Source organism: Phocoena sinus, chromosome 5 (assembly GCF_008692025.1).
Source record: "Phocoena sinus isolate mPhoSin1 chromosome 5, mPhoSin1.pri, whole genome shotgun sequence".
NCBI lineage: Eukaryota > Metazoa > Chordata > Mammalia > Artiodactyla > Phocoenidae > Phocoena > Phocoena sinus.
The window spans coordinates 19,329,367-19,617,724 of NC_045767.1; the positions used below are offsets into that span (position 1 = coordinate 19,329,367).

Sequence of the window (288,358 nt, forward strand, 5' to 3'; positions counted from 1 at the left end):
GAGGTGTTGCTGAGACACCGCTGAAAATATTTTAACTAGTATTTTACTAAACAAGATTTGGCATGTAACTCATGGAATTGAGTGAGATTGTTATAACAAAATTTAAATGACCCTCTACTTCTTTACGTGGGAAAGGCTTCTCGAGGGTTAAATCACTTTAAAAAAGAAAAAATAACAGAATTGATGGTGTGCTACCTCATTATAGCAAGAAGTAATATCCGTCCACAAATACATGGGTTAATTGGGAGAAAAAACAACATCATTTTCTCATTAAGTAGTGCATTTTCAATAAAAGCAGCATGTTCTTTAGTGGTTATCAGAATGTGTTGGTTATGACGTTTTGATCAAGTGCTCGTTGATAACTGTAATGATAACTCAGTCTAGGTATTTTTTCCTTTAATATTTAGAAACTTTTGCTTACAGGAGATTAAAAAGTTCAAATGTTGCCAAGAAGTGTGGTAAGGATGGTGAATAAAACTTCTAAGTACAAAATTACATAATTACATTAGGATCAGTTTGAGTAGGGACACGGAATGGAAATAGAAGCTAAAGAAGTAAAAGGAATGGTTAAAAATGACTCTTAAAGATAAAGCATATGTATATAATGTTTTATTTTGAAATAATTTTAGATTTACAGAACACTTGTAAAGATAGAGTTCCTGTATACTCTTCCATCCAGTTTCCCCTAGTGTTAACATCTTACATAGCATAGTACATTTATCAAAACTAAGCAATTCACATTGGTACAAAACTACTAACTGTACTATATACTTTATTCGGATTTCACCAGGTTTTTTTTTTTTTTTTTTTTTTTTTTTGCTGTACGCGGGCCTCTCACCGCCATGGCCTCTCCCGTTGCGGAGCACAGGCTCCGGACGCGCAAGCTCAGCGGCCATGGCTCACGGGCCCAGCCGCTCCGCGGCATGTGGGATCCTCCCAGACCGGGGCACGAACTCGTGTCCCCTGCATTGGCAGGCGGACTCTAACCACTGCGCCACCAGGGAAGCCCCTTCACCAGGTTTTTAATTAATGTCCAGATTCAACCCAGGATACCCCATTGCACTTAGCAGTCATGTCTCTTTCGTCTTCTGTGGTTTAAATGGTAGTTTCTCAGTCTGTCCTTGTTTTTTATGACTTTGATCCTTTTGAAGAGTACCAGTTGGATATTTTGTAGAATGGCCCTCAATTTACATTTGCCTAATGTTTTCTCATGCTTAAACAAGAGTTAAGGATATTTGGTAAGACTACTGTGGAGGTGAAGTGCGCATCTTGTGGCATATCAAGGAGTACATGATATCAGCAGCTATTAGTGGTGATGTTAACCTTGATGACTTGTTAAGGTTGTGTCTGTCATGTTTCTCCACTCTGAAGTTACTATTTTCCCTTTTCTGTACTCTGTTAGAAGGAAGTCCAGCATACACACAAGGGTAGGGAAATAGAGATACATCTCCTGGAGAGAAGAGTATCACAGTTTATAGACATATGTTAAAACCACCATGTTAATAAATACTTTTAGGGAGATAATTTGAGGCTATGTAAATATCCTGTTTCACCCTGGAGTTTGACTAATTTTCATTTTGCCTGAAGCAGTTATTACTGTGGTATTCTTATTTTTTTAAATAAGTTTTCTCAGTTAAATTTCTTCTTTTTTATTAAAATATAATTGACACATAACATTATATCAGTTTCAGTTGTAAAACATATGATTTAGGGCTTCCCTGGTGACACAGTGGTTAAGAATCCGCCTGCCAATGCAGGGGACACGGGTTCAAGCCCTGGTCCAGGAAGACCCCACATGCCATGGAGCAACTAAGCCCGTGTGCCACAACTACTGAGCCTGCTCTCTAGAGCCCGTTTGCCAGAACTCCTGAGCCTGCGAGCCACAACTACTGAAGCCTGTGCGCCTAGAACCTGTGCTCTGCAACAAGAGAAGCCACCGCAATGAGAAGCCTGTGCACTGCAATGAAGGCCCAACACAGCCAAAAATAAATAAATTTATTAAAAAAAATATGATTTAGTGTATGTATATATTGCAGGTTGATCACCACAAGTGTAGTTAACATCACCACATACAGTTATAAATATTTTGTTTGTGATAAGAACTTTTAAGATCTACTATCTTAGCAAATATTGTGCATAACATCCCCAGGACTTATAACTGGAAGTTTGTACCTTTGACATCCCCACCCCTTGCCTCTGGCAACCACGCATCTGTACTCTGAATCTATGACTTCATTTTTTTTTTTGCAGTACGTGGGCCTCTTACTGTTGTGGCCTCTCCCGTTGCGGGGCACAGGCTCCGGACGCGCAGGCTTAGCGGCCATGGCTCACGGGCCTAGCTGCTCCGCAGAATGTGAGATCTTCCTGGACCGAGGCACGAACCCATGTCCCCTGCATCGGCAGGTGGACTCTCAACGACTGCGCCACCAGGGAAGCCCTATGACTTCATTTTTTAAAAATTCGATATGTAAGTGAGATCATACAGTATCTGTGTTTCTCTGTCTTATTTCCCTTAGCATAATGCCCTCAAGGTCAATCCATGTTGTTGCAAATGGCAAGATTTCCTTCTTTCTATGTGTGAATAATATTCAGTTGTGTGTATATATACATATATGTGTGTGTGTGTGTGTGTGTGTATATATATATATATATATATATATATATATAATCTTTATCCATTTCACCATTGATGGACAGTTAGGTTGTTTCATGTCTTGGCTATTGTAAATAATGCTGCAGTGAACATGGGGGTGCAGATATCTTTTCCAGTTACTTTTTTCATTTCCTTAAGATAAATACCCGGTGGTGGAAATGCTGGATCGTATGATAGTTCTATGTTTAATTTTTGTGGAACCTCTATACTGTTTTCCATTACCAGTGAAGGAATTTACATTCCCACTAACAGTGTATGGGCGTTCCCTTTTTCTCCACATCCTCCCCTGGTAATTTCTTTCTTTCTTTCTTTCTTTTTTTATTGGGGTATTGTTGTCTCACAACGTTGTGTTAGTTTCTACTGTACAGTGAAGTGGAGTTCTCTGTGCTATACAGCAGGTTCTCATTAGTTATCTACTCTATATATATTAGTGTATATATGTTAATCCCAATCTCCCAATTCATCCAACCCCCCATCCCCCCTTGGTGTCCATATGTTTGTTCTCTACATCTCTTCACCTGTTATTTCTTGTCTTTTAAATAATAGCTGTTATAAGATGTGAAGTAGTATCTCATTGTGGTTTTGATTTGTATTTCCTTGATGATTAGTGATGTTGAGCATTTTTTCATGTACCTGTTGGCCATCTGTATACATTCTTTGGGGGAAATGTGTATTCAAATCTTCTTCCCATTTTAAAAATCAGATTGTATGGGGTTTTTATATTGAGTTTTATGATCTCTTTATATATTTTGATATTAACCCCTTATCAGATATACAATTTGCATTTTTTTCCCCTTTCCATAGGTTGCTTTTTCATTTTGTTAATGGTTTCCTTTCCTGTGCAGAAACTTTTTAGTTGAATATAGTCTCACTTGTTTATTTTTGCTTTTGTTGCCTTTGCTTTTGGTGTCAAATTCAAAAAATCATTGCCAAGACCAAAGTCAAGGAGCTTACCACCTATGTTTTCTACTAGGGGTTTTATGGTTTCCAGTCTTACGTTCAAGTCTTTAATCCTTTTTGAGTTTATTTTTGTGAATGGTGTGAGATAGTGGTCTAGCTTTATTTTTTTGCATGTGGCTGTCCAGTTTTATTGGAGAGACTAACCATTGTATATTCTTGGCTTTTTTTATCATAAATTAATAGACCATATATGCGTGGATTTATTTGTGGGCTCTCTGCTCTATTCTGTTGATCTATGTGTCTGTTTTATGCCAGTACCATACTGTTTTGACTACTGTAGTTTATTGTGTAGTTTGAAATCAAGAAGCATGATGCCTCTGGCTTTGTTCTTTCTCAAGATTGCTTTGGGTATTTGGGATCTTTTGTTGTTCCATACAAATTTTAGTATTGTCTATTTCTTTGAAAAAAATGCCATTGGAAATTTGAGAGGGATTGCACTGAATCTGTAGATTGTTTTGGGTAGTATGGACATATAAACAATATTAATTTTTCCAATCCATGAGAATGGAATGTTTTTCCATTTATTTGTGTCATCTTCAGTTTCTTTCATCAGTGTCTTATAGTTTTCACCATACAGGTTTTTCAGCTTCTTGGATAATTTCTTCCTAGGTATTTTATTCTTTTTTGATGCAATTGTAAATGGGATTGTTTTCTTAATTTCCCTTTCTGATAGTTTTTTTTTTTTAATTTATTTTATTTTTGGTTGTGTTGTGACTTTGTTGCTGCACACAGGCTTTTCTCTAGTTGTGGCGAGCGGGGGCTACTCTTCGTTGCAGTGCGTGGGCTTCTCATTGTGGTGGCTTCTCTTTTTGTGGAGCATGGGCTCTAGGCATGCGGGCTTCAGTGGTTGCAGAACGCAGGCTCAGTAGTTGTGGCTCGTGGGCTCTAGAGCACAGGTTCAGTAGTTGTGACGCATGGGCTTAGTTGCTCTGCGGCATGTGGGATCTTCCCAGACCAGGGCTTGAACCCGTGTCCCCTGCATTGGCAGGCAGATTCTTAACCACTGTGCCATCAGGGGAGCCCCTGATAGTTCTTTATTAGTGTATATAAATGCACCAGATTTTTGTATGCTGATTTTGTATCCTGCAACTTTACTGAATTTGTAAATTAGGTCTAAGTCTTTAGGGTTTTCTATTTGTAATATGTCATTTGCAAATAGAGATAGTTTTACTTCTTTCATTCCAATTTGGATGCCTTTCATTTATTTTTCTTGCCTCTAGCTAGGACCTCCAATACTATGTTTAATAAAAGTGGTAAGAGTGGGCATCCTTGTCTTGTTCTTCATCTTAGAGGAAAACCTTTGAGCTTTTCACTGTTGAGTATCATGTTACCTGTGGGCTTGTCATAAATGGCTTTCATTATCTTGAGGTATGTTCCCTCTATACCCAATTTGTTGAGAGTTTTTATCATAAGTGGATGTTGAATTCTGCATATATTGAGACAATTATATTTATTCTTCTTTTTGTTAACTTGATATATCACATTGATTGATTTGCAGATGTTGAACCATCCTTGCATCCCTGTAATAAATCCTACCTGATCATGGTGCATGATCCTTCTTTTAATGTATTGTTGAATTCAGTTTGCTAATATTTTGTAGATGGTTTTTACTTCTGTGCTGATCAGGAATATTGACCTATTATTTTCTTTTCTTGTGCTGTCCTTGTCTGGTTTTGGTGTCAGGGTAGTACTGGCCTCATAAAATGAGTTTTGGGATATTCCTTCCTCTTGCATTTTTGGCAAGAGATTGAGAAGGATTGGTATTAATTCTTTTTAAATGTTTGGTAGGATTCTCCAGTGAAGGTGTCTGGTCCTGGACTTTTGTCTGTTGGGAGGTTTTTGATTATTGATTCAGTCTCCTTACTAGTAATTGGTCTGTTCATATTTTCTACTTCTTCCTGATTCAGTCTTGGTAGGTTGTGTGTTTCCAGGAATTTATTTCTCCTAGGTTGTTCAATTTGTTGGTGTATAATTGTTCATAGTAGTATCTTAGGATCATTTGTATTTCTGTAGTATCAGTTGTAATGTATCTTCTTTCATTTATGATTTTTATTTATTTGAGCCTTCTCTTTTTTCTTGTTGACTCTAGCTAAAGGTTTTTCGATTTTGTTTATCTTTTCAGAGAGCCAGCTCTTAGTTTCACTGATCCTTTCTATTGTCTTTTTTCCTCTTCCAGTTTTATTGAGATATAGTTGACATCCAGCACTGTATGAATTTAAGGTGTACAGCATAATGATTTGACTTATATACATCATGAAATGATTATCACTATAGGTTTAGTGAACATCCATCATCTCATATAGATATGAAATTAAAGAAAGAGAAAAAAATGTTTTCCTGTAATGAGAACTCAGAATTTACTCTCTTAACAACTTTCATACATAACATAGAGCAGTGTTAATTATATTTATCATGTGGTACTTTACATCCCCAGTACTTATTTATCTTATAACTGGAGGTTTCTACCTTTTGACTGTCTTCATCCAATTCCTCCTCCTCCTAATCCCTGCTTCTGGTAACTATGAGTCTGGTCTCCTTTTCTATGAGTTTATTTGTTTTTGAAGTATAATTGACCAACAACATTGTGTTAGTTCCTGTTACAGAACATAGTGATTTGATCTTTCTACACAGTTCAAAATAATCACCACAATAAATATAGTTACAATCTGTTACCATAAAAAGATACTACAGAGTTACAGACTGTATTCCCCACACTATACATTTCATACCTGTGACTCATTTATTTTACAACTGGAAGTTTGTACCTCTTAATCTCCCTCATTTATTTCTTTCCACCCCCTCCAGCCCCTCTCCCAACTGGCAACCACCTGTTTGTTCTCTATATCTGTAACTAGGTTGAGCTGCATTCCACAGGCCTGCAAGTTTTGTAATTGCCTAGCCTCAAGACTGAAGAAAAAGCCCATAGACAGCGATATCAGTGGTTTATTGGATAGAGGATCTTACACATCTGAAGCAAGGAGTTCCTGGAGCAGCACTCCACCATGTATGGCAGACAGCAGGCAGGTCACAGCAGCTGTCGTTGCTACTAGGGGAAGAGGGGGGTTACTAGTTGTAGGTGGAATTGACATCAGGTTGGCTTATTGGTTACCAGGGAAACCAGCAAAGGGGCATGTCCCTTATAACCCCTTTGATAAACTAGGAGGGCAGAGCCTTTCTGATCTAAAGCTTATAACAATCACTATCTGACGCTGGGGGCAACCATGTAGGCAGTTACTGATTAGGCTCTATGAATGAGAGAGAAGGTTAGTCATTTGAGTAGCATGTAGATAAGGCATGTACTGGTTGAGCAAGGGATGTACAGAGAGCAAGAGAATCTCCATCTTGAGTGGCCTGATAGTATATTCTGTTTCTGTTTTGTTATGTTTATTCATTTGTTTTTTTTTATATTTTACATATAAGTGAAATAATACAGTATTTTCTTTCTCTACATGACTTATTTCACCTAGCATAATACCTTCTTGGTCCATTCATGTTGTCATGTCAGGCAAGTTTTCATTCTTTTTTTCTGGCTGAGTAATATTCCTCTGTGTGTGTGTATGTATAGGTACCACATCTTTGTCCATTCATCTTTGGTGGGTACTTAGGTGGCTTCCATATCTTAGCTATTGTAAATAATGCTGCTATTAACATATTTTTTCTAATTAATGTTTTTGTTTTCCTTGGATAAATACCCAAGAGTGGAATTGCTGGATCATATGGTAGTTCTATTTTTAATTTTTTAAGGAATCTCTATACTGTTTTCATAGTGACTGCACCAATTTACATTCCCACCAACAGTGTATGAAGGTTCCCTTTTCCACATCCTTGCCAGTATTTGTTATTTGTTGCCTTTTTCACGATAGTCATTCTGACAAGTGTGAGGTGGTATCTCATTGTGGTTTTGATTTGCATTTCTTTGATGATTAGTGATGTTGAGCAGCTTTTCGATTGCCTTTTGGCCATCTGTATGTCTTCTTTGGAAAAATGTCTGTTCAGATCCTCTGTCCATTTTTAATAGGGTTGTTTTATTGATCTTGCGTTGTATGAGTTCTTTTATATTTTGGATCTTAACCCCTTATCAAATGTGTCATTTGCAAATATCTTTCTGCCATTCAGTAGGTGGCCTCTCATTTTGTTGATAGTTTCCTTTGCTCTGCAAAAGTTTTTTAGTTTGATGTAGTCCTGTTTGTTTATTATTGCTTTTGTCCCCTTGCTTGAGGAGACATATCCAAAAGAATATTACTAAGGCTGATGTCAAAGAGCTTACTGGGTGTGTTTACTTCTAGAAGTTTTATCGTATCTAATCTTATATTTAAGTATTTAATCCATTTTGAATTTATTTTTGTGCATAGTGTGAGAGAGTAGTCCAGTTTGATTATTTGGCATGTAGCTGTCTAATTTTCCCAAGACCATTTGTTGAAAAAGCTGTCTTTTCCCCACTGTATATTCTTGCCTCCTTTGTGGTTGATTAATTGCCCATATAAGTGTGGGTTTATTTCTGGGTTCTCTAGTCTGTTCCATTGATCTATGTGTCTCTTTATGTGCCAATACCAGACTGTTTCAATGACTGTATCTTTGCAGTATAATTTGAAATCTGGGAACGTGATACCTCCAGCTTTGTTCTTCTTAAGATTTTTCTTTGGCTATTCAGGGTTTTTTTGTGTTTCCATACAAATTTTAGAATTATTTGTTCTAGTTCTGTGAAAAATGCCATTGATATCTCAAACTCTTGTGGTTGTCTAAGTAGTCTGCTTTGTTCTTAGTGCCTCTCTGTAGTTGAGCATGTGCCAAAATCTTTCATTGTCCCAAAGGGGAGGACTTTAATCATTACCTAGATGCAGACTGATTGGAAGCTGGACCCTCAGGGATCAGCTTTTAAAGTATGAAGACTTTCAGGGGAAGACTCAGCAGTAGGCTTTTCTGTTTCATGGGAAGACTCAGCAATGGGCTTTGCAGTTTGCTCCCTCTGCATTGAGTTCTGGGGTGACAGCTAATTAAGAACTTTTCTTTGTTTGCCTCCATCCCATTTAACCCACAAACCCAACCCTACTAGCCACCAGATCCAGGCTATCAAGAGCTGTGTCCTCTGGGTGGCAGCTACAAAAGCTGTGGTGCCAGGCATGTGCACAAGCTCCTTTCTCAGAGAGACACTGGTGACCTGACTTGGGGCAGAGGGAAAACATGAAGATGGCACCCACCAGCCTCTCTGGTCTCTGGAGAGGTTTTCAATGGTCCCTCATGAAGATGGCACTCACCAGCCTCTCTGGACAGGTTTTCAATGGTCCCTTATGTACTTGTTTTAGTTGAAGCCTGCCCTTCAGGCCACGGGTAGGAAGATAAATTAATAAGCTTCTTTCACAGAAAGACTGGGCATGTCAGTCTGCTGCTTCTCCACCATGCCCTGGGGGAATAGCCAGTTAAGAACTCCGTTTTTTACAGCCCTGTGGGACTTACGAATATAAGCCTTTCTGTCCACCAGAGCCAGCAGTCAAGGGGTGACTCTTGGGTGATATGCACAAAAACTAGGGCACCAGATATGTGCACTAACTCCTTTCTGGGAGATACCATGACCTGGAGTTATGCAGAGGGAGAGCACAGGGCTTCCCTGGTGGCGCAGTGGTTGAGAGTCTGCCTACCAATGCAGGGGACACGGGTTCGTGCCCCGGTCTGGGAAGATCCCACATGCCGCGGAGCGGCTGGGCCTGTGAGCCGTGGCCTCTGAGCCTGCGCGTCCGGAGCCTGTGCTCCGCAACGGGAGAGGCCATAGCAGTGAGAGGCCCGCATACCGGAAAAAAAAAAAAAAAAAAAAAAAAAGAGGGAGAGCACAAAGGTGACCTCTGTTATCTTTGGAGAATATTTCAGTAGGGGCCTAATGTGTGTTACATTAGATGCGTGCCCCTTAGACCAAAGCCTTAAGATAAGCAAATAGACCTCTTTTACAGAAAGACTGGGTGTTTCAGTCAGCTTCCTCACTGCTTGGCCCGGGATGTCCTCAGAACTGTTTCTCAGTTCAGAACTGTTTCTCAGTTCACCATAGCCTTGTGTGTTTTGTGGATGCAAGTCCTGTGTTGCTAGATGTTTTGGGGGCTCATCTCTCAGGTGCAGGTCTTAAAAGTTGCCAGGTGTGGGGTTCAGACCCTTTGCTCCTGAGGGAGAAGCTTGGAGTTGTGAGTTTCCTACTGTTTGTGGGTCACCACACTAGGGGTGGGGTTTTCAGGAAGATTGTGTCTCAGCCTCTCCTACCTGTTCCGATGTGGGGTTTTTTGGTCGCCCATTGCGTAGGAGTTTTTCAGCTAGTTTTGTGGTTTCTTTCAGAGGAAATTGTTTTATATGTAGCTGTATATTCGGTGTGTCTGTGGGAGGAGGTGAGTTCGGGATCTTACTGCTTCACCATCTTGAACCATAACGTCTACTGTGGTGTTCTAATGGTGATTTTCTCTTTCTTTCATTCCTTTTACATTTGTTATTTGGAATTCTTTTTAAGAAACATTTGTCCCCTTCCCTTACATACCAGTGTGGAGTCACTGATATTTATTTTATTATTTGGGTATAATCCATTACTGTCATTATTTTGTCGTTCAGATTATTCCAACATTGGGAGCTCTTTCATTGTTGCCTCCTGTGCCCTTTTGACATGTTCCCATTTTAAAGAAAGTATTTCCTTACTTTCTGGAACTATAAGATGTGCTTGTATTTTCCACGCCCTACACCTACTCCAGGAAGCCCTGGTTATTTTTACTGGATAATGATAATGAGAAACTAAGATCTTGGAGCTAGTTGTACTTGTTGCTTTAGAAGTGTCATTGCTTCTATGCTTGCACAGAAAACAGAACTAGTAAATATATTTATGTATGCTAACTCATATATGCAGACACATTTGTATTTTGGTATCTGTACATAATGATGAGTTTATACCTTTGTCTGTAATCCAACACCACAACATTCATTCTAGCCTTCCCCCTCACCTGTGTGTCTCTTCTTACTCTGACAATGAGAAATGTGGCTGTGTCTACAGTTTATCTGTTGAGCACGTAAAGTAGTCGCAGATTTGTTAACCAGTATCACTATGAGAAACATATTTACCAACTAAAGCACAGTGCGTAGTTCTTTTTTTTCTTTAGTCTTACATTATCCGGTCAGAACACTGTTTTCCAGAGTTACTTAGGTCAGTTGTTTTTGCATCCCCTTCAGTGAGATCATGTCATGGTTTTATAACACAGTTATATTCATTTGTCACAGTCTGCACTTCATCCTGGCATCCCTCTTGGTCTTTTAAACTTGCATACAGTTAAGCTTACTTTCGTCAAGTACAGTTCTGTGGGTCTTGACAGATACATGGGGTCATATATTGACCATCTCAGTTCCATGCAGAATGGTTCCATTACCCTAACATTTCCATATGTGACCCACCCCTGTTCCTTCCCTTTACTCTTGGAAATCACTGGTCTGTTTTCAGTATAGCTTTTTTTTTCCTTTTCTATAATGTCATACAAATAGTATCATACAATATGTAACCTTTTAGATCTGGCTTCTTTCATTTAGAAAAACACATTTAAGATTCAGCCAAGTTGTTAGGTGAATAAATAGCTTATTCATTTTTGTTGCAGAGTAGTATTCCATTGTATGCATATAACACTGTTTCTCTGTTCACCTGTTGAAGGACATTTTGGTTGTTACCACTTTTTGGTAATTATGAATACAGCTACTTATCCTAAGTAGGATTGCTGGGTTATACAGTAAGTGTCCTAGTCTGTTTGGGCTGCTATAACAAAAATACCATAGACTGGGTGGCTTAAATAACAAATATTTCTCATAGTTCTGGAGGGTTGCAAGTCCAGATTGCTGGCAGATTCCGTGTCTGATGAAAGATGCCGCTTCCTGGTTCATAGATGGCCATCTTCTTGCTGTGTCCTCACATGGCAAAAGGGACAAGAGGGCAATCTGGAGTCCCTTTTATAAGGGCACTAATCCCTTTCATAAGGGCTCATGATCTAATCACCACTCAGAGGTCCCACCTCCACTTACCGTCACATTGGGAATTAGGTGTCAAGATATGAATTTTAGGGAGGCCCCAACATTTGGTCCATAGCAGTAAACGTATACTTAAATTTAGAAAAAACTGCCAGAATTTTCCAGAGTGACTATAACATTTTTGCAATCCCACCAACAATAAATAATTCCTATTGCTGTGCACTCTTACCAGCATTTGGTATTGTTAGTTTTCTTAACTATTATTTTAGCCATTATAGTAAGTATGTAGTGGTATCTAATTGTTGTTTTAATATGCACTTCCCTAATGACTAATGATGTTGAGTATCTTTTCATATATCTTTGCCATTCTTTAGTTAAGTGTCTGTTCAAGTCTTTTGCCCATTTTCTAATTGGAAATTTTCTTATTAAGTTTGAAGAGTATTTGTATATTCTTTATACATATCCTTCATTGGATATGTGGTTTGCAGATATGTTCTCCCAGTTAGTGGCTTGAGTATTTATTCTCTTAACAGTGTCTTTGTAGATCAGAAGTTTTTAATTTTGATCAAGTCCAATTTACAGGCATACCTTGGAGATATAGTATGTTCAGTTCTAGACCACTGAAATAAAGTGAGTATCACAGTAAAGCGGGTTACACGAATTTTTTTGTTTCCCAGTGCATATGAAAGATATGTTTACACTATACTGAAGCCTATTAAGTGTGAAATAGCATTATGTCTAAAAAACAATGCACATACCTTAATTTAAAAATACTTAATTGGTGAAAAATTCTAACCAGCATCTGATAATACAGGCTTGCCAAACATTCAATTTGTAAAAAAAAAAAAAAAAAAAAATGCAGTATCTGCGAAGCACAATAAAGCAAAGCTCAGTAAAACGAGGTATGCCTATGTCAATTTTTTCTTTTATGGATCATGCTGTTGATATTGTCTCTAAAAACTCATTGCCAAACCCAAGGTCACACATTTCCCCTATGTTTACTTCTAGACAGTTTTGTAATTTTAACTTAGGTATATGATATATTTTTCCACTTGGAGTTAATGTTTTGTATAAGGTATTAGGATTATGTTGAGCTTTTTTTTTTTTTTTTTTATGCCTATGGACATCCAGTTATTCCAACACCATTTGAGAAAACTACTTTTTTTCTATTGAGTTTCTTTTGCACCTTTGTCAAAAAACAATTTGGCATATTTATGTGAAGGCTACTTTTCCTTAAAACACTGGTTAGAACTTCCAGTATGATATTGTATATCATAGCAGTGAAACATTGCTTTGTTCTGGATTTTAAAGGGAAAGAATTCATTCTCTCACCATTAACTATGCTGTTAGCTATAGGTTTTTCACAGATGTTCTTTATTAAGCTTAGGAAATTCTCTTCTGTTCCTAATTTGATGAAGATTTTTTTTTTATTGTTAATGGATGTTGAATTTTCTTGAATGCTTTTTTGTATCTTTTGAGATCTTTTTCTTTTTTTTCTGTTCGGGAAGCATTTTATTGTTGCTCCAAGTTTAAGAATTTTCACTGACAGAAAATCAACTTTTAGAAACTCTCCCACATTGCTCTGCTCAACTTCTGAATCTTGGGATTTGCAGACATTCAACATATTTCTCTCCAGTACGGACAATCATTTCACCCATGATTGATGGATCAGTCTTAACTTCCAATTTCAATACTTGGCCTTTACTTAGGAAGCTCTTCAGGACCGTTTTTAATTCAGTAAGAGTGGCTTCATCTAAAGAAGTTGCAGTGGTAACTGTGCAAGGTGCTTCTCCATGGTGGACACTCATTGTAGAAAAGGCAGAAATAACTCCAGCGATATCGTTCAAGTGACCATTTTCAGCAAGCAAATTGAGCAGGTTGGACATGAAGGGAGAAAACCTCTCTTTGTTGTCATGTCATTTAAGCTTTTCACTTTAATGGAACGCTTTGCATAGGGATTCATAATAGAAGCAGCCCTTTTGGGTTCCTTCAAGATTTGTGCTATTCCTTTTCTACTTGCTTCAGTTTATCCTGTTTAAATGCAGCAGAATAAAGAGCATATCAGAAAACGCTTTTGCATACCTCGTGCAGTCAGATCTCATGTTTTTCAAACTTTACTAATGAAAAACCCAAGAGGCAGATAAATTCGTTAGCTTTCCCGACATGACAACAGCAGGTGAGGGTGAGCCAAGGGCTCTCCCTCTTGTACCACAGCCTCCACGGTGCCATGGGGTACTTTGTACATCTCACAAGCGCCGTCACTGTGCTGACTGCTGGGGAGTGCAAGATGGTGAGAACAGTCGCTGCTCTTGGAGACACAAAGAGCAAGCTGGGAGGACAGATTTGTGGGCAAATAATTGTGGCAGTGTGATAAGTGTCTGCTGAAGTATGGACAAGGAGTCCGAAAGGAAGATTCCTTGACTCTGCCTGGAGGTATTGGGGGAGGCATCCAGGAGGACATGCCCTGTGAGCTGACCTTGGAAGGGTGGGGCTGGATCGTGACCAAAGCACAGCCGTGAGTGGATGTTAGGCTGGGGGAAAGTGATGAAGAGGGGCGTTGTCTCATTCCTCTCATGGTCTTCAGGAAGTATCTTGTCCCTGCCATGGTAGCATTTACTAATTGTTAAGCAAGGGGCTGCAGAATTCTTGCCTACATTGATTTCTTCATTCTCCCCCGCTCCCTGCTTTTTAAATTGCAAAAGCACTATAGGCTAATGATAAAAATTGCAAGCAATGCAAAAAACAAAAAAAGCAGTAAAAAAAAAAAAAAGGGAAAGGCCTGTCTCATTCCTTCCTTAATCTCCTTACTTGAGACAGTCGCTATGAATATGTAGTTTGGTGGGTATTCTTCCAGTATTTTTCTATAGATATGCAGACATACAAACTATATAGTTTGTTTTGCAGCAGTGAAGTTATATATATTGCTCTGCAGTTGCCTTTGTGGTAGTATGTGGGCAAATTGCCATTGTTTTTTTTAACAGCTGTAAGTTGTGTCCAGTGTTTTTGCAAGTACAGATACCTAATGTTGCAATAAATATTCTCGTACATATAAAAAAAAACAAAAACATACCATATATCTGAAAAGGTGGCCTCATCACAAGCTTGGCAAATGGCCTGACCACAGATGTGCTGAAGCATCACACCTGCCGGGAGAGCCCAGACACTGCTGGGGTGGCCATCTTCTTCTGGGTGGCTGTAGGTCAGAGATCTTTCTTTTAAAATTTAGTTTGTTAATACAGTGAATTACATTGATTGATTTTCAAATGTTGAACCATCCTTGAATTTCTGGGGTGAACTTCACTTGTGTGTTATGTATGATCCTTTCAATATATTGCTGTGTTCAATTAGCTACTATTTTGTTGAGGATTTTTGCATCTGTGTTCACGAGGAATATTATAAGTGTTTCTTTCTTGTAATGTCGTTGGTTTTAACATTAGGATAATTTGGCCTCATAGAATCAGTTGGGAAGTATTCAGTATTCCACTTTCTGACAAAGATTAGGTAGAATTGGTATTATTTCTTCCTTGAATGTTGTATTTTACAGTAAATTTTTCAGACTTTTCAGAATTTTTTCAGTAAAACCATCTGGGGCAGGAGTTTTCTTTTTTTTCGGGACAGGGAGAAGGTTTTAACTTACAAATTCAATTTCTTTAATCAATATAGGAATATTTATGTTATCTATTTCTTAGGTGAGTTTTGGTATTTTGCACCTTTTAAGGGATTAGCATATTACATCTGAGTTTTGTGTAATTGTGTCAAATACATGGCCATATAATTTTTTATTATTATCTTACTGTCTGTGAGATAAGTAGTGATATCCCCTCTTTTATTCCTAATATTGGTAACTTGTGTCTTCTTCAGCCAGACTAGAGGTTGATCAATTTTACTGATGTTTTCAAAGAAGCAGATTTTGGCTTTATTGATTTTTTCCTGTTATTTTTCTGTTTAAATTTTATTTATCTCTGCTCTCATCTTTATTATGCCCTTCCTTCTTCTTGCTTTGGATTTGTGATTCTTGCTCTCTAATTTCTTTATTCAAGCATAGTTTACTGATCTCAGGTCTTCTTTTCTAATATGAATGTTTAATTCTATAAATTTCCCTCGAAACACTGCTGTAGCTGCATCCCACAAATTTTGATACATTTTCATTTTCATTTAGTTTAAAATATTTTAAAATTTCCCTTGGGACTTCCTCTTTGACTCTTGGCTTACTTAGAAGTGTGTTGTTTAATTTCCAGATATTTCAGGATTTTTTTCAGATATCTTGTTTAATTCTGTTGTGGTTTAAGACATACTATCTTTGTATGATTTCTATTTTATACTTGTTAAGGTTTGTCTTAGGGTTGAGTATGGTCTGTTTTGGGAATGTTCTGTTTGAACTTGGGAAGAATCTATATTCTGCTGTTGTTGGGTAGAGTGTTTTATAAATATCAACTAAGTCGAGTTGACTTTTAGTGTTGTCCAGGTCATCTATATTTCTACTGATTTTCCTCCTACTTGTTCTATCAGTGACTAAGAGAGGCATCTTGATATCTCCAGCTATAATTGTGAATATGTCTATCTTTTCATTCCTATCAGTTTTTAGTTTTTACCTCACATATTTTAAAGTGTAGGTGTATACACATATAGGATTATTATGTCATCCTGGATGATTGACCACTTTATGTCACATCACTGTTTGGTCTGATAATATAATATTCCTTGTTGTGTAGTTTATTTTTTATGAAGTTAATATATCTCCTCCAGCTTTCTTTTAGTGTTTTCATGATATGTATCCTTTCATTTTAAACCTATCTGTATCTTTATATATAAAGTGAATTTATTGTGGTTAGTGTATGGTTAGGTTTTGTTTTTTTATCCAATCCAATATATATATATATATATATATATATTTTACTGGTGTGTTAGGCAATTCACATTTAAAATGATTATTGATGTGGTTGGATTAAAATCTTTAATCTTAAGGCTAGATGTTTTCTGTTCCTTTTTTTTTACTGACTTCTCTGGGTTTAATTGTACATTATTTTTTGATTCCATTTTATCTCCTCTGTTGACTTAATATTTAGATGTCATTTAAGAACTTTTTTAGTGGTTGCTCTGGAATTTACAGTAATATTTTAAAATAATCTGAGTCAACCTTCAAACAATATTATACCACTTAACATCTGTATATTAATCTTATAACAGTGTATTCCCTTATATGCTGTAAACACAATATATTGTTACAGCTTTTTTGCTTTACATAATTATCTTTTACAGCAATTAAAAACAAAGATATTTTTGTTATCCTCATTTACTTTCAACACTCTACATGTCTTTATATAGATCCAAGTTTCTGACTATATCATTTTCATTCAGAAGTGTTCCTGCCCCTTTTTCAGATGTAATATTGGGGCTAGTTCTCCCAGCGGTAGAACTTTTTTTCCTTTTTATTCTCCTCCAGCTTCAGTGGGTTTCCACGAGTTGCCTCAGGCAACAATTTTGTTGCCCTTCCCTCTGCAGATTAGACTTGTATCCCTTAGGAGATATAGAGGACATGGGTCTGGGCAGGGTTTCAGTGGTGGCTGTTCTTCCCAGTATCTAACCAGTATCATGGGGGAAGCTTTTTCAGGATTCATCTTGATTTATCCTATGAGCATCTTGTGGGATTCCTGGAGAGAAAGCTTACAGGAAGGCACAACAGCCCCTAAGTCTGGCTCCCAGAGGCATCACAGTCTTATTCTAGCCGATGCTTAGCCTATCTGATTAGTTAAAAATTACTGGCTGATTCTTCTTATTAGCTTGTATGGCATTTGTGAGCATTTGGCCCAAGTGAGCAAATGCTCAGGTCCTGTTTGTCCTTATGCCTGTCTCTTCAGATTTTCTGTTAGTTGTTTACACTATGACCTCAGTTTTCTGATGGGTTCAAGAAAAATTGTTAATTTACAATGTGTCCGCTTTTTTTCCCTAAGGGTAGCACAGTGCTTTTTTCCAGTTCTCTACCTCTCCAAGGTGAAACCTCAAGGTCTCTGATTATGTATTTTTATTTTTTTATTTAATTATTTATTTATTTTTTTGCAGTACGCGGGCCTCTCACTGTTGTGGCCTCTCCCATTGCGGAGCACAGGCTCCGGACGCGAAGGCCCAGCGGCCATGGCTCATGGGCCCAGCCGCTCTGCGGCCATGTGGGATCTTCCCGGACTGGGGCACGAACCCGCGTCCCCTGCATCGGCAGGCGGACTCTCAACCACTGTGCCACCAGGGAAGCCCAGAAGGTATACATTTTGAAGGTGCTTGTTAGGTATAATAGTGAAAGGAGATAACTTTATCTTTCAACTCTCAGTTATTGAACCCTATGTTTTTTGTTTATGAGAGACACAGGATGAGATACTGACTATTTTTTTTTTATTTTTATTTTTTAGTTCATTTAGGTTGTAATATTTTCACAGCACTTTTAAAAAAAATCATTTGTAATATTCTGTAGATCACATTTAAACATTGTTTTAAAGACATGAAATAATATCGTATTTTTTTAAAGTAAAACCACCATTATAAAGTAGAGGAACTTAAGAAGACAAAGATCAAATCTGCTTCATATACAGGATGGGGCAATCTAATACACAGTACAACATTAGTCCTTTCAAAGAAGTTTGCTAAGAAACAGCTCCCATGTTTAGTGTTAAAAATAAAATAATCTTCTTATTTAGAAACATCAAGATATCATTTGATTAATACAGCCCATTCTTCCCCCAATTTTATACTTGCTTGTCTTCATTTAGAAATTATAAATTCATGAGAAAAGAACAAATTTTGTTATGGTATAAAAATTTTAGTCGGGAACAACAAATTACAAATATTTAATTTTTTTTAACAAACAATACTGTTTTCCTCCCCAAAATGTAAACATCTAGTAAATAAAACATATGTAACATTCCAGGTATAGAAACACTAGTAATTCACTTAATGAAAGAGGTGTATTTTGGTATATTTGGTGGTAAGGTTTTTTTTTTAGCTTTTTTTTTTTTTTTTTTTTAACATCTTTATTGAGGTATAATTGCTTTACAATAGTGTGTCAGCCTCTGCTCTATAACAAAGTGAATCAGCCATACATACACATATGCTCCCATGTGTCTTCCCTCTTGCGTCTCCCTCCCTCCCACTCTCCCCATCCCACCCCTCCAGGCTGTCCCAAAGCCCCGAGCTAATATCCCTGTGCCTTGCGGCTCCTTCCCACTAGCTATCTACCTTACTACGTTTGTTAGTGTGTATATGTCCATGACTCTCTCTCGCCCTGTCAAAACTCACCCTTCCCCCTCCCCATATCCTCAAGTCCGTTCTCCAGTAGGTCTGCGCCTCTATTCCTGTCTTATCCCTAGGTTCTTCATGACATTTTTTTCCTTAAATTCCATATATATGTGTTAGCATACGGTATTTGTCTTTTTCTTTCTGACTTACTTCACTCTGTATGACAGACTCTAGGTCCATCCACCTCACTACAAGTAACTCAATTTCGTTTCTTTTTATGGCTGAGTAATATTCCATTGTATATATGTGCCACATCTTCTTTATCCATTCATCCGATGATGGACACTTAGGTTGTTTCCATCTCCTGGATATTGTAAGTAGAGCTGCAATGAACATTTTGGTCCATGACTCTTTTTGAATTATGGTTTTCTCAGGGTATATCCCCGGTAGTGGGATTGCTGGGTCATATGGTAGTTTTATTTGTAGTTTTTTAAGGGACCTCCATACTGTTCTCCATAGTAGCTGTACCAATTCACATTTGCACCAGCAGTGCAAGAGTGTTCGCTTTTCTCCACACCCTCTCCAGCATTTATTGTTTCTAGATTTTTTGATGATGGTCATTCTGACTGGTGTGAGGTGATACCTCATTGTAGTTTTGATTTGCATTTCTCTAATGATTAGTGATGTTGAGCATTCTTTCATGTGTTTGGTGGTTATCTGTATATCTTCTTTGGAGAAATGTCTATTTAGGTCTTCTGCCCATTTTTGGATTGGGTTGTTCGTTTTTTTGATATTGAGCTGCATGAGCTGTTTGTAAATTTTGGAGATTAATCCTTTGTCAGTTGCCTCATTTGCAAATATTTTCTCCCATTCTGAGGGTTGTCTTTTCATCTTGTTTATGGTTTCCTTTGCTGTGCAAAAGCTTTGAAGTTTCATTAGGACCCATTTGTTTATTTTTGTTTTTATTTCCATTACTCTAGGAGGTGGGTCAAAAAGGATCTTGCTGTGATTTATGTCATAGAGTGTCCTGCCTATGTTTTCCTCTAAGAGTTTGATAGTTTCTGGCCTTACATTTAGGTCTTTAATCCATTTTGAGCTTATTTTTGTGTATGGTGTTAGGGAGTGTTGTAATCTCATACTTTTACATGTACCTGTCCAGTTTTCCCAGCACCACTTATTGAAGAGGCTGTCCTTTCTCCATTGTAAATTCCTGCCTCCTTTATCAAAGATAAGGTGACCATATGTACGTGGGTTTATCTCTGGGCTTTCTATCGTGATCCATTGATCTATCTTTCTGTTTTTGTGCCAGTACCATACTGTCTTGATTACTGTAGCTTTGTAGTATAGTCTGAAGTCAGGGAGCCTGATTTCTCCAGCTCCGTTTTTCGTTCTCAAGATTCCTTTGGCTATTCAGAGTCTTTTGTGTTTCCATACAAATTGTGAAATTTTTTGTTCTAGTTCTGAGAAAAATGCCATTGGTAGTTTGATAGGGATTGCATTGAATCTGTAGATTGCTTTGGATAGTAGAGTCATTTTCACGTTGTTGATTCTTCTAATCCAAGAACATGGTATATCTCTCCATCTATTTGTATCATCTTTAATTTCTTTCATCAGTGTCTTATAATTTTCTGCATACAGGTCTTTTGTCTCCTTAGGTAGGTTTATTCCTAGATATTTTATTCTTTTTGTTGAAATGGTAAATGGGAGTGTTTTCTTGATTTCACTTTCAGATTTTTCATCATTAGTGTATAGGAATGCAAGAGATTTCTGTGCATTAATTTTGTATCCTGCTACTTTACCAAATTCATTGATTAGCTCTAGTAGTTTTCTGGTAGCATCTTTAGGATTCTCTATGTATAGTATCATGTCATCTGCAAACAGTGACAGCTTTACTTCTTTTCCCATTTGGATTCCTTTTAATTCCTTTTCTTCTCTGATTGCTGTGGCTAAAACTTCCAAAACTATGTTGAATAAGAGTGGTGAGAGTTGGCAACCTTGTCTTGTTCCTGATCTTAGTGGAAATGTTTTCAGTTTTTCACCGTTGAGGATGATGTTGGCTGTGGGTTTGTCATATATGGCCTTTATCATGTTGAGGAAAGTTCCCTCTATGCCTACTTTCTGCAGGGTTTTTATCATAAATGGGTGTTGAATTTTGTCGAAAACTTACTCTGCATCTATTGAGATGACCATGTGTTTTTCTTCTTCAATTTGTTAATATAGTGTATCACGTTGATTGATTTGCGTATATTGAAGAATCTTTGATTCCTGGAATAAACCCCACTTGATCATGGTGTATGATCCTTTTAATGTGCTGTTGGATTCTGTTTGCTAGTATTTTGTTGAGGATTTTTGCATCTATGTTCATCAGTGATATTGGCCTGTAGTTTTCTTCCTTTGTGACATCCTTGTCTGGTTTTGGTATCAGGGATGGTGGCCTCGTAGAATGAGTTTGGGAGTGTTCCTCCCTCTGCTATATTTTGGAAGAGTTGAGAAGTATAGGTGTTAGCTCTTCTCTAAATGTTTGATAGAATTCGCCTGTGAAGCCATCTGGTCCTGGGCTTTTGTTTGTTGGAAGATTTTTAATCACAGTTTCAATTTAAGTGCTTGTGATTCGTCTGTTCATATTTTCTATTTCTTCCTGATTCAGTCTTGGCAGGTTGTGCATTTCTAAGAATTTGTCCATTTTATTGGCATAGAGTTGCTTGTAGTAATCTCTCATGATCGTTTGTATTTCTGCAGTGTCAGTTGTTACTTTTCTCCTTTTTCATTTCTACTTCTATTGATTTGAGTCTTCTCCCTTTTTTTCTTGATGAGTCTGGCTAATGGTTTATCAATTTTGTTTATCTCCTTAAAGAAGCAGCTTTTAGTTTTATTGATCTTTGCTATTTGTTTCCTTCATTTCTTTTTCATTTATTTCTGATCTGATCTTTATGATTTCTTTCCTTCTGCTAACTTTGAGGTTTTTTGTTCTTCTTTCTCTAATTGCTTTAGGTGCAAGGTTAGGTTGTTTATTCGAGATTTTTCCTGTTTCTTTTTTTTTTTTTTTTTTTTTTTTTTTTAGGAGTTTATTAATTAATTTATTTTTGCTGTGTTGGGTCTTCGTTTCTGTGTGAGGGCTTTCTCTAGTTGGCAGCGAGCGGGGGCCACTCTTCATCGCGGCGCGCGGGCCTCACTATCGCGGCCTCTCTTGTTGCGGAGCACAGGCTCCAGACGCGCAGGCTCAGTAGTTGTGGCTCACGGGCCTAGTTGCTCCGCGGCACGTGGGATCCTCCCAGACCAGGGCTCGAACCCATGTCCCCTGCATTGGCAGGCAAATTCTCAACCACTGCGCCACCAAGGAAGCCCTCCTGTTTCTTAAGGTAGGACTCTATTGCTATAAACTTCCTTCTTAGAACTGCTTTTGCTGAATCCCATAGGTTTGGGGTCGTCTTGTCTCCATTGTCATTTGTTTCTAGGTATTTTTTGATTTCCTCTTTGATTTCTACAGTGATCACTTCATTATTAAGTAGTGTATTGTTTAGCCTCCATGTGTTTGTATTTTTTACAGATCTTTTCCTGTAATTGATATCTAGTCTCATAGAATTGTGGTCAGAAAAAATACTTGATACAATTTCAGTTTTCTTAAATTTACCAAGGCTTGATTTGTGACCCAAGATATGATCTATCCTGGAGAATGTTCCATGACTCCTTGAGAAAAATGTGTATTCTGTTGGTTTTGGATGGAATGTCCTATAAATATCATTTAAGTCCATGTTGTTTAATGTATCATTTAAAGCTTGTGTTTTCCTATTTATTTTCATTTTGGATGATCTGTCCATTGGTGAAAGTGGGGTGTTAAAGTCCCCTACTTTGAATGTGTTACTGTTGATTTCCCCTTTTATGGCTGTTAGTATTTGCCTTTTGTATTGAGGTACTCCTATGTTGGGTGCATAAATATTTACAATTGTTATATCTTCTTGGATCGATCCCTTGATCATTATGTAGTGTCCTTCTTTGTCTCTTCTAATAGTCTTTATTTTAAAGTCTATTTTGTCTGATAACGAGAATTGCTACTCCAGCTTTCTTTTGGTTTCCATTTGCATGAAATATCTTTTTCCATCCCCTTACTTTCAGTCTGTATGTGTCTCTAGGTCTGAATTGGGTCTCTTGTAGATAGCATATATATGGGTCTTTTTTTTGTATCCATTCAGCCAGTCTGTGTTTTTTGGTGGGAGCAGGTAATCCATTTACATTTAAGGTAATTATCAATATGTATGTTCCTATTCGCATTTTCTTAATTGTTTTGGGTTTGTTATTGTAGGTCTTTTCCTTCTCTTGTGTTTCTTGCCTAGAGAAGTTCCTTTAGCATTTGTTGTAAAGCTGGTTTGGTGGTGCTGAACTCTCTCAGCTTTTGCTTGTCTGTAAAAGTTTTAATTTCTCCATCAAATCTGAATGAGATCCTTTCTGGAGTAGAGTAATCTCGGTTGTAGGTTTTCTCCTTCATCACTTTAAATATGTCCCGCCAGCCCCTTCTGGCTTGCAGAGTTTCTGCTGAAAGATCAGCTGTTAACCTTATGGGGATTCCCTTGTTTGTTATTTGTTGTTTTTCCCTTGCTGCTTTTAATATGTCTTCTTTGTATTTAATTTTTGACAGTTTGATTAGTATGTGTCTTGGCGTGTTTCTCCTTGGATTTATCCTGTATGGGACTCTCTGTGCATCCTGGACTTGATTAACTATTTCCTTTCCCATATTAGGGAAATTTTCAACTATAATCTCTTCAAATATTTTCTCAGTCCCTCTCTTTTTCTCTTCTTCTTCTGGGACCCATATAACTCGAATGTTGGTGCGTTTAATGTTGTCCCAGAGGTCTCTGATACTGTTCTCAGTTCTTTACATTCTTTTTTCTTTATTCTGCTCTGCAGTAGTTATTTCCATTATTTTATCTTCCAGGTCACTTATCCGTTCTTCTGCCTCAGTTATTCTGCTATTGATCCCATCTAGAGTATTTTTAATTTCATTTATTGTGTTGTTCATCATTGCTTGTTTCCTCTTTAGTTCTTCTAGGACCTTGTTAAACGTTTCTTGCATTTTCTCTATTTTATTTCCAAGATTTTGGATCATCTTTACTGTCATTATTCTGAATTCTTTTTCAGGTAGATTGCCTATTTTCTCTTCATTTGTTAGGTCTGGGGGGTTTTTATCTTGCTCCTTCATCTGCTGTGTGTTTTTCTGTCTTCTCATTTTGCTTATCTTACTGTGTTTGGGGTCTCCTTTTTGCAGGCTGCAGGTTCGTTGTTCTTGGTGTCTGTTCCCAGTGGCTAAAGCTGGTTCAGTGGGTTGTGTAGGCTTTCTGGTGGAGGGGACTAGTGCCTGTGTTCTGGTGGATGAAGCTGGATCTTGTCTTTCTGGTGGGGAGGTCCAGGTCTGGTGGTATGTTTTGGGGTGTCTGTGGACTTATTATCCTTTTAGGCAGCCTCTCTGCTAATGGGTGGGGTTGTGTTCTTGTCTTCCTAGTTGTTTGGCATAGGGTGTCCAGCACTGTAGCTTGCTGGTCATTCAGTGAAGCTGGGTGCTGGTGTTGAGATGGAGATCTCTGGGAGTTTTTCGCTGTTTGATATTACGTGGAGCTGGGAGGTCTCTTTTGGACCAGTGTCCTGACGTTAGCTCTCCCACCTCAGAGGTAGAGCACTGACTCCTGGCTGCAGCATCAAGAGCCTTTCATCCACATGGCTCTGAATAAAAGGGAGAAAAAGTAGAAAGGAAGAAAGAAAGAGGATAAAATAAAATAAAGTAAGATAAAATGAAATAAAGTTATTTAAATAAAAAATAATTATTAAGAAAAAAAATTTAAGTAAGTAAACAAAACAAAAAAATGGACGGTTAGAACCCTAGGAGAAATGGTGAAAGCAAAGCTATACAAAGTCTCACACAGAAGCATACACATACACACTCACAAAAAGAGGAAAAGGGGAAAAAATAGTAAATCTTGCTCTCGAAGTCCAGCTCCTCAATTTAGGATGATTCGTTGTCTATTCATGTATTTCACAGATGCAGGGTACATGAAATTGATTGTGGAGATTTAATCCGCTGCTTCTGAGGCTGCTGGGAGAGATTTCCCTTTCTCTTCTTTGTTCGCACAGCTCCAGGGGCTCAGCTTTCGATTTGGCCCCGCCTCTGCGAGTAGGTCGCAGGAGGGCATCTGTTCTTCGCTCAGACAGGACGGGCTTAAAGGACCAGCTGATTCGGGGGCTCTGGCTCACTCAGGCCGGGGGGGAGGGAGGGGCACAGAGTGTGGGGCGGGCCTGCGGCGGCAGAGGCCAGCGTCACGTTGCACCAGCCTGAGGCGCGCCATGCGTTCTTCCGGGGAAGTTGTCCGTGGATCCTGGTACCCTGGCGGTGGCGGGCTGCACAGGCTCCCTGGATGGGGGGTGTGGACAGTGACCTGTGCTCGCACACAGGCTTCTTGGTGGCAGCAGCAGCAGCCTTAGCGTCTCATGCCTGTCTCTGGGGTCCGCGCTGTTATCCGCGGCTTGCGCCCGTCTCTAGAGCTCCTTTAAGCAGCGCTCTTAATCCCCTCTCCTCACGCACCAGGAAACAGAGAAGAAAAAGTTGCTTGCTTCTTCGGCAGGTCTAGACTTTTCCCTGGACTCCCTCTGGGCCAGCCATGGTGCACTAACCCCCTGCAGGCTGTGTTCGTGCCGCCAACCCCAGTCCTCTCCCTGGGATCCGACCGAAGCCCGAGCTTCAGCTCCCAGCCCCCGCCCGCCTCGGCGGGTGAGCAGACAAGCCTCTTGGGCTGGTTAGTGCGGGTCGGCACCGATCTTCTGTGCGGGAATCTCCCCGCCATGCCCTCTGCACCCCTGGCTGTGCTCTTCTCCAACGGCTCTGAAGCTTCCCCCTCTGCCACCCGCAGTCTCCGCCCGCGAAGGGGCTTCCTAGTGTGTGGAAACCTTTTCTCCTTCACAGCTCCCTCCTACTGGTGCAGGTCCCGTCCCTATCCTTTTGTCTCTGTTTATTCTTTTTTCCTTCTGCCCTACCCAGGTACGTGGGGAGTTTCTTGCCTTTTGGGAGGTCTGAGGTCTTCTGCCAGCATTCAGTAGGTGTTCTGTAGGAGTTGTTCCACGTGTAGATGTATTTCCAGTGTATCTGTCCGGAGGAAGGTGATCTCAGTGTTTTACTCTTCCGCCATCTTGCCCCTCTCTCCCTGACCACTAGTTTAAAACATCTACTACATTATGTAGGTCAGCACCCCAGCTATACATATCTTTCTTAGATTGAGGAATCACTGAATCTTCAGTAGGCTAGTCTACGATTATAAGTCTAGCTGCATATGGGTAATGATAAAACTACTGAAACCCATGGGCATCAGCTTTCTCTCACTGTAAGTTAGGTAAGTTTTCATTCTGTTGAACAATGAATGAACCTGTTAACAGGAAACAGTAGTAACAAAGTAATAGTAACAGTAGTAATAGTAAAGTATTTAAACAGAAAACTATTCATGTTTGATGCTTAAGATAAATATCTGGCTTCTCCTGTCCAAAGGTTGGAATTCATTGAAAGACACATACCAGAGATACGGAGGTTAAAAAAAAAAGTCAGCTTTATTGCCTAATGAATCTAAATTGGAAAATGTGCCCAGCTGTCTGGCCAAATGGGGTTGCCGTCACTCTCTAAATACACAAACTTCCTCATTCTATCAGTGCAAGCTGGGCAAATCCAGCTTGCCCCTTACAGCATGCACAAGGGAGGAAATCAGAATTGCATCCTCCTTGCAGGCAGGCTGGCTTCAAAAGATGAAATGAGAATAGGCTCATTCATTTTCTTTTCTCTAGAGCATCACATGGATTAAGTCACTTCTGGGGAGGAGTGAACAACAGGTTGGGAGAGAAGTTGTTATTATTCTGGTGGAAGGCACTCATAGTGGAAACATGAAGCCGGGGAAAGGAGCTTATCAAAGAGAATTAGTTATAGCGACTTGTCTATCCTGTACCGTTTCACTTGGCAGTTGCCTTGATGACCTGACCGGTCACCCTGTGTTCATTCTGAGAGCTTAAGCTTTGTTGTTACCTCCTGACACCACTCCCCACATCCAGACCACTGGGTATACACCTAACGACCGGAGTCTACTTGCCATCACTCTTTGACAGCATTTGCTCTCTTTGGCATTTTTTAACAGCATCTTACTCCAGAAATGCCTCCCAACATCTGATGGTTCTTCTGAGAGCTTTCCTAGGGTTTGTCACATATCATTGCCTGAACAAACTGTTTGTTTGAACTTGAGTTCAGAGCCTTTCCTGGCCTTGAGTTGCTCAACTCTGACCTACACAGGTAAAGCAGACAAAATTCACAGAACCAGAACTTATTGAGTATTGCTCAGTTGAGGACTGTCTATCCATCTAACACTTCTGGCTAAGGATACTCTATGCTTGAGGTCCCAAATGGGAACAACAAAAGATTCTCAACTGACTTTAAAATATGTGCTAGTGACAAAGGGAGATGGGTAACTAGCTCTCACTGTGTGGAGGGCACAGCATTCTGAGTATGGCTCTACCGGTTGCCATAGAAAATGACAGGTCCACACAGGCAATCAGGTTTATTCCATTAAACTTTAGAAGACACCATTCCATAGTGAGGATAGAGAAGGTTCCAGAGCAATTCTATTTAGTGTAGTCCATGGACTGAGGCCACTCCATGAATTATTAATGCTCTACAAGAAGTATAGAAATTGAGAGTACACGTTTAGAAGTTCTTACAGCAATTGACAGAATACACTTGAATCTAATAATAAAACTGAATGTAAAAAATTAAAAATTTGAGCTTGTGTTTTATATGTTGAGTATTTTATAAATGTTTTCATTTTGAATAATTGATCTTTACTGTATTTTACAAGTATTGCTCTGGCAGTTTAGATTGGTACTGCAGATTTATATTTTGGTACTGCAGATTTATATTTGGTGCTACATATAGGTAATTTTTAAAAAATGATTCTTCACTACAGATAGTTTGTGAATCCCAGGTCTAAAGTGGGCCAGAAATTATGATCTTTATATGAGAAAATCCTTTAGATTTTGTTACATGTCATTGGAATGTTATAGAAAATCTGGATGTATAATGTGATTTACTAGAATAGGATAAGGTACATGATACTCAAAATATAATTTTAGCAGACTGCCTGGAAACTGGTATCTACACAGGGCTGTATCTTTTTTCATTCAAGGATAGAGATCATCCTTGGTTTTTTTGTTTGTTTTGTTTTACAGTTGCATACTATTCCATTAAGTGGGTCTGTCATATTTCATTTACCTGTCTTCCACTGATGGACATTTGAATTGTTTCCATCCATTTATTATGAATACTGCAATAAACATTCTTACATAATTATTTCACACATATGCAGGTAGGTATATCCAGTAGTGAGACTGTTCAGTAAGAGATGATGTGCCTTTGTAATTTTAGTAGCTTTGTGTAATTGTCCTTCATGGGGGTTGTGCCAATTTACACTCCTACCACCACTGCACAAATACGTTTTTCCCATAGCTTTGTCCAACAGAGCCACAGAAATTTTCAACAGTTACAGGTTTATTTTAAATTGCCCTTTTTTTGATAGCATTACCACAGTAAGTGCCAGAAACAGAGTTTATACTTATGTCGTTTTTTTGGTAATCTCATATATCAGTACATTTAAAGACAGAGGAAATTTTTAACATTTAGAACTTACTACTAGCATACTGTTTCTTGGAAGCAGAGAATTAATACCTGAAGTATAACTCCAGGAACTAATTTTCAAAATTTTTACTTATTCTGTTTTATAAAGTAACTATCTTAGATAGTTCTCTGGTAAGCTTGACCAATAGAAATATTGTACCTATCGCTCCCAACTGTAGGGCTGCCAAGGGGGAAACAGAGATCAGGCAGATGATTCATAAGATGGTCTAGCAGAATACAAAATGATGATTCTAGACACTAGGGTTTTAGTTTTGCTACTGAATTGCTGTGTGACCTTAGATAGATAGATAGCAGTTCTTAATTCCCCTACTGACACTTAGTGTACATGCATATATACATACATACCTATACACACACACCCTTGGCTAAGTGTCTTGACTCCTGAGTTTTTAATCTGTCAGAATAAATGCAGAAGTCTGCACCAGAGGCTTTCTTGAAGCATTTTCTAGCTCATGGTTCTTCAGTTCTGCCGTTTTACCCAGCCTTTAAACTGACTATTGACTTAGCTAGATTTCAAACTTGAGTTGTGATTAACAGTATTATAGCTACCTTTGAATATTACTTTAGATTTTGCTATTCTTTTAAAATTTATTAGATTTACATGTATAATATTATACATATTCATATGCACAAGGAATACATATAAATATATAAAGACTATAGTATAATAAAACAAATAGCTGTGTACTTACCAGTAGCTTAAGAAATAGAACAATACCTAATATTTCTGAAGCCTCTGCTGTACCTCTCCCTGAGATAAATTTTTATAAGTTATTATTTTCCGTGAAAACAGTAACTGACACAGGCTGGGCATCTATTAATTATAAAATAAGCTATAAAAGGAAGAAAGTCTCAAACAACTACAGACTGAAACCAATTATTGTGACTTTATTACAATAGTTACAAACAATACTTTAGTGGTATGTATTTGTATCACAATTACTCAAACTATATACAAATAGATATTTATACAAGTCTACACTTAAAAAAAAGAAAAAGCAATTAATGTCCAAAAAAAAAGTCACATTATCAACAAAATTTTTTTCTAAAAGTTATGGCCAATAACAAAGGAAATTCACAGTTATTCTGAAAATATTTTAAAGATGCAGGAATCATATTGCACATAATACAGTTATAAACCTTACTGAGCAGATGTGTATATTTTAATCTAGTTTTTCACAAAATTTACATTATCATGCAATACTTCACTGTATACAGAATGGTAGAACTACAGTAAACAGGTTAACTTACAACCTTTTAATATAATGGCCACAAAATTAGAGTTTTTTAAAGTTATATTTAAAATAATTTTACTATACAAAAAAACACAAAAAACCCAACACTCCAGTGTAATAAAGCTTAACAGACAGAATCAAAATTTGTTCACAGATCAAGTTACATTTTTAGTGTTCTTCTTTATCTTTTCCTTTCTTTTCCTTTTCATCCTGTAGTGCAGTACCGAGTTTTTTAATAAGAACTGACAGAACCTTGTCCAGTGGGTCCATAACTCCTCTTTGAAGCCACTTAGGAATAGTAGTCCTGGCATGATGAAAGCCCAATTTTTGAAGAATATAATCAACGCCTACTGGATCAATTTTTCTTCCAGTCCAAGAAATTAATCTAAAATAATTATAAGTCATTATTATTAAGGAGTACGGTGCCCTAGCACAGTCCTGAAGGTAGGTTCAAGACAAAGTATTTTCAGTAGATGCAAATGATTATCTAACCTACAGTTCCTGGATTCACTGTAATAGCACTCAAAAAATGTGTGAGCCTACACAGCAACGGCATTTAGTGAATTTCATCGTGATTAGTTTATTTTAGGCCTCAAGTTACATGGTCATCTTAAACCTTTAAAGGACATCTGGCTCATTCTAAAAGATGGTATTAACTTGATGGGGGGACCTTTCATGATGTTCACGTATATCAAATCATGATGTTGTACACTTAAAATATCTGTTTTGTCAATTATACTTCAATAAAGCTGGGAGTAAAAGGCTAAAATTTACTAAATGTTTGCTATGTGCTAAACATGTTTGAAGGAAGAACCATTTTCTCCCTATTCTTTCCGTTTTCTTCCATATAGAAGAACAGCGTTAGTGAAACGCTCCTGGTCTTTCTCTGCCCCCTTATTGATGATTTATCTGATTGGCAAATTCACAGAGGAACTGAGTAGTGTAGTTCAGTACCCTCCTCCCTACCTGCTCTTCAGGAGCTTCTCATTTTGAACTGTTCCTCCATGCCATAGGTTTTTCAAGGACAGGCCCCTAAATAGTTAGCCCAAGACTGTTCATGGCTGCCTGTAGCTACGTGAGTACACCAGGCTGCTGACTGCACAACTCTAGCATCCCTCTGCCCCCCACCTCCTGAGTTCTGCATCATTGAGACCCTGTAGGTAAGCCCAAACCTAGGCTTCGTAATAGAAAGACATCGTTGCTTGACACCAAACCACATTCTGTTATCAGCTTTATAAGTATTAAAGCTGTAATTTTGACTTCCAGCTGCCTCTTGCTGTTTCAATTGATCCTGAACTTAGGTAGGGAAAAGGAGGGTATTAAGCACTGGTCTGCTAAAACTCTAATGGTTGTAAGCTTTTTCCATTAATTAACTCATGTAACCATTGTAACAACCCTGGAAGGTAGGTAATACCATTTTCCAAATTTTTCATATGAGGCACCTGAGGCATTAGATCCTTTGGCCAAGGTCACTCAGCCACTATGCTATGTAGCTGGCCTTAGAGCCAGAGCCCTTAACCACGTGCTCCACCAGTATATTGTATCGCTTCATCTCTTGATAGGTATCTAATATATATATATATATATATACACACACACACACATATATATAATATATGTGTGTATATATATATGTTTATAGCAAATTTAACTATTTTTATTCTCATTTTAAATTAAAAGTCAATTTCATTATATTTATTGATATTTACATATAATGGACAGTTTTCTGTATTAGGACCTTTGCAGTATTTTAATATTGACACTGTTGATATTTCTCATGAGTATATGTACTATTAATACCAAAGTGTATTGTTGATTTGGTTACAACATATCTTATTAAATACAGATTACTAACACAAAGTCACTACTTTCTGCTTATACAGGAGTCCACTGAATAATGGAGATCTTACTAGTTTAGAATGATTTTGTGGCATAAATATATGTGAATAATAACGTTGTCTGAATGAAGTATGTATCATTCTGCAGAATGTTGTGCTGGACTTCTTTTGATACCGTTATTGCATGATGGACAGTTATAATTTGATTAACAAAGCAGATGAGAGGAAAGAGGAAAATAATAGGAAGGTTGTGTTAAATCACACACAAGGACATACAAAGCAAGTACCGCTAGTTACAGCAGAAGTTTAATGTAATTAAAACTAGAAAATACTTTGGAAAGTTTGATATGGAAACAATGTGATGTAGCTGGGATTGTGACTGTAGTAGAACATGACACAGTAAAGGAACCTGAATCTGAATTAAATCTGACATTTCAGGGTGGTTTTATACTGCTTAGTATGCAGACGGAAAGACACTGTGACACTGTAGGTTCTATTACATTGTCATGACATATGTGAGAAATTGTAATGACTACTTAATGATGATGTATGGCTTCTGCATCTTACAAAACAGTTTATTGTAGCTACCTCAAACACCTGAAAATAACATCCTGCTGAGATGGTGAAAAAATAATAGCAACAGCCAAACAGTAACAGTGGAGTTACTCTCATTTTTTACTGATTAACTGACAGGATGTCATGTCACACACTGGATAGTTAGTCAGCACGGAGCTATTCTCAGTTGTTTGTGCTTCTTTTGCCTTGCTTAGAAGCACTTACAAAAGAAAAAAGGAGCAGCAAAAATATCAGTCAGAAGCTGTAGAGGCTGTAAGTGACTAACATAAAAATATTTTTTGGTAAACCGTATTTAAACTGCTGCATTATTTATAACCTTTTTCTCATAATAATCTCATAGGAAATAGGTAAATATGTACACCCACTCCTTACCTAAGAGTGGGTTCTAGATGCCATGTATTGCACATAAAATCTCTCCAGTCCACAGTAGTGTAAGTGATGCTGTCTTCTCTGTCTTTGTCAGAGGAATTTTCGTCATGAATGATAACTGGACTTTTCTGTCCTGGTCGAGTAGATAAAATCCGAGGTGGAAAAATAGCTATAAGGAAAATGATATATTAATATTGCAAATACATATCTTATAAATTTATTTTAAGTCACTAAATGAACAAAGTAATTGGCTCCATTTGTTTTTATTTATAAACTGGCCAAAGCCTCATTTAATTACATTTCTTAAAAAATATTTAAAAATAAGCCATAAGTAAGTGCCAGTTATTGGTATTCCTTGGAGAAAGACAATATCGAAGTTATTTTATTCTCTCATAAGAATTAGAAATAACATGTCATCATTTATTTTTGAGTAATAGCACATGTTTTACATGTATCTGTGTGCCTGAAACATACAGTAAAGAATATTTGATAGCAGGCACAGGACACTGAAATTGACAGTTGTAGGGCTCCTAAAAACATGCCTGTAGCTGGATGACTTTTTAATAGCTTTTTTGAGATATAGTTCACTCGTTTGAAGTGTACAGCTCAATGGTTTTTTAATGTTAATGCCTATATATATATATTTGAACAGCTGTACTAACTTAGGAGTTTTTTAGGTAAGCAGTCTTTTCACTCTTCATAGTTGAGTACTCAAATGTTTTATGAAAAATGAAGTCTTTTAAAATTGGTGATCATAAATGATGTATTTAAAATTGAATCTGGGACAAAAGTAGCTTTCATATGATCTTTAATAAATACAGCATTTCTATAGGGCACAGGTTTTCAAGACACAAATTGGGCATAAAATAATGATTAATATGAAATATGATATGTATTATGTAGCTCTGGTTATAACTGTTAATTAGCAGTGGGATAATATATTGATTGGGAATGAACCCAGGAATGAAGCTGTACTCTCACACCACATCGGAATACAGATGTCTTCAGTTATTGCCTGGTCTGTTGCTCTGCTTTTGTTTATTATTGATGGTGGTTACAGTACTACAGTTTATCTGGATGTTCTAGGAATATGTTGATTCTGCTCTAGTCTTACATGCTGTTAAGAATTTTCTGAGGCATGTTTATATTTATTTTGCCCAACACTACTTGCTTTTAGTTTTTTTAAAAAATACATACTTACAGCTATTAAAATATTTTATTTACAATGAAAATCCCCATAAGTAATAGTTTTGTTACTGTAAGTCTGATAATCAAGTCCCTATTTCCTCTTTTCGCATTGAAATAATGTCTTACAACAATTTCTAGAAAAAATACATTTTAAAAGAAATACACACAGTTCATGGCAGGCCAACACAATATTTCATAAAGTGACAGGTTCCACATAATACCTGAGGGAAAGAAATCTGGCAGGCATTCATACCTAGGTAGACTAGAAAAGAATTCTGCACTTCACAGCTTTATCTAGAATCTGTGTTTCTCCACATTAAGTTTAAATATTAAGGCAGAGAGAAAAACAAGAGGATTAACAGTGATGGTATATTTTGTTGCTCTATGTGAAGATTGGATCTATGTATATTATACATAACATTTCCTATTATACGCCTGCAGTCATTTTACTTGAATGGCTCATAGATTTCTCCCAGCCGTCATTATTGCTTTCACTCTCACTGAATTTTTGGCACATCTAGATTAAATAGTAATGGAAGAGCAACTCAACTTATGTATGCTATATTTACACTCTTTCCACATGGTCTTTTGATAATCTGTCTTTGTTTTCTTCACTCAAACATTCATCATGAAGCTATTTTGAAATATCTACAAGATAAATTTTATATTTCTTTCTTCTTGGAAAAAATGAAGCAGTTATTATAGTGTGACTTGATTATATTTAATAAATTAAATAAATTTCATCTATTCGAAGCAGTTTTTTTTAAAGCACATGTTGTTTTTACCATTGTATATTCATATAGTTGCACAATAAATATTTATTGAGTGAATAAAGACCATATATTTGGAGAGCATTCCATATCATGACATTTTAAACTACCTCATTCTTTTAAACAGCTACAGAGTATTCCATTTCATTGTATGGACAGACCATAATATATTCAGCCAATTCCATATGGATATGAGGGTCACCATATGTTTCTTAGTGGGCCAACATTTAAGTTTCCAGTGAGTAAAACCAATGTTAGCTAGCTCATGAAAACAAGACACCACTACTGAGGTCTAAATATTTATAAAAAAGATAACGTTCTGTGCATTCTAGACAGATATATCTTCTTCTTAAATTCGGTTTTCCCAATTATGTATGTAACTCTTGCTAACGTTATTATGTAGTTGTTTCTCTGGTCATTTCACTTTGACTAGCAATATTTCCTCAAAGAGGTTTTCTTTTCTAACTTTGTGAGACTATCTTACTAGACCTGATAATATACAGAACATATATGGAAACATTGTGTAAAGTATAAAACACCATTCGGTTTGAGATATGGTTAGAAAAAAAATGAAATGTACCTGGCAGATACTCAGAAAGTCTATCACAGTCTTACTAATATATATTTATTGATATTTGTAACTCATAGAGGAAGGAGACACATTCTACCCATTTTATCACTAGACCATTAAAAATCCATATAAATTGTAGTGAGAGCTGCCTTTCCTGAAGCTTGAAAGGAAAAACAAAACCAAAAACAATATGTTACCCACCTTTTTCTTTTTCTTTAAGATAAGCTGACACTAAATCATGGAGAAACATGATGAGCTCAGCGTCCATCGTCACACAAATGTGGTCAGTGAACTCTGTCACCACACTGCATTCTACCTTTGGCTTCAGGCTGGCGTCTGCAATGGCAAAGTTCTTTTACAGTAAAAGATTATTGAAATAAGTCCCTTCCTCTTCCCATTAACAAGGGATTTACATGGGTCCGTGTAAATGCCTCCACTTAAATGCAATTTCTGTATATGACTTACAGAATGATGATGATAGTTTACTAAGCACTTTCCAAGTATATGCCATTTACTCATAAAAACCTGATGAAGTCCTATTAGCCCCATTTGAGGAGAAAGAGGCACAAATGGAGTAAATTATTTGCCAGAGGTCATACAGCTGGTAAGAAAATCAATTTGAACCAGAAGATCAATTTCATTATATTATATTATAAAAATAACCTTCACGGAAAAAAAGAAGTTTGAAGATCCTTTAGAATTTTCTTTTAGTTAACTTTAGAAACTAAAGATTGTTTTTCCACATACTCTGTAATGAAGGTTCTTGTGGTTCTTGAACGTGAATAGATTTAAAGTCAAGCTGCATCCTTGGTAATGCAAAGATAGTCTCTGTTTCATGATTGTAGCTAGAACATCCTCTGAATCCACTCAGCAAACTAGAATTCTTCACTGTAGTGCTATTCTCAGTGTTATTAGCATCAACATTACGAAGCAGATTTAGCTCTACAAGCATAATGATAAAGACAGTAAGAATCAAACCAATAGGCATTGATAAGCATATAGCTTTCATGACATTGATACACAGAACTTTTATCATTTCAAAAGGCTGGAAAATGAATACATTTTAAAAAAGAGAGCCATATTTAAGCTTTGATTTTGAGACTAGTTATATGCCTCTATAGATATAAATATGGACACATATTTGTATATACATACACATACAAATATATATCTCACTATTCTCAATATTGAAGCTTTATAACATGATTTTGGATAAATCCAGTAAATTGTGTTTTTTTGTTTCTTGAATTTTGAATATTATTCTCAATTGAAATCATATCTGAATTTAATGAAGGCGAAGTATTAACCACTGGACCGCCAGGGAAGTTCCAGGAGGTCTTTTTTAAGTAAAACATTCAAGTCTTAACATGTCCCAGTCTAGTCAGCTTTTTAATACAGATGAAATGATTGGTAAAAGCAGTACTCTAAGCTCTGACACAGAAACAACCGCAGAATAAGAATTTTCATGACTGAATTACTACAAGACCGGTGAATCTAATTTACTTCCTTATCCTCCTTTGTTCTGAGAACATTTTTAACAGTCTCTGATCCCTAGGGTTGCCTGTGCGTAACAACTATTTTCCATGAGGCCCAAGCCATCTTCTTTTCCATTCTGAGAGGATTAAAAAAATGAATAAATTAAAAAATGAAAATGAATTTTAAAACTTCATCAAAAGCACTTTCTTTAAACTTATGACTTCACAGGAATACTAATATTTAGTTTCATTTTATTCCAGCCATCCTGAACCTTAATTTTTGGTATTCTATTACTTAGTTGTATAATAACTTTCCCAAACCTCCAATGTGAACATTACTATAAAAATATTTTTCCAATTATAATAAACTTAATTTCATTTATTTAAACCAATTTTATTTTGAATGTTTTCAGTTACATATAAAATAATTTTAGTCCATGAGATGTTGCACTACTAGGGTGGTGAATCATGTACTAATATTGCTACTTAAGGCAGCTGGAATAAAATGAAAATTGTTTAAAGAAATGGAAATTCTCCCTACACTTAAATTCTAAACACAGTCAACAGAGCCCCAGAGAGAGAAAACAAAATAAATCTCTCCAAAGAATCAAACTTTTAACCTTCATTTCTTGTGGCTGTAACGTAATGGAACCATTCTTTCACACTTGCTACTCCATGGGGTGGATTTTCATGGCGACGCCTTGTAATCTTGGTTATTGTTGCCATAGGACTTTCCAAAGCACCGCATGGTTTGGTAACCATGGTATTATGGCCCAGATGAAAATCCAGTGTTTGTACAATATATGTAGAATGATCACTAGCGCCTAGAGGGGAAAAAAAGTTTCTCAGTGTAACAAACTATATTTAGATGCAAGAAAAGTTGTGGCCCTAGAGCAATAGATTTAGCTAGGTAAGTCATACACAGATACAGAAGGCTGTAAAACTAAGGAGTACAAAAGAGAGAAAAAAATTCACAAATACTTTTTCTTGTAGTTATAACTGGATCTATCCCCAAGAAGATGAAGAACATCAACCATTTTTTCCTTCATCATTAAGAAACCACTGAGTAGAAAATTAAAGCTAAAAGAAACTGTAAATAGAGGTAAAAGCACAGCCTGCCCATAAAAGTCTTGTAAAATAGTATTGACTGGCAAGTAATTTCCTTACACTACCACTGTGTGTCATCTTCTCTTCATGTTTTTATAAGAAATTTTTACAATTTTTACAAATTTTTACAAATGACTATGGCCAGCCACAGCAGCAAAAACTTTAATTGCCTAAGTAAGAAACAGAGTGAGATGGTAAGTTCAGAAATAAGTCCTTTAACATGTCCCAGACTTTATAGATACTGACTCATTGGCAGTGAACTCCTTGACATTGTCAGATACATGATAATAAATAGAGATGGATTTCAGAGATACCATAAGAAAAACAGATAAAAGATATGAGAAAAGAAAATTACTTTGTCATATATAATCATATAAGAAGGTGGGGAAAAGTAAAAGCTGAAAATGTGTCAGTTTACCATCTTCCCAGATTTTTTGAGCTTCGGTCCAAAAAGCAATATTTGGTTCCTCTAAGTGAAAAAGGGCCCATGATTTTGAACGGAAATTTGGACCATGAAAACAAGCTAGTGTCATATGATTTCCATGTAAGCTCATTGATCCTCCAAACTGCATTCCATCTTCCGGTAATGGAATCTGAAATAAGGATATGTGGCATCCTGATACCACCTTCAACACTCCAGGCCAATGTCGATGATGAGCTGCATCGAGCACTGCAAGAAAACAAAAAACCACTTATCCTGAAATATCTCATGAACATCCTGAATGCTGGGTAGGAAGACAGCAGGTGGCTACTTTCTACAGCTGAAGTGACTCAGATAACAGATGAAAACAACAATTCAGTCCCTGGTTAACATTAAGCAGAAGCTAATAAGGATACAGTCTGGGAAAAGATGCTGTGTAAGGATGGCTAGAACTCAGGAATGTAGCAACTTGCTAATAATAATTACAACTAATGCTTCTGTAATGATTAATGATTTACAAAGTGCCCACATGAAATTTTATGTAATTCTCACAGTACCTTTGTAAACTAGGTATTTCATCTAGACTCTTCAAGTGAAATAGAAGAGGGGTGAAGTGAACCAGTGATTAGAAGGCCTAGAAATCAAAGGCAGATCCCTGATTTTAAGTACTGGAAAAAAAATCTTTTCTACCCTTTGCTGCTCAGAAGTGAGGTCTGAGGACCAGTGGCATCAGCATCACCTGGGAGCTTGTTAGAAATTCACTCTTATGCCCACCCCAAATCGACTGCGTCAGAATCTGCATTTTAAAAGCTCTCCAGGTGTTTCAGATGCACATTAAAGTTCAAGAAGAACTAATCAGATATACAGTTGACCACTGAACAACATGGGGGTTAGGGGCACTGACCCTCCGCACAGTCGAAAATCCACGTATAACTTATGGTTGGCCCTCCACATCCACACTTCCTCAGGATTCAACAAACCACAGACGGTGTAGTACCACCGTATTCATCACTATTGAAAAAAAATCTGTGCGTGGGCCTGCACAGTTCAAACCCATGTTTTTCAAGGGTCATCTGTACAATTCATATTTATATTTCCCACTTATTCCAATAATATCCTTTTGGCTGTTTTCCACAATTCTCATTCTGGATCTAACCAAGGATCATACATCATGATCATGCAAGGATCATGCATTAGTTGGCGTATCTCTTCAGTTTCCTTTAATCTAAGACAATTCCTTAAGCCCGTTTGTCTGTTTCCCATGACAAAGACTTTTTGGAAGAATCCAGGCCATGCATTTTGGGGAACACTCCTCTATTTGTATATGTGTCTGATACCAATTCTAGTTTAAAGGAAATGCAGGGACTAGGGGAACAAGATAAATGAAACAACAAAGAAGCAACTGAAAAATACCCAGAAAGTAGCATATTCTGCAGGACAATTGGCCAAGTCGCTTCAGCAAGTCAGGTCACTAAAAAAAGGACTATACTGAATTTAAAAATAGTAAAGGATCATAACCATTTTTAATCTGTGATCTTGAACTGGATATACTGGTTTGGACAAACCAGTTGTAAATATAATTTTAGATCAGTTGTGGACTGTGCTGAGGTGGCTAGAGGAGATAATTAGCACAATGGAAAGTTCGAGACTGTTGACTGGAAAAGGCTACAAAACAATATGAATAATGTTTTGGTAAAAGGTACATATATGTGTGTGTATGTATATATATATACATACACACACACACGCATAGAAAAGTATCTGAAAGTATATATTCTAAAGTGTTGACAGTGATGATTTCTGGGTGGAATGTGATTTTTTTTTTTTTGCTTGTATGTATTTTCTCATTTGTTTTCCCAATGCACATGTACTGCTTATATGATAATAAATCATCAAAAATTATCCTGCTTCTGACTACTTTTCACTTTTACCACTATCTCTGTAGTTAAGGCCACCATCGTCTGTTGCCTGGACTCTCAGAAAATCCTCCTTACAATGGTCATGTAAGTCTGCAGCAATGGTAATGGTAATTATTGCAGTGATTTCCTTACTTTCATTCTTAACCACCTTGGTCTGTTCCCCACACAGCAGCTTTAAAAAGGATTACTTTTTTAAAAAGTGAATCAAATAATATCAGATCTGTTCAAAGCTCTCCAATAGCTACCCATCATATTAAAAATCTTCTCTTTGGCCTCTCTAAATTCGTGTCCAGTGTTTTCTTGCTCACTCTGTTCTACCACAGCGGGCCACCTTAATGATCCTCAAACAAGCAAGTTTCCTCCCGACTGTAGGAGCTTTGCACCTTTCAGTAGCCCACTTTGCCCAGAACTCTCTTCCCCAGATGTTAGCCTAGCTGTCACTTCAGAAAAGGTTTCCCTGACCACCCTTTCTCAAACAGCTATCCTCACAGTATGTATCACAGACTCTGTGATCCTGCCCCTGCTTTGTTCTTTTGCTCAGCATTTCTCTCTACCTGAAATTATCTTACATACTTACTTAGCAAATTTGTTATGGTCTGTCTCTCCCATTAAAATGTAAGCTCCATGAGGATAGGAATTTCTTCTACTTAGTAGATCTCCTATGCCTAAAACAGTGCTTAAGAACACGGTTGATACATAATAAAAATTTGAATTACTGAATGAAAATCTGCCTAATATGACACAGGTAATAAATCCAAACTCAGACATTCTGATTCCATAGCCCATGCTCTAAACCAGAATGTGGTGTTGTCATATTTAGTATTAAAGAGCATGGGGTATAGTTGTATGTATTAAACAGTCAAATGAACGTGAGTAATGGAATGGGAAATACAATGTAAGCTATTCAGAATAAAAGAAAATGTATCTAATCATTAGTTGTAACTTGTAATTATGTAATAAGGTAAGAATTAATTTGTAATGTAGTGATGTAATCTGTAGTAATGGCATGATTGTAGATGAGCTGTGGCAGGGGGAGGAGATAATGAATGTGAATGACTTCCCAAATGATGGCCTCTAATTCCACTGGCGGGTAGGAAATCGGGTACTTTGCTGAGTGAGCAGGATAAAAAGCATATGGACCACTTTTTAAGTATGGTACATCGATATTATTTTAAATTAACACATATTTAGTGAAAGATAAAGCATATATAAAGCCTTAGTCTTCTAACTCTTACATTGTTCTTGTGAACTTTTCTCTAGGTTATTAGTCATTGTCTTAGGCGGAAGATAAGGAACTGGTCCCCAGGTAGACAGAGCTCGTTTGCTGGTATCAAACTGCTGAGTGAAAAATTCCTGCAGCTTCATTCCTATTTTTATCAGGTCTGGTGTAGTTGATCTTGATATCATTACTTGGAAAATATCCCACTTCAGATCTCCATGGACAAAAATTTCACTAGAGCATAAAACAGAATCTTTTATCATATATATTACACAAGACAGTTTAAAAGCACAAGAAAAAGTCTCTTCCCCACCAGTTTTTCATTCATATTAATTGTATGATATAAAATCACTGTGCAGGAAAAATGGTTTGTGTTTTCTCACTGGATGATAGAAAATATGTTGAGTAGTCATGTAAAGTACTGAAAAAGTAATATTTTACTAAATACCTTTTATCGGTCATGCTTGAATCCAGTGTGTTATACAGATTTACTTTCCATTCATCCTGAAGCTTGAGATCAGCATTACTGAAGATACCCATGAGAATACTTGAGCCCATGTAATCAACACGAGCTTCAGTAGAACCCATAGTAATCTGAATTTTGTGACTGGGCTGCTGATTTGGATGTTCAGAAATATGAGCTAAAATAGAAACAATAATTAATTTTCACAGAAATGCCTCATGGGAAAAACTCATCAAAATCAATTTTCAAATACTTTTCTTCAACATATTGTTCAGTTGTAAAATTTCAACATACCAACCATCTCCAAAGCATTGACATCTATAGTCCCTCCAACTACTCCTCCTTTAGAATCTAACTGTGATCTTCCTAGACCAACAGACATGCTTATCTCTCGATCTCGATTACTTCCTACTGACAGACGGCCCTGGCTCTTCAAACCACTAGTTGTCCAGCTATAAAAAAGAAAAAGTGTTATTAATTAGACATATGGCTTCCCGTGTCAATGAATTAAAACAGGAGTTAGATGATTTCAAAAAAGTTGGGCAATGAAACAATACATCTCTTATAAAAACTATGGTAAACATTTGAATATTAACATTAATGATGAAGCTTTCTTCTTAACTAGAAAATTATGCTATTTTCCTTATCATTTTCTATCTTTTTAGAACACATTTCATGCTGTTTTTATGTTACAATATCTTTAGGATTAAACCATTTTCAGGATAAAGGTATATAATCTTTTATCTACTGTCTTCACTGTCTCAAACATTGCAGCTTTAAAAAAAGGTTTTGAATTGCTTTACTACAATTAGAAAAATTACAACTAATGATTAAATATATTTTCTTTGTATCTGAATAGCTTACGTTGTATTTCCCATTACGTTACTCATATTCATTTGAACGTTTAATTGCTTCAGGTTGATAGCAAACACGACAAGTGTTTCCCATGGGGTCCCTTGTTGGCTTGCTGCTTTGTTCGATTTGTTAAAAGGAGTTGATGTTTTTGAAAGTGAATCTAAAAATAGAAAATCAAATGTACATTCACATAGATGCTCAGCCAATTACAAAGCAAAAACTACTCATCACTATAATCCAGAAAGTAAAATAATGATATTCTTGTGTTAAAACCTAACATTTACTAGCTGTCATATTGCCTCCAAAATATTAATAGTTACCATTTACTGAACCGTCAGTAAGGGTTTGCCAGCCTGCCTTCTTGAAAGCTCATAGTTCCGTATGAGCTCCATCTTATATGAGGAGATTCTGGTGTGCATGGGATATAGCAGCACAGATCATTTATCACCCTAGGATTTTCTTACCAAAGGAGAAAATCATAAGTTGCTGCTGCCAAGAAGAGAACTTGGAAGGCAGGTACCATTCTGAAATGCAGAGGCTGGCTGGGGTGCCTGTCTTCTCTGTTCTTATGGACTCAGTATACATCCTGAGTCCTGCATTGGCTCATTATACTCTAATCTTACCTTGGGACATGAACTACATCATTCATTTTATATACTTAGACACAAGTAGAGCCTTGAGCACATAAGAGTTAAAAAAAAAAAATAGTGGCTGAATAAAAGAATGACTGAAAGAATGCAAAGATTAACTTTTTCAATATGGAGTTTACAACACTGTAGGTCTGTTTTACTTCCTGTGGTTCATGCTAACAATATGCTCATTCCTCTCTCCCTATCCCTTTTCAAAGCGACTAGCCATCCAGCTGTCTCTTCTGCTAGCCAATACTGTGAAGTGCTTTGTCTGTTGTTTGGTTTGGGGTTCCTCCCTCAGCCCCGCATCTCCATAAAAACCTGCAAGAGAATAACTTCCTGCAGTTGGGGCAGAAGTCTGGGAGTAACTAATTAAGATTTTTATCTTGGGGTCACTGGAGGGCTACTGATAACAAGGAGAGCAGTGTTACCTCTTTGGGGAACTGAAGAATCAGACACACTCCTTGACCTTATGGAAGCTGGGGATTTTAGGCTCTGTGCTGCTGTCCCTGGTGACATGGTGCTGTTTGTCATATGCTCATTGAACACATTAGGTGACTGAGGCATGTGGGTGAAAGAGGCCGACTGACTAGGCTGCTCCCAGGTCCTGCAGTAAGCTTTTCTTGAAGATTCAGGGGAAAGGTGTTGGCTTACACCTTCAATGGAATCAGGTGTCCCTGGGCCAGATGCTAACAGAAAAGTAGATAGCAAAAACAAAATTAACAGGGTAATATCACCATGTTATAAAATAAGGAATTTCACCACTCCACCATTTCTAATCACATTTTATATTCCTTCCAGATCTCTGACAACTGTATGATGTACAGTTTGCAAAGTACATTCCAGCATGTTATTTTTTTTAATTCTCACAGAAACTCCATGAGGTGGGTAGGACAGGCACTCCATCCCATATTACAGATGAGGGAGTAGACCCAGACCCAGATTTCTGATATTTTCTACTGTATCATGCTAACTCTGTCTTTCACTTACGCAGTGTAATACTACAACAATATCTAAGTCCAAGAGAAAAAATGCAGTATGATAGCATGTCCCCAATATATTCTATTTTCCATGTTTAACCATGATTAACTTGGTTAAATGTATTTCTGTGTTTCCAGATTTTACAAAGATTACAGGGTAATCATTACAGAATAAAAATCAGCTGAACTTAACCCCTGAGAGTGCAAGTATTTTGTGACCTCCAGTGCTAGTGCATTCCCAGTGGTTATTTGCACATTAAAGGGGCTCCACTAACATTTGCTGAATGAGTGAAAGAATTGCAGGGTACAACTTACCAAGTAAGATAAAGTTTGTGTTATCAATCATGGATCTTGTTACTATTGTAATCAAAATGAAAAGCAGCCTAAGTATAATTTATAATTACATAAACAAGCTTACTTGGCAAATTTATAGTTTGGTCTCCAAGGAACAGGCGTCTTGCAATACTCCTCCTATACCAAGCTCTTGGAAATGCTAGAATTTCACTGAGGCGGCGCATATCATATTTAAAGGAAGCAGACCCTATATCACAAACAGCTGATACATAAATAAAGTTTGTTAGAACACATTTCCAAAACCTTTAATATTTTCACATGGTAGGTAATAATAGGACATGATATTACACAACTGAATTATAATTCTATTACAATTCATGAAATACCAAAATAAGTTACATAGTATGATTAGTAAGTGATAATGTGTTCCTTCCACAAATGACAAAAATAGCACATTCTGCACTGTTAGTTCCATTTTTAAGGTGAGGGCAAACTGGAATTCTATTATCAAGTGATGATATTGTGAAATTCTCAGAGAGGATCTAAAGATCGGTTCTAAAGAACAGCTTCCAGCTTTAACATAGAGCTCTTCTCAAATATGGGAAATGAATCATCAGGATGAGCTAGAATACAAACTTCCTCAAAAGTAGCTGCAAACCAAATAACTGTATGGCGAAAACTACTATTTTCCTTTTAGACAGAAAGCGGCCACTTGTCAATCTGAAAGCACTCTCATGGCTGTCTCCCGGGGTTCTGCTCTGAGCACACTGCTGCTTTTGCTTCACGTGCCTTCTATTCCTCCACCATAGCTTCTGTTGCATTTACGTGCCAACATCTCCCAAACCTGAAGTGTCTGTTTCAGTCTGAGCCCATATCCACACAGCCCATTAGCCAATTGCCTACCAGACCCTTTCACCTCAAGGTCGTATAGGCCATTTCCTTCTTTATTTTCTATCTAAGTTAATGACCTCACTGTCCCTTCAGTCACCTAAGCTAAAAGTTTGAGGCATCCCTGTCTCCTCTACTGCTCCTCATACAACTTGTCCTTAAGCTTGTGGATTCTCATATTTCTCTTGAAACCATTCCCTCTACTCTTTTTTTCCTATAACAACTCAGGCCCTCATCCCCTATTGCTTAGTCTGTTTCAACAGCTTCCTCAAGCATCTTTCCACTCCACCACCTCTTTTCATTCAGCCATCAACTCCCTTCCTAAAACATCAATCTGAAGCATCTTCCTTTTTCTGTTTTTTTAAATGTAAACAGATTATTTTATAATCAATATATAATTTTGGTTGTTTTTTGTGGTAAGAACACTTAACATGAAATCTACCAGCTACAGATTTTTAAACATACAATACAGTACTGTCATCTTTTGGGACAGTGTTGTCATATCATTTCTTAAAAATTCTAATGGCTTCTCCCCACCCAAAGGATCAGAACCCTGTTCTTTAGCCTGGCCTATGAGTCCCCCCTACCCCAATCATGTCCTGGGCTATTTCACCAGCTTTACCTCTAGCCAACTCCTCTCTCCCTCTGGCCTCACCTACTGTGTACAACTAACTAAATGTTCAGTTATACCTATGCTTCAGCTTCAGTGAATCAAAGTATGATCCAAAAGCATACTTTTTGACACTTTTGTACCATTAAATACCATGTTGCTATAGCCAAGGATATTCCTACATAATTTTGAAGATCTGACCCAACATCATCTCCTTTGTGAAGCTTTCTCTGATCACTCATATAAAGCCAGAATATGTTTCCTCCTCTCTAAGTAAACGTTTCTCTGTTATAGGATTTATCACACTGCACTGTAATTTGTCTACTCATAAGACCTTCCCTTATTCATGCCTGCACCTTCAAGCATCTAGCACAGTGCCTGGCACAAGTTCACTGTAAAATAAAGGCTCAACATATGTTTGCTGAATGACCAAACATATATTGTGTTGAGTGAGTTAAGTATACTTACTATATCTTTTCAGTTAATAATTTAAAAAATTTTCACTTGCATAGTACTCTGAATTCTTCAAAATGTTCTACATGCATTTAATTTTAAATACTCAAATCACAACGTAAAGAAAATGAGCAAGTGATCTGTCCATAGTTATGTAACTAGTTATAAAGCTGTCAACACATATGCACACAACTCAAGATCTAATGACACCAAGTAAAAAATTTTCAACACTCATCTCTCCTTAGTGTTTTAAGAATTTCTAATTAAAAAATCAAACAAAAAATCAGAAATTTTACCAATTCATGGTAGAGAAGCGAAGAAGCAGTTTTCAGTGATTCAATTAGGCATATTTTGGCCCTTGGGTGATATTTCCATGTATTTATCTAGCAATCATATTTCTAACATTGATTACCTGGACTGAGATAATACTTGGCTGGACAGTTATTCTTCTCCTTTAAATCAATTTGTCACTGAATGCTTAATATTACTAAATGTATTTAATAATTAAACACGAAAAGGAGGCCCTTATTTAATTCTGGAAAAACAATATTTTAATTAAAAAACTATAAAATTGAATACCAGATATATTTATTAGTGTAGTGTCCATTTTGCTTGCAGACTTGCTTACAGACTGACTTTCAAAAAATGAGGCACCTCCAGAACGTCTTATCCGGGACAAACTCACTTTTACAAACTCGAGATTTATACTGAGTGAGTCTTTTCGACCAGTGACTGAAGTGGCTTCTTCATCCACATTCCCTTTAAAAAAAAAAAAAAACAACAAACCAAAAACACATGCGTATGAACACACACACACACATATATATGTATAAACACACACACAACTATCTAGTTACATGAAATTATCCAATAGGCTAGAATATGCTATCAAATAACATCACTTAAGTGAGTAAAAATTTAAACAGAATGACCTAATGAGCATTAGGCATTCCTAACAATAATTTCATAGGTTCAAGCCCATAAACATAATAGATGATTTTTACAGCATCTCTCCAGCAAAAATTAGGATGGACATGGAGTGTGTGTCTTTATTATTTGTCTAAATAAGTCAAGAGACATTCACTAATATCAACATCCTATGCATTTTTAGTGGTAAATCTGTACTTTAAAATGCCAGGGGAATTTAAGTTCACTAAATAACTAGTAATAATAGTCTCATTTTAAATTAACAAATGTGATGCACAGCCTTTAAAAATTTACTATTTATAAAATGTAATTTTTTTATACAAATAGACAATGATTTGATGAAACATTTAAAATGTAAGTAACATAAGTAACCTCATATCTGAAGCGACTGCACAGTGTATATCACTTATAAAATATTTGGAGTTTTAAAATTCTTATATAATTGATTTACCTACATTACTTATTTCATATTTCTACTTATTATGTAGAGACAGGATAGATATTATCAAGAAGAAAAATAAAGTTTCTGATCTCATTTTATATCCATTATTAAAGATAACATTTCTAAAAAGACCAAAGCTTGAAAAGATGCGATAAATTTGAAAAAGATGCAGACATGCTAAATATACCTAATCCTCCTGATCCAGGTGTAAGGCCAGAAACAGCAGTCTTTTGTTTCCCTGCTCCATATGGATGAAATACATAAAGTGAAAAGTCAGACATGCACGCAGTGAAGCTCAACCCAGATGAACTGCTGCTGGAACTGGTCAGATCTGACTGACTACTACTATGTCGACTTCTGCCAAGAGGGCTGCCTAATCCTGACAAACCTACAGGGAACACAAGAACACCAAAATATTTATAAGCCACAGAAAATTTAAAAAACTGTCACTAATATAGTCTCAAGAAACAAACATGACTTGAAAATAAAGTGAAAATAGTCAAACATTAACCGATCAATAGAGTTAAATCCTTGAAATTAAAATGAGGACTTAGATGTATTTTCCAGTTCATTCATAAACTAAGGCTGAATATTCTGCTCATCTTTGAAATAATTATTTATACATATGACTGGCCAACTCCATGGTTTCCTGTTTCTTTTCTCCTTTGCTCTACAGGAAGCAGGCTGTGGAAGAGGTACAAAACAGCTGGGTTTTAAGCAATGGAGAAGAATGAACTGTAAAAAACCCAAACCATATAGCTGGAGTCCACATTTCCCAGAAACAGTGGAAACGGAGTAAGGTACACAAATAGAGAAAGTTAAGGATCTCCTTCTCTTGGGCAGCTACGTGCCGTCACTGGCAACATCTACCATGGGTGGACAGACTAATTCCAAATATGCTTTAAACATAAAAAAATATGAGACTGTCTGAATGGAGCTTTATATGATTTGCCAGTGATTCTAAAATACGTATCTCCAGACCAGACTTCTTTTGGATTCATATATTGGATTCATATATTGCATACCTGACATCCCACTAGAATGGATCACAGACATGTGATCACCGACATGGTAAGACAAAGCTTACCATGTCCAAAACTGAACTGATCTTTTCCCCTAATCTGCTTTTCTTCCAGTATTTCCCATCTCCTTAAGTAACACTTCCTGGGAGCTATCTGTCATCCTTCCCACTTCTAACTTCCGATCATGCAACTTATCACCATAGCATTTCTATGTCTAACAACATATACCAAGGATGTCCATTTTCCTCCATCTTACTATTGCTATTCTAGCCTAAACAATGATCAATTCTGGGCTGCTGAAATGGCCAACTTCTCTCCCTGCTTCCTTCCACTCTTGTTCTCCTCCAAGCAACTGCCACACTGCAGCTGGACTAGTGTTCTAGAAGTGTGAATGATGATCACGTCCACTTCCCTGCTTAACCTCTCAGGTGGCTCCCCGGAATGATATGGCTCTTTCCTATCTATATAAATCTTGCTCATGCCAGTATACCCTTTGTTCGCCACGCTCCACTTATACTGGTTGTATTCTTTATATTTTTCAGTGTTGTCAAACTCTTTCCTACTTCATGAATTCTTGTATTCTGTACCTGGAGTGTTTATTCCCCCAACTCTCTGCTTGGCTAACTCATATTTAACCTACTTCATGTTTCCACTTAAAACATGTTTGTTTGCTTATTATCTGTTTCTCCAAATTCAATTTAAGTTCCATATTAGCAGGCACTATGTCTGTTAGCTAAGTTCACTACAGTATATCCAACCCCTAGTACTGACCCAGAACTCAGTAAAGTTCAATAAATATCCTTTAAAAGAATGGATATTGTCATAACCTACATTTCTTATACATTTATTCTCATCATCATTCCTTCTTTCATGCTTTATGATGATAGAATAAGGGGTGCTGTTTCATTCTTTAATTTTCTAAAATAAATGTGGACATTAAAAATAGCTGCTCATTTTATTTTCCTCTCATTATATATTTCTAGCATAGTACATATACACTGCTATAATAATTTGTGTTAATAATTTGTGATATTTTGTCATTAAGAAAAAAGTGAATATCCCAACAGAGAAATGGGCATGGGCATATTTATCCCCCTCTGTCAAACAGCCAATAAAGTAACAATATAGATTAAAATAATAAAATCCCGTTTTAGTCAATCATATTAACAATGATTGAAAATAAATTTAAAGCAAAGTGTTGGGAAGAGTACAGTGAACTTGGCGTTCAGATACGTTGTGGTGAAGATGCAGAAATCTTTATAGTCTTACTAGAGAGTAAAATATATCAAACACCTTAAAATGTTTGCACTCTCTGACTTAGGAATTCCACTTTTAAGAACTAATCCTATGGATGTTTAAAAATATTTATATACAGAGATACTCATCTCAATATTATTCACAAAATAAAAACCAAAGAGCCCAGGGAGTTTCAAATATATGATCAAAATGATGTTATATCATACAGTCATTAAAGTTATTTTAGAGATAAATACTTAATAATTTGGGAAAACCTATATTTAAAATTTCTGAAAGTTACATAGCAGAAGAGACCATATTTCAGTCTTTCCTGGGAAAAAGATATCTTCACAAAAATGCTAGAGAGTAGGTAGGAACTGATAAAGGGATATTATTATTTTCATTTTTGATACTTTTCTGTTTTCTTTATGTTCTGTAATAAACAATGAGTTAATTTTATAATCAAAAAATATGTTTTCAAAAACCAGCACTACCGCTCCAACATGTTGTTGACTACAATACAATTCCAGCAGCAATATTTAGGAGCTAAGTGTAAGACAGTGGGCTATGGCATTAGCAAAAATCTTATTTGTAAAATATCGACTTTTTGTTGTGAAAATTTTCAGAGATTTACACAGCAAAGCAAATGTTTTGCTTTAGCCATTTCTCCACATTGCGGAATATCCCCTGGGGGCAGAATCACCCCCCCACTGCTTGAAAACACTGAACATTAGTTCTCTCATCAATTTTCATTCATTCTAGTCTCTCTTTTAAAAAATGGCCAAGAAAATCTTTATTTTTTGCATTTGTGATCTCTAAATGATTTTTAGGGCAGAAATGACACAGTAATACAGTGAAGTGTGACTATCTCATCAGGAAATCATCCGTTCTGCTTTAAAAACTAAACCATTCATGAAACAAACATTTGAGGTAGGTAACAAAATTTACCATTAAAAAGTCTTTTTATACACACACACAATGTGATATACTTTTAATTCAGTGTGATAAGAAATCCTTGCAAGATAATACTACATCTCTTATTTACCATTTGCAACACTGATTACTTGTAATATAAAAATATAGCATAAAATCGAACACTCAGAAGTACTTGAACACATTATCATTCATACCTCATAGTGCATGTAATGCGTACGTGAAACCAACAATAAAATGCTATCCCACTGCCATTCCTTTGTAATAAAATACACTCAAAACTTTGATCTACTATAGATTTTTTTTCTACAAGTACTCTAATTCTCAAATATTCTCCTTTTCCAAATTTATTTATTTGGCAATATATATTACTGTTAAAATAATATTTGGCTTTATGCCAATTGAATAAAAGAATGTTTCCACACCTGGTATTCCAGTTTTGCTTGCAGAGGTCTTTGTTCCACTCTGAGGAGCATTACCTCCAGGGGATAAAGTCTCTGTAGGATACGTAGCCCCTAACGTCTCCAGCTCTCCTCGGTTTGAAGAAAACACCAAGTCCAGGGAAGGCAGCTTTAGCATGCATTCTACTCTTGACACCGGCAAACAGCTAAACTTGATCTGTGAGGGCTAAAAAGTGCAGAAAGCCAAAAAAAAAGTTTCTAGGAGCTAGATGATTAAAAATTTTCCCACTGGACTCCAAAAATTACATTCAGTTTCCATTTCAGTCTACATATACCAAATTTATTATTTGACACTTAAAAGAATTTTGTCTTACTTAAAAGAATTTTGTCTTTAGTGTGTCCTACCTTTTTCAAACAAACACACGATACATTAACCAAAGTATGTTAACAAAATGGTATCATTTAAAAAAATCTAAATATTTGAGGAACTATCTCTAAACAGTAAATATGTAGACATTTAGATAATTCAGAACATTAAAGATGTTTACGTTCATATTGTTCATAATCAAGTATTTTAAAGGAAATGATTTCCTTTTATACTAAAATTTTAAAAGGCTATTGCATTAATAACTGAAGTTTTACAAGCTCTCAAAGCCCTCACTCATTACATGTTTTCATCAGATCTTCAAAAAAGCTTGTGCAAAAACTCCAGAAGATCAGACTGAAGTTCTTTTGGCCAAATTGCTATTGTAGAAATTAATCTGAACAGATGATCATTAGCGTTTCTTTTGTCTTTTTTTTCTTTTTTTGTGGTATGTGGGCCTCTTACTGTTGTGGCCTCTCCCATTGCGGAGCACAGGCTCTGGACGCGCAGGCTCAGCGGCCATGGCTCACGGGCCCAGCCGCTCCACGGCATGTGGGATCTTCCCGGACCGGGGCACGAACCCACATCCCCTGCATCGGCAGGCGGACTCTCAACCACTGCGCCACCAGGGAGCCCCAACAGCGTTATTTTTTAATTAAGGTAGGTACACTGTTTTTTTAGATATAATACTATTGCACACTTAATAAACTACCGTACAGTGTAAACATAACTTTTATATGCACTGAGGAATCAAAAACTTCATGTAACTTGCTTCACTGCAATATTTGCTTTATTGCAGTGGTGGTTTGGAACTGAACCCACAATATCTCTCAGGTATGCCTATACTCCTAAGGCCTACAGATAGGACTGAATTTTAGAATAAAATACTAAATATATATTATATAACTCTTAGAAAAATCTAACAAAGGTACTATTGTGACTTTGTATCTCAATTTCACTTTATATCTGCCCCCAAATGACCATAATGACAAGAAATATAGGTGCCATCATAAAAAATGGCATAGAGTGCTGAAAAAGTTTTAACTTACATATTTTTACATTTGCCACAAAAGTATGAGATCTCAATTTTGAAAACTCAAAGATATGAACCTCCTCAGCAGACAAGTAAATACACACATAAAGTTGTACAAATACTTCCCAAAGGTTCACACAACCTCTAAGCCATCATAGACATACTCAAGGTCCATGAAGCTTAAGAAAACGTTAAAGGGTAGTAATATGGTAAATGTTCAAATAAACTTAAGAAAAAAATTTTCTTTAAAACAGAAAGGAATAAATGAAGTATATCACCTGAACTCGTACATAAACCACAACATCTACAGGGAAGGAAGAGTAAGCAGATGTTGAAGATGATACTAGTGATGTTGTTGATTCTTCCATAGGATCTGGTATTTCAAAATGTCCCATATCTTCATCTTGTGAGCTGATAGCTGTTAAAATATTTAGTTTTAAGTGCACTCTTAGGGCAAGGGCAAACTATTTATTAAAAGATCTTTTTCTCTTATGCTAGTACTGAGATCAGGGGTATGAACACAGAGAAAACACTGGTGCTGTAGCCCATCATTCTATACATCTTTCCCTATTCAAACCTCTTACTCATTCCTCCAAACTCTGATTCCCTGCTGCTATACCAAACAACGAACAAAGAAAAAAGTAATTATGCCTTTGCCCTCAAGGAGTTTCCAGTCCAAGAGACACGCTAACCTAGGACCTAAAAATGTTAATTTTGTCACTAGCTGTGGCCGTGGAAGAATCGTAAAACCCCACCAGGACTAGATGGTCTCTCAAGTTCTTCTTCAGTTCTATAATTCCTTTACATTTATCACTGAATCTATAATAGCATTAAGAAATCCTTCTAAGTAATAGGACCCCAAAGTACATGTGATGGGCAAATAAGTATATAAAGAGGACACTCACTTGTATAGTTCCTTTCAACTGGTGTAATTGGGATAGTTTCCAGAGCCTTTTCCAGAAAGTCTAATAGGCAGGGACTAATAACCATTTCTTCTGGCAATGACTGAAGTGCTACCCAGGCATATAACTTGGCTGTTTTTACTCCTCCACTTCCTTTTCCTTTGGCTAGAACATTTAAGGGTGTGAAGTGAATTTAACAGTTTCCATAAAACATACAATAATTTTGTGAGAAATGAGAATTATATGACAGTTTAATCACAGGAAGCACCTTTTATTTAAAACCATATAAGAATACAATAAAAATAGGTTGAAAGAAATCATAAATTATTGTTAGAATACAAAGATAATAAATGATGTACATAAAAGTACAACAGTTATTCCTATTTGCTCTAGGTAACAAATTTTGGTTCAATTTTTCAAGGTTATACTTTGCTAACTCTCTCATTAGTATTATTTTAGCATTTAATCTCTCATTTAGTATTATTTTATCCACTTGAGGAGTAAGATGTAGACAACTTTGACTAATGATATTCTGTGGCAAGTTGAGGAAAAACATCATTGTTTTTAGGTTTTCCTGTGTCCTTGCTGTTCTTACCTTGTATGCATTTATAATGCCTCCTTACATGGGCTGCATCTCTCTTTCCTTCTACCTGACTAAATATTTCCACATCAGTAGAATGATTATAATAGCTAACTAATATTTAGCTAACTTTGGCTTAGGTTTCCAACTCCAGCATGTATTAGCTTGTAAAAGTAGGAAAGAAATGCAACTTCTGTGAGCTTTAAATTTCATATATAAAATGGGGACAATATTGATAATATCTGCCTTGCACTTAATGGACATACATGTGTCTTGTCAATTTAAAAGTGATCTAGGGACTTCCCCAGTGGTCCACTGGTAAAGAATCTGCCTTCCAACGTAGGGGATATGGCTTCAATCCCTGGTCAGGGAACTAAGATCCCACATGCTGTGGGGCAACTAAGCCCACACACTGCAACTACTGAGCCCGTGTGCCACAACTACAGAGCACATGCACTCTGGAGCCCACGCGCCACAACTAGAGACAAGCCCATGCCTTGCAACGAAAGATCCCGTGTGCCACAACTAAGACCCAAGGCAGAGAGCAGAAGCAAGAAGAACTACAATCCTGCAGCCTGTGGAACAAAAACCACATTCACAGAAAGACAGACAAGATGAAAAGGCAGAGGGCTATGTACCAGATGAAGGAACAAGACAAAACCCCAGAAAAACAACTAAATGAAGTGGAGACAGGCAACCTTCCAGAAAAAGAATTCAGAATAATGATGGTGAAGATGATCCAGGACCTCAGAAAAAGAATGGAGGCAAAGATCGAGAAGATGCAAGAGATGTTTAAAAAAGACCTAGAAGAATTAAAGAACAAACAAACAGAGATGAACAATACAACAACTGAAATGAAAACTACACTAGAAGGAATCAATAGCAGAATAACTGAGGCAGAAGAACAGATAAGTGACCTGGAAGACAGAATGGTGGCATTCACTGCGGCAGAACAGAATAAAGAAAAAAGAATGAAAAGAAATGAAGACAGTCTAAGAGACCTCTGGGACAACATTAAACCCAACACCATTCACATTACAGGGGTCCCAGAAGGAGAAGAGAGAGAGAAAGGACCCGAGAAAATATGTGAAGAGATTATGGTCGAAAACTTCCCTAACGTGGGAAAGGAAATAGTCACCCAAGTCCAGGAAGCGCAGAGAGTCCATACAGGATAAACCCAAGGAGAAACACGTCGAGACACATAGTAATCAAATTGGCAAAAATTAAAGACAAAGAAAAATTATTAAAAGCAGCAAGGGAAAAACAACAAATAACATACAAGGGAACTCCCATAAGGTTAACAGCTGATTTCTCAGCAGAAGCTCTACAAGCCAGAAGGGAGTAGCATGATATGCTTAAAGTGATTAAACGGAAAAACCTAAAACCAAGATTACTCTACCCGGCAAGGATCTCATTCAGATTCCATGGAGAAATCAAAAGCTTTACAGACAAGCAAAAGCTAAGAGAATTCAGCACCACCAAACTAGCTCTACAACAAATGCTAAAGGAACTTCTCTAAGTGGGAAACAAAAGAGAAGGACGGACCTACAAAAACAAACCCAAAACAATTAAAAAATGGTAATAGGAACATACATATCAATAATTACCCTAAACCTGAATGGATAAAATGCTCCAACCAAAAGACACAGGCTTGCTGAATGGATACAAAAACAAGACCCATATATATGCTGTCTACAAGAGACCCACTTCAGACCTAGGGACACATTCAGACGGAAAGTGAGGGGATGGAAAAACATATTCCATGCAAATGGAAATCAAAAGAAAGCTGGAGCAGCAATACTCATATCGGATAAAATAGACTTTAAAATAAAGAATGTTACAAGAGACAAGGAAGGACACTACATAATGATCAGGGTATCAATCCAAGAAGAAGATATAACAATTATTTATGCACCCAACATAGGAGCACCTCAATACATAAGGCAACTGATAACAGCTATAAAAGAGGAAATCGACAGTAACACAATAATAGTGGGGGACTTTAACACCTCACTTACACCAATGGACAGATCATCCAAACAGAAAATTAATAAGGAAACCCAAGCTTTAAATGACATGATAGACCAGATAGATTTAATTGATATTTATAGGACATTCCATCCAAAAACAGCAGATTACACTTTCTTCTCAAATGTGCATGGAACATTCTCCAAGATAGATCACATCTTGGGTCACAAATCAAGCCTCAGTAAATTTAAGAAAATTAAAATCATATCAAGCATCTTTTCTGACCACAACGCTATGAGAGTAGAAATGAATTACAGGGAAAAAAAATGTAAAAAACACAAACTCATGGAGGCTAAACAATATGTTACTAAATAACCAAGAGATCACTGAAGAAATCAAAGAGGAAATCAAAAAATACCTAGAGATAAATGACAATGAAAACACGATGATCCAAAACCTATGGGATGCAGCAAAAGCAGTTCTAAGAGGGAAGTTTATAGGAATACAAGCCTACCTCAAGAAACAAGAAAAATCTCAAACAGTCTAACCTTACACCTAAAGGAACTAGAGAAAGAAGAACAAACAAAACCCAAACTTAGCAGAAGGAAAGAAATCATAAAGATCAGAGCAGAAATAAATGAAATAGAAACAATGAAAACAATAGCAAAGATCAATAAAACTGAAAGCTGGTTATTTGAGAAGATAAAATTGATAAACCATTAGCAACATTCATCAAGAAAAAGAGGGAGAGGACTCAAATCAATAAAATTAGAAATGAAAAAGAAGTTACAACAGACACTGCAACAGACACAAAGCATCCTAAGAGACTACTACAAGCAACTCTATGCCAATAAAATGGACAACCTGGAAGAAATGGACAAATTCTTAGAAAGGTATAACCTTCCAAGACTGAACCAGGAAGAAACAGAAAATATGAACAGACCGATCACAAGTAATGAAATTGAAACTGTGATTAAAAGTCTTCCAACAAACAAAAGTCCAGGACCAGATGGCTTCACAGGTGAATTCTATCAAACATTTAGAGAAGATCTAACACCCATCCTTCTCAAACTCTTCCAAAAAATTGCAGAGGAAGCAACACTCCCAAACTCATTGTATGAGGCCACCATCACCCTGATACCAAAACCAGCCAAAATAAAGAAGACCCAACACAGCCAAACATAAATTAAAAAATATATAAAAGTGATCTAAAAATGTTAGTCATTATTTCACGATTACTGGCTACTTTAAAAGATTTATCAAGTTCCATCTCTCAAATAAAGATTTTTCAAATAATTCTTGTCCAGTCCAATATTCCCTTTTTTGGATATTCTATTTTATATATATAAGGTATTATTCACATGGTATAGTAGCCAGATTCCAAGATAACTTCCAATAGTCCTTTCCTCCTGGTATTCACGCCCTTGTGTAGTTCCCTCCCACACTGTATGATCAATTAGATATTGTGGAAGTGATGTTACATGACTTCTGAGATGAAGCCATAAAAGATATTGCAGCTTCAGCCATGTTCTCTTTTGAGTCACTCCTTTTGAGGGAATGTCAGCTGCCATGTCCTGAGAACACTCAGGGACCCCAGTGGAGAGACCCATGTGGGGAGAAACTAAAGCACCAACTTGCCAGCCATGTGAATGGGATACAATGGAAGCAGACTTCCAGACCCAGTCAGGCATTTGGATGACTGCAGCCCTAGCCAACATCCTGACTGTAGCTTCATAAAAGACTGTGAAGTTAGATTCACCCTGCCAAACTGCTCCTGAATTTCTGATCCACAGAAGGTGTGTTTGAGATTTTCAGCCACTAAATTTGGGATAATTTGTTATGCAATAATAGATAATTAATAAATGTGGTTAAGTCCAGTGTACTCTGTCTTAAATGTATAACTTTGATGTTTCCATCTAGATCATAAGCTCCCAGATATAACTTTGATGTTTCCATCTAGATCATAAGCTCCCAGATTTGAACTATATTAAGACTTTTCTAAATATATATAGATCTAAAAAATTAAGTAAACTTTAAGTATATAAGTTTATTTTAACAACTGATATTCTAAGGTAATATCAGTTTGAGAACTAGGCAAAAGTAGTTGGCCAACACTTCCACATGTGAACTTTGTACAGTTGTTACTGATAAGTCTAAGTCCTTTCTTCTTAAACGTGAATTTGAAAGAAAGTCTCAAAAGAGCAAGTAGGTGATGACTAAAACTTAATTTATGAAAAAAATTAAAAAAGTATATTTTCCGTAAATACCTGAGGGAATAGGCGGGGGCTGGGGGGGAAGTAAGGTGTGAGTCTTGCTCTGGGCAGTGCAAGGTAAAGGAGGAGGAGAAGATGTCGCGCTATCTTTCACACCGTACAGCTTGGACTCTTTAGACAGTGTTCTTGGCAAGGAAGATCCTCTGGAGGCATTAGGTGATTCGGTCTTTAGAGTCTTGGAATTATAATGCAACTGTATTGAAACAAATAAACTTTCAAAATTAAAATTATGCAGATGAGGGAAACCAAGAAATGTACAAAAATGTAGCAGAAAGAACACTGGTTCAGGAGCCAGAAGATTTTACGAGTTAGCTTTGTGATCCCGGCAAGTTCCTGATTAGTTTTATCTCATTTTTAAAGTTAAAAAGCGTCATCCCAGATAATATTTTAAGTTCTTTCTAGCTTAACATCCTAGCTTAATAATTCTAGAATCTAAAAGAGTTGCAATAGGCAAGGTTTAGCAAATACATTGTGAATATCAATGTTTAAAAAAGAAAATTAACTTCTTCTGTCAAAATTTCGTGGAAAAAGGGGCAACCTGCAGTTTAGAAGGTCTCATGTTCAGAATATGGCTATATTAGAGAAAAACTTCAGAAGGCCTCATTTTAATATAATTGGTAAAGGAAGAATATATATGATAGAAAATAAACATGGCTACTAATAATCTAATCCCTAATCCTAGACATTTAGATTTTTACCTTTACATCAACTCCAGGAATGTAAAATACTGTTGTTTCTAAGTCACTAGGCTTTGTTTGTAGAGATGATGGCACTTTCTTGCCAGTCATTAAATGCGTGGTGGAAGCATAATTAGTTTGAAACTTCTTCTTTTTTGAAGGAGAATCTTGATCTAAACTCCTGGAACTTCTGTCATAACTCCTATAAATAGAAAAATGTTTTATCTTTTTGAAAGACATTTATTTCCTTTTATTTTGTTTAAAAGCAAACTTTTATTTATATAGTAAGTGAAATGTAATCCTTCATTAATAAGGTTGAAAAAGTGAAGCTCATCAGCGTCTCTAGTGAAACCGGTTAATCCTTGCATGGATGAGGTTTATGTTGTATGTTCCACAACTACACAAGGCAGTTATTCTTTCCCGAGATCACAACTGTTTCACATGAACACATAAGGTTGAACCAAATGAAACCGCCCTTTACATAGGTAAATATAGCTGAGTACCAGCAATTTAGTTTGGTTTACTGCGGTTCAACCAAAAATAAATTAACAGTCGTTCTTTTTATCACCACTATTACATTTGTAAGAATTTAACTGTTTAGAGTGCCTTTTTATCTTCTCATTTTATAAAAGGCTTCATTAGACAAAGAGACATTTAAAAATCTTTTATTATAGAAAATTTCGAACATACAGAAAGTAAATGGAACAGCAGAATGAACTCCCATGGGTCCATCTCCCAGCTTCAGCATTTGTCAGCATTCTGCCTACTTGTTTTATCTACATTTCCACCCACTCCTTACTCATTCACTCAATTATTAATATTACTGTTTTCCTATAATTCTTTTTTAGATTAGGAAGGAAAAGCAAAACAAATTCAAAGAACAAAATAATCTAACCCTACGCCTGTTTATACCACTATTTCTTCAATGATGGAAACAAATGGTAAAGCTGCAGTTATAGCCTGAACAACATTCCAGTTTACTGAGGTCTCTTTGTGCAGCTGTTTCCCAATCTTTCTTATTTCTTTATGTCATCAAACTTTCAATAACAAGATATCTTTAAGTATTGTACTGTTCTTTGAAACAGAAATGTGCACAATGATGACAGAGACTGAGAAATTCATGCTTATTTAAAGAATTCCAAGGATATAACTATTTTAATTAACAAATTTGCTAGAATCTAAATCAGACGTCCATTTCTAATCACCAGAAAATATTATACACTTGTTTAAAGAAAACAGTATGTTATACAAATAAGCACTCAAACATGCTAATTATAATAAAATATACTCTTTAAGTCTGCATTTTGGGATGTGGTGGGAAATGTTTGTTACGATTAATGATATATAAATAGTAGTTCTAACAAATGAAGTTACTTGTACACCTTTCTGACCAATATCTTACCTTCTCAAGCTTATATCATCATGTTCTTGTAGAAGGGTGGTTGGGTGGAGCACACATTTTCCACTATCAATTTCAACTCGTATATCAAGTTCAAAGTCAATATTTCTCTCTGTAGCTGTGCCACTAAGACTTCTGTTGGCCGGGGCTGTTGGCCAGCGTTCTGTAAATAGCTGATGAACAGCAGCAAAGCCTGTTGCTTTTTTACGAGATGTATGTCTAGAGAAAGAACAACTGGTGATTACATTGTAGTAAACTGGGAAGAGTTTTCAACAAACTATTTTCCAACATGTTATGTGAGCAGTAGTCTGTAAATAAATTTCACTATTTTATAAATTCACACAAATTACCCAACTGGCTCCTACTAATTGAAGGTTTTCTTAAGTTTAATGGAGTCACATTTTATTCAACAACTATGTACTGAGTAACTGTCATGTGTCAGGCAATGTTCTCAGTGCTCAGGACACAGGCACAAGCACTGATATTAAGGAGTCTGAATATCAGCGTATGACCTACATTCTACAACTTGGAGGAGATTTCATTTTTGCAAATTGTAAAATTTTAAATGCTACTTTCTAGATTTTATTAAAAGACATAAAGACAGGGAAAGAAAAAAATAATGCCATATGGAGCTAAATTATATTAGTAAACCATGGATACGTCTCCTAGTCTCACTCTGGGTAGGCACGTTAAGTTTTTTTTTTTTCTGTAAAAATTAACAGTTATATAATGCTTTAAGCTCAGTTCTAGATTCTAAAATACTGCCTAAGGATCTTAAAGCTACTCACGAGGGTTTCCTGTAAATATAGAACCTTTCCCTCTCATGGTCTTCATCCTTTTCATCCTTCTCGGAATCTTCACTGGTAGAAGACAAACTGTCATCCCGTCGGCCCTCCTCAGGTTGGAAAGAAATGCCTGGTGAAAGGCCTCCTGGAGTTTTGGGAGAACTGAACACGGAATATGATCCTTCACTATTTGAGGAGTAATGGGATGGACCTTCAATGGTTACTGACAAAAGGTCCAGTTCTGTCTCCTCTGGAAACTGAATGTAAAGAGAAAAAATATGAATCAGGTTCACATTATAAACCTCTTTTCCCTTAAAAAAAAAAAGAAAAAGAAAAAATATACATTTAAGCGTCTAAAATTTCTCTCAAAATTGAATTTCCTCACTCTGAACTGAAAGATCAGCTTTACAAACATATGAAATGGTACACCAAAGAAGGAAGCAGAAGTTCAAACCACAGAAAGTCATACCACTGACTCACTAAAAATTAGAGTGAAATTTTACTTTCTATAAGCATATATCATCATGTTAATTAGTACAGCATGGGTTAATCATGCTGTGGAGACAAAAGAAACAATGTGATTAACTTTAAATTAGAAGGGCAAGAGAGCAATTAATGATGGAAGAGGATGCAAGTGTCAGTACAGAATGTACTCCGTGCTTCCAGAATACTTTCTGTGGATACATCTTTTTAAAATGGGCCCCTACTGAGCTGAAGAAAGATGTGTAAATAGTTATATAATTAAATAGCAATCAAGCAAACTTAAGAATTCTGTATTTTAAGGCAAATACTTTGTATAATAAATACAATGTCACTCACTGAGGATTGTATCAGGAGACCACTGCATTTAAGTAGGTCAAAAAAAACCCAAAAAACAAACTTCTATGACCTTATTTTGATTCCCAGTTTTGAGATTTGCTCACATATCCTTTGAGGGAATGTGATAAGCCTTTGTAAAGTGTAATGTGCAAGGTACATTGATATTACTACAAGATACATAGTGAAATCCTATAATCAAAATTTCAAACATTTGCAGAATCTAGATTTTCTTCACTTTTTAAAAAATAACATATCATTTAGTAAGTAAGTCAGATTTTATCAGAAAATCTTCAACTTTTAAAGCTGTGGTAAGAGTTTATGTAGATAAATAGCCCTTTGTTTATATTTATTTTCTATTTAACCATGCCTTAATGATCTGTTCTGTAATTCATGATTTTTATACACTATTTTTTATAAACAGAATATACTGCTATTTAAAAATTGGACTTGAATCATTCAAATATTAATGCCTTTAAGAATAACTCAGTCATTTCACAGTATATACATATATCAAATAATTATGTTGTATACTTGAAAATAATGTTATATGTCAATTATCTCGATTTTAAAAATACAGGAAAAAAAGTCAATTAGTAGAATCCATTCAATTCACTGTAAAGGACAGTATTTCCAAGTTCATTTTTAGAAAAAAGGACATGTCTGTCAAGCTCACTCTATTACAACCTAATAGTTCTAAAACAAAATTCGGCTTGACTAAATTCAGTGTAACTACGGGATATATATTGAGACTATCTTAAAAGAGTGGGCGATGGGAAACAAATGTGGAATAAGTTCCAATTTTTAAATGTAACTTGACAGAAAATTTCTAGACAATGATTTATATACCTACTATACAGATACAATTTTAAAATTAAATTTTACTTATATTTAGGGAAAATATGTAGCTTATAAAGGTGTTAACTCAACTTATAAGTGATTGTGTAGCACATTTTCCACACTGTTTTGAACATAATTTTTAATAGACTGCTTTTATACATGCTTTTTTTATACTAGTGACTGAAAATAAATAACACTCGATTAATTTGTTGTTCTGTTGATTCTAGTTTGAATTAGGTAACTAATCTTTTCTTAAAGAAAAGATTCATTTTGCGTTTGAGTGTAGGGAAAAAGAGATTCACTTCAGGATTAGCAAATAACTGTAACAGTTTTTGGTTTATGATTTTGTTGAGTTAATCTGGTGTGCTGATTTAGTCCTTCTTTAATTTTGGAGATTAAATAATTACTATTAAATTATAAGTGAGTATAGAAGTAAAATATATTCATGAAAAAGCTTAGAAAATATAAATGATGAAAAAGAATTGAAACAATCTTAAACCTTTATGTAAAATATCTTCAAGGTCTGAGTTTAGTATGAAATGAGAGGAAGACATTTTGAAAGCAGATTTTCAGAGTGGTTACTTAGTTTGAAAGCAAAATTTATGTTGTTCTTAAAAAGTACCTGAAAATACCCTTCCCCAGGACAGCTGGACTGTGGTGTACTTCCCCATACCGTTTTTTTCAACTTAATTAAAATAATAAGAAAATTTATAAAAATTAATGAAAAATAAAAAACAATGATTTAAAAGTAAACAAAAAACAACAAACATTTTAACATTAATTTTAACATGCTATAAAATTAGAATACAACTTTGACGCTGACCTTTTTTACTACTAGTTTCTGATATTATCTCTATATATTCTGAACAAAAATACATAAACAATAAAATACATTAAGTAAAAACATTCCACATTTACATTTGTGTAAAATACCCAGTTTAATGCAGAGTCAAACTTGAAAGAAAAATTATTCAACAAAATGTTTCTACCTACAAGCAGTATGGAGTCTTTATTCTACATGCAAAACACTAACACCTGCGGCATGGCTCTTCAATAGTGCTCTGCTATTTGGCAACGTACAGACACCTCAACCATCACAATCCACACTTTCACTGTAAGTAGGAACTACTATTTCTAAACTGCGTAACTACTATAATTTTGTAATTACTAAAAATTATTTAGCACTGTGTATCTCTAACAAATAGTATCTCTCTTACTGTATCTTGGATATTGAAAGTGACTCTGGGTCCAGGAGATGCTGCATCCACCCGGATTTCTGGGAGCTCCTCAGTTTCACCTACTCGAGAACTATAATAAAATATAAAGTTATAAAACATTAATATTCGTGTTCAAAAAAAACCCCTGGACTTTATAAAAGTCTGATTAATGACATTAACACTTTATTTCTAAATATTTACCTTATCCAAGGATTGAACTTTTGGTATTCCATTTCTTAACCTTTAGCATCTCATAAAAAAAAAGTTCATTGCTTTAACACAAGATTTCCTAAAATTAAGCCTTATGAAAAAGAATTTATACTTACTTTATAGTGTTCATTTACTAGTAAAACTATATTTTTCTTCAATAATAAGTAAAATTTCCATTTTTCATGTTAAATGTGTGTATAATCACACTTTTTCTAAAATGACAAATTTAGAGCTACTAACATGCAAATATTCATTTCTTTGGATAGTCTATAAGTTTACGCATAAACTTGTCTAAATAGCAGTGTACTTCATTACTAAAAAGCACACAATGACTTTTATAATATAAAAGTAGAGTATAAATGAGATAGAGGGATTCCTCAAACTTCTTAGTTTGACAGTATCCACTATTACTAGTTTTACTAATAAGGTCCATTTGCTACCTTAATTTTGTAATTTCCCCAATTAGAACACAATAAATAAGTAGTGACCTTTGGCAAAAGAGTCAGCAATTTTATTACTTGTTTCATTGGTTGAAATATATTACCTTGCCCTTTCCATTCGCTTAAGAGGTGGTCTTCCAGAAGCTGAAATGGTTTTTGATCGGCTGTAACTTGGTTTGTAACCCAAACCCCACTTATCCTTTAGGGAAGCAGCCTAATGAAAGGGGATAGAAAAAGGGTGACTTTAGGCAGTTGTTTACTGTTGTAATATCTGACTTCAGGTAAAATGTTCTGCTATTAAAGAAGTTATCTTGTCTCCCCCAGGTCAATAACAAGTTATCTTAAATTGTGACTTTAAATGTCACTTAACAACACAGATGGATCAAAGTGCAGCAGGAATCAACTACTCTTAGTCCTAATGTCAATTAGGAAGGCTGTACAAGGAAAATAGGAGCCACCAGCTCGTTTGAGTTGGGAGCAGGGATGAGGGGTACAGAAATAAGGGGAGAAATAAGGAAACAATAAGAAAAGAAAGAAAATGAGAATTAAAAGGAAACATTCTGGGAGAAACGGGAGGGGAGGGGGGAGAAGAGGAGATCAGGGAAGAGGGGGAGGGGGAGGGAGGGAGCGACCACTAATCATCCCGAGTACCACCCAAGGGTACCCCTCCTGACAGAACTCTTTATTACAGAAAAGGAAAGGAAGTGGTGACTGGAACATCCTCCTTGTCACCAAATCCCTCTTCTTCAAATTTGTAGTTTGGGGGGGGCTAGATAGTAAAAAGATTCTAATACAATGGAGACTTAGAAAGCAAGAGGACTAAAAGGGAATTGAGGGGGAAATACCAAATGAGAAAAATGTTAAGAACACAGATTTAATTTCAGTAATTTTCCTAATCCTCTCTACCTAGTTTTATTTTTAACAGTTAATTGCCAAGTCTAAACTAGCTTATAAACAGTATGGCAAGCAATATTTTCATTATGTTGCATGACTGTGAGGAACATAGTGGCAAAAAGTTTAAACACAGAGTTATGCATTACAGAGCATCACTATCCATTTAGTACTATCAGAAGCCAGTGATGAATAAAATTGAATTTTATTCCTAATTTAAATAAATAATTTAGAACACTATTCAAATGAGGTCTAGGACTTCGGTGGTGACCAAGGAAAGAAAGTTCAAGCCGATGAACTCTGGATCCCTGCAATCTTTCCACATTTTCTCTAACCTCAACAGCTCTGATTTAACCAGTTTTTATGTATTGGGGTGACACCCCAAAACCATATTCTGGTTAAAAAAAACTGGAGGGTTTTGCTGACTATATTTTTAAAAATTAGTTTTTCTACTAACAAGACCACCTTGACCCAAAGCAACCTACCTCCATTTGAATAAGTTTTAGAATTATTTTCTACTCTATTTTTCTAGTACATCTATCTATATATTTATTTCGAGCGTTCAGCAATTGGACTAAATCCCAGAATGTGGTAGATAGTAAGGTCAAAGATAAACAACTTGTCCTTTAAGAGACTCAAATACTAGTAAGGGCAACTAAATATGCAAATAATAAAGGTAAGAATAAAGTGCTGACAGTATGTAGTGGCTAAGAGTAAAATCTTCTGTGGAAAATGGGAGGGGTAGAATGGACATCTCAAAAAATTTCACATTTGAATTAGAGACAAAAAAGAAAGTATGACTTCATGAAAGGCAGACAGAACACAGTGGCTAAGGGCATAAACTGTAGAATTCCACTGTTTGGGTTTGAATCTTGGCTCCACTGGAATTACTGACTGTATAACCTTGGTCAAATTGCTTGACCTCTCTGTGCCTCAGTTTCCTCATCTTTAAAATGGGGAAAATAATATAAGCTACCACATAGGGTTGTTGTAAAGATTTAATGGGTTATTGAATGTAAAGTGCTTTAAACAGTGCCTGGTACATAGTAGACATGAGATACACAAATCAAGTGTTATCACTAGCAATGGAGGAAGAAAGAGAACAACGTAAGTATCATCATAAAATTTCATAAAGTGATAAAATGTTTACATAGTCTACTTTAATAAAATTCTCCTTAAATGTTTACTCACTCGCATACTGGACCTCCGTAATTTTTTACGAACATCTCTTCTAATATCATTCACAGCAACAGATTCTAATTGTTGATAACGTTGAATTTCCTGGTTTATGGTTCCTTCACTTGCACCTAGTTTTCTGGATAAAAAACAAATATGGCAGTTAGTGTAATGAGGTAACAAAGTAAGAGTGATTTTTACTTGCTCCTTTTAAAATTCTCTATCAGAATATCAAAGATTATGTATGGACAGGCCAAAATCCTGTATAAACTTAATACTCATATCTGGCAAACTGTAAAAAAAAAAAACAAAACTTTCTCTAATGTTTTAGGAAATGGTTCTTATCCATTTCTACATCAAGAGTCTCTGTGATAATCTCAGGAAAGCTATGGAACCACTTAGCAGAATAGATAGTATGTAACAGATAGTATGTAATATTTTACATATAATTTAAGCCTCAGGTAAGATTTTAGGGGAGGAAGTATATTTTGCTTCAAGTCAGTTTTCCCCTGATAACAAAACTCAAACTGTAATGTAAGTCAACAGGAAAACGTGAATCACTGTATCATAACTGATTTTACAGACAAGTTTTTAGCAAATACCTTTCACTGTACAATGTATACATTTCTGTAAAATCCTCGAATGCAAAAAAACACAGATACAGGAGTACAAAGATTAGAAAAGATGAAGTATGTTTTCCACCTTTGGGGAAAACAAAAATTTCAGTTTGGCAAGAAGAATATTTAGTCTTACAGAGCAAGTATAACCTAGTCAGTACTATTTAGCAGGCTACAGATAAAGAAAAAAATGACTTCCACCTACTCCCCCCTCTTGGCTCACCCTACCCTCACCTCAGTTCTAGTGAACTGCTAATACAGGCAAGCAAAAAGCATGAAGTTTGAATTCAGACAAACACAGGTTCAAATTCCAATTCTTTAATCTCTCCGAGCCAGTTTTCTCATCTATAAAGTTTGGATAATGCCATCTAATCTCATAGAAATGTTGTGAGGATTAAATTGAGATAACACGCCAGAATCACAATAGGTACTTAATAAATTCTAAATTTTCTTCCTCTCTCAAAAATTTGCATTCCAAAAATACTGTTAGCAAAACACTCATATTTACATACATATGTGAAGATACATGTGTATACACGTAGCGATGCATATATGTAACATAAAGTCAGTCATAAACTTCTCAGAAATGGGGAGCTGTGATGAGCACTAGACTAACATTTCTAACTTTATCACTAATGAATGTATGATCTCAGACAAATCACCAAACTTTTCTGGACCTTGGTGATCATTTATAAACTAAATGGGTTGTACTGGCCCCAATCCAGTTTCCGTCACATTTAAAATCTATTCTATTATTAGGGAATACTATACTAAATTAAAAATCATTATACATACTTAAGATCATCTATTACTTTGGCCTGTTCATTCAGTTCTCTGATATCCACTATACGCTTCATAATTTTTCTTCCTCTAAGTTCTCCTGGCTGGCTACAAGATGCTCCTTGTCTTCGATGATCTACAGCTTCCTGAAAAATCAAAAGCATGTCTGTCAGTAACACCCTCAGGTCACAAAGCAAATCTACCCTATCACAGAAATAACACCTTAAATCAAAGGAAGCATGCAAGAATCAAAGCCATCTATATTAAGTAAGATGATTGGAATTCTCCAGTGATTCAAACCCCTTCATTTTCATAAGGAATCCATTTAGTTGCTACCTACGTTTCCCCATGAGTGAGCTCTGCATGCTTTCAGATGGGACTGGCTAGACTGAGGGGAGGCCCACATCTCTGGGTTACACAGATACTCTGCAGGAACAGAATAGCGCTGATGTGGAGGCCTCAGGCCTAGGAGGTGATTTACAAGTCGTTGCCCAAAGGTGAGCTTGTGGCCATCTCCACTTACTGAACTTTCCTCTGAACTCTAAATGGTAAACAGTAATGTTAATTTTTAAAAAATTTCTTTCCAAGAACAAAACTATTTCATGATACAGTAGTTAAAAGATGTTTCAAAAAAATTTTTACGTTGATAATAGAATGAAAGCAGAGAGAAACTTTCTTTTTAACTAATAAATAAGTTTAATAACTAATCAATCTGATACTACAGAATATGTACAGTATAAATGGAAATACACATTTTTAAAATGTATACTTTATTTTGTGTGGGTGTACTTTGCTTTTGACTTTCATTTTTGAACATCATTGAGATAATTCACATGCCATAAAATTGACCCATTTAAAATGTATAATGGTTTATAGTGGTTTTTAGTATAGTCACAAAGTTGTACAGCCATCATCAGAATCTATTTAGAACATTTTCACCGCCTCCCAAACAAAACCTCCTAACATTAGCAGTCTCTTCCCATCCCCTCTCCCAACCCCCTAAACTCTCCCAGTCCTAGGCAACCACTGATCTACTTTCTGTCTCTACAGATCTGCTTGCACTTTGCTTTTACTGTTAACATGTTACCTGTAGGTTAAGGCACAAGTTGGTTGACAGCCGTTATGAAACAAGGAATTCAATTAAAAGACAATATTATGGAATTAAAAAAACAATATTATATAAACGTAGACACAGAGAACCACCACTCCCTTCCTTCCTCCACAATTAGCGACTACAGTAAATAACACTGACCTAATAATATCCCTTTCTCAGGGTAAAAGCCAGTCCTGAAAAAGTCTAACTGAGTTTACTTACAGTATGGATAGTGGGAGACATAGTGTCAACTTCATCTTCATCTGACAGGTCAGCTATGTTCACTGAATTTAGATCGGCAATGTCATCTGTGTCCTCCTCTCCTGTCAGTGTTGTAAGGGTATTGCCCAGAGCGTTAAGTCTTTTGCCAATGTTAGGATCCATGTGGACATCAATCCCACACATTTTCCACAATACATTGAGCGTCCAGGTTCCAGCACTACTACTTTCTGTTTAAATAAAGAAGTGACGTTTTTGGTTAAGTCTTGAGTATAGAAATTTAAATAATTCTACATTCAGGGAATAAAGTGGATGATGGCCCTGTGTAATAACTAATGTCTCTCACAGCTAGATCTGTCAGAAACATGAGACTATGGGATTGATTCCCCTATTGTATAGTGTGCACCTATTGTTTCTCTGTTTTCAGCACTCTTCTTTCCCCATGTGACCTATGAATTCCCTCCTCCCCTAGCCCCCTAGCTGATCTACCTTCCCATGACTATAGTAGGAGAACTGGCACAGCCCTCCCTCATTAGCCAGAATTAATTAGATGATTAGTCTGAGTAAGGGTCAAAGTTGGAAAGCTAAGAATCCTTCCCTGGACTTGAGAAAAGACCGGTCCTTCTCTAGTGACTGCGGGGTGGGGAATGAGGCTCATGAGCTGCTGGCAGCCATGTTTCCTGCCATGTTTCAGGAGGTCAGCAGTAAGCACAAATGAAGCAGCCGGAGAGAAGCAAAGACAAGAGCTGGAAAGAGCCCTGGTGACAGACAGCTGGGATCTTGTTTCCAGTAGTTCCTGAGGGCCCCCTGAATTGACCTGGTTCCTTCTCTTCACTGAGATAGCCATTCCTAAGTTTAACTGTGATCTGCGAATGTTCTTTTAACAAGTTCCCCCTTTTAGTTAAGCCAGTTTGAATATGTTGTTGTCACTTATAAACAAGACCCCTGACAAAGACTTTTATGTGACCTTCCTCCCAATATGTATGTTTACCTCAGTTATCACCTTTTCCTTCTAACATTACTGCTGGAAATCTCCTAAACTTTTCAGTTCTCTGTCAGTGGGGACTGCAGGCCTTGCTATTTTCTGAGACAGTTTACTTAGGATGAGCACTGAGACTAGGTTTTGGAGGACAGGAGGAATAGTAAGGAGGAAAGGAACTCTTGCTCATTTAATCAGCTTCTCCCCTCTCAACATTTTAAGCGCTCTTAAATAAACATCTCCATTTATCTTACCCTAGTTTTATACCAGTAGAAATAATAAAAATTTACACTATGCTGTCATCTTAGTTAAGACAGATTATTACTTCTATGGTTATCTCCTAACCAGTTTCCTAGATTTTTCTCCTCTCTAATCCTTGAAAGTGTCCCTTTGATACTGTCACATCTGCTTTCTTGCTCAAAAAAACTCAGTGGCTTTCTCACTGTCCACCAAATGAAGTTCAAATTCCTTAATTTGGGATTTAAGATTTTTCTCATCTTATTTTCACATAACTCTATTCCAGCCAATTTGGACAACTCTAACTAGACACTGTGTTCTGACATCATGGCAGGTATTATTCTCTCCGCCTGAATTTTCTCTATTCATATTTTCCAGTTTTTGCTTAAGAAACAATTTTATCCATCTTTCAAGTCCTTGTTTAAATGCTTTTTCTTCCGTAAAGCTTTCTCTCATTCCAGTATCCTTTGAAATTTAGAAATTTTATCTCCCTCCTGTAAATTTCATTAGCAATTGGAATTTTATATATTTTTTGAACTTATCACTTATTGCAGTTTAGTTATGCTGCAGAGTTGTAACCACCTTATTAGAATTTAAACTTATATGGCATAGAAAGTATATCTTATTCATCTTTGTCTTTCCCAAAACATTGTCGTGTATCTTGTACACTGATGGTGTCTAATTAATTGTTAGGTAAATAAAAATATGCTAATATGATTGCAAAATAGTTTTTAAAAATTAGGGAATACCAGAATGAGTTTAGTTAAAAGAGCCTCTAATATAAAGGCAGGAAAAATGGATAAAAAAAGCAGAATTCTACCAGATATATATAGCAAAAGTAATACCAAAGGTGAACTTACCAGCAGCTGCTTGTCCTGTAGTCCTGGAACATACTTCATAGGTACCATCTGGAACTACACCTGCACAAAAATCACCCCCAAAATAAGTTTCAATAAAATTATGCTTGTGGTTAAATATTACACTGCAATTTTTCTTCCAAAAATGATTACCTAAACAGGATTACTAGCCTCTCTAGGTTTCAGTTTCTTTTTTTTAAATTTAATTTATTAATTAATTTATTTTACACAGCAGGTTCTTATTAGTTAACTATCTGATACATCTTAGTGTATTAGGTTTCAGTTTCTAATCTGGAGAATGAAAGGGCTACCTTAGATGACTTGTGGTATCTATTTCATATCTCACAATATTTTATTCTTATCGATTTTAAGAATTGAACTGCATATACCTGAAACTAATATATTGTAAATCAACCATACCTCAATAAAGAAAAAAAGATTTGACTCCAGTTTTATCTTTACATTCTGCATGTGATTTCCTTATCTGAGTGACAATACCTGGCCAACTCTGAAACTCTAGTTTCCAGATGCTATGACAATTTGTACCATCATGAGTGAATGGCGCTTTGAGAATGCAAATAATTTTAAAATGATTTTTTGATAACTAAGAACTGCCACATTAGGTCACAGACATGATTCATCAACCTTGTCTTTTACTTTGACAAGGATCATTTTATGAGGGAAAAAAAAAGATTGCCTGCCATGATGTCAACCTCCTAAGGTCAGCCTCCTAAGGTCATGGACCTATCCCCAGAACATATCTAACTTTAACTTTGAAACATTTACTACTTCTTAGCTTTAATCAGATAATTTCAGCTTTTTTAAGAGGTTAATTAAATCAACAAAAGACATAACATCCTTGAAATAACTTTTAAACAAAGTAGAGCCTAAAGATAGAATTAAGACCCTTTCTCAGTAATCCTTAATGGAAACCAAATTTCAATCTAAACCTGACAGTATATATACCGTAAATAAAATGTCCTTTTGCAATTCATTCCATATTCTAAACTGGTATTCAAATGTTATGCAAATGTGAGTTGTAGAAATACTACAATTTAGGGACTTCCCTGGTGGTCCAGTGGTTAAGACTCCACGCTCCCAATGCAGGGGGCCTGGGTTTCATCCCTGGTCAGGGAACTAGATCCCGCATGCCACAACTAAGACCCGGTACAGCCAAATAAATAAATTAATTTTTTTAAAAAAAGGAAATACTACAATTTATTTTGGGAGAAAGGGTCTATAAATGACAATTTCTATTATGTATTTTTTAAGATAGTGCCAATAACTTTAAAATCTAAATTATATTTTTGAACCATATTGTACTTGTGCCTCACATACAAATTATAAAAAAGAATTAGATCTTGTTTGGGGGTAAAAGATTGCCTAATTCACCTTTAATGTCATAGTTATAAATCAGAGCAAAAAAACCCTAGACTACCCTTTCAAATCTTAAGACTGCTAGAATGAAAAGAAAAGCCTCTGAAATTGGAGTAATATAACTAAGGCCAAATGAAAGTAAGAAACAGTAAATTTAAAAAGGGTAGAAAACATCGGGGACTTCCAATCCCAAGAAGTGCTAGAGAATTTCTGAATATTAAGCTAAAAAAAAAGATTATATAAATTCATAGAATACAGAGGTATGATGAATTAATAAGGAACATTAAAATTCTTAGGAGTAGATCTGAATCCTGAAAGTGAGAAGTAGGAAACCAACTGGGCTCTTTCCCACTGTACCTGTCATCTCTGAGTTGGACCAACCAGAATCCAGGATGGCAGTATTCCTGCTGTGACAACCAAATGCTGCTTACCCAGGTGTTAGCAGAAAGCTTGGAATTTTTCAAACTTCTAACGGTTTAGTTTTTCTAAATGCATGTTAAAGAAAAGCGTCTAATCTTTACTATTTAAGTGGTCCATGGAACCCTTCCTATAGATTGTCCTTTCTAATTTTTATTGCACTTCCCCCCAAAATATCATCACCTAGAGAGGAAATTACATCACGCTTTTTTTTTTTTTTGGCCACGCCACTTGGCTTGCCGTCTTAGTTCCCCAACTAGGGATCAAACCTGGGCCCCGCCACTGAAAGCGCCAAGTCCTAACCACGGGACCACCAGGGAATTACTGACGCAGGGCCATCTTTTTTCTAGGGCATGTTTTTTTTTTTTTTTAACGTCTTTACTAGAGTATAATTGCTTTACAATGTTGTGTTAGTTTCTGCTGTATAACAAAGTAAATCAGCTATACATATACATATATCCCCATATCTCCTCCCTCTTGCGTCTCCCTCCCACCCTCCTTATCCCACCCCGCTAGGGTCACAAAGCACCGAGCTGATCTCCCTGTGCTATGCGGCTGCTTCCCACCAGCTACCTATTTTACATTTGGTAGTGTATGTATGCCCATGCCACTCTCTCTTTGTCACAGCTTACCCTTCCCCCTCCCCGTGTCCTCAAGTCCGTTCTCTACATCTTTGTCTTTATTCCTGTCCTGCTCCTAGGTTCGTCAGAGCCATTTTTTTTTTTTTTTTTTTAGATTCCATATATATGTGTTAGCATACAGTATTTGTTTTTCTCTTTCTGACCTACTTCACCCTGTATGACAGACTCTAGGTCCATCCACCTCACTACAAATACCTCAATTTCATTTCTTTTAATGGCTAATATTCCACTGTATATATATGCCACATATTCTTTATCCATTCATCTGTCAGTGGACACTTAGGTTGCTTCCATGTCCTGGCTATTGTAAATAGAGCTACAATGAACATTGTGGTACATGACTCTTTTGGAATTAGGGTTTTCTCAGGGTATATGCCCAGTAGTGGGATTGCTGGGTTGTATGGTAGTTCTATTTTTAGTTTTTTAAGGAACTTCCATATTGTTCTCCATAGTGGCTGTATCAATTTACATTCCCACCAACAGTGAAAGAGGGTTCCCTTTTCTCCACACCCTCTCCAGCATTTATCGTTTGTAGATTTTTTGATGCTGGCCATTCTGAGTGGTGTGAGGTGATACCTCATTGTAGTTTTGATTTGCATTTCTCTAATGATTAGTGATGTTGAGCATCCGTTCATGTGTTTGTTGGCAATCGGTATATCTTCTTCGGAGAAATGTCTATTTAGGTCTTCTGCCCATTTTTGGATTGGGTTGTTTGTTTCTTTGATATTGAGCTGCATGAGCTGCTTGTAAATTTTGGAGATTAATCCTTTGTCAGTTGATTCGTTTGCAAATATTTTCTCCCATTCTGAGGGTTGTCTTTTCGTCTTGTTTATGCTTTCCTTTGCTGTGCAAAAGCTTTTAAGTTTCATTAGGCCCCATTTGTTTATTTTCGTTTTTATTTCCATTTCTCAAAGAGATGGGTCAAAAAGGATCTTGCTGTGATTTACGTCATGGAATGTTCTGCCTATGTTTTCCTCTAAGAGTTTGATAGTGTCTGGCCTTCCATTTAGGTCTTTAATCCATTTTGAGTTTTTTTGTGTGTATGGTGTTAGAGAATGTTCTAATTTCATTCTTTTACATGTAGCTGTCCAGTTTTCTCAGCACCACTTATTGAAGAAGCTGTCTTTTCTCCACTGTATATTCTTGCCTCCTTTATCAAAGATAAGGTGACCATACGTGCGTGGGTTTATCTCTGGGCTTTCTATCCTGTTCCATTGATCTACATTTCTGTTTCTGTAGGGCATGATTTTTAAATGATCTGTGAAAAAAAATCCTAAGGCATAATCCTACTTTTCCTTATTTCTCTGCCCTAAACTCAACTCTTTTTTTAAAAAAATTGTCAGTTATATCCAAGTATACTTACTCCTAATAAAAACTACACTAATAAAAACTACAAAATAGTAAACTAATTGGTGAATCTGTAATTTGGAATTCTTTTATGTCAGCAAAACAACTACTCTACTCATCTCGTTTGCCACTCTCCCAAAACACCAAACAATAAGCATGTTACAAAAACAAGTCATTTGATACCCTCCAAAGCCCCAAATAAATTATGATTATCGCAATTATCAGCATGTTAGTGTTCTACTTTGCTGGTATAATATCCATTGAGGTGCCGAGTTATTGTTTATATTTTTTAATATATGTTTTTGACTTTGAGTCAGAGGCATATTTCTTATGCATTTTCCCTTTGTTTAAACTGCTAAGGAAATGGTATCCTTCCTTGCTTCCAAATATATTCTATCCAGTATGACTATAATGATGGCAAAATGTCATCTTAATAAAAATCAATAGGTTTAAATTTATTTTAAGGAAAAAAACACACAAACAAAAGACAGTTATGGTGACTTTTTAAAACATATATAAGAACCATGTAAAATGATTACTTGTAAAAATTTCTGACGAAGGCTAATTTTGGTCTTTTGGGTATTAGGCATGAGTATTTTGATATCAAGTCTTCTTAATAACCTGAAGTATTTCAAAGAAATCCTAGTATTTTACCTATGAATTATCTAAATGCAAAGCATTCAAAACCAAAAACTTTTACCTAAAATTTTAGCCAATATTACATGCTAAAACTTCAATTTTTGATATAAAAACACTGGAAAGTTCTCCCAATACTCAAAGAAAACCCAGAACTGGAAAGAAGATTTTCTTCCAGTGAAGAGAGAAAAAATTGCTAAATAATGGCATACCACCTTCTGAAAAGTAATTAATTTTGTTTTACAGATTAGCTGAGGAATTTTAGTCCACAACCTTTAGTTCTTCAAATATAATTTTTCTTCATTATTAAGATTAATGATAACACATTGTAAAGCAACTATACTTCAATAAAAATTAATTAAAAATAGATTAATGATGCTTTATCAACTCTGCTGTAATATTTAAGATAAAAATAAATCCCTGTACCTTCAAAATAGCATATAAACACAGCTTTAGTTATTCATAACCAGAGGAATAACTAAAGCTGTGTTTAATGGAGCATAATAGAATCAGAGGAATTCACACAAATTATACTCTGTAAACTACATATGTGGACATGTGGACTTATTTATGGCTGGAATCCCAGCTCCCAGTTATCCTGTATTACGTTATAGGATGAACTGGATCTTACACATTTATTACTTTGTTTCAAGATCCCCACAGAACAAAGACACTTTGCCTGGTCATTAACAAATCAATTACAGGAAAAATCAGGGAGTGAGCAAACGTTCAAATGTTGTACCATCAAAAAGAATACCTAGTTGGTTTGCTTACCCAAACAACTGAAAGCTGCAGTTTTTCACAAATATGTTTAATTAGAAATAGCCTTTATGTCACAAAGTCCAATAACATTCCTCTATATGAACATCCTTCAGTTTTACTTATGAAGACACTGGGGTTACTTTTTAATTTTAAAAAATTCAAAACCTCATACAGAAAATAAAACACTCACAGGCATTCATCACTAGGTCCCCACGAATTTCTGGTTTCCAGTCATCCCATGATGTCTCAAAGCCATCAGCAAAACGGATACAAAAGTTTTTGAAATGCCCTTTACTAACTAGAGATTCTGAAGAACAAGCAGTGATGAGAGTACTTTCAATGGTCAGTACTAAAGCAGAACCAGTGTCAAGGTCTCCAGTGTGATTAGACTGCAAAATATATTAAAGAAATAAGACAAAAGGTGACAACTTTTAAAATTTGGAAACCTCACAGGATTCATAAGATCAAACATCTAGAAAGGGTCAACCCTAGAGAGCTTCATTAAAAAGCAGTTCAGAAAGATGCCTACTTTTAAAATTAAACTGCTCATGTGAAACACACTGCCATGTGCATTTTTTTAAACTAAACTTGCGAAAGGCTAAATATCTGTTCTTTTCATCTCAAGCCTTTTAGTTTGTGGGGAACATTTTCATTTTGACAACCATCCCTGGTGTGTAAGGCCTTCCTGAGCTCTGTCCATCATGCCATTAAAATATTATCATTTTTCAACTCCTGAAGCACAAACATACCACGTTGCCAATCCTCAACTCAGAGTTTTTCTTAACACTGTTTTGCCAGACAAAATACTTAAAGATAAATTCATTCAACAACTGGTTACAGGCTAAGATAAATTATAACAGTAAAATGTAGACCTCTGTGTTTGTTATAACTGTAACTTCTTAGCCTAACAGGGGGTTCATAGCCTTTTCCCTCACACACATGTGCATGCAGATATGTATTCCTGAGAACTGGTCCTAAATCACAAAGAGTACATTTTTGCTTTATCCAGTACACATAACTTGGAAGTTTTGTTACCATTAAATATTATAGTTTAAAAGAATTTTGAAATTCCCTACCCTGTTTTAGATAAAGTTATTAAACATTATTATATAGCATCCTTAAATATCCTTTGTTTCTATTTTATTATCAAGTGTATGCCAAAGATGTCTTGGCTAAATACAAAACAAATAAAAAATTTTGAAAACTAAGCTGCTTATTTTCCAAGGTAAAAATTAAGATTTATTAGATGGGTGTCAATCTCATTACTATTATGAGGCATATCAGAATGCTTCAGAGAAAAGTCTCATGAAATTGATATTTAATACACTGTGGATAAATAATGGTTGAAGGAGTTTAATCTTAATTGCTATCTACTAAACTCAAATTATAAACTGTTATCCTGAAAAGCTTACTGTTATACTCTATACACATAAAAATGGTTTCTAGAAATGTCTGGCTCTTAATCTTGGACTGTGATTCGATTTTTTATACCTGTGCAGTATTTGTGATAGGCAGGCAAATTCCCAGATCATTCACAGTGAGCTGGAGGAAGAGAGTCCCAAACGCCTGGGCTGACGTTTGCTGGATACCAGGCAACATATCTACCACTTCCTTTGTAGCCATATGAATATCTTTATGTAAAGCCATTCGTTGTTCATTCCAATTGTCATAGGCAGCCTTATAATTCAGCCAAAACAGCACAGCTTTTGATAATTAAGACAGGGCAGAAGGAAAATTAAAATAAAAACTGTAAAGCTATATGGCAAGTAAACCTCTAGAGCTGCAAAATCCTGTTGATTAATAAAAATTACTCCCAGAAAATTGTAGCATTAGAATTTGAAAGGATCTAAGAGGATACAGTCAACTTGAGAAATGAAAAAAGCAGAAAGCAGGCGACTGCAAAGTGGCAAAAGAAGAAAATTCAGGTCCATTCATTCATTCAATGAATTAGTTGTGAAATGCCTACTATATATGCTAGGCATTGGCATGGAATAACAAACGAAAACACACATGGACCCTGACCATATACAGCTTTCTGTTACAACAGTTAAAAATTCTTGAAGGAGAGGTATGTAATATTGGGAGTATACATTAATAAAGTGTGATTTAGAGAGAGAAGTCAAAGACATTTGAGTTTGTAACAAGAATGAAACTTAAGGTAAACCATCATTTAATGCAGTATATACAAGGAGGAGTCTAAAGAGAGAGAAAGATGAAGGGGCCAGAGAAGTAGAAGGAAAAGCAGGTGTTATGTCATGGACACAAAGAGTAGAAAGTACTTTAAGGAGTTGTTGAAAGTTTATCAAAAGTTGGTAAGATGAGAAATGAAAAAAAAAATGTGCACCAGATTTAGCAAAATAAAATGGTAAGGGCAGTCTTCTAACAAACTGATCTTACCACCAGCCAATGCCCACCACTGATTTAAATCTTTTATGGCTTCATAAATGGTTCTTCATTACTTCTAAAATACAATTCCTATTTGCCCAAGACACATTAATTAGATCCTATCTATCGTTCAGCCTTATTTCCCATTATTTTCTTTTATAAAAGTGGCTGCTGTATTTTCTTAGACCTCTGTGCTCATATATATTCATTCATGTTCTTTCTCACTTGGCAAATCTTTATTTAGTTCTTAACTACATGCCTGGGACTGTTCTAGGCCTTCAGATACAGAGGTAAATAGGACAAGCTTTCATTTCCTGTCTCCTTGGTGAACTCCTAACTCCAAGTTGAATCTGAAAATTTAGTTTCTCCTCTGAGAAGCACAGAGAAAGTGAGAGACACCCTCAGATATAAGGGGAAAAAAAAGAAGTGTGCGTGTGTGTGTGTGTGTGTGTGTGTGTGTGTGTATATATATATATATATATATATATATATATCTACTCTGTAGTCTACTTTATTCTCTTTCCCACTGAACTGAGAGTTCCTTGAGGGCAGAGATCCTGTTTTCCATATTTGTATTCCACTTCTAGACAGTAAACAATAAATGTTTATAGAATAAATGAATAAAGACAGTGCTAAGACAATTGGGTGCAATAGTTATCCAAGCCAAAAAATTTAAAATTCTGAATCAGACATTCCTATAGATCCATGTAAAAAGCAAATAACTTTAAAAAGTAAAGTAACTCCAAAAACTGATAGTAGGAAGCAAGAAATTTTTTTTGGATGCTCACATTTCAAATTTAAGAGACATTTAGCTGTCAAGCATTTAAACTGGTAAACTACAGATGATTTTTTCTAGCATTACCAAAACATTTCTAAATCTAACAAGACAGTATTGATAGACTTCATCTTACCTCTATCAAAGGCCACAGGCTGTGCATAAACAATTGGTCTATTCAGGGTAATAAGCACAGCTTCCCTATCTGAAGAACCACTGATTTCTTCTCGCAGGGCATTTCTTAACCCAATTCTAGTTTTAAAATAGGCAACCTGATGAAAATCAGAACCAGCTTCCTCATAAACCTAAAATAAAATTAAAAGCTCAATAAAATCAAATAATGGAAAATATTTTAATTTAAAAAATTAGAAGTTTTAACACCATTAATGGTATCGTTCACTAAAAGAACTACAGTACATTTTTCTCTATTTCATTTGTCAATGATAAATTCCTGATACTCTGTACCATAAACACTTGAAATTAATATACAATATGGATGGGTATATAAGAAATAAATAGGAAGTCATACATAAAATTCATACAAAAGCCAGGATTAGGGCCATAGCCTCAATGGCAATGTATTAAATGTTTCAAGATAATCAGATCCTCTCTCCTCTCAAACTGTGTTTCTATTTGAAAAAATTACTGTTTTTCTAGAGATGACGTGAAATTTTTGTTCATTTATTCCCCCACATAATCTTTAATATAGCCACTCAGTTTTGAAAAGTGACTGGTATTCTTTTAATCTTCAAACTAAAGAAGGAAAAAGGTTAAATCTACATAATAATTTTTAGAAAAAATAATAGTATAATTCCCTGATGAGCTGTGAAAGTTAATTTTTATACAACAGAATCTGATTTACTGTCGTATATATACACATTTTTTTAAAACTTTACATGTTTAATATTATAGCATGCAAAATTTGCCATTATCAAACAGGACAGCTAAGAAACTTAGTAACATTTTAAAGATTGACCAATGTTAGTACAAAGTGTTGAAATAAAAAATACTGTTTAACAAAATCAAGAGAAATTATAAACGAATATTTATGAAGATACTAGATTCAAGTTTCATGTGATTGCATTTGCACTGAACAATATACCACCAATATACTCAATGAAATACCAAGGTAAAATTATAAGGGCCTTCTTAAATGATTTTTTATTAGAATTTACAATCAGATTTTACGAACTTCAACTCAATACTTTTTAAAGTATAGTAATACTTAAAGTAGTTTAAACTGATGTGCAAAGTTTGAAAGCCAGAGTTTTAATATCAACATATTCAGCACTCACCTGATGTTTAACAATTTGTCCTAATGCCAGATTTAAATCCACTTGGCATTTACCAAACAGTTTCAGATAGCTGCTACTTCCTGGTGAAGCTTTGGTTTGAAGTCGGTTTGAAAGTTCCAGTTCAATCAATCCAGTTTCAAATCTCACAGCTCTCATTGAGGGAGTTGTGGCCGTTACTTGAATGCCCTAGCAGATTATATGTTTGGAGGAAAAAAAGAATCTTAAATCAACAATGTACACAAATGAACACACAAATGAAATCTTTCAATATATGATAAATAAAACAGCCATGTTTTTAAACACACATAGGATGCCTGATGAACTAATAAAACTGGCAACATCCTTTAATTTCTCATGTCAGTAGGAACTTTTTTAGCTATTAAATTTTATTCCAGTATTCTGCATTTAAAATATAGACTGTTCATGTGTTAAATACATTAATTACAAGTAAATAACTGTTTGGTAAGAATGATTTTTATTTTTAAGAACACTAATATCGTAAATATTGGAAATAACGTTTCTATTAAGGTATTATTTTAACTGGACAACTGTAGAAAATATTTCTTACAGAGTAATTTATAACAGCAATAATTAGAAAAAAAGTCAAAAGGTTCATCTGAAGGAAGTAGTTAAATTGTTACAACTGTATAATATATAGCACAGCTGTTCAAAAAGATAAAGTGGATCTAAATGTTCTGACATGGAAAGGTATTCAAGGTTTTTAAAAATGCAGAAATATATACATATATAAAAATACAAATAGGAAAACGTCCTAAAGGATATTCAATTGTTAAAGCTTCTTCTATGCACGGACAGGGTTATACTTCAGTTTTACTTTCTATTTGGCATACTCATATATCATATGGATTTTCTACAAGCATACATTAATTAAGTAGAAAAATCCTTCTTAAAGAATCATTATTATATTATTATTTATGTTACCTTAAACTGCAAGTTCAGGGAATAGAGTAGAATTTTAGGCTTATCTCCATCTGCTGTTCCATCATGTTCATTCCAAAGAGGAATAGGTTGCTCCCCACCTGAAAGAGGTTAAATAATTGAAGGTTTGAGGCAATTTCTTTAAAAGGAAAATAGTAACTACTTTGTGTGCTTAAAAACACACACACACACAATATGTTCTTTTTCCTGATCATTAACTCAATCTTTAACAGGGAACTTTAGCTATGTCACATTTCACTGAGGCAGATATTATAAGAAGGGACAGTACTGCATATGTAGATATTTATTAAGAGCATTTTATAAGGACTAGAACTAAGATCCCACAAGCTGCACGGTGCAGCCAGAAAAAAAAAATTTTATAAGGACTAAATTAAGACATTATACCTATAATTACACCAAACATGATTATACACCTGAGAAAATATATTTGAGGGAAAAACAGTACAATGAAATAATTTCTTCAACCAAAAATGTGACCTTTGTCATTTATATTTGTGTGTCATAAACAAAAAAGAATGGAAGAAAAAATAAAGGTGGAGAAATAAAAAATAAGGTAATAATTAAGAGTGTGACAATAAACGTTTGGCCTATACATGAAAACAAAATGCGGGCAGAGGACCCTGGGGATAAAGTTCCTATTAATAGACCATTTGTTGCCCAGGCACTGTGGCATTCAGGAAATAATGTTCTAATATTTTAAAATCCAACTTCTATCTCCACTTCTCCTTTCCTTATTGTAAAAACTTTTCTGTATGCTTACCTTTCAAATATTCTATCTTAAAATGATTCATCTTTTTCTATGTATATTGAATTTAGCATCATCCCAGGGAGCAAATATAAGTGGGATGGGAAGTTTTTTCCTAGTAGGTAACCAATTAATGTAATTCATCACATCAACAGGCTAAAGAAGAAAAATCACATTATCATATTACAGGATGCAGAAAAAGCATTTGACAAAAACCAACACCTATTGATAGTAAAGATTCTCAGTAAACTAGGAGCAGAGAACTTCCTCAACTCAATAGAGAATATCTACAAAAAAACCTACAGCTAGTATGATCCTTAACAGTGAACAGCTCTTAGTTTCCTCACTAAGATAAGGTACAAACCAAGGATGTCCACTCTTACCACTTCTTTTCAACATCATACAAGAAGTCCTAGCTAATGCAACAAGACAAGAAAAGGGAAAAAAAAAGATATACAGATTGGGAAGGAAGAAATAAAACTGTCTCTGTTCACAAATGATCTGATCATCTATGTAGAAGTTCCTGGAACCAATAGGTGATTATAGCAAGACTGCAGGATACAAGGTTAATAATATACAAAGGTCAGTCACTTTCCTATATACCGGCAATAAACAGTGGAATGTGAAATTAAAAACACAATACTATTTACATTAGCACCACAAAAAATAAGATACTTAAGTGTAAATTAACAATATATATACAAGAGCTACATGAGAAAACCTACAAAACTCTGATAATGTCAGTTCTTCCCAACTTGCTCTCTAGATTCAATGCAACCCCAGCCAAAATCCTACCAAGTTATTTTGTGGATATCGACAAACTCATTCTAAGGTGTACGTGAAGGGACAAAATACCAAGAATAGCCAATAAAATATTGAAGGAGAAGACCAAAACTAGAAGACTTAAACTACCTGACTTCAAGACTACAAGCTAATCAGGACAGTGTGGTACTGGTGAAATAACAGACAAAAAGATCCATGGAACAGAAGGGAGAGCCCAAAAATAGATCCACATAAATATAATCAACTAATCTTTGACAAATGAGCAAAGGCAATACAATTGAGCAAAAGCAATACAATGGAGCAAAGATACAGTCTTTTCAACATATGTTGCTAGAATACAAAAAAATACATGCAAAAAAATACATCTAGATATAGACCTTAAACCTGTCACAAAAATTAACTCATAATGGATCACAGGCCTAAAGGTAAAACACAAAACTACAAAAATCATATAAGATAACAAAGGAGAAAACCTTAATGACCTTCTGTATGACAATGACTTTTTGGATACAACACCAAAGGCATGATCCATGAAAGAAAGAATTGATAAATTAGACTTCTTAAACATTTTTTATTTTAATTTTAATTTTTTTTGGTCACACCACACAGAATGAGGGATCTTAGTCCCCCAATCAGGGATCAAACTTGCACCCCTTGCACTGGAAGCATGGAGTCTTAACCACTAGACCACCAGGGAAGTCCCAAGCTAGACTTTATTAAAATTAAAAACTTCTGCTCTGAGAAGAGTGTCAAGAGAATAACAAGACAAGCCACAACTGGGAGAAAATATTTCCAAAAGATACATTTGTAAAGGACCATTATCCAAAATATGCAAAGAGCTCTTAAACTCTACAATAAGAAAACAACCTGATTAAAACTGGGCCAAACATTTTAATAAACACCTCACCAAAGAAGATATACAGATGGCAAATAAGCACATTTGAAAAGGTGCTTCACATCATGTAATCAGGGAAATGCAAATTAAAACCACAGTAAGATACCACTGCACACCCATCAGAATATTCAAAATCTAGAACAGTGACAAACAACACAAAATGCTGGGGGGATGTGGAGTAAAAGGAACTTTCATTCATTTCTGGTGGGAATGCAAACTGGTACAGTCACTTTGGAAGACAGTTTGGCAGTTTCCTATAAAACTAAACATACTTTTATATGATCCATATGATCCAGCAACCTTGCACCTTGGCAGTTACCAAAAGGAGACGAAAACTTATGTCCACACAGAAACCTGCATATGGATGTTTATAGCACCTTAATTCATAATGGCCAAAACCTGGAAGCAACCAAGGGAGGAATAAATAGGCAAAGAACAGAGGATTTTTAGGGCAGTGGAACTACTCTTACTCTGTAGGATATTATAATGATGGATACACGTCATTACACATTTGTTCAAACCCACCGAATGTACAATGCCAAGAGTGAATCCTAATGTAAACTATGGGCTTTTGGTGATAATGGTGTGTCAGTGTAGGTTTGTCAGTTGTAACAAACGTACCACTCTAATGGGGGACTTTGATAATGGGGGAGGCTATGCATTACTGAAGGCAGAGGGTATCTGGGAAATCTCTGTACCTTGCCCTCAATTTTGCCGTGAACCTAAAACTGCTCTAAAGAATAAAGTTGATTTTTAAAAAAGGCTATTTGTTTTGTTCATCTATCACTATCCTGAATATCTTTTACATAGTTTCAGAAAAAAAATTTTTTTAATTTAAAAGACAAGCTCTGCCTCTTACAAAATGTATTACATAATACTTTTAGTTTATAGAAATATCAGAGACACTATTAGTCACATTAACTCCACAGTTTTTACCTTGTTATGAATTAAATATAGACCTGGTCCAACTGTAAGAAGGTAACCTCACTATATATATATTTCTCATTACATATAAATGGCTGTACATACTCAAAAATAGACCTCTTCTCTTTACTAAGTCAGTGCTTATCTACACCTTTCTGAAACCCAGGCAATCCATGGGCAATAAGATTATAAGAATTGATTCTTCAAAAAAGAATTTTCCTAACAAACTTGATGATGATTGTGAACATGAGTATTCCTATGCAATAGAAAATGTCCCAAAGCTAAATGTAACGTGAAGGAAAAGCATGAGGAAAAAGTTTAAGAAACAAATAAGGAAAATAATCATGAAGATTATGGGAGAGTAGGGAAGCAATATAGAGATGAGAATACTAAGAAATGTGGCCACAGGGATTCTAAGTATTCCCTCTCAATAATCTGTTACATTCTCTGGTTTCGAAAAAGATAAGGGAACATCTGTGCTCCATGAGGCCCTGGGCCAGCTGGATGATATGTGATTTACATTTCAGCTATTTTCCTAGGGTTCATGCTGTCTCTACAGTCAGGAAGGAATGGTTCAGGGAGCAGATCTAGCCACTAAATGACTTTGGCATCATTATCTGATTTCTCTATTCTTCACAGTGATTAGCAAGTCTTCATGGTTAGAACATTAATTTCCAGTATTATTTTCCAGTTCATTATTCATAGACATAGGGATACACTTTACTTATAACTCCTAACTGAATGTAATTCAAAGGTTAAGAAAAGCCTTTGTTTTTCATCAAAACCACTTTAACAGCTTACAGTACCAGACTAATACGAGGAACTCTATAATCCTAGCTTTTTACCGTAAGATACAAGATTAGTTCATGGAAAAGTCTGTTTTTTAGTTATACATATTTAGCAATAGCAGTCCTGAAAATACTCTTTAAAACTCATAAAAATTTACCAACTTGAAATATTCTTTACTTTCACATTATAGACAATGTTCTAATGTGATATCAACCAGGTAAATGGGCCACATTAAAACTTCTATATGGTCTCCAAGTAGAGACACCTTCAGTGGCAGAAGGGGCGTCTGCTACATATTCATCCCTCCCTTAATGGTTTGTATTCAATCATTTTTAGAAAAATTCCAAGACTACCAATTGATCTGATTTTTATATTAACCTGTAAAATTCTATAGCTCTGCTAGGCTTCTTCAATGTGATCATTAAGTAGCTTCCTGACCTCAGATACAACCAGAACCAACCCATGAGAACCAGGAAAATCTCTTGCTCACACAGCTGCTACATAATTTAATTCCCTAATCCATGTTCTGTCCTCCTTCAGGGCCTTATCAAATACTGGTCCATAAGCTCTGCCTGAATCTTCTCTACTTCTCCTTTCTTGCCAAATGAGGCTTCACTTGTGAGGTTTTGAATGTGACTTCCTCTGTGAAGCCTTTTCTGATTCCTTAGACTACGTTAGTTTCTCCTTTGACACAGACATAGCACCTTCTTCTTGTCATTCAGAGAACTCATCACAATTATAATGTACTATCTAGATACTTAATAAATTTGTAAAATGAATGAATTTATCCATCAACATGGAGGAATCTCCTCTTGATGCCAATTTATAGATGAGGCTTAACTACTATTTTAACATGATTATATGCATACTGAAATATTCAGCCTCAAGAATGTTATACAGTCAACTTGTTTACCACCCTAATGCCTCTTAATACTTTACCTTCAATTAATTGTTTAAATCAAACATATATTTCTGGTTAAAATATAAAATAGTGATTAAGAAGCTCACTTATAATCTGATCTTGAGGAATAGCAAAAATATAATAAGGATTGCTATAGACAATTTACCATGTGGCCAGCATACTGTCACCATCTGATACAGATTAAAATCGAAATCTTAACACTGATCTAAATTTTGTTCCCAAATGATTAAGATTAGTTTAGTTAACAGACACACACTAAGCTTTTTCTTTTTGGAAGGGAAGCATAAGGGACCTTTGTTTAATTTATAAATTGTAAATGCATATATTACATATGACAAAAGTAATAAGCAAAACAATCTGTAGGTGAGAAAGCCATAAAAGGAATACAGAGGGGCTTCCCTGGTGGCGCAGTGGTTGAGAGTCCGCCTGCCGATGCAGGAGACACGGGTTTGTGCTCCCATCTGGGAAGATCCCACATGCCACGGAGCGGCTGGGCCCATGAGCCGTGGCCGCCGAGGCTGCGCGTCCGGAGCCTGTGCTCCGCAATGGGAGAGGCCACAACAGTGAGAGGCCCATACCGCATACCGCAAAAAAAAAAAAAAAAGGAATGCAGAATTTTTAGGGAGTTACTCAACAATTTCATCTAAATGATAGGATCGATACTCATACCACTGGTACATGACCATCATATAGCCAATGAGAATAAAAACCTGCTGTATGTTCTGCACTATAAGTATCAAATCATCTTACCAGAAACTTTTTGTATTACTTCATTAACTTCCTTCATGAACACTTTCTGTACAAATACCAAGTGGTTTAGAAGATCAGTTGTGAGATTATGTTCGAAGGAACCAACCTGCCAAACAAAATCAGAATACTAGATTAACATACTGACTATATTAGTTTAAAATACATCTCACATAAGTCATGCCAAACTCTGAGGAAAAACAATTATCTACATGCTATTTGAAACGAAAATACTGAAGAAGGGTTAAAAATACTCAGATTCCGCAATACTCTACTGGCCTGACATTGTTATGAGCCATTCCCCCCATATTTTAAAATAACAGTAGCCAATAAGGTATGAGAAATCTTTTGAAAATGAATAAAAATTATACTCTATGTAACTTGCTGATTGCAAAATTGAAATTTTATGTAGAGTAATATTTATTTTTAATGACCACTGTTGTAGAGTTAGAAAGATGGACCAGTATAAGTGAAAGAAAATGTATTTACTCATTCAAATATTTATTGACCATCTGCATTAGGTGCTAACGATACAGCTGTGAATAAAAATAACAAAATTATGGCTCTCATGAAGCTACATTTGAGCAAATTAGCAAATCAGATATACTAAAGTCAGCTTTACTATAATACATGTCCCATGATTAGTATAAAGCCCAAAATTTCTGGCAAGAATTAGTTAATAAACAGATTAAATAGAAAGCCGGCCCTAACTGGAGTTGAGTTTTATATTAACGATGAATCGAAACATCCTTATGAGTAAGGCAAATACTTCAGCATTTGTCACTCTGATAGTGTCCATATTTTGATCAAAGTTAACAGCAAAAGAGATGTAGTAGTCTTTTCTTAGTCTAAGTTTCACTGGGCACTTTTATTTTATATATAGTAGTATCAAATGGGCAAAGATGATTTTCACGTGTGTCTATTTTAGGCCATCGTTAAATGGGCAACTCTCAGAGAGATGCAACTTTAGATTCTTCCAAATGTTTGTAATTAACTGCATTCTTAGTAAATCTGGGATGGTGTTCTGCCCCAATTACAAACTTTATACCTTTATAATAGCTAATATTAGTAAGGAACTATGCAATATACTGCATTTGATTTGTTTTATTTTCTGTCAAATGAATCATTAATAACAGTATTGCTAAACTACAGTCTGGAACACTTATTTTTCAGTGTAGAAAGCACAAATGAAATATGCTTTATAATCCACCGTTTAGTAAATAAATATTTGACTTCTAGCATCTTGGACACGAGAAGTTCTAGGACAAGCAGAGTCTAAAGAAGGTAAACCAGACTTAAATATATCCTACTTAGCTGTAATATTTCTAGAAAGATGCCAAAGAGCATTCTTATAGATCCTTCAGATTCTAGAGAATAAAATTTATAAAACAAAGAGTTGGCAAATTGGTTTTTGATAAGGTTGCAATTGTTTCTGACAAACTGACAAAGCAAGCTGAGGGACGAGCACACTGTGTGACTCCTACATCTCTCATTTGATAGTTGGGAGACATAGGGAAAGTTATTTAATCTCTCTAAATTTGATTTTCTACTATAACACATTAGGATGATAACAAATGGCCTACTTACCACAAATCAAATGAAAACATATCCAAATGCTTATTAAACTTGTGATAATTGTACAGATATAAAGGGAAAATATAATGATGGAATCATGTATGCTGGCTTTCAAATTCCCTTAGTAAAGAAACTAGTCTGTGAATCTGCTTGTAATTATTTTATCTCTGTATGACCTTTATATTGTTAATAAGTATGTATACCTGGATGAATCATGTAACCTCTCTAACGGCTCAGTTTCTTTACTTGTAAAATGAGAATAAAACATCTACCTCAAAGGATTGATTTAAGGATTGTACAAGTCAATGAATATGAAGCACCTGACAAATGTTAGATACGCTTAGCGTTTTTATAATCAAATGAATCATGAAAATATTGTAGAGATGCATGTGAAACCCAATATAATAAATATGAATTCAAAGATGATTAAAACAAGAAAAAAAAGCATGTTTAAATAAAACTATAAGGAGAGAGACACATACACATGTGTACGTAAACACACACACACACACCAAACAGAGTAAAAAATTCTGTAGGAATAAATGATTTGATGATTTTCTTTGATCACTACATACTTTGGTACAACTAAAATTTGAAGGCTCCTAAATTACAAAGAGTAAGAAAATTAAAAAGTGAACTTACTTCTGCCACACAACGTAGATAATTTCCCTGTAAATAGTACCCTTGTTTAGAAGGCAGTTCGTCTATACTCCACACCTGGTCTGAATAACTATCATGCTCTTCCATTATATATTTCCCTGACATAGTAACAGGAGGAAGGTTAAGACTGGCAGAAGGAGGAATGGTTGACATATCTGTGGCAGAAACTTTTGAAGTAAAACGCAATCTGTGATTTGGCAGCTCAAATGTGAATCTGGTCTGTGCACCTGTAAGAAATAAGGAAAGTTACTGTTTGTTGTTCAGGTGCTCATTCACTCATTCATTCCTTACTTTGTTCAACAAATGGTGTCTATAAAAAAAAGTATGCATTTTCCAAACCTATGTTGAAAGATATGAGAAGGATATTTTAAATTTGCTTATAAAATATTTCCCATCTTTAAATATATGTATGGTTACTATAAAGCATCAGCCAGTATTATTAAGCCAGCAAATATCATTTATTAAGCCTACTAGGTGCCCAGCATTGTGTTAGGTGCTAGAGAAACACCCGTAAATGTTCTCTTTATTTCACATAAGGTAGAAAAGAAACTGCCTTTATTATGAAAGAGTTAAAACAAGAGAAATTAAAGTGTAAAACAAAACAAAACAACAGCAATCCGCACAGTGTTTTATTCACAGAGAATAGTTAGCAGTTGATAACTTGCCTCTTGATCCTGACTCAGTATGGAAGGAAACAGTGAAATTGTCAAACCAACTAAATTATACTCAATGAAAACATTCGTCGAGTATAAAATTTTACAGAACATGTATCTTTGACCTTAACAATAATAATGGGACCATACTCCAAATAAGAATATGGTCTGAGTTTTAGTTTACTGTTGGTTCTAAACACTTAAATCAACAATTTGGCATGTAGTTGTTCAAACAATTATAAATACACAACCTGTACTATTTATTCAGGCTATATTTCTCCAACTATTTATTGAGGGCATTAAGGCATAGCAGAAACTTTGTTAAAATCAAGATCTATTATTGCCTATTACATATACTGTCTAATGTATATGTGCATGTTCCTTTCCAACCAATCAAATCTACTGATACTGTTCTGTACATAAGCAATTCTCTCCACTCAAACATTAAACAGCCTATTTTGCCTACATTTAAAATTTATTATATATTCCTAGTATTCTCGATTGTGCCAGAAATAATTCTCTTTCTTCCACATACTAATTAAAGGTCACCTCCTATATGTCACATTCACTATAGTCACTCACTATACAGTAACGTTTATACTTGGAATGAGTTATCCATAAACAGAAACACGCTCTCTCACCAACTGGTGCAACCGTGAAAGGCCAGATAGGTCACAACTGCTCTGATCTCCTCTTACTCACCACGCAGAGTCATTGACTATGGCTTGCAGGCTGCAAGGGGTGCGGGCTGCCCTCCACAGTAGCTACCACTACTATTACTACCACCAACATTACCAAATAAAAACACAGACTGAAGTAATACTAGGCCTCAGGTCATCCCTTATCACTAGTATAGCCTTTTTTTTTTCTACTGTTTTTGTCCCTTTCCTTTATTGCAAGGAGAATTATGGGTTGTTATCTGACTAGATATCTGACAATATGTTTTCTTTGCTCCTAAATATTCATATCTTCCTAGTTCCAAACTGACTATTTGGCTTTTGATCTGCTGCTTCTTTTGGCTCTTCTATTTCATGGATGCCCTGAATAAACAGACAAGAAGAGCCATTTAGCCCAATACCTGAAGGCCCAACACTTCTGACTGCAAAATATGGAAATTCACTTTAAAGTGCTTCTGTTTCTGATAAGAAAAGATGTTCAGAAAAATCCCTCTCAATAAAGAAAACCTAAAATGCTAGAGGGCAGAAATAAACACATACATACAAAAATACATACATGTATGTATGTATTCACATATATGTATGTGTTTTTAAAATTATTAATGTAATTTATCATGTTAATAAAATAAAGGAGAAAAAATATTTTAATTTCAACAGATGCAGAAAAAAGTATCCAATAATAAGTATTTGCTGATCATTCATATAAACTCTTAGCACACGAGGAATAAAAGTAACTTATCTTGACCTGATAAAAATAACCCAGCAAAAGCCTACAGCAAACATCATATTCACTGGTGAAATATTAATTCCCTTAAAAAATATGAGTAAAACAAGGATGCCAACAGTACTCCTTTTACTGAACTTGGTAGTAGAGACATAGTAAGATAAGAAAAATAAAAAGGCATAAAGACTGGAAAGGAAGAAACAAAAGTATTATTTGCACATGGTATGAATATCTACTTAGGAAACTCCACAGAATCTTATTAGCAATAATAAAAATAGCTTAATATGGTTGCTGAGTATAAGATTAACATCAAGTGCATTTGTACATACCACCACTGGTTTAAAGTGCTATTTATAAAATATACCATTTGTAATAACAACAATAACATAAGGTGTCTAGGTATCTAAGTAAATAAACATATCTTGCAACAGATAAACAAAAACCTTAAGTTGAAAAATTTTAAACTTTATAGAAAAACATTGAAGAAGATCTAAAGAAACAGAGAAACAGACATATGCAGGAATAAGAAGGTTAAATACTATGTCAGTTCTCAAAATCAATATTTTTAGTTCTCCCCCAAGTAAATCTATAGATTCAACTCAATTTCTAAAATAATCCAAACAGGCTTTTTCAGGGAACTTGGCAAACTGATTCTAAAATGTATCTGAAGGAGCAAATAAACAAAAATAACCAGGACAACTTCTAAAAAAAGGAAAAGTCAAGTATCAGTATGACACTGGTGCAAACACGCCACTGAGGCACAATAGAGATCTCTGAAATAGACCCCCATATACATAAACACTTAACAGATGATAAAGTTGGATTATCTATCACTGAGAAAAAGAACAGATTAGTCAATAAATCATGCTGAAATAACTGGTTATGCATACTACTCCATACCAAACTAAAGAAAAAACCAGTCAATTCCTTACAGATTAGGAACTTAAATGTGAAAAGCAAAACTTCAAAATGTTTAACAGTAAATATGAGAGAATCTTCTCATGATCCTGGGAACAGAAGGACATAAAAATTTATATTTTTATGTCTTCTTCAAGACATAAAAATACACAATAAAACAAGAAAATATTAATTCAGTTACATTAAAATTAAGAGTATATGTTGATCAAAAGACCAAAAAGTGAAATAAGCCTCTGACTGGGTGACAATATATATTGAACATATAACATCAAAGGTTAAATATACAAAACATACAAAGAATTTCTGTGAACCAAGAAAAATACAAATGACTCAATGGTCAAATGGACAGAAAACAAACAAGAACCATCAACAGGTGTTTCATATAAGAAAACATATAAGGACCCCTTAATCATATTTAAAAATTCAGCTCCATTAATAACTACAGAAACATAAATTAAAGTACAATGAGATACCATTCCACATTTACCAGACAAGCAATAATTTTAAAGTCGATAATACCAAGTGTTGACAAAGATGCAGAACAGTGGGAACTCCAATCTAGTACTGATAGGAGGTTAAAAACTGGTGGACACAAACACTAAGGAAAACAGTTTTATATTTCCTAGTAAAGTTGAAGATGCATTTACCCTATAATCTAGCTGTATCACTCCTAAGTACATATCCTTGAGAAACTCTTGCACATATGTACCAGAAGATGTGTATGAGAACAAATGTAATAGCAAAAAAATAGAATGAGGCAAAGGTCCATCAATAGCAGAATAGATAAATAAATTATGATATAACCACTTAACGGACTACTATATTTCACTGAAAAATGAATGAACCAAAGATACATGGATGAATATAAATAAATCAAAGAAAATGTGCAACAAAAAAATTCCAAGTTAAAATATACATTAGTGGGGCTTCCCCGGTGGCGCAGTGATTGAGAGTCCGCCTGCCGATGCAGGGGACACGGGTTCGTGCCCCGGTCCGGGAAGATCCCACATGCCGCGGAGCGGCTGGGCCCGTGAGCCACGGCCGCTGAGCTTGCGCGTCGGGAGCCTGTGCTCCGCAACGGGAGAGGCCACAACGGTGGGAGGCCCGCGTACCGCAAAAAAAAAAAAAAAAAAAAAAATATACATTAGTGGGACTGCACATGAATAAAGTTTAAAACAGGCTACAACAAAATTGGTCATTTATAAGTATATGTCTATGTAATAAAACTATAAAGAAAAGCAAAGGAATGGATAACACAAAATTCATGATAGTGATTATTAACCAAGCACTCATGGGGACTATTATCTGATAGTAATAATATTCATTGAAGGAGCCTTCAAAGTACTGGTAATGTTTTAATTCTTAGGATGTGTAATCGGTGGGTGAGTTTACAGTTCTATAAACTGTGTGAATGTAACTGATATACTTTTGTATACATGATACATTTCAGAATAAAAATACAACAGCAAAGTGCTTTTGGAGAGGATATATAAGGATCACAAAATCTTATAAAAGTAGCTATTTTGAAGAAGTCAAATAACCTCTGATTTAAGCTAAATGTACTCAACGTGAAAATAAACCAAGTTATTCAGGCTATAAGAACCTAACAATGTAGAAATGTATTCAACTTGTAGAAATGTATTCAACTTGTAGAAATGTATTCAATTCAAGTTTAAGTTGGAAATGGTTTCTAAAGAGTGGATAACTCTAAAGAGTTCAAATGAAAGCAGGGTCCATGCTGGTCATTCAAGGAAGTGTATTGCTATTTTTACTTGACTGAATGAAAAGCATCGTTAATGAAATTTAAAAGTGTTTTGATTAAAATTATTTAAATTTTCATAAAAAATCTATAAAACTAAATTTGTTTCACCAAAATATTACTAATTTCTTAAACCAGTCATAAATTTTAAGAATGAATTCAAACTTCAATGTTACCTGTCATTCCATGACTTCTCATTCTTCCCATCTTGTATTCTGCTTTCAGAGATGGTAAAAGTGCTGCTCCAATGGCTATACCATCTAACATGGTGCTGAATTTAAGGACAATAGGCTTCTTCTCTAAACCTTCTGGTAGCTGAGGAAATTCATTTGTTTCAATAGGAGTTTGACTAACACTTGTTGGGGTTTTTTCAGAAGGTAGGGGGGTTGCAATATCTTCTTTTACAGGCTGTGGGCTATAGAGCAAAACAAAAAAGTTTAAAAAAGACAATTAGAACAGCTACTAATAAAATTTTAATTGTATAAAAATAAAAATTGTATAAAATTGGTATTCTCAATGTAAAAGAGCAAAAATAAACTATGAACAGATGTTTTCTTTCTAATACCAGGTCATATTAAGACTTCCTCAGAACAGCCATTGAAAAATGATGATCTAGAAAAGTAAACAAGATGAAGTAATAACAATATAAACTGAACGTTACACTGCCAAGGCCATTCACATCATTAATGTGAAACTGGAGGTTTTCTGATTCCAAATTCCATGACTTAACCATTGTGCACTCTACTGTTGATTGTTAATACTATTACTATTACTAGCACTATTAATAATAACACCAACACCAACAACAGCAGTAATTATTTGAGTGCTTACTATGTGCCAGGTACTATTCTTATTGCTTTGTGTATTTCATATAATTTATTTATCTCACAAAACCCTTTGATTAGGTACCATTATCTCCATTTTACAAATGAAGTATAGCGAGAAAGTGGTGAAATCAGTTTTGAACTCAGTCAATCTGACTCTAGAGTCTTTTTGTTTTTAACTACTCCACTCCACTGCCAATACATTCTAATAAGGAAAAATTCCTTAGGGTATTTTATAACTAAGGCTCATGTACACATTCTGGATTCCATATTCCAGAGACAGGAGAAACATGTTTAAATTATTACTACTTAGTCAACCAGACATGAATTAATATTACATCAGAATTAAAGATCTAGATAGGACAACTGGAAAAATCACTGCTTTAAGACACTGTCAAAATACACACTAGTGTTTTTCTACCTTACAGGTTAGGAAAAAGGAAACATAACAAGACAAATTTTTACCTTTTACTTATATTTTTATTAGTTATTAATTAGCTATAACTTTGGAGACCAGGAAGAAAGCTTGGCAATGCAGACCCAGGGAATAAAGGTTACTGTGCAAAGGCCCCATTTACTGCCTTTTAAAATATTTAAATGGTATATTCAAATCCAGCCTTGAACCATGTACAATAATCTCACATAGAGGTCAGCACAAAACCACGCATGGGACATAAATGGCCACTGCAACTTTATAAATCTATGCACTCACAAATTTCAGTGAGTTCAAAGTAAAGAAATATTGCTACAATCCTAGAATTTGCCTTTTATTAGTAACACGTTATAATGTCCACTAATCTCTAGGATCTCTTAAGCTTTACTGACGCAATATGAACGACTCGCAATTGCATTTGTGACATAGTACTTTAATAATATCCAGAATACGATTCTCCCACAATCATGTTTAGCTACTTTTCACCTGCCCCACTATCCATAATAGTCACTACTTAGATGTAACCTTCTGTCTTCCTCCAAACTATTGTTAACACAGCAAAGAATGACATGAAATACTATATAGAATCACAGATCTTGAATAAATAACTTACACTGTAGAAGGTTGTCTGATGAGATCTGAGATCTGCTTAGATAGCTGGTGAGAACTTCGAACCATCATGCTGTGTAAGGTGGCAGGGTGCTGGGGAATGTTGATGCTGATAGCTCCTACTTTGAACACCGCGGCATTGTTAGTCTTCAACCCCCTCTGGGCACTGTAGAGGGCTTGGGACTTGGCAATACTACATTTCACTACAGTTCTATTAAAAGAGAAGGAGGATCATTAAAATATGGCCAAGTAAAGAGAAATTCTGAAAAAGTATATTGAGAGCAAGACAAATGTTTTTAAATCATTCAATGAAGTAAATTACAAGATTTTTCATGCATTTAAATCACACTAAAGAAATAATGTTTTCTAAAAATATGGACATACATTTTATACTGTTTGTACTGAATATTATTCTGTTTAATAAAGAGTTTACAGAAGAATGTATGTATGTGCTTACATGGAAGAGAATACACTGACATATTACACATATACAACACACAAAATCCCATTTTGATTTTTTTCCCCATTCAGAACTCCGTTTTTCTTCAACATATTTTAGGCATCTGTATAACCACTAAGAAAATACAAACAGTGAAAATTAAAAGAAAAGAAACAAACACTCACTATACTTCTTAAAATCTAATCAGCCAAAGAAACTAACCTAACAATCATCCAATATATTAAAAGAAATCAATGAGAAGGAAGAAATTTAACTTGCATTTTCCATTTTTATTTTCAGTGAGTAGCAAAGAAATGATAGAAGTCCAATTCATAATGAGTAACTACTACTTAATTAAAAATTGGTAAGCTTTACTGGTACAGATATAAAATAGAAATACTGTCTTTCTTGATTTCTTGTTCTTTCTTTCCAGTGCCTAGAACAGTGCTTTAAACATAGTAGACACTCACTGAATTTTGTGAAATGAATGAGCAGAAAGAAGTACAGCAGAAGAATGACTCAATACAACTGTGGAATTCCACAGATATCACGTGATAAATCATGTATGTAAAAGCCATGATGAAGCAGTCTTGACACACACAGTGGAAAGGTTCATGTCAATGAACTGCACCACTAAAGGCCCAGTAGTAAAAGGAAAGCTTTTAACATATATGTTATCTTTCAAATGAGCAAAGAATGCCTGACAACAGATTTAGCAAAACACACAAAATGCAAATTTCATGTTAACTACATGTCAGTTCACACACATTTATCTCTACTTAGGCTACAGAGGATTCACCGAGAATTTATTTACAGTCTCAAGGACCTAAGGAATCATCCATTCATTACATTTAACTTCTATTAGAATAAACCTCGAGAAGCGTAACAGTGGTTCTATTAGAAGTTTTGATTATTTACAGATAGTGAAGTCCAGGTATTATACAAAATTCAAAAATGATTACTAGAGAACTATATTTGCTTTCTTCTTCAAAGGAAACTATTTCTCAAAGACTATCACTGACTAGAAAAAGAAAAAAGTAATCTATGGAATTGTTCTAGCTAGCATGAATATAGATTCTAGGATGCTGACTAGTTCCTGAATTTTGAATCTTAACTATTTTAATAAATAAAGCTACTATTTATCATCAATGAGATTCCATTTTAAATTCAATTTCATCATGAGCCAGAACACTCAGATGGTGCTAAAATGCAAAGGGCTTTCTAGTAGTGAACAGTATTCACCTACTGAATGAAACTAAGCATACATTTACAAAGAAGTCTTGTTATCATGACAGTCAAGAAATTCTACACCTGTCTTACTATTTTACCTTTATAATCTATAGAAGTCTGCTTAAATATTACTTGTGATTATATAAGCACATACACAATCCTTGATTTTCAATTATACACCAAATGTCAGAATAGAGAGCTATGGGGCTGACTGCTCTCCTACTGTAGATCCTACTGTGGTATTTCCAGTGGAAATTTTGATGTTAAGGACTTCAGGGGCTCTGTGTTGCCCAACTCCAGAGGGCACCATCACACTGTAGGCTATGTAAATGATGCCCATGACTACAGTGTGAGTAATGTACCTTGGAGCTAGACAACAGGATAGTCCTACACTGATCAAACTGAGACAGACACTGTAGAGGATGTCTGATTAACTCTTGTACATGTTAAAGATGTAAGGAGACCCAGAATGAGGAATTAAACAATTTACAAGCTGCCAGTATGAATTATCTATTCATAATTTCAGATTTATCTGTTCATAATTATATATTCATATATTATCTATTTTAATTCTTAAAAGAGCTGTCACTTAATCTAGATCAAAAAACATGTAGCATATATAAGACTTTTACACAGGAAAGAAGTGGTCAAAGTCTTTTTAAAGAGAAGACTATAAAAACTTGTAGCATGCCAGGCATGCCTCATATATGTAAAAAGTTCACGGCAAGTGACCAAGAAGCTCGGCTCAAGAATTCATTGGCAGTGGTGGGAGGGCAGATCCACTGTGAGCCTGTTATAACCACCACAGTGCCTAATCAGGCAAGGACTTTTCCACATCTTCTTTTTCTTCCCGTGTCCAGGCCACAGGGCCTTTAAAGTAGGCCAGCCATCCTTGTAGTGCCGGTTGAGAGTTTGAGGATTTACTTTGGGGCCTCATTATCGCTACTCTATCTCCACCCCTACCCCACCTCCTTGATCTTGCAGGCCCAGACTTTAAAGGCAGGAAAAGGAGGTAAACTAATTTATGTACCCTGACCCATGCTGCCTGCCTCAGTTCAGTTTTGCCTGGAAATCTTTACAATGTGGACAGAGAGTGTTGGGATCACGTGTAATTCAGTTAACTATTAAAAATCATTGGAGCTTTCTTTCCCATTTGGCAATTGTACCTTACGTGTTAACTCTCTCAGCAGGAAGGCCTAAAAAAGGAGGGAGTGGTCCTATAAGTGATATTATGACAGGAACTACCTCTCACTTGCTTACTGTTCCATCTCTGAAACCTAACACAGTGTGCAGGCCATAATATGCAACCTAATAACCTAATTAGTTGAGTGGATAAAGATGTGATCTTCAGCCATTAAATAGTATCCTCTCTAAAGTCATACAGTATTGATTTTTTTTTTATTATACATCCAGAGAACTCAGTGATAAAAAAGAGAGAAACAATAAATCTTCTCCAGCTACTACAACTACTAAAGTGGAATTAGCTATTTTTTTATACCTGTTGTTATTAATGATGATATTAATATGGAAGAGTGGCTTCCAAAAATAATCAATTTTCTAATTTAATATTAGTGCATTTATTCTTTTTTAGTACTTCCAGTTGGCTGATGAAGTGACATAGATCACAGATAATCCCAACAAAGGGTTGCTGATTGATGATGTTTTGACTATGGCCTGTTATCAATACACAATGAAACAAATCTCACCAGGTATTGATAATCTTACCAGCCTGGAACAAAATATGCAGATTCATCTATTTATTCAGCATACTGAAATTTTATAGAAAAGGTTGAAAGAGAATATCCATCCTAAGTAACATACTAAACTGTCATGGTGGTAAGACTCATGTGACAAGTATTTAAATATATCACTACCACAAAATATCAGATATACACAGGCCAAATCAAGCCCGTCAAAATACAAAAGGATACACAGTAAAAGCCATACATAAAAGCTGACAATAGAGCAGTGAACTCTCTCCATCTTAAAGACAGAATTATTATTTCATATATTATTCATATTCATAATTTCATATATTAGTGTTTTAATAATTAGTTTTGAAAATTTGTGAAAGCTCATTTGCAAAGTTAAAAATTTTAGCTTCTATTATCACATCAAATGTTAACAAGGGTTTGTAACAGGACTTTAAAAAGCACAAAGCAACACACAACTACAGTGTTACAATCTTTCAACAATAAAACAATGTATGAATTACCAAAAAGGTAGTCCTTACCTGTGTATTTTCCTTGAAAATCAGTAAACTTTAATCTATAAAAGGATCTATATTAAAGCTACAAAATAATAACTACATACTTTCACAGCCATGCAGATAATCTAAATATTTTATCTTTAAAACTATTCAATACTATGTTAATCACAAAGTCCATGAAAAAGAATAATAATGACATACAGAAACTCTTGTTTGGCTGTGCTTGTAGGAGATGTAGGAAAATCCTCCAGTCTACAGATGAAGATTCAAGAGAAAGCAGGAAAACAAAAAGGAAGCAAATAAACATTCATGCATAAATTAGTGACAACATGAGCAATCATTTGGAAAGCTTTTATTTCCCATTTTTAAAATTTTCAAGAAAATTTTCGACTATTTTTTAAAAATTCCATTTCCTTTTCATTGAAACTGGAAGTGAAAAGCCAAAGAATAAATCCAGAAAGTCTTAACACTACTAGAGTTTGGCAGTAATTAATGACTTTTATTTTTTTAATGAAAAAGTTAAGGGATCTTGGCTTGAGATTTTCTTAAAGGCAAGAATTATCAACTAATACTTTTTAAAAAATCAATTTTATAAATATGTTTGGTTCAAGAGGATAGAGTAAATAAAACCCACGAGACATCTAAAGAAATTTGTTGTACTTTTTTTTTTTTTTTTTGCGGTACGCGGGCCTCTCACTGTTGTGGCCTCTCCCGCTGCGGAGCACAGGCTCCGGACGCGCAGGCTCAGCGGCCATGGCTCACGGGCCCAGCCGCTCCGCGGCATGCGGGATCTTCCCGGACCGGGGCACAAACCCGTGTCCCCTGCATCGGCAGGTGGACTCTCAACCACTGCGCCACCAGGGAAGCCCTGTTGTACTTTTTTGAATAGGTCAAAGTGACCATGATACTTTAAATTTAGACTCAACAAAGGAATCATGAAACCCAAAGTCTGTGGTGACTTCGTGCAGTAGCATCATAGTGAGGGAGAAGGTGCCGAGGTTCAGGTATCTCTTCTTACTGACCGTATGACTTTAAGCCTTTTAGGAAAACACTTTGATATTTCTGAATCTCGATTTATTGTTCTGTAAAGTGGGGATAAAACACCCCAGTTAACAGGACTGTGGTGAGGATTAAATAAAATAATGTATAGGAGGCTCCTGGTCCATGATAGATAACTCCTTTAGACTGTAATTATTACATAATAATACCCTTCTCCTCCCATACTGAATGATCAGAAAAGATCTTGTCTCACAACTACTGGAATTTCCTGGTCTTTAGAAAGACTGCTTAGGAAATGTGATCTGGACCATTTAGGCAGCTGTAATGAAATATACTCTTTGGTTCTAGATATACAGGTCCAAACTGCCTCAGCAAGACTTAGACATCCATTTCATCCATCCATTTTATGTTCCCCAAGACAGTCATCACATTACCCATGTTTGAAATGTTATGAATAGACCTGTAATGAGTCAAATTACAACTAATATTTAATATTTATAGCATTGAACCAAATCCTCTATTTAGTCAGTATTTAGCATGATAGATGCTTTAAGGGACAATAGTAGGACATTAACTAGTTATAATATTAAGAATGAGCAAATCCTCAAAATCTGATCTAAATTATCAAAATACATTTTGTAGTTATAGCATAAAAGTGCTCCACTGAAAGGAAGTTAGGAATGAAGTTTTATACTCCCAAGTGTATGAGCAAAGTCAACGGTTAAATGTATTGACAACCAAATAGTGATCTAAGTATCATGTATAAAGGTAATCATTATCAGAACAGTTTTGGACAGTTCCACAAATAGAACAGATAAAGAAAAGGTGAGAGCAAAAGTCAAAAGAAAAGCAATATGGAATGGTATACTCACTACAGAAAGCTTACCTATACTATTAGAAGGGTCTCATAGGCTTTATTGTTAAATTCTTTAAATGAAAAAATGGTAAGATAAAGTTTGGAAACCCAGCATGAATATGGGTAATGATTAGTTGGGATAAAATCAAGAGACAGTCTATATTCTCTGACTATAATTTTGTTTTAAATACTTAACTATTTGAATTATGTGAGCTTCTGCATCTCATATGTTTAACTGAAATTTGTACTGTAATCATCTTTCCTGTCACACAATCTTAACATGTCCCAGGAGTCCGTTTTTCAGGGTGGAGGGGTGGCAGTAGGCCAATTTCAGAGAAGAAATAAGTTTTCTGAGAACATTTTCATTTGTGATGTTCTTAGTGACAGAATCACAGTGTCTGGCAACATTAAGTAATATAAATCTCAAAACTTAGTAGGTACGGGATTCATCCAATGAATTTTAAGTTTCCTGTCAAACTATAACAAACAAGTTTAAGAGAATAGTAAAAAAACACCACACTTACTGTATATTTGGTGTAATCCCTTCAAGCAGCACAATATTGACCCCACCAATATGAGCAGTGGCACATGTCTCAGTCATCTTTTGATGTAGAACATCTTAAAATGTGAAAAAAAAAGTGTATGAATTCTGGAAATAGAGTGGCACTTCATATTAAAATGTCATTTTATTCATAATACGTTCAATGACAAAAGATAACTTTAAAGGTACAATGAAATTTAAACTATTTCCAAACGACTTTTTAAAAAATTTCCTTGAAGGTTTTTATTTCTATGCATTCACATATACATATGTATTATACGTCAAAACTGGAATGATGCTGAATATGTAGTTTAACATGCTATTCATGCACTAAAGAGCCTAATGACATTAAACAGCCTAAGGACATTTTAAATCTCAGAAGTAAAACTTGGCACAAGAATTTTAAAAACGTTAAGAATAAGAAAAAGAAACTATATACATGAGCACTCTTGATCCATATAAACGGGAAGTTCCATTCTCTGAAGAAAAATTGCCAAGTAGGAATTTGTGAGACATGGCACTGGCTTTCTTCAGAAAAAACGCGCCCCAGGGTTAGAATGTCACCTGCCTTTCATTTTTTCCTTCAGTGTGAAACTGCCGTGGATCCTCTTCAGCTCTGACTCCATGGTTAGCCCACCGATGTCGGCCTCCAGGTGCGTGCGGCTCACCATGCCAACCCCAAATACTATTAGAGTGACGTGCTGAGGCTCAGCAGTTGCCACGCTGCGCTTCCTCTGCGTCCTAGTCAAACTGTTCCTGTCTTGTTCATTCTCAAACACAACTTTACACGTTGGCTCTGTAGGGCTCCGGACTCCTTTAAGTGAACAGAAATATATAGGTTTAGACGTGAAAACTGCAAAATGGAAGGACATCAACTGCCCTTTCTTTCCTGCACATTCCAAACTGGCTCTCTTTGTCCTCTTCCCCACCAAAATGATTTCTTAAATTTTTCAACATTTTCCCATGGTCATATTTGAAAATAAATAGTACAGTCAGGTGTTTGAAAGCAGGTCTGTGTGAATTCTTTAGGAGCACACTGTGTAAGGGTTAGGAAGGATGGGAAAAAGGGGTAGCAGAATATCTGATCGCCATCACTATTTTCTCTCCTTGGGTGACTGCCAATTTCTGTGCATTTCAATGATCCAATTATAACATTAAGAAAACATGATGAATAAACTTGTCTTTTTTAGTATTATTGATATTCTAAACAGAAAATTTTTTAAATGTGAAAATAGCCATTACCTGCTGGTCCAAATGTTTCTGAAGATTTTTCCAGTATTCCTGTTGGATCAGAGATAAGTGAATAGAAGTTAAGCAGTTTATACATATTCTGCCAGCACTCAGCTGAAGGCTCACTTTGTTCTGACACTGTAATTGAGTCAGAGTCATCCATATGGATAGTCATATGATCCACCACGTCTTTTGAACCTTTCCTAGACACTTTTGAAGTTCTTCTTTCAGACCTTCCTAAGGAATTTTTGTTTCGAGACTCCTTTTTGTTGTTCTCATTGTTGGTCCGTTTGTTCTTTGCATTATTTACTCTATTGCCACCATTAAGACTTCCTCTAGAACTGCGGCTGAAGTCAGAGGAGCGAAAATCCCGATGTTTCCTGGTTTTGAAGGTAGGCGTTGGAGAAGCTGACCCAGCTGTATATCTGCTAAGTTTAATGTCAGTCTGAGTCGCTTTGATGTCATCTATCATCGTACTAAATTGATGAATAAGACGAACTAAAGCCATATCTACATGCTGGCTTATTGACTGACAGGAAATAGTAAAGTTGCAGTGAAAGGTATTGTAATAACGCTTGTTGAGATCATGAAAAGAAAGAGCACTGGTAGAGTTCTGAGGGGTGCACACAGACTTTTCCATTACAACAGCGCTGATGCTAAAGGTTTCCAACATCAATGCTGGTTTGAACTCAAGTGGAGGAAGATTCACATGGCCTTGCCTAAAAATGGAAAAAATGAAAAAAGAAAATGACAAGGTTTTATTTCTTTTTTCCCAGAACCACACAATCTTTATTAACTTGTTAGCAAAATAATCTCCAAGGTGAAGAATAAGCCATTTAACTGATTTTAAGTAAGAGATCAAGTAGAATAAGTTTTTCCAACTTTTTCATAAGTTGGAAACTGGGCCTTAAGTCTTCCTTCTTGATCTTACTCTATAACTAGTCAAAATCAGACTTAATTAATGTTTTCAGTGAAATGATAAAATAATTTTTCTTGCCATCTGATGGCACACCCCAATGGTCTTAGAATTTAAAGTCAATAGTAGGTCAACTAGAACATTTTCCTTAACCATCCTCTACTCTTCTGTTAAATATATGGTTTATATATTTAATTTCATCACATTTTATATATTTTGATTTGCTATTTGAAATGAAACCCTGCTGGCATATTTTGCCAAGTTGAAAGTGCTAAGAAAAGCAACTGAAACAAAAATGAGAAATGCACACAGACTTAAAACCTCTATAAAAGTTGTTTTGGCAAATCCTCTGCATATCTAAAAATTTTCAGGTAGAAATATTATAGACAATTTTAATATTAAAAAGTCAAAATATCTCAGATTTTCATAAATCAACTACTAATAACAATAAACCTCAAGCACCAAAATTTTAAAAAGATATTTTCCCCTCTGCTTCCATGTAAAATATGAATGTGTAGTCACATAGGTTAAATTAAACATAGGATTCTTTTCTATTGGGAGAAAAAAACCCCTCCAAGGTTCTTTGATATTTTCAATTTGACTTAAAGAATTTATAATTAGAGACTAATAATTCCTTAATGAATACTAGTATTTCTTATTTAATAAGAAAAATTCCACTCTGTGGTATAATTCAAGAAAATGTACAAGCTTAGAGTAAGCCTATAATCGATGCTAAGTGTGCAATCAGAGAAGGAAAAATCAGATTTTGAGAATTAGAAGATATAGAAGAGAGACTCAAAAGAGATTAAAATAATCCAAAACTACAAAAACAAGAACTGAAAACATGTAAGCGAGGCAAAAAAGTCTTAAACAGAGGAGATTCAAGTAAAAGGGGGAAGAAATCTCGCTACATAATGAAGCAGTCATTTAAGGCAAAAGCAGCCACACGGGTAAAGTTAAAATTAAATATTTATTAAGCCCCTAACATGTTCAACTATCTTGACTGGAGACAGCAAAGATATAAGGAAACCAATATTTATGAGGACATACTACATGCCAGGACTTATGCTAAATGATTTAATAACTGTTCTGGCTTTATGGTCTAGGAAAGTTATACATGTTTATATAAGAAATTATAACCCAATAGTAAGGCACAATAATTAGTAGAATGAACAATGTGCTACAAAAAAAGCCAGACAAGACTAAAATTAATGACCAGGAAAAGTGTACTGTGACCAAAGTTTCCTAATAAATAAGATCTAAGGTGGAGTTACAGGAGATCTGAGAAATAAAAGCTAACCATGGTCTAGTAATAAGAATGTAGAACACTCAGAGGTGGTATGATAGTAGAAAAATTAAAAGGAATGTTAGGTTCAGCTAGACTAAAGACAGTAAGTTCAAAGTCACTCAAAGAATTTGGGAACATAAGAAGGAAAGTGTGGTCAGATGAAGGTCTGGTCTGTAGCAGTATTATATGGCATTTAGCAGGCCAATAAGTAGGCTGTAAATATAATCTAATATCTATAATCATATTATATATAATTATGCATAACCTAATTATATCTGATGATACATATACTATATGTGTGTATAATCCACTTTTATATATACACATATATTTTTACATATTAATATATATTTATATGTATGTATATATTTACATGAAAGTAGGCTACTGCAAATAGAAATACAAATTTAACTCAGGACTTTAAACTCTAATCCAGGAGTGTAAGCAGATATTAATGTTTTGGTGTCTGGATTTGATGATTCCAATGTGAATGGATGCAATTACCATGGTTTATAGTTAAATAACACCAGACCCCAACAGCATGGTTCAAATTTTAACTAAAATTTACTGCATAAAGTATAAACTTGCTGCTAGCTCTTCAGTCCACAAATCACTACATAAATAATAGACATACATCATGATCACTGACCAACCACATTACTTCTGTCAAAGTCTGTCAGTGATTGGTCAGTGCACATTTGTTTTTCATTTCATGCACAAACAGTAAAGCATGTAGTTATATTGCCTCCTTGTGATAAACCCACATGACATTTTACAAAAGTGGTTAAGTAAAAGGGAACTGGACAGCAAAGATGAAAATGAAGCAAAATAAGATTGTAGTGATGAAATTCAATAAAAAGTAAATGGAAAGTTGCAGGGTTTAAAATCAACATACAAAAATCTGTAGTTTCTATATGCTTACAATGAGCTAGTGGAAAGAGAAATTAAGAAAACAATCCCATTTACAATCAAAACCAAAATAATAAAATACCTAGGGATACATTTAACCAAGGAGGTAAAAGACCTGTATACCAAAAACCATAAGACATTGTTGAAAGAAACTGAAGACACAAATAAATAGCAAGATATTCTGTGCTCATGAACTAGAAGAATTAACATTGTTAAAATGCCCATATCACCTAAAGCAATCTACAGATTCAACTCAATCCTTATCAAAATCACAAGGACAGTTTTCACAGAAAGAGAACAAAAAATGTATATGGAACCACAAAAGACTCTGAATAGCTAAAGCAATCCTGAGAAAAAAAAAAACAAAGCTGGAGGTATCATGCTCCCTGATTCTGAACTATATTACAAAGTTAAATTAATCAAAACAGCCTGGTATTGGCAGAAAAACATACACAGATCAATGAAACAGAATTGAAAGCCCAGAAATAAACCCACACATATAAGCACAATTAACTTATGACAAAGGAGCAAAAAACAAACAATGAAGAAGGATAGTCTCTTCAATAAATGGTGTTGGAAAAACTGGGCAGTCATATGCAAAAAAAAAAAGAAAGAAAGAAACTAGACCACTGTCTCACATCATACACAAAAATCAACTCAAAATGGCTTAAAGATTTGAATGTAAGACCTGAAATCAGAAAACTCCTGAAAGAAAACTTAAGCACTATGCTTTCTGATATTGGTCTTTGCAAGATTTTTCTGATATGCCTCCTCAGGCAAGGGAACAAAAGTAAAAATAAACAAATGGAACTACACCTAAATGAAAAGCTTCTGCACAGGGTAGGAAGCCATCAACAAAAGGAAAAGACAACCTATTGAATGGGAGAAGATACTTGCAAATGATATACCTGATAAGGGGTTAATATCCAAAAAATACATAAAGAGCTCATACAACTCAATTTAAAAAATGATTAAAAATGGGCAGAGTATCTAAATAGATTATTTTTCCAAAGAAGACATATAGATGGCCAACAGGTGTATGAAAAGATTTTCAACATCGCTAATTATTAGAGAAATACAAATCAAAACCATGATGAGATATCACCTCATGTCTGTTAGAATAGCTATCATCAAAAAGTAAGAAATAACAAGTGTGGGCAAGGATGTGGAGAAAGGGAATCTTCATACACTGTTGGTGGGAATATAAACTGGTGTACCACTATTGAATACAGTATAGAAATTCCTCCAAAAATTAAGATTAGAACTACCTTATGATCCAGCTTTCCTACTTCTGGGTATTTATCCAAATAATACAAAAACACTAATTCTAAAAGATATATTCACCCCTATATTCATCATGGCATTATTTACAATGGCCAAGATATGAAAACAACCTAAGTGCCCATCAGTGGATGAATGGACACAGAATACTACTCGGCATAAAAAAAGATGAAATATTGCTGTCTGCAGCAACATGGATGGAACTTGAGGGCATTATGCTAAGTGAAATAAGTCAAACAGAGACATACCGTATGATTTCACTTACATGTGGAATACAAAAAACAAATAATAAAATAAATAAACCAAACCAAACAAAAACAAACACCCAGATACAGAGAACAGAGTAGTGGTTACCAGAGGGGAAGGGGCTCAGGTAAGGGAGGGGAGAGCAAAATGGGTAAAGGAGATCAAACGCATGGTAACAAAAGGAAACCAAACGTTTGGCAGCGAGCATGCTGCAGTGTATACAGAAGTAGAAATGTAATGCTGTACATGTGAAACTTATATAATGTTATAAATCAATGTTACCTCAATAAAAAATAAAGTTTAAAAAAGTAAATGGAGTTATAGAAGAAAACAACTGAGTATGAAAACGTTGACACTTCCACTGCTCTAGAAACTCTAGATATGCAGCTAGAGGACCTCAGAGAAGGCAAACTTACTAGCATAAAGAGGAAGTGGTCATGGCAAAAAGGATGAAGGTATCCCAGAGAAAGTGATGTTGGCAAAAACCTTTCTAGTAAAAAGAACTAGTGAAGATATTTCATGACACTGAAAGTGCAAAGGTAAAATGTTGAAAACTGCTGAGAATGGCGTATGACATTTGCTAAGGCACAGAAAAGATGCTCATTCTGTGTTGTAAGTTACATGATGATAAGAAGGTAAGGACTATACAAACTACCCTTTGACAAGTTTTTAAGAAAGAAATAAAACACCTTAATTCTCAATGTTTCTAAGGTTTTAAATTGTATGTACAAAATATTAGTTTTACTATATTTTTCATTTTCCTATACATTTATAATAAACAGTAAGAGACTTTTTAATATTTTGATAAACATTTTTCCAGGTCACAAAACAAAGGTAATTTTCCCCATTAATCTTTATAATCATTAAGGTCACTTCTGCAGTGTTTCAGCTTTCATGGTCATTGTTAATGGTACCACACTATTGTGAAAAGCAAGTCCATACTCTCAGCATGACTTCTACTCTGTTCCTAATAGAAAATACTACCTGCTACAAGTCAACTCAGAAAGGAGGTTAGGAGGAAGTTCTAAGAATAATATATAAAATTACAATCCATAAGATCATAAAAATTAAACTACTGCAACAGTAAATAAAGTGTATTTATCAACATAAGTGCTTTGGCTGACCCTCATACATGTACTAACATCTTACAAAAATATGCCTAAAAATAGGCCTCATAACCTACTGATAAAATCAACAGGTTTTTAAGGAAATGTGGCTACTGTTTCTGTTAAATGGAAGTTATCTTCTCATTAGGCTATTAAAATTACTACCGCATTAGCACTTGAAGAAAGCAAAGTTAAAAAAACAGGTATTGTAACTTTTGTACAAAATTTTACATAAAAACAATCATAATGTAAGACACCTTCTTGCTCTTTTGCCTTTTCTCTCTTTGGCTGTGTCTGAATCAACAATATCTGCTCTAAGGCAGTCCAAAGTTCCTGAAAATGAGAGGTGTTCTCCAAAGTACATTCGGTAGCAGAGAGGCATTGCATCCTGTGACTGGATCCCTGTATGACTCAGAAGAGGTTTGAAAACAACCTAAAAGACATAATACATTTATATTACCTCAACTTAACAATTCATCATTTACTGTGGCTTTTTTCTTACACTCTACCTAAGTACATATTAACTGTAGTGTGATGGGGAAAAAAAAGGCCTTGTATAATAAATATAGCTCTAATTTTACTTAAAACTTAACAGTATTTTTGAGCACCTACTATGTGCCACTCATCTTCAAATTAATCATAAGGACAAAGATGCCTTGATCCTACTTAAGTGAAAGTACAAGGTAAATAAAATTGTGAATTAGTTTAAATCATTCTACTTCTTACTTTTAAAAAAGGCTTGAATATCTACTGTGTTTCCATAACAATATGCTATAAAAGGTTCACAAAAGAGTCTATCAATTTCCTGTGTTAATATAAAAACATTTCATATGTTATATTTTTAATATCTGGTCTATTTTTAAGTGGTATCACTTGGTTGCAAAATAACATTTTCTGACAAAGAACTTCCTTTACGTTTTAAGTATCATATATTCTATGGAAATATTAATACATCACTCTGGTTAAATCTCTAGTTAACTGAACTTCATAGTTACTAAGAGGTAACCCAAATAGAAGCAACTATATGTGTGCAATAGTAGATCACTATAATCTTTCTGACTACTCCTTCTCTGCTGCGCGGTTCCTTTTCCTCCTTCCACATCCTAAATATAGATGCTATCTATCCGGTGCTTTCCTTAACCCCCTACTAACTCTTTCACCACACATTCTCACTTAGTGATCTTTTCCTGAAGCTTAAAAAATCTATCAAAATGGAGAAATGCCATTTATGCAATGAAACTCAAGTCTGCACTTTCACTTGTCTCTACATCATCTCATTTGTTTGTGCTTGGGAAAACAAGCTACCCTCGTGAAAGCATGGAGGCCTAGAATGAGAGAATTCAAACAATTCACCCCTCACTGGAAACTTAGGAAGTATTTTTCTCTCCCTTATATATCTGCTTGGCATATGCTTTCTTGGGGTTACTCTTTCTTAGATTTGCTCTTTCATCCTAATGGAAACATTCTTCCCTCTTTAAGGTTCAAACCATCCTCCACCTTTCCTAATCTTTGTTATCTACTTATGCCCCTTAGTTAATCCTGCAAACCCACCTGGTATTTTGGTTCTTTTCTTTTCCATCCCAGTTTATCATTCTGAATGGCTTCTTTGGCCATGCAGATAACTCAACCAATGCTTTAGTTCCAAAGTTATGTGACTTCCTTTCCCCCCTCCATAATCTGGCCTTAAACTCCTTTTCAGCAACTTCCAAGACTGTGTATTACATTTCATCACCTCATTTTTCTTGCTACATATGCTTTGGATCAATCCTCTTCTATTCCTATAGCTGGGCTACTAAGGACACAAGAGGTTCTAAATAACTAGACCGTCAGCACTATTAGGCAATCCTTCTGGGGGTCTGGTGGGCTCTCTTTCACATTCACTCCAACCTTTCCATATATCTAAATCACCTTACACAGTTTTTTATTGTATTACTTAATATTAATGTCTCTGGTAGATTTTAGAGTCTTACATGTAAAATAGTATAGTTGTCTCTAAAAATGTGTATTGGATGCTAATAAATACAATGAATGTATATACAGGCCAAAATAGACATAAAAAATATTTCTTTTCTCTCTCTCTCTTTTAATAAAAAGTGAAAGAATCCCTAAAAACGACTCCAATGTATTAGAGAAGTAAATCTCAAGAAAGTTTAAAAGTGCCTGACACATTTCTTAACATAAATCACTTCCTATTGTGAGAGAAAGTTGAGGCTATCAATTTGCAAACTTACCTGTACGGTTATGAACTGTCCTTATTGCCTTCCCAAACATTCTCAGGGGAAAAAGTACTTTTTATGTCAAAAAGTATCTCTCTCTATAAATGACTCTAAATTCCAACACTTCTCATCCCTCCCTGAATCCTTCTCTATCAGTTTACCCTCCTTTCCTTTTTTTTTTTTTGATCAGAACCTTCCTAATTCCTCCTAAGTAAAAAATATGCTCGAGTCTCTTTCATCCTGAAAAAAATAACACCTCTTAATATCCATATCCCACTCTCCCACCTGCCTTCTGGTCAAACTAGAAAGTACATTTCAAAGGATTTTGTTCTCTACTCCCTACATTTAGTCAATTAAATAAGATCTCCACAATATTTCTCCTTTACCTATCAAAGCCATAACCATCTAAGCTAACAGCTTCATTACCACTTGTGTGAACTATTTCATTAACTTATCTTTTCACTTCTAGTTTCTCTACTTCAATCCATTTAACACATTGCTACTCATATAGCATTTCCACATGTACAGTTCCAGGCACTTTACTCCTCTGCTCTAAAATCTTCAATGCCTCCCCACTGCTCGCTCAAGTCTTCACATAGCACTAAAGACTATAGGAAATGATGAGATTTAACTTTCTAGTCATGTTATTTTGCCAATCTCTATCTCCAAATAACAAAAATGTTGCTATACGAGACAACTAACTATATGCCACTCTTCAGTTTAATGAGTATCTATAGATGCTTAATTTGTATTTATAATTAACCCATGTACTTTTTAAAGGCTCCTCCTTTTTTCATGAAGGCTTTAGGCAGACAGGCAAGGACAAAGATTTTCACTAGAATTCCACAGTGCACATACTTGATGGTTCCAGCTGCTAAGTACTGCTCAATGCGAGGTCACTATAATTAGGGAAAAACAGACTGGCTCACCTGAGCATCAGCAAGCTGTACAGCAGGAAACCCTTGGTTGGCTTCTTCTACACCTACCACATCATCCTGACTAGTGCTATGCTGAGAATGTGTCCCATCCAAAGTATTCTGGTCACTAGACAAGACAGTGTTGAAGTCTGAGGCTGAGGGTATTGTAGGAAGATTGGGTGCAACACCTAAAAGGGCAAGTGTTCAAAAATAAAATCTAAATTACTGGGAAATGAAGACGACATAAAGGGGCACAGCAAAGTAAACTTATGAAACTTGTATTATAATTGTATTATCAGACCATTTAAGTTGAGAAGGGGAAAAAATAGCACTTTCAGGTTATTTTACAGACATGATTTATTAATAGAAAATGAAATTAAACTTTATTTTCAGAATATATCACTCATCCTCATACAGGAAGTATGTATTAGAGCCAGTCACTCCAAAATATAAAACTTTAGGGCTGGAAGATCTTTGAAAAGCATTTGATATCCCATCAGCTTTGCAGTAAGGGACAGAATTATAGACAGTAGCAGGGCTACAAAAAGCAGCTGCAGCAGGACAAAAGCCATAGGCGTCACAGAATCCCACATATAAATTTATTCCCCACTATGCTTTCCCAAGGTGGAACAAAAATGAAATGGCACTATTTCTTTCTTCTGTACTCCCCTTATCCTTTAACTCGCCAGGCAAAGGACCTGTGATAGAGAGGAAATGTTCCTTTCTGGTTCTTTTGAAATTTAAACTCTATGAAGTAGTGAGACTAGCTCCAGAAAAGTGCTGAGAGCTGGTAAAAGCACCATCCTTCTATCTTCTTCAACCAAGGGCCAATACTAAGAATTAGCACGTCTTAGTGCTCTTAAGAGTCACAATTAGGATCAGTTCCAGATTCAAAAGTGGTCCATGCACTGGCAAAAAAAAAGGACTGAGTAAGTAGTCATATATCAACTACTTTTCATAATTTCATATTTTTTGTTTGAAGAAAATTTACAAGTGATCCAATAGCTGTTACACAGATTAATTTCAGCTGCCCTCAGTAACTAGGTTCAAAGGCTACTTCACATATTCTTTTAAAAAATATATACATATTTTTACAATAAAATAATAAATGCATCTAGTGAATTTGGAAAAACAAAAAATAATAGCAAAGAAAAGGAAAGAAAGAGTGGCTCCATTTATGTTACTGGAAATAGCCACCAATATTTCTTTGTGAATCCTTTGCCTGTTTTTCTGCTACTTATAAATATTCCTTTAAAATTAATAAATTTTCCTCATTTGTTTCCCTCCTTGAGGGCAAGAATCTTACTTTATTCCTTTTAGTACTCCTTCAGATTTAATTAAATATTTAAGTAAATATTTAAGCATAAAGAGTATATAGATGCTTGTCATTATGCCTCAGAGGACTCTGGATAAGCTGAAAGTATCTTCTGTATTGTAGGTACATGATGCTGTAATTATACTTTGCATTTTTTCATTTACCTCCTCTTGGTGTTTTGAAAATTAAACCACACACATTAAATGGAAGTTTTAAACTCTTTAAATTATATATAATCTCGCATTTGACATATTTGCCTTTCCACAAGAACACTGAGAGACTGCTTACGACTCTCTCAATTGCAATATTAGCAAAGGCATTTCATAAATGAGCCAATTTCAACTAAACAGTACTTAAACGTTTGAGATTTTTTTTAACTATCCTCTGTAAAACAGGATTTTAACATAACTTCACATGTACCCCTTAGATGGTTAAGTAAAATAATGTGATAGCTCAATACCTGTTGGGAGACTATTGTGTCCTGATTTTGTAACAGGAGATTCTTGCACCACACTTCCTCGATTACCCACAGCATTTGACATCCAATTATAGAAACTCACAGATGATGGTTCAGATAACAAAGGGTGTTCAGATAACATATCAGTGGCCATTGTGTTGCCTGAAAATAAAGTTTTACTGAGTATAGTATTATTTATGTACTAAGGAGCAGAAAATGTGATTTATTTTTTGAAAAGTCAGGTTAAATTATCTGCCTTTTGCATGTCTTTAAACTCACTGCACGATGCTGGTATTTGGATATTAAGGCATTAATAAATAATTTACTGCTATCGTAATGGGAAAAAAATTCACTGCTGGCTGGCCTAGACAGCATTCCACACCATGCCTAGGTTGATAGTAATAGTAAATGTTGCAATTTAAAAATGCAAACTAAGGGCACGAGACACCAACAAGTTATAAGCAGAACAGTTTCCCAAAATACTTTCTCAAAGATAAGGTGTAATACAAAAGACTAGGTATGCAACCAAAGTATATATCTAAATAAACATTAAGTCCTGTTTTTGTTTTCTTAATCTCCCACAGAAGTAAGCTTATAATTGTCAAAACTAAGGATATACCTGTTCTCGTTAGGGAGCTACTTTTCACCGCTGCACTACTTCTTTGAGGGGTCCCTTCCAGGAGGTTGTGCAAGCTTGGGAAGCTTCCAGTCAGGTAGCTGAGTAGGCTCTCCTTCCTTGGACTCTCCTTAACTGGCACGCCTGTACGTCCCACATGCACCGGAGAATCTGTGGCAGTGTCACCACTGGTATAGCTCAGAGAATGATACGGGTGAATGCCCTATAAAAGGAACAACATGGGGCTCTTTCTTATGCACATAAAAATGACTACTGATAACCATGACTACTCACTGTTTTTATTACTAGTTATTGTTTACATTAAAACACCTGTGTCTATCTAAACAGTTTGTGTCTATTAGAATTATGGTGAATCCCAAATGTATGTAATAATGTTTTATAACTCTACAGTACAATACAAAGGACAGCATTTATTATCATTCATTTAATTTTAACAATGATTAATGCCCTTTAAAATCTGAAGAGGGAGTCTGGTGGTAAGATGTCTATCCCAAAATTCTTCATACTATACTACTCTTCTTGGTACTCTGATAATAATTTCTTGGTACTCTGATAATAATTTCTGTGTTAAGACCTGATTCTCTGTAAAGCTCTAATATACCAAAAAGAATTTCCAGCAATTCTCTGAAGAAAAACAAAAAAATCGAAAATTACACAATTGTCCAATCTATATCTGTTCTGTCACATCTAAGACTGGAATTCCAGATCAGTTTAAAACAGTACAAAGAAAGACCATGCAGACAGAAAGATCTTGAAAAGCAGAGATCTGAAACAAAGCACTTTTAATTTCAATTCTTTGGACTTCTGTAATCCATAAACAAAGGAATGCTCAAAAACATTTCTGAGAGAGAACAGCATTATAGAAAACACCTAGGGACTTCCCTGGTGATGCAGTGGTTAAGAATTCGCCTGCCAATGCAGGGGACATGGGTCTGATCCCTGGTCTGGGAAGATCCCGCATGCCGCAGAGCAACTAAGCCCGTGCACTGCAACTACTGACCATGCAGTCTAGAGCCCACGAGCCACAACTACTGACCCCATGCGCCTAGAGCCCGAGCACCATGATAAGACAAGCCACCACAAATGAGAAGCCCACGCACTGCAACGGAGAGTAGCCCCTGCTCGCCACAACTAGAGAAAGCCCGCACACAACGACGAAGACCCAACACAGCCAAATAAAAAAATAAATAAAAATTAAAAAAAATAGCAAACATCTAAATATGATCAGAGCATCTGGAAAAACTATAAATCAGGAAAAATTCTGAGACAGATTAAGGGGTGGAGAATTTAAAGTGTTCCATGGGCTTCCCTGGTGGCGCAGTGGTTGAGAGTCCGCCTGCCAATGCAGGGGACACGGGTTCGTGCCCCGGTCCAGGAAGATCCCACATGCCGCGGAGTGGCTGGGCCCGTGAGCCATGGCCGCTGAGCCTGTGCATCCGGAGCCTGTGCTCCGCAACGGAGAGGCCACAACAGTGAGAGGCCCGCGTACAGCAAAAAAAAAAAAAAGAAAAAGTGTCCCAGCCTTGTAACTATACTGCAGAAATAGAATAAGCCTATAGCCCAAACTTTAAAAAGTGTATATCAAATTAAATGTTTTAATTAAAAGAACAATACTTACACAAAATAAAACTTTCAAAAGCACAAAAGACTAGTCAATAAAAAGTCAATACTTACACAAAATAAAACTTTCAAAAGCACAAAAGACTAGTCAATAAAAAGTATCTCCTGAGCTCCAGTCTACTAGATCCTTTCCCCAAGAAGTCCTCTTAACCATTTCTTATCTATCCTTATATAAATAATTTGACTATATAAACACATATACATATTTATCCTTTTTTAACACACAGATACATATTGTCCTATACTTTATTTTTACTTGAACCAGTGCACTTTGGTTCACTGGTTCAGTGGTTCACCATCCACTTAGAGACCTACTTTATCTTTTTGAAGTCTTCATAGTAGGCATCCATATGAGGGTACACTAATTTATTAGACCTCAAATAGTCATTTGAGGTGCTCATGAGCTCGTAAGTGCTCATGTTCTTGAGCATTTATGATCATTCATTTCTTTAGAAACACTTCCCGGACATAGACATACTGCTAAAAGGCATTACATTTAAAATTTTACATTTAAAAATGGACAAACTGTTCTTCAAAGAGGTTATGCCAGTTTACACTCCCACCCAGTACCGTATGAAAGTGTCTGTTTTCTTAGACATCTTCACCAACATATACTATTGAACTTTCAGATTTTTCAACCTGACAGGTGGAAATGGAATCTCATTTTATTTTACATTTACATTTCTTTAATTAGAGAGAATACATTTTCATATTTGTATATGAATTCCTCTGTGAACTGCCTTTATTTTCTATTTGGTTGTGCCTTTTTAGTGATTAGGAAGAGATCTTTACACATTAGGAAATTAGCCCTTTGTCATATGTCTTTCCATTTTGTTTACAATACTTTTTTTTTCTGTGTAGAAATTTTATATTTCAATATAGTGAAAAATACACTTTACCTAATGGATTCTTGGTATTAATTATTAATTTAAGATTATACCCAGACTGTCAACGGAAGTTAAAATATTAACTATTTACTGTTTTCAGTGCTTAGAAAAGGAAACTACCAAAAAATAAGTAACTCACAACAACAGCAAATAACTTACTAAGTGCTTACTATGAGCCAGGTATTGTTCTAATCATTTTTCATGTGTCAACTCCATTATTTCTTACAGCAACCTTCTGAAGGAGGTTACTATTATAATCTCCATTTTTAACATATGAGGAAACTGACACACAGTGCAGTTAAAAACTTTAGTCACAAAGCAATTAAGTGGCAGGGGCAGGATTGAAACCAAGGCAGTCTGACTCCTGAGTGGCAGTCAACCACTCTGCTATCCATATGTCTTATTTTATCAAGCACTGGTTAAATTTCTTAAAACAAAAAAAATGTAATTAAAGTCATAAAACTAGCTTAACTCAAACTGTATTTTGATCATGTACTACCTATAAAACTTCTCATTAAAACTAATAACTGTAAGCTGATCAACATTTCAATATTGTTTTTTATTGAATACAATATTCAATAAGTTGAAAAGAGAGCCCTAAGGCTTGGTAGTTAAAGTAGTCCTTGTTCAATATTAATTACTGACTGTTGATATAATTTTCAAAGAAATGTGTAAACTAAAAGTTACTAATCATGTTAATTTCAACATAAAAACACTACTTGAATATTTAGGGTAAATACCTAATATTTACATTTGAGATAACAAAAGTTTAGGTCTTCTCTGTAAGTCTAAGTAACTCTAACCAAAGGCAGCAACAATGTACCTTTATTTTTAATGCAGAGTCACTATGGGTATGAGTCTTAGATAGTTTCCTCATTATCTCAGCTCCAGTTACAGGTCCAGAACTACCAGGTGGAGGCCGGTTGGCTGTTCCCTCCAGCAGCATTGTGTGTTCACTGACTGTGGCTGAAACAGTTCAAAACAATAAGTGGGCTATAGATTATCATATAATCTTGAAACAACAACTCCAATGTTCCTGGTGGTATAACTAAACTCAACTTTTCATATTTCTTGAAAAACTAATTGTGCACTCTGCTATAACATTCACTCTTCTGTCTTTTATTCTTCAAACCCCAGTCTTCTCACTCAGTCTCAAGAAAGGAGCAAACAGCTTCTGCTCAGTCTTTCACATGTCACCCAAATGGCACAGAGATCAAAAACTAATTCAACTATGCTGAAGAAAGTACAAAATGTTCACAGATTAACCTAGGCATTTGCAGATAATTAGAAGGGATGTTTACTGCACTATTCTTTCAATTTTGGGGTAGACTTGAAATTTTTTTAAATAATAAAATCCAGCCTATTACACATAATATATTTATTTGTTAAATACAAAGTTTTTCTAATTTATTTTTTAAAAGCTTGGTAAAGTATTATATGTAAATGTTCTGAAAGCTCTAATTTTAAGACTACTATCCTTTTCCATGGTACTTTTAATTTTTTTTTCAAAATATCACAAGATAAATTTTCATTGAGTACTATATATCATGATAATAAAAATTATCCTTTAAAAAAGCATTTAAGTATGCATGTATATTTCTGTAATGCATTATCTACTGCCTATGTTCTGGCACAGTCATTATAATGACAGAATTGTGGGCTGAATGCATACCTCTAAACATTATACAAATTCAGAATCAAACAGGCAACAGGTAAAGTTCAAATCTTTAAAAGACTGGTATAGGGAGCATGATAAATAGACAAATAAAAATATAAATTTCAAAAAGAAATTCATGTGTTTCATTCAAAACACTCTAGTTATACAAAGATGTCTGTTAATTGTACTGGGTAGATTAGGAGAAGAAATCTTCTGTATTTCACAAAATTAAACTTAGAAGTCAAGTCTGTATAAAGATTCCAACATTATTACCACTTATTTGGACTAATACAAATCATAGTTGTATAATTAAGCCATGACATTTCAAATATGGGACAAAAATTATTAAAATTATCACAAGTATTAGGTTACCAAGTACATAGTATCTAGCAAAAATATTTACAAAATTACCTGCATCAAATTCAAATTCTGCTCCATCAGCACTGGTATCACTTTGAAGACCACCTCCATTGTCCAGCCCAAGCCCATCTTCATGATCATAGTGCACAGCTGATTGAGGTTTCAGGGGCTGAGCTGGTCGATGTAAACTCACTCCTTTAAAGGCTGGTGTCACTACAATAAACTTCATCCACTGCCTTGCCAGTGCAACTAAACCTTTCTTTAAAGTTACCAAAGCAGGAAGGCCATCACTCTGTAACAACAATGACATGGTTAGGAGTAATCTTACTGTAACAATAATAGTTACTATTTAAGTGTTCTGCATACATTTATTCATTTAAATCTCATAACTCCCATTTAGAGATGAGGAAACTGGAATTTATATGTTGAGTAATTTGTCCAAGTTTACACAGGAGAGTCACTATCTCAAGCTGACTATAGAACTCAATCACTAAACACAATGTTGCATCTTTCTATCATAAACAACCCAGCAGAACCAGGTAAATAAGAGACTAAACATGGGGAGTAAAGTGGGATTCTCCTTAAGAAGCATTCAAAGCACTTCACCTGCTTCGCTCAACTGAAGAATTAAATGTATTTTGTACTACCTGGAATATTCATCAAGCAAAGAGGAAATTATTTCTTTCAAAGATTAGGTAACCACCTCTATTTTAACATTAAAAAATTAATAAATTACTATAGTTAAATGACAGACATAGAAGGATTTGTAACTGCTTTGAAACTTAAATATATGATCAGTAAGAATTACATAATTTAGAATATATTTTATTCCACATGGTGATGATTTTACGAAAGAAAATTTGCCTATTGGAGCCTTAGCCTAAGGAGAAAATATGCAACTCCCCTCCCCTTTCCTACAATTCCTTGCATTAGGAATAATAGCTTTGACTGAAGAGAGCCATTTACTAGGTGGCAGGAATCACCTCATTTACTTTCTGAGGAACATCAGGCCCCTTAGCCTGTCCTTTCATTCCTAAACTCAAGTAAGGAGGGTCATCTTGTGTTTCTTCCTCTTACATGGAAACCATATTGTGGCAGAGCATCCATCCGTGGGAAATGCCTGCCTGTGACTAGATGGGCAAGTTAAACTTGCACTGTGGATCTCCCAGTCTTCAATTCGCAGGGTGGGAGTAGAAAGCACTGTACCAGCCTCAGGTCTAAGTACCTTTATGAAATCCATAATTTACTCCAGTTTCTTTCATTAGAGGTTATCAGGAGCTTGACTGACCATTAATAATACTGATACACTGATTACTAATTTGGCTAAAGCTTCCTGTTGTATTCTCTATTGACCAGAAACTTAGAGAGGAGAGGGAGATCCTCAAGCTCTAAGCCTCTAATCATGGGCTTCCACAGTGCTTTTCTAGTGCAGAGATATACTGTATTTATTCGTACAGTTACATATTCCCCCCTCAGTCATTAATTAGTCCTTATTTTATTAAACATTTCTGTGAAATTTGACTCTAATGATTACTCTCTTGCTTGAAATTCTTTATACCTTTGGTTTCTAAAACCTTCTTTCCTGGTCCTTCTAGCTCTTCTTTTCCCTCCTCAGCACTCTGTGTACCTCTATGCACCCTCTCCATGCTCCTTTAATTTTGATATTTATCAGGGCTCCATCCCTGACCAGTTTCTCACTCAACATATCATCCCTAGAAGGCTCATCCATATCCGCAGCTTCTAACCCTTTCATGCTGGCAACTGCCAAACCATTAATTTGAGCCCAATCTTGTCAATAGTCTGGATATCTAACCACATTTCTCCTTTGGACTTCCCATACTCATCTCAAACCTTGTGGGTCAACGGCTACTCAACAGAATAGAGGCTTTTTTAAAGCTAACATGATTCCGGTAACTCACCATTGTAGCGTCATCAATGATGGAGTAATTTGCCTGGTGCAGGTAGTGATGTAGTATATTACACAGTAAACATGAAGGATTTTCTTGGAGAAAGCGGGCAACTTTTGTAAGTCTGTTGTATTTACTTCTTAAGGGAAAATGTACACTTTTATTCTGTAAAAAGCAAAACAACAGATTCAGAATGACACAGCAAAGATACAACAAACAAAAGATATCTAGAAATTAAGAACTTGCAGGTCTGATGTTTTCCAACAATAATAAGGGATCATTTTCAATAATAAACTTTGTATGATACCTTGTATTGTTGAAAGACATACCTCTAATGCTTCTGTCATTATGCATCCCATGACAGCACAAATTCTCAAGGTTCCCTCGGTTTCTAATTTGTTTAAGGATGACTTGAGTTGATCAATGGGAACAAGCCATGCACCAACAGCTGGAGTTGCAGTGCTTAAAAGGTTTAGCTGCCTTTTAAAATGAAAAAAAAAAAAAAATTATAAAAACAAGTGTTAAGGTTTGTATTTCAAAAAATCTCCCATATCTACTGTACTTAGTGGCTATTTTAGTTAGGCAAAATTACCTTTCCTTTTGACCACTAGATAAATTCTGAACATATAAGTAGGAAATGCAAAGAATAGATAAGAGAAAATAAAGAAAAATATAAAAGTCTGTTAGAGGTGAAAAGAGTATATAAAAAGCTTATGGCAGGGTGACATGTAAAAAGAAAACGAAAACCCTAGGAAAGAAGAAGGGTCAAACAAATTGGGAATAATGTCTATAGAAAGTATGAAGTAGGAAAGATGGAAAAGAAACTGGCAACCCTAATACTAGATATATCAGAAAAACAATTCAGAAAATACATGAAACAGAATTGTATGTTACTTAAAATAAAGAAACATCAAGGGATAGTAATATATTTTTAAAACTTTTTACCTAGAAAATGCATGTGCAGGAGATCTCACATTGGTGGGAGCTGCAAAACTAAACCAAATTTCCTTGATGGTCAACTTCATGCTACAGGAATCTGGAGGTGGAGGCATTAAAGGTAGATCTTTTTTCAAATCATCAGATTCAACTCCTTCATCCTATATAAAACAGAGTACCAAAAACCTTAATGTATAGTCCCTTAAAACCACTAGCACAGAGTGTTTTACGAACAAAACCTTTCTATCAAATCAAGTTCTACAGATAATAACACCGTGATATAAAACAGGTAACATAAACCTTGCTCAGCCTAATCCTTATTCTGAGAAATACCTATGGATCCTTGAAGCTCCAAGGAGCACAGTCTGAAAAACACTGCATTGTAACGAACCATAAATCAGAGATCTTAGAACTAAAGTATTTCTCTCCATCACTTCATTCAGTCACATTTGTTTAAGGATACTGTTTCTTTTCCTAGATGAGAGAAAGAAGTTTTATGACTTGCCAGAGGTCATACAACTATTAAGTTGGAGAATGAGTGACAGCATTAAGGTCTTCTGTTTCCTACTGCAATCTATTTTCCATTCTATCTTAATAGAATATTTCAAACTTCCAAATAAAGTGCCATAAGAAATACTATTATAGCCTATGTTCAAATAAATAACACTATACAATAAAAAATTCTTAGTTATCCTGGATGCTAGTAATCTGAATCTGTATTGAGAAATAGGAATAATACTTTTTAAACATGTAATCACCACTCTTCAGAATGCAGGGAGGTAAGAAGCATAATATTAAAGAAACAAACAAAATCCACTGCCTGTTATATCTGTTTAATAGGTTTCTAATTCATTTTTAGATATTCTTGGTCAAAATAAAGAAAAGATTGGCATTTTCTTGTGGGATGACTGAGGAATGAAAAGTATCCACAAAACAGCTTTAAATCCTAAATGTTACAAGACAATGTGAACCACAGACCCTAGTAATTTTAAAGTCAGCAGGCACTAAATATAAGTCCACATTCCCATATCTGCAATTCCAAAATCCACAACATTCTGAAAATCTAAATCTGTTTTTGTGGCATCAAAATCTGATATGAACTTGTAAGAGACTATTTATCCCACTTGGTGTTTTTATTCATGTCTCGCTGTAGAAATATTCAAATATTTCAAGATGTAGTGCTATCTCAGATTCCACTAGGAGTTTACGTAGCTTATACACACACCATATTACCTTTATTTTATTTTTTTATTGAAGTATAGTTGATGTACAATATTGTATGTTACAGGAGTACAATACAGTGACTCACAATTTTTAAAGGTTATACTCCATTTATAGTAACTATGAAATATTGGCTATATTCCCTGTGTTGTATAATATATCCTTGTAGCTTAATAATTGTTTGCACGTCTTAATCATTTATAATGGAATCTAAAAAATACAGCAAACTAGTGAATATAGCAAAAAAAGAAGCAGACTCACAGATATAGAGAACAAACTAGTGGTTATCAGTAGGGAGAGGGAAGGGGAGAGGGGCAATATAGGGCTACGGCATATTACCTTTCTTTTAAAGAAAAAAAATCTGAATTCTCAAATACATCTGGCCCACGGATTTCAGACAAGGGCTGTGAGCCAGGCAACTGAGCATATACAAATATACAGAAGACAGTCCAGAGGAACTTGAACTTTAAAAAACGGGAGACGGGGGGCTTCCCTGGTGGCGCAGTGGTTGAGAGTTCGCCTGCCGATGCAGGAGACACAGGTTCGTGACCCGGTCCGGGAAGATCCCACATGCTGCGGAGCGGCTGGGCCCGTGAGCCATGGCCGCTGAGCCTGCGCATCTGCAGCCTGTGCTCCGCAACGGGTGAGGCCACAACAGTGAGAGGCCCGCGAACCGCAAAAAACAAACAAACAACAACAAAAAAAAACGGGAGAGGGGCTTGTAGATAATAAGCAAGTACTTATAACAACATGTGAAGCAAAGTAACAAAAAACTTGGTTTTAGACTGACTGAATTTTTGGTGCCTACGGCACATCTAAATGATGATATCTAAAAGGCCATTGGATACAATTCTGAAGCTCAGGTAAAGGGCTGATGCTGAAGGCATAACTGATGGGAAAGAGCAGTGTCATCAAATTATGGACGTGGACTAGGAAATGAAACAAGTGAGGGAGTGGACAAAGAGCAAGAAGGGTAGCCAAGAACAGAACATGGGGGGGACACCCACATTTATGAAGGACAATGAACTGCACAAGGAGATGGACCAAGAAAAGTCAGAGAACCAAAAGAAAGCAACGTTACACAATTCGAGGACTTCCACCAAGGAGAACAGGATCAGAGAGATTCAGGAAGATACCTGAGTTTCTGTCAAGTATTTTAGAAGGTGAAGGAGAAGGAAAGAACAGATAGGTTCTTCCGAGCTCTTTGTTCAGTGAGCAGCTGCTATATATTTTAATTTCCTTAATCGAAGTGCTAATCCCCACCCAGCTCTCAAATACTTCCAAAGACCTCACAAGAAAACTGTGATTAAAACCCTTTATTATGCATCAAATCAAAATAAACTTTTCAAAAATAAATTCCCAGAAACCTGGGCTCAGAAGTGATTTGCCAATGCATACTAGATACCCAAGACACATTTCTTAGTTAAAAGGTGGTTTCTTTCCTCTTCAATTGATCTAATTTCCAAATGATCAGAAGTGTTATGTGTGTTTAAGAACAACATTTACCAAGTTCTTACTATGCTGTAGACACCGAGTTAAGTCTTTCATATGTACTGCCTCCTTCAATCTCCACAACTCTAGGTCAATATCATTATAATACTCCTATTTCAGAAACATAGGAGACAGTAAAAAAAAAAAAAAAAAAAAAAAAAATAATGTGCCCAAGGTCACCAATCAGGTAGTAGTACAACTATTCTGTAGTCTAGAATTTTGAATATTTTCATTATTGCTGTTACTATATTCATCACCATGAAATTATACAATAAAAATATGAAAAAATATGAGTTGCATGTAAGGTGTTCTTCAGGCTTCCAAACGAAATAGGTAGATATTGACAAAAATATTTAAACTTACATGAAATACTACCAATAACAAAACTGTTTATTTAAAAAATGAGTTCTGCTAAAATCCTTCAAATAAGATAAAAATAAAGCCTGCCTTTCTGAAATTCTATTAATTCATTAATTCAACAAATATAATTAAGTACTTAACATAAGCAAAATATTATGCTAGGTACTATGACAGATATAAATATATCTATAATATGGTGCCTACATTTTAGCAATTACACTCTAGTAGAGTATAATCACCAAAATGCCTTGGCTACCATTTAAGCAAAATCCACAACATGGAAAGACAAGGAAATATACTCCAGAAATTAAATGTGAATTAGGTATGTAGTTTTCTATTTTATTTTCCCAAATCATTATTATTATTAGAAATTCACCAACTTGTTCATCGGAAACAGAATTTCCATTTAAGTCTGAAGAAGGGCTTGTTCGGTCACAAGGAAGATTATCATCAGAGACATCAGTATTATAGCCGCTGCCAGTTGGAGAATCAGAAGAATTATTGGATGTCAGCACTCCACCCCTTTCCGTGACATTAGCTTTACCCATAGTTCCAAAAGTATTATATAAAACAGCACCAGACTGTCTTCCTCCTATACAAACGAAAGAATTTATTTATTAAAAACACTGGGTGTCTCAATGCTGTCTCTATCATATCCATAAAAATAAAAAATAAAAATCTCATGAAGATTTTTTTCTCACCAAAACTTTGCCCTTATCTATAAAAGTGATATAATATTGCAATATCAGGTAAGGAATTACAGGCATATACACTACTATTATATATAACTAAGCCTAAAAGTCTTATACACAATTCAGCTTTCCTATTTTAATGTATTAGTAATGTAAAAGAAAATAAATATAAGTCAGTATCGCTGAATAAAGGATTTACAGTATTTTCATCGTATATGGCAAGGCTCTACTAGTCAAAGATCCAGTTTCCAAAGATGCAAACTTCCAAAAGTTAAGAGGCTTTATATTTTATTTGAGAATTTTTTCTGAACTATGCACTGCTTTGCTCAGGCATTTTACATGTCTAGATGCTCTGCTAGTTTTGAATCACACAATAATTTCATTATGCTCCACTTACGCAATTGGGATGGGGCACCCACTCCTAGTAAATAATCCCAGATGCCACACTTTCTGCTTGAATATGCTGATTCAGGTTACTGAAAGTCATGATTGTTCAAAACTTTTCAGCAATGTGTGGCCAATTTGTTCCCCACTTAAGCAGAAATTTTTATAAAAAGCTTACCTTTTATGGTTAAATTTTCAAGTCCACATTCAAACATTATCCAACCCCATTTTTCTTGGCTGGGACCTATTCGAGTTACATCTGGAACAGCTTGCTGATCAGTTTCATCCACAAAAGCAAACTCATCCAACTCTTCAAGAGTAAATAAAACTTTGGACTTCTCAAAGGGGATAGCAGTGATGGCACAGGTACCAATATCTATTATCAAAAGAAAACAAAATGACCATTTTTAAAGACAGAAGTTTGTATATTTTTTAAAAACAACAAATAATGTAAGCATGTGGCACAGTGGTTGTCTTAAAAGATATCTTAGTATTCTGTCAAAAAGAAAAATAAACAAATGAACCAACCAATTTCTAAAATAGTGCTGCCTAATGTCATACTACTTAAAAAGTGCCAGAATCATGTTGAAGTTAGAGGGAGAAAAGACGATTCCATAATTAATAGATAAGTGCTCAGAGACAGGATAAATTCATTTCTGAGAGATCATAGGGTACTCTAAAACTCTAAACTTAAAAAGTTCCTGAATAATTCAGCTTCATAGTAAACTATTTTTAAATACTTTCTCATCATTTTACAAAATAAAAAATTATTTTAATTAATTACCTAGCCTTAGGAAAAACATATATTTTCCAGGAAAACTATAGCTTTCACTCAAAGATTGCTTTATGCTAACATATTTTATGTAACAATTCATCACAGATATTGCCATAATTCCATCCCTTTCAATATGCAATATGGGAGCCAACATCCTGAGTGTCTGGCAGAGATTTTTAGTTTATCTTACTGTTTTTTCATTTCTTTCTCTGATTACAGCTAATGAATACAGAAAAGCAAAAAGAAGATAAAAAAAACACATGTAAATTTACCACCTAGAGATAACTTGTTTACATCTGAACTAAGTTTTCTTCTAGCTCTTTAGAGATCATTTTACAAATCCAGCTTTGGTTCCCACCTTTCATGTAGCAGTCAACTATGATAATTTCCTCAGTTCATTAAAAATTCTTCAAAGATATTAAGAAGCACAGCCATGTCTATTATTCTTATTGCTGCTATATTTTACAGATCTGACTACCTGCTTTTGATACCACTATTAATTCTTTTTAACAAAGCTGTGCCTACAGGATGATTTTAAAAAGAAAGAAAGACTATAACGATCATACTCTCTGTGTTCTACAGTGAGCAAACAGATACCATGAAGAAAACAGATGCGAGATAGAAGCAGTTTCTAATTTGGGGCCATACCACCCACCTTCCCACCAAAGTTTACCTTCCAACCTGCGTAGAATGTGAGTAATGAATAGTTAAATACTATGTGTTCAATATATACAGAAATACCTTTCTCTTTCTTATATTGATAAAATACTCAAATTGTAGCAAACTTCAAAGGAAAAAAAAATTGTTTCCTTTTGCAAAATCTTCTTACATTTATACATGTCAAAGAAAAATATGTTGTAGACTCCTACCCGTTGTATCAAGACCCCTCAGTTGCCCATGAACTCGATGAATGTTTAACTTGGCTGCAATCTCTTTGCCTTTTTCCGCTCCAGCGTTTGATCTGAGAGATCCTGATGACTGAGGCTGCATCTTAGTGGCATGAACATACCTATCAAAATTTGATGTTCTACCAGGGTCTGCACTGTTTGAAGTCTCTTCAACCACACCTCTTTATGAAAAAAGAAAGAGTATGATGGTTAACATTTAAATAATCCATAGTTCAGTAAAAACATTTAACTAGTATTTTTTTTAAATCCACTATTTTAATTAAACCAATATTAATAACAAATTCTTCAGTGTTTACTAAAAGATAGTATGAATAAAAACAGTACAAACTTTTTAAAACCTACTTTGCTAATCTTAAAGTGAGATTTGAAATTCCAATACCAGTTCTGAGTTTTAACATTAGAATTTTCCGAAATGTATTAAAAGGATGGTTAAAGCTTGCTTTTACATCCAGCAAGATAGTCATGGCTCAAATTAATAAACTCTTTCTTACCTGTTCATACGAACTTGTGTAGCAATTCTGTCAAAACACAGTGCTACTAAGGAAACATGAGTCACACTTCTACTAGGAGCTGTACTCGGAGATTCTTCCACTGAGGCTTGTAACAAACATAAGTTCACCTAACACACAAAATGTCACATAATTCAGAGTTGAAAAGTAAAAAGTTATCACTTAAACATAAGATATATAGGAAAATGAAAAACTACCATTAGGAATGGCATATCTATGTGTATGAGAGTAATGAAGGAGAAGCTTATAAACTCTCATAAAATAATAATTAAATTCTTACTGGATCAATGTGAATTATTTTAGTAAATATTACCCAACATTCTGCTTAAGTAAACTATTTACATTACATTAAATGTTACATTAGATCATCAAGGAAATAAAATATATATTTTTGATATTACAATCTATTCTACCACCATTCAGTTTAGTAAATACAAAGGATAAAAACCACCAAAATATTCTCTTTCAGGAAAACTTGTTTAAATATTAAATTTTTACCTTTGGTATGCTAACATTAGCCTGAAGACCTTTAATTGTTACATTATCTTGCTTCATTGTAAGATTTGTCTGTGCTTGTCCTTGGTTAGTCATTCCTATGGTAGAATGTTCAGTTTTTGTTCCTCTAACATCCTGTTTGGAAGATAGCTAAAAAGATTGAAAGCGGAATTATTATTTCACAGACCTTTCGTAATTTCCATATCATCTACAACAGCAACTTGTTATTCACTGTGCTCCTTTATACCCATCTAGGTACCAGCTGCCATCTGGTTTAGCATTCCCAGGCTTAAAGTCCAAACCTTAGAAAAGCTAGAAAATAGACTGGCAGCCCCAGTGTTGAGAGAAGTGATACAAAATAAAGCAAAATCAGCCTACATAAAAACATGTACTTGAGAACATATTTGGTTTCTGATAATTAGCTCCTTGTTGGCTGGGAATATTTTCAAATTTCTTTTTTGATTTGTACTCCTCTAGCCAAACTACCTATCACATGAAATGCCAATATATCTTGAATAACTGGATCACTAAAAACAATCAGCTTTACTTTCACCTTGCCTCTGGTCCGTAGTCCAAATGCGACTCAGATACAACTGAAAGTCAAGTGGACAATCACTAGATGAGGATTAATCACCAGGATATGACTGCTAAGAAACTGGCTTTGTGACTAGGACCACAGTGTTAAGTAAAATATCGCACACCAGAAGACAGTGAGTGACTTGATTCACCGAGGTGAACAAAAATAACCTCAAAACTATTAAGATACAAGTTATCTAATCACAGAGGAAAGCCAAAATAATATGCAGATTTGCTTTCTTAGTAAATGAATGTACCACTCCTAAACAATACTCATTCACTCAGGACCAAAGCTCTTTAGGAAAGGCTTAGAATTAAACTACTTCCAAAATAAAAGAAAAAATAATGCTACATTTTAAAAAATATTTTACTCCTCTCATGCTGTCTCTTATGGAGCCAATGACATATAAAGATTATTTAGAAATGTTCACGTATTCCAATTTAAATGACTAATAAAATTTTAGTATATTCAAATTTTTTTCAAGGTTGGATATTATGCACCTGTGAAGAATACTCAATTTGCCACACTCACTGAACAAAAGGTTCTTACATTTTCTGAGAAGGTAGTCTTGCTATTTTGGACAGCTTCCCTGAGGACTTTGACATGTAGATCATCCACAATTGTAGCTGGATGTCTAGTACTAGCACAATGAACCATGGCTTCAATATACCTGAGGGAAGAAAAATAGTCTATGAAACATTTTAATATCACTTATGATCTAGTTTATCTAATCTATCCCATTATGTTCCATTCTAGATTTTATTCATCTTAGTTTTGTCTCCCTAGATAGACTATATCTCCTTGCAGGACAAACAATATATTATTTCCTCTTTATACCTTCATTAACCAGACAGTAGTAAGAATATCAAACTTAATAATTAGTTCCTGGGTATTTGATAAATTTTATGCTTATCAGCCCAAAGGCAAAAAGTAGAAAATACAATGTAATATAACATCATAATATTGCAATATATAATTATTTAGGCTGAAAAACTAACAAATGATAACTGAAACATAGTCTTTTTAAAATATATTTTCATTTTTATTCAATCAAAATAGCCATCATCGTTCTTTTTCATGAAAATACTATATCACATACACTTATTATTTTATAAAATAGTAGTTGTAGTTTTAGACAAAATTAATACCTGTCTAAAGCTTCAGCCACTAGGGGAGTCAGAACAATATCAACGGTTCCTTTTACTTCAACTATGGCTGTTGTTCTGGTCTGAGAGACTGGTTGATCCAAGGTCCACTCTTCCGTTAATGTTTCATCATCTGTGTTATCAACAGCTTTCTTTTCCAGAGGAGTATATGGTGTACTATACAATTTAACAAGCAAAGTATATATTAAAAAGACCAGTATATATATGAAAAAAATAGAAGTTGGAGCTTCCTTAAGATGAGTGACCCTTAAACTTATACTTATTTCAACTAAAAATTTCATGAAATTGGACTAGATATTATATGTCGCAAATGCTCTTCAAGGACAAGACAAATGAGGCAGTAAAATGCAAATTGATCAAAGATGGTTAATACATCAAATGATAAAAAAAAATTTGATATATTTACTTGGCAGGGCTCTACCAAAATATGAAAATTATAATACTGAATTCTTGTTAGTTCCCAATTTTAATATGCCAAGTTATGGTTTGCATAGTATGTCTAAAAGAAATGTTACTGACTACTTATACATGTAGGCAAAGCCATGAAAGACAACAGAGTTGAATTATTTGGGTCAATTTATTCAAAAAATAAAGACTACAGTCAAGTAAAGAGTGGTTATTCCTCAGAACCAACTCTCTGTATCTCATAATCAAGAAAGACTGACTTTAAACTTCAAAAGTATATAATTTTTACTTACTTTGAAGTTGATCCTGAAAGCTGCATTCCTCTGTCTAGTAAAGAGTTAGCTGTGAGCCCTTGTTTGATAACCTAGAATAATATAAAACATTACTTATAGACTAGAATTTTAATATTAATTATTCTGTAATTTTATGCTATAAACTGATACTTGTGACTATCCAAATTACCTTGTTAATGTGATTTTGATATGTATGATATAAATACTTAACAAATTGAAAAAAATCACAGGAAATATTCAACTGGTAATTTCATTTTCTAATTATTCAGAAAAATGACAGAGTAGGGCTGTGAGGATTCAGCAAGAGTAGACTATACAATTAAAGCTTAAAAGCAAGTGCTTCAAATGTCTTTCCTCCATAGTTCCTCTTTAAATTGTGCTTTTCTTAGAAAAAGCTAATTTTAGAGTCTTGTAGCACAATCAACTTTTAAGTGGGAAAGAATCCCAGAGTAACATTAAATTATAGGAAAAGCTAGATTGTATTTTATATCCATAAAAGATAACAAATAAAATAAATAATGCACTTGAATAACCAAACTAAACCCCTTTAAATGCTAGCTTGTTATTTAGATTTAATGAAGAAAAATAACTTTCTTATGTTCTATTTTTGAAGTTGTTTAAAGATATGAATTCCTTGACTTATTTTCTCCAGAGATGTGACTGCCTAATCAAACTAGATTTATTGAAAATACTACAATAATTCTAACTTCTCACAGCAATTCTAACCTCTATTTTTCAGAGCAAGTGCAATTCAGTTTTATACTGGAACATTCATTTACCAACATATTTTCACATGGAATAAAGAGAACATTTTAAAATGTTGGCATGGGTAACTTATCTTAGGCAAGATAAGAAATGGGCACAACCTTAAAATCAAAATTTTGTGACTCAAATGCATTTATCTCTAAGGATATTTCACTCCACTTATCACATTTCCATCACTAGGTCCAAGCCCATCATCTCTTGCACAGGCTGCTGCGACAGCCTCCTAGGTGATCACCCCAACTCCTCCTTGCATAATGACAATTCTGTTCCACTTAGTAGCCAAAGTACATGAGATCACATCACATTTCCTTAAAGCTCTCATGAATTTCCCAGTGAAATTAAAATTCTAATTACTGATACCCTGGTCTACAGGTCCTTAATGGCCTCGCCTTTGTTCAGGTCTCTAACCTCACCATGTGCAAAGCTCTCTGCTAACTCACTATGTCTCATGCACACTGACTTCTTTCCCACTTTAGAACTTCAGCAAGGCCGATGCCTGTGCCCTGAATATAGTATATAGTGCCCCTAAGTCTTCCCTTCCTCAATTCCTCCTCATCCTTTAAGTTTCAGTTTAAATATTACCTCCTGTGATTGACCTTTCATGTCAATACAAGCTAGGCAGCCCCACTCCCCATTATTCTCTATCCCAGCATCCTTTATCTTCATAACACTTCTGAATTTATAATCATATACTGTACTTATCCATTTATCTATTTACTGCCCGTCTCTCACCCTAAACTATAAGCCCCATGTCTGTTTCCCTCACCATTGAACATCAAATGACTAACACACAGTAGTATATAATAAATATCTGAATATAATATGAGAATATTAACATTTAGACACTTCAAACAATTATATATGTACATGTTAGTATATACCACCTGAGATTTTTAAATTGTTAATCAGTTCTATAAGATTTTATATGCTCAATTTTGGTCTTTAAGACACTAATTTTTTTTTTTTTTTTTTTTTGCAGTACGCAGGCCTCTCACTGTTGTGGCCTCTCCTGTTGCGGAGCACAGGCTCCAGACGCGCAGGCTCAGCAGCCATGGCTCATGGGCCCAGCCGCTCCGCAACATGTGGGATCTTCCCAGACCGGGGCACGAACCCGCATCCCCTGCATTGGCAGGCGGACTCTCAACCACTGCGCCACCAGGGAAGCCCAATTTTGGTCTTTAAAATCATAAAAAGTTCTCTTATAAATTTATAATTTTATAAAAATGTCTTCATATTGGATATTATCACTAAATTAATTTTGACCTATTTTTAGCCTTCCTAAAAAAAAAAGCTATTTACAGAATACATTACAGAAATGGACAATAATTAATTAATACTAAATTATAAGATCTCAAATACCAAGTGTACAGAACTGGATTTGCATAGAAGCAGTTAAGGATTAATATAATAGAACACCAACAATTAAAAACTATTTCAAAATTTTACTTTTAAGACACAGAAAATATGAATTCACAGAGACATGATCCTAATCTTAGAATATAATGTTGACACAGACTATACGTTAATTGTTAATACTCTGACGATCAAATCTGAAACTATTCCTTAATTTTATATGCTTAAATTTATAATACTAATCAATAAACCTGAGGCCTACTGTCGTACATGAAGCCATGACTTCAGGAATTTTATCTTTAAGAAAAGCAGCAAAATGACTGAGAGAATAATTTTTTAAATATCTTAAAAATCAATTTTCCTACATAAATTTATCAGTGGAAATTAATGATTTGGCTTCTACCTTAAAAGTTGGAACAGAAAGCTGTTCAAATGATGATGAGCTTTCTTCACTGGTTGGTGTATCCAGATCGAGGGGGCGATGCAATGAGGACTTAGAGGTTCTTTTGTTGGTTGGATGCTTCACTGACCAATTAATTACTTGGAATTGTGTAAGGTAAGTCTGATAGCAATTCATCACAGGTTGCTGAGAAGTAATCTGTTCGCTCTCTACTGTTTTCTCACTTTCTACAACATACAGATGCTCTATAACATCATCCTCTCCCCCTAATGCAGAAACAAAGGAAGCCTGGGAAGGATGAGTTTTGAATGGCAGAGTCCGAGGATCCTGAATGCTTTCTCCATGGCCAGTAAGTGGTCCTTCTACACTGTGATATATGGAACCCCTACTGTAGTCAATCTGCTGGGCTTGCTTTTTCTTCTTTTTTCTACCTGGATAAGTTCCAGGGCCTTCGTCACTGCTAATGGGCTCAAATTCTTCAGCTGCAGAAAAGTAAGCTTCACTATCAGCCATTGACATGCTGGAATCCATTGATCGATACTGATGAAATGAATTAGAGTCTGCTGATGGTGTATATGGAAATGAACCAAAACTTCTTCTCTGCTTTGGTGAGTCTAGTACATTTTCATCACTTCGGGAGACATCACTACTAAACTGGACTCCAACTGTAACAGGCTGCTTGTCCCCATAAAAAGCAGCAGTAAGGCTCTTGGTACTTCCAAGTCGGGTGGAACATCCAGAGGCTTGTCGTTTCAAGGGAGACCTCAGAGGAGACTGACCTACTGACTTATCCTGAGTATTAGGAGACACAGGGCTATTTCCTGAAATTTCCGTAGGAATGCTAAAACAGAAAGAAAAACTATTAACATTTACTGCACACCATATAATTTAAGTATAAATAGAAGTACTTATAAAATCCTTTCTGTATATATTAATCATTTATTTTACAAATAAAGGAAGTTGTAAACTTTTACAATAAAATATCCATACAAAGTAGCAAAACAGTACAATATATGTTCCTACTCCACAGAGTTCCAAAAAAAAAAATTGAGGCAACTTAAAACACAATAAAAATTTAAAGAAACCCAGAGTATAATCTTCTATCCATAATCCATGAACACTAATGCATTTATAAGTTTATTTTCCCACATCCTTTAAAAGTTTATGTAACAAAATATACCAGGGGCCTTTGATTAAATGAGAGGAAATGAGAGAGGGAGAAGTCACAGATAACCCCAATATTTCTGACTTCAGCAACTGATATACTAGTGCCGTTTACTGAGGCACAACAAGTTGAACATGATAGGCACAAGATCATTTTTTAATATGTTGAGTTTGAGCCCTCCATGAAACACCAAGAAGGTAGCTAGGTTCATAGGGACAAAGGTTTTGGATGCAGTTTTTAACATTTATAAGATGTTAGCTACAGATCATAATTGAAGCCAAACAGTTACTAAGACTGCCTAGGGAAACAGTATAGAGTCAGTGGAGAAAAGGGTACATAACAGTCTTAAGGGATAATGACATTTAACAAATGGCAGGCTGTAACAGGAAGAGAAAGAAGGGGAGGGAAAAAAAAATGGAGGACTTGGAAATAGAGATGGAGAAGGAAAAGCCAAGGAGATGGGAGGAAAATCTGAAATGTGCTATCAAGTCGAGAGGAAAGTGTATTTCAAGAAGCAAGTAATCAGGGCTTCCCTGGTGGCGCAGTGGTTGAGAGTCTGCCTGCCGATGCAGGGGACACATGTTCATGCCCCGGTCTGGGAAGATCCCACATGCCGCGGAGCAGCTGGGCCCGTAAGCCATGGCCACTAAGCCTGTGCGTCCGGAGCCTGTGCTCCGCAACTGGAGGGGCCACAAGAGTGAGAGGCCTGTGTACTGCAAAAAAAAAAAAAAAAAAAAAAAAGAAGCAAGTAATCAACTAGGGGCCAAAAGAAGGACCAAAAAATATTCAACACGCTGGAAGGATAATATCCAAATGTTAACAATGGTTCACTCTCAGTGGTGGGATGACAAGAAATATTCATTTTTCTTTTACTTTTCTGTATTTTCCTAGCATCTGGAATGAATATATATGTATTACTTTTGTAATCAGAAAAACAACAGCAAATGGACATTTAAAAATAAGTTCAGGAGGAGAAAAAAATTCTCTACAACAGGTGAGTTGAGAGGAGAGAAGTTTTCCTTGCCACAGTTTTAAGCACTTGTAATCCTACGATCAGGTTTCTAAATCTAATTGAATACTGACCTCACTTGGCCATCATCTCTTTTCGTACCATGCAAGAATTCTTTTTGAACCAAATGATTATCGGCAACAGAAGAGGGACTTTCCTTTTCACCAGCCAATAGAGGCTGTGCAGCACTAGAACTGCTATTCTCTTCTGAAGAAGAGGATGAGCTATGAGATCGTAATGGTACTTGAAGACTAAGGTGCTGAGTTTTTCTCTCTACTTCTATTCCCACTGATTTGTTTTCCCATTCTTTCCTCTTCATGCCATTCACATTACCTAAACAAACAAAAAAGTGAGTTACATAAACATAATAATTTCAAAAGCAGTCTATGAAAAAATATGATAACTTAATCCAATTCCCTGTTTTTAGGTATATAATCATTTAAAAAAAGCACAAGTAACTAATTTCACATAGCAATATGCTAAACACTACAGAAAGATATCAACATAAGTATGAATCCAGAGTCCATACACAGTGAATTTTCTTTTTTTAAGCTATTTATATGAAAATTTTCCAACTTAGAAAACTTTCAAGAGTGGTAATCAAGCCATCAAAGATATTTTACTCGAAATTACCTATCTTAAACACTTTGCCCCCATTTACTCTATTTTTATAAATAGACATAATATTTTTGGAACCATCTGAGAGTAATTTGCAGATGTAGTAGGCTTTTACCCTAAACTTAAAGGTTTATTTCCTAAGAATAATACAAAAACACAGTATAATTATCAACTTGGTATATTTGGTGTTTATACCATACTGTTATCTAGTCTACCACGTGCTTTCCAATTTTCTCAAATGGCCCAATAATGTCCTTTAAAGCACTTCTGCCCTCTCCAGTATAGGATCCAATCTAGGTCTGTATATTATTACATTCAGTTGTCATGTTTTCTTTAATGTGGAACATTTTCTCAGTCTTTTATAAGAGCCCTGTGATATGTTATGTAAATTGGGGGTGGAGAGGGATAAAAGGAGAATTCTATAGCTGCTTAGATCCAAAAAATAACTACTGCCCTACTTCCCCTCTCCTCCAGCCATCCTTGTGCTACTCAAGAAAGAAGAACATACTAGTAGGAGAAAACATCTCTCCAAGCAGAAGGCACTTCTAGTTGGAACTTAAGCGGTAAGAAGACTTAAGAACTTACAGTATAAGTAATATTATTTGCTTCTACCACCACAAATGTAAAAATCCAACAAAAGTCAAAAGAAAAATGGGTTTGAGTCATTTCTAAGTGATAGGAAACTAGTGTTCATTGACCTTCCAAGGAAATTCTTTAGTTCCATCGATATGCCCTCCTTGATTCTATCCTGACACTGTACATCTATATGTGGCTCCTGGAATACACAGGGACTAATTCCAATCTTCCCTGCACAAGAAACTTATGGCAATTTACCAATTACAGCTCATTCCTGAGAAAATCACTAGGAGACACAGACACACCCTATTACACGGTATAAGAACTAAAATGAGGTTTCTTTTGTTTACTGTTAGAGAAATTGCTATTTTCTCCCTTTTATACCATGTGTAAATTCCCTGTAGATTTTCTTCCTTGAGTTTGCGATAGTTAAATTTTGATCTGCAGATCAGAAAATCAAACAACAACTTTATAAATAGTGCCAGCTCTAGTAGGGTGGAAAGAACTAAAGTGGTTTCGATGACTGTAATTCTAGTTTATGCTCAGCCATATACATGACTTTTTGACTTCATGCAACTCAGCCTCAGTGACGACCTCAGTTACTTCACCATATACAGGGAAAATAAAGAACTCACATGGTAGTTTGTGGATGAAATAAGAAATGCCTGTGAACACCTTTAAAAACAAACATTATTCAAAAGAAATAAAGTAATATTATAAGAAGACAGCTAAGTAAATTTTATTTCGTATGTTTCTTGACCTTTAAATGTCAAGAAGTTTTGGTGTTTGCTGATTTTATAAGATAATCTACTCTTATTCTAGTAAAACTGCTGAAGTCAAGTAATCTTAAAATAACATGTACACATTTATTAATATTCAGTGAAATATCATTTAAACAAGAATTTGGCATATGTAGTAGTCTAGCTCTTTCCTCTAAGAGCTCCTTACACATGAAAATCAATCCAATAAATTCTTAAAGTTAAAACTACTTCTTTTCTATCTTTGTCTACTGACAAAAGGCAGAGCTAAGTTAATGTTTCTGAATGGATCAAGAAAAAACAGCTAAATACTGGTGAGATGTCAAGACTTTTCTACATTTCACTTCTTGACAGCATGGCAACTTAAGCAGTTAAGTATTGCACTTAATTGTAGGAATACACAACTAAGAAACACAAAGGAAAATGAATTTCTGAAGTCTTTGGAGAAAAGATGCTAGATAAATATAAATCCAGTATGCCTAAAGCCACCATTCACTGTTCATATCAAACTCATGTATTTGCAAAGTTATCCTACAGGCTCTAAGACCAAATTTCTCTTCTTGACATGTACAGTTTTAGTAAGAAGAATATTTTGCAAAAGTAGTGGATAAAATGAGGGCCAATAGTATAAATATTTCTATTGATAAGTTTTTCCTATAAAAGTAAGCTGGTAAAACAATCGTTACCTCAAAGCATAGCTATTCCTAAGTATATTTCTGGAATCTGGATTCTAGGGAAATAATGATACATAAGGAAATATTTAGAAAAGTTGGGCTAGGAAAAATCACCCATGTTAACAGCAGAAGATCTGAATAGTAGATCTACTTTTGCCTTGTGCAACTCTGAAAAACTCACTAGTCTTATTTGGCTAGAGTTAATCACCTGCAAAACAAAGATTATACTAAACCCTACATGTAAGACTGCTCAAAAAACTAAGTTGAACAAAGTAACACTGAACTTCTCTCAGAATGGCATAGGGATGAAGATAATAAAAGATTAACACAAGTGACAACACATTACCATCTACAATTTTGGGAACTTCTTTAGTAATGATCCGTTCTCCAGGCTGTAGCAGAGACTGTCCATAATACATATCAGACTCTGCACTCGTGCTTGAAAATGCAGAGCTACTGGAAGGTGTCAACTCTTCAAGTCTGAAGAAATCTAGGCCAGTTACTGTGCCGCCGAAGAATCTGCAGCCACCAAGACAACCACACTTGTTCCTACACCTCTTATTCTTCAGGGTATCATCTGGCCACAAAAACCACAACCTAAACAGAACCCAAAATGAAACAAACAAAAGAACAACAACATAACAAAAAATCATTAAGAAATCAGAAACTTTTGAGCAGATAATCAATTAAATATAACAGTTAATATTTTTTAAAGAAGTTTGTTTTTACAATGGACTATCTTTTTAGTTATTTTGCCTTTCTTAAAAAAAAAAAGTCTCACCATGGTGAGATGAAAATAGGTAGGAACAATAATGAGAAATAGAGCACATGTTAAAAAAAAAAAAAACAAAGAGCTAGGGCTTCGCTGGTGGCGCAGCAGTTGAGAGTCCGCCTGCCGATGCAGGGGACACGGGTTCGTGCCCCAGTCCGGGAAGATCCCACATGCCGTGGAGCTGCTGGGCCCGTGAGCCATAGCCGCTGAGCCTGCGCATTCGGAGCCAGTGCTCCGCAACGGGAGAGGCCACAACAGTGAGAGGCCCGCGAACCACGAAAAAAAAAAAAAGCTAAAAAAGAAGCATATATATAAAAATTAGACATTTAAATCCAGTTTAAAGACAGCAGTAAGCATTCTCAAAAGAACTAAAAATTTAAACATTAATCTAAAAAATAGCCAAGGGACTTCCGTGGTGGTGCAGTGGTTAAGAATCTGCCTGCCAGTGCAGGGGACATGGGTTCGAGCCCTGGTCCGGGAAGATCCCACATGCTGAGGAGTAACTAAGCCCTTGCGCCACAACTACTGAGCCCGTGTGCTGCAACTACTGAAGCCCGCGCACCTAGAGCCTGTGATCTGCAACAAGAGAAGCCACTGCAATGAGAAGCCCGTGCACCGCAACGAAGAAAAGCCCACACGCAGCAACGAAGACCCAACGCAGCCAAAAATAAATTTTTTTTTAAATGAATAAAAATTTAAGTAGATAAAACTATTAGTATAGATTATGCTTAATAGATTATTATCTTTAGCATTTCAGAGCCTATTTCTAGTACACCAAAATGTTATAAATATGGGGCAAGTAAAAAATTATTTCTCAATAAAATCAAAATAATGCACCATTCTATATTTTAGGAAAAAAATTGTAATGATTTTGTAATAAGGACTCTGAATAAAGTATTGAGAATTAAGACAATAAGATGTCTGTAAAATTCTGTAAAATGTCTGTAAAATTCTTCAAGCTCTGTGAGTGACCCCCACAGAAAACTGTCAGCATTTATTAACTCCCCTTCCTTAAAAAATATTATATAAGTCTGGGAAATATATCTTTATTCCTTTTTTTTTTTTTTACTTTAATAAAACCTCATATTAACAGTCCATTTTTCTAAGCATTTCCACATGCATTATCTCACTGGATCCTCAGGGCTCTCATAGGAAGACAGAATAGGTATTGCATTTTCACTTTATATTCATTCATTTATATTTCCTGAACACATCTACTGTGTGCCTTGTATTGTGCTAGGCAAAAATGACATAGCCTTATCCGTGTGAAGTTTACAGAACAGAGGCAAAGACAGGCCACAAATAAGAATATCTAATCATAAATTACAGTAAATGCTCTGAGGAAAAGAACAGGGTGTTGTGACAAAGAAAATGCACGTAACCTTTCAAAAAATAATATTTGAGATGTGAAAAATAAGATGGAATAAATATGTCAAGCTAGAAGTGAAGAAATTAATATATCAAATTAGAAGAGGAATATCCATCTAGAGAAGACAGAAGGAAAAATATGTATAACATATGTAAAGCACCTGATGCAAAATCTGGAATACAGAAGTTGCACAACAAATGTAAGCTCCCCTTCCCTGTCTTTATATAAACCAATGTGCTAGTTCTCAAACTTCAGCTTGCATTAGAATCACCGGGAGGGCTTATTAAAATATGGAGAACTAGGCTCCACCTCCAGAGTTACTGATTGAAGTCTGCGAAGGCCTGATTACTAACAAGTTCCAAGGAGGCCTTGGTGCTGGTGGTTTAGGAACTATACTTTTCAAAAATACTAATCCAATGAAACTAATGGTCTGGGAGTCCAGTAACTTTTCCAGTTTTATCAGAAATGAATACACCTACTCCCCAAAACTCCTGGGAGTCAAATATGCACTAAGGCAGCCAAAGCAGAAGATCAATGAGCTACCATGTAGGGAGAAGCAATTCACCACGGGCCCTAAACAGCCCTACTTGTTCTTGCTGGATATGCCAAGAATGCAAGGCTCTGACCAGGCCATTTCTCAGGACTGTGCTGATAGTAAGCAACCTTAAGGGATGAGGTAATGTCTCACCCTGGAAAAGAGCAGGCTTGCTTCCACTTATTATAAAAGTAGAATTTTTATTCTTAGGTAGAATCCCTAAGCTCAGTGTGCCTCTTCTGTAATGCATCCCACTATGTGTAAACATCCATCATGGGTCTTTTCTGACACCCCCATGGGACTCAAGGATAGGGGTACCAGGTTTAGCAAATAAAAATACAAATAAAAATAAGTTTGTCCTATGCAATATGTGGGGTGTACTTATACTAAAAAGTTATTTGTTGTTTATCTGAAACAATTGTAACTGTGCCTCCTGTATTTTATCTGGCAATCCTACTTGGAGGGCACAGGGAACCAATGCAAACATTTTTGACTCTGGCTAGCGCTTTTCCTGTAAGTAATAAAGTCTTCTGTCTCTCACCAGGTTTCTTATATCTTCTGGCAGCACTCAGGAAACTGTGGCAGGATAATTTGTCAGCTTGTAAGTAGGATAAGATCTCAAACTCCTCACAATTCTGAACAAACCACAGCACTGAAACTAACCTAAATGAGGCCCTAAATCACATGAAGCCACCTCCTGAGCTTCACTAATACCTTGTACTACCACCTGACCTATCAGAACAGGCACTGGGTTCATACTCACTGGCTTCCTGAGCAATATTTAACAAAGAAACCAAAGTTTCTTTAAACAATATGCTCCACACATGAGTTTTCGTACTTAGATTTACAAGATATCAACATCTTAAATAAACCTAAAAGATTAATGTAATCCCAATAAAAACCTCAAAGGGATTTCTTTTAACTAGAAAAACAGTTCTTTGGGAAAAGTTAATAGATGAAAATATTTAAACATTTTGTGAAATGAGTATGTGTTAGGTATTAATTTTTCCTCTATATTTGAATAGATATTTGCAGAAAAATCTATTTACATCCTTGGCTGTATTAATGCACACACACCATTAAAAATCCAGATGGTTTAGAGTTTTTCCTCAATATCTGAATAGATATTTGCAGAAAAATCTATTTACATCCTTGGCTGTATTAATGCACACACGCCATTAAAAATCCAGATGGGTTAGAGTTTTTCCTCTATATCTGAATAGATATTTGCAGAAAAATCTATTTACATCCTTGACTGTATTAATACACACACACCATAAAAAATCCAGATGGTGTGTATTAATGCACATACACCATAAAAAAATCAAGATTGTTAGGAACAGAAAAAAATAGGAAAGTACAGGGGTCATGCGATTACTAGCAAAAAGAGTGTTCTCAAATTAGTACAAGAAATTACAAAAGGGAAAGGTTAACATATTTGAATACATAAGAATTAAAATCTGTTTAACATAAGAATAAAAAAATAAAAGAAACAAACTGCAAAATATTAGCATCAGGGATCAGAAAAGGGCGATAATCTATAAAGAGCTCTTAAAAATTGGTAAGAAATATACCAAGATCCCAATAAATGATGTAGAATACTAGCAGGCAATTCACAAATGAAGAAATAAAAATAGCCAATAAATATTTGAAAAAAAGTATTAAACTCAAAATAAATGCAAAATAAAGCAAAGAGATACCACCTTTCGGTTATTATAAAACACTCAAAGGGTAGCAAAGGTGCAGTAAGACAGAAACTCTCCTAAAAAAGCCACTGGGAATATAAAATGAAATAATCCTTCTAGGAAGTAGTTTGGGAATGCACATAAAAAGCTCAGTTTTTAACACAGTCATACAACCCTTTAAGGAAGCTATTTAAAGGAAGTACCCAGAAATCCTGGGAAAAGCTTTGATGTATAATGAAAAATTTAGAAACAATCTACGTATTTAATGTAAGGGCAATGGCTAAGTAAAGCACAATATACCTTTTTGATGGGTGCATTATCATTTGTTTAAAAGGAGCTTTATCAGTCCACAGCTTGCAGACGCCAGCCTCCTGACCCAGCAAAAACAAGCTGCCCAAGGGCTGCAGCCAACGAAGAACCCACAGCCTCTCCAGTCTCCTCCCTTCTCTCCTCTGTTCTCCAGACTTGCCTACGGTTTGCCACAGTTTGCTTGTCTTGAACTGCAATTCTTTGCTATTCCCAAAAAAACTCATTTTGCTGGTAAAAACAAACCAAAAAATGGGCTCTTTTGTTTTTTTTAAGGGCAACATTACATATATGCAGGATTTTTAAATGTAAATACAGGATGATTTCAAGTATAAGAAAAATATACTGAAAATACTGGAAAGAAATGTAACAAATTCAGTGTAATAGGGCTATAATTATTTTCCTTTATTTCTTAATAATTTTCTCTATTTTTAAAATAAGCTTTATAAACTTTAGAAGGGAAGAGATGGGGGATGGAAAAAGTCATACTATCATTTTAAACAGATGTAATTCAGTAAGAAGCTTTGTCAACTTTTTAAAAAGCAGATATAATCATTTCTTAAGGTTTAGGTACTCTGAGTCTTCCCTGCAGTTGTGAAGGCCTACAAAAGAAGTTTTGTAGACTACATGGTGATTAGTAATGGTGTTTTCTAGGAATGACATATTGGAAGTGGAGGGCTGTGGTGATAGAGAAGGGAGTGTAGTGCTTTACAAAATGTTATTTGGGGGCCAGTAATTTATACTTGTTTCACTGTTGACATACACAGCATGGGCTTAGAAACACATCAAAAAATAATGTTTTTTTCCAGCAACCACACCATCATCAGATGATGTATACAATGTGATTACTTAAATATAAAATCTTTATTTATTCATTGAGGTATACCCAGCACAATCACATTCAGTCTTTATTTAAGACATTCTTATTCCATTCTTAATGGTAGAATTTCCTCTATAATTATCTAGTAATTTTCATCTGAGCTTGAGACTATTACCATTCCTAAATTTCACTTACCTCTTAGTTCTGGTATCATGAGTTTCTAAGAAATGTCTTTGCGCCTCATGTTTAGAATGATGATCAGCAGCTAATGCAATATCAACAGTAATAAGTCCTAAGTTGGCTGACCCAGCTTCAAGCCAGTAGGCCCTCCGTAGCACTGCAGGCTGAAGCCCAACTCTGGAATTATTCAATTGTTCAATGTACTGTCTCACTTGAAAATCCTGAATTGCAGCACTTATTCCTTCCCCAACCGACTGATTGTGGAGATTACAGTTTGCAACCCGAATTGCACCCATCTAAAGTTGAATGAAGAAAATGAAACAAAACTGTAGTTTCTGTATTTTTAAGCAACTTAGAGTAAACTATAGAATAAGTAATTATTTCAAATTGCATGAAATATAAGGAAGAAAAGAAAGGGAAAGGAAAAAAGAGAAAGGGGAAATAGAAAAGATAAATGCAACAGAATAAAAATAAACATTCAACTTAAAAAAGAGGATAAAAGGAAAAGAACATAATTCCAAAGGAAAATGAGAGATGGAGGAAAGAAAAGTTAGAAGAGTAGTAAGTAATGAAATCACAGAATCTTAACAAGGCTTGATTTTAAACAGTAACCAGTAAGCAGCAGTGGCAAACAAATGTTTCCAGGAGCCAGACAGGAAATATAAATGAATAAAACCTAAAGGAATTCAAAATTAAATCTTTTAAAAACATTACCAATTTACGTTCCTGCCATATAAGCACGCTACCGGTTTATATCCCTGCCATAAAGCAAGGTTATAATAATTCAGTTAGAGTAAAAAAGTAGTGAAAGTGTGCCTTTAAAAATTAAGACTGGAAGAGAACACTGATGGTATAAAATAGAAAGCTATCTCCTAGAATTCTGTACTATTCTGCGAGATGGCAAACTATAAATATGTGTTTTATTTCAAGAAATGGAGGTTTGGTTTGGCAAAAAGGAAAAAGAATTACACTGGCCAAGAAATAGACAAATGTGTACCTTTATATTTGTAGCACAGCCATGCTCCACAATATAAATATCAGCTCCATCTACTGCTAAACGAGTCATAGTATACTTCAAATCATCTGAAGTTGGACAAGGCCCAGGAATACAGCTCAACTAAAATGAAATGGATTGAACATTTAATTCTTCACCATCAATTCATTATTTTGATACATAAATCTGCTTATTTAAATAAACACAAGTCTTGTAACATGTGTATTTTAAAATATCAATTAAATTTAACTTTTTTATAATGATAAATTATATATTTATAATTAGATATATTTATAATGATAAACAAAATAATCAGCAATTAAAGTCTTGCCAATTAGAAAACTAATCATAAGCAACCATGTGTCACTTTCATTCAAAAGTGGCATGTGGCAATACTATACTGACAGAATACATATAAAACTTGTTATTGAAACTCAAAAAGAACAGCCAAAGGAAACTGATAAACAACTTCACAGGTTTATAAGGACTGTATAGGAGTTTAAAGTTGTAAGATTTTCTTAAGAGTATTTCATATTCCATTCACATGCACATTTTTACACACATCCACAAATATATGAACTGTAAATGTTATGATGATACCTAGGAAAATCCACACAAATTTATTTTTGTTTTACTCCTAAAACATAGATTTGGTCATGATTAGGTTGGAAGATAACATACATATCCCCAACTTCAATGAACTTCTTTGGGAAATGGCAGCCCTGAATAAATTACCAGCCCAACAGCTTGTACTCTGCTCATCAGTGGCAGAGCCAGGACTGGAAGGCAGGTGTCTTGTATGATAGTCGGTGCTCTATACTAATATATTTCCTCCACACGAAATAGACCTTAAAAAAAATCTGACCTAAAATGACAGAAAGAATATCAGTGGATGTGTGGAATAGTGTCTCACTGAGAAGGGTCACAAAGGAATTTCCTAAGGTGATAGAAATGTTCTAGATCTTCATTGGTGGTAAGGGTTATACCAGTATATATAACTTTTCTCAAAACTCAAACTTAAAAAGGGTGAATTTATTGTATGTAAATTATGCCTCAATGAAGTTGATTTTTTAAAATTATAATACAACTTAAAAGCTTTGAGTATTAGTAGGAAAAAAAAAAGAGGGAAGAGATACCTACAAGTATGTACAAATTATTGGTAAGAAACTAATGACTAAGGAATCAATTCCCTGGAGCCTGGCATTGCGTTTGTAACAAGAAAATAAATAATTTTATCACCAATTACAGCTGTTTCCTTTATTGATGGTAAATTAGCACAGGTTACAGATTTTCTTGGACATAAAATTAAAAGCAGAATGAATTACTTCCAACTCACAGTAATATAATAGCAAACATACAGTTTGTGTAACAAAAGAAAAAAGAAAGGAAAGACACATAGAAAAGCAACTAGAAAAAAAAACTAAACTGTTAGCAATGGCTATCTCTATGTTGTAGAATTAGGGTAAGTTATTTTTCTTTTTTGAAACTACAATGTTTTCCAGGTTTTCTCAAAGGAGCATACTTAAAAAATGTTCCCCACCCTAAATGCATAAGGAACAGTGCTTACTACAAAATAACACTCTGCATCTCTCTGCCCCTGTACATGATTTTAGGAATTACTATCTACTTTTTACAACCCTCTTGAAGGTACCCTTAGTCGCGGTAGTGCAATGAGGTAGAAAGAGTGTAAGATCTGGAGTCAGGAAACTTGGCAAATGCCCCACATTGCTAATCATGTTAAAGGAGAATATGTATGTTCCAGAAGGGTCTGCAAACAATGCCATGTAAGGAATTTAACCTTCTTCCTCCAATTTCTAAACCTTCTACATAAACACACATCCATATCCCAAAGAGTTAGTATAATAATGCAGTAAGAGATAAGACATAATTTTATAATATCTCCATTTATTTGTGAATGTATGTTTTAATAATTACCTCATATTTTAAATATTTACAACTAAATAACAAGTGGCTATACATGTTCAAAATAATTTTAGTAATTGAAAAAACTGAACTTTGGTGTTTACTTGATGCTATGTGTAGTTGATTTAAAGCTGATATCTCTTTCACTTCGAAAAAAGCCATAAATGTTTATAATACTGCTAACATATCTGTTAACATACCTTGGATTCACAGAACCGACGATCAATTCCATGCTGACATACTATTACTGATTTTGGTCTTTCCAGTTCATACTCCCGACATACGACATGAAAAACAAATGTCTGTCCCCACTCCAAGAGACAAGCCAGCTGCAAATAAGCCATGACAGGTTGACAACACTGTTAGCATTCTAAACAATTGTTCAGAGTTTAAAAGCTTATCAAGAATATTAATACAGCTTGAAAGAATCCAAAGAGTGCCTTATACCTGCTACATAATCTACTTGTTAACCAATATCATTTTTCTACCTTGACATCATTTATAAGCTTGTGTTACTTTTCATTTGTGAATGACAAAATGCATTGCCAAAATGAAAACTCATTTCAACTGAAAAATTCAACTTCAGCAACCTCTAAAGCAAGTATTTTTTTTCAAGGTTATATCTTTCTTCTTATATGATTAATCGGAATCCTCTGCACAGAAAAGCACCTAAAATTCTCTACCTCATAATAAACCAAGCTTTGAAGTGAAATTTGTATCTATTAAGCTACAATTTTAGAAAATCAGGTATTCTGAAGATTGAAGAACTTTTAAGAATAGAAGTTTAAGTAAGTATATATCAATTTTTCATCAAATCTTGAGTTTGAGAAAAAAACCTTAATTTTATAATTGGTTAGTTTACAATAAACACTGAGACAGGGGTATACACGGTATTATTCCCCCCCAAAAAAAAGTACATATCTTGAACTCTCAGAAAACACGAATTTCACTTTTAAAACATACAAAGAAGGGAATAAACACTAAAAGCACCTATGGATTCATGAACCTTGCAGGAAACAGTGATGCCATGATTCTAGTGCAGAAGAAAGAGAAATGTTTCATCTTCTAATTAGGGCAACATATATGAGAGTCTAGCAATCTTTAGATTAAAGGAATTGTGTCCCATCTTGGAGGGTCAGCACAGCTTCACTGCATGCTTGCTGGGAACAAACTGTTTTGTTATATGCTTCAGTTTTTACTTGTATATTTAGAGACAGAAAATGGCAGATAAAAAGACAGTTATGAGGCTACTGAGCAATGAATATTTGTTTTCACCATTATATATTTCTTTCCATTCATTATATAAAATATCCCTTTTCAATTCCATTCATTTTCCTACTATTTCTAGAATCTTAATTTTTGCTGCCCTCCAACAATTTCCTTCAGATACACAAGGTATCTAGTCTTTATTCACCTGCTTGCTGCCACTACCTACCTCTAAATTACACGTATTTCACACTCATTCTGTAATTCTTTATTAAAAACTGAGTATGTACCTTTCTACCACATTCCAATCTTTTGAAACACCAATTATGAAACGCACATTATAAATACAGGCATACCTCAGAGATACTGTGGGTTTGGTTCCAGACCACTGCAATAAATTTGCAATATAGTGACTATCACAATAAAGCAAGTCACAAATACTTGGTTTCCCAGTGCATGTAGAAGTTATATTTACAAGTAACTAGTAGTCTATCAAGTGTACAATAACATTATGCCTAAAAAAACAACATACATACCTTAATTAAAAGATACTTTAAAAAAAAAAAATTAAAAAAAAAAAAAAGATACTTTATTGCTAAAAAATGCTAACCTGAGCCTTCAATGATTTATAATCTTTTTGCAATAGTAACTAACATCAAAGATCACTAATCACAGATTACCATAACAGATGTAATAATAATGAAAAAGTTTAAAATATTGCAATAATTACCAAAATGTGACACAGACACATAAATTGAGAAAATGCTGTCAGAAAAACGGTGCTGATAGACCTGCTTGATGCAGCATTGCCACAAACCTTCAATTTGTAAAAGAAAAAAAGCAAAATCTGTGAAGCACAATAAAATGAGGTATGCCTGTAAATGGCTCAACAGGTGAAATATTACAGTAATACAGACATTCAACTAAATTTCAATGGTCCATTTCTAGAACTAAATACAGTCAGCCCTCTGTATCCTTAGGCTTCACATCTGCAGTTGGTTGAATCCACAGTTGGTTGAACCTGTGGATGCGGAACCTGTGGATAGGGAGGGCTGACTATAACCCTTTAGGCATCTGAGACTCCTCAAGACTAAGTGGGACAGTGAGGGGGGGAAGGAGAATTTATCCAAAAGGATCACAACTAGCACTCCAGATCAGATTTTCTTACCAATAAATTCATTTTTATTTTTCTAAACCAGTATCCATATCACTAAGTGGAGGTTCAAACGATTTTATCTTGTTTTGGGACATCACAAGTAAAGAATGATGCTACCTTAATAATATAAATGCTGTTTTCAAATCCTACTTAAGAAACATACAAGGAAAAGTTCTTAGAAAATTATTCTGTGTACAGGGAAAACAAGATTGTTCCAACAGTGGAGAGCCAAGTAATGTAATTTTAATAATATATAATTTGACTTCCAGAAATTTCTCATCCTGAGTTTTTCTCAAAGAAAGTCTTGAATTCTTGAAAGTATTACACAGAACTATAAAACATCACACCCGTCAATTTTAGGTGGCCCAGAAAAGTGACACTTGTCTCTGACTCATATAATACTAAGAAAATTCTGAATGGCAAGTGGAAATAAAATGAACATTCAAATGGGCATATAACCTATTCTTGGGGAGGTGGGTGAGTAAAGGAAAAAAAAAAAAAGTCAGGAGATAGCACTCTGAGAACTGAGAACATACCTGTGGTGCTGTGACCTTAGCTGTAAGGCTTCCAGCCTGCACATCAATTAGCCATGCGTATTCTAAGGAATCACTTCCCAAAGTAAGACCTTCTGCTGAGAACATAGCATGTGCTCTCAGCTGGAGACCTGACAAATTGATGTGACCTTCCCTGAGCACTTCATCCACAGGGGGTCGCTGCTGAAAACAATAATAAGACTGTAAGAAGCATAAGAAAAATCAGCATTATAATTGCTAGCTGCTTTTTCCCCCAGTGACAAAAGGTAAAAACATGCTATTTGGAAAATATGACTTTGGGATCCACAAGCTCCTGACACAACTTGTACCCATAAAGGTAGTCTGTGTTAAGCTTCTTTAGTGACATTATCCATAAGAGCCCAACTGCAAAGCGAGACAGCAAAGTCCTAAGAAAAAAATGCAGATCTCTGATCGGTAACTGCCTCAATGAATAAAAAGAAACAAGTATTATAACTGAGAGGGAATGTAAGAGGCCAATCTTTTGTGACAAGGCAGGAATCATGAGATCGAAGTATTAAAAAGAAGAAAATAACATGGAAGAACAAAGACCATTAAGACCATAAAACAAGGAACTAGCAAAGAAAGCCACCTTTCATAAAGATTTTGAGAATTATGTAAATATTAAAAGGATAGATCCATCTTACAAGAATAATTATATATTCACAACAAAAAGCAGCAACATTTCAAAGAGAAAATTTGTAAGACTTACTCAGAAAGCTAAAGCATATGTCCTAAAATAGGGTATTCCGTGCAACACTGGTTTCACAGATGGTTATTAGAAATACAGAATAAAGTAAGTTTGGTAATGCCCTACCCACCAGTCACCAATTTCTATAGGATCTACCTCCCAATCTCTCACAAATGCACCGAGTTTCTTCCAGCTTCACTGTTATCATCCTGGTCCAAATAATACAACCTCTTGCCAGGATCTCCCAAGCCTTAACTTTTACATATCTCTGGTCCACACTCTACAAAACCACCACAGAGATCTTTTAAAATCAAGTTTTATCATGTTTTTATCTTAAGACTATTACATGCTACCAAAGTACCTCATTCCTCTCCTTGCAGCACTTTTTACACTTGAAATTATTTATCTTAATTTTACCATGACAGTCTTTTTAGTGTGTGTGTGTGCAGGCCATCTTACAGGATTAATGTTCCTTGTTTCAACACAAATTTTGGGAACTGCGTTCATAAAAAAGTGTTTTTAAGAATAGAGTTAAATTGAATTCATAAAGAATTCTTAAAAGTTCATTTCAAATTGTGAGTATAACAATAGCTCTAGAAACTCTTCTGACACATTTTTAAATTTTATTTTCATCTAAGCTGTGTGACAGTATATATAATCACTTAACTTCTCCAGGCCTCAGTTCCCTTCTGTTTTATCTGATGCAGCTGGAGAAGATGGTCAATAAAGATCACTTCTGGCACTGAGATTCAATAATTCTCAGGATAAAGCTTTTGATAGCTTTTTCTGAGCTCAAAAATACATGTGGATCTTGGCTTGGAAGAATCAATAGTGTTAAAATGTCCACACTACCCAAAGCAATCTACAGACTCAATGCAATCCCTATCAGAATTCCAATGGCATCTTTCAAAGAAATAGAACAAATAATCCTAGAATTCATATAGAACCACAAAAAATCCCAAATACCCAAAGTAATCTTGAAAAAGACAAAAGAAAGCTGGAGGTATCATGCTCCCTTACCTCAAACTCTATCACATAGCTGTAATAATCCAAACAGCATGGTATTAGCATAAAAACAGACACATAAGTCAATGGAACAGAATAGAGAGCCCAGAAATAAACACACATATATATGGTCGATTAATTTACAGCAAAGGATCCAAGAATATACAATGAGGAAAGGAGAGTCTCTTCAATAAACAGTGCTGGGAAAACTCAGTAACACATACTAAAAGAATAAAACTCAATCACTATCTTATACCATATACAAAAATCAACTCAAAATTAATTAGAGACTTGAATGTAACACCTGAAACCATAAAACTCCTAGAAGAAAATATCGGAAGTAGACTCTCTGACATGGGCTTGGTGATTATTTTTTGAATCTAACACCAAAGGCAAAGCAACAAAAGCAAAAATAAACAAGTGGGACTACATCAAACTAAAAAGCTTCTTTGTAGCAAAGGAAACTATCAACAAAATGAAAAGGCGACCTGCAGAAGAAAAGAAAATATTTGCAGGGCTTCCCTGGTGACACAGTGGTTGAGAAGCTGCCTGCCAATGCAGGGGACACGGGTTCAAGCCCTGGTCTGGGAAGATCCCACATGCCGCGGAGTAACTAGGCCTGTGAGCCACAACTACTGAGCCTGCACGTCTGGAGCCTGTGCTCCGCAACAAGAGAGGCCACGACAGTGAGAGGCCCACGCACTGCGATGAAGAGTGGCCCCTGCTCGCCGCAACTAGAGAAAGCCCTCACACAGAACAGACACCCAACACAGCCAAAAATAAATAAATAAATAAATTTATTTTAAAAAAAGAAAATATTTGCAAATCATAAATCTGATACAGGTCTAATACCCAAAATATATAAAGAATTCCCACAACTCAATAGCAAAAAAACAAACAATCCAATTTAAGAAATGGGCAGACGATCTAATAGCTATTTCTCCAAAGAGGACATGCAGAAGGTCAACAGACACATGAAAAGATGCTCAACGTCACTAAACATCAGGGAAATGCAAATCAAAACCATAGTGAGATATCACTTCACACCTGTCAGAATGGCTCTCATCAAAAAGAACACAAATAACAAATGTTGGCAAGGATATGGAGAAAAGGGAACCCTTGTGCACTGTTGGTGGGAATGTAAATTGGTGCATCCACTATGAAGAATAATGGTGGTTTCTCAAAAAATTAAAAATAGAACTACCATATGATTCAGCAATTCCACTTCTGGGTAGTTATCCGAAGGAAACACTAATTCAAAGAGACACATGCATTGCCATGTTCACTGCAGTATTATTTACAAAAGCCAAGATACGGAAAAAACCTGTCTATCAATGGATGAATGGATAAAGAAATTATGGTGAATATATATATATATACATACATATATATGTGTGTGTATATATATATATACACACACACACACATACAGTGGAGTATCAGTCATAAAGAAATTATGGTGAATATATATACACATACATATATATTTATATATATATATACACACACACATACAGTAGAATATCAGTCATAAAGAAATTATGGTGAATATATATGTGTGTGTATATATATACACACATATATACAGTGGAATATTAGTCATAAAGAAATTATGGTGAATATATATCTGTGTGTGTATATATATATATACACACATATACACAGTGGAATATTAGTCATAAAGAAATTATGGTGAATATATATATACACATATATATGTTTATACACACACACACACACACACACACACACACACACACACACACACAGTGGAATATCAGTCATAAAAAAAGAAGGAAATCTTGCCATTTGCAACTGGACCTAGAGGGCAATATGCTAAGTGAAATAAGTAAGATAGAGAAAGACAAATACCATATGATCCCTCTTACATGTGGAATCTAAAAAAAAGCTCACAGAATACAGAAAACAGATTAGTGGTTGCCAGAGGTGAGAGTAGGGGGTGGGGGAAATGGGTGAAAGGGGTCAAAAGGCAAAAGAAAATAAAGTGCATTTGGCCTTAAAGTTGGGGGGGAGGGGTTCATGCAGACGAGACAGGGGGTATTGAGGGCATGATGCCTTTATCCGTCACTACCACCCAGCTTGTCTATTTTTATTATTTTTAGCCACATAGGTTATCACAGGGACCATCCAAATGTATTTTCCAAGAATGTCCAGGGCCCACATATGCATCTGCTGTTAGTATATTAGAGTACCATCAGAAAGTTAGCTATTTATGACTTTCGAATGCCACTGGACCTACACAGACACTTAGGTGAGTTTATCTCAGCTATTTCTCAAAGGCAATGAAGTCCACTCTTTGGAAAATACTAGAAAATGAAGGTTGATTTCTTGGTACTTCAAACCCAACATGCCCAGAAACGCATCATCTTCCCCTATAAACCAGTTCCTCCTCCCGTATTCTTTATCTCCCACTGGCTCAGTTAATTGCCCAAGGCAAAAACCAGGCATCATCCTGGATTCTATCCTCTCTCACCACCCACTGCCAAAAAAACAAAAACAAACATGTGGATCTTGGCTTGTCCTAAAGGTAAAGCCTACCTAGTCACCAATAAAGATTATATTCTAAATTTTATTACGGCTTGCATCGTTTAGTGGGTTGAATTGTGTCCCCTATGAAGACACGTTCAATTCCTAAGCTCAGGTACCTGTGAATGTGATCTTATTTGGAAATAGGGTCTTGACGAATGTAATCAAGTTAAAATGTGATTACACTGGATTACAGTGGGCCTTAATCCAAGGAACAGTGTCCTTGTAAGGGGAAAACTTAGACACACAGACTCACGGAGAGAATGCCACATGAAGACAGAGGCAGAGATTTGAGTGATACAACTACAAAACAAGGAATGCCAAGGATTGTTAGCGATCACCAAAAGCTAGGAAAAGACAAGGAAGGATCCTCTCCTACGGCCTTGAAAGAGAGCATGGCCCTGCCAAACACACCAGTTTCAGACTTCCAGGCTCCAAAACTGTGAAAGAATAAGTTTCTGTTGTTCTAAGCCACCCAGTGTGGGGTACCTTGCATTGGCAGCCCTAGAAAACTAATATACATCAAAAGATGATCAAGTAAAAAGTGTGTGGTTTCATAAGTCAGACACAATAATAGACCCATCACATTAGATCCTTAACCTTGAAGTTCTGCACTAAGACTAATGCTACCAGAAATAAGCAGCTACAGGTGAGTGACCCAGAACTGAGTCTTGAGGGCAGTCACGGTGTGAAGCTTCCCACCACGAAAGAGTATTAGATAGTATAAAGACAAAAGAAGAAAATATTTCTTAGGAATGCTAGCACTACAAAATGTAAGCAAATTAAGTAGATAAGCAAATTCCAAGAGAATATGTATAGACTATGCTTGTCTTCGGGGTGAATTATGAAGTGCTAACCATCCAGGAAACAAAACATCACTAATACTTCTACTACTGCCTTGATATCTCCATTCCCTGAATTCCTTTTCTTATCACCAAATAAATCACACTTTACACTTCAGTCTCTGTACAAGTTTGCCAGTAATTCTATAATTAGGGTTAATATGAACTTTCATAATAAACTCAATAAAATATTTTTTATATCTACTGAAGTCTTTTGAGAATGCAGTGATTAAAATAGAAGTTGAAGTATCACCAGGTACTCATAAGCGACCAGAGATACTCACCTAAGATTCTCAGAACTCAGTCATAAGAAGATATTTCCCTTTTACCTTTACTAATTTCCTCAACAGACTGAAAAAAGGAGATGGGTTCCCTCTCCATACACTTGCCTCCCAAAATAAAAAACCAACCAATTCTAATGACCCACTAATTAGAGAGAGGACAAGAGTTATTTTTAAGGTTTCATGTGACAAGTTAAAAGTGTTAACACAAGTGAGATCTTTATGATGATAGAATAGTTCTGTATCTTGATTTTGGTGGCAGTTACACAATCTACACGTGATAAGATGACACAGAACTATGCACACATATTGTGCCAATGTCAATCTCCTGGTTTTGATAGTATACCGTAATTATGCAAAAGATCAACATGGAGGAAACACAGAAACTCTCTGTACTACCTTTGTAACCTCCTATAAATCTATAATTCTTTTGAAATAAAAGTTTTTAAAAAAGAAATATTCTGTGGCAAAAACTATCATACATTAAGTGTTACGTTTTAGCTACTACAATAGAAAAATATAATCAGTTATGGCAAAAGAGTGAAAAGGGGTATGCTCTTTTAAATAAGATGATCAGTTACTACATAGACTCCATAGTGAGTTATCATTCATTGATGATTCACGGTCAGATTCTTCCTCCTGTTTATAATTTTACTTTGCTTTGTACTAAAAAACATCATAGTTCTAAAGCATACAACTTGACTAAAAGTAGGAAAGAGCCTTAAAGTAGTGGTAGATGCCAAGAGAAGCCATTGGCATTAAAAAATAATAATAATAAAGTAATAATCTACCCAGGAATGTAAAATATTCCCATTTGATGAATGTCACCAGTTCACTTCCAAAAGAGCCTCAGGAATATCTTGAAGGAATTAACAAAGTATCTGGTAGGTACATTAGATGAAAAGAATAAATCATTGACCATGTAGGTACGCATGTTTTCAAGATTTATGGTACTGGTTAATATTAATACTTAGGTTGTGATTTTCAACACTATCTACCAACATTGTATACAATTAGTTTTTCCCTTCCATAAACATACGAGAAAGTTAGAAAGTATTTCTTTCCATTTCTAAAAACAATAGATATTAAATATAATTGTTTGGGATCATATAAATAAAGAAATAAGCAGAGGAAAAAAAAGAAGAACTAAAATTCTTGAAACGATTCTCATATATACACACAATACAAAACTGCTTAATACAGTTAAATTAAAGGACTCTAATTTTAAGAGCTATATATTCCATGCTCTGAAGTTAACACATTGTTTTGACCCCAAAAATAGTAATAATAAATCTCTAAGTCTTTACCATAACTCAGTTTCACATTACCTGATAGTTATCACTGACAAACACATTCAGGGGTGACAGGACAAGTTGCAGCATGGTCTCCCTAAATCCTTTTTTCATTTCAAAACATAGTCTTTCCAAAAAAGCTGTAGGACACTCAGGGCCATCAGTAGTTCCATGCTAAAGTCAAGCAAAATACGATAATCAAGATACAGATAAAGACCAAGGAAGTACAGGAAAATAAAAATTACATTTATACAATTAAAAGACTCATATTTTACAAGGAGAAACAATGCTTACTGACAAAAAAAAGTATTCTGTCCCCAGAAAAAGACATTAGGTTCACTAAGCACCAGAGCTGATTCCTTTCCCGTGCAACCCTAGAAACATGACATGGACCCAGTATGCAGCACAATGCTCTAGGGCCACACCCTCCCTATCTGGCCTGGCTCCAATGGCCATGGGTTCTTTGGACAATATAATCTGATTTCAAGTCAGCCCCAAGAGGCCCAAGGGTCATCCTTTAGAGTAAACCAGGATACTGTGCTGAATCCAAACCTCTGACACAACTCAACCTCCAGGGTCAAGTCTGAATCTTGATTTTGTAATAGGTCTAACATCCCAGACTGGTCTGGAGCTAGAGATAAAGGCTAAAAAAATGTGAAGTCCTAGGACATCAATCAGGCTAACTATAAACCTAGCAACTCAACAGCATGGCAAAATGTTCTAAACTTATATAGAACAGCAAAGAAGGAACTAAAGTGAAAGAAGAAAAACAGAATGGAAAATCATCAGTGATTGGGTAATTATACTATGAAAAAAATAATAAACTAGCTTTATAAAGATAAAAGGATAAATTCAGAAGTGTTTTTGAATGTGAATTTTTTATGTAAGTGTGCACACACAGACACAGTTTCCTATGCTGAGTGGATTTCATAATAAACTCCAGACTATTTCGACACGTAAACACTTACAACAGGAAGACGCCCGTGAACTTTGTGCAAATTAACAAGTACAGTAATATCCCAAGGACGCAAGGTAAGCGGATGAATTGACTTGGCTGAACTTTCATTTTCTTTTTTGTCATTTTCCATTCCAACAGCAGTCCACCCAGAGCTGGATGATGTTGACAGTGACAGAACAGGACTTGAAATAACCTCTTCAAAATCCATATACATGTCATCTTCCCCAAAGTAGTTTTCCTACAAATATTAAGAATAAATTGCCATCAAAAGAGATATGTAACAATAACATTTCATCTTGGAGCCTGAAATCTGTAAACTAAGCAATTCTTTAACCTCTTTTAAAGCATCAGTCTATTTCCTTTAAATGAAAACAAGATACATATATTTAAGGCACCCACTTAATACTTAACTACATATATTTAAGCAGCCACTTACTTGGCTGCTTAGCAAATAACTATTCCGTAGAAAAAAAAAAAAAAAAAAAAACCCACAAAAAGTTACAGAAGTTTGTAGTAAAGCTTCATGATAACACCACCTCTAATTACAGCAAAAACTTGCAATTTAGATCCTAAAAGAAACCTATGAAGATTTGAAAGGTTCAGTTGTTTTCAATCTGTGCTTCTCAGAGTTCTGAGGTAATAATACCCAGAGATATCCTTTGAGGGAAGCAGATCAATTCACTAAAAATCAATTTGGAAAAATCCAATTAGCTAAATCTGTAATTTATATATTACAGTTGGAATATTTATCAGGAATGTTTTAACAGCTTTAATAAGAATGCCCCATTTTGGTTACTTGTGACAAAAACATTATAAATAGTTACCAAAACTTCCTTTCACACAGTTCATCCTGGTTTCTTAAGTATTCGAATTTCAGAAGTGTTTCAACAATTAATATCTGGTTTCTTCTGCATCAGAATTTAAATTTCTTTTTTAACTGAAATTCTTTTTCCTTCCTATTAATTCCAAATTTAAATTTTGCCTATTTGATCTGTCAGTAGTAATCAAAAAGTTGTTAAAATATTCCAATTAACACTGTTGACTACATTTGCTCAATATTAAAACCAAGGTAGTATTTTGGTAAATTCTGCATTTTGGTTATTGACATATTTATTTTCTGGCTAGGGTTCTGGATATACGGCCAATGAATATCCTTTCACAGGAAAGGATATTGAAGGGCTTAAGGTCATTCAGTTAATTACTGGCAGGGCAAATATTAAAATCCCAAACATACTGACTTGCAGAACTGGGGCTTTTTCTCTATTCTTTACTGTCATCTGCCTCTATATAATACGGGTCCTACTTAGAACCTGCTTGATTTAATTGTGCTTAAATAACTCCGAAGCATGGACAAATTCAAACACAAATAGAAAGGTAAATAAATATTGGTTTTTATCCTGAATTCCAACATTAAATTTGTAAAACTCAAAATAAATATCTAATTGATTTCAATCAACATTAAAAACCTAGAGTTATTTGGAGCAGTAGTTCTCCCTCAGATCATCTGAGAAGCCTTTTCAAAACATACATGCTGTCCCAGTCCTGGAGATGGGTTCATCAGGTTTATAGTGGCCATGGAGTCCAGAGACAAGTAGAAAATGGAAGTTCCTTTGGTGATTTTACCTGCAAATGGCCTCCAGACCTAATCATCTCTGCCCTACCTCCCCTCCACACAACTTATCTAAGGAGTCAATGTATTCTATTGATGTTTATTAGCTTTCAACATACTAAGAGTTACCAACAAATCATTAGAAATGTTATTTTTATTTTAGCTAATTTTTAATAACACTAGCCTAATAATTTCTTATTTTTAAAAGATTCCCTTGTAGTCTCTTACAATTTTTAACCCTAAAAAAAAAAGGTTCCTGTAGATTCCTACAATTAAAGGAAAAAGATTTTCTTGGGCATAATGTTCAATTTGCTACTAAACCAATCTCCGCTTAATTATCTGAAATAGAAATAACTCATATCAGAGTCTTTAGGGATTACTGAATCTCCAACATAATAAAAGACATCTGCTAAGTTTTATTAAATTGTCAATGACTGTTTTTAAAGAGTTATAAAACACTAGGAGTCTTTTATGCGTTAACACATTTGTACCTGTTGAGTATTATCAACAAAATGTACTTTTTAAATCATAACTCTTTAAAAGCTAGCCTAATGTTAAATGTTTAAATGTTGGTGTCTGATTTAAGTTTTGTGAGGAGTTTTAGTATGTGAGTTCCATCTATAAGAGTTAATTTCTTAAGGATTCACTAAAAAATTACCAAAAGTTTGATTGAAGTATCTGGCAAGTAGTAATATATTATGGTAAACTTTTATGATATTTTAACAGTGAATGTATACAAATATTTACAAATACAAATAAAAATCCTATTTCCATTTTAAACAACCCTAGAAAAAACCATTGGCTTACAGAATTGGGAAAATGTATTCGTCAAGTTTTTAGCATGTATGACATTAAGAATGATAAACTACATTTTCAGTTTACTTACGAGGCCTCTGTAATTTTAATTTCCCAGAAATATTTTATTACATGAGTATCAAGTAACCTAGTTTAAGTAACAGGAGACTCATTTTTTTCCCCAGCTAAAAATTAATACTTATCCAATCATACTCATTCCTCAAAATAAAAAAAGAAAAAGGAAAAAACAGGTATTATCATCAATAGTTAGAAGACAGCTAATAAAATCAGAAATGAAGGAAAAAAACCCTACAAATACTCTGTTTCCAATATTTTTTTTTAAATCAAAACTTGATAGCCAGGCTTCTCTTCAAGACCAATAAAACTATTTTTTAATATTTTTTATTTTTTACATAATTTTTAAAGGTTATATATACTCCATTTACAGTTATTACAAAATAATGGCTATATTCCCCATTAAAACTATTTTTTAATAAGAAAAACATATATGTCATATATATCCTTAATCCATGGTTACTATTTGCCACCACTGATATGCTATCACTACTTAGATTCAGATTTCCTTCTTCCATTAAGAATAAATGCAGGAACATGGCGGAAGAGTAAGACGCGGAGATCACCTTCCTCCCCACAGATACATCAGAAATACATCTACACGTGGAACAACTCCTACAGAACACCCACTGAACACTGGCAGAAGACCTCAGACCTCCCAAAAGGCCAAGAAACTCCCCACGTACCTGGGTAGGGCAAAAGAAAAAAGAATAAACAGAGACAAAATAATAGGGACGGGACCTGTACCAGTGGGAGGGAGCTGTGAAGGAGGAAAGGTTTCCACACACTAGAAGCCCCTTCCCGGGCGGAGACTGCGGGTGGCGGAGCGGAGGAGAGCACAGCAACAGGGGTGCGGAGGGCAAAGCAGAGAGATTCCCGCACAGAGGATCAGTGCCGACCAGCACTCACCAGCCAAGAGGCTTGTCTGCTCACCCGCCAGGGCGGGTGGGGTCTGGGAGCTGAGGTTCGGGCTTCAAAGGTCAGACCCCAGGGAGAGGAATGGGGTTGGCGGCGTGAACACAGTCTGAATGGGGCTAGTGCGCCATGGCTAGCCGGGAAGAATCCGAGAAAAAGTATGGACCTGCCGAAGAGGCAAGAGACTTTTTCTTCCCTCTTTGTTTCCTGGTGCTCTAGGAGAGGGGATTAAGAGCGCTGCTTAAAGGAGCTCCAGAGACGGGCGAGAGCCGCGGCTAACAGCGCAGACCCCAGAGACGGGCATGAGACACTAAGGCTGCTGCTGCCGCCACCAAGAAGCCTGTGTGCGAGCACAGGTCACTATCCACACCCCCGTCCTGGGAGCCTGTGCGGCCCGCCACTGCCAGGGTCCCATGATCCAGGGACAACTTCCCCAGGAGAACGCACGGCACCCTCAGGCTGGTGCAACGTCACGCCGGCCTCTGACGCCGCAGGCTTGCCCCGCACTCCGTGCCCCACCCTCCCCGCAGCCTGAGTGATCCAGAGCTCCCGAATCAGAGGCTCCTTTAACCTGGTCCTGTCAGAACGAAGAACAGATGCCCTCCGGCAACCTACACGTAGAGGTGGGGCCAAATCCAAAGCGCAGACCCCGGAGCTGTGAGAACAAAGAAGAGAAAGGGAAATCTCTCCCAGCAGCCTCAGAAGCAGTGGATTAAATCTCCCCAATCAACTTGATGTACCCTGCATCTCTGGAATACCTGAATAGACAATGAATCATCCCAAATTGAGGAGGTGGACTTTGAGAGCAAGATTTATTATTTTTTCCCCTTTTCCTCTTTTTGTGAGTGTGTATGTGTATGCTTCTGTGTGAGATTTTGTCTGTATAGCTTTGCTTTCACCATTTGTCCTAGGGTTCTGTCCATCCGTTTTGTTTTTTTTTTTTTATTTTAACTTAAAAAATTATTTTTCTTAGGAATTATATTTTCTTTTAATAACTTGTATTTTATCTTACTTTATTTTATTTTATTTTATTTTATCCTCTTTCTTTCTACTTTTTCTCCCTTTAATTCTGAGCCGTGTGAATGAAAGGCTCTTGGTGCTGCAGCCAGGAGACAGTGCTGTGCCGCTGAGGTGGGAGACCAACTTCAGGACATGTGTCCACAAGAGACCTCCCAGCTCCACGTAATATCAAACGGTGAAAATCTCCCAAAGATCTCCATCTCAACACCAAGACCCAGCTTCACTCAACGACCAGCAAGCTACAGTGCTGGACACCCTATGCCAAACAACTAGCAAGACAGGAACACAACCCCACCCATTAGCAGAGAGGCTGCCTGAAATCATAATAAGGCCACAGACACCACAAAACACACCACCAGACGTGGACCTGCCCACCAGAAAGACAAGACCCAGCCTCATCCACTAGAACACAGGCACTAGTCCCCTCCACCAGGAAGCCTACACAACACACTGAACCAACCTTAGCCACTGGGGACAGACACCAAAAACAACCGGAACTACGAACCTGCAGCCTGCAAAAAGGAGACCCCAAACACAGTAAGATAAGCAAAATGAGAAGACAGAAAAACACACAGCAGATGAAGGAGCAAGACCACCAGACCTAACGAGTGAAGAGGAAATAGGCAGTCTACCTGAAAAAGAATTCAGAATAATGATAGTAAAGATGATCCAAAATCTTGGAAATAGAATAGAGAAAATGCAAGAAACATTTAACAAGGACCTAGAAGAACTAAAGAGGAAACAAGCAATGATGAACAACACAATAAATGAAATTAAAAATACTCTAAAAGGGATCAATAGCAGAATAACTGAAGCAGAAGAACGGATAAGTAACCTGGAAGATAAAATAGTGGAAGTAACTACTGCAGAGAAGAATAAAGAAAAAAGAATGAAAAGAACTGAGGACAGTCTCAGAGACCTCTGGGACAACATTAAACACACCAACATTCGAATTATATGGGTCCCAGAAGAAGAAGAGAAAGAGAAAGGGATTGAGATAATATTTGAAGAGATTATAGTTGAAAACTTCCCTAATATGGGAAAGGAAATAGTTAATCAAGTCCAGGAAGCACAGAGAGTCCCACACAGGATAAATCCAAGGAGAAAGATACCAAGACACATATTAATCAAACTGTCAAAAATTAAATACAAAGAAAACATATTAAAAGCAGCAAGGGAAAAATAACACCCAAGGGAATCCCCATAAGGTTAACAGCTGATCTTTCAGCAGAAACTCTGCAAGCCAGAAGGGACTGGCAGGACGTATTTAAAGTGATGAAGGAGAAAACCTTACAACCAAGATTACTCTACCCAGCAAGGATCTCATTCAGATTTGATGCAGAAATTAAAACCTTTGCAGACAACCACAAGCTGAGAGAGTTCAGCACCACCAAACCAGCTTTACAACAAACGCTAAAGGAACTTCTCTAGGCAAGAAACACAAGAGAAGGAAAAGACCTACAATAACAAACGCAAAACAATTTAGAAAATGGGAATAGGAACATACATATCGATAATTACCTTAAATGTAAAAGGATTAAATGCTCCCACCAAAAGACACAGACTGGCTGAATGGATATAAAATCAAGACCCATATATATGCTGTCTACAAGAGACCCACTTCAGACCAAGGTACACATACAGACTGAAAGTGAGGGGATGGAAAAAATATTCCATGCAAATGGAAATCAAAAGAAAGTGGGAGTAGCAATTCTCAAATCAGATAAAATGACTTTAAAATAAAGACTATTACAAGAGACAAAGTAGGACAGTACATAATGATCAAGGGATCAATCCAAGAAGAAGATATAACAATTGTAAATATTTATGCACCCAACATAGGAGCACCTCAATACATAAGGCAAATACTAACAGCCATAAAAGGGGCAATTGACAGTCACACATTTTTAGTAGGGGATGTTAACACCCCACTTTCACCAATGGACAGATCATCCAAAATGAAAATAAATAAGGAAACACAAGCTTTAAATGATACATTAAACAAGATGGACTTAATTGATATTTATAGGATATTCCATCCAAAAACAACAGAATACACATTTTTCTCAAGGGCTCTTGGAACACTCTCCAGGAAGATCATATCTTGGGTCACAAATGAAGCCTTGGTAAATTTAAGAAAATTGAAATCGTATCAAGTATCTTTTCCGACCACAACTCTATGAGACTAGATATCAATTACATGAAAAGATCTGTAAAAAGTAAACACATGGAGGCTAAACAATACACTACTTAATAACAAAGTAATCACTGAAGCAATCAAAAAGGAAATCAAAAAATACCTAGAAACAAATGACACTGGAGACACGACGACCCAAAACCTATGGGATGCAGCAAAAGCGTTCTAAGAGGGAAGTTTATAGCAACACAATCCTACCTTAAGAAACAGGAAACATCTCGAATAAACAACCTAACCTTGCATCTAAAGCAATTAGAGAAAGAAGAACAAAGAAACGCCAAAGTTAGCAGAAGGAAAGAAATCATAAAGATCAGATCAGAAATAAATGAAAAAGAAATGAAGGAAACGATAGCAAAGATCAATAAAACTAAAAGCTGGTTCTTTGAAAAGATAAACAAAATTGATAAACCATTAGCCAGACTCATCAAGAAAAAAAGGGAGAAGACTCAAATCAATAGAATTAGAAATGAAAAAGGAGAAGTAACAACTGACACTGCAGAAATACAAACGATCATGAGAGATTACTACAAGCAACTCTATGCCAATAAAATGGACAACCTGGAAGAAATGGACAAATTCATAGAAATGCACAACCTGCCAAGACTGTATCAGGAAGAAATAGAAAATATGAACAGACGAATCACAAGCACTTAAATTGAAACTGTGATTAAAAATCTTCCAACAAACAAAAGCCCAGGACCAGATGGCTTCACAGGCGAATTCTATCAAACATTTAGAGAAGAGCTAACACCTATCCTTCTCAAACTCTCCCAAAATATAGCAAAGGGAGGAACACTCCCAAACTCATCCTACGAGGCCACCATCACCCTGGTACCAAAACCAGACAAAGATGTTACAAAGAAAGAAAACTACAGGCCAATATCACTGATGAACATAGATGCAAAAATCTTCAACAAAATACTAGCAAACAGAATCCAACAGCACATTAAAAGGACCATACACCATGATCAAGTGGGGTTTATTCCAGGAATGCAAGGATTCTTCCATATACGCAAATCAATCAACATGATACACCATATTAAAAATTGAAGGAGAAAAACCATATGATCATCTCAATAGATGCAGAGAAAGTTTTTGACAAAATTCAACACCCATTTATGATAAAAACCCTGCAGAAAGTAGGCATAGAGGGAACTTTCCTCAACATGATAAAGGCCATATATGACAAACCCACAGCCAACGTCGTCCTCAATGGTGAAATACTGAAATCATTTCCACTAAGATCAGGAAGAAGACAAGGTTGCCCACTCTCACCACTCTTATCCAACATAGCTTTGGAAGTTTTAGCCACAGCAATCAGAGAAGTAAAGGAAATAAAAGGAATCCAAATCGGAAAAGAAGTAAAGTTGCCACTGTTTTCAGGTGACATGATACTATATAGAGAGAATCCTAAAGATGCTAGCAGAAAACTACTTGAGCTAATCAATGAATTTGGTAAAGTAGCAGGATACAAAATTAATGCACAGAAATCTCTTGCATTCCTATACACTAATGATGAAAAATCTGAAAGTGAAATTAAGAAAACACTCCCATTTATGATTCCAACAAAAAGAATAAAATATCCAGGAATAAACCTACCTAAAGAGACAAAAGACCTGTATGCAGAAAATTATAAGACACTGATGAAAGAAATTAAAGATGATACAAATAGAGAGATATACCATGTTCTTGGATTGGAAGAATCAACAATGTGAAAATGTCTCTACTATCTACAGCAACCTACAGATTCAATGCAATCCCTATCAAACTACAAATGGCATTTTTCACAGAACTAGAACAAAAAATTTCACAATTTGTATGGAAACACAAAAGACCCTGAATAGCCAAAGTCATCTTGAGAATGAAAAACGGAGCTGGAGGAATCAGGCTCCCTGCCTTGAGACTATACTACAAAGCTACAGTAATCAAGACAGTATGGTACTGCCACAAAAAGAGGAATATAGCTCAGTGGAACAGGATAGAAAGCCCAGAGATAAACCCATGCACATATGGTCACCTTCTCTTTGATAAAGGAGGCAGGAATGTACAATGCAGACAGGACAGCCTCTTCAATAAGTGGTGCTGAGAAAACTGGACAGGTACATATAAAAGTATGAGATTATAACACTCCCTAATACCATACACAAAAATAAACTCAAAATGGATTAAAGACCTAAATGTAAGGCCAGATACTATCAAATTCTTAGAGGAAAACATAGGCAGAACACTGTATGACATAAATCACAGCAAGATCCTTTTTGACCCACCTCCTAAAGAAATGGAAATAAAAACAAAAATAAACAAATGGGACCTAATGAAGCTTCAAAGCTTTTTCTCAGCAAAGGAAACCATAAACAAGACAAAAAGACAACCCTCAGAATGGGAGAAAATATTGGCAAGTTAAGCAACTGACAAAGGATTAATCTCCAAAATTTACAAGCAGCTCATGCAGTTCAATGATAAAAAAACAAACAACCCAATCCAAAAATGGGCAGAAGACCTAAATAGACATTTCTCCAAAGAAGACATACAGATTGCCTACAAACACATGAAAGAATGTTCAACATCATTAATCATTAGAGAAATGCAAATCAAAACTACAATGAGATATCATCTCACACCAGTCAGAATGGCCAGCATCAAAAAATCTACAAACAGTAAATGCTGGAGAGGGTGTGGAGAAAAGGGAACACTCTTGCACTGCTGATGGGAATGTAAACTGGTAAAGCCACTATGGAGAACAGTATGGAGGTTCCCTAAAAAACTACAAATAGAACTACCATATGACCCAACAATCCCACTACTGGGCATATACCCTGAGAAAACCATAATTCAAATAGAGTCATGTACCAAAATGTTCATTGCAGCTCTATTTACAATAGCCAGGAGATGGAAACAACCTAAGTGTCCATCATCGGATGAATGGAGAAAGAAGATGTGGCATATATATACAATGGAATATTACTCAGCCATAAAAAGAAACGAAATTGAGTTATTTGTAGTGAGGTGGATGGAACTAGAGTCTGTCATACAGAGTGAAGTAAGTCAGAAAGAGAAAGACAAACAATGTTTGCTAACACATATATATGAAATCTAAGGGGAAAAAAATGTCATGAAGAACATAGGGGTAAGACAGGAATAAAGACACAGACCTACTAGAGAATGGACTTTAGGATATGGGGAGCAGGAAGGGCAAGCTGTGACAAAGTGAGAGAGTGGCATGGACATATATACACTACCAAAATTAAAATAGATAGCTAGTGGGAAGCAGCCGCATAGCACAGGGAGAGTAGCTCGGTGCTTTGTGACCACCTAGAGGGGTGTGATAGGGAGGGTGGGAGGGAGGAAGATGCAAGAGGGAAGAGATATGGGAACATATGTATATGTATAACTGATTCACTTTGTTATAAAGCAGAAACTAACACACCATTGTAAAGCAATTATACTCCAATAAAGATGTAAAAATAAAATAGAGCATATATATAAAATGTACAAAAATCAAGAAAAAAAGAATAAATGTAGTAAGACTAACAGAAGTCAATTCATAAAAGTAATATAAGGGGTACTGTTATCCAACCTTATGTCCGCAACATAAGAAATAATATGAAGTTTTAATATTACTGAAAGGACTTTGGCCTGACACTTAGAGTTGCTATGTAGTCTACATCTTCAGAAGACCTCTCATTTCCATAAAATGTCCTCATAAATTACAATGCACATTCACTAAATACTCTTCTTAGCATTCTTTGTAATAATAATGCCAGGCCTAGTTTCTATTGGGGATTTTGTGGAAGTCAGTTTTACAGTCAAATAAATACAGGGCAATTTTTTTTTCTAGTGATGTATCCTTTAGAATTTCTTGATGTTTAATTTCAATAACTAAGAAAAATATAATCTCAGTTACGTGAGTTTTTGTATTCTCTGTTTTCTTTTATATATACATACATACATAATACATGTGTCAAACCTAACTTCCAGAAAGTTTTAAAGTTCTAACACTAAGTAGAACATAAGTTATACATTAAAACTAATGAAAAAAACATTTAAGACAGGATTTAAGACAGGATTACATCTCCATGTCAGCATGACACTAAGCCAAAAATAAACAAACAAACAAACAAAAAAACAACTTAGAGAGTTACGTGTGACATATATTCCTAATAAAAGGAAGCAGAGAGTTCACTGGGTTAGAAGTTATTTTATAAAATATGTCAAAACTTAAAACTTTTAAATTTGTTTCAGTAGACACTTCATACAAGTTCTGAATTAACTTGATGAATATAAATACAAATATTTAGCACAACAAACTTCTGACACTACTAAAAAGTTGTTGTAAAGTCTGTAATGCACAGTCTGCATCAAAACATAATAAACTACCAACATGGGTAACATATATGGAACAGAATTTATAAAGAAGTCTAAAACAAAGGTATGTCTTTCTTTCTCTGTGTTCTTTGTTATAGTCCTCTTTTTTTTGTTTATGTATTACTATGTAATTTTTTTAGTTAAAAATATTGAGGTTCAATGTACATGTGGTAATGCAAAAACAGAGTTAATACTTCTCTAGTAGTATTCAAACTGATATTAGGGCTTCCCTGGTGGCGCAGTGGTTGAGAGTCTGCCTGCCGATGAAGGGGACACGAGTTCGTGCCCTGGTCCGGGAAGATCCCACATGCCGCGGAGCGGCTGGGCCCGGGAGCCATGGCCGCTGAGCCTGCGCGTTCAGAGCCTATGATCCACACGGGAGAGGCCACAACAGTGAGAGGTCCGCATACCGCAAAAAAAAAAAAAAAAAAAAAAAAAATGGAGGTTCTTTTAAATCTTACCTTTATACATAGAAAGGCATTTAATAGAGGTCCATAGAGAGTTATCTGAGAATCTGGAGAAAGTTCCATTTCTACATGAAGTTTATCAGGTGGAAGTTCTGAGGGATCAATAGGTGGACGTGAAGAAGTAGAGGGAGAAGAAACAACTCTGTCTGTTTTCTGGGATGGCCTTAATACAGATAGCATTGTTTCTTCCATTTCTGACACTGGAATAAATTGAGGAAAAAAGAATAATGTTTGAGGGGTGAGGGAGGAAAGCACCTCTTAAAAGTTCTTCAAAGAACTAGTCACTAAGAAATTCTATTTTGCAAATATGAAAGCAACTATTGCTGCTAAAGTATCTGTAGTATATAATGAAAACAAACCTGAAAGATTAATAGTTAAGAATGCAATAAAGTATGGACTTCATTGAAATATGTATAAAAATACATAAATCAAACTTAAAAAAATCGATGAAAAGTTCCTATTAACAAAGGCAACATTCTCATCAAGTTCTGTCAACATACTGTAAATCTGGGTCACAATTAGGCTTTAACTATACTTAGGCATTAAACTATGAAGTTACTTTCACATAAACAGCTATTCAAACGCAGTGTGACATTATCAACATATACATATGAGAAAGTTACAAAAACTATTCTTAAAAACTGAACTCACTGGAAAAATACACAGGAAATTCACTTGACTCTAATTCCACTTTGGATCCAAATAAAGCAGCACTTAAGCCTCAGGTAAACTATAAATGATATAACAGTTGTCAAAATGCATTAAAGAAACTAACATTTCACAAAATCAAGCGCTTTAAATATATAGATTTACATATACCTAACTTCATACTCCAGCTCTGCTTCTTCTAGCTCAGCAGACCTTGAGAAAATTACTTACTTTCTCTGAGCATATTTCCTCAACTCTACAATGACAATAATAATTATAACATCTATCTCACAGAGTTGCTTGAAGAGTTAAATGAGACAAAGTAAACCAGGCAACAGCTTGGCCTAGTATTTGATATATATAGTATTTGATATAGTACTTGATATATAGTAAATGCTCAATGAAAGTTAGCTGTAATTATACCAAAATCCTTAAAAGATTTTAAATGTATAAAATTGCCAATAGATGCATTTCCAAATATTTTTAATTTCTCCTTGTATCTTCGATGTTTATCAATTATAACACTAGATATTTCAACGTACAAATTATATGAAAACACTTACATGACTGTTTTAGCTGTTCATCTGCTTTTTGTGGATAAATTGGATGCCATGTGTAATCAATTGTAAGCATGACACTTGGGACAGTCCAGCATTCAACCCAACCAGCCCTTTGAAGATAAAAATAAAGTTTCTAGTCTGGTACTTATTCCTTTGATTGTATACAGACACCAGTTATAGATAATCAAATTTTACTGTCATTCTTTTAAAGAATTAGAAGAGTAATTTCTCCACATAAACACAAAATACTTAGATCACTAACATTAAGTACTTACTTTTCTTGAGTAATGTTCCGCCATTTTGGTTTCACTGTTTTCTGGCCACTTTGACATTCAGCAGGAATACCAGTATCATGAGTCATTTTATTTGGGTGGCAATTCTTTACCAGCATAAATAATGAATATTTACTAGGGTGGCAATCTGGTAGAAACAAATGAAGATCAACATCTTCTCCCTAAAAGATAATTTATAATAACCCAAAGTAACAAAATAGGTACATAAATTTGTTAGGTTACTATTTACAGGGAAGCTTATCTATAATAATCAATTAAACAGAAAATAAACATAAATTTGAAAAGGCAGGTTTTACATTGAATAATCAGGTAAGTAACTGGAATAAGATCTTACACTGACTGAAACTAAATTCTGCTTAGAAAGTCAAGAAAGGGACTTCCCTGGTGGCGCAGTGGTTAAGAATCCGCCTGCCAATTCAGGGGACATGGGTTCAAGCCCTGGTCCAGGAAGATCCCACATGCCACGGAGCAACTAAGCCTGTGTGCCACAACTACTGAGCCTGTGCTCTAGGGCCTGCGAGCCACAACTACAGAGCCTGAGTGCCACAACTACTGAAGCTCACGCACCTAGGGCCCGTGTTCCACAATAAGAGAAGCCACTGCAATGAGAAGCCCGTGCACCACAACAAAGAGTAGCCCCTGCTCTCCACAACTAGAGAAAGCCCACGCACAGCAACGAAGACCCAACACTGCCAAAAATAACAAATTAATTAATTAACCTTTTTTTAAAAAGATAATAATAAAAATAAAATCTCTAAGAAAAAGAAAGTAAAAAAAAAAAATCAGGGAAATTAACAGCACAGTTTCTAGAAAACAGTAAGAAAGTTATCTTCCATGGATTTCCTTGGATATTTTGCATGTAACTCAGTAAAAAAAAATTAAAACTCAGCTAATATAAGCTTAGGTGGAATATGTTCTGTATTTTAAAAATATGATTGTCTATTTTGATTCTAGTAAGTCTTGGTTCCTCAACTGCCTTGTAAGAATTATATCAAAGAATCTTCACTGAGTTTCACTTGTTTTCCTTATAGGTCCCTGAATCTTTGCTCATTTTGATGCTTGGTTTCTTAACAGGCAGCACAGTGGGGCGGTTAAAAGAGTGGAGCCCTAAACTATACTGCCTGGGCTCGAATTCTAACTTGGCCACTCACTAGCTATATGACAAGTTACATAAACTTGCCTCCTCAGTTTCTGTAAATGCAGATAACAACAACAACTACTTCAAGAGGGTTGTTCTGAGAATGAATAAATGAGTTACTACACATAAAGCACTTGGAGAAGTGTCTGGCACAAAGTAGATGTTAATACTTGCTGGCTGCTCTTATTATTGTTGCTATTTTTTACCTTCATAACCTCCATCAATACTACAACTACTAATGATTGTATACCTTAAAGTTAGGTGTACCATGAATTCTGAACTCCTAAGAGCTGGCTTTTGGATCACGGGGTTTATTCATTGAATTCATCGTTAAAATTAGGAATGAAATACAGCTGACCCTTGAACAACACAGGTTTGAACTGCACAGGCCACTTACACATGGATGTTTTTTCAACAGTAAATATTACAGTCCTACACAATCTGTGGTTGGTTGAATCTGCAGATGCTGAACCTCAGATAGAGGAACCAAGGATATGGAGGATATAAGGAGAACTGACTCTAAGTTGCACATGAATTTATGATGGCAGGGAGGGTCAGCGTCCCTAACCTCCACATTGTTCATCAACTGTATAGAGAAATGTAAAATCCAGTTCACAGACTAATATTAGAGCTAGAATAAGTTCTAAAGAGAACATATAGATTAGTCACAGAGGTCAGAAATGAGCTCTAACAAAATAATCGACTCAAGGAATTATTTTATTTTTTTGCCCAGCTTTTTTTTTTAATAGAAGTATAGTTGATTTACAATATTATATTCATTTCAGTCATATAACACAATTCAGTGTTTTTATGGATTACATGCTATATCAATACAAAGTTATTATAAAATATTGACTATATTCCCAGTACATTACATCCCCATGACTTATTTTATAACTGGTAGTTTATCTCTCTTAATCTCCTTCACCTACTTTATCTCTCCTCCTTCCCCTCCCCACTCTGGTTACCACTAGTTTGTTTTCTGTATCTGGAAGTCCATTTCTGTTTTATCTGTTTTATCTATCTGTTCATTTGTTTTGCTTTTTAGATTCCAAATATAAGTGAAAACATACAGTATTTGTCTTTCTCTGTTTGACTTATTTCACTAAGCATAATACCCCTCCAGTCATCCACGTCATAAATGGCAAGGTCTCATTCTTTTTTATGGCTGAGTAATACTCCAGTGAGTATATATATCACGTCTTCTTTATCCATTCATCTGTCAATGGGCACTGAGGTCACTTCCATATCTTGGCTATCGTAAACAATGCTGCTATGAACACTGGGGTACACATATCTTTTCAAGTTACTGCCCAACTTCTTAGGGGAACTTGGGGAACTTAGGGGAAAGGCAGAATATTACAGTTAACTACAAAAAAGGAACAGGCAATTCTGTGCCACTGAAGTTAGTGAACAATGGTGGAAAACCAAAATACTTCAAGGTGGCAACAGGATGGGCAGGAGAGAGTAAAGGTAAGTGCTGGGAAATCAAACTTACTAATAAACCTTGTGGAATAAACAATACATCCAATTATACGTACTCGTAAAGAGAACTTGGTATTACATGTAGCTGGAACAAAGTCCGTAAACGGCAAAGAGAAATCAATGTTTAGTGTTTCCCCACAGGCTGCCAGGTACACTGCAAAAATAAATAAATAAATTTACTTTTAATTTCAAAAAAATTTTCAACAAAAACTGCCTTAAATATACACCTAAACAAAATTAAATTTAATATGCTTAGTGTAATACAAATTCTGAAATAGTTCTCTGAGAGTCTTATAAGACAATGGAAAAGAAGATCAATTCTAGTATCTATTAAAACTATAAAAATCAATACCAGTTCTTTGCTGGTATTTGTCTTAATGAACAGAATACTAACCTAATTTTTAAAAAGTACTTACCATTTTCCTGTTGTTTAGTGGAACAGTCAATCCAATTGTGCTGATTAGCTGCCCAAATCATTTCAAATTGATGAAACATGATTTTAAAATTCCATGTATATGGAACAAATGAAAAAATGTCTGGAGCACTATCACTTGACCAGTCTTGAATTAAATCTAAAATTATTGCAGTAGGAGACAGAATGTAAAATTAATTGAAATTCAGAAAACAAAATAAAAATATTCTAACACCAAAAAGTTTCCTATTGTTATCTAAAAAGAACTTCTATACAAAGATATTAAAAAGCTGATTAAGATGTAGCTAAATGATTTGACAGTAAAAATGCTTACTTACTAATCACAGTTCCAAATAAGAAAACTTTTATGCATTTCATATACCTATTACGTTTTTAAAGAAACTTCAGAAGAGGAAAAAAAAATTACCTGATATTCTGTTGCCAAAATACATAACATTGTGGATATATCTCATCCTAGTTCTTTTTTCTACGTAGATTTTTACACTACCCTAGATGTACAAGTTATGTTACTTTTTTCATTGAACTCAAAATTTTGCCATGTTATTTCGTACACATTAACAAAAATTTTGTTCATTAAAAAGATTCGCAAAGATTTACTTAACCATTTACTGTACTTGGATATTTAGACTTTCTTAAAATTTCTGTTATATATAATGTTATCATGTATATTTTCATGCAAGATATTTTACATATTCAGGATTATTTTCTCAGGATAGATTTAAAATATGGATTTGCTAGGTCAAAGTTTATGAATTTTTTTAAGGCTATTATAAATCACAAAACTGCTTTCCAAGAGTAGTAGATCCATTTATGCTCCTATTAGAAATGTATGGTCAACTATCCATTTCACTGTACCTGCTCCTGCATTATATTTCTTTCTACCTCTCTCCCTTTCTCTATATTTTTTGGGGGGGCGGGCCGGGAGTGGGGGTGATGCGGCTTGATAATTGGTAATTGAAAAATGCTCTCTCACTTTAATTGAATTTCTTAATTACAAGTAGGGTTGAACATTATTCGCATTGTTTTATTCACAAAACAAATACGTACAGAATGTCTACTGTGTCCCAGACTCTGTTTTAGACTGTGGGAATACAATGTGAACAAAACAAAGACTTGGCCTTAGAATTATAGTCAGTCATATTTGTTGATTGCTGATTTACTGTATTGCTGATTTGTTGGTTTAAGTGTTGTTTTTTAAAATTGTGTTCATAGTCTGCTCATAGTTCATAGTTCTTAGTCTGCTTATCCTTTCATACCTCAATTTTTTTTTTTTAACCTCAATAGGCAAAAAGTCTTTACATAAAGATGTTAGCCCTGCTCTATCACAGTGCGTTCCTCTACTTTTCCTCTGGCATTCACATTATTGCATGCACTGTATACTCCCAGCAATGATGTCCTTCAGTAAATGGTCTCCTCCTAAAAGGTGTCAAGCTCATCTTTGTATACTCACAGTACATAACAACAGTGCTATAAAATCAGAACTTTGTGTATTTGAGAGAGGGAAACAACTACAAGTACCATTGTTATAGCACAAATTCTGACAACCAGACAGTCCTGGGTTTAAATTGTGGCTTTATCATTTTACTAGTTACATAATCTTGAACAAATGACTGAAATGCTGTCGGTTTTCTCTTTTACAAAATGGGGACAACTTCACAGACTTATTGTGAGAATTTAAATGATATATGTGAACTTTTAGCACAGAAACTGCCACCAGATAAGCACTCCACAAACAGTAGCACTTAGTATTAAAGATATTCTAAGGAAAATAATAGGCAAAAATAATTAAATATTTAAAGTAGTTTCCTTTGAATTTTAAAGGATATCTTTAAACTGAAAAATATTAGATTCAGTAATGAAATCAGATGTCAAATATCATATGAACTCATTTAAAATGTAGCTGCAATGTACAGAAACTTGTGCACATATATTAGACTCATCTCTTGATAAAATAGCAAAATAATACATTTGATATCAAATTTTAATAACAATTTAAATTAATCTTAGTAAGATGCAGTTTTACTATATCAACGATAAAAGGCATATATGGCTATTAACCTGTTCTAAGACTAGAGAACAGAAATTTCCACTTAACGATTTTACTTTAAATATATTTTTATTTCATTTAACAAGCAATCACAGTAGCTCATCATACCTTATAGTATCTATGCCTACTTCTAAAATTTTACTTCTACATACCGCCCTACCTAACTAACCTGACTGCATCCCTACTATCTAACTTTAGTCTTTAACACAGCATTCAGCACTTAAGAGATGCCCAAAAGTCATCTCTGGGATTAGCCAACTACACAATACAAATTCACCATTCATCAAGCTGATTTTCACACTTTTCTTCCTCATAAACATTTTTGGTTCTGCACTTTTACTCAAACTATTCATCCCTTCTAAAATGAACACACTCTTTGGTAACCTCTTTGTTGCAGAAAAACTCTAACCATCTTTAACAACAGCATGACACTACAGAGACAGTACAGAGTCTACTACAGTCAAAAAATTGTTCTTAACCATCTCTTCCACTTACTAGCTTCATGAGTCTGCCCAAGTCATTGAATGTTTCTTCAATTTCCTCATTGTTAACTCAAGGATAACAATAACAGCTATCCCTTTTCAGAGTTGTTGTGAAGATTATACCAATGAACATGCTTTGGAATGTTGTATGAAAACATACTATGCAAATTTTAGTTAATATTACTGAGTTCATTTACAAAGACCATTCCCGATCTTAATGTCCTTCCTTACTTTCTCTAATTATCTTCAGATCGTATTGATTTCCTCTGTATCCACGTCTTACATGCATTTGTTAGCTTTGAAATTCATGCTTGCACTCAATGTGTGTGTGTGTGTGTGTGTGTGTGTGTGTGTGTGTGTACTGTTATGTATTGTTTTATTTGTCTAAGTCTAGTACTACACATGCCAATATACTTGAGACTGATAAATAAATTCCCATAAGCGCTATCCCTATAAGTTCTCTCTGCGTTGAGATCATGGCTTATATTTGTTTTGACTCATTATTAACAAGTGACTCTCAACTTATGCTGGTTGCATTTATCTACTTCATACTACTACCTAAAAGACTGAGCTAAAATTGCTAGTAAAATAAACACAAATTCAAATAATCTACTAATCATCTAAGGAAACCAACAAAATTTTATAGTTTTTAGCCAATTTCTATTTTAATGTCTTATTAGTTTTTTTAATATCTTATCTAAACATCAGTATATTCTGCAATATAGTTTCCCTACCAGCTTATACAATATCTTTACTGACAAATATTAAAAATTACGGTAACAAAATATCTTTACTAGGAACCTCAAAAACTACTTCCGATATGTATTTCTCTTTAAACCAAAAGCTGCTCTTATTACCAGATGGTCTTACCAAATAAATTTATTTATTTGGAAGCACTTTCTTGATGACGGCCTTAATCGTTTAGATAATAAAATTTTAGAAGTTGTGAAGTTGGTAATCTAAATATTAGTCTGGGAAAAAACTCATCTACAACTCACTTTATAATTAAGTTGATAGGCCAACAACCTACAAAATGTCCATCACCTGGTACTGGGGCTTTGCAATACCATTATATTTTCTTCTCCCATTATCAGAGTAAACCTAAGTCAATTTCATTATTGCCTGTAAAGACCACTTTTGCCTGTTTTACATCTTTCATTCCTGAGGCTCTATATTGTATTTATCATGAAGAGATCTCTGTTCCACACTGAAATCTCTTAAGAACAATTTTATCCCACTAATAACTGGCATGAGAATGGGTCTTGAAGCATATTAGGTATTCCCTCACACAAAATAGATAATTTATTTTCTGCAAAAATCTGTCAACAGAGAAATGTAAAACTGAGAAAAGAGAAAAGCAATTCAAACACTATGACCAAGTATGTTCTCTCCAAGGCTAAATTAATATCACTCTCTGATAGTATCTTTTTTAAAGAATAAATAAGTTTTTGAAGGACTCTAGAAAGATTTCAGAAGTAATATATCTAAATGTTATAGCTGTTAAATCTGGGAGATGAGAACTTAAGTTTTGTACCTTTCTATATTTTTTAAATTTCTCCAAATAAATTTTAGAAAAAAATAACTAAAAAAGTGAAGTTAAATAGGTATAAGCATAAAGATTAGAGAAAGAAAATAATTTAAGAAAAATCACAATTGTAATTTAGGAAATGTGTACTTGTTTAACTAATACAATATTCAGTCTAAATGTAAGCGCTACTACAAAATAAAGTTTAAATTTTGAGAAAGTTATACTTCTACTCCAAGTATTCTTGGCACTGCTAAAGTCTGAGATTGTGAAATTCTGGAGGAAAAACAATGTGAAGTATTGAATGCTTGAAAACACTGGGCTTTAAGTTTAAATAAATACTTTATAATTTAAAAAGTCTAAAAAGAAAGAAACTGCAATCTATTTTAAAAGATTAGCAAAGTTAGAAATGATAAAATCTTAAGTGAGAAGGAAAAGACTATGCAAAGAAGCTATCTATATAAAAACAGATTCTTGAACCAGACTATTTGGGTTGGAATCCTAGCTTGACTTAGTCGCGTAACCCTAGACAAACTGCTTAACCACTCTGTAACTCACTGCCCTCATCTGTAAAATAAGGATAATGATAATAAAATTGACCTCAGAGAATTTATGAGGATTTAATGATTTAATATGTGAAACTGCTTAGAACAGAGACAGACACTAATACACACTGTAAGTTTTAGCTATTATTTTTTTCATAAATCTGAATTAAGTAGTACTTATTCAATATTCAGCTTCACTGACAAAAATTTAACTTGCCAGGGACTCTGTCAAAGTTTCTACTACTGGGACCTTGACTTGAGCCTTGGAGAAGAATTATACAACTGCAAAAATACAGAATCATTCTATCTAATCTCCACGATAAGGCTCCTGATCAAAGCAAAATACAAATATAGAAGACTAATGATTGAATATATTATAGTAATGGCATTATTATAAAAGGCCAAAACTCTAGCAACAGCAAAATTAGGTTAGAAATTGTTATCCCTATTTCACAGATAAGGAAACTGAAGCTTAAACAATTAGGAAATTTGGCCAACATCGTATTGCTAGTAAGTAATGCGAGGACAGGGAAACCTGTGAATATCTTAATGACTGCTATACCCACAAATATTAGTACTCAGCACAGAATGCTTGTAAATGATCGGTGGGTGGATGGACGAACAGATAAATGCAGCAATCAGTCAAGCAAATATTAGGAGTTCTGGGGTAGCCACTGATCCTAGAAAAGCAGACCAACTCTGGCTAAACTTCTTACAGAAAGGCTCAAAAAATGTATTTTTATGTAGCAATATTTATGTCATTCAGAGACTAAGACCACATGTTCCCATAATCATAAAATAATGAGTAGCTATCATAATATGCTGCAAGAAATAAAAGAATTTTTTCCACCTAATGACAGCATCAACTCAATTATACATGCCAACAGAAAGGAGTTAAGTAGGGACTCCAAATACAAAAATAACGTATTTGACTATTTGAATATACTGTCTGTGGATTACTAACTAAAACAAAATAGTAGAGCCACAATGATGCCTAATTCAGGAAGAGAAAGAAACTGATTCATCTTCCCCAACTTACCCCCACTAGACCGACACAAAAATGAGTTCTTGCACTTCCTCCTAAGCTCAATTTTGGGTTCATATTTTCCTTGTTTGGGTTAGAAGACAGCATAGAACATGTATATTTAAGTTTTTCCTTTGATAAACTTGGCCCCAAAAGAAGTGTAAAAGAAAGTATGAATTGTGTCATCAAGTCCCTATGTTGAATCTAAAAGCAAAACTTATTGACTATAAACAAGTTTACTAAGATAAATCTCAGATCTCATTGTATTTATACTTATTAGAAAATTACCTGTGAAGAAATTCTTCTGTGCAAAGATGAAGTGGTAGGTGGCTTTATAAACCTCTAATTCACACTGCCATGTCTGTGGCATGTTCCATATTCGGGGGTAGCTGGCATTGATGTGAAACTGCAAATCAAATGTTAAGTAAAAATGTCAGAGGTTAAAATATGACATTGTGTGACAGCATTAGAAATGAACTCGCACAAACTGGTGAGTAATTAAAACTTATTTTCCTACTGAGCCAAACAGAATGTCCCTTAGAGGTTTTAATATTGCTGTGGCTAAAGGTCAGTATCCATGGTTACATCCAGCTCCTTAAAATACTAAGCCATGATGTGGCCAAAAAACTTTAAGAACAAATCAGGCTACAGTTTTGATACTGTAGCTAAACAGAGTAACAGCCAACTTCATTAACTCTTCTTTAAACCTAATCTGTTAAGTGAGAGGCTCGGGTCAGGCAGGGTAGAGTGCAATGCATACTGTCACACAGAAGTTTGGCCCCCAGTGCCTCCTCGGTTCTTATTTGACAGCACAGTAGTTATAAATCTGACATGATGCTTTGTGGTACATTCCACCTGCCAAAGCTTGGCAATTCTGCAAAGGCAAGAGCTGCCTGGCCAGGAATACCGTTATTGCACAGCACCATTTATCAGCAATAGCTCAGGAATTCATTAAAATGCTGAATATTCATATTTATAGTATTCATTATATTCTTGGTAACTGCAAATTTTTCTTCTTAATTTACATATATCATATATAAATATGCTTGTTTAGACAAGCAATTAAGGACCTAATGATATCATCTAATATAAAAGAATCCTCTCTAAATATCAGCCATTCTACGCAGTGACTTTTGTTATTATTGTTGTTATTACTGTCATCCCTGAGACAAAATAATAATCTGCTTGATTAATGAGTTCCTGACCTGCAGTTTTCAATCATGAGCATTTCCATATTTATTCTAATATGGAGCAATTCAGGGTATCCATAAGATTTTCTTCCTTTTACCTTATTCATCAAGTAAAAAAGGACAATGAATTATTAAGCCCTGAGAAAGAATCTGATGGGGCCAGAAAACATACAGTAAAAAATTATCTTACTTACAGCATAGGAGACAGCTAGTCTAGCCATACAATGAAGTTTAAAAACAATACACCGAGAACTTTTCACATTTCTAAAGGCCAAAAACCCATGTAGTGTTGCCTTATATTCATTTCCCCCAAAAGAAGAGCAACAGAGAGATGCCAAAGGGAGTCCACAGCATTGGGAATCTACACCTCTTCCCAAAAACATGGTCAAGAGCATCTGGTTGTTCTTGAATGAGAAGACTGACCTTTTGATGACCTCCTGGCCATTAAAATTTTATATTAAAAAATTAAAACCAAATTTGTATTTTATGGATGTAGGCATATCATCATACACTCTAGACTTACTGCTAACATTTCTGCTTCTAAAAGAGTCCGGTATTGCATGCTGGTAGTGGCATCAACATGTAAGAGTTGTCCTTTAATTGCAGGGGTGTAACCTAAAATAAGTGAAAACATAAAAATTAAGAACCTAAAGAAATACATACATATAATTAAAAAATTTGGACTGGAAACAAATTCCCCCACCACCCAAAGAAGGAATTCCTGAAAAATGGTAATCAGTCACTATTTAAATACACCCCCAGTAATGTGGAGTATACTATCTAATAGGTAACCTTTCTCATTTCGGACAGCTCTGATGGAAAAGAGTTCCATCTTCATATAAGGTCTATCCTGACTCTGCTTTCCAGTGCAAAGCTACAAGTCTATTTTCCAAATGATAGTGTGCAAATATTTAAGACTGCTCCCATGTCCTTTTTTTCACTGACTCAAGGGTACATATTTTCAACTACCCCTTAAGTAATGACAGTTGCTTTTTTTTTTCTTTTTTTTTTTCTGGAAATTAAAACACCAGCTTTATTATAGAGGTATTGAAAACATGGCTTTGAATATCCCAATAAGAAAATCTTGAGTTAGTCATAGCTACAGATAGGCAATGCTAGAAATCCAAATCTACTCCACCACCCAGGACAGACCCTTTCACTAAATGACTTTGAAGAGTCTGAAATCTGTAGAAAAGACAGTATTAAAAAAAAAAAAGGGAATAGGATGGATCTAACATATCATATCCTTGTTCAAAATCCACCCATCAGGGCAAGTATAGGTAGGAGAGAAGTCAGGAGATTGCACAAATAAATTATTGAAAAAAATGTGTAATGACAGTTGCTAAACTAAAAAACTATTCCTTACATAGTGACAGTTACCAAACAACACAGCCCCACTCTGAATAAAAGCAGAAAGGTTCAGAGTATTTCACTTCTTTTCTTGATGGACTGCCCTCCTATGAACACTAACACTATGAACATTTTTATATGGCTAATTCAACATGCATCCTGCTCTGGGCATTTTTTTTTCCCCAAACAACTGAATCTCTGGGACCAGTTTTTAAATGTTTTCAAATTATATTTTGTTATTGTCTAAGAAGTAAGTCTATTTTTCCCTTTGAAGACAGTCACCTTAAAAGCCACCTAACCTTTACCAATAACTCGACTGGGTTTTTCTTAGACACTTAACTCATTCAGTTCAACAGTCAGTGTGCTGTGGCACTTCCCATGAATTCATAATAGGTATATGCTCAAGATATTGATGCCTCAGTCCTCAGATGGTCCCTTTACCCCAGTGCACCAATAAATGTACCTCCCAAAAATCTGTACAAATATTATTTCCTATATACATCATCAGTTTAAAAGGCAGAGGGACTTCCCTGGTGGCGCAGTGGTTAAGAATCTGCCTGCCAACGCAGGGGACACGGGTTCAAGCCCCTGTCTGGGAAGATCCCACATACCGCGGAGCAACTAAGCTCGTGCACCACAAGTGCTGAGCCTGCGCTCTAGAGCCCACAAGCCACAAATGCTGAGCCCGCGTGCTACAACTACTGAAGCCCACATGCCTAGAGCCCGTGCTCCGCAACGAGAAGCCCCCACTCGCTGCAACTAGAGAAAGCCCGTGCACAGCAACGAAGACCCAACGCAGCCAAAGATAAATAAATAAATCAAAAAAAAAAGGCAGAAGCACTCCCTTAACTGAACCATTCTCAATTCTGTGCAACCCTCAACAGCCTCTTCCTCTACAGAATTACAGATCCTATATATCAGTAATTAAGGCTATCCTGAAAGATGCTTCTTTCCAACTGACTACTCTGAATCCTAGAGAATCTCAAGCATCTGCTTCAAGACTTAGGTTATTCTTTTAAAAGTAACTAAGATAAGGTTTTAGTTCTTCAGTGTAATAGCCCTAAAGTTACGGGGAAAAGATATACTATCTCATTCTCAGTCACTTTTTCAATTAATTATCTAAGCAGGCAGACTCAACTGCTACCTTTTTATGCAAGCTAATAAATCTAGTCAACACCTTTGCCTGTTTTCTTTTTATCGTAGCAACAAAATGAGTGACAGAAACAAGAAAAGAGAGCCAAGAATTACATAAAACTTATTCTAATTATACCTAGCAATAGTAACATTGCTGTTCAGTAATTTAAAAACATTGGTGAGTTGCTACTCTCCATACCCTCAAGAAAGTGAAGAAATAAAGCAGAATTTCACTTCAACTGGTCTCAATTACAAATGTAATAAGAGGATGGGAAGAACAAGGAGAAATGAGGGAGACTATGTAATATTTTGATAAATTTAACAATAAAGTATTTAATCATGTTACTGATTAACCTGTATCAGAGCCCAAATTTTAAATTCATAATGAACTTAGATTATCCTAGCTCAGATAAAACTACAGCTAATCAGGGCATGACAATATTTTAAATATGAAATATTCTGCTTTCTTAAAGTTATGCTATTCAAAGTACCCAGGTTACTTCCTGACAAAAATCTACTAACAATATAACCTAAAACAAAGCCTATTAGTCATTCAATCTATTTCTGCCCATGGACCACGTGCCAGGTCCTGGGTTTGGCACAGGTATACACCAGTGAAAAGAAATACATAGTACCAGCCTTCACAGAGCAACAGACTAACAGGAAAAACATACACTAAGCAAATTACGCACAAACTTACAAAAGAAGTGTAAGGTATAACGAAAGCACAGAAAAATAAGACCTAGCTTGATTAAAACACTTTTCCCTTCTCTCCAAGTGCATGAATAATATACTATTTACTAACTACAGGCACATCAAAATATAATAAAAAGCCGAAAAAGAAAACCCCATTAATTTTAGTCTAACTGGATTAATAATTATTTATATATTCATTATTCCCCTACTAATCACTTAAAACAGAAAAACACTCATCATAGCTTACCATTTTCCTCGACTGTCATTGGAATATTAATTTCTAAATATGAGCCAGCTCCTACATTTACATGTACAGCATTTGTTTCCTACCAAAAGCAAAAAATAATTCATGAGACATTTATTATAATTACACTCCCATCTTTACTTTTCAGTTATTATCAAAGATAAAATTTAATCATCAATAATATTAAATAGGTATTAAAAGTTCCTAAGAGCAAAAGCTCAAATTTATACCAAAAATATACTAAAACAGTTTGGCCAGATTTAAAGGAGAAAATGAATCAGACTATACTATAAAGGTCTATTATTATTAATTAACTTCTTTCTACTATTTGGCACTTAATGAAAGTAACATACGTACAATTATTGGGGGTGGGGGTCAGGGAAGCTCATAGAAATGAATCTGAGTATAGGACTAGTCACCAGAAAGATACTCTGGAAAATAATGTTCAAATTTTACACATAATTTTCTACTATATTATTTCAATAATTACCCTATTTTTGGTAAACAGCAAGTCAATTGTAGCATCTGCAATAATATTCATTCGTAGTTCAAAAGCAAGGATCTGTCTTGGTCTCCCAGGCTGTGCAATTTCAGAGACTTTCAGAACTTGATAATCAGGAGGGAAGAAGAACTTCCATAAACAATCTCTAAATAAAGAGGAAGAAAGAATAATGACAAGTTATTCAAATAAAATTACCTCTGATAAGAGACAAAATCAGTATTATAACTTTCTATTACCACTGTTATCTTATTTAACAATTAGACATAAAATTGAAAAAAAAATTATAAGTCACAAAATAACACCTACCATAATTTCCTTTCAGTAAAATGAAAGACTGTTTTATACTTCCAGAGATCAATGAGCTTTGAGCACTTAATATACTACTATCAAATAAGACATAGGTAAGACCAAATTTGCACTATTCAAACATACTGTGAAAAATTAAAGACTTTCTACAGGTATATCAATTGTGCAAATGGCAAAGAAAGAGCTGAAGGGGGATGGTTTAATTAGAATCATTCCACTCTGGACAATTACTACTTAACCTTTCTGAGGACACTCGCCTGCTTCCTCACCTGTAAAAGAGGATTGTCATAACCAGTCTCAGAGAATAGATCCAAGAATTAAATGACAACATATATGAAAAAGACTTGGCAGTACATGGCACACGGAGAAAGTGTATTTCTATTATTTTCATAATCACTATTAATCAACGTTATAACAATAAGAGTCTAAAGAGCAATAGATTTCTAAAAAGAAGCAAGTGTTTGGAGGCTAGGGCTCTCATGTATCTGCCTCCCCATATCACTTGACAAACATGAAAGAAACCAAGAAACTTTCAATTCATAGCCTTCTATATAATTAAAAATTAGCATGTTACTCATACATTCAGAAAAAGTATCAGTTTCTGACTATTAAATAGGAAGAGCTGAGGAAGGAGTCATCAGTAACAGGAAATGCTGCTTGGAATAAACTGACTGCGAAAAATCAGATCAACAGAACAAAATTTGCAAACTGATCCATTATAGACACAAAAAGAAAATTAAGTCTGTAAATGTTTTGGCTAAGACACAAATATATAAAACTAAGCTTTCAAGACAAAGAATCCATCTAATCATTAGGTGATCATGGACTATAAAATGGGTAGCAGGATATAATGAAAAGAGCAGTGGACTTGAAGGGTTGGTCTGAATCTTGGCTCTAGATGCTATAGCTTTACTATCTTGCCCGAATCACTGAATTTCTGTGTCTTCATTTTCTCACAGGTATAATCAGATCACCACACCTGTCCTTGTGCCTCTCACTGTTATGAAGATCAAGTGTGAAAATATAAATGAAAGCAATAAAAGGCCAGAGAATATCAGGAATATTTGCATTATTATAGTTATCATTAAGGAGTAAGCACGAATTTATAAAGTTTATATTTCAACTCTGTCATGAAAACTCTTAAAAAGAAAAGCTGAGTGTCTTAAAGATTCAGACACAAGAGGGAGGGGATATGGGGATATATGTATACATATAGCTGATGCACTTTGTTATACAACAGAAACTAACACACCACTGTAAAGCAATTATACTCCAATAAAGATGTTAAAAAAAAAAAAGAAAATCATGTAAAGGTAATAGAACTGACATTAAAATCTATAAGCTAAATAAGGTCATGCTACATCAGAGATCAAAAACAATGCTGAGTGAACTATCCAATAATAAAACAGTTGAGGTTTCTTTCTATATATTTTACACTAATAGGTAGATACTAAAAAAAATGACCTAATGAACATTTCTGGTAACAGTTCATATTTGTTTAGAAACTCAGTATGGAGAAGGTGAAAAGGAAATGGCTACAAGAGAGGAAATGCACAATTTGCATATATAAGGGAGGAGATAAATACTACTATTACTCACACAAGGAAACTAAACCCATGTGATAAATTTCTTTCTTTCTTCTTTTTAATAAATCTGAATGGTTTTGTTAAGTCCAGCTTAAAAAATGTATTGCTGTTCTCTCCTAGCAGTGGCAGGACCTACTGAAGGGAGTTGGTAAAGCAAATTTTTCTTTCATGTTATCTACAGTATCATTTCTCTGTATTATACAAAGATCACCGAAAGAGTGAATATGACTATATATTAAAAGAATTTTAGCTAGGATTTTCATGTAAATATAGCCTAATACTTCTCTTAATGCAATACAATTAAATATAGTTTAAGAAGAATCACACTCTATTCAAATACTAAAATGCAAAAATATTCTGTGTCTGTGTTAAAGCACTGCTGTAATTTTTTCCTTTCAAATATAGCAAGTGTAACTGTTACTTAAGGGAATGTAAAACCCCTCATTTTCAACTATTCCACAGTAAATATAGCATGGTTTAATGTATGAAAAATTTTATTATAAAAGGAAAATTTTAATCCAGTAATTGGAAAAATATTTGTTTTCTAACCGGAAATTTTAAGCTATGTTTACCTTCGGGTCTAATAATCTAACCCAGAACTTAATGAAGTACTGTATTGGCATACTCCAAGTATTCAAATAACACACTTACTTATATATTTACCAAACTACTGTTATTTAAGTAGCTACTTAATGGAACAGGTATTTCTATATGCTAGAGATACCAAGGTTAACAGAACGTAGTACCTGACAAAGTATATAATTCTTCTAACAATGCTAGGTAGAAAGCACTTTTTTTGTGTTTTTTGGCTGCGTTGGGTCTTCGTTGCTGTGCCCGGGCTTAGAAAGCACTTTTTAAAACAATTTAGTTTGCAAGGCAGAAATAGAGACACAGATGTAGAGAACAAACGTATGGACACCAAGGGGGGAAAGTGGCGGGGGTGGTTTGTGGTGCTGGGATGAATTGGGAGACTGGGATTGACATATATGCCCTAATATGTATAAAATAGATAACTAATAAGAACCTGCTGTGTAAAAACATAAAATAAAATAAAATTTAAAAAAAAAACAATTAAGTATAAAAAGAGTGAGTATATCAAGTATCAGCACTCTTAGTAGTCCATCAGTGGCCCAGTAATATCTGCCTCAGTGACTGATTAAGCTTGTATTTCTCCATTCAAGCTAGTTTATGAAAGACTAAACTAGCTTTAAACAATGTATATTTACATAAAAATTTAGATGTTCCCTCATAAATAGTAGTACATGTCCCCTCCTTTGTTTAAAATTCTTCAATAAGTAGATAGATGTTCATAATATATTAAAAACAGAAAATTACTTCAAAATTAATAGAATAACTAAGAAATAAAAAACCCTTTTTTACCTTTCAGGCATTCCCTATTACCTCCAGTATAAAATCTATATATTTCTTAACTACCTACAAATCTCTTTAACAACCTATAGAACTTATTAAGACAATTCTCCACTGCCATCATGCATTTGCAGAACTCCTCCCTTGCCTTGATTACTTATCCTTCCCTTCCTTCCCCGGCTAATTCTTACTTATGTTTCAAAACTCAACTCACATATTACCTCAACCAAAAAGCATTCCCCAGTTCTCTCCTCTTCAATATGAGTTATGAACCTGTTATGGGCTAAATTGTGTCCCCCTAAAATTTATATGTCCTAATCCTCAGTACCTCATAATTTGGCCTTAGTTAGAGACAGGGTCTTTAGAGAAGTAATTAAGTTAAAATGAGGTCAATAGGGTGGGCCCTAATCCAATATGACTGGTATTCTTGCAAGAAGAGGAAATTTGGACACAGAGACCTACAAAACACACAAGAGAGAAGACCATGTGAAGATACAGGGAGAAGATGACCATCTACAAGCCAAGGAGGGAGGCTTTGAACACAGCCTTCCCTCACGGCCCTCAGAAGGAACCAATCCTGCCAACACCTTGATCTCAGAATTCTAACCTCCAGAACAGTGAGAAATTTCTGCTGTTTAAGCCACACAGTCTGCGGTACTTTGTTGTGGCAGCCTCAGCAAACTAATACGGTACCTCTCTAAATTCTTCATCAAGACATTTTACGTACCTCTAATACAGCACTTAATAAAACTCTTTTGTTTCTTTTTTCCGAAACTGAACTATGTATGTCTTTTAGCTCTGAATCTCCATAGTCCCAACAATCCCTGGCATATTCGGTGATTAAATACAAAAGAAAAAGCCAAGGAACCAATAAATATTCTGCTCATTCACCATTTTTCTAATGAATTAGCTCCTCCTTTAGAGCAAACTTGCTTGTGCTAATTTCTCTACAAATTATTTGGATTAAAATGTTCAGTGATATCTTACCCTGCCATAATAAAATAGCTTATAAAAATATCAATACTAAGCTAGCCTTTAATAAAAACTATAGTATTATCCCAATATGTTTGACTTAGAAATATAATTTAATCAAGTACCTCTGCCTATCAGCCCATGGCCCATAGTTGAAATCTGTTCCTTTACCACAAACTATATCCAGTCCCCAACAGGGAGGCAAATCTTGTAATTTGCAATCCTCACTGCTCATTTCTCCTTCAATAGTTTCTTCTGTTTCTTCTGGAACAAGTCCTATATTGCAGAATATACAATATGAAGATAGTTACTTAAAATAACCATTAAAAGGCTTCCTTAGATCAACATTTCTAAAAAGTTTTTGATCTCAGGAACACTTTACACTCTATATTGAGGACCCCAAAGTGGGATTTTTTTTGTATTGTATCTATCAAAATTTACTGTATTCAAAATTTGAATTGAGCAATATTTTTAAATTTTATTTTTAAAATAAACTCATTACATGTTGACATAACAAAACGTCTAATAAGATTTAATGAAAATATGATGTGAAAAATAACTACATTTTAGTGAAAACAAATAAAATTTTATTTCATTTTGAATGAAAATATTTTTTAATCAAAATAGGCATATTTTCTAAAACTAATTTATTGCGAAGTGTTGGCATCGCTTTTATTTTGGCAAATTTCTTAAATATACAGCTTAATAGAAAACAAGTGCATTCTCACAGTTGTTTCTGCACTTAATCTATTGAAGAAAACCTAGCCTCATACAAATAGGTAGACAGAAAAGGGAGGAGTATTTTAATAGCTTTTTCAGATAATTTTGGATATTCTTTGACACTAGACCAAAATTCAACAAGTGGTAATTTCTTAAAGATTACTTGCAATGGGGAATCTGAAACCATATTGCGAACTTCTCATACTCTGACACGTTAAAATTTACTGATCTCTCTTGCACTCTGAATAAATCTTTTACAGACATCATGAATTGTTCATTTGGAAAATACTGGTTCACTGAGACATGCATATTTTTCCCAAATAGACAAATTCCATTATTAAACATTTAAGAAGTCATATTGTTACTAACACTGGTAGTCTCATCAGAAAAGTCATCAAACTCACAGTGGCAGACCCAAATTTTCCAAAATTCTAACTTTCACATGAAAGCTCAAAACCATAGTTTGTCCCTAGTTGCTCTTCCAAGCACAACTGGTATTCCATGAAAAGAGCAAACAGTTCAGCTTGGAACTCAATCACAGAGTGCTTTTCCTCGAAACAACAGTGTACTTTGGTATGAGGCAGAAGTGTATTATGTGTTCTTATCATTTTATTAAATGAATATTAAAAAGTGTACTGAAGGGTCAAGATTTGATAAAAGTAATTTTTACTGCTTAATCAAAGACACTGTAAAGTGCACTGGCATTTGTTTTATTGTGACTGCGTGGCAGTGAAAAAGACAGGGATTACTAGTATAGTTTGGAATCACTGCCTTGATTCATGCTAAAGCACCAGAAGTTTTGCCCCCTGTAACTTTTACACCATCAATACAACATGGTAAAATAAAAAGGCAAATAACATCCTAATTTTGAACATACTTTGACCTCATAAACCTCCTGAAAGGTATGAAAAACAAAAGTTAGGAAAAAATGACTAAAAATCCAATATTTAGCTTATTTATAAAACTGAGGCCACCTGTGAAGCACTGTAACTAGCTGGACTTCAATCCTTAAACTTTAAGCCTCAAATCCAACTTACTGGGATTTTTTTTCCCCTAAGCCAGCATGAACTACCTTAACTATCATCACATTCTCTAATGGTTTTCACTCATGGTCATTTGTATTCACAATTTTTGAAGTATACTAGCAAAAATGAAATTTGAAGGAAAGATTACTATATGTTTCTCTTTTGATCTGAAATACTAAAAAATATTCAACTTTTGACAAATGACACAGATATTCTTTAGGTAGGCATTCTCACATCCACATTTACCATTATTAATGCTTATTTATATCCTAAGCAAGGATACTTAAAATATTATTAGATATCAGCATTTCATAGAAGAAACAGAATTGTAGCTATGAAACATATTTTCAAAAAATAATACCTGGCTCATCCATGTAATAGTAGATGTCAACATCATTCGACTGCATCACCACAAAACCTTCTCCCATTAATCTTGGTGGTCTATACAAAGGAAGGTGGAAGGCAAACTAAGTACATCTCCAGAATATAAAATGTTCAGTATGCTAATTAACGATGGTAATGGGTGAAAACAAAAAAGAAAACTAAAAAGCAATCAAGTGTAGAAACTTGAAAAGGGAAAACATCTTTCACATACACAATAAATTGTTCCATAATTGTTTTCTATATTAGACTATATAAAAAATTGGCACTGAAAAAATTTTGACCAGTAAAATCAGTTAAAGAAAGACAAAAAAATCTGTTTTGCATTTCTCATTTTAAGTTTTGAATGAGAGAAATCCATTTAAAACAAAGTTTAGGGCTTCCCTGGTGGCGCAGTGGTTGAGAGTCCACCTGCCGATGCAGGGGACACAGGTTCGTGCCCCGGTCCGGGAAGATTCCACATGCCGCGGAGCGGCTGGGCCCGTGAGCCATGGCCGCTGAGCCTGTGCGTCCGGAGCCTGTTGCTCCGCAACGGGAGAGGCCACAACAGTGAGAGGCCCGCGTACCGCAAAAAAATAAAAATAAAAAAAATAAATAAAACAAAGTTTAATTAAATACAATGGAAGAACAATGTTCATTAGAATATAATAATCATATTCTGCATTTGCAACAATAAATTTAAAATTAGACTTCAAATTCTACCATTTTATATTAATAACACTATAAAACTGATTAAAAATATCATCTTATATATTGTAAAATAAAGCATAACCTTTCAGAAACATTAAATTAAAAAAATGTTGTAATTTTTAACAACTTTATGTTACCTATTTCCAAGAATATTTAGTTGATCAACTTAAAATAAACTTAAAGCAAACATCTTGAACTCAAATTCTGGAATGAATGTTTCTGTACCATCAATTAACTTCCCTCTACTTGCTTTGATTTAACAACTTTTGTCTTTATCATACACCACAATATCTTCCTTCCATATCAAAATTAACCTCTCAATCATCAGATAATATAACACATACAAATTCAACAATCTTCTTCTAAATATGTATTAAATCACAATGGTTAGGGTTTAATCTCATTATTTAATCTCCATGTTTATTACTGAAGAGTGAAAAATACAATTTTAAATCTTCTTATACAAATAGCAGGACACTTTTTCATTTTACTCTGTAGTAATTTTCACAAAAACCCAGATTTATTTTTTTCAGTATTACAACTTGCACCCATAAATATAGAATTGTGTGCGTAGCTTATACTCCAAGATGCTTAGCAATTCAGTGATCCTGAAGAGTGTGAAACCAGGTAGACCCAGAGCCTCCCCGGTACTCAAGCTGGGAAAATGACTGTGTCATTCTAGCCAATCCCTAGAAAATCTAATAGCAACTAGCCAAAAGTTGGAACTAAAAAGAAACAATCATGTTTCTCATAACCTCAAACTTTATATTGCCTACACACAAAGACAAAAGCTGAGACAGTGGAAACTCATCACATGAATACTTTTACTTTTATCACATGAATACTAAATTACACAAATTTAACAATAGACTCCTTCACAGAAAAGGATAGTGATTGAGAATAACAAAGATTACAAGAGCCCTCACCCCACTCATGAGCATGTGGCCTGGGAGTCAGATGCGAGTCAAGTGTCTGTTACCTGGGGACCTCGGTCCTCTGGAATGGAAGCATCCCACCACAAAGAGGGTAACTCTAGTGTGCGTCATTATTACAATGTGTCTCCTAAAAGCAAGGAGCTACTTCACTGAAGGAAAGCAAATCTGGAAAGCTAAGTGGAAAACTGACTGGGACTTAAATGTCAACTGAATTCCAAAACTGTCTTAACTTCATCAGTTTTCCAAGAGTAATTCTGATTCAACTTTCAACTTTTCATTAACTCCAATGATACTCTACTGTAATGAATTGGTTGAATTTACTATTTATCCATCCCTTCTGAAAATAAAAACCTACCTGTAATATGTATTTTCTAACATACAAACATCAGGGTTCAATTGCCCAAAATAAATTTCCCAAATACACTGAGAAAAGGATAGAAAAATTATAAGCTTATAAACAGTGCCTGACATATATTAAATGGCAATAAATATTAACTATTACAATTAAAGAACAAGAAAAATAGCTCATAGAAAAATATTTAAAATAGGAGTTTACCAGTGGATAGACTCCATTCATTTATCTTATAAAGCAGGAATACGCTCAGTTGATTTAATAGAGAAATATATGTAATTATTGCCCAACTTATAGCAAAGAAATTAAAAGAATACTAAAGATTCTAAATGATAAGCTACAATAGGTATAAAGAAGTTATTTGTTATTTTTATGACTTTCTTACTCATCATTTTGAAGACCAACATATCTTGGACTAGGAACAAGCATGACTCGAACATTTTCAAGCTTTCCCTTCACAATATGCATGAACTGATCAAGATGACTGGAAGGTGGTTTTGTAGTATAGGTTAAGAAAGCATCATCAAAGTTGATGCACAGAGTTTGAGGTTGGTAATGATTTCCAAAGGCCAAGCGTCCCTAAAAAAACAGATAAGAGATATTATGCCATACTATTTAGGCTGTATTTTTTTTTCTCAGCTGACCTAATAACAAGCATTTTCAAGCAACTACTAAATGATTCCACTTTAGCACTATATACTGTTTAAATTGCCCCACTGATCAATTTAGACTAGTGTTTAAAGAAATTTGAGCACTTGTGAATAAATAAATAGCCTTAAAGGTCTATACATTTGGGCTAAAATGGTATTGGTGTTGAAATAATTCTTTCACTTTATTAATAATGGAACCCAAAGACCTCTACAAAATTACTTTCTTAAGTGAAAATTATATTTGCAAAAATAAAAGGTTCTATTATTAACCCATGAAACATTAATTGTAGTGGAATTTACTTACCGTGCTCACATTGACCTTTATGACTGGAATAAGTGATCTCCATGAAGATGTGGGGTCTTGAGATTCTGTTTTTACTTTAACTCTGAGAAAAGAAACAAAAATTGACATATATGAGAAAAATTTAAGTACCTGAGAATACTGCTGACTTCCTCACAGTACACATTATTATTATTATTATGTTTTGGCTGTGTTGGGTCTTTGTTGCAGCGCGCAGGCTTTCTCTGGTTGTGGTGAGCAGGGGCTACTCTTTGTTGTGGTGTGTGGGCTTCTCACTGCAGTGGCTTCTCTTGTTGTGGAGCACAGGCTCTAGGCACGTGGGCTTCAGTAGTTGTGGCTCGCGGGCTCTAGAGTGCAGGCTCAGTAGTTGTGGCGCACAGGCTTAGCTGCTCTGCAGCATGTGGGATCTTCGCAGACCAGGGATTGAACCCGTGTCCCCTGCATTGGCAGGCAGATTCTTAACCACTGCGCCACCAGGGAAGTCCCACAATACACATTATTAATACCAGCTATATCTTTCCAAATATATCTAATGACTGCTCAGTAAACAAAACAATGACCATCTAAGGGACACTAATATCCCTAAAATGTCTCCTAGAATGTACTCTATCACACACCAATTTTTATATAAGAAGCTATAACAAAAAAGTATATTTTGAGAATGACAAGCTTTAATGACAAAGTATAAATTATGATGTGCTGTCATTATGCCTATCACACTGCATTATATCATTTTACAAGACAGCAAAAACTATAATTAAAACAAAAATTACCAAGATATAAGTTACTTAGATGTTTTAAGCGTTTTAAGCACTTCTGACAGTTCAGCTGATCCTTCTCCTTCCCTACTCCCGCCACTCTGTGCCAAAATAATTTCCTCTCAATACAATGAAAAGGATAGACCAAGAGTAAGAAAAAAGGAATTGGCCATATACAAAGTACACAAAATTTAAGAAATGAAAAATTCACAGCAATTCACTAAAGATTTCATATGAAAACTCAAGGCATGTCTCTTCAATAACCCAATAACTCCTAAATCACACTTCTGGAGCCATATTTGTAAGATGGCCTTCAGTGCTTAAAACTAAACTCAAAACTAACCTCACTACCACCCCCTAACCTTTCTCTAATGTTCCCTGACTAAGCATGACTACTGCTTAAATTAGAAATCTGGATTCACTGTTGACTCATCCTTCTTATTTGTTCTCCACATCTAATTCATCACTTTCTTAAGTATTCATTTGCTTAAATGTATCTGGAATCCATCTCCTTCTCTTTCTTCCCCTTGCTAACAACCCAGTTGATGATCATCTCTTCCCTGAACTGTTACTACGTCCTTCTATCTGGTCTCCCTGCCTCCAGTCTTACCTCCCTCCAATCACAACACAACACTGCTGACCTGGGGTAAGGCCATATTTCTAACCGAGATCCTGCTAAACATTTAGTCTAATTTATCCCCACCTCAAATAATCCACTCCAGTCTCAGTAACAACTTCTCTACTGCATATGATGTTTCTTCTCCATGGTAGAACTTTCAACTCCTTCTCTGCTTAATTCATTCACCTTTAAGGTTCCTACCTTCCCGAATCCTTCTATGTGTGCCCAGAGAATTCTATTCTTGTCCCTGTTATATTTCTTGCACTAAAATTGCTTGCTAAGTGTTCTAACTCCCACAGTAGGCTGTAAATTCCCTCAAGATTGAACAGTTGTCATATTCTCAGTATCTCCAGTACCTCAAGCTCAGTGCCTGGGACATAATATGCACTAAATATTTAATTGAGAATAAACATCCTCATCATCTACTTTAAAAAAAAACAAAACTAGGGCTTCCCTGGTGGCGCAGTGGTTGAGAGTCCACCTGCCGATGCGGGGGACATGGGTTCGTGCCCCGGTCCGGGAAGATCCCACATGCCGCAGAGTGGCTAGGCCCGTGAGCCATGGCCGCTGACCTGCGCGTCCAGAGCCTATGCTCCACAATGGGAGAGGCCACAACAGTGAGATGCCCGCGTAACGCAAAAAATAAATAAATAATAAATAAAACTATTATGTATACAAGGCTGGTTCAACATTCAAAAATCAATTAACAGGCTACAAGTGAAAAATCAAAGGATCATACCAACAGATACAGAAAAAGCATCTGACAAAATCCAATACCCATTCATGATTAAAACCTCTAGTTTTACTAACTAGGAATAGAGGGGAACTTCCTCAACTTGATAAAGAATATCAACCAACAAAAACCTACAGTTAACATGATACTTAACAGTGAGAAACGAGAAGCTTTCCCACTAAGATCAGGTATGAAGCAAGATGTCCCCTCTCACCATTCTTTTCCAAATTCATACTAGAAGTTCTAGCTATTGCAATAAGACAAAAAAAGGAAATAAAATGTATACAGATTGGGAAGGAAGAAATAAGACTTTCTTTGTTTGCAGCTGACACAATCATCTATGTTGAAAATCAGAAAGAACTGATCAAGAATACTCTTAGAACTAATGACTACAGCAAGGTTGCAGGATACAAGGTTAGTAATATGCAAGAGTCAATCACTTTCCTATATACCACCAATAAACAAGTGGAATTTGAAATTAAAAACATAATATCGTACATTAGCACCACAGAAAATGAAATAGGTATAAATTTAACAAATTTTCTACAAGATCTACATGAGGAAAACTATAAAACTCTGATGAAAGATATCGAAGAGAACTAAATAACTAAAGAAACATTCCATGTTCATTAACAGGAAGACTCAATACTGTCAAGATGTCAATTCTTCCCAACTTGATTTATATTCAATGCAATCCCTACCGAAACCCCTGGATATTGGCAAACTGATTCTAAAGTTTATATGGAGAGGCAAAAGACCCACAATAGCCAAGACAACACTGAAGGAGAAAGGCAAAGTTGGAGGACTGACACTACCTGATTTCAAGACTTAAGTGTAAAGCTATAGTAATCAACACACTGTGGTACTGGTGAAAGAAAACAAATAGGTCAGGCTTCCCTGGTGGCACAGTGGTTGAGAGTCCGCCTGCTGATGCAGGGGACACAGGTTCGTGCCCCGGTCCGGGAAGATCCCACATGCCGTGGAGTGGCTGGGCCCGTGAGCCACGGCCGCTGAGCCTGTGCGTCCGGAGCCTGTGCTCCGCAACAGGAGAGGCCACAACAGTGAGAGGCCTGCGTACCACAAAAAAAACAGAAAAAAAAAAAAAACAAAAAGAAAACAAATAGGTCAATGAACCGGAACGGAGAGCCCAGAAACAGATAAAATAAAATAATATAATTCTATATGCACCTTAGCTATGTATATGTATGTATAGACTTATGTATGTGCATTCAAAAGAATAAAAAACAAATTGATAGTAGTTATCAACAAAGAAGGAAGTAGAACTGGTGAGAAGAATAGACCCGGATTGCTTTTTCACATTACATAATTCTGTATTACTTGAAATTTTTGAAGAACTATATACTTATTTGTGAGAATAAAAGTTTTAGTTAATCTACAAAGAAAGATTAGGCTGTGTTTAGGTAAACAGTGTTAATAATACTCTAATAAAAGTGGATGTTTAAATGTTGGAGATTAATAAAATTCAAGTCTGACAGTCAACCTTTCAATTTTGGACTGGGTTCTTGTTCTTCCATTTTCTCGTGTTTTATCATCTTCTTTCTTGGGTAGAATTATTGTTGGCTCCAAACCAAACAATTCTTGAAGATGTCCATAAAGATCCGAACGATTATACACATGAAATTCAAAGTCATTGACTGTGATGTATAATCTAGTTTCTGCCTTTGGATCTAAAAACATCAATTACAAAAAAAAAAAAAAAGTTTTTAGTCAACTTTTTAAAAACTTTAGTCAAAGTTTTAAGTCAAATCTTTTCCACAGCTAAAGTAACTCAAATGATTTCTTTTAAAAGAGAAGTCTATGATAAAAGGGAATAATATTTTAAAAGCAATAAAACATGGTCAAAAGAAAGAAAAAAGCTGATTTACTACAGTATTTCAATTTAGCACTCTAAAAGCAATCTGAATTTCTACATTCTGGGCGTATAACAACAAAACTTAAAGACTGTATGCTAAGAACAGCACAATGCCAATAACAGAGTAAAACTTTACCCCAATATAGCCATAAGTGTATACTAAAATATAAATAGTAAATTGTTCAAAGTATGATGCATTTAAACATCACACTATTATTTGAACTTGTGCATCATAGAAACCAGGACTTTTCATAAATACTAGTTTGTTTTTAAAAACTACACAATGCTAAAACAAAGATTCTATAAACTGTAGACTCAAATAGTAATCTCAAATAAAAGACAATTATAGTAAATATAAGTGACAATAGTAATAAATCCATCTATAAAGTACAGATGGGGCACTTGTTCCTACTGAGGAAATAATCTAAGACAGTGCATCTCATGTCAACCAAAAAGGGTCAGAAGAAAGGTACCACAATCAGTGCTTTATTTTGTTATAAATGATACATGTGTTTTTTAAGACTTGTTTTTCAACCTTTATCTGTTTTTATCCCTGTCAAACAAATTCAATTGAAAGGCAATTAAAATTAGATATGACCAGTTAGAATAATTTAATTTTTTTAAATGGGTAAAGAGAATTACCAACTTTCATTTTAGTAGCTTAAGCTGTGGTTTAGTAAGGTACCAAATTTCACCAATATTAATTTCTTCTCAAATTATTAGCAAAACAGCATATGAGATGTCAAACACCCTAAATACATGTAAATTTTAGTTTAAATTAACAAACGAAAAATACACTGCCACTCATATTTCAAAAATAAGCTGAGGAAAATGAATCAACACATTCATATTTTTATACAGTAATGCTTTTAGTTTTACTCCAATCAAGGTTTTTTCCCTCATTACTTCCTGAGACAAGAGAGGAAAAAGAGATAAACACAATCCTTCAAAAAACTAATGTTTAAGAGCTGTAACTTTTCTTATATTTTTTAGACAGCTCTTGACCTATGTTCTCTCTCCTATTTCTTCAGACTTATCAAATGGCTAAAAGCTAAGACGATCCCTAAGCTATTACATAAAGTGTGTTCCCCTTATTCTTGCTGTAGGTCAAATTCTTAAAATTAAAATAAAAATAAGAAACACACTTTTTTAAAATACATATGAAGTATTCTAAGATTTAATAGCTATAAATATCATTATCTTTTTTTTTTTTTTTTTGCGGTATGCAGGCCTCTCACTGTTGTGGCCTCTCCCGTTGCGGAGCACAGGCTCCGGACGCGCAGGCTCAGCGGCCATGGCTCACGGGCCCAGCCACTCCGTGGCATGTGGGATCTTCCCGGACCAGGGCACGAACCCGCATCCCCTGCATCGGCAGGTGGACCCTCAACCACTGTGCCACCAGGGAAGCCCTCATTATCATTTTTAAATAAGTAAATCAAACTTTATCACTCATTAGGTTTTAAACCTTTCTACAGTAATCATTCATGACCTCTTCTCAAAATGTCAGGGTCAAATATCCAGCAGCCTACTCAAATATCTCCAATTTGATGTCTAACAGGCATCACGCACTTGACATACCCAACCAAACACTCGATTTTCCCACCCAAACCTACTCCACAATATTCCCCACCTTATCAACAGCAAGTCAATCTTTTCAATTGCTCAGGCCAAAAAATTTGACTGCTCTCTTTCTTGTCCCAGATATTATCAGCAAATCTTGTCAGCTTTTCTTTCAACACATATCCAGAAACCACTCCTCACCACTCTGGCGCAAGTCACCATCAACCTGCACCTGTTTTAACACAATAGCCTCGTAACTACTCTCCCTGCTTCTGCCCTTATTTCCCTTATGCCTGTGCTTTACACAGTGGCCAGATCTTCCAAAAACCCTAACTAGGGCTTCCCTGGTGCTGAAGTGGTTGAGAGTCCACCTGCTGATGCAGGCGACACAGGTTCGTGCCCTGGTCTGGGAGGATCCCACATGCCGCGGAGCGGCTGGGCCCATGAGCCATGGCCGCTGAGCCTGCGCGTCTGGAGCCTGTACTCCACAACGGGAGAGGCCACAACAGTGAGAGGCCCACGTACCGCAAAAAAAAAAAAAAAAAAAAAAAAAAAACCCTAACTAAAATCATGTCACTCTCCTGTTCCCTAATTTTCTGATGGTCTCCTCTCTCATTGATACCAAGTTCCTTTAAAAGTGACCTATAAAATCTTATAGGATCTGCACTCTTCTCCCCTTCCAGTCCTCCCTCCAATAAACTGGCCTCCATTTTGGTTATAAACAGAACCTGAACAACCAGGAAATGTCCTTCCCCCAGATAGTCACAATAACTCATTTCCTTAACTTGCTTCATGTTTCTGTTTAACCATCCCCTATCAATGAAGCCTCTCCCGACTTCCTTATGTACACAGCACCCTCCCTGCAAAACAGCACTGTCTACTCTACTGACCCGACTCTGACTCTCCTCAATGCCATATTTTCCTCACTCATTCCTCGATGCTACATATATTTACTTGCTAATTATCTGAATCCTTCCCAAGCAAGGATTCAGAATGAAGCAAGCTCTTTAAGAGAAAAAACTTGTTTTATTCACTATTGTATCTCTGGTGCCTAGAACAATTCTTAGTACATAGTAGGGCTCATTTGTATGAAAGAGGAACAGAGCATCTTACCACAAATCATACTCCTAAGTAAAACAAAAATATCCTCAAACAAATAGATCTAAGACTTTTTGGAAACCCAACATGTGGAAGCATAATAAATGCAAAGTAGGTTATTTTTCTATTCCCACTTTGATCTATACAAGTAGGAATTAATCATTATGCAATTCTTCAAGGTCATAAAGCAACTCAATCAAAATTTACCTCAAAACTCATTTAAGGCATTTGTTTTCAAATTTACTTTTGGAACACTTGATCATGATCCCTGAATACAAATGCCTTGATCGTTAGGCATATACTATAAAGGCCAGTGGATGAGCTACAGAAGGAGCCATGGGGAAAATCAAGAGTCTGGACTAGCTCCTAATTGGATCAGCAGTGATGAATAAACAAATGATGACTGTATAAAAATGGAAACAGGATTACTCTCAATTTGATCTTCAACTTGCTGGACACGCACTTCTGATTCTCTTCTTTCAATATAACCGATACAAAAGAATATGGCTACATTAACTTACTAAAGACAACAAGGTACAAAGATAAAGGTATTAATCTCTGAAAGTATTTTGAAAACACTGATAAACACTAAATACTTAATATTAAAACAATGCAAGATCCTCTCAACAATCCCTACCCATTTTCCCAACTGTTTTTTTTTTTTTTGCATTATTTATTATTGATTGTCACCTCCCCCAACTAGAATGTAAACTCCATTAGAGATGATTTTTTCCTGTTGTGTTCACTCTTCTATCCCTGGTGCCTAAAACAGTGCCTGGTATGTAGAAGGGGCTCAATAAATATGTTAAATTCTTAAACAGAAATAATAGATGGGCTTTTAAATTTTAAGTAAGATTGAACAAAATACCTAGATCACTCTTTTCCTTCCAAAAATCACTTTAGAAAAATACTGAAGAAATAGTGAATCTATAAGCACTTTAAAAGCAGCATTTGGTTTCATATTTTTAAATAGAGAGATTTAGCTGAGTTCACACTCAACTTCTTTGTTCTATTGCTTCTATTTGTTTCACCTGAATTACTAATATTCCAGCCAGCAAGCTATGTGATTAAACAGTAAATCAGATCTCCAAGCCTGGTTGATCTCCAAGCTTACATGGCCTTATTCTCTTCAGAGTCTTTGCCCAGGATCTTTTCTGTCAATAATCCCAGCTTTCTGCCATCCCCAGGAATATTCCATATGGCAATTCCCTCTCCATCTGTCAACCCCTATCCCAACAAACACAGATGCAAAAAGGTGGCCCAAGGGCACACCCATAGAGACAGAAACATAGGAAAAAGCACATACACAGAGGTGAGCACACATATACAGAGGGGGGCATTCACTCATTTAAGCACTCAAACACAGAACCACTCACAAGGACAAACACATACATACGTATACATGTACTCTCACAGAGCCACACATGCAGATGCATGAATACAAGTAGTACTGTACTAGCATATTCAGTACTCAGAGCATCACCCTCACAGAGGTAAGTACGTACATACAGAGCCCACATGCAGAGGTACCCCACACACAGACAGGGATACCTTCCCAGGTCAACAGGGCACATCCTGATAAATAAACACCTGCCCTAACAGATAGATGAGCACTCTACCAAAAGACAGATAGGTTTCAAAGGCATGTATCTCTCACATATAGACATGTGAGTACATGCATGCATACCCACACACACACATAACTAAGAAGGACCCTGTGAGAACTTCTCAGAATAGAGAGCCACCCATGTCCTCTGCCTGCCTTTTGTCTCTAGAAAAACTTTAGTCAAAGAATTAATTTAATCAAAGAAGTGGAAAATGCAGAAAGAAAGGGAAATAGTCAAGCAAGACAAAATAATACTTTAGCCATTAAACAAAGTCAAGGACCTTTAGTTCTCCCTCAAGGACTATGGATAATATTCTGAGCCATGTCCTTTGAGCTGTTTTGCAGATACTGAAATCCCCATCAGGTGGAAGAAATTATCTGTATGCTGCCCACAAGCACGCAGACACCAGACTGATTGGAACTAGAAGGCTGATGATGCTGACTCCCCATTATGTCACCACCAACCAATCAGAAGAATGTCCACAAGCTAATGACAATTTGCTCCTTGAACACTATAAGATTCCTCACTACCCGCTCCAGGGTGGGACACACAGTCTTGAGGACATTAGCCCATTGTGGCCCCCTTTACCTGGCAAAGTAATAAAGCTATTCCTTTCTACTTCACCCAAAACTCTGTCTCTGAGATTTAATCCAGCACCAGTGTACAGAGGCCTAATTTCAGCAACACACATATACAGCTTTTTTGGGGGGGAAAGAAGAAAGTTGGGGAATCCTACACTAGGTTCTCCAGGAATTAGAAAGAGGCAGTAAATAAACAGTAGAAAGGATATAAGATTGGATTCCTGTAACATTATTTACCAATGCTGTGAGCTAAGGCAAGTACCTTAACCACGCTGAGCCTCATTTTTCTCATCTATAAAATGAGAATACCTCTACCTACCTGTAGGATTGCTGTATACCATAAATACTAGTTAGTTCCCTTGACTTTGCAGGTCAAATCCTTACTAGTCATATAAATTATGTATTCACTTTTGATTTGTACTGAATTCTCTTCTTTTTAAATAATTTTTCATTTCATAATATGACATAATGTTCATCATAATAACAAAAGCAGCTCACCTCTATCGAACAGTTGCTATGTTCCAGGAACTGTTCTAGGCACTTTACTCATATAATCTCATTTAATCCTCACAACAACCCTAGCAGTCAGAGCCCAAGATTATATAACTAGGAAGTAGACTAAAATCCAGGCCTCTAAATAGGTTCTTAACCACAAAATAAAATTACTTATCAATTATATTAATAAATGTAATGACTATTTCAAAAGTAAAAAAGTTATTAATCCCTGAAAACAGAAATGTACAAAACGGGTCCAGTTATTTCTTTGCATTTTATAAAAAAAAAAAACTGATCAATAGTCAAAACTTAAATGTAGTATTTAATTGTTAAATTCTGGTAACACTAGATTTCTCACTGACATTTATCTCTCCTGGAAATTTTAAAAGCAGTTTTTAGGTTTCATTCATTCTGCTGATACTGGGAGTCAAATGGAAAACTTTATTTTATACATAATTTAAGAAAGGTATAATCAACTGGCTCTTTTAAATCTTCTCTCTACATTAACACTGCTCTACCCTTGAAGGCAGAAATCTTCTCTTTCTCATACTCCTTGTCATCTAACATTCACATAATGGGCTTCCCAAACTCATTTTTTAATAAAACACCCAATAGACAGAAGTATAGACATAAAAGGCTCTTAACAAGCAGTTAATTTATGGAGGAAAAAAGTAAATGAATGTTGTAGAACAGCTTAAGTCTCCTAAGCAAACAGCTAATTGAGACTTCTTGTTTTCCAAAGGGAAATCAGGAAAAAGGCACTTATTTAATTATATAATTGGGACACATGTTATTTGCAGTAAAAAATCTAAAGTGCAGAAGTGCTGACAAAGCCCTGTAATACTTAGAATCGATACTTAGCACAAAGACAAAATAGTCTGCTGACCTTTTAAGAATTGTTCAGGGATTTTTATTTCCTTTATGTATTTAACAAACAAGATCTAGATGCTACAAATTTTAAAGTACTAGATTATATTAGGCTAAAACTTCTAAGCAACAAAATAACAGAAAGGGACATACTTTACCATCATCCTTTCGCTTCTCAACAGCCCAAGAATTCCTCGGGATAAGAAGGATGCATGCCTAGTTTGTCAGACTAGTATGAATTTAAACACTATGATATATCACCACATATTAAGAGGCAACTGGCCCTGCTATTTATTTTCCAAAAGAATCCCTTAAAATTAAATACCCTAAAAATAAATTTTTTGACTGATATCCTCATTAAGTGGCCTTTAGCCAACAACCATCTATAACAGATCACTAATTCGTGACCTAGGGCATATTTTACAACAAACTCTATGGTAAGTGAATTAGATGTGTTCTGTTTTCTCTTTTTTAAAGGGTTAAACTGGACAAGTGACAACTTTAAATCTTTTCCTGGCTTAAATTATCCCAACCAAGCTCTATGGCATAGTAGTTTCAGCACTTAACACACCTCTTTTCTCATAATAGAGCAGCTCTAAAACTTCCTAATGAAAATCTTGGCCCTACCCACCAATGGGGCCTGTCTCCTTGGAAGGCTTAGTGGCCATGTATCTTCTCAGGCACATGCCCCAGTTAGGCTTCTAAATTTTCCACCAAGAATTATCAATCATCTCTACTTCCTGCTTGGTTAACTGTCAAAGCACATGGATCTTTCCTTAATCAGCAAGAAGTAATATCCAGAACGTATGGTCTTGCTACTGAATAGAGCTCACTATTTTAACCTATATTCCATAATATTGTCCAACTTTTTATCAAAAGCTTACTTTGCAGCCTATGCATTCCTCTACACTATATTCTACTGATAAATTCTGTCCCTTATAAATGCTAGACTAATAATGTACTTAGACCAAACTGCTTATTCCTGCACTGTTATTTGGCATTGTGTCTTTACCTTTGAAGGGTGTAACTGTGAGCACATTGTTAAGAACGTCATCCTTTACAACAAAGAATATCTTTTAAAAGCATATGGAAGAGAAACTTCTTTGACCATTCACCAAAGCTGTGCTATTCATGAGCACATACATTTAAATTTTTAAATGTAGGTAAAACTATGAGCAAATAATTAGAATTATAAAAGTGATAACTGATAAAGTCTACCAACTTTTAACATCACTGTAAAATGGAGGGGTGAGATCTTTTTTCTACTGCAAACCGTTGGCATAAAAAAAATGAGAAAGAACAATTTGGAAAAAATAATTTAAATGTTATTCAATATTAAAAAAAACATAAAATATCCAAAAATTATGGTAATATTTCTGTTCCACATTATGGACAATTACAGAGGGAGAGCAGAGACACAGATTTATGTTAACATTAAGAGTGACAAAAAGAATTTAAGACACAAAGAAATGACAGGGGAGAGCCAGTCAAGGAAGGGCTAATATTTGAGCTATTACATTAGTCTTGGGTTATGCATCTCAAGTAGTGATTACATTTTGCTATATTCTTTGAAATGAGCTAAGTTCATATCACTCCCCTGCCCAAAAACCTTTCACGGCAGTGGCTGCCAGGTGTTCAATATCCTCCATAACACAGCTTCCAAATTATCCCCTATTATTCCTTTACCTTATATTTACCACCAAATGGAGTTGTTAATTCCTAAACATCCGTTTTCCAACCTTATTGCCATTGGTCAAACCAGTTATTCCATCTGAGCTACCCTCCCACCCACTCCGCCTCTGCATGACACAATCCTGCTCACTGTCATCATCAAGCATGCTGCCTAAGTGATGGAACTTTCACAACAGCCCTCCATCTACCATTCTGCTTCTTGACCAATGGGCAGAACTTTCAACATCATCAAACCATGAACCAGCTGGGACCACACCAAGTGGTCCATACGAAAGTTGGTATGGACCAACTTTGAAGATGGTTCTCAGTATTTTTCCTTAACACACACTCATTGCTCCATTTTTTCTTTAATTACAATTGTTTGTACGCATGTATTCCCTCAAGTAGATGTGGATAGCACCTCTTTTTTTTATCCCCCACTCCAACTTAACACAATGATCAGTAAAGTGAATTCAAAATAAAAATCTTTTCAATTAGGTAAAGATTTTTATCAAAAGTTACCTCTTTCCTAAAGAACTTGGGTCAGTTACTCTTGACCCTCATCCATGTGTTTTGGTGAATAGCAATCCACTTTAAGATGTTACATTTCATGATAAAATGAATTATTTTCTTAAAAAAAAAAAGACTATAAACAATTTAGGATGGTATTCCCTGTGTCAAAGAAAATTCTGAAATGGGCAATCGCAGTAGGCTTAGTTTAAGTCGTGCAGTTGCCTCTGGATACTGCAAATGTCTTCATTCCTCCCCATAAGCTGTGATCAGTGTTTATCCATAAGAATCTCTAAGGAACCTTCTTAGGCCACATTTGACAAGGTTGTCTTATAAATATAAGAAGCACTAGACTGGAAGTTAGCAGACCTGGGTTTTTGTCCCAGTTTTATCAGCTATAATCACAGTAGTTTCTGATTTTCCATCTGCCAAATGAGGGGTTTTGAGAACATTAATTGTTTCCAAATTGGTAACAGATTTTGAGAAAAATTGGTTGTTTCCTAACTGTGTTCCTTGGAATCCTGGGGTAAAAAGCATGGGGTGGAGGTGCCCTAAGGCCGAATGGGCTTCCTCACCCCACCACCCCCTACAGCTTTATCAGTTCACATGAACATTTTAAAACACTAAAAAAAAAAAAAATTGGGAATAAAATTCCTAATATAAATATACAAATAGTTTTTTTTATCACAAACAAGCTATATAAATGAAGAGAATTTTTGTTTCAGCTCCACTGTAACCTTGTTAACAACAAAGCTTATGTTAACTAAACATGTAAAGAGAAAAAAAAAAGATTAAATCAAAACAGCAAGTCACCTAACAAACAGACTACAAGATTAAAAGAAGCATGATGTGCTGAGGAAAAATATTCTCCTAAAGTAATCTATCTCTAAGGGACAAATCAGATGGACTTTTCGAACTAAATCAGAGGCAGAAATACTGGGCCTGCACAAAGTTAAGTAAATGTGTTAGAAGCTGGGACTGAGCTCAAAAAAACTTGGCTCTCAGGAATGAGCTTTAACCATCTCTAAAGTGTAAGATATCTTTACTTAACTGCCACCTTTAAGACTTAAAAATTTAAAAAAAAAAGGCAAGAAAATTCTCTCCACAACATTTAACATGGTTAACAGTGTAGCAAAGTGACTCAAAATTTTGAATTTATTCAGATTTCATAAAAAGTCAAAACTTAAAAGATTCCCAATGCACTAACATAATATCTAAAGAACATTTTTTTTTTCCTGTGAGAATGCTTCTAGTAAATGCTAAGAAAAGAGGTAAAAAGGTTGGTTTAACAACTGATATTCTAAAATCACAGACTGAAGACTGGTAATAACATACAGCCAGCCATTCTTAATCACAGATGAAAGATTGTAAAAATCCTATTCCAAAGTCCCACAGAATACTTTTATCGTATGAAGTCACTCAGCCTCTGTTCAAAATTATCTAATGCACAACTCTAATTTTTAGAAAACTTTTTCCAGACATGAAATTTGCCAATATTTCTTCTAATCATTCTGATTTCATTACCTCTTCAGATGTCAAACTGTAACCAACTAATGCCAACCTTTTCAAGGTAGAGTACATTATTACGTATTATATAGGAGGGGCAAAAGATACGTGGGAGCAAGGAAATGACAGTTTAAAAAAAGACTAAACAATGGTGAAACAATAGCAAAATCTAAAAGTAATTTAGGATAGCTCAAAGTTTTGATAAGTTTTAAAACTTTTGGAAATTTAAATCTATTTTCCTATACAAACAAGTTATATACGATGGTAAAATTCCTAGATGAGCTCACACACACACACACACACACACACACACACACACAAAACCCAACATTTAATTGCAAAATTCCAAAGTTATACAGAGCCTACCACCATTTCAGAATCTCAATGGGGTGCCAGAAACAGAGGTCTTCATCACAAAGAAAAGGTGGGGGGGTTTCGTCCTCTTTTGACCTTACACTCCCAGGTCCCACTTAAAATCTCTGTAGTTATCAAAGTATGGTCCAGGGACCTCTGGGGAGATACTGAAACCCTTTCCGGAGGACCACAAAGTCAGAATTATTTTCATAGTATTATACTAAGATGTTTGACTTTTTCTCATTCTCCCATGAGTGGACAGTGGAGTTTTTTAAAGGCTACATGAAGTATATGGTACAACAGACTGAATATAAAAGCAGAGGTGAGAATTCAATTATCTTCCATTAGGATATTTCAAATATTTGCAAAATATAAAACAGTGTCACTCTTTTCACTAATTTTTTTGCTTTGGAAAAGTTATTCTTCATTAAGATTGTTATTTATTTTAATATGTAATGGATTTATGATAGGTATTTTTAATGAAATAAAAATGTTTCTATAATGATCAGGCTTAATTTTGAATGCAGTAAATATAAATAGATATAACTTACATGAATAAAAGCTCTTTGGAATCCTCAATAATTTAGAACAATGTAATAGGTTCCTGAGATCAAAAATGTTTGAGAATCAATATTCTAGAAAGTAAAGACAAGGTGTACTCTCCTTGAGGCCACTGGTGTGGTTAATGTAGAGAAGGAAGGGTACATTCACAGACAGGAACACCTACAGTTGTGAAATGAAGATTTGAGGACAATATTCTGAGAGAAAATTCTGATGATAAAAAGCAGAACCAGAAGAGAGTCAAAGTCTGCAATTCCTCTTTTCTGCTCATCCTTACCATAGCAGATAAATGAGAATTAGTCACAATGTCACGTAAAAGTATAAATAAAGTCAAAGAAGCTGAAAAGTAAGAGAAGTGTCTTAGTAGAATGATTAAAGAGTGCTAAGAAGGCCACTCTAACCACAGTATGAGATTAAGTCCATAGATGTAATAGGAGGTAAGGGTGGAAATGTGGGTAAGGGTCATACTGAGAATAACCCTAAGTAAATAACAGGCTAAAGAAACTACATTTAACCATGCAAGAGGAAAGCTGCTGAAGGATTTCCAGCCAAGGGGTATTAAAATCAGTTCTGTAAACTCCAAAGCTTTTTAAAATATTTTTAACTGTTACAAAATGTGAGACATTCCAACATCTACAAATGAAAATTCTGATTATATGATTGAAGATTTCAAACACATGAAAAAATGAAAGCTCACCATGTTGTTTCTGCTTTGGGTTATACATTTTCCACCACCGAAAAATTATAAATCCATCTTGAATTCTAAGCAAGATAAATTACAGAAATGAAAGCTTAAGTAACAATTTACTTAACTCATTTCTTAATTAGTTATTATAAAATGCAAGCAATTGATAATAAGGAAATACACAAAATTTTCAACAGCACACTAGCATACCAAGATGTTTCATAATCTTCTAGTTAAGAAAGGAAAAGAAGATTTGCAAAGCTCTCAGATTCTTCTATTTAGGTAAACTGTAATACCACATTACATTTAACAGGAAAATAAAGTGTTAACAGAAAAAACTTTTTCTTTTATAAATTTAAAATTTTTTTAATTTAAAAAAGGAGTTAAAATTATATAAACTAAAAGCCAAATCTTCAAAGGGGGATTTTAGCACACTAAGGGAAAACTTTTAAAGATTTTCTTTCATTTCTACAATGATACAACACTTCATATCCCAGAAGCATGGAATTATAGCCTAACTTTTACTTTTTACTTTTAACTTGGAAATAATTTTAGACTCACAAAGAAGTTAACTCTCCGTTATAAGTGAGGTACGAGGGCTGCCAAACCCTAGCACCTCTCAACTAATTCCATATCTTCAAGTTTTATCTAAGTAACAAATTTTAAGCAAATCACAAAAATAAGAGTAAGCTTTTCTTTCAAGGCTTACAGAAGACAGAATATATCAAACATATGAACTATCATTTCTTATTATATTCAGATTTCATTTCCGCCTTAAGGTAAAATTAGAAATGCTAGTAAGCGCTAAAAAATTCTAAAAACTGACTATCTGTACTAAGGAACTAATGGATGAGAGTTATCAACGTCTCCGATCCTTGCTTACATAACAAATGACCACAATGAATTCTACAACAAAAATGGTCAGGTAATCTAATGGCTCAATATTTAAAACTACAGATGATATAAGATTATTCATTTCCATAAGCTGCCATTCAATAATATTTTGCCAGCTTAAACCTTAGCTAAATTAATCCACTGATAGAAATATTTAAAAAAATCAATTCACCAAGTATGAGTCACTGAAGAAAATGATTTTTGATTTATGACTTTATCTGAAAAGGCCAACATTTCTAATATGAAAAAGCAAATCATATTCAATACAGTATCATAATCAAAAAAAATTTTGAAATATTTCAAATTTGTTTAAGATGGGCCCAGATTTATTTATTTATTTATTCTTACCTAATAGACATGTCTTCTGTAATGTAATAGATTTCACGAACCATGACTTTTCCAGAAAGAACAGAGAAAGAAAAGGAGCCTATTGTAGGGAAAAAACAACAGCAATTAATGTAATTGTTTTGAAAGACAGTAGAGCCCTTAAAGCTTTAAATGCTCCTAGCATTCAATTTACTCAATAATTAAATGTTCTCTCCCTACGCCCTTTCTGATATCCTTAAAGCCTTACTAACCTTCTAACATTTTTCCCACAAATATAACAAAAAGTGCCATACATATCATCAATATGAACTGAGCTACTAAATAACTATATGAGAACATTTATTTTATTTTATTTTTTGAGAACACTAGTTTAAACAGCTACTTCCTATGGATAATTCCCTTAATTAGGCATAGCCATTAAATAAATCCAAAGCAGTGCAGGGGGCAGACAGGAGAAACAAGAAGAACTACAATCCTGCAGCCTGTGGAACAAAATCCACATTCACAGAAAGACAGACAAGATGAAAAGGCAGAGGGCTATATACCAGATGAAGGAACAAGATAAAACCCCAGAAAAACAACTAAATGAAGTGGAGATAGGCAACCTCCCAGAAAGAGAATTCAGAATAATGACAGTGAAGATGATCCAGGACCTCAGAAAAAGAATGGAGGCAAAGATTGAGAAGATGCAAGAAATGTTTAACAAAGACCTAGAATAATTAAAGAACAAACAAACAGAGATGAACAATATAATAACTGAAATGAAAACTACACTACAAGGAATCAATATCAGAATAACTGAGGCAGAAGAAGGGATAAGTGACCTGGAAGACAGAATGGTGGCATTCACTGCTGCGAAACAGAATAAAGAAAAAGGAATGAAAAGAAATGAAGACGGCCTAAGAGACCTCTGGGACAACATTAAACGCAACAACATTCGCATTATAGCGGTCCCAGAAGAAGAGGGAGAGAAAGGACCAGAGAAAATATTTGAAGAGATTATAGTCGAAAACTTCCCTAACATGGGAAAGGATATAGCCACCCAAGTCCAGGAAGCGCAGCGAATCCCATACAGGATAAACCCAAGGAGAAACACGTCGAGACACATAGTAATCAAATTGGCAAAAATTAAAGACAAAGAAAAATTATTAAAAGCAGGAAGGGAAAAGCGACAAATAGCATACAAGGGAACTCCCATAAGGTTAACAGCTGATTTCTCAGCAGAAACTCTACAAGCCAGAAGGGAGTGGCGTGATATACTTAAAGTGATGAAAGGGAAGAAACTACGACTACCCTACCGGCAAGATTACTTTACCTGACAAGGATCTCATTCAGATTCGATGGAGAAATCAAAAGTTTTACAGACAAGCAAAAGCTAAGAGAATTCAGCACCACCAAACTAGCTCTACAATAAATGCTAAAGGAACTTCTCTAAGTGGGAAACACAAGAGAAGAAAAGGACCTACAAAAACAAACCCAAAACAATTAAGAAAATGGTCATAGGAACCTACATATCAATAATTACCTTAAATGTTAATGGATTAAATGCTCCCACCAAAAGACACAGGCTTGCTGAATGGATACAAAAACAAGACCCATATATATGCTGTCTACAAGAGACCCACTTCAGACCTAGGGACACATACAGACTGAAAGTAAGGGGATGGAAAAAGATATTCCATGCAAATGGAAATCAAAAGAAAGCTGGAGTAGCTATACTCATATCAGATAAAATAGACTTTAAAATAAAGAATGTTACAAGAGACGAGGAAGGACACTACATAATGATCAAGGGATCAATCCAAGAAGAAGATATAACAATTATAAATATATATGCACCCAACATAGGAGCACCTCAATACATAAGGCAACTGCTAACAGCTATAAAAGAGGAAATCGACAGTAACACAATAATAGTGGGGGACTTTAACACCTCACTTACACCAATGGACAGATCATCCAAAATGGAAATAAATAAGGAAACAGAAGCTTTAAATGACACAACAGACCAGATAGATTTAACTGATATTTATAGGACATTCCATCCGAAAACAGCAGATTACACTTTCTTCTCAAGTGCGCATGGAACATTCTCCAGGATAGATCACATCTTGGGTCACAAATGAAGCCTCAGTAAATTTAAGAAAAATGAAATCATATCAAGCATCTTGTCTGACCACGACACTATGAGATTAGAACTCAATTACAGGGAAAAAACATGTAAAAAACACATACACATGGAGACTAAACAATACGTTACTAAATAACCAAGAGATCACTGAAGAAATCAAAGAGGAAATCAAAAAATACCTACAGACAAATGACAATGAAAACACGACGATCCAAAACCTATGGGATGCAGCAAAAGCAGTTCTAAGAGGGAAGTTTATAGCTATACAAGCCTACCTCAAGAAACAAGAAAAACCTCAAGTAAACAATCAAAACTTACACCTAAAGGAACCAGAGAAAGAAGAACAAACAAAACCCAAAGTTAGCAGAGGGAATGAAATCATAAAGATCAGAGCAGAAATCAATGAAATAGAAACAAAGAAAACAATAGCAAAGATCAATAAAACTAAAAGCTGGTTCTTTGAGAAGATAAATAAAATTGATAAACCATTAGCCAGACTCATCAAGAAAAAGAGTGAGAGGACTCGAATCAATAAAATTAGAAATGAAAAAGAAGTTAAAACAGACACTGCAGAAACACAAAGCATCCTAAGAGACTACTACAAGCAACTCTATGCCAATAAAATGGACAATCTGGAAGAAATGGACAAATTCTTAGGAAGGTATAACCTTCCAGGACTGAACCAGGAAGAAACAGAAAATATGAACAGACCAATCACAAATAATGAAATTGAAACTGTGATTAAAACTCTTCCAACAAACAAAAGTCCAGGACTTCACAGGTGAATTCTATCAAACATTTAGAGAAGAGCTATCACCCATCCTTCTCAAACTCTTCCAAAAATTGCAGAGGAAGGAACACTCCCAAATTCATTCTATGAGACCACCATCACCCTGATACCAAAACCAGACAAAGACACTACAAAAAAAGAAAATTACAGACCAATATCACCGATGAATATAGATGCAAAAATCCTCAACAAAATACTAGCAAACAGAATCCAACAACACATTAAAAGGATCATACACCATGATCAAGTCAGATTTATCCCAGGGATGCAAGGATTCTTCAATATATGCAAATCAATCAATGTGATACACCATATTAACAAATTGAAGAATAAAAACCATATGATCATCTCTAGATGCAGAAGATGCTTCTGACAAAATTCAACACCCATTTATGATAAAAACTCTCCAGAAAGTGGCATAGAGGGAACCTACCTCAACATAATAATGGCCATATATGACAAACCCACAGCAAACATCATTCTCAATGGTGAAAGCATTTCCTCTAACATCAGGAATGAGACAAGGATGTCCACGCTTGCCATTATTATTTAACATAGTTTTGGAAGTCCTAGCCATGGCAATCAGAGAAGAAAAAGAAATAAAAGGATTACAAACTGGAAAAGAAGAAGTAAAACTGTCACCGTTTGCAGATGACATGATACTATACATAGAGAATCCTAAAAATGCCACCAGAAAACTTCTAGAGCTAATTAATGAATTTGGTAAAGTTGCAGGATACAAAATTAATGTACAGAAATCTCTTGCATTCATATACACTAATGATGAAAAATCTGAAAAAGAAATTATGGAAACACTCCCATTTACCACTGCAACCAAAAGAATAAAATACCTAGGAATAAACCTACCTAGGGAGACAAAAGGCCTGTATGCAGAAAACTATAAGACACTGATAAAAGAAATTAAAGATGATACCAACAGATGGAGAGGTATACCATGTTCTTGGATTGGAAGAATCAATATTGTGAAAATGACTATACTACCCAAAGCTATCTACAGATTCAATGCACTCCCTATCAAATTACCAATGGCATTTTTTACGGAACTAGAACAAATCATCTTAAAATTCGTATGGAGACACAAAAGACCCCGAATAGCCGAAGCAGTCTTGAGGGAACAAAACAGAGCTGGAGGAATCAGACTCCCTGACTTCAGACTATACTACAAAGCTACAGTAATCAAGACAATATGGTAGTGTCACAAAAACAGAAACATAGATCAATGGAACAAGATAGAAAGCCCAGAGATAAACCCACACACCTATGGTCAACTAATCTATGACAAAGGAGGCAAAGATATACAATGGAGAGAAGACAGTCTCTTCAATAAGTGGTGATGGGAAAACTGGACAGCTACATGTAAAAGAATGAAATTAGAACACTCCCTAACACCATACACAATAATAAACTCAAAATGGACTCGAGACCTAAATGTAAGACCGGATACTATAAAACTCTTAGAGGAAAACATAGGAAGAACACTCTTTGACATAAGTCACAGCAAGATCTTTTTTGATCCACCTCCTAGAGTAATGGAAATAAAAACAAAAATAAACAAATGGGACTTAACGAAACTTCAAAGCTTTTGCACAGCAAAGGAAACCATAAACAAGACCAAAAGACAACCCTCAGAATGGGAGAAAATATTTGCAAACGAATCAACGGACAAAGGATTAATCTCCAAAATATATAAATAGTTCATGCAGCTCAATATTAAAGAAACAAACAACCCAATCCAAAAATGGGCAGATGACCTAAATAGACATTTCTCCAAAAAAGACATACAGATGGTCAAGAAGCACATGAGAAGGTGCTCAACATCACCAATTATGAGAGAAATGCAAAGCAAAACTACAATGAGGTATCACCTCACACCAGTTAGAATGGGCATCATCAGAAAATCTACAAACAACAAATGCTGGAGAGGGTGTGGAGAAAAGGGAACCCTCTTGCACTGTTGGTGGGAATGTAAATTGATACAGTCACTATGGAGAACAGTAGGGAGGTTCCTTAAAAAACTAAATATAGAATTACCATATGATCCAGCAATCCCACTACTGAGCTCATACCCAGAGAAAACCATAATTCAAAGAGACACATGCACCCCAATGTTCATTGCAGCACTATTTACAATAGCCAGGTCATGGAAGCAACCTAAATGCCCATCAACAGACGAATGGATAAAGAAGTAGTGGTACATATATACAATGGAATATTACTCAGCCATAGAAAGGAACGAAACTGAGTCATTTGTTGAGACGTGTATGGATCTAGAGACTGTCATACAGAGAGAAGTAAGTCAGAAAGAGAAAAACAAATATCGTATATTAACGCATGTATGTGGAACCTAGAAAAATGGTACAGATGAACCGGTTTGCACGGCAGAAGTTGAGACACAGATGTAGAGAACAAACGTATGGACACCAAGGGGCGAAAACCGCAGTGGGGTGGGGATAGTGGTGTGCTGAATTGAGTGATTGGGATTGATATATATACACTGATGTGTATAAAATTGATGACTAATAAGAACCTTCAGTATAAAAAACAAACAAACAAAAAACCCAAAGCAGTGACTAATTCACCATTCTTCTCCATTAATTTGGGTGACTCCAAGAACCAGTCATTGCCTCAAATTAATGAAAGAGTACTTACGTTTGAGAGAAGTTTTATTTATGACCACTAAGAGGTACTCAACTCTAAGGAAGATCAGAAACATTCTATTTGCTGACTCCTCACCCCTTTTTCCCAGTGGTTTAGGGCTTTCTAAGGCATATAACTTCCTAATACACCCTCCTATCTATCTGCAAACTTCCCATTTATAAGTAGTCAAGCTAAATTAATAAAGAAGGCTACAAAATGAAATACACAAGATGATTCCACTTACAGTTATAGGTTTTTTAGGTATCAGTTTAAAAAAAAACAGTAAAACTTCATCAAGCATTAGAAATTTTCTTTGGATAGCAGGACCTCAAGAAACTTCTAGTTCCATATTTTATATGTCTAGATTTTTCAAATTATTTTAATGATTATCTCTTATGAGCCAAAAAAAAAAAAAAAGGCTTAGAAACACTTTAAGAAATAAGAATGAGGTAAAGGACATAACCAAGTGGTAGTTCAACTCTACTTGAAGTATATGCTATATGAGAGAAATTCCAGTTAGATTAGTTTAACTTTCATAAAACAAAGGTAAATTCCTAAAGCTACTATCTGTTTATAAAATACATATTTACAATATACATCTCAAGATTACACAGAAGAAAAAAATTACTCAAAACTTACCAATATGGATATAGCCATGCTTGTATAATCTGTTAAGAACCAGTGTTAAAATAAGACCAACATTCCGAGAATTATAATACGTGAGATAAATAATCCATCCACAGGACAAAATGGTAGCTGTTGGGAGAAAAAAATGCAAAAAAATAAAGGATCTCACTATATATTTCCTTTGATCATCTTAGTATCTCAATAAAACCTTGTTAGTGAAAGATCATTTATCATGTTCAGAAACAAGAGGATTTACTTCCATATGGTAAAATGTCCTCTTACAATTTAATAACTTGAATTTTCAAAACCAGAAGTTGATTCTTTATCCAACTTTCTTCATTCTCTGTAAGTCATTAGCCAGAAAAACACAGATTTCAATCAGATGAAGTAAAGCAATGTTTCAAGTAAAACTGCTTTCCTTTTTTTCCTGTTTTCTTTTTCACTCCTTTTTACTGCTTTAGTTATTAAACATACACAAAGATGTTCTGGGACGAAAAAGCCCATATTTCTGAATATTATAAAAAAACCCTACCTTTATTAGGCTAAAAGCTCACTTCTAACACAGTCCACTTAAAAATAAAGAAAACTTTTTTTTTAATTCATAGAAAAGTCACTTTTTAAAAAAATAAATTTATTTATTTTATTTTTGGCTGTATTGGATCTTTGTTGCTGCGCACAGGCTTTCTCTAGTTGTGGCGAGCGGGGCTACTCTTCGTTGCGGGGTGCGGGCTTCTAATTGCTGTGGCTTCTCTTGTTGTGGAGCATGGGCTCCAGGCGCACGGGCTTCAGTAGTTGTGGCACATGGGCTCAGTAGCTGTGGCTCACGGGATCTAGAGTGCAGGCTCAGTAGTTGTGGCACACGGGCTTAGCTGCTCCACAGCATGTGGGATCTTCCTGGATCAGGGCTTGAACCCGTGTCCCCTGCACTGGCAGGTGGATTCTTAACCACTGTACCACCAGGGAGGGAAGCCCGAAAAGTCACTTTTTAAAAAAATCAACAGTCTCTGCTTTTAAAGTACTATTTGAAAAAAGTGACAATTTTAACCTACTTCAAGATATATCTATATTAAATAGGCCACCAAATACTACTTTGCTGCAATTGATAAGACAATAACTTACTTTTAAAGAACACCAGTAAATATTACTACAGTAAACGATATTCTAAATTTGATCATGAGTTTTTCATGAAAAGTTTATGGTCACTTATAAAATTCATAATATTCCCAAAAAACCTAGTTCGTAAACACACAAAACGTGAAACACAAGAAAGTATTTTTCAATAAATTTTCTTTTACTTACCCATTTAAATAGTATAACTATTTTCTAGATTAAGACAGTAACATAAAGCAATTTAATATGTGTAACCTTTTAGCACCATCATATTAAGTTCGTAAAATTTTTTAAAAATTATTTAACATAGGGCTTCCCTGGTGGTACAGTGGTTGAGAGTCCACCTGCCGATGCAGGGGACACGGGTTCGTGCCCCGGTCCGGGAGGATCCCACATGCCGTGGAGCGGCTGGGCCCGTGAGCCATGGCCGCTGAGCCTGTGCGTCTGGAGCCTGTGCTCCGCAACAGGAGAGGCCACAGCAGTGAGAGGCCCGCGTACCGCAAAACAACAACAAAAAATTATTTAACATAGATAAAACAAAGCAGTCATTGAGAGTCAAAATACAACATTCCTCAAGGTAGCTTAGATTGATGGTAATAGCTCTGAGGTAGCAAGTGCTATGATTTGCCCATAAAAATTATTTCTAGAACAATTCTTTTGAACACTTATTTTCATAGTACAACATTGTTTTAAGCTAAAGTCATTTTGCATTAATTTTTACTGCAAATCACCGTGCGAAGAGCAGGTAGTTACGGGCCCTTCAGAAAGGCAAAAGGTATTTGCTGAGGACTTCCCTGGTGGCGCAGTGGTTGAGAGTCCGCCTGCAGATGCAGGGGACATGGGTTTGTGCCCCGGTCCGGGAAGATCCCACATGCCGCGGAGCAGCTGGGCCCGTGAGCCATGGCCGCTGAGCCTGCGCGTCTGGAGCCTGTGCTCCGCAACGGGAGAGGCCACAACAGTGAGAGGCCTGCGTATCGTAAAAAAAAAAAAAAAAAAGGTATTTGCTGAGAAAGTACGCTTCTTTCCCAGAGAGTAACCACCTGAGGATTATGGCCTTTTCACTGTACCATGTCCCCCCATCCCCTTCAACAGTATAAGGCCATTAGTAAAACAGAGGGATTAAACAATACCTCAAGGTTTTTCTGGTCGTTGCTATTATTTCCACCTTAAAGAAAGGAGCTGTATACAATGTGAAAATGAGAAATTCAAGGTGACAGGAGAAGGGGCACCTAGGAAATAAGAAAGAATTCTGCCGGGACTTCCCTGGTGGTCCAGTGGGTAAGACTCCACACTCCCAACACAGTGGGCCCAGGTTTGATCCCTGGTTGGGAACTAGATCCCGCATGCATGCTGCAACTAAGAGTCCGCATGCTGCAACTAAAGATCCCGTATGCTGCAATGAAGATCCCGATTGCTGCAACTAAGACCCAGCACAGCCAAAATAAATAAATAAATGTTAAAAAGGAAAAAAGAAAGAATTCTGCTTGTAATTAAACTAAAAGGTAATTTTTAAATGCTGCTTTTATGAAGTTATATTTCATAGTATTGTTTTGCATTTCATTTTATTTTTTGTTAATGATAATTTACAGTAGTTCATGTTTGTCAATTAGGAAAAAAAAAACTTGAAGTTGAAATGGTAATCCAATCCTACCTACAAATCATGAATCATTATAATTCCCTTCATATACACTTCACCTCTGCCGTAACCCTACCATGCATCCTGCAGTGTCATGAAAGAAGCATACGCCTATACTCAGAAAAAAACAGCTGTGTAACCTGTGTGAGTTAATTAATCCTTATGGGCCTCAATTCCCCAACATGTTTATAGGAAAATAACACCTACCCTCATAAGTCTGCTGTGAGCATTAAGTGAGACAACATATGCAAAATGCCTGTGGCATGTGGCACACAAAGGATGCTCAATAAATATTACCTCAATAAATATTACCATTACCCTCCCTTTCCTCTCCCACCCCATCTTACCCTTCCTACTTTCCTCTCTGTATCTTTCTAATTCCCATGCTAAAATTCAAATCAAACACCATTCTTCCACAAAACATCCTGGGCAGTAACAGCCTACAGTAATCTCTCCCTTCCTTGGTATTTTATTTGTATTTCTTCTTATTTGTTCATATTCATTCACTCGTATTTCTTCCCTCTCTCTGCAATTTAAGTATACACTGTCTTGTATTATTTGTGTACACCTAGAAAAGTTCGGCAATATAAGACAAAAAAACTTATTACTGGAAAAGCCCACTGTCAAGTGCATAAAGAGTGAGGAAAGAGATGAGAAGATTAATTAGGCAAAAACATATTTACCACAAGGATTTATCACTTTTATAATAAAACAAAAGTGTTTGATTGTATGTTGGGATGAGGAATGGAAGAGCTGATCTGAAACAGAAAAGATAAGCTATGTCTTTCTTCTCATCCCACTTCTCCTAAGTCAGACAAGGAGGCAGTCTAAGGAAAACAGCCTTCCAGAGCAGTTTCCAGAGCAAATATTCATAGAAGCATAGATTAAAATCTTCTCCCCAGAAAATAAACAAATGGTACTGCAAGCATTCTAACTTCAGTCAACCACTGCTTAAAATCTGGCAGCTGTTAATCCATACACAAAAAACAATAAAGTACAAGAAGATATATTCTACTTACCAACAAGAAGCCAAACAACATTGGAATTGTGCTCTGTAAGAAAATCTTCTAATTGAGTGATACTAGGAACAATACTCTCATTCTTCCTTTGATCCATTACTTAAGTTTTTCCAGAATAGCATCTAAGGGCCTGAAAGAGTTCAAAGGTTAAATTTAGAACTTAACCTATGTAAGGGGAAAATAAGGTGAATTTAATAAAAGTGAAAGCTTATTAAATCATATTCTGCTTTCTTCAATAAGAAGAAATTTGTTATATTTGCAAAAATATAACAAACAACAAACATGTCCACATTTCTATATAAAACAATGTATCATATTTTTAATGTCCTGATTTCACCATTCTAAGTATGAATAGAGACTCAGGTTCATTTACTATACTCTGGCTCAAAATAAGAGGGACATAATTATTTTTAAATCTAATCTATTTATCTCAACAATAAAGGAGTAAGTATTAATCATCTACATTAGACAAATTCACCTAGACTTGTCCTAAAAACTGCTACTTAATAATAATATATTTATATATTAAGTTGTATTAACCCTTCTTAACCTCTATCAGCTGTGCATTCCCATTATTCCATGGAGAAACAATCTTCCTAGTTTAGATTCACTCTGGATAGTTTGGACAGTAAGCAGATCTGCTGCTACCGGATGCTCAGGATAAATTACAACATATGTCAAATTGTGATCAGACATGAAAAATGTATATGTGTGTGTGTGTGTGTGCGTGTGTGTACGTACTGAGAATGAGCAAAAAGTGAGGAATGAAAGTTTTGATTTTATGATCTAAGAAACAAGAGAATTATCCCTCTGATAATACAGTATTAGCATGACTAACCCAACCCACCTATAACAAAATTATCTTGTGATAAATCAGAAAAAGGGGGGAAAGAAGCTAGACAAAGAAAGCCATGCAGTTAATAATCCCTTAAGACCAAACAGTATATGTGACTTTTATGAACAACTAGAAAAACAGATTTTAAAACAGGAAGAATATGTGAGGACAACTTTCTAGATGATATTCAGTATAGTTAGCTTGTCAACTTAAAAGTGTTTTCTGTTTACTCGTCACAAATCTATCTTCATAGATCACAAAACAAGTTTAAAAACTGGGTGAAACAACATTGCAAGATACTATCTACAAGAGATTACAATATTTCATATTTCTACATTGTTGAAATCAGTATAATTTAAAGGCAAATTAAACATGCATTTTTAAAAAATGAAGAGCTCAGTAATAAAAGGTTAATATTAAAAGTGATATGCAAACCTAAGGGCAAGATGGCTAGAGAAATTTTTTTAATGTTTTCATTTTTCAGTAAACCTTTTTTCCTATGTTTTAGAGAGTAAAAAATGTTCACATATTGAAAATACTGGTGGTGGCCAAAGGCGTGGGGTGGCGGAAATGATTGAAGATGTTCAAAGGGTACAAACTTCCAGTTATAAGATAAATAAGTTCTGGGAGTGTAATGAACAGCATGGTGACTATAGTTAACAATACTGTATTACATATTTGAAAGTTGCTAAGAGATCTTAAAATTTCACATCACAAAAACGAACAACGTGTAACTATGCAAAGTGATGGATGTTATTTAAACTTACTGTGGCAATCATTTTGCAATATATACATATATCAAATCATTATGTTGTATACATTAAACTAATACAATGTTATATGTCAATTATGTTTCAATAAAACTGGGAAAAATGCTGTATTTTTCAAGGCTTTGAAAAATCTGTCAACTAGCAACTTAAAATTTGGAGGCTAACTTTTACAACATGAGCTTCCTTTCTTCCCTTTTCAGCTTTGTAGACTAGAAGAAGTAAAAATTTTAAAAGAGAGAAAACACTTTGAAAAGACCTATAATCTAAAACCAAATATTCACATATTATATAATGTTTTACATATTATAAAATAACATCTATACCTATTTCATACTTATTTTTACCATTTTACAGATGTATCACCAGCACACTGCTGAGGATGAAAAGAGCACGTGGTGACTCCTAGGGGATGCTCCATGAGGGATGTACCCTGGCATTCAGATCTCCACATAAAAGGGAAAGTGATCTATCTACCAAAAGGATCTACAGTCCTCATGCAAAATCACCTGGACCACCCACCACTGGAACAACCCACAGACAAAGAGAATGTAATTAGGAAGAGGGTATTCAAGTTACCAAGAGAGAAAAATGCAGTATCACACAGTTTTAACCAACATTTGTCCAATTACTAGTTAATGCAAAACCTTTAAGAGAAATCAACAGACAAAGCCTCAATAGTTAAAAGAACATATTTTGAGCAAATACAGAAGTAAAGGCTAAGACTTAACAAGAGCCCTAAAGTAAACAGTAGACATTCTGGCATAAAGTAAGTGAGTAAAAACAACACTGGACACAGAAAATCCAGACTGAAACGGGGCTATATGTCTTGCCACACTGTTTAAGTGGCACACCACCAATCCTTTAAGGAAGAGGAAGTGGAGACTGATATAAGAACCTACAGCAAAACCTTTTCATGGAGCAAATGATGGAATAAAAAACAAACTGGTTGTTTCCTCTTCCTCTTCCCTTCCTGAACAGTTCAGTCTAAAAGCCATAACGTGGGACTTCCCTGGTGGCACAGTGGTTAAGAATCTGCCTGCCAATGCAGGGGACACGGGTTTGAGCCCTGGTCCGGGAAGATCCCACATGCCACAGAGCAACTAGGCCCATGTGCCACAACTAGAGCCCCCGAGCCACAACTGCTGAAGCCCGTGCGCCTAGAGCCTGTGCTCTGCAGCAAGAGAAGCCACCGCAATGAGAAGCCCACACACCACAACCAAGAGTAGCCCCCGCTCACCGCAACTAGAGAAAGACTGCGCAGCAACAAAGACGGAATGCAGCCAAAAATAAATAAATAAACCAATTAATTAAAAAAAAGAGAGAAATCAGATTGCTCCATCTCCTATTAAATAAATAAACAAACAAACAAATAAAGAAAGAAATTTTTAAAAGTCATAAGGTAAAGCAGAGTAAGGCAGGCACTTGCACATGGGGGAGAGGGACAGGAGTCTCAGTGGCCTAGAGTAGAATATCAGAGCCAAATAATACCTTTAAATACCCTAAATTAAATACACATTTGTGCGGTGATTAGGCTAGCGGAAAAGCGGCAGTATTTCAGGGTACTGAAGCCATAGCAGGATGAGGAGGCGATACTTGCAAGAAAGAGGTCAGGCACAGGGTGCTGGAGACTGAATGGAAGGAGGAGGGTCCAAGGCAGGGGGAGAGGGGCAGGAGAAGCATTCCAGCTCAAGGTGTCAGAGCCTGGGTGAGTGAGGTCATCCACACAGGCAGGTTGCCTGGTGCAGGGTGTCAGAACCCAAGTGGAAGGCATCTGACCCCAAAGAGATGGGTAGAGCTTCCATGCAGGAGGGCGATCTGGGGTACTGCATTGATGCAGGAGCAGGATATGAAGGGCGAATACCTGGGAGATAGCCCATGCAGGGGATGGGGGAGGGGATTAATCAAGTAAGTAAATATAGCAAGAATAATGGGAGCCAAGTTTCTCACTGCTAGAGGATATATAAAGGAAGAAAATCAGAATTAACCCTGTGGTGTTGGATAAGAACTGGAGGTACAGTTTTCAATATAAACAGATATAGAAACAAATATAGCCGTAAATGTATATATGCATATGTATGCATATGTTCATTAACAGGCCCTGAGAGCAGCAACACCCCAATATAAAGAGCAGAGAACTTTTCTTCTAAAAATGGTTTTCTATTAAGAGAGCTCCTTGAAGAAATGGCTGATTCCACAACTAGGGCAGGGAAAGTCAAGATGAGCCTTGTTTTCCAGAAAGGAAAGAAGTATTCAAAGAATGATGGGAACATGTCAAAAGGACATAAAAACCAGAGGCTCCCACTGTCAAAATCTGGGACAACGTAAGCAGTAAAATAAATAACAGTAATAAATTACAACCCATTTAATAAATACAAATCTATGAGTCCATACGAATATAATCAATTAAATTTTGATGAGCAACGGGATACTCATATCATCTCAAAATAACTGCCCCCCAAAATAATTATTAATGACAAAGGGAAAAAGAGGAACTCTGAAAAAGCTGGCAACTAATTAAGTGATCAAAGTAAACACCATCAATATAGGGACAAATCAAAATCGTGCAACTTTTACTAGAAGAAAACAGCCTCACTTCCTTGATATTCCTGCCAAAGATACATAACCTGAATCTAATCTACCTTGCCTCTCTCTTCTGAATCAAAATGACCAATAGAGATTGTTTTAGTCATCTTTGTATCCAAAATACCAGTGACAATGCCTTGAACACAGCCACTGTTTTCAAGTATCATATCATTTTAAATGGCATTTTTATCTATTATGTAAGAAGGTAACACTGATCTACATGTTTTAAGACATGTTCTCTCAATATTTTCATGATTCACCTATATTCTTCTCTTCATTCTTCCTGAAATCCATGGTACTCGTTTCAAAACTGCTGTCCACATTAGAAAAGAAATTGTGGCAATTAATATTTTAGTGGCATACAAAGAAAAGCATGAAAATGTGAAACAGTTTAATCAAACACAGCAACAACCAGAGATTTATCAACGTCCCTAATTTAATACCACCACTACTACCAACATTCTTAGAAATAGCTTTCCAAAAAAGATTACTTTTGAAAATGAATTATCTGTAAAATCTTTTCAAATACTACATTCAACCTATTTTTTCTTCCACTAGCATGAAGGAATAAAACTATCTAACATCTAATACTTGCATCATCAGACTTTTAAAGATAGAACTCCAAATCTTGATTGGTCCTACAAGAATAGAGGTCATCGTACAAGTCAATACAAAAAATACAAATAATCTGATAGAAAAATGAGAAAATATATAAACAGGCAATTCACAGAGAAAGATAATATCACTAGCAATCAGGGATAATCACAATTTATCACCCACTATAAGCGAAAATTAGACTGAAAACTATATTGGCAAAAGTATGGGGAAATGGGCACTTATACAGTTGATGGGAGTAAACTGCCTTTATGAGGACCAATTTATCAGATACTATAAAAATGTACATGCCTTGACTTGAACATTTCAGTTCTAAGGTTCTATTTATTTCTCAGAAATACTTAGACACAAAGATGTTTTTTCGAGGACAATCACTGCAACATTATATATCATACTGAGAAAACAGAAAAAATGTCAATTAATAAGAAAATAGTTAAGTAAATTATGGTACACCCTTACCATATAAATACTATTACCATGTGAAATAATATGCAGCCTTTTTAAAAGAATAAAATAGCTCTATAGGGGATAATACAGAGAAATGTCCAGGATACATGTAATGTTAGCAGGAGAAAAGCAAGTTGAGCAAAAAGATGTATAGTATTCCACTCACATTTTTAAAAAAGACTATCCATTATGTGTATTACATATATACACCATATAGATACACCACATATGCATGTACATATATGGTGTGTGTATATATATCTACTTTTATTCATCTGCAAAAATATTTGCTAAGCCATTACCTCCGAGAGCAGTGGGAGGAGATTTGGGGGAAGGAAAAGAATCAGTAAAGCAGGACTTTCACTTTTACTCTTGATAACTAAGTATTATTTAAATGTTTTACAATTGGCTTGTAATTCTTCCATAATTTAAAAAGAAAAAAGGGAGGGTGGTGGCTGGAAGACAGGACATGACAGGTGAGAAAGGGGCTTTTTTTGCCCAAGCACACACCCCTTGGCCTCTCCTTATAACTATAGCCAAGGATAGGTGTTTCCCAATCCCCAGATATCAACTTGATCTTCTGTCATTCTACCATCATGTCTTTCCTTCTACGGTTCTTAAATCTTTGTCTTCTTCAAAAATTAAAATGCAAATACCAAGCAATATGAAACTCAGAGCCTTCATCAAAACATCAGAAAGGGCTTCCCTAGTGGCGCAGTGGTTGAGAGTCCGCCTGCCAATGCAGGGGACGCGGGTTCGTACCCCGGTCTGGGAAGATCCCACATGCCGCGGAGCGGCTGGGCCCGTGAGCCATGGCTGCTGAGCCTGTGCGTCCGGAGCCTGTGCTCCGCAACGGGAGAGGCCACAACAGTGAGAGGCCCGCATACCGCAAAAAAAAAAAAAAAAGAAAACCATCAGAAAGATCAGTTAACACCTTAGCAAGAATTATTTGATTTGATAGCCTTGAGTGTAAGAATGGAAGCTGAACAGCTGTACTGTTCCAGAGAGGGGCAAGCTACAAACAAGGAAGGAAGTAAAGAACACTAACAGGAAAGAGACTGGAGGAAGGGAGAAAGAGGAAGCAGCTACCAAGAGAAAACAGAAGAGTCAAAAGGTCCTGCTTCAGGCTGTATTGTTCCAAAAGCAGACCATTATGTGGACTGAGAGCATGGACTCTGAACTAGACCACCTGGGTTCAAAAACCAGTTCTGACATTATAGCTATGTGATCATGGGCAAGTTACCTAACCACTCTGTGCTCTATTTCTTCATCTGTTAAATGAGGACACTAACAGTACCTACCTCACAGAGTTGTACAGTGAGAATTGATGCGTTCAGATATGTAAAGCATTTAGAACAATGTGTATCACATAGTAGATAATACATTGTGTAAATGCCTGATACTGGCAACAAATGCCATTGGTGTCTTGCCCATAAACTGTTGACATTCACCTCTACACCAGATGATTCATTCTGAACACCTGTAACATCCTACTGTAGGCTGCTGTCTGGCTGCAGGAACATGCTCAGTTTGTACTCAGGGCAAGCCAGAAATGCCAGAGTTAATGTCAATGATGGCTAGGAATTTGGTGGGTAAACACCTGCAGCTTCCCTGCTCTTGACTTGGGATAACTCTGAGGAATATTTTATTTAGTCTCCGCGAGTTCCTCAGTGGTAGTGAGCTCCAGATGCCCACAGTGGTAACTGTACCTTAGCATTTACCACACTGTATTGTAATTATCAGTTTAGAAGTCTGTCTCCCCACCTAGACAGCTAACTGCTCTTTAAGGATATGCTTGCCCTATTCATTGAGTGTGCAATATGCAACAAAGTTCCTAGTATGCAGTAGTCTCTCAATAAATACTTGTTTCATAAATGAATGAAATAAATGCATCATTATAAAAAGTACATAATTATGAGCTATTGCCAAAGGTAAGCAAGTATTTCCACTGTACTCAAGGCCAAGAGAATCCTAAATGATCTTTTTCACACTCAAGAAAATTTGATTTTCATTCACTTGAGTCTAAGAAAATGATAGCAAAATATCCTTTTGATAACCCAATTCCAAATATAACAAAAATGAAGGAAAAAAATTAATCATATTCAAATCCCTCATGCAACAATAAAGTCACAATTATTTGTATAAAAGGCATTCACATACCTTCAGACCATTATATTAAAGTTCTTTGAATTTAATCACAGTTCCTTTTCCATAAAGGAAACTACCTGGGGTTTTGTTGTTTGTTTCTCTGTTTTTTTAATTTGTTTGAAGTATAGCTGGTTGTGCCAATCAACTATAGTTTGGCACAAGATGTTGTGCCCATCTCTGCTGTGCAGCAGAGTGACTCAGTTATACACATATTGACATTCTTTTCTTTTATATTCTTTTCCATTATAGTTTATCACAGGATAGTCAATACACTTCCCTGTGCTACATGGGTTTTAAGAGTTGGAAAATATATCGACTTCATAGCTCTCCTTTAAGCTTCATCAACACTGGCATTCTCTTCAACATCAAGCTTGAATACCTATTAGCCCACAGCAGCATTCCGTATACTAGAAATTCTGTGAAGTATGCACTTTGTACGCACTTTTGCATTGCTTGCCCATAAACTAAATTTGACTGATTTTACATTAACTGTTATAGAATATACACTTCCTTGAAAACTTTTCAGGTACGGTTTGGTTTCTGTAAATATGTAAGAAATTACCTTGATATACCTTTGTAGAGGTCCCAATTTCAAAGTCATTTATATCCTCCTTAATTAAGAAGTCAGGTAATTGACCCAAAGAGCTCAGTAAATACCAACACAAAGGAACTGCCAAAACAGACTGCTTAACTTTCCTATGGCATAATGACATCCCAAAACAAAAGTAAAACACAAATCAGATGGCAACATTTTTATACAAAATGAAGTTTCAAGAGGTTTAATTCATTTGAACTGTTTCTACAATGGCTCAAGTAGTCTGAGCACTCAGCAATCTAAAGGCAGTGGGCCTGAAACAAATAACTTTGTGATGCTCCTTCCAATTCTATGCCGCTACACAAATAAAATAATACAAAACAGAAAAGTACCTGCAATTGAACATCTCAAGCAAAAGAAATATGTAAACATTTATATTTAAGATAGTATTGGAATGCATATAACGGTTGGTATTACCCACTGAGCATATAGTGATTTGAAGAGTCCTCTATGCCTAAAAAAATTTGCCCATCAGGATACAAGGCCTAAAATCCCACCGTCCATTTCTTCAGATAGAGCACCAACCATTATTCTCTCTTAAAATGCAAAGATATCTTTCGAGTATCTCAATAATAGCTACCATTAATTATTACCATGTGTTATTAGTATAAGTTAATTCAATAGATTACTTTTCTCATTAACAAGCAAGATCCAGGAATATCACAAAAGGCCTGAGATTCCTGAAAATGGGAAAAACCTTAAAAAGAAGACAGTGGGCAAAAAAAGCAAATTTAGTTTCCTTAACAAATGTGGTCAGGGTTGGCAGCTTTGTGTACATAAAGCAAAATTATATAATGTCCTATTCTGTTCATTTAAACAAACAAAACAGACAATTATCCTCTTAGATCAAACAGATTGGGAATAATCCTCTCTACCTAGAAAGAGTCATTCCAGGACCCTTTCAGCCCCATGATTCTACATGCAACAAGCACAATTTGACCTATTAACTATTAACTAACTCTAAAGACCAACAGAATTAAGTGGTAAAGTAACAGTCAGAAATAACAGAAATCAAACAGAATAGGCTTTAAAGCAGATTTGCAATGTAAAGCTCCCTCTCTCTAACCCTTCTAGCCTTTCCTTAGCTGTGAGATAACTGGAGCAAGTTACTTAATCTCTTTGAGGCTGTTTCCAAGTTGTAAAATGGCCATCTCTTCCTTGAAGAGTGAACATAAAACTCTGAGCAAAGTGTTTGACAAGAAACACATTATAACAGTGGTAGCTAAGCTATCATTAACGTTCTTTTTTAAAAGAAAACCAGTTGAACGCAAGGTGAAAGTTAAAAAACCATAAGATGCACACCAGTTAACAATGACTAATGTATCGTTAGTAAAAGATAAAAATATAAAAGAGAAATATATATATTTAATTAAACAACAGAAATTTATAACAAAGAAGAAATTAGTTGATATAAATGGCAATCAAAAATGTATTAAATGCACCAAACTTTTGGACAGCATGGGCCATGAGTCTAGGGAGCACTAAAAAAAAAAAAAAAAAATGTATTAAGTTAATATGAATAACATAGCTCTAAAAATACTACTGAGATTCTTAAAAGCAGATCAAATGCCAAAGTTCAATGGTCACCAGGCAATTACTGTTGAAGTATTGATATTATTCAGATATGGTGACCAACGATTCAAACAGTATAAATCAACAAACTAAACAAATGTAGAGTACCTTTTAATATCATAATCTGTGCTACAAAAACGGTTCTTCATGTCACATATGGAAGAGTTTTTAACATCTAAGAAGTCATATCATTCAATAAAAATATTGCACTTTAGCAAACCTCACTGCTACAGCCAGAACTTTATGCTGGTTCACCTAAATATTCATAGAAAGCACAAAAAACAAAATGAAACTCTTAAAAAGCTGTAGAAAGTATATCTACTAATAATGGGGTAAAAAGAGCTAACTTCAACTTCTCCAAATCTAGAAGAAACCATGATTTATAAATATTACCCACCTCCATACAGCACACCAGAAGTAAATACTACCTTCAGCGTATTCTTCAATATGGCCAGCGATAGAAAGACATCAACAGAAAGTGCCATGAGTGAAAAGTTTAACCCTTCCACTTCTGCATCCCATAAACTGATTAGCTGTGGGATTTTGTTTTCACTTTTTGTACTGGCTGGTGAACACAATCTACAAGTTTCTTTTAATTCTTTTAATCTAGAATTCTATATATCCCTTCCATATTGATACACCAGAAGGCATAAAACTTTAAGAAAACTAGCATCAGCAAAGTAAAATTCTAAAGAAGGTTTCTTGTAATAAAATCAGTATTTCCATTTTCTTATCTGGCTCTTAATTTTGTTATCTTCTGCCTTAAGTCATATCAGAAAACCCCACCTAATATACATTCAAACTACTCACCCAATAAAGTAGGGTCTTTGGATATGGGGGAGAGGGAGGAAGAAACTGGTCATGTGTGTTTACCAACAATCTCATCATATCAGGTTCAAGGGAATTATTTTTTATTAGCATGTTGCTATGCAGAGAGCCCAAAAGACCCATTTAATAGCCAATTCCTATGAACTGAGAACACTGCTGTAATTGAAATTGAACTTCTATGTACCTAGTACAACAAAAAAGCCTGCTTCAGGAAAAAATGCAGATGTGACCTTATACAATACTACTGGTGATATCTGACACAGTATTTTAAATGAATATGGAGCTGTATAGAAACACACTTTCCATATACATCAAAAGTGACAAAGTCCAATAAGGTGAGTAGTTTATAAAGTTTAGACTGTAAACATTTTGAACAATGTTATATTACACTTTGAAATGTTCATGCCATGGTATTAACTCACCATTATAATGATAAAATATAGCTACCATAAAATGGCTAACATTTATTCACTGCTTGCTATGTGCCAGGCACTGTTCTAAACACTTTACATGTATTTACTGATCTAATTGTCAGAAATAACTACCTACTTACAATTCCCCATTTTACAGATGAGGAAGTTGTGGCAGTAAGAAGATAAGCACAAATACGGCTAAGACATGGCTGACCTGGGATTTGAAACTAGACAGTCTGGCTTTAGAGTCTGTGTTACATTGCCTCTCATATCATATATGTTCACAGAAATCAGCCTGTACTTGTCTTTTAGTCCTCAATTTCTTTGCTGTGAAAAATGAGTTCCTTCCTTCCACTTCTAAATTCTAGTTTAGGAGCTAATATTAAATGTTACCAAAATCCATATTTTGGTATAAAAAATTCATATTTTGCCCACTATGGCATTTTTTTTCTCCTAAAAGAATCCTATTAAATCAAAGGTCAGCAATCACTTTTTAAAATTAACCACAAGAGGCAACACATCAAGTTATTGAGCCTAATTAGCGGCAATGGAGACCAAACGGTAAAGTGAGCCAAATGTGACTGAACCACCTCCCCACTTTTCTGTACTTCTCTCTCACCTGGATATAAAGGCTGAATCTACATATTTTTAAAGAGCTTATCTGCTGCCCTAAATAAACTAACAATTGATAGAATTGTGGTAGTTTTTAAATATGTCCAAAAGTATTTGATATTCCTCCTTTCAAGAGGTGGAGCTTAAGTCATTCCCCTCCCAAGTGTGGGCTGGACTTAGTGATTCAGTTCTCAAAGAACAGGGCAAAGCAATGGTTTGTGACTGAGTCAAAAACGGCATCACAGCCCCCCCTCCCCCTCCCCCCCCCCACCTCGGATCATCTGCTCCAGGGGAAGACAGCTGCCTTGTTAGGACACTTCAGAAGCCCTAAAGAAGTTCATGTGGTGAGGATTTCAGGCCTCCGGCCAACAGACATGTGAGCCATCATGGAGGCAAATCTTCCAGCCCCAGCTGAGCACTCAGTTGATTAAAGTCCCAGCCAATCAACTACAACGTCATGAGACCTGAAGCCAGAAGCAACCAGTTCAGTCACTCCCAAATTCCCAACCCACAGAAACTCTGAGATAATAAATATTTGAAGCCACTAAGTTTTGGGATAATTTCTTACTCTGCAATTGATAACCAATACAAAGTATGAGAAAGGTAATTTTGTGAGATATTTGCAAGCTATCTCTACCCTGATGGTCCATACCTGCCGTCTTAAGCTGAACTACCCTCACTCCACTCCTCCTCACCAAATGATCAGGAGTCAGCAATACCACACCAAGAAGGCTACCAATCACATGACTGAATCACATACTCTTTCCACCCTAAGTGGGAGTCTCCTGCAGGGACTCCGTGGACCAACTTCTACCCTGCCTCCTACAAATTTATCTGTACCCATAATCATCTCCACCTCCTTCCCTCCTGTCTCGGGAGAGGTCTATCTGAAGCACCCTTGACTTGCATCTTTGTATTCTATCCCTTCCAACTTGGTTAATGACCTTGCTCCACCAATTCTTCTCCTTCACTCTTCTATCTTCAAATTCTCTTTTTGATGGCTTCTTATCCTCAGCAAATAAAGACTGTAAATGTATTCATATCATTCATACCTTTAAAAAACAAAAACCCTCTCTCAAACTCATCTATCTATCTATTTCAAACTATCTCTAACTATCCCGTTTAAAACCAAACTTTCTGAAAGAGCAAGTGACATTAGTTATTTCAATTTCTTATCTCTTATCCAGTGTGAACAGGATCCACCTATATAATTGCTCTTGCTGAAGTCAACGACATAACTGACATGTCCAATGGATATTTTTGTTATCCTTATTTTATTTGATTTCTCAAAGATGCCTAATACTCATTCCTTTTCTCCAAACTCAGCTCTTCCACTTACTTGTGACTCTGCTGATCTTCTCCCACTTCCCTGCCCACTACTTCATCTCTTTTGAGGTATGTTTTCCTTCCATCTTACCCTTAAATACCCTTAAATATTAGTGTTCCCCATGCTCATTTCTCTTCTTTTACCCTATGTTTTTCTCCCTGACTGATCTCATCCATTCCCACTGCTTTTCACTGTCATCTATAAACTGTGACTTCAAATTTATATCTCAAGCTGAGTCTTCTTCTTAACTCAGATCTGTATATACAACTGCCTAATGACATTCCTTGGAAGTCACAGATGCCTCAAATATAATAGCCTCAACTGAACTCATCTCCTCCAACCATGTTCCTCAATCTATTTCTCTTCCTATATATTCCCTCGGTAAATGGCCCGGAATCCACTCAGTTTCCCAAGCCAGGTGTCAGATAATTCATTTATTCTGAAAATATTTATTAAACATTATAAAATTGAAAATGATAATGGCTAGAAATCACCCTGACTCCACTTTCCCTCAAGACCACTAAATCTTATCCATTTTATCTCTTTTATATCTATCTAATCCATCTCCATCCCTTAAATCCCATTTACTCTACTGTGCTAATTCTCATTTGCCACATGGATTACTACAATAGCCTCTAATTGACTGCCATGCTTCCAAGCTCATCTCTCTCCAATTCATCCTCCAGATTGTTGCATCTGACCACGTCCCTTCTATTTGTCATATATAAGTTCCCAGAAATTTTCTCAAATTAAAGAGTTAATTTTCTGCATCTCCCATGAACTTTTGAAATTCTATCTCTTTTTTTAACTTATTTTTTGAGGTAACATTGGTTTATAACATTATATAAGTTTCATGTGTACATTATATTCATACTTCTGTATAAACTACAATGCGTTCACCAACAAAAATTTAGCTTCTATCCATTACCATACAATTGATCCCCTTTTCCCATTTCGCCCTACCCCCCCCAATCCCTTTCCCTCTAGTAACCACTACTCTGTTCTCAGTAACTGTGTTTTTGTTTGGTTTGTTCATTTATTTTGCTTGTTTTTTATATTCCACATATGAGTGAAATCATGTTATTTGTCCTTCTCCATCTTATTTCAGTTAGCATAATACCCTCAAGATCCATCCATGTCATCACAAATGGCAAAGTTACATCTTTTTTGTATGGCTGAGTAGTATTCCATATATATATATATCTCACATTATTTACAATAGCCAAGATATGGAAAAAACCCAAGTCCCCATCAACAGATGAATGGATAAAGAACATGTGGTCTACTACTATCTCTAACATGGAAAAGAGTACACTAAAGTGAAGTCTGTAAGAATCCTAGTTTCTCACTGTACCTTAAAGTAGCTCTAGTAGAGTGCCTTCCTTTATTAACTAAAATAATATGAAAGAATTATTATAAATACACTTACTGTATGAGTAGTGCTGTTTTCCTAGTCTTTTACATAAACCAAAAACATCCTTGCATATAAAACTTTTTTAAAAGATATGGGTTCAGGGACTTCCCTGGTGGTACAGTGGTTGAGAATCTGCCTGCCAATGCAGGGGACATGGGTTCGATCCCTGGTCCAAGAAGATGCCACGGAGCAACTAAGCCCGTGTGCCACAACTACTGAGCCTGTGCTCTAGAGCCCACGTGCCACAACTACTGAAGCCCATGCACCTAGGGCCTGCGCTCTACAACAAGAGAAGCCACTGCAATAAGAAGCCCATGCCCCGCAGTGAAGAGTAGCTCCCGCTCGCTGCAACTAGAGAAAGCCCAGGAGCAGCAACGAAGACTCAATGCAGCCAAAAATAAATAGATAGATAAATAAATAAATAAAAGATATGGGTTCACAAAAATCTTACCTTCTAGAAGAAAGTTCACTACTCTAGTACTCTCCAGGGCCATGATGACCACTACTCTTAACAGAAGCCTGAAAAAATGCCTGACGTACGGTACTCAATAAATATTTATGAAATTAATTAAGATTTTCTCAATCATGTTTAACCATGTCTTCTACTATTCTCCATTGAACTCATAGTGAAAAATATACTTAAGTTCAAACAAACACAGTATTCTATGAAGAACAAACCAAACGTCAACTAATTTTCTTCCTTTCTTTTTAAAACCCTTTATAATATGGGCAGATTAATGAGGAAGCAAAAGAGAGAAAAGAAAGTTGACACTTGATAATCAAGCCAACGATTCCCTTCTCTTTCTCCTGCCAATACACAAGCTAAGCACATGACTCAACTGTCAGTCACATAGCAATAGTTCAAAAGTCAGGTAAAATGAATGGCAGGTCACGTTATACACTACTGTCACCCCACCCCCATTCTTAGACCATTCTATCAGGTTAAATTACAATTGAAGAAGAAAGTCAGATTTCCTCTATCTGAGCTTTAACTGAAGACCCAAAATATTTACCAAGTTTTTTTCCAGAGTCTGTAATGTTCTGTTTTTCCTTTTCTTGATCTTCAGAAGGCCTGTCTGCAGTGTTTCATCTTAACACACCTGAAAAGATCACCCATTTTAACCAATTATACAAGATATTCTGGCTTTATCAGCAGTTCCACCATTTCAGATTAAATGATTTGATTACACATGCACCTGCGTGTGCGCACACACAAGAAGTCTTTAGTGTTAATCCAATATTACATTTCCTTCTTTAAAGTTTCTGAACAAGAAACACTCCTAAAACTAGAATAAGACCACTATTTCTGAACTACAGTCTTCCAAAGGTTTCAAAACCACTGTACTTATGGAAAGGGCATGATTTTGGTAATCAGAGGGTTCTAGAGGTCAAATCCTACCTTTAAAACATACTCCTTGAAAAAGTTGTTCTCTCAAACTGTTGGGTCCTTGCTGGCAAGAATGGTGCCTCAGTTTCCTTCCTATTCCCACCTGGCACACTTTTTATCAAATGAAAATCACCTTGCAAATCCTCACGAGGCTTGGGAGTCGTAAAGCATACTGATTAAGGGACTCGAAACTGGAGTACCATTACCTGATCTAAATCACAGCTCTGACTTTCGACAAGTTTTTTAGGGCTGTGGGATTTAGTTCTCTCATCTATAAAATGAGAGTAATAACAGACTTTACGTGATAGGATTGTTATGATGATTAAATAAGATAATATATTCACATAAAGCATGTACCACTCAATACTTATTAAGATAAATGTTTTGGTTAATTCATCTATTTTTATACTTTATGTATCTAGTGAACTTAAATCAGCTTCATTGCCATGCACAGGGCTGAAAGCAGCAACATGAAACCAGTTGAAACTTAGACGCTTGAACAGTCATGGAAAACAATGATTTCCTTACAGAGGAAATTTACAAGAACTCTTTCCCTTTAACAAGCGTCCCTAACTTGCATCTGTCAAAACTAAGACCAAGAGGAGCGGGAGGGGGACAATTCTGCAGAGGGAAAATCAACTTCCCTTCACCCTCCTTTGGTCAAAAGATGTTTCCGCTGAAACGTACTCTTCCATAGTGTAGACCCAGCAAGCACCAATCAGAATACAAACACACCACGCCTGGGGAGTAAAGACGGTTGCTAAGGCTCCACCGCCCTTGGTCCAAAATCGACTCTGCGTTAACCAGTATGGGGTCTCCTGCAGCCCGGTGCAGCTAACAAGGCTGAAGCCAGAGTCTGCAGGTGAACGGTCCTTCCCACACACCCGCAGGTGGGCGTCGCCCGCCCGCCATACCATCACCCAGGGGCCAGTTCCTGCATTCGAGCCCCCAGTCACCCATCATGGCCCTTTCTGGCCTTCTCATGGGCCTTCGACACCCGGTGTACAAGTCCCCGTGCTGCAGGTAAGGATGGCAAACGAATAAGAGATGAGTCGACGCCGCACCAGGCAGTCGCGACGAAGCAACACCTCCCTGATTCCGACCAGACTGAGGTCCAGAGATGCTGGGAAGAGTGCTGCCCACCCAAACCCTGCTCAGCCGGACCCATCCCCTCACCTGAGCGAGCGCCGGGGCGGCCCGGAATCGCTCTGGTCTCTCTCCGGGTGATGCCGAGGGCCTTGGGCGGCGGCGGCGGCGGCGGCAGCGGCGGCAGCTGCAGCGCCCAGCCGGACACGACCTGCTAAGCGCTGCGCGGGTCCACACCCTCCAACCCCGCCACCCGGACCCGCCGCCCGAAGTCCAGCCCGGGGCCCCACCTCTGACACAGAGTGGGGCGGAGGAGGATGGGAGGGGTCCGAGTTGGGGCCAGGCGGCACTGCGGCTGCGTCAATTGGTAACGTCATACGTCACGGCGCCGGCGCCTCGAGGCACGCCACCCGAGCCCTGCCCAGGAATTGGGACGCCCCGCCCCTTCTCCCCCTACTGGGCGGGCTGGGGGCGGAACCTCGACCTTGAGGCGGAGGTTAGGGACGGATTTGAAAAATCATTTCGCTACCCACCCTAAGGGAGTGGTAATGAACTGCCTTCCTGAGGCCAAGAGGCAGATGAGCACAGGTGGGGACAGATCGCTAACAAAAAGGAGACCGGTGCTCTGATTTGAAGAGAATCCGCTCTGAATGGAGAGCAAAACTTTTGACTGTGTCAATAAAGGGAGCTTCATTGTGTGAAATGCTGCCACAGCGAATCTATTAGAACTAAGTCTCTATTGTTATACTACTGTAAAGCGGTTGATGCTCACCATTTTTAAAGAAAAAGGCTCTTCATATTATTAGCGGGTGCACCAAAGCAAACGACTTCCTGGAGTTAGAGGCTTGTTACAGATATTTTGCGCACTTCTTAGGTACAAATTGTAATAGGAAAAGTGGGAAACAGTCTTAGCTCTGTAAAAGTTTTCTGATTGCTTGGGGGAGATGTGGAGAATGCACATAAGACAACTAGAAATGCAAACGGTAACATACTAGTAATAGCTAACAGTGTCAAGCATGAGCGAGGCACTGTTCTAAGCACTTTTTATTTACTGACTCATTTAATCCTCCCAAAACCCTGTGAGGTAAATACTGTTATTATCCCCACTTATTTCCATTTCACAAATTAAAAACTCAGATACAGAGAGAGGTTTAATAACTTGCCAAACTGGAGAGCTAGGGTTCCCAAGCAGTATGGCTCCAGAGTTCATGCTCTTAAGCATTACTGTATACTGCCTCTTAAATTCTAAATGTCTAAATGTCTAGTCTGACTTCCTTGAGCTGAAGTACCACTCTCAGTAACATTTTTACATGGGAGTTCCATTTTTACCTCAAAACAACAGCTATGAAGCCAAATTTAAAATAAAGCTAGAAAAGGTTAATCACATGAGGTATTGTATTAACCTTTATTGCATATAAGGAAATGGTGGCTCAAGCAGAAGTGGTTTATGGAAGGACTGGATGAAAGCCAAGAAAAGCATACACCTATCTTAGTTACTTCCACCTACTGCCGAGACACACTTGCCTCCCTTATTTGAATTAGCTCTTTAGAGTTTATTTCTGCACTTCTACAAAGAAATTAATTTCAGTAGTCTTTCTCAAAGTCTGGAGAATCTCAATCATTCTTAATCCTTATTCCCTAGTAAGGCTCCAGGACCCCGACAAGGATTCAAGTTTGCTACTGTCAAACATTCAACCCTGCCTTAAATGGAAATTGTCCCAGCACAAGTTATCTGGAGTAGGAATACCAAGATGTGGTTCAGGTTCCTCAAATCAAAAACTAAACTGAAACTGAATTGCCCTGGAGCTAAGGGAAAGAGTTAAGAGGAAAGAGGGAAGATGGGGGTGAAGTTGAATGTGGTCTTAATCTAACTACTGAGTGGACAGTTGGAATCTGAAAGTTTCTAACTCTTCCTTTCATCCCTAAGAAAAAGGGCCACCCTGTAACAACTACAGATATGCATTAGACAGCGTCCTAAAAATGAATTATTTATTTTAAAAGCTTTCTATTCCAAAGGTGTTTAATGTTGTGAAGATCCTTAAACTCTCTGACATTTCATTTGACTCACTAATTTTCATGACAAGGCTTATTCCCTTCACTTGTCTACCACCTACAATCACCTTTCACCAGCAAAGAAGAATACAAAGGCAAATGTCTCCATCCAGAGACTTCAGTAAGAATTGCTCTAATGATGGAAGCCCTCTAATGATTTTGGCTTTTTTATTAACCTTTTATTAACCTTTTTATTAACCTTTTACTTTGAAATAATTATAGATACACAGAAGTTGCAAAGGTAGTACAGAGTGATTTTGTGTACCCTTCACCCAGTTTCCCCCAATGGCTATATGGTACATAATTATAATACAACATGAAAACCAGGAATTAGACATTGGTATAATGTGTATATATAGCTTTATGTTATTTCATCACATGTAAAGTCATGTAACCATCACTGCAAACATGATAAGAGCTATTCTGTTACCAGAAATATACCCCCTCATGCTATCGCTACCCCTTTATAGTTACTGAACTCCCCTCCGTGTTTAATTCCTAGCCTCTGGAAACCACTAATCTGTCTTCCACCTCTATAAATTTAATCATTTAAAGAATATTATATAAATGAAACCACACCGTATGTGACCTTTAGAGACTGGCTTTTTTCACTCAGCACAGTGTCCTTGAGAGCAATCCAGGTTGTTGCACATATCGATAGTTCATTCTTTTTATTGCTGGGTGTTCCACAGTCTGTTTAACAATTCAGCTACTGATGAACATTTCGGTTGTTTCTCATTTGGGGCTATTATAAATAAAACTACTATAAATAACTGTGTATAAGTTTTCTTTGTGGTCTACTGGTTAAAATATATATATATGTATGTATATATATATATATATATATATATGACATTTTCTTTGTCTTCATTTCTTTTGGTCCACTGAAGAGGGCTATTTTTTTAAGTTGAGACCAAGGTGAAATTTACATCTTTCAGTTTTGTCTCTCCCTTTTGTTACTCTCATTTGCCACTCACTAGCTCATATACAAAGGTCAGCCTCAAGTCTGATTAAATCAGGCTCTCATGGTCCCCTAAAATTATCTTCCTCATCTCCTTCTGGGAGATATTTCATTTTTATGTAAAAACATTAAAGGCAATAAAAATCTTCAACTTTAAAGATATTGAATGGAATAAATCTCTAATGGTGTAATTTTGGGGACAGTGAAAGGATTATTTAAGGATAGAAGGGATTACTTTCAAAATAATCCACAGAGGTAGCCACCAAATTAACCAAATTTAGCCTCTTTCTATTTACACTGATATTGTCATCATGAAAATGTTCTACCCTAGAGTAAAATAAAACGTGCTTCAAAAACTAATGGAATATATACTAAGAAAAAAATTTTTAATTACATATATATACTAAGTGCCAGGCACCTGGCTAATATCTGTTATGGACTATTTCATTTAATTCACACAAACCCATAATGTATATACCACCTGTGAATGAGGAAATTTAGAAAAGTAAAATAACTTGCCCAAGGTCACACAAGCTAGAAAGTGGAACCAGAACTTGAACTCAAGAGAGTCTAACTCCAATACCTATTATTTTTCACTACTCCATACTAGATCCAAGTAAAAAAAAAAAGATTATTTCTCAAATTGTGGTACTGCAACAGATAATAATGTAAAACCACAACTGTAACCAAGCAGGACCCTGTGGGACCTTCCTGGGACACCCCCATGCCCCTGCCACCATGTCCTCTGCCTGCATTTTGTTTGTAGAAAAGCCTTAGCCTCCTAGGCCTTCCAGAGTTCCAAAGAATAAATTTAATCAGAGAAGTGAGAAAATGCAGAAACAAAGGGAAACATTTAAGCAAGATAAAATAATAATAGTTTAGCCAATAAACTAGTCAAGGACCTTTAGTTCCTCCTCAAGGGCTATAAATAATATTCTGAGCCATATTCTTTGAGCTATTTTGCAGATACTAAAACCCCCAACAAGTGGAAGAAGTTAACTATATGCTGCTCACAAGCACGCAGACTCCAGACAGGCTGGAACCAGAAGGCTGACAATGTTGACTCCCAATTACCACACTACCAACCAATAAGAGGAAAGTCCAAGAGCTGATCACATACCCCGCAACCCTCTCCCTCACCCTGGCATTGAAGACCTTTCCCTGAAAGCCATCGGGGAGTTTGGGCCTTTTGAGCACTAGCTGCTTGGACTCCATGCTTGGTGCCTGCAATAAACACTGCCCTTTCCTTCACCGCAACCCCATGTCAGTAGATTGGCTTTCCTGAGCTTGGGCAAGCAGACCGAGGTTTGGTTCAGTAACACAACTACTTTACAGATAATTTAAAAACAGTGATGATAAAGCGGCATATTGTCTGTATTTTAATGCATAAAAGAATTTAATGGCACCAAGTTCAATATGTTAAAGTTGTTGTGAATGCTTAATTCAGATTTTTATTTCACTACCCTTTAATAATTTCTTAAAGCCACTATTCCTTTATATATAAACTTGAGTGTTCCTCAAGTTGTTACACACTTTTTATAATACCATACCAAGTCTGAAGTTAATTCTCACACCAAAAAGAAGAAAAAAGTAACATCAATAAGTCCATAAAACACACACACAAAATAATTAATAGTTTCCTGTATTATTTCCCAATATATCTACCAAACTGGAGAGCTAGTTTGGAGAGCTGAAATTATTTCTTTCATTTCACTTACCCCCAGCCAATGCAGGCCACAATTCAAGTTTCTGTGATGTCACACTGTCCCAGGAGCCACCAATGCTAAAACAAACAAACCAATGCTATTTAAGTCAAATATATTTTAAGAAAACCACAATTACACACTTTAAAGCTGATGAAAAAGTGAGAGGAGCTGAACATGTGTGTTGAAAGGGGAAGTGTGTACATCTCTTAATATACTAGAAAAATCCAATTTTCTAATAATGATTTGAACTTTAATGACATATAATATCCTACAAATCAACAAGCAAGACTAACAACCTGATGAGCAAAACATGTGAACATGCAGTTCACATAAAAAAAAATACAACTGGGCCTAAAACCTTAGAAAAGACGGTCTTCATTCTCATAAAAATAAAAAGGTCAATTATAGCTAAAGTTTAGGTACTACTTCTTTTCAATTGACAAAGCTCAAAACATTTTTTGATAACTCAATATTAGAAAGGGTTTGAAGACAGAGACACCCTCCTCTCTTGCTGGTGGTCATGAATTGATTTAGCCTCAGTGGAGAGCAATATGGAAATATCTTTTTAAAGCTGTAAGTGCTCATATCTTTGACCCAGCAATTCCATTTCTAGAAATGAATCATACAGAAATCTTCGCACATGACCAAAACGTACAAGTTATCCATTGCTACATTGTTCATAAAGGTAAAAGATTGTTAGCCACTTAAACATGTTCAGTTCTAGAAGACTAGTTTAAAAATATGAAACATTTGTAGAGCAGTGAAAAATTGTGATAGCTATAAATGCACTGATATGAGATAATCTACAATGTATATTATTAAAAAGGTGAAGAGCAAAAAATATATGTGTACGTGTGAAAAATAATAATAGGCCAAAACCTACAAGTGACTTTAAAAATATATTGGTCAAAAACTAAATTGGACAAAAGTTATAATTTCCAGTCAACGGCACATAATGTAAAATAACATGTATGTACATGGATAAGATGGCCACCTTCTCACTTTTTCCTCACATGTCCTTTCTCTGTGCGAGCTTGACCCTGGTGTCTCCCCTTTTGTCTTAATTCCTCTTCTTGCAAAGACACCAGTCAGATTACACACACTAATGGCCTCATTTTAACTTAATTACCCCTTTCAAGGCCCTATCTCCAAATATAGTCACATTCTGAGGTACTAGAGGTTAAGGCTTCAACATATGAATTTTGAGGGGACACAATTCAGCCCACAACACATGATAAATATGATCTCTTGTATAATTCTTTGAAATATATACTCCACATACCTTATTCTAAAACTCTGGATATTTCTTAATTTGTATTAATTTACCAGTTTATCATCCATCTCTCCATACTAGATTGAATGCCCCTGAAGGTAGGGACCAAGCTCCTTTGTTCACCATGATGTATCCAGTGCCCAGCTGAGCACAGCACGTGGTAGATGCCCAATAAACCTTGGTTAAAAAAAAACAACTCTTGCTACACGTATTTTGTATTATGTTATCTTGTTCATTTATCCTATCATTCTTTTTTAAAAAGTTTAAAATTATTTTGTAAGTTATCATTTGATCTTGTGTGTGTTCCAGAAAAGGCTGAAGGGTGGGGATTTTTTTCCCTTCTCCCTTGGTATTGGTCAAGCCCACTCTTGGCATATGTGCTAGTCTAAGTGACAGCATCTTACCTCTCTAATAATCTCCTTCTATTGCCTTTGTAGCTACAGTCCTCTACAATTCATTAATCATCTTATCACTGTATCTCTATTCCTCAGGTCAATGTGAAAAATTATTTCAAAGCCTTCTTTATTTTGATTTTTTACATGTCTATTTTTCTCCTTCACGTCAGTCAATAAATATTTAATATTTTGTACAGTACACACTGGACTAGCTCCTAGATATGAAGAAATAATCAAGGTAGACATGGTCTCTGCCCATGAGGAGCCTTATAGTCAGTGGTAAAGACAGAGAATAAACCAAAACTTAAACTCTGATCTCTCACTGCAGTCTAATGATTCCTGTTAATGGTATTGTTTTTTTCCCGACCCATGTTAAGTTCAAATTCTTTTGATTGTATGTGATAGAAAATTAACATAAGTTGGCCTAAGTAAAGGTAATATACTGGCCCTTATAAGCTTTAAACCCCAGAAATTGGCTTCACGCCAGGCTGAGGCTCCATGATATATATGTCTTCAGGACCAAGCTTGGCTATGTCTCTCAGCAAAACCATTCACATTGATGTTGGCTTCAATCTCATGTTTTCCACTGTAGCAAGACAGTGGTAGAGCTCCCACACCCTCCCCATTTTTTGATCCAGCAAGATAGAGCAAGAGTCTTTTCTCCAGCAATTTCAAAGTCTTCTTGAGTCTCATTGACTATTAGGTCCCATGCTTATCCCCAATGGCAATGGGAACTGCAGTAGTGTTGATTAGTGTAGACCTTGGTCATGCACTCCACCCCCAGAATCAGAGGTGGTATCAACTTTGTGCAGCCATTATGTCATCAATAAAGAGGTATCACAGTGTTTTCCAGTTTTTCTGTTTCTAAATACCTTTTGCTCTAATAGATTGTGAATTCTCTGAGGAAGGAACTGCCTAACAGAGTTTTGTTGTCAAACCCAGCATTGTGTCTGGCATAAGGTAAATATTCAATAAATGGTTATTAAATAAATGAAGGAACAATTAGCTTCAGATAACAGAAATCTATATAAAAACAAACATGTAAAAGAGTGTTTAAGATCAATAAATGTCACACCCTTCATTTGAATGTAAAATACTGCACACTTTAAAATACTGGAACTTCCATTTACTGAGAAATATTTCAAAAATAAAGTTATCATTATATGATGCTTTTGGTTATTTTTCTATACTTCTCAATTTGAAATGTGATGCAATAATCTAACACCTATTATGTTTAAAGGATCTTACCTGTTTATATTCATACTACATATTCAAATTTGCCGAGTGACATCATCATCATAATAATTGCTATAGTTAAGACTGTTAACTAAGAACAATAAAACAGGCAGTTATTTTACCAGCAAAATGGATTTATTCAAGAGCTGCAAAGAATTGCAGTTTGGGACATGCAGTGATGGTGAACCACATGCACGTTCAGTAAAGCAAAGGAGAGGAAACTGTTTTATACAGGAGAAAGGAAAGTTGCGCGGGGCTGTTATATACAAAAAAGTCCACTGGAGGAAACTGGGAATTCAAAGTATAGTGGCTTTTCATCACCTGAGTTTTGACAGTCTTTCATTGGCTGAGCTGTTACCAGGCAGGGAGAAAATCTTTTATCCTCCTGTTGGTGGTAGTAATATCACTTCCTCCTGGAAATATAAGATGTTTCTCTTCCTATTGTGATCTGTATTGATGTCAAGTGGTATGTGCATAAGAACTCCCCCTTCTGGTCTCCTGACTCCATTTTAGTGGTTTCCCTTTATTAATTTTCATATTTCCCCAGTTTGATCAAGATCTTTCTCTGAAAGCATCACTGACCAAGAATTAGGTTTTATTTAATTTTTTGGCCAGCATTCAGTGGCCTTTTGTCCCTCAGTGCCAGGAAGGACCTTTCCTGGGTGTCATGTCCCATGTCAGAGGGAAAGTGCACAGACTGGGAACCTATTGTGGTCACATCTGAGTAACAAGGAGGGGTAGGAGGGGGACATCTCAGGCATTTTCCACCTAAAATCTGCATCTTAGAATAGTGCATCCAGCAAGGGCACACTCAGAATTGAAGGAGTTAAGCAAGCACTTTGGGAAGACACAGTGCAGGAACAAACATGATGTAATTAAACAATATTGTTATCTCAAAAGAAACTGTTTGGAACCAAATGTTTTATCCACAATACAGCTTGTAGTTCGCAAATTCAGAGAGTATGAACTTGGAAAAGAATCCACAGTCAGTTTATAGTCCAAATGAAAGAAAGACTTCTGTGACTTCTAAACCTTCTGACAGGCCTGGTCTGGACATCTTGGAAAAGCTGTCCTATAAGATGTCATCTGCTTCAATTCTGGGAAATTTTGACTTTCGGGTCACCAGATGATGTGCAGGTCCAATCAGGACTTGGTGCTTTCTTCAGATGTGTCATGTGAATCCAGGAGTCTATGCTCTGGAGTTTGGTGGCACACAGGTTGGTTATCAGTACCTGATAAGGGCCTTTCCAGCAAGGTTGAGGAGAATCCTCCTGGAGTTGATTTTTCCAATAGACGAAATCTCCAGGTTGCAGCATATGACGCTTAAGGTCTTCATCCCCCAAGAGCACACCGTGAAAAGATTGCTCTAGGGGACTTCCCTGGTGGCACACTGGTTAAGAATCTGCCTGCCAATGCAGGGGACATGGGTTTGATCCCTGGTCCTGGAAGATCCCACATGCCTCAGAGCAACTAAGTCCATGTGCCACAACTACTGAGCCTGCGCTCTAGAACCCACACACTGCAACTACCAAACCCAGGCATGGCAACTACTGAAGCCTGTGCACCTAGAGCCTGTGCTCCACAACAAGAGAAGCCACCACAATGAGAAGCCCGCAGACCACAACGAAGAGTGTCCCCCACTCGCCGCAATGAAGACCCAATGCAGCCCAAAAAAAAAAAAAAATTGCTCTACCAGAGCATGGTTATTTTTAATAGAAGTTAGGTCTTTACAATGTTGAAGTGTATCCCCTTTTATCAAATGCAGATTAAAAGAGGCAAGGGTCAGGTGCACTTGTTGTCTAGTGACTATCTCAAAGGGTTAGAGTTTATGAGTTCTGAAAGGAGTAGATCTGAGATTTAGAAGGACCAATGGCAGTGCTTTTGGCCAAGGTATCTTAAGGGCCTCTACGAATTTTGCCAATTGGGTCTTAAGAATGACGTTAGTACGTTAGACTAACCCTAAGGATTGGCGATGGCAAGCACAGTGAAAATGTTGTAAAACCAGCCGAATAGCACAAACTTGTCGAAGTACCTGACAAGTAAAATGGGTCCCTCAATCGCTATGAAGTTTGGAAGGTGCTCCCCAAGTAGGGCTAATCTTTTCTAACAAAATTTTAGCCATGGAATAAGCAGTGATCTGCCTATGAGGGAAAGCTTTGACCCAGTGAGAAAACATACAAACCATGACTGAAACATATTTATGTCCATGAGACAGGGCAGCTGTTTGAAATCCATTTGCCAAACCTCAAATGGCCCACTAGGCAGTTTAAAATGTTGGGGAGCACTGTGAACAGGCTTCCCTGGGTTATATTTTGGACAGGTGGGACAAGCGAGGTAGGCACTTTTTGCAGCCTTCTTAATATTTTCCCACCCATATTGGTTCATGAATGCTATCATTCTGTCAGTGGACCAATGGTTCAATGCATGTACAGTGGTAAGGAGTGAAAATCTTAGAATTTCTGGTAGCACCACGTGTTATTTGGCCTGAACCAGAGTTCTCTCTTTTTATCGAACCAGCAGTTACCAGATCTCCAGTACTGTTTTTCCTTTTCTGGGGCCAATTGTTGGACATTTCTAGTCAATATCTTCTAGATTGTTGTCTTAGGGAGCATCCCTTTAGACCATGAGAGAGGTTTAGCCACTGCTTCCTTTGACAGAAGCAGTTTTGACAGAAATATCAATGAGGTGGTTTACTTTAGTCTCTAGGGATGCAAGCTTGGGATGCTCCGGGATCTTAATAATAGCCAAGGCAGCTGGCAAGAGTATGGCATCTAATAAGTTTTGGATACAAGAGCCATTTTTAATCTTTTCCCCATTAGAGGTAAGGAAACCTCATTGTTTCCATAGCACCCTAAAGTCATGAGCTGCTCCAAAGGCATGCTATCAGTATAAATGTTTGCAGTCTTGACCTTGGCTAAAATACAAGCCCAAGTAAAAGGGTATAATTCAACCTGTTGGGCCACAGTAGCCATAGGTAAATGTGCTGCCTCGGTGATATCAAGCCCATTGGAGGAAACTGGGAGATCAAAGTATAGTGGCTTTTCATTGGCTGAATTGTGACAGTCTCTCATTGGCTGAGCTGTTGCCAGGGGAGGAGAAAATCTTCTTTCCTCCTGCTGGTGGTAGTAAAGTAGTGTCACTTCTTGCCAGAGATGAAAAGTACGTCCATCTCTTCCTGTTGTGATCTGTATTAATGTCAAGTGGTATGTGCATGACAGCCCCGCTTCTGACCCCCTGACACCATTTTAGGGAGGTTTCCCTTTATTAATTTTCATAATGCAAATTGAGCACTTAGTGTATGCCAATATATTTTTCCTAAGCATTTTACATGTATTAATTCATTTGTTCCTCACAAGAAGATATGGCAACCTAAAATTAGGATAGCAGAGAGATGAAAGCAGATGTCTTTCAAATACAATATAAAAAGCAGTGCAAAATTAATACCTAAATATGTCTCAGTACTTAGCTGTTAAAAACTGGTTTAGTCAATGAGTTTTCAAGTGAAGCCTCAGGTAGAAAATGTTACAGTGATGCAGTCAAACTTATCATGAAACCCAAAGTGCAGACGTTGTATCAAGATTTATGAAAATAAAGATGGAAACAAAAATACCCATCTTTGCAGAGCCATTGGAATCTACTGGAAGCAATAAAACTCAAAGCCAGTAAAAGACACTATTTTCAATATTAACTATAGCATAACACCATAATTTACTTTCCTTGAAATGCTTTTTCTTCCATATCAGTATCATCTTGTAATGGAGCAGGACCCTATGGGGCCTTCCCATGACAGACACCTCCTCCCCCATGTCCTCCAACTGCATTTTGTCTCTAGAAAAACTTTAGTTAAAGAATAAATTCAATCAGAGAAATGAAAATACTGCAGAAGCAAAGGAAAGCAGTCAAACAAGACCAAATAATAATAGTTTTGTCATTAAACAAAGTCAAGGACCTTTAGTTCCTCCTCAGGGGCTATAGATAATAATCTAAGCCACATCCTTTGAGCTCTTTTGAAGATACTGAAGCCCCAACCAGGTAGAAGAAGTTAACTACATGATGACCAGACTGTAGTCATGACATAAGCTCCTCCACCTTACATGATTATAAGAACTGGTCTCAAGGAAATGGGAAAAAACCAACCCTGGAACTGAAGATTAAGTGCACTTAAAACAGTCAAGATGATGCTGATCAAACCACTGTATGACCAATTTCAAGACGACTGTCAGAGCTGACTGTGCTGTTCTGTATGTAGCCCCCTCCCTCCACCTATATGCCCCTGAAATTCCCCTTTAAAAGCTCTTGCCCCATGACCAGCGGTGAGGGGTTGGCTTTTGGACATGAGTCCACCTTTGCTGTCTTGTAGACAAGGAAACTGAAGCTATATGTTTCCTTCCCACCACTTAACATATGAGAACAATAAAATGTGGTTATCAGAAGTATTGAATTCTACAGTTTATTTTTTTGGGTATCTTCAATTGACATATAACATTCCGTAAGTTTAAGGTATACAACTTGGTGATTTGATACATTTATATAATGCAACATGATTACCACCATAGCTTTAGCTAACAACTCTATCACGTCATATAATTATCATTTCTTTTTTATGGTGAAAACATCTAAGATCTAGTCTCTTAGCAGTTTCGAAATATATAATATAGTACTGTTTACTATAATCACCACACTATACATTAGATCTCCAGAACTTATTTATCTACTAGTTGTATACAATTAATTATTGTAACATGTTTGTTCCTCAACTACTAATATACAAATCAATCATAATATTTAGAATTTGATCTCTGCCTACAACCATTCACTTACCAAATCAGTATTTATTAAGCAATTACTGTGTTTTTGCTTAACAATTATAGCCTGTTGTAAGTGCCGGTATTACAATGCTGAATAAATTGCTTGCCTTTGGGGAACTTATGTCCTAGAAGTGGAGACAGGCACCATCCAAGTAAACAAATAAATTAAACAGTTCTAGACAGTAAGTAGAAGTATGAGTACAAAGAAGGAAATAAATAAGGAAATGTGATCCAGAATTATGGGTTTAACTTTAAATGGGGTGATCAAGAGAAGAAATAAGCAAACAAAAGCTTATAGGTTGCTGTACCAATGTGAATTTCCTGGTTTTAAAAATGTAATATGGTTATATAAAATGTCAATGGGCAAAGCTGGGTAAGAGATGCACAGGACTTCCTACACTGCTTTTGCAACTTCTTGTGAGTCAAATTATTTTGCTATAAAAAGTTTAAGGGAATTCCCCGGTGGTCCAATGGTTAGGATGCCATGCTTCCACGACAGGGGGCACGGATTCGATCCCTAGTTGGGGAACTATGATCCCACAAAATAAGATCCCTCAAGCTGTGTGGTACGGCCAAAAAAAAAAAAAAAGTTTAAAATGAATAGATAACTTACACATTGTGCTAAAACCTATGTAGGAGAGGAAGAGGGGACAATGAGGGAACTGAAGACTTCCAGGAGGGTGATCAGGAAAGGGAGCTCTGAGGAACTGACTTTTGAGCAGAGATCAGAAAGATGAGAAGACTGTGTGTGAATGAAAGGGACAGTATTCCAAGCATAATTCCTAGAGCATGTGTAGAGGTCCTTAAGGGAAAAAAAAAATTTGGTGGGCAAAAGGAATTGATAGAAGATCCTTTTGGTTAGGAGCACAGCAAACAAGGGAGAGACTAGAGGACAGAGGGACAAGGTTGATGAGGTAGGAAAAGCTCTTGGGTGTTTTTGAGACATTGTACTACTTGGATTTTGCTCTTTCATTTCAAGCTTCAAATCTAGCATATGGCAGCTTTTTCTAAGCTAAAGTAAGTACCTTGACTATGTCTACATTTTCTAAATTATTTATTTATGATCATGTATACCAGTTCCCCTTATACTTTAATATACATACAAATAACCTGGAGGTCTTTTTAAAATACAGATTCTGTTTCAAGGTCTGGGGTGGGATCTGGGATTCTGCATTTTCAACAAACTCCCAGGTAATATTGCTGCTGCTGTCCCATGCAACAGACTTGAGTATCAAGGTTGTAGTCTGTGATCAGCTGTCTGGAATTTATGCTAAATCCAATGGGAAGCCAGTGCAGGACTTCAAAAAGAGTCATAAACCAATCGGTTTTATACTGTACTTCATTCTCCATGAGGCTCACTATGTTCTCAGTTCAGGCTGTTTTCTGTCTCCTTCAGCAGTTATTTAGTAAGAAGGCTGTTTCAAGGTTCTAGGTCACCTTGCAGGTTTGGGGTTTTTTCTATGCATTCTCTCTGGGGCTGAACTCCAGGTACTGAACTAGGCCAAGTCACCTAGGTCCAGGTCAGTGGTCTTGAAATGTTCTTGCCCATGTGTTCCTTAAAGATGTCATAAGCAGTATACCCCTTCACACCTTAGCATTTAAAATTTTTCATCGTAAGTTTAGATATTTGCAAAGGATGCAGTTTTCCAGACTATTATAAATACTGACATTTTAAAATAAAGCAATATCACTCTTTTAAATGTATTTAATGGGATCTAAATACTATAGTCATTTACATGCACTATCATTCACTTAAAAATAGTAATGGACAAATTCTTCTTTAACAGTTAAAAATTTTGTATCATTTCTTTTCCTTTCTGAACTTGTAATCTCATCATACTTCCCCTGCAGAATTTACCTAATATAATATACATTTAATGCTTAAAAGTGTTTTCTTGAATACCTCTCTTTCTTTTCTGCAACAAATTATGTAAATAAATATAAATTCACTTTCTAAAATTTCATGTAACCATAAAACTCTTAAGAGTTCATTTTTTTCCCCCTCTAGATTGAATGATAATTGCAATTAGTGAAAGTCAATTAACCAAAATAATTATTTTATAAACTTTGACAAAATTTATTACACAAGAAGTAAAATGTACTGAAAATGTATCTGCTATTGTAAAAAAAAAAGTGTTTTTCCCCAGTTAGTATATCTGTGGATGAATCTTACTGATGGCTTGAAGGAGACCTGATTATTCCTATTTTTTCATGTGCACTGATATAGGCTCTGAGAAACCTTGCTCATATAAAGAAGGAGATAGAAATGAAAGAAGTTTTATTACATCAATATCACTTAAGTCTTTGAACTCCTTCAGAGTTACATGCCAAAAGTCACATTATAATCCATTATCAAAAATTATTTCCTTGATTAGGTCTTTCTCATACTAAGAATTATTTTTTTTTTTTGGACGCGGGCCTCTCACTGTTGTGGCCTATCGCGTTGCGGAGCACTGGCTCCGGACACGCAGGTTCAGCGGCTATGGCTCACGGGCCCAGCTGCTCCGCAGCATGTGGGCATACTAAGAATTAGAAACCAATCAGTAACTTCCTGAGTTGCAAAATGATTTGTTACCTAGACATTAGCCATTTATTCCAAAAAGAATTTACCAAAACTTCTTAAACAATAATAACTGTATATTATTTTTCACTTAGAGCCACCTTGTTTAACCCATTACAATCAAAAAAAGTTGAGAAAATTGAAATATTGTTAACTTCAGCATATTTGCCATATAATATGCTTGATAAAATGTTTTATCATGCCGTGTGCTTTAAGTACGTTTTGTCAAAACCTTAGACCTTCAGATTAAGCTTGTTTATAGAAAATGTCTACTTTGAACCTAATTAGTGAAGTTAGACTTCATAATTATTCCAGTTAGCCAAACCAGATTGACTTCCTGTTAAAAAAGTAAAAGTCTTAACTTTTAATTCAAATGAGTATGTTCATGTGCGTTTTGAGGGATAATATCACTGAAAAATAAATTGTAAGGTAGAGTACTAGAAATAAAGCCATCAAGATTAAAACCACATAGTTTAATATAATTTTTTTCATTCTCTTAATAATCTATAAGCCAAAGAGTAAATTTTTTGCTAGTTTTCATTATTTAACTTATAATAATGCAATGCAATGGTTAGCCAAAACTATGAGTTATTTATAAAGCAGAAAGTATGATAAAAAAGCATGGCACGTGTTTTAGCAGACCGAAGGCAGAAGTTTAAGAGCAAGTGCTGGATCAGGAAGTGAAGGAGAAGAAAAGCAAGTACAGAAATGGAGCAGATACAAAAGTTGGCTATTCTTGATGACTGCTATAAAAAATGTGCCTTGGGACCACCCATGTGGAGAAGAAAATGGGGAAGCAGTGTTCTTTGGCTCCCGCCTAGTAGCGAGGACTAATCCTTTATTGTGGTTCCTCAATTTGCCACAGATTCCAATTTGCCACACTGGATGCCTGCACTGGTTTATAAAAGGGGGCGGGCAGCGGCTATGGCAGGACTTTCAGAATGACGAAGCAAGGAGCTCAGCAGACCCTCTCCCCAGCCAAACAGTCGTTTAACTGGTGAAAATTATAAAAATCAGTCATTCTAAATCTCTGGAAATTATGCCAAGGACATACAGCAAATAAATAAATATTCACTAAAGAAACTATACTAAATCTTGGGTAAGAACAGTGAGAGCCTGGGACATATGAACATATCTGCTCCATTACACAAACCCCCTCAGCTCCACATTATGAAAGCTCTCCCACAGGCATTTGCAACCAAGAATGAGACTCTTCTCCTGCCTGCTCCCAGTCTGAGGCTATGGTGACCACAAGAAGGTCAGGCAGCTGTTTTTTTTTTTTTTTTTTTCCTCCTCCCCAGGCCTGTGTTACAGGAGCTCTATTCCAGGCAGGAGTAGCAGACATCTGTCTTCCCACACACAGCTTCCCCTCAAGGACAGACATCCTACCTTAGGTACGGCAGTCTGAAAATACTAAGGCTCCAATTTATCCCAGCCCCAGCTGGCTGTAGGGAGAAGGTTCCATGCTGAGAGGACAAAGCTGAGAAAACTAGGGCCTGCCCCTACCCCAGTGGGTCGGTGGGGGCAGTTTCCTGCCTTTAGTTTCAGTGCAATGGTGCAAGGGTTCTGCCCAGGGAGAAAGGCCAAAGAGCTCTGCAGCTCTGCCTGAAGGAACTGACTTTATTTGGAACAGAGAGTGGAGAACTCCATGCTTATTGAAAACAACTGAGATCTTGGTGGAGCACAATTAAGAAAAGGCTGTTAGTTTCATATAAGCAAAGTAACACAGCAGCCAGAAGTTTAATGGAAAGAGCCAGGAAAAGAGGCAGAAAAGAACTTTCTTGACCCCAGACAACTCTGGGGTCAGGAAGGTGTGTACATATGATAGGCTGCACCTACTCAGGAGCAATCAGAGCAAGATATGAGACAGACTTTTAAAGCTTTAGCCAAGATGCATACAGGCCCATCAACACAGGGCTGACACAGATTTTGGAATTATCAGATAGGGAATTTTAAATAACTATGATTGATATATTAAGGGTTCTAATGGAAAAAAGTAGGCAACATGAAAGAACATGTTATACTACAATACAGCTACTACAAGCAGAGAGATAAGAACTCTAAGAAAAAAAAAATTAAGTTCTAGAAACCCAAAACACTGTAACAGAAATGAAGAATGCCTTTGATGTAAATGAAGGTAGTCAAGGAAAGAATCAGTGAGCTTGAAGATATGTAAATAAAAATTTCCCAAACTGAAATGCAATGAGGAAAAAGAATGAAAACAAATAGGACAAAACATCCAAGAACTGAAAAACATTTTAAAAGGTATAAAATAGATGCATTTTGAATATAAGAAGAAAAAGAAAATGAAACAGAAGAAATATTTGAAGTAATGATGGCTGAGAATTTCCCCCAAATTAATAATAGACACCAAACCACAGACCTAGGGAGTTCAGACAACACCAACAAGCAGGATGAATACCAAAAAAACAAAAACAGAAAACAAAACAAAACAAAACAGAAAAATAACACATAGGCATATCATATTCAAACTACAGAAAACTTAAGGTAAAGAGAAAATCTTCAAAAAAGTCAGAGAAAAAAAAATCACCTTGTCTTTAAAAGGAAAAATGATAAAAATTACAAGACTTCCTATCAGAAACCACATAAGCAAGAAAAGAGTGGAGTGAGATATTTTGAATGTTCAAAGAAAAACTCCACCAAACTAGAATTCTATATACAAGGGAAATTAAACTTCAAACGTGAAAGAAAAAGAGTCTTACACACAAACAAAAACGGGGAATCCACTGCTAGCAGACCTGCTCTACAAGAAATATTAAAAGAAGTTCTTCAGGGAGAAGGGAAATTATATAGGCCAGAAACTTGGATTTACAGAAAGAAAGGAAGAGTACTAGAGAAGGAATAAATTAAGGTTAAATAAATCATTATATTCTTCTTATTCTTAATTGATCTAAAAGATGCCTTTTTTAAAGCAACAATAGTAAAAATATGTTGGGTGATTATACCATATGGATAAAAAAGTGAAAAAATGACAGTAATGTCATAAAGGATGGAGAAATTAAAAATACTTTTATAAAGTACCTGCACTATGTGTGAAGTGATGGAGTATTAGTTGAAGATGGATTTAGAATAGTTTAAAAAGTGTACTGGAAATTCTAGGGTAATCGCTAAAATATTTTAAAGTATAATTGATATGATAGGAGAGGAGATAAAATGGTTGTATATAAAGTACTCAATTAAAACCAGAGAAGGCAGGAAAAGAAGGGGGAGAATAAAGAACAGATGCAATGAACATGAAAAGTTACTAACATCATGGTTAGTAGTCCAACTATATCAATAATCACTTTAAATGTGAATGGTCTTAACACCAGTGAGAATACAGAAAAGAAATACAGTGTCAGAGTAGACAAAAAAAAAAAAAAAAACAAAAAACCAGAACCCTACTTCTTGCCTATAAGAAATTTACTTTAAATATGAAGACTTGGAATCAACGAGATGAAGAAAGATATACTACACTAACACTAATCAAGAGAAAGCTGGAGTAGGTACATTAATTTCAGATAAGGCAGACTTTAGAATGAGGAAAGTTATCAGGGATTAGAGGGGCATTACAAAATGACAAAGGGGTCAATTCTCCAAGAGGACATAACAATCCTAAATCTGCATAAACCCCCCAAAAGAGCAGGAGAATACATTGAGGTGAAAACTCATAGAACTGAAGGGAGATTTCAAGAACCCTCTTCCATTAATTGATAGATGAAGCAGAAAATCAGTAAGGATATAATTGACCAAACACATAATCCATAAACTTGATCTTATTGACATTTGTAGAATACTCCATCCAACAACAGGAGAATACACATTCTTCTCAAGCTTACATGAAATATTCACCAAGATAGACCCCATCCTGGGCACAAATTTAAAAAATAGAAATCATAACAATGTATGCTCTCAAACCACAATGGAATCAAACTAGAAATCAATAAGATAGCTGGAAGTTTTCCCAAATACTTGAAAAGTAAGCAACACACTTCTAAATAACACATGGGTCAAAAAGAAGCTTTAAGAAAAATTTTAAAATATTTTGAACTTAATAAAAATGAAAATACAATTTATCAAATTTGTGAGATGCAGTGAAAGCGGTGATTGGAAAGAATCTTACAGAATTAAAACATTATTAGGAAAACAGGAATATCTAGAATCAGTAACCTAAGCTTCCACATTATGACATTAGAAGAAGAAGGGCAATTTAATCTGGAAGCAAGCAGAAAGAAATAAGTAAATACTAAAATTAGAGCAGAACTCTATAAAATTGAAAACAGAAAAACATTAGAGAAAATTAACAAAACGAAAAACCAATTCTTTGACAAGATCAATAAATTTCATAAACCTCTAGCCAGGCTAGCTAAGAAAAAAAGAGACAAGATACATTTACCAATATCAGAAATGAAAGAGGGGTCGTCACTACTGATCACATGGACATTAAATGGATTAAAAAAAAGTATTACAAACAATTCTACGCCCACAGATTTGATAATTTATACGAACTGGACCAAAGTACCAAAACTCACATTAGGAAAAACAGAAACCTGAAGAGACCTATATCTATTAAAGAAATTGAATTCAATAACTAATAACCTTCAAAAAAAGAAAGTATCATGCTCAGATAGTTTCACTGGTAAATTCTTTCAAACTCTTAAGGAAGGAGTGATACATGTTATCCCCAATATCTTTCAGAAAATAGAAGCAGAGGGAACCTTTCCTAACTCATTTTATGAGGCCAGCATTACCCTAATGCCAAAACCAGATAAAAACATTACAAGAAAGGAAAACTACAGACCAATATCTCTCATGAAGATAGATGTAAAATTCCTCAACAAAGTATCAGCTAATTGAATCAAAAATGTATGAAAAGAATTATACACTTTGAGTAAGTGAGATTTATTCTAGTATGCAAGGCTGGTTCAACATTCAAAAACCAAACAATGTAATTCACATATCAACAAGCTAAAGAAGAAAAATCATATTATTATGCCAATTGATGCAGAGAAAGCATGGACAAAATCCAACATTCATTCATGATAAAAGTTTTCAGCAAACTAGGAAATTTCCTCAACTTGATAAAGAAGATCTACAAAAAGCCTACAGTTAACATCATTATTAATGGTGTGAAACTAGACATTTTTCCTTAAAATAGAGAACATGGAAAGAATGTCCTTTCTAACCACTCCTATTCAACATTGTACTGGAAACCCTAGCTAGTGCAATAAGACAAAAAAGGAAATGAAAGTTGTACATATTAAGAAGGAAGAAATAAAACTGTCATTATTCAAAGATGACATGATTATTTATGTAGAAAATCCCTTAGAACTAATAAGAAAACTTTTGCAACTAATAAGTGAGTATAGCAAGGTTACAGAATACAAGAGTAGTATACAAAAGTCAACTACTTTCCTATATACCAATACCAAATAATTGAAATTTGGAATTAAAAAAACCACCATTTTCAATAGCACCAAGAAAAAAAAAAAGAAATACTTAGGTATACATCTGACAAAATATGTACAGGATCTATATTCAGCAAATTAAAATACTGCTGAAAGAAATCAAAGAAGATCTAAATAAATTGAGAGATATTCTTTATTTAGGAATTAGGAAACTCCACATAGTTAAGATGTCAGTTCTTTCCGACTTCATCTATAGATTGGCAATGCAATACCAGAAAGCTATTTTGTAGATATCCAAAAAAAAAAAAAAACTTATTCTAAAGTTTATATGAAAAAAGCAAAAGAACTTGAATAGCCAACATGTGCTGAAGAAGAACAGGGTTGTAGGACCCACACTATCCAATTTTAGGACTTACTATAAAGCTACAGTAATCAAGACAATGTGGTATTAGTTAACATATAGACACATAGATCAATAGAACAGAAAAGAGAGCCCCAAAATAGGCCCACACAAATATAGTTAACTGATCTTTGACAAAGGAGCAAAGGCAATTCAATGGAGAATGCACATTTATATAGAATGTAAAATACAACTCTATAAAATGTTAGAATAAAACATTGGGGTAAATCTTCATAACCTTGAGTTAGGCAATGGTTTCTTAGATATGACACTAAAAGCACAAGAAAAAAAAGAAAATATAAATTGGAATGTATCAAAATTAAAAACCTTTGTTCTACAAATGGTATCATCAATAAGTGAAAAGACAATGCACAGAATGGGAGAAGAATTTTGTCTTCATATATCTGATAAGGAATTTGTATCCAAAACATATAAAGAACTACTATGACTCAACAACAAAAATATAAATTACCCAATTTTTAAATGGACAAACTATTTGAATATATATTCCTCCAAAAAGATACATAAACAGCTAATAAGAGCATAATATGCTCAATAGCATTACTCTTTAGGAAAATGCAAATCAAAACCACAGTGAGATGCCTTTTCACACTAACTAGAATGGCCATAATCAAAACAACAGATGTGTGGAAGGGGGTGTGGAGAAATTGGAGCCCTCGTATTTTGCTGATGGGAATGCAAAATGACACGGCCACTTTGGAAAACAGTTTGGTAGTTCCTCAAAATGTTAAACATAAAGTTACCATATGACTCATCAATTCCACTTCTAGGTATATAGCTAGGAAAATTGAAAACACATGTTCACATAAAAATTTATACATGGATGTTCATAGCAGCATCATTTATAAAACCCAAAAGGGGAAACTCAAATGTTTTCAACTGATGGATGGATAAAAAAAATGTGCTATTTTGATAAAATGAAATATTTTTAGCAACAAAAAGAATGAGGTACTGATACTTGCTCTGGCACGGATTACACTTGAAAACATTACGATAAGTGCAAGAACCCAGTCACACAGAGATGTAGAGAACAAACGTATGGATACAAAGCGGGGAAGGGAGGGGTTGGATGGATTGGGAGATTGGGATTGACATATATACACTACAAGGCATAAAATAGATAACTAATGAGAACAGACTGTATAGCACAGGGAACTCTACTCAGTGCTCTGTGATGACCTAAATGGGAAGGAAATCCAAGGAAGACGGGATATATGTATACGTGTGGCTGATTCACTTTGCTGTAGAGCAGAAACTAACACAATGTTGTAAAGCAACTATACTCCAATTAAAAAAAAGAAACAAAGAACCCAGTCATGAAAGACCATATATTGCATAATCCCATTTATGTGAAATATCCAGAACAGGCAAATTCGTAGATATAGAGAGTAGATTTGTGGTTGCTTCAGCTGGAGGAGGGGGGATGGGGATTCACTGCTGATGTGTATGGGGTTTCTTTTGGGGGGCACAAGTATGTTTTAAAATTAGACTGTGATGATGATTGCACAACCTTGTGAGTATATCAAAAAACACTGAATCATACATTTTGAATGGGCAAATGGTATAGATTTCATCTTAATAAAACAGCTTAAAAATAAATTTTACAAATTGACTGTTTTCTCCTTTTCCCAGCAGAGTTCTGGCTATGGCAGACTTGCTCCTCCACCCTCCTATGCCTCAACCCTCAGCAAATATCTCCCAGGATGGAAGCAGCCCCAGGTTCCATAAGGGCTTGTCCCTCTCTGAATTTAGTTCATTCATACTTCTTTGTGTCTTTAAATTAAAAAATGACTTTTTAGTTTATTTGATGTGTTTTCATTTTTAAGGTGACCTTCTACACCTAACCAGGGATGTTCATTTGGTAGTTATTTGCACATCGTTAGTAACTAAAGACAAGAAAATGCACTGGATCACCCAGGAAGGAAGTAGGGCATGAGATTAAAGGGTAGCTCAGGATTGAGCTGTACCAATCTCTAGCATTATCAGGGGGAAAAAGAACAAAGAGTCAGACAAAATGGGACGAAGTGGCCAATAATGTGGGAAGGAAACCACCAAAGGACTATGGCAAGGAAGCCAAGAGAGGTTAATGTTTCAAAATGGAGATATGTTTCATAGACGGAAAAAATGCAATTGCAACTGGAAGATGAACTTTTTCACCTGTAACAAAATGAGGTAGGGGAAATATGAGTATAATTTATTGGTGGTAAAGTGTAAGTTGTTTGGAGGAAAGATATTTTAGAGACAGAGAACTTAGGAGAGAGCTTATCTAGACAGAAAACCTAAGCATTGACTCTACTTTTGATGAGTTAGTAAATACGCAAACTAAAATTATAAATTTCCTAAATTTGACTTAGGTTTTCTATCATTTCTCCTTAGCAGAATCAAAGTTCTGAGTAACAGCAAAGGTGAATAACAGCAAAAATTGCCCTCTTAATTTTATTAATGGTACAGAAAACATATATTTCAGTTAGTGCATATACCCAATTTTACTACTCTGGAATTAAAATTTTTTTGTCCCAGCCAAGTTTAAATGTTGGACACACTACCATTGAATTATTATTCTAAAATTACTAAAACTTTTCAGCAATAGCTATAATTCTCAATAGAAATTTTTATGGGACATATTAAGTAATGTCAAGGTCACAAATCAGTGTCAGCATTTTCATTAGAAGAAAACATGGTAGTTTGTTTACTTGTTACCATACATCAAGGATGTAATTCTCTAATGTATACTTTTATTGAACTCTAATCATATTTTCTCTTCCATAAGCTCCCACTTCAATAACATGTAATTGAATTATTGCCCCATTCAAACAGCTATCATAAGTAATCCCTTGCCACTTTTTTCCTAAACTATCAATATAATGGTAATTCTTACAAAACCCCACAATTTATAACATGACATCTCAGTTTACATAAACTAAATATCTCCCTAGCAGCCGATACAAATGTTGGTAGATAGTAAAATCAGGTTGTGTGCTTTTGGGGCTGAGAACACCTTGAAAGTCCCTGTCTTCTGAGTTGAGAAATGAGCCAGACTTGAGAAGAATTTGAATAAAATATAACATTTTAGTTTCTTTAAAGGGCATGTTTTTAATACTGTGGGAAAGCAAGCTAGGATGGGGATCCTGATCAAAGTAGAAATGAAGGTTAGAATTGGGTGTGGGATTTCCCATGGAAGGAGACAGATACACACACACAGTGGTTTAAGTGTCTTTACTTTACAAACATGAAATTACTGTAAAAATTAGTTTCCTTTCGAAACTAATACCAAGTGGTATTGGTTTTTTACAGTATATAAATACTATAATATACCTTCATCAAACAATTTCCAACTAGAAATATAGAAAATGGGACACCATTAACAAAACCACTAACAGAACTAGGCATTAATGAAAGAATGTATAAACCTTTATGAACTAAATTTTAAAGGATATAAAAGATCTAAGTGAAGAGATAGATATGCTCATAATGTTTTAATTTAGCACAGTATGAATTATATTTAATACATAAATTCAATGCAATTCTCCCCTCCGTCCAGTAAATGCAGCTGACAGTATGAGGAACTCAACAAACTCCAAATTTTATATTGATGAATAGAAGCCAACAAATACCTAAATCAATTTTAATAAACAAGAGGAAAGAGCAGGGACATGTCTTACTAGGTATTGACTAAATCAAAGGTTTATTAGTAAAAACAATATAATACTGGATAATACTGGAACAGGAACAAATACATAGGTCAGTGAAATGGGACAGATTATGTGTGTGTGTGTGTGTGTGTGTGTGTGTGTGTGTATGGAAATTGATGTATGAAATTCCTACCCCAGAACAGTGGAGAAATGAAAGTGCCTATTTTCAGGAGTGTTGAGATAACTAGTTCATTATATAAAGAATATATGTATATAACTGTATTCCTACCTTATTGGTATGAATAGGTGGACTAAAGGTAAACAATAGAGCTAATGGGAAGAAAATATAGGATATATTTGTTCTATATGATAGGGCCAGGCTTGCGAAACAAGACTCTGAAGGCAAACAGTAAGATGAAAAATTGATGCCGACTACATTGAAATTAAAGAAAACAATTTCTGTTCAGGGTAAGATACCACAGGTAACTTTAGTAGACAGATGACTAAGAAAAAATATTTGCAGTATTTTAAAAATCAACAAATCAGGGACTTCCCTGGTGGTCCAGTGGCTAAGACTCCTCGCTCCCAATGCAGGGGGCCCAGGTTCCATCCCTGGTCAGGGAACTAGATCCCACATGCTGCAACTAAGAGTTTGCATGTCACAACTAAAGATCTGGCACGCGGCAGTGAAGATCCTGCGTGCCACAACTAAGACACAGTGCAGTCAAATGAATAAATTTTTTTTTTTTTTGTAAATCAACACATCGGAACTTCCCTGGTGGAGCAGTTGTTAAGAATCTGCCTGCCAGTTGGCTCAGGGTTTGACAGAAGGAAGACAAATAGATACTGTATTAAAAAGATGTTTCTTGGGAAAAAAAGAAGCCACCTGCCAATGCAGGGCACACAGGTTTGATCCCTGGTCTGGGAAGATCCCATATGCCGTGGAGCAACCAAGCCTGTGCACCACAACTACCGAGCCTGTGCTCTGGAGCCCGTGAGCCACAAGTACTGAGCCCATGTGCCACAACTACTGAAGCCCATGTGCCTAGAGCCCATGCTTCGCAAGAGAAGCCATTGCAATGAGAAGCCCGTGCACCGCAACAAAGAGTAGACCCCACTCGCCACCACTAGAGAAAGCCTGCCCGCAGCAACAAAGACTCAATGCAGCCAAAAATTAAAAAAAAAAAAAAAAAAAAAAACCAACAAATCATTAAGATAAAAAACATAACAAGAGAAAGTAAAAACCAAGTGAAGGTATAATTTGAAGTTCGGATGTAATGGGAAAATGGGCCTAGGACATGAAGCATTCGCAGAAGAGGAAGCCCAGTGCCCAACAAGCATACCAAAAGAGTCCCAAATTCACTAGTGGGGGGGTAAGAGAAGACGGTGGAAGAGTGAGATGCAGAGATCACCTTCCTCCCCACAGATACATCAGAAATACATCTAAACGTGGAACTGCTCCTATAGAACACCCACTGAACCGTGGCAGAAGACCTCAGACCTCCCAAAAGGCAAGAAACTCCCCACGTACCTGCGGAGGGCAAAAGAAAAAAGAATAAACAGAGACAAAAGAATAGGGACGGGACCTGCGCCAGTGGGAGGGAGCCGAGAAGGAGGAAAGGTTTCCACACACTAGGAAGCCCCTTCGCAGACGGAGACTGCAGGTGGCGGAGGGGTGGGAGCCCCGTAGCCGCGGAGGAAAGCACAGCAACAGGGGTGCGGAGGGCAAAGCGGAGAGATTCCCGCACAGAGGATGGGTGCCGACCAGCACTCACCAGCCTGAGAGGCTTGTCTGCTCACCAGCCGGGGCGGGTGGGGTCTGGGAGCTGAGGCTCGGGCTTTGGTTGGAGTGCAGGAAGAGGACTGGGGTTGGCAGCGTGAACACAGCATGAAGGGGGCTAGTACACCATGGCTAGCTGGGAGGGAGTCCGGGAAAAAGTCTGGACCTGCCGAAGAGGCAAGAGACTTTTTCTTCCCTCTTTGTTTCCTGGTGCTCTAGTAGAGGGGATTAAGAGCGCTGCTTAAAGGAGCTCCAGAGACAGGCACGAGCCGCAGCTAACAGCGCGGACCCCAGAGATGGGCATGAGACGCTAAGCCTGCTGCTGCCGCCACCAAGAAGCCTGTGTGCGAGCACAGGTCACTATCCACACCTCCCTTCTGGGAGCCTGTGCAGCCCGCCCCTGCCAGGGTCCTGTGATCCAGGGACAACTTCCTCGGGAGAATGCACAGAGCGCCTCAGGCGGGTGCAACGTCACGCCGGCCTCTGCCGCCACTGGCTCGCCCGGCATCCATACCCCTCCCTCCACCCTGCCTGAGTGAGTCAGAGCCCCCTAATCAGCTGCTCCTTTAATGCCGTCCTGGCTGGGTGGGGAACAGATGTCCTCAGGCAACCTACGCGCAGAGGCGGGGCCAAATCCAAAGCTGAACCCCGGATGCTGTGCGAACAAACAAGAGAAAGGGAAATCCCTCCCAGCAGCCTCAGGAGCAGCAGATTAAATCTCCACAATCAACTTGATGTACCCTGCATCTGTGGAATACCTGAATAGACAATGAATCATCTCCAATTGAGGAGGTGGACTTTGGGAGCAAGATATATTACTTTTTCCCCTTTTCCTCTTTTGTGAGTGTGTATGTGTATGCTTCTGTGTGAGATTTTGTCTGTATAGATTTGCTTTCACCATTTGTCCTAAGGTTCTGTCCGTCCAGTATATTTTTGGTTTTTTACTTAAAAAAGTATTTTTTCTTAATAATTATTTTTTATTTTAAAAACTTTATTTTATGTTTGTTTTATTTTATTTTATCCTGTTTCTTTCTTTCTATTTTTTCTCCCTTTTATTCTCAGCTATGTGCATAAAAGGCTCTTGGTGCTCCAACCAGGAGTCAGTGCTGTGCCTCTGAGGTGGGAGAACCATGTTCAGGACACTGGTCCACAAGAGACCTCCCAGCTCCAAGTAATATCAAATGGCAAAAATCTCCCAGAGATATCCATCTCAGTGCCAAGACCCAGCTTCACTCAATGACCAGCAAGCTACAGTGCTGGACACCTTATGCCAAACAACTAGCAAGACAGGAACACAACCCCACCCATTAGCAGAGAGGCTGCCTAAAATCATAATAAGGCCACAGACACCCCAAAACACACCACCAGACGTGGACCTGACCACCAGAAAGACAAGATCCAGCCTCATCCACCAGAACACAGGCACTAGTCCCCTCCACCAGGAAGCCTACACAACACACTGAACCAACCTTAGCCACTGGGGACAGACACCAAAAACAATGGGAACTATGAACCTGCAGCCTGCAAAAAGGAGACCCCCAAACACAGTAAGATAAGCAAAATGAGAAGACAGAAAAACACACAGCAGATGAAGGAGCAAGACCACCAGACCTAACAAATGAAGAGGAAATAGGCAGTCTAACTGAAAAAGAATTCAGAATAATGATAGTAAAGATGAGCCAAAATCTTGGAAATAGAATAGAGAAAATGCAAGAAACATTTAACAAGGACATAGAAGAACTAAAGAGAAAACAAGCAACGATGAACAATACAATAAATGAAAATAAAAGTACTCTAGAAGGGATCAATAGCAGAATAACTGAGGCAGAAGAACGGATGAGTGACCTGGAAGATAAAATAGTGGAAATAACGACTGCAGAGCAGAATAAAGAAAAAAGAATGAAAAGAACTGAGGGACCTCTGGGACAACATTAAACGCACAAACATTCAAATTATAGGGGTCCCAGAAGAAGAAGAGAAAAAGGGACTGAGAAAATATTTGAAGAGGTTATAGTTGAAAACTTCCCTAATATGGGAAAGGAAATAGTTAATCAAGTCCAGGAAGCACAGAGAGTCCCATACAGGATAAATCCAAGGAGAAATACACCAAGACACATATTAATCAAACTGTCAAAAATTAAATACAAAGAAAGCATATTAAAAGCAGCAAGGGAAAAACAACAAATAACACCCAAGGGAATCCCCATAAAGTTAACAGCTGATCTTTCAGCAGAAACTCTGCAAGCCAGAAGGGACTGGCAGGACATATTTAAAGTGATGAAGGAGAAAAACCTACAACCAACATTACTCTACCCAGCAGGGATCTCATTCAGATTTGATGGAGAAATTAAAACCTTTACAGACAAGCAAAAGCTGAGAGAGTTCAGCACCACCAAACCAGCTTTACAACAAATGGTAAAAGAACTTCTCTAGGCAAGAAACACAAGAGAAGGAAAAGACCTACAATAACAAACACAAAACAATTAAGAAAATGGGAATAGGAACATACATAGCAATAATTACCTTAAATGTAAATGGATTAAATGCTCCCACCAAAAGACACAGACTGGCTGAATGGATACAAAAACAAGACCCATATATATGCTGTCTATAAGAGACCCACTTCAGACCTAGGGACACGTACAGACTGAAAGTGAGGGGATGGAAAAAGATATTCCATGCAAATGGAAATCAAAAGAAAGCTGGAGTAGCAATTCTCATACCAGACAAAATAGACTTTAAAATAAAGACTATTACAAGAGACAAGGAAGGACACTACATAATAATCAAGGGATCGTTCCATGAAGAAGATATAACAATTGTAAATATTTATGCACCCAACATAGGAACACCTCAATACATAAGGCAAATGCTAACAGCCATAAAAGGGGAAATCAACAGTAAAACAATCATAGTAGGGGACTTTAACACCCCACTTTCACCAATGGACACATCATCCAAAATGAAAATAAATAAGGAAACACAAGCTTTAAATGATACATTAAACAAGATGGACTTAATTGATATTTATAGGACATTCCATCCAAAAACAACAGAATACACATTTTTCTCAAGTGCTCATGGAACATTCTCCAGGATAGATTATATCTTGGGTCACAAATCAAGCCTTGGTAAATTTAAGAAAATTGAAATCGTACCAAGTATCTTTTCCGACCACAATGTTATGAGACTAGATATCAATTACAGGAAAAGTCTGTAAAAAATACAAACACATGGAGGCTAAACAATACACTTCTTAATAGCGAAGTGATCACTGAAGAAATCAAAGAGGAAATCAAAAAATACCTAGAAACAAATGACAATGGAGACACGATGACCCCAAACCTATGGGATGCAGCAAAAGCAGTTCCAAGAGGCAAGTTTATAGCAATACAATCCTACCTTAAGAAACTGGAAACATCTCGAATAAACAACCTCACCTTGCACCTAAATCAATTAGAGAAAGAAGAACAAAAAACCCCTAAAGTTAGCAGAAGGAAAGAAACCATAAAGATCAGATCAGAAATAAATGAAAAAGAAATGAAGGAAACAGTAACAAAGATCACTAATACTAAAAGCTGGTCCTTTGAGAAGATAAACAAAATTGATAAACCATCAGCCATACTCGTCAAGAAAAAAAGGGAGAAGACTCAAATCAATAGAATTAGAAATGAAAAAGGAGAAGTAACAACTGACACTGCAGAAATACAAACGATCATGAGAGATTACTACAAGCAACTCTATGCCAATAAAATGGACAACCTGGAAGAAATGGACTAATTCTTAGAAATGGACAACCTGCCGAGACTTAACCAGAAAGAAATAGAAAATATGAACAGACGAATCACAAGCACTTAAATTGAAACTGTGATTAAAAATCTTCCAACAAACAAAAGCCCAGGACCAGATGGTTTCACAGGCAAATTCTATCAAACATTTAGAGAAGAGATAACACCTATCCTTCTCAAACTCTTCCAAAATATAGCAGAGGTAGGAACACTCCCAAACTCATTCTATGAGGCCACCATCACCCTGATACCAAAACCAGACAAAGATGTTACAAAGAAAGAAAGCTACAGGCCAATATCACTGATGAACATAGATGCAAAAATCCTCAACAAAATACTAGCAAACAGAATCCAGCAGCACATTAAAAGGATCATACACCATGATCAAGTGGGGTTTATTCCAGGAATGCAAGGATTCTTCAATATATGCAAATAAATCAACGTGATACACCATATTAACAAATTGAAGGAGAAAAACCATATGATCATCTCAATAGATGCAGAGTAAGCTTTCAACAAAATTCAACACCCATTTATGATAAAAACCCTGCAGAAAGTAGGCATAGAGGGAACTTTCCTCAACATAATAAAGGCCATATATGACAAACCCACAGCCAACATCATCCTCAATGGTGAAAAACTGAAAGCATTTCCACTAAGATCAAGAGCAAGACAAAGTTGCCCACTCTCACCACTATTATTCAACATAGTTTTGGAAGTTTCAGCCACAGCAATCAGAGAAGAAAAAGAAATAAAAGGAATCCAAATCGGAAAAGAAGTAAAGCTGTCACTGTTTGCAGATGACATGATACTATACGTAGAGAATCCTAAAGATGCTACCAGAAAACTACTAGAGCTAATCAATGAGTTTGGTAAAGTAGCAGGATGCATAATTAATGCACAGAAATCTCTTGCATTCCTATACACAAATGATGAAAAATCTGAAAGTGAAATTAAGAAAACACTCCCATTTACCACTGCAGCAAAAAGAATAAAATATCTAGGAATAAACCTACCTAAGGAGACAAAAGACCTGTATGCAGAAAATTATAAGACACTGATGAAAGACATTAAAGATGATACAAATAGATGGAGAGATATACCATGTTCTTGGATTGGAAGAATCAACATTGTGAAAATGACTCTACTACCCAAAGCAATCTACAGGTTCAATGCAATCCCTATCAAACTACCATTGGCATTTTTCACAGAAGTAGAACAAAAAATTTCACAATTTGTATGGAAACACAAAAGACCCCGAATAGCCAAAGCAATCTTGAAAAGGAAAAATGGAGCTGGAGGAGTCAGGCTCCCTGACTTCAGACTATACTACAAAGCTACAGTAATCAAGAGAGTATGGTACTGGCACAAAAACAGAAAGATCAATGGAACAGGATAGAAAGCCCAGAGATAAACCAAATTCACTAGTAACCAGAGAAATGGCCATTTTTAATAATATACTATGTTAACCTATCATATTATTTAAATTATAAAGATGAATGTTACTGAGGTTTGGTAAGTAATGGTGCATTGCTGGTGCTAGTCATTTTGGAAACAATATGATCATGATCAAAGAATGAGGTATGTGTACATCCGGTGACCCAGTGGTACTATTCTGGTGTATCCCAGATAAATCTTTTTATAGGTCCTTGATGGGCTATTTTTGAAGATATTCATGGTGGCATTGCTAGTGATGGTCGGGAGCTGAAAGCTGGAAGAATAGATATGTAAAATATGATAGATGCATATCATGGACTAATATACATCAGATAGAAGTTATTCTTATGTAAAGCAAAGTTATAGGTATTAAAAATAATAAAAAGAGTTAAGGAAAGAATGAGATTTATAGCACAATGTTATACACATTGAAATAGCACAGCATCTAGTACCACATATTTTCCAAGGATAAATACACAGTTACAAGCGTTTATCCTTGTAATTGTCTTTGATTAGAATGGGGGCCTAAGCTGAGAGGAGAATATGAGGATATGGCCAGATATTGATAATGTGCATAAAACTGAGAAGTAAGATTAGCTCAACTCTCTGCCCTCTAGGCACCTGAAAAATAAATAAAAATAAATACTACAAGTGCACAAGTAGACATAGGAATGTTTCATTCTTATATATATAAGAGTTGCATTGCTCATCTAATAAAAACACTTCATGGCTGTTTTGTGAGGCCTAGAAAGCCTATTACACTAACCAAAGAAGAACATTATTTTTTTTAAAAAAAGGAATGTGGCTTCTTAGCTGTTTTAGTTAATACTATCCCAGATGACGTTTTTCAGACTTCAAGTTTCTTGCTCAAGATCTCTGAAAAACAAGTAGTTCTAGTACCATCTTTGTTGGATGAATTTTCACTTCTGTTCTTGACCTCATTGAGGATACTGTGTACAGGTTTCATGAACCAGATAAGGATTCTGTTGAATGACCTCCACCACACCTTGTAACTCTAACATCCTACGATCTTGTTATTCCTCTTCTGAGTTTCAGCCTTCATGGTACTGTTCTGTGCTCCGGTGAGAAAAATCAATTTAAAAAGAATAACACAGTTGGATGTTTTTTTCTGAATGGAATCAAAACATATTTTTTAAAAGTCAGACATCCTCTAGATGGCAACAAAACATTTTGCTAAAACAGTAATTAGTATACATAAATGTGAGACAAAGTGGTGAATTTTTTTTTCAATCCTGAGAACAACTGTTGGAAACCTTAATTACAAAATCTTTTCCTGCCCTATTGTGGCTTATTCTTGTTGAAGAAAAAATATGAATTTTATCACTCATCTTATTTTTAACACCTTCACTAGCATTTCAAGCTATTATTCCATTTAGAACCAAACATCTCAAGAACGACTGCATCTAGAACCATAGTATACAGTTTGGAAAAGCATGCCTTACAAAGCTCTGACTCATCTTTCCTTAGAAGTGAAGTGATGGAGAGGTGAAAGGAGAGGAAGTAAAAAGAAATGTAAAGGCGGAAGGAGAAAAAGAGGAAGAGCATGTGATGTTAACAACCCTTCAAACAGCACGTAAAAGACCTGTGGATCTATTTTCTCATTTTGCTGAGAAGTCCAACATCATCATCCCAGGTATGAAGAGAAACGTATGGGGAAGCATCTCAAGACATGGGCCCAGCTAAAACTTGAGACAAAACTCATTAAGGACAAGGAATGCTGAGCTATTGGTATTTGCCACGTGTATCCCAAAGACATAACCAGATGATGCTCTTTTTCTCTGCAATGGTGGAGAAATGTTATATACGACAATGTTAAAGGAATACAGTTGCAATTTCTAGAGCCAGTGTGTAAAGATGTAAAAATATTCACAAGAAAAAGCACAGAAAACTGAGATGGTTGCTGGGTTGGAAAAAAAATTCATTTTATTAAAAAAGATTTAGTCTCCTCAGTATGGAAGACCAAGAGTAGAGTACATGACTGTCACCAGAGCAGGTAAACACAGAGGTTTACATTGCTGACTTCACCTTGATTTGTTGAGAACGAAATGTTAATAACGAGGAAACATTTATGCAACAGGAAGAAAGTTACATAGATGTTAAATGTGTCATATTTTCTTTCCTGTCTGGAGAAAGCTCTACATTTTTCCAACACTTAATTCCATAATTATAACAGCTTAGGAAATGCTGGCTTTTCAGTATTTTATCTTCAGTATCCAATTCATGCACTGCTTATATCTCAGAGCTTATCTTCAGGGCTCATGGAAGAAGGACCTTGCTACAACTTTAGGAAAAATGGGTGATCCGAGATCTTCTGGTGGCAATATGGTTGCAACAATGAGCTATTTAGGAAAAGCCAAGACAGCTGAGGTCCCAAGGTAACCTCAGGATCTGGCCCCTTTCTCAGGGATGTACAAAAGGTTTGGATGGTTGAGTTGGTCTGTGTATCATTTCCCTGCAATCACACAAACTAGTAGGAACAGCAGAGAATGCTGGTAATGGTGGTGACACAAAACTTCTTCACTCTGCCTTTTCCTTCCCTTTACCTCCATTACCCTCACCCTCTTTCCCTAAACTTCACCCTCTGCCTGGGAAGACAGTTTACTTTTTAGGGGGAGTTCGGTTCAAATCATTATTGCGCACCATGTTCCCTCAAGCTGCAGAAAATGCTACTACACCACATATGCAGCTTCTCCTGCCGACCTCTGTCTTTCTCCCCTGCATTCACTGAGACTGATGGACGCTTCTCCTCCTTGTCAATCATTTGTTTTTCAGCCTTGTCTCCACTGTGCAATGCTGTTCTCATTACTTTTTATCTTTTAAAATTGCTTTATTGTGTATCAACAGCACAAAATCAGTTCTGCAAAGTGTTTAAATATATCATATTATTTTTACAAACTTTTCACCCTCCCCAATTGCTTATTTTCTTTTTCTTATTTTTATTTTTGGCTGCATTGGGTCTTCGTTGCTGCACACGGGCTTTCTCTAGTTGCATCCAGCAGGGGCTACTCTTCGTTGCGATGTGCGGGCTTCTCATTGTGGTGGCTCCTCTTGCTGCAGAGCATGGGCTCTAGGTGCACGGGCTTCAGTAGTTGTGGCTTGCAGGCTCTAGAGCGCAGACTTATAGTTGTGGTGCACAGGCTTAGTTGTTCAGCGGCATGTGGGATCTTCCTGGACCAGGGGTCAAACCCGTGTCCCCTGCATCGGTTAGATGCACTATAGTGCAGTGGTTAAGAATTAACCACTGCGTCACCAGGGAAGTCCCCCCAATTGCTTATTTTGAAGAAATTCTGAACCAATAAAAAGTTGAAAAAATAGTAAAATTAACACTTTTTATCTTTCAACCTAACCTACCCATTGTTAATATTTTGCCACACTCCCTTTAACTCTCAGGACAATTCATCCCCAAATACTTCAGGAAGTATCTCCTATGAATAAGTACATTGGGCTACATAACCACAGTACCATTATTATACTTAAGAAATCTTATGCCAACACAATATTTTAACCTAATATACTGTCCAATCCTCAATTTTCTCCAATTGTCCCCAAAATGTGTCTTCTAGTTGTTTTTTGTTTTGTTTTTGATCCAGTAACCAATCAAAGGTCATACATTGCATTTATTTAATATAGAAGAATTTAATCTGCTTTAATATAGAAGAGATCCCTCACCTTTTGTTTTGCTTTTAATGATTGACATTTTGGAAATCTTGTTTTATTGTAAGTTGTCTCATAATCTGGATTTACCTGATTGTTTCCTCATGGTTATATTCAGGTTAAACATTCTGGCAAGAGCATAGCATAGGTGATCTTGTGTCTTTCTCAGTACATCACAGCAAGAGGCAAAAAATGTCATTTATTCCATTACTGACAAGGCAAAGTTTCATTACTTGGTTATGCTGGTGTCCACCAGACCTCTCCATTATAAAATTATAGCTCTTTTTTCCTCTTTATAATGAATAAGTGGCATGATATTTGAAAACTGTGTGAATATCCTGTTCCCCAATAATTTTTTACTTGTGAGTTTTAGCAACTATAAATGATTCCCACCTATATCAATCAGTGCTTGCAAAATAGTGATTTTCCTACTTAGCATTTCCACTGCATCCATTGGCTTGTATTCTTTTATAGATAAAAGCTTCCTCTTTTTCCCCCTTGCTCCATCTCATTTTTGAAAAGAACACTATGGACTTATGGTTGTCTTTTTCTTCAGTGTGTTATAATTCATTAGCATCATTATTCAATTCGATGTTCAAATTTTCCCAAGTTTGGTCAGTGGGAACTCCTTCAAGCTGGCTCCTGTAACCTTTTGAGCACTTTCTTGCTTTTTTGGTATGAAAAAATGTTCTAGGCTCACCTTTTACTTTCTCTGTCCCAGATCTGGAGTCAACCATTTCTCCAAGGATTCCTGCTTCCTTTTTAATGGATATTGGTATTTTAAAAACCAAGATCTGAGAACTAGATGTACTCATTGCTACTAGAGTATTATTCCTTCTAGGTTATTTCAGTGGCGAGTGATAAGAAATAAACATATCATCCTGATACTTGTGCTTATCGTACCAGTACTTGGGTGGGCATTGACCGGCCAAATCATTTTGTCTACTTGGTTGTCTCTCATAATGGAAGCTCTCTGGTGGGCATTAAGATGTGATATAAAAACCTTCCTTCTACAATTATACACCTTGTGTACACTTGCAAATGTCCACCCACACACTTCTGGTCCACTCACACGCTTCAATCCTAGACCTCTTTGTCACTGATTGTCTTGGCCACGCCATTGCTCATGAGGCCTCTGCCCATTGAGGTAATTATCGTTCATCACCACCAAGGTTGCATCTGAATGAAGCTATAGTGCAGCTGTCTTCCACCTAAGCTTGCGTCCACACGTAGAGCTGACCCACCCATAAACCAAGATCAGATTTTTGTCCCTCCTCCTTCATCTGAGAGCTGGGCACTGGCGTAACAGTGGTTGGGGTCATGGAAATCTGGGTTACTTGAACATGCAGCTTTCTCTGTGCCCTCTGGCCCTGACTGTGCTCAATGGTGCTGAGATTTCCACTTCCAGCTTATGAGAGCTTGTTGCTGGCCTGCTCAATTTTATGAATTTGTGAGTTCTCATGAGAGGCAATTCCTGATATATGGTCACTTGGTTTCCCACGGTCAGGCATTCCACCTCTATAAGGCCCAAGCAGTACACAAGGTACATAATTTTCTGCTACAGATGGCATTGATCTCAGGTGGCCTCAGCATGCCGTGGCTTGAAGCAAGATTGCGGGTCCCTGGCCAGAGGCTGAAGTCAGGCTATGGCAGTGAGAGCGCTGAATCCTGGCCGCTAGACCACCAGGGACAGTGGCCAGAGACAAGGCCCCTGGCCCATTGGCTTTGTAGAAATGAATTTCCACAAAGAGATGAAAAATGGTGAAACAAGTAAAGTGTTTAATAGGAGGAAAAAGAGTACGTGTGAATAGACTCACAAGCGGGGGGCTCAGCGAGAGAGTCGCGCCCATGGTAGTTTAAATCACTTATATGGGGCATCTCTTCTAGATTTCCTTTGGCCAATCATCTTGCTTTGCCTGACTGTGAGTCTGTATTTGGTATATCTCAGTGTCCTCCCCTGTGTGCGTGCTCATCTCTTAGCCAAGATGGATTCCAGCAAAGAGGCCTATGGGTAGGTTGACATCACTTACTATGGGGTGGTGCCCCCTCCCTTTTTGACGTCCAAGGAGCCTTTCTGTGCATGTGTAGTCAGGGAGGTCTCCTTGACTTCGAGAATTAGGAATATGTAGTCTCTTTATCTTTTATCTGGGGAGGGCTCAGTTCCTCCTATTATTCTCCTGCTATTATCTTCATCTTGGAGTATCTGTCCACACGGGACAAACTCCAGCTGCTCAGCCTGGGGCCCATCTATCTCCTGCCTCAGCATGGCCTTGCTCTAGAACCCCAGTGGCCCTCCTTTGTGATTTCCTTGCTAGGGCTTGCTACAAACTCCACACAGCATCCTTTCCTACCACTGATATCCTCACACCATATGTTCTACAGATCATATGGCCCCAGTGGTGGAGCTGCTTACATTGCAACTTGGGTCTGCTGCACAGCCCTCTCTTGCTCTGGGCTTCATTCAAAGCTGGTAGCCATTCATCACTCAGTATACGGGCCAGAGAAGTGTTGCTTCCAGAACCCAAACCTACCAGCATTTATTTTTTTAATGGAAGAAGGTACAAGAGGCAATACTTTCACTTTTACTTTAGAGGGGATATCTCAACACAACCCTAACCACTGAAACTTTAAACATTTTCGAGATGTAGTATGCCCCTGAAACTCTACACAGTTTATTGCCCACCCTCTGGAAAACACGAGTCTTACTAAGGCCTCCAGCAGGCCAGCCACTTCTTGTTTATGTAGTTTTACCAACATAATGCCATCAATGTAATAGATTAATGTGATGTTCTGCAGAATGTCCGGGCGGTCCAGATCTCTTTAGTCTATATTATGGTAGAGGATAAGAGAGATAACACAGAGGTCTGGGGTAAGACTGTTTCATGTGATCCTCTTTCCTGATTGGGATAGAAAAGAATATATTCACTAAATCAATGGCTGCATACTATATATATGAGGTCATATTAAACTTCTCTAGCAAAGATACCACAGCTGGCATGGCGGCTGTGATTGGGGTACTAGGTGGTTGAGCTTGTGGTAGTTTATAATCATCCTCCAGCATTAGTCTAATTTCTGCAGGGGTCAGACTGGTGAATTAAATGGATAGGGACCACTGCTGCTGCATCATGTAGAGTCTTAAAGGCAGCACTAATTTCTGCTGCCCTTGGGAAGCAATACTGTGTTTTATGCCTATTATCTTGGCAGGTGGGTGGTAGTTTAGAGGCTTCCATTGTTCTTCTGCACTCTTACTCCACAGACCAAGAAGCCAGTGTGAGTGTTATACCAGCTGCCAAGTATATCAATCTCAATTCAAGGACTGGGGAAATGAGTGTGAACCATTGGGACCAATGGGACTCAGAGGACGAAATGTAAGCCTGATATGACCAGGACTCCGTTAACCGACCCTACTATTTTTCCACATTAACAGGGGACCATGATAGTGCCTCAGCGCTCCAGATTACAATGTCACCTAGACACTGGGTCCATCAGTCCTTGATGTCCAGATATTTCCTCTTCCTCAGTACATAGTTACCCACACAAATGGCCACAAGTTTCTTCAGGGAAGGACTGGGGAAATCATCACCATGTTTATTGCCATGGTGTTACACGGTCCTTCCTCCCAGAGAACCTGCCGCCTCTTAGTCAATGAGGTTTTCATCTGAATCCTGGCTCAGGTGAAGAACTGGGAAAGGATTGGTATTGCTTACCCCTTGGTCATCTATTCTTCATTGCTTCTGCTGGTATAAGCTAAAAAGTTCCCATGCTGGCTGCCCATCTCCTTTACCCCTGGAGATGCTGTATACTATTAATAATCTTTGTAATATTTTGTGAATCAGATCCCTTGGATTCCAATCTGACCTTGCTCATCATTACAATAATTGCTGTCCTCTGGCCTCTGGCTCTTAATTGCCACCCCCTGCCTTCTGTTATTTTGGGATTCTATCGTCCTCATTCCTATCAGTGAGCGAAGTTCTACAGCAGCCTTTCCTCCCAGCAGCCCTGACCCATAGAGGAGGTACCCCATGAAAATTTCTGTTGATGCTGGTGCCCCTCTCGCCAGTTCATCCTCACAACCTTAGTCCATGGTGCATCCTCTGGGTCATCCTGTGGAACAGAGTCATCTGCCAAGCCTTATCATCATATTATATCCATCCAAGCATGCTCACTTCCTTGACCTTTTAAATCCCTTCCTCTACAATCTACCACAGCAACTCTGTCATTTCAGCTGTGCTCAGTGTGGGCCATGATGTGGATGTCATGTGGGCAGTCTTTTTCCATGCTTCTAGGAGCCATTTTAGGAGCAAGTCCTCCCCATCAGAGCCCTGACCTTAACGTAACAGACCACCACAGTTGGACTGTAAATTTCTTTGAAATTCAGGGACTTCCCTGGTGTCACAGTGGTTAAGAATCCACCTGCCAATGTGGGGGACATGGGTTCGAGCCCTGGTCTGGGAAGATCCCACATGCCACGGAGCACCTAAGCCCGTGCACCACAACTACTGAGCCTGCGCTCTAGAGCCCATGAGCCACAACTACTGAAGCCCACGTGCCACAACTACTGAAGCCCGCATGCCTAAAGCCCGTGCTCCGTAACAGGAGGAACCACCGCAGTGAGAAGCCCATGCACTGCCATGAAGAGTAGCCTCCGCTCTCCACAACTAGAGAAAGCCCGTGGGCAGCAATGAAGATCCAATGCAGCCAAAAATAAGAAATAAATTTATTAAAAAAAGAAATTTCTTTGAAATTCAGCCGCTCGGACCATAAAGTCTGAACTTGATCCTCAACTTTCTCTGCTCTTCTGCTATAGGAGTTGAGCTATTTGTATGTAAACAAAGAGGCCTTTCGGCTTCCAGAGTCCTTTTTAATTGTCTGTTATCTGGCCCTCAGCACTCCACTGTCTTTCTGTAAGGCATCAGTGGAGCTTGGCAACACCGCCCAACACTGCAATCCTCAGAGCTACTGTTTCCTCTATATGTCTCAGAGAGGAGACACAGAGCACCCGTTCATTAGTGCATTTCCTTTCACTGGTACACCCTCCCAACTCATTACCAGTGAACAATTGGACCACCACCTTGTGCCAGGGGCTGCTGTGCTCCACCTGCCACCAGCGAAGGGTCCTCACGACCAGCCAGGTGGTAATTCAGCTCTTGGCTGCAACTATTGCGAGCCGGGTTCTTGGGAAACAGGCGCTGAGATGGAGTTTGGGGTGCAAGGTGTTTATTAGCGATCAATACTTGTGAAGAGAAGGGAGAGGAAACAGGATTTTTGGAAAAGGGAGAAAACATACTGTGATGCAAGCTAAACAAAGCCTCAGCCAACCTGGTGCGGAGCTCTGGGCCTTTAAGCCCCTGCCTGGCTCAGTGACAGGATGTGGTCGCCCCAGGAAGGGGGTGACTTTGCAGGAGGCTGTTCATCTGCAGCTGAGGCAAACTCTCAAGGAGCTGGTAGCTGGAGGCTGTCTGCTGTCTGCATTCCCTGGGTGGGCAGCCATGCTTCCTTGAAAGACGATCTGAGTGGCACATTTTAGTGCTTACCACATTGTTTTAATTTTATGTTTGGGATTATTTAAAATACTTACATAATTTAAAAGTCAAAACCATGTAAAAATTTATACTCAAGGAAGTCTTATTCCCATCTCTATCTATTAGACTCCATAAAAAACATTTTCTTAGTTCCTGCTTGGTTTTTTGCCTGCATTTTTTTTTGCAAAAATAAGCAAACACACATACACATGCACACACACTCTCTCTTATTTCTGCTTCCTTCTTAGCATTCTACCGATATTCATTTGCCCCTTGCTTTTCTTAACAATAACCTAGAAATCATTGCATATCAATATATAGAATTTTTTTTTTAACAGCTTCACAGGACCCTACTGTGTGCAGATACTAGTTTATTAACTGATCTCCTATGGATAGACATTTAGGTTGCTTCCAGTATTTTGCTATTACAAATAATGCTGCAAATAATATATGTTTTTCATATTTATGGAGGTACAACTTCAGGGTAAATTCCCTCAGTTGGGAGTGCTTGATGAAGTGATAAATGCATATGAAGCTTTGTTAGATATTCTCACATCACCCTCCATAGGGGTTATGCCCTTTTACCTTCCCACCTGAGATATTTGAGAGTGTTCCTTTTCACACAGCCTCACCAACAAAGTGGGTTGTCAATCTTTAGAATATTTACCATTCTGATAAGCAAGAAACCTAATTTAGTTTTCAGACCTGTAAATTTTTGGTTTCTTTCTTCACTTAACCTGTTATTCAGCATCTCTTCTGTGGACTCCTGTTTTGTAGAATCAACAAGGAGTGAGATAACCTGGCCACTCCCCATCTCTCTGTCCTCATCGCATATCACTTTCCCACCAAGCCATCACCCCCACCACTTTCATTGTGCTCCAGTAACAATGGCCTTCTTTCTGTTCCTCAAACCAGAGCTCTGTATCAGTCAGCGTTCTCCAGAGAAACAGAATCCGTATGATATATTATATCTTGGCAGCAATTCTCACAGGCTGGGTTCTTCAGAAGCAGATGATGAGATGTGTGTGTGTATGTGTGTGTGTATGTATATATAAACCCCTGTTTGTCTCTCTCTGTCTGTCTGTCTCTCTCTCTCTGAATCTCTCAGTCTATGTATATATTAAGGAATTGCTTCATACAATTGTGGATCTGACAGGTCCAAAATCCATAGGGAAGGCTGGACACTTAAGCAGAAGTCAATACTGTAGTCTTGAGGCAAAATTTCTTCTTTCCTGGGAAACCTGTTTTTGGAAACTGATTGGACGAGACCCACCACATTTTCTAGGGTAATCTCCTTTACTTAAAGTTAACTGATTGTAGATGTTAATCATGCCTACTAAATACCTTCACAGCAACATCTAGACTAGGGTCTAATTAAATAATCAGGTACCACAGCCTAGCCAAGGTGATACATAAAATGAACCATCATAAGATCCAAATTTGTTCTCACATTCCCTGTTTCCTCAACCTAAAACCTCTGCTCTCTGATCCTAGAATGAATGACTTCTTTTTTTTTTAGAAGACGTTGGGGGTAGGAGTTTATTTATTTATTTATTTTTGCTGTGTTGGGTCTTCATTTCTGTGCGAGGGCTTTCTCTAGTTGCGGCAAGCGGGGGCCCCTCTTCATCGCGGTGTGCGGGCCTCTCTATTGCGGCCTCTCTTGTTGCGGAGCACAGGCTCCTGATGCGCAGGCTCAGTAGTTGTGGCTCACGGGCCTAGTTGCTCCGCGGCATGCGGGATCTTCCCAGACCAGGGCTCGAACTCGTGTCCCCTGCACTGGCAGGCGGATTCTCAACCACTGTGCCACCACGGAAGCCCCTGAATGGCTTCTTATCATTCAGGTCTGTGTTTTAAAAATATTTGTCAAATGAATGAAGCAGTAAAAACCCCAACTCAAGCATTTTAGTGCTCTGGAAAATGACGAACGCTAGTGCCAGTTCTGACATCTGCATAAGTAATATGGTGGCAAGTAGGAGCTAAACTCATAAGGTCTTTTCTTGGACTTATTAGACCTGCCTACTCAACCTTCCAGTCCCCTTTTAAGGAGAAATCCCTTCCTCTATGCTGAGCACTACTTCTGGGAGGTGGAGACAGGAATTGGAGTCTGATTGTGTCTCATTATATCAGGATCTTCTTTCCTGGAAAGCCAGTTTGTTCCATAAGGCTATTTCTTTTTCCGTATTTGCTTGCTGCTGGTTGAATTGGGGGCTGGTGTGAAATGAGAGCAGGGACTTTGTTTTGTTTCATTGCCATAGTCCCAGAACCTAGAACGGTATCTGTTGCATCACAGGGGATGAATATTCACTGCCTGACTCTTAGACTAATTTTTTATTCATTTGATTAGATATTAGAGGACTGAGATTCTGTGATCCTGCTTTGTTCTACCACTTTATATTACTTCTGTAATCAGAAAATGTAACGTTTAAGTCTCAGTAATAACTAGAATCATTTTGATACTAAAGTTAATATCAATATTTTTTAACTCTCATTTCACACCAGAAATCAACCTTATCTTAATGCATAAAATAATGGTTTGCACACAATTCTCACAACAGCCAGAAGATGTGCTGTAGTATGGTGATTAAAGCATGGGCTTTGGAGTCAGACTGACTGATCTCGACTTTGCTGCCTTTTGGCTGTGTGTTTTGACTTCCGGCATGTTTCCTGTCTCTCTAAGGGTTGGTGTCATGATATGTACTGTGGTGAATGATAATATCTAACTCATAGGGTTATTGTAATGATTCCATAGTTATGTAAAGTGCTTGGCATAGAGCAGGGAAGCCTCCTTTTTGGTGTGTGTGTGCCATGAACACTTTGACAGTCAAATTTATAAACTGCTTCTCAGATTATGTTTTGAAAAACAAAATAGAATACATAGAATTTCAAAGGAAATAAATGATATTAAACATAGTTGTCAAAATATATTTAAAAGACAAACTTATAATACATACACTTTCCTATTAACACATCAAATAACAAGATGTAGTGGCAGGTCTAAGAACTGCTGAAATTATTTTTATTATGGTAAAATATGCATTCTACTGAAATTTTGAGCATAAACATTATTTGGAGCTATCTACAGTAACTGTAATGTGATATGAAAATATCTACGATTTCTATTGGCGATAAAGTCATATATATAGCTGATACTTCCGTGGCTTGTTGCCTGCATTAATAATTGGAGAAATTAGTAAATTTCAGTTAGTGATAGCAAAAAAAATGTAATTTTTCCCCACCCAAGTTTATGAATATCTGAGTAAGAATCCTAGGGCTTCCCTGGTGGCGCAGTTGTTGGGAGTCTGCCTGCCGATGCAGGGGACATGGGTTCGTGCCCCAGTCTGGGAAGATCCCACATGCCGCGGAGTGGCTGGGCCCGTGAGCCATGGCCACTGGGCCTGCGCGTCCGGGGCCTGTGCTCCGCAACGGGAGAGGCCACAGCAGTAAGGAGCTCGTGTACCACAAAAAAAAAAATAGAATCCCAGTTTGCAGAAGTGATTATCGTTATGACATTATGCTTCAGATTTCAGTGTCCCTAACCATCATTTTGAAAAACCTATGAAGTACATAATTGTACCTAGTGTTTGCATGACTATTTAATATGACAGTTACATAGACTCATTTCCCTGGAATTTAGAATCTAAGACAGTCAGATGTGGACATAGAACAGAATAAAAGCATTAAAGCAACACATGACTCAGTAAGTTGTCAATCCAAGACAAGTTCATTTGAAGAGGATGGAGTGAGAGAAGCGCATGTTAGTGTTGTAGGGGAGAGGTTCTTGTTCAGATTGGGCAGAACTGGGGAAGCAGTTGAGGATGAGAAGAAGGCAATCAGGCTTATCTAAGAGCAGAGCCATTTCCTTTCTCTGTCAAAAACCTGACAGTTGTTGGCAGATAGGACTGAGGAGAATGCAAAAGCATTAATCGCCCGCTGCCCTCTTCTCTTTTTTTGAATTTTATTTTAATTTTTTTTATTTAGCAGGTTCTTATTAGTTATCCATTTTATACATATTAGTGTATGTATGTCAATCCCAATCTCCTGATTCATCCCACCCCCCCCACCACCCCGCCACTTTCCCCCCTTGGTGTCTATATGTTTGTTCTCTACATCTGTGTCTCTACTTCTGCCCTGCAAACTCACTGCCCTTTTCTTAACACACCTGCCTATATAAGATTTGCTTTGACTTGCACAGTCTTGCCATTTGAGGAGACAGCGGGACACCCAGGGTGCCATCCTCTAGACATGATTTTCATACACGGAATGCTCTCCCTCAAGATAGTATCAGAATTCCAGTGATCTCCCTTCAGATTTCCCGGGACATCATTTCTCTGCCTAAGATACCTTTCCTGTTTCCTAGAAGCCACAGTGATTCATTCACTGAGCACCTCCTACATGCCGGGCACCATTCTAGGCAGTGCGGATTCAGCAGTGAAAAATCAGGCACCTGGTAACAATAGGTGGAAGGTAGCCATTAAGGAGATAGTAGAATGGAGAAAAATGGCAAACTAGTGAAAACCAAAAAGGTACCGTGCCGTTTAACAGACTAGGGTATCTTAGGGATACGTTGTTAAGCCAAGAGAGTTCATTATCCCTATCCCCCAAGGCTAAGCTGTGGTGAAAATGCCAACATCTGTGGTGCTGGTCTCAAGCAGATCCAAACTTGAGGTGATTCAGATCTGCACTAAACATGGCCATCCCGCCTGGACCAGTTGCCCAGTGCTGAGATTCCTGAGACAGGGCTGATATTTGCCTGGTGTGTACGAATGTAAGAGAGTGCTGCAGTGCGCAGCCCTTAGCACTTGGCCACTGCTGTGAGCCATTACCCAGGACCCCATTATCAAGCAACAGTTACCGGGAGACCATTAATGCCTAATGGTTAGAGCCACTAGAGGTCCTGCTCAGCCACTGGTGGGTGCCACAGGGGGACCCATTCAGCCATTGGTCGGTGCTGCAGTGGGTCCTTCCCCGAAGCAAGCATCTGTCAATGAACAACCTAGAGGGGCACTGGGCCAATGGTTGGTGGAGTGGTGGTCGTCAGGTGGAGAGTGAGGTAAGAGGCAGATCCTGGCCTTCTCCCGGGGCCCTCCAGCTCACCCAGCCTTGGGCTGGTGGGTGAGTTGGGGGTGCCCAGGGGACAGGCTGGGGGTGTGTCCTGCAGGGCTCCAGAGCCCTCGCCACGACGCCCACTGGCCGGGCTCAGGCCCTGACATGGCGGTGACCCTCTCCGCCATCCCTGCCTCTGCGGCCTAATGGCAGTGGCAGTCTGCGTGGGGCATAGTCTGGGGGACCTGACCCCTACCGTTTGGGTGGCCCAAGGAACCTGAGGGCCAGTTGGGTCCTGGGTGCCCGGCTCCCTCAGCAATGATAGCTGGGCAGGGTCTGGGGACCTGGCCCTGAGGTAGCCGCTAACTGAGATCTGCCTCTTCAGCCAGGCCTGGGCACTGGCGGGAGGACCCAGACTGGGTGCTGGACGAACGCTCTGGGGCAGGATGATCGCGCCACGTCCCCCGCAGGGACCCCTTTCTTTTAGCTAGGCCTGGACCTTGAAGGATGAAAGTGTGCCTCAGGACCATCCCCTTTCTTGTCAGAACAGAGAGTGACGTTTGTTTGGTGGAGATTTACAGGAATACCGTGACCTGACCATGACCTGACCTCAGGAAAAAAGATCTGACGCCAAGAAATTTGCAACAGCTACCCACACCCCTCCTTCACCTTTCCTATAAAAGGGCTTTGCTGAAAGCTTTCACGGAGTATGGGTTTTTTTTTTAAGGCATGAGCCACCCATCTCCTTGCATGGCCCCGCAATAAACCTTTCTCCGTTCCAAACTCCGGCGTTTTGGTACTGTTTGGCCTCACTGTGCATGGGGCACACGGACTTGCGTTTTGGTAACCCTCATACAGGGAAGGACTGTTAAAAGTGTTGAAATACATTGGTAAAAGTTGGTGAATGGCTAATGTCCTGAACCTCCTGCATGCCCCCTACACTTGCCCTGGCCTCCCCTGGAACCCTCAGGATCTCCACAGTCCAACAACCAAATGATTAATGCCTGGTCTGGCAGGCAGCCTGGAGGCCTCTGCTTGTGCATTATGACTTGGGTCCCTTCTACCTGATCACAATGTGTCCCGTATCAATTATTAAATATATTTAATATCACCTCAAGCTAAAATGATCTGTCAGTGGAGGCCACAAGCAAAAGAACAGGCTTAAGTCCAAAGATGTATTGAAAGAATGGCAGCTTCACTGTGAACTTCCTTCCAGTCAGGAGAAGAAGCATCCAGACGGGCCCAGGAATAGTTAGCGGCTCTCATCTTTTCAAAGCTAGACATTTAGCTAGTAAGTAGCTGGCCAGTAGGAGATATGAGGTACTGGCATACCAAGGGCATATGTGTAATGACCTAATTGCTTTCCTTGTTAACTTTAATGGACGCCTTGGGTAGTGGTTGGGAAGCTCGCCTGGGGGCTGAGTCTAGCTACTGGCCTGATTTCATCCTAGCCCTTGACTCCTGCCAGGATTCCTGCTCATTCAACCCAGAGAGGATCCCTCAGTGGTGCACAGCAAGGTATAACTTTTTCGGACTAGTCCTTCTTCTTTCTTTTTCTCTCTTTTTAAAAGTTATTTTATATGAATTTTAATAATTTAATTTTTAAAGATGTACAGACGCATGGCTGTACAAAGTCAAGTTGACTTTCAAAGTCAAGTTGTTCTACAAGGTCCAAAAGGGAAAATAGGGCTTCCCTGGTGGCGCAGTGGTTGAGAGTCCGCCTGCCCATGCAGGGGACACGGTTTCATGCCCCGGTCTGGGAAGATCCCACGTGCCGCGGAGCGGCTGGGCCCGTGAGCCATGGCCGCTGAGCCTGCGCGTCCGGAGCCTGTGCTCCGCAACAGGAGAGGTCACAACAGTGAGAGGCCTGCATACCACAAAAAACAAAAAACAAAACAAAACAAAACAAAAAGAAAGATAGCAACCTCACTCACCTCATCCTTGAAGCCTTCTCCACAGGGCACTTGACTTTATCTCTTAGCTATACCATCTGACGTTTACATCCATATTTCTAAGTAACATGCATATTCAACCACTACCTGAGTTTTTAGTTTCAGACACTATCTATGGGCTTCCTACTATGGAAGATGAGGGTCAGCTCTTTTTACATCCCTGCCCCAGCCTCCTTCCAGTATGGTTATATCATTTTAAAAAGCATTTCATTATGCAGAATTTTGAACATAACCACAAAAAGGATATTATATAATGAACCCTCAGGTACCCATTACCCAACTCCAACAACCATTAACCTATAGCTAGTCCTGCCTATCCACACACCACCCATTTCCTCCATCATCTCACGCTATTTTGAAGCAAATCCCAGAATCTAGTTTTGTCTCACTTTCTTATTAGACCAGTATTCAGTGTTTGCATTATTATAACTGTATTATTTACAATTGAACTATATAGTAGACTATGATTGTATTTCATTCCTTATAGAATTTTGTCTCTTATTTGAAGTTAATAATTAACTCATTTTCAACTTTGTTTTTTATGGATCTATCACTAATGTATCACCAAATATCTCCATATGTATCTCCATATGTATATACATGTCCCACCCCTTGGAGTCCTCACTCCTAGAGTCCTCCGTCTTCTTACCACCAGGAGCTGGTGGCTATCTAGGTCTGTTGCTCAACTGTGACCTGGGATCTTCTTTCACACTCATCCTAGGAATTCTTCACACTGCACTTTTACCTTGGATACATTGTTTCCTGGTTCCTATTCCTTTCGCTTGGTTTATTTCCTTGTTTGGTGTAGTACATGTCCTAGAAGCTTCTTGAAAAGGGCATAAAAAGTGAAATATTTTGAGATCTTGTATGTCTGAAATTTTCCATTTTATTTCATACTTAATTTGTTCTATTGGTGAGTATCTCTCAGTTTAAAATTTCTCCCACCCATGCTGGCTCTCTGCTTCTCCGTTCCCTCATCCCAACATCCTCTATAACTGAGTGAAGCGACCCTATTCCTCTGTAGCACCCATCACGGCTTCTGTAGTGGGTATTTGTTGTTTTGGCTGACCAGCTTCCTAACATTCTTATTTTGGATGAATCCAAAGGCAGGTGGGACACAGCCTGATTTCTTTTTTAAAAAAAACAGATGGAGGGGCAGATATTTCTCACTCTATTGCCCTGGAAGTCAGAGCACCGACATCTGACCTAAAAGTAGTCAATCAGATACTTCTGTCTAGAACTTTGGCTCTTAAAGAACTGACTTGAAGGCACAGGGTCAGTAAGTTTCAGGTGGCTGCTGTGGAGTTTAGAAGGTATGACATGGACAGAAAGCATCCAAAGGCAACAGCGGCAGAGGCAGAAGTCTCAAGCAGCCATAACTGGGGCTGCTCCTGGCTTTGCCTTAGCACTTTTGGAACCTGCCCAGTCCTTGTTTTCCAGCTTTCTCATCATTTTTTTTTTTTTTGCGGTACGCAGGCCTCTTATTGTTGTGGCCTCTCCCGTTGCGGAGCACAGGCTCCGGACGCGCAGGCTCAGCGGCCATGGCTCACGGGCCCAGCCGCTCCGCAGCACGTGGGATCTTCGCGGACCGGGTCACGAACCCGTGTCCCCTGCATCGGCAGGCGGACTCTCAACCACTGCGCCACCAGGGAAGCCCTCTCATCATTTTTATGACCACCTCTTATCCCTTTCAATAATTCCCTTCTATGTTTACATTAACTGATGTTGATTTTTTAAAAATTGGAGTGGATTTCTGATGTAATGAAGAATCATGATAAATGCATCCTATTTTCAGAGCTCCTCTCAATCCCTAAAAGACATATTATGGTTCAATATTCTAGGAAGAATAAGTGAATGCAAGAAGAGATGCTGATAATATGATTCTTTTTTAAAATATGATTCTTGACAAGAGTTTTAGCACACTGGTTTAACATAACAAAACTCTTCTCCAAAGTGGGCTACAAGCTCTGTTACTCACAACCAAACCTATTAACCGATATAGTTGTCCATCTTTCATTTATGAGCCTCAGAATTAAATCCTGATTGGTCTACATTAATCATTGGCTTGTACTTGCCTTGGCAGTGAATGGTTTAATAGTTGTCATGGGACCCAGTTCCTGAAACACCAATGCAGGAGTCTCCTGGAAAATGTTTCCTTCTCTAAGATAGAGATACATGGGAAGAGATGGCCACCTTATCCATCAGACTTTTTTTTTTTTTTTTTTTGGTACGCGGGCCTCTCACTGTTGGGGCCTCTCCCGTTGCGGAGCACAGGCTCCGGACGCGCAGGCTCAGCGGCCATGGCTCACGGATGCAGCCGCTCCGCGGCATGTGGGATCTTCCCCGACCGGGGCACGAACCCATGTCCCCTGCATCGGCAGGCGGACTCTCAACCACTGCGCCACCAGGGAAGCCCATCCATCAGACTTTGACATATCTGCACATGATGCCTGGGACTTCACTTACAACCATGAAGGGAGCTGGCTTCTAAGTGAAAGGTGACATTCTGAGGATAGCATAATGGAAAGAACTTGGGTCTCTGATAAGATGATTGAGCCACTTGATAACTTCTCTTAACTCTGGACTACTCGTTATG

General features: G+C 36.2%; 1 protein-coding gene and 1 pseudogene across 6 annotated transcripts; both read right to left on the bottom strand.

Moving 5' to 3' along the window:
- Positions 1-13,144: 13,144 nt before the first annotated feature.
- On the bottom strand, positions 13,145-14,763 carry LOC116754530 (annotated as a pseudogene).
- Positions 14,764-29,375: 14,612 nt separating this feature from the next.
- On the bottom strand, positions 29,376-238,440 carry KIAA1109 (KIAA1109 ortholog). 6 transcript variants are annotated; one of them, XM_032632284.1, is made up of 87 exons: positions 238,204-238,440; positions 236,666-236,740; positions 221,482-221,611; positions 217,729-217,845; positions 211,532-211,610; positions 210,302-210,366; positions 198,423-198,609; positions 194,815-194,896; positions 194,246-194,439; positions 191,864-191,943; positions 189,883-190,033; positions 185,514-185,670; positions 185,027-185,105; positions 182,123-182,214; positions 180,698-180,815; positions 174,770-174,925; positions 174,410-174,507; positions 171,713-171,891; positions 171,441-171,547; positions 170,224-170,429; positions 158,797-159,024; positions 157,865-158,002; positions 151,156-151,335; positions 148,458-148,586; positions 146,338-146,457; positions 145,356-145,636; positions 140,020-140,270; positions 137,122-137,380; positions 134,877-135,714; positions 132,356-132,426; positions 131,640-131,813; positions 131,041-131,161; positions 129,918-130,064; positions 129,402-129,529; positions 128,872-129,071; positions 127,406-127,603; positions 126,532-126,743; positions 123,089-123,240; positions 122,473-122,623; positions 122,156-122,308; positions 120,288-120,528; positions 119,043-119,185; positions 115,695-115,914; positions 115,079-115,237; positions 113,316-113,491; positions 110,428-110,603; positions 104,437-105,143; positions 103,763-104,008; positions 103,178-103,271; positions 101,000-101,050; positions 96,925-97,131; positions 95,231-95,469; positions 90,306-90,550; positions 88,092-88,197; positions 82,266-82,363; positions 81,324-81,509; positions 80,165-80,333; positions 78,360-78,571; positions 77,059-77,257; positions 71,692-71,751; positions 69,619-69,845; positions 68,319-68,449; positions 66,922-67,045; positions 64,944-65,053; positions 64,190-64,280; positions 63,595-63,657; positions 61,320-61,573; positions 60,535-60,750; positions 59,154-59,334; positions 58,450-58,648; positions 53,638-53,799; positions 53,011-53,150; positions 51,360-51,561; positions 47,931-48,131; positions 46,954-47,133; positions 44,548-44,685; positions 43,581-43,838; positions 42,530-42,680; positions 41,960-42,117; positions 41,651-41,843; positions 41,219-41,436; positions 38,062-38,313; positions 37,157-37,360; positions 35,809-36,003; positions 35,263-35,397; positions 32,536-32,701; positions 29,383-30,134 (listed from the first exon to the last, which is right to left on the bottom strand). In XM_032632284.1, exons 3-87 carry the CDS (start codon positions 221,576-221,578, stop codon positions 29,918-29,920), a joined length of 15,075 nt encoding a protein of 5,024 aa, XP_032488175.1. In that variant the 5' UTR covers positions 221,579-221,611; positions 236,666-236,740; positions 238,204-238,440; the 3' UTR covers positions 29,383-29,917. The 6 variants fall into 6 exon arrangements, with proteins under 6 accessions (XP_032488179.1, XP_032488175.1, XP_032488177.1 ...); XM_032632286.1 differs by having other exon boundaries at positions 151,156-151,332; positions 236,654-236,740; XM_032632283.1 differs by having other exon boundaries at positions 236,654-236,740.
- Between the last annotated feature and the right edge of the window lie 49,918 nt (positions 238,441-288,358).

Excerpts from the sequence above, each read along its gene's own strand:
- KIAA1109 (XM_032632285.1), bottom strand. The coding sequence starts at position 221,578 with ATGGATCAAAGGAAGAATGAGAGTATTGTTCCTAGTATCACTCAATTA. Across the intron at positions 158,003-158,796 it reads TTCACGGGCGTCTTCCTGTT|CATGGAACTACTGATGGCCC; the intron begins GTAAGTGTTTAC and ends GCTTGACTTTAG. Across the intron at positions 81,510-82,265 it reads CCCTGAACTTGCAGTTTAAG|GGCATTCAAGTAACGGCCAC; the intron begins GTAACATAAATA and ends ATAATCTGCTAG.